The sequence below is a fragment of the Pleurodeles waltl genome, chromosome 3_1, assembly GCF_031143425.1.
Source record: "Pleurodeles waltl isolate 20211129_DDA chromosome 3_1, aPleWal1.hap1.20221129, whole genome shotgun sequence".
NCBI lineage: Eukaryota > Metazoa > Chordata > Amphibia > Caudata > Salamandridae > Pleurodeles > Pleurodeles waltl.
In genome coordinates this window covers 209,956,264-210,244,621 of record NC_090440.1, presented here as the reverse complement: position 1 = coordinate 210,244,621, position 288,358 = coordinate 209,956,264, and the positions used below count along the sequence as shown (strand labels likewise).

The window sequence follows — 288,358 nt, the reverse complement described above, 5'->3', positions numbered from 1 at the left end:
AAGTTCGTCCTGCCCTAGGGGAACCCACTGCCCGCCTCCCCCACCCAGACACCTCATAATGCGAGCAGAGTCAGCTGAATGAGAGTGTACTCACCCCCTTGTGGCTGCTGTGATGCCCTCAAGTGCCCATCCAACTCCGGATAGGCCACCGACAGGATCCGGTACATCAGGGGGTTCATGGTGCGATGGGCACCCCTTCCACGTTGGGAGGACATCCCCAGCTGGCCCTCCGTCGTCTTCTTGCTCCAGCGGCGCAGGTCCTCCCATCTTTTATGGCAGTGGGTGCTCCGTCTGTGGTAGACCCCCAGGGTCTGGACATCCTTGGCGATGGCAAGCTAAATGCCCTTCTTCTGGAGGGCGCTGACCTAGAGGAATGGTACAGGGGGAAAGGAAATTACTCACCCGTCCGGACCATCATACTCATTGCCCACCAGTTCCCATCCAAAAATGTCTGTATTGTGGCCGATTCCGAGCTGTGGGTTGTGATACCTGTAGCGGAAGTCCGCGGCCGCAGCGGTATGTTGGCGGTCTTCTGCATGGCGGTAAGCGGCATTTACCGCCAGGGTTGCAATGAGGGCCTATGTGTATATTGTTCAAATAACCATTTGTACTGCCACATACTTGTGAAGGGTAGTGAAAATTGTGGCAAACGTTTGTTTAAAAAAAAAAAATTAGACTATGGAAAATATGAGAAACTTACATAACCAAAACAGTAGAATTAGTTGTTGTAAAGTTTCTAGCATTGGATTGGCGGTAGTGAGTGTGTTAATGTGTTTATTGTTGTTTGTAGGGGTGACTTTTCATGAGAAGAATGGCGCCAACCAGACTACGAAGATTGATAGTTCTTTGGCTATAACTGATACATCATTAACGAAAGATAAGTTTAGAATAGATGTTAAATACTTACATGACGAGAAAGAGCTTGCTTTCTTCTAATGTTTTCTATCGCTTATTGCATGAGTATGTTGAGGTGATGGACGCAAAAGATTATTATGTATGTACACAGATTCTGACTTTGGTGGAAGAAGGAACAACTTACCATAGCTTACCTGTAATTTACGCTATAAGTTGCAGTCTTTTATTAACGCGTTTCTATAACCAAGAATATATCCAGTATTTCTATTCAAATTATGACATGGTATTTTCATTTGCACCTGTCATTGATTATTTGAATAGAATAGTCAAAGATAATAACATAGTTATTATGAGAGATTTCTTAGAGCCTACTTTAACCTTTGGCACTGCATTTGCACACAGAAACAATTTAACATGTTTACTAACTCCTGTGGAGAAGAAATTTCTAGATAACACAGAAGATGGAAATAAAGACAAAGATATATAAGGGAATAATAAGTAGAAAACCTGGGGTTGATTATGCTTATACTGATATTACTAAACAAGCAAAACTAACATTAGATGCTGAACATGTGGGAAGGCTTTGTATATACAGAACTTGGAGTAAGAATGATAGAGTGTTTGTAAGAAAGAGTGAGTGTAGACATGTTTTATGTTCAGGAGTGAGTGGGATTTTATGATTAATGGATAGGACCCACCAGTACCTGGTATTTACTATATTTGTGGGAGAAGTGCATATTAGCGTCTTCCTAGAGGATGGTATGGAACATGCTATTTGAGAATAATCTTTGTGAAAATCTATCAGTTGAAAGACTTGAGTAAGATTCCTGAAACAATGAAATTTCAAATGAGACACAAGCGAGAATCAATTTCTAGCATTGTGGGAGACATTCTTGGAGCTATAATACCTCCAGTGGGAGTAGCCTTGAATTCAATCAAAATAAAGAAGTTGTCTACAATAGTGGATAACATGTTGACAAGATATTCTGGAGCTATTATTCTTCTAGACACAGAGCTGGTTGCTACAAGAGCTATGGCACTTCAGAACCGCCTTGCGTTAGACTTTTTTTAGCAAAAGAGGGCGGAATTTGTAAATTACTTGGTTTGAATCATTGTTGTTCATTTACACCTTATAATTCAGGAAAGGTTAAAGAGTTGATTAAAAATGTAACAATTAAGAAAGAAGATTTAAAAGAACTACCAGAAACTACAGTTTGGGAAAAAGCTGGCAAGGGAATTCAAGCTGTGAGAAATTGGTTTAGTAATGTGGGAAGAGGTATTATTTTGACAAAGGCAAAATGGGTGTCAATAATTGTATTTTGTCTAATTGGAATATGGGGAACATATAAAATTATAAAATGTTTAAAAAGAAGGAAGTTGGAGAAGACTAGAAGGAGGTTCAATGTACAAATGACTATATTCTATAGAGAAAATAAAAGGAGAAATAATGCAAAAATAAATGAGACCAAATTTGAAGAATCGATGATAATAAATACATTTATTACGGATTGATGTGATGACATGAATAGTCATCAGAGGAGGGATTGTGAGAGTGTAAATTTTCAAACATGTTTATTAATGATTTTGGTATACCAAATGCATAATGAATTAACATGTGAAAACGGGTGACTTTTGAAAATGGTCGCCACAGTTCATTTCTGTTCCTAACTAAGCAAAATTCTAACTAAATATTGTGGTTATTTTCCATAATTCAATGCTTACGTAAAAGTGTATTTGAGGCTCTGATAGATGTGTCCACAGCTACCCTTAGTGGGTTGCTGCATTGTGTCTTACAAGGTCATGCTTAACTGAATTCTTGGATAATTTGAGTGTTCTGTTGTTTGAGAATGTTACTAATACGTGGTTTCTTCCTTGAGGATGGCAGTAAAAGTAACAAGCGAGAAAGTTTCTTCCTGAGCAGAGATGTTTAGAAGAGATGGAACAATGGAGCTACAGATGAGACGGAAGAGGAAAAGTTACTGTTGAGAACATATCCTGGTTAATTCGATGATTTAGTATTTTAGGCTATCAATTAAAACTTCTATTGGCTGAAACATAACCACCCCAGGAACTGACCAATCAGAAGCTTTTTGAAGATTAGTATAACAACTAGAGTAGGATTTTTAGAAGTCAGAAGAATATGATGAAGAATGCTAGTCTCTAGATTGAAGACATTAGATACCAGTGTTTCCTGCTGATGGTTTGAGTCATATTAGCAATGTGGATTTAGCTGATGTTAGCCCCAATTCTTCTGTGGACATACCTGATTGGTATGCATGTTGTTGCATGTTGTTATCATTGGGTAAAGTATGCGATTTGTTTTTTTAAAGGGTGTCTCTTTTGCTTTGCAGGTACCAGCTGCAACTTATAATTTGATTGCTGCATATTAATAATACTTGTTTTTATAATAACCCGAGTTAAAGAGATTTTCTTAAATTTGTGTTTCTAAATTTTTTACATGAACCCCAACATGTTGATGCTAATTTGTGAGGGTCTTAACTTAGAATGCTCATGATTTACATTGACATCTTTGAGTGTTGTACTAATGTATACTTTGCCATTATTACCAGTTCTAGTGTTATTAATAAGTGTAATTATTTTGGAGATTATTTGTCTGATTGTTTTGATTAAATTTAGATATATGAGACATTCTAATCAACCACTATTGATTCTATATGGTTACCATTTGTGTTTGAGAGTTATTTTCGTGGCATTAGCATTGTTTATCTAGAGAGATTTTATCATTCCTTTTAATAAACTGGTGAGGTTATTGTTTGAGGTTTGTAATCATTGGAAATATTAATTTTTGTTGATAATTACATTCCACATTGATGACATCCTCTCATTCCTGTGTCGCTTCGATCCATTGACCTCTAGCGCAGAATCCACTATTCATTAAATAATAGCTAGGATTCCGTGGCGCTGCAGCAGGTGCAGGACAAACCTTACAGTAGGGTTAAAGATGAACTATTGTAAATGAGAGCTTTGTATTACGAGAGGAACCAGGCCGTTGCCTCTAGAAATTCTGAGGTGACATCTGTTTAATCTTGCAGATGTTGGACATCTTGGAATAAGTAAGATGAAGAAAAGACTTAGAAGAAACTGTTGGCGGTTACAAATTGATATTCAGAGTGAGCAAAAGGTGAGGGAATGTTTGGAGTGTAGTCAAAGTGATACGATTAGTATAGTGAGGACACCACATATGGTGTGTAGGAAAATACCCAAGTGATGGTGGGAGGAAATCACCTTGGACTGTCTTGGTCCCATATAGCCAGGTTTGGTATCAACTTATACTTTGGTGTTGGTGGATATATTTTCAAGGTGGCCTGATATAGCCTTTGTGAATGAGATTGCTATGGTCTGTAGTTACGTTTTTTGAAAATGTATTTTGCAGAAAAAGTAATCCCAACATCATGCTGATGGGACATTGGCATTAGAGGGTCAGTTTTGAGTTGGGTTGGCTCTTGACCTTTTGATCAGATCGCCCCTTTCAGGTTCTTGCTCCCCCTTTTAAGTCAAATATTCACTCGTTTCATTATGGTGTTCCACAGGGATCGGCCTTGAGCCCCACTCTGTTTAATGTATACTTTCAGTCACTTGCCAAGGTTCTAGAACCTACTTGAAAAATGTTAATATCATATGCAGATGATACTCAATTAATGCCTTCTTTTACAGCCAATCCAGCACTTGATCATGCTAACTTTCCAAAAGGTCTCTCTGCAGTGGCAGAATGAATGGATACCAACTGTTTCTACCTTAATGCTAGGAAAACTGAGATTCTGAGGCTCGGCAAGGAATCCAGCGATGGGAGTCGGACTGGTGGCCCCTTCATCTTGGGGCACCTCCCACGCTGAAATGCTCGGTGAAAAATCTGGGTGTCACTATGGATAATGTTCTGACTTTTGAGTTGCAGGCCATCTCGGTGGCTGGCTCCAGTTTTGGGTTGTTAAGAAGCCTTAAACCCATCTTGGTTTTCTTTCATTCTAACGTGACACAAATTATCATTCAGGCAGCAATTCTGACTAGGCTGGACTATTGTAATGTTCTTTATTTAGAATCCAATAAATCAGTGATAAATAGTCTACTTCCATATTGGTCCCACAGGTCCTGGTTTCTGTTGCTATCGAGCCTGGCTGTTCTTCGTCTGTGGAATCTTTGGATTCTTCTGAGGGTCCACTCACCCTTGCGGCTTCTGGGTCCCCCTTTCCCGGCTTGCATGCTCATCTGGTTTCATTGGTGCAGGGTTCTAGGACACGATCTGCTCTCTCTTCCTATTCTAAGCATTAGGCTCACTTTGCTTCTTGGTGTTCCCTTCATGATTTTTCTCCTGTCTCCTGTCCAGTTTCTGCTGTTCTCCGTTTTTTTGTGGATGGGTTTGCTAAGGGTTACGTCCTTTCCACCTTGATGAGGCAATGGGCTGCTATCCGAGCCTTTAGTGACCATTCTTCCTGGTCCTCCACTGCTTTTACTTTGGTTTTGCTGTTGTTTCAGAGTTTTTTCCTTTCTGCAGCTCTGGTGCTCCGTGGGACCTTTCTGTAGTCCTCCTGCACTTCAGTCTGCTCCTTTTGAACCTCTGTCCTCTGTAGATCTGAAGTTTCAGTCTTGTGGGGTCGCCTTTCTGGAGGCTATTACCTTGGTGAGGTGGTTGGGGGAGTTGACTGCTCTGCGCTGTTCCCCTCCTTTTCTGAGATTCCTGGAGGATGCTGTGGTCCTCTGCCAGGATCCAGCATTCCTTCCTAAGATTGCTTCTCGCTTCCATTCCACCCAGGAACTGATTCTTCCTACCTTTTGTCTTTCTCCTTCTTTTCTGGAGGGTGTTCCTCTCCATACCTTGGATTTAAAATGTGCCCTTTCTGTCTAAGTGGGACACACTGCTCCTTTGAGGTCCACTGACAGCCTGTTTGTGACTTTTGGGGTTGCTGGTATGGGTAAGGCAGCCTCCAAATTGATCCTCTGCTGCTGGCTTGAGGAGTCGATTTCCTTGGTTTATCAGTGTGTGGGATTGCCTTACCCCATGTCCATCCAGGCACGGTCCACTAGGGAGCTTTTGGTCTTCTGGGTCACTTTTCATGGAGTCTCATTGGCAGAGATTAGTAATGAGGGGACCTGGGCTTCAGACTCTACTTTTATCAAGCATTATCCACTGAACTGGGCCCAGCATACGGCTGGCAATTTTGGTCATGGCGTTCTGTAGGTTGTTTCCGGAGACCCCTTCACTCTGAGTGTTTTTGGTGTATTCATTAAACTCATTGCATTCAGTTGACTGTGTGGTGTGTACTTCTTTCTTTCCGGGCCTACACAAAGGCCTTCTTCTGGTATTTGCTTTGGTATGCCTCATGATGTCAGGAGTGGGTCGAGGACGTGGGCCGTAGTGGTAATCCCCATTACTCTTGGTCTTATTTGTCCTTGACCCAGTCCTGCTTCCCTTCCACCATCCAGGTGCAGGCCTTTCTGGGTTTGGTATGTCAGGAAGTCCTCCTATTGGTGGTTGGTTATGTGCCTGACCTGGAGAGTGTTTCCTGTTTTGTTTCCTGTCTGGATAAGGGATAACCTTATAACGTCAGGACTGGGTCAAGTACGAGTAGGACTAAGAGTGATTGGACTTACGGGTAAGTAATCAGGGCATTTAGTGGTTTCATTTGGACTCAAATGTATGCATTTATGGATGATATTTTTTCACTTATAAATGGCTGCCTCAGGTCTGTTTTAAGAGTGGAGTCACTTTTGTCCTTTGTTGATGTTAATTTCACGTTGCTTTAAAAAACATTGGCCCTCATTACAACATTGGCGGCATTGACGGCCTACCGCCACGGTGATGGGCGCCAACATACCTCTGCCATGGCTACCAGCCGACAATGCGTATCATGATTGCCAACGGTATTCCACCAGAAATCTGGTGGAACACCACCGCCGGTCAAGGAGGCAGACGGCGGTACACCAGCAAAACACTGCTGACCGTATCATGAGCAATGATACGGCCTGGTAGTGTTTTGCTGGCGGACACTGCTGCTGACAGCAGTGCCGCGGACCGTCTCCAGCCGGAGGACCTCCTGCAAGCAGGTAAGTCGGATTCTCCGACCAGAGAAGGGGTGGGGAGTGTTGTGTGTATGGGGTGTGTGTGTGTATGTTTTGGGATGCGTGCATGTGGATGTGAGTCGCGTTGGGTGCATGCGAACAAGTGATTGTGAATGTTGTGTGTATGCGATAAGGTATGTTGGTGTGTGTTCTGGTGTGTGGGTATGTATGTGTGCATCCGTGGGTGGAGGTTGGTATGTGTGTGTGCATGTGTGTATATGGGTGCGCATGTGGGTGTGTATACGTGTGGGGGGCAGGAGCGGGTGGGGGAGGATGGGGGAGGACTCTGGGGAGGGGTGGGGTACGGGGGAGACCCCTATCAATGCCAGGGAAGGAATTTCCTGGCATTGATAGTGCCTACCACCATGGTTTTCGTGGCAGTACAAAAACCACAAAAACCAAGGTGGTAGGCCATGTCGTAATCCTGAGGGTGGGAATGTGATGACCGCTGGGCTGGAGACGCTGTTCATTGAGTGGTGATTAACGGTAACAGGAAAATGCTCAAAACAAGCAGTAGTCCATGTGAAAGTCCATCAAACAGTAATAGTTCATCAGTTGTGATATGTGGTTGGATGATGCCAAAAGTGGATATGGCATTGACTTATCGATCTCTTAAGGCAGAAGGACATGATACCATCCTCAAGACTAGGTGTTGATTATGCAAATAATGACCAACCCTTATCAAAACCAAATATTAACAGTAAAATATATTCAAGTCTAAGTGACTTCTAGGATTCAGAGTGAACCAATCTGTTCTCATGTAATGAACCAATCTGTAAGGACCAAGAGGTAAACTATTCAGGATTCAATCCAAGAAACAAATAAATGCTTGGTGTTACTGCCTGGATAGATTCCTAGACAATTAATCTGAATCTTAGATTGTTTAAAATTACATGGACTTTCAGATGGACTACTATTGGTGAACATTCCTGAGATGTAGTTTAATTAAATGGGGTTGGGACCATGGTGATTCTTACCCTAATATCTGAAAAATATTCTCAGGAAAGGGAAGGTGGCCTTAAAGAACCCCTATTGGTAGGGTGGTAAGCTAATTGAACTAGCTGCTTATTTAATGCCCAAAATAGAATTCAGAGAGAAATTAGCAGATTGAAAAATATATGTCTTCCTTATTGTTGATAGAGTATTATGATGGCCCTACCAGACGTTGTGGGTATGTCACTTAATCCCACTGATTCCCCACAGGTGCAAGTCAATACCATACTTGACAAGGAAAAGGAATTAGTTACTGAGTTCCCAGGGGTCTTATCTGACAAGGTAGGCTGTGTACAATGGTATGTGCACCACATTAGACAGGGAATGTGCAGTTCCTTCTGTTATTGAGGTGAGGAATATTCCCTATAGTGTTAGAGATATGGATGAAACTGAACTCAGTCATTTATATGAGGACGGCATAACGGGAACAAGTTGAAGCCGCTGAGTGGATGGTGCCTGTAGTGGTAGTGCAAAAGTCCAGCATTAAAATTCATGTATGTGTCAATTTGAAGGAGCTCAACAAAAGAGTTGTTGAAGGCAGGTTTCCCCTCCTAAACATAACCAAAATGTTGAGCATGCTGGCTGGGGCTGAATACTTCACCACTCTTGATTGCACATCAATAGACCATCAGGTTAGCCTGAGTGAAGACTCCAAAGATCCTACTTCCTTTAGCACACCTTTCAGCACATTTCAATTCAATTGCATGCCATTCGGCCAGTATTCAGCAGCCTCAGTGTTCTAGAGATTGATGGCCAGCATTCTAGAAGAATCACCTGGAGAAATGTTCTTTCAGGATAATATTTTTGTATTTGATTGCACATGGCCGGATTATGTGGCCAGGGAGAGGGGTGTGCTTAGGTTGCTGAAAGAAAGTGGCTTTAAACAACTAGATTATCTGTGTCATACTACCCTGGCAAAAGGTGGACCTGAACAGTCCAGTGAAAGGCTAGGAGGTACATACGTTTTTGGGAATGGCAATTTTTCTCATGTTTTATGCCAAAGATTCCCTCTAAAACATTTGCTATGCGTAATCTAAAAAAAATGGGAGGGATGTCATATAAAGTGAGCGAAAGGAATTTCAGGAATTAAAAATTAGTTTACGAGAGCTAACAGTGTGCACGGTTTTTACTTGGTTTGCTGTTCTGTAATTATAGATGCTAGTGAAAGGTTCTTCTGACAGTGCTAAGGCATGTGTAATGACAATGCCACTACTACATTTTCCCTGAGAAGAGAATAGCTGTTCTACCATAACATGGAATTGGAGGCACATGCCGTATTTCTTACCACAAACCACTTTAGAAAATATTTTCCAAGAAAGTTCGAGATGCAGTATCATTACCCTACAGGATTTTCACTTCACTGTTGGACATAGGCCAGGTGTCACCAACAGGGTGGCAGATTGCCTTTCATGATTTGTAAAAGATGATGGTGATAGCGCGCCTGGTCCTTAATAAGTAAACTTACAAGGGGATGCGCATAGGTTAATGAACATTTTGATTCGCATGGAATATCCTAGCTATGGTATGGCCGATGTTCCCCAATAATCAATACACAAAATTCAATAACCATTTAGCGATCATTAATCAATAATCAATAAACATCACACATGACCTTTCAGTCATGAATAACCACAATTCGGTATACGTTTTAATAATTTGATTTCCCTATTAGTTACAATACTAAGGACCTCTTTACAACCCTGGTGGTTGGTGTTAAAGCAGCGGTAATACCGCCAACAGGCCGGCGGAAAAAAAAATTCCTCAACCGGATGAACGCACAACGCCACTGCTGCACGAGGGGGCTCCATGCCCATTGCTGTATCCTGGGGAGTGCAAAGCCACAGTCTCTCAAGTCTTTCCAGTGGGTGGTTTGCCCACTGCTTTCTCCTGGGGAGTGCAAAGCCACAGTCTCTCAAGTCTTTCCAGTGGGTGGTTTGCCCACTGCTTTATCCTGGGGAGTGCAAAGCAACAGTCTCTCAAGTGGATAACAGTCTCCACTGGGTCTGGAGGGGGCTTTGTGCCCAAAGTGCTTCATCCTGCCAATGACAGAGGTAGTGGGTGTGATTCTCCACTGGTTCTGGAGGGGGCTTTGTGTCCAGAGTGCTTCATCCTGCCGAGGACTGAGGTAGTGGATGCCTTTCTCCACTGGTTCTGGAGGGGGCTTGGTGCCCAGAGTGCTTCATCCTGCCAAGGACTGAGGTAGTGGATGTGATTCTCCACGGGTTCTGGAGGGGCCTTGTTGCCCAGAGTGCTCCACATGCAGTGTGGCTGGTCCCATTACCTCACATGGGTGTGTGTGCCACGAGATTGCCTAGGAACAGGTAGCATGATACGCCATGGAGGCAGAGACATATCCCACCCTGCCGCGGCTCCGCCTTCCACCTGCAGGTGCAAACAGTGATGAGAGTCATGCCTCATAGACACTGGGCAGGGTCCAGGAAGTCTCCTCCAGCCTCGGACGGCTGCCCACTGGGGATGGTAGCCATGTCAGCTGTGGTGCCACTGTCTGAGTACATCGCGGGGCTGGTGGCGGAGCTCGTGGCGGTGTCTGTGGCGGAGGTGCTGGCGGTGGTGCATGTGTCACCACCTGTTGAGGGACACACCGGACGTCTCCTGCAGCCTCGGACGGCTGCCCACTGGGGAAGATGTTGGGGACTGTTGCTGAGGCTGCAGACGTTTAGGTGGCGGTGCAGGTGGCAGTGCAGGTGGCAGTGCTGGTGGCGGTGCATGTGGCGGTGCTGATGGTGGCGTTCGCCGCCGTACAGGTTGGTGTAGTGGTTGACAGAAGGGGTGACTCTAGTCCCTCAGTCAGAGCCACCATGCCCTGTCCTGACCTGCTCTTCGGGCTTGTGTCCCTTCCCCACCTTTGATGGTGCCAAAGGTGTCTTGCCACTGTCCACTTTTGTTTTGGAGGAGCCCTTGGTGGCTGGTAGGTGAGGCTTCTCCCTCCGGGATGTGGGCGCCGTCTTCAACTTGGCAGGTGGCGGAATGTCCTTGGCCTGGCTAAGTGGCACACTGGCAGCCCTGATGGGTGGCGCACTCGATGACACCGCAGTTGGTGGCACCACGGTGCCTGGGGTTTTCGTGGCTGAAGTGCTGGGCTGGGACCTGGAAAGCCTGGCCCTAGGGGAAGGACGGGGGGGAGGTGTAGGGAAGATGTCATTGTTAGCCAGGAAAAGCTTCTTAGACACACTGGGACGGGAAGATGGAAGGGGTTTGGGAGTAGAGGAAGAGGTAGTGGTTGTAGGAGGTGTACGTTTGCTGAATTTGGGTGAAGGTGCATGGGCCGGAGGCTGTTGTGAGGTGGATGGCTGTTGAGTGGGTGTGTGCCTGCGTTTGTGTACTTTGGGAGGAGGGCTCACTGACACACTGGGAGAGGACACTGGGGATGTGTGAATGGCAGTGGGGGTGGTGATTGCACATGACCGGAGTGTGGTGATGGGCGTGCTGGTGATTGAGGTAGTGGCTGAGGATGTAGTGCATGCAGGTGTGAGTGGAGATGAGACAGGGAGGGAGGAGGAGGACGTGGAGGAGGGGGACACAATGGAGGTAGTGGATGTTGCTGTGTCTGCATGGGGATGGTGCTTGTGTGAGTGCTTGTGGGATGTGTGGTGCTTATGTTTGCCATGTCCACTCTTGTGTGTTGATGAATGTGCATGCTGGTCTGATGGTGTGCTTGGAATAGGCTGAGGTACAGGGGATTGGGTCGGGTGGAGGAAGTTGGAGGGGGGAGGCTGGACACAGGGACAATGGCTGCTATCAGTGCTGAGGCCAGAGCCTGAAATGCTCTCTGTTGGGCCGCCTGCCCAGAATGAATGCCCTCCAGGAATGCATTTGTTTGTTGCAAATGCCTCTCAACACCCTGGATGACATTCAAAATGGTAGATTGCCCAACAGTGGGGGATCTCAGGAGGTCAATAGCCTCCTCACTGAGGCAGCAGGGCTGACTGGGGCAGGGGCTGAGGTGCCTGGGGCGAAGGAGATGCCCACCCTCCTGGGTGAGCGGGCACGGGACACACGCTGAGGGGCTGCTGGGAGGGTGGTGCTGGTAGGGGGGGTGGCGGCTGTACCTGTTGATGCGGTGGGCACAGAGGTGCCCGCTACCGCAATTGAGCTCCCATCAGAGGAGGAGTCGCTGTCGCTGGTGTATGCTCCTTTCCCCGTCATAGAGCTCCCCTCGCCCTCCGTCCCACTGGTGGCTCCAGACTCCGTTGCTTCACCCTCCAGGGCTATGTGGGTTGCAGCTCCCTCCTGCTCCGGTGCCAATGCTCCTCTGCCAGATGATGCTAATGCACGCAAGAACAGGGAGACAAAAGAAAAAGGAGGTGAAGACAGAAGAAACACATGTTCAGTGCATGCATCACCACTACCATTGGCAGACACAACACACAGGGAGAAGCCCTATGCACTAAGCCATGCACTAACAGTTCTTAGCAAATTCACATGTCTTTGGGGGATGAGGCCTAAGCCCAATTGCTGCACACCTGGAAGTCACAGGAGCCTGACTAGGTGTAGATGGCCATTACCAGTAGTGGGATTGGGGTGCCAGAGACCCTGCCTAACAAGGGACCTAGCCTACCAAGTTCGCCCTGGCCTAGGGGAACCCACAGCCCATTTCGACCACCCAGACACCTCGTAAAGCACGCCGAGTCAGCTGAATTAGAGTGTACTCACCCCCTTGTGGCTGCTGTGATTCCCTCAAGCACCCATCCAGCTCCGGATAGGTCACCGCCAGGATCCGGTACATCAGGGGGGTCATGGTGTGACTGGCATCCCTTCCACGTTGGGAGGCCATCCCCAGCTAAGCCTTCGCCGTCTTCTTGCTCCAACGGCACAGGTCCTCCCATCTTTTACGGCAGTGGGTGCTCTGTCTATGGTAGACCCCCAGGGTCCGCGCGTCCTTGGCGCTGGCACGCCAAATACACTTCTTCTGGTGGGTGCTGACCTAGAGGAAAATTGAAGTTAAAATGGATGTTTCTATCCGATACATTTAATCTCACGCATTGAAAAACACCTCCTACCCTGGTCCAGACATACATACACACACAATCCTGATATGCTGGCCTGTCCCCCTCCCCACCCTCTTCCATCCATGACACTCCATACAATCATGCGCCATCCACCATGCTCACAGTGTGCTCACCTGTTCGTCTGGAGGACCGTACAGTTGCGTGTACTGGGGGAGGACCCCATCCACCAGTTTCTCCAACTCCTCCGAAGTGAAGGCAGGGGCCCTTACCCCAGACAGTGTAGCCATCGTCACTTCCAGACACAGGTCTCAGCAGCACTTGCCAGTGTAGGTCCTCTCCTGTTGAAGGTCAGGTATCAAGTGAGGCAACAGTAAGAAAATGGTGGTCACGTCCACGGCGGTGCTTACCGTCACCGCCGGCGTACATCGTCATTGGCTCCTGGGACACATAGGGCCCAATAATAACAAATTCTGAATTGCGCTGTGTTCTTCGGCCGCCCACCGTGACGGTGTACAATGCCAGCGCAGTCACCTCATTTCCCCTTGTCCCATCATTCAGGTCAGGCAGCCGCCATTTCAGGGCGCCACATGGCATGGAAAAAAACTGCATCACACCTATTTAGGCCTGGAATACGGACAGATAAAGGCACCTTGCGAATTTCCAATGTTTTGCCAAATAACACATTGTGATACCTAAGTGTTGGATGACCCTCTGCTCGCTGTTCTCCTCCATAGGGCACGTCTGCTGGGGCAGGTGATGAGATGGCGGCATCCTCCAGTGTACAGACACCTGGTGGACCTGTCGACAATGGAAGAGAGACACATCATTATCACCTACAGACATGATTGTGCAACAATCCTGGAACTGTGTGCCCAGTTGGAGTCAGACCTGATTTCAGCTATCCCCCATCCCACAGGAATCCCCCCTCTAGTGCAGGTTCTGTCTGTACTCCATTTCCTGGCCATTGGGTCTTTTCAAACAACAGTGGCCATGGCATCAGGGATGTCTCAGCCAATGTTCTCTAACGTGTTGTCCAGAGTGTTGTCTTCCCTGCTGAAACACATGCGCAGCTACATCGTTTTCCCTCAGGTGGAGGATTTGCCCACAGTGAAACGTGACTTCTATGCCCTGGGACATATCCCCACATCATTGGTGCCATTGATGGTACACATGTGGCATTTGTCCCTCCCCGCAGGATTGAACAGGTGTACAGAAACCAGAAAAGCTACCATTCACTGAATGTGCAGATGGTGTGTTTGGCAGACCAGTACATTCCCCATGTGAATGCCAAGTATCCTGACTCTGTGCAGGACGCTTACATTTTGAGGAATAGCAGCATCCCTTATGTGATGGGGCAACTCCAGAGGTACTGTGTGTGTGGCTAATAGGTGAGCCCAAGGTCCCAACACAGTTGACATAGGTGTCTGGGTATGGGGTTGTCCCTAAGGGTTAGTGTCTGTCTAACAGTTGTCCCTCAACATTTGCAGGTGACTCTGGTTACCCCAACCTGTCATGGCTACTGACCCCTGTGAGGAATCCCAGGACAAGGGCAGAGGAATGCTACAATGAGGCACATGGGTGAACTAGGAGGATTATAGAACGCACCTTCGGCCTCCTGAAGGCCAGTTTCCAGTGCCTCCATCTTACAGGTGGCTCCCTATGCTACTCACCGAAGAAGGTATGCCAGATAATCATTGCCTGCTGTATGTTGCACAACCTGGCTTTGCAATGCCAGGTGCCTTTGCTGCAGGAGGATGGGCCAGATGGTGGTCTTGTGGCAGCTGTGGAGCCTGTGGACAGTGAAGAAGAGGAGGCAAAAGAAGACGATGTAGACAACTGAACCAACACCATCATGCAATACGTCCAGTGAGAGACAGGTAAGAAGATGTAAGTGCTTCCCACATCTCATACTATTGTTGGAGCTAGAATAGGTCTGTCATTTTCACTCAGTGTATGGACCCTGACTTGTTACTTTGCCTTTCCATTTCACAGATCTGGGTCCCACTTTGTGCCCTCTGCTATGCTTACTGCTGGCCTACAGCTGTGTTACATTGGTATGTGAACAAATACATTGACATTGCTATATTCCAGAGATTTAGCAATTACACATTTGTGAAAGCACAGACTGACTCCTGATTGTTTTGTGATTCAAGTGTGCTTATTTCTGTGCAAATCAGCGGAGGGAGGTGTGAAATGGGCTGAGGTGATGGTGGAGGAATGTCCTTGGCAGAGTCCTGTCTATTTGTTTCACAGGTGCATTGTCCAATGGGGCATAGGAAGTGGAGCAATGGAAGTTTAAGGTGGACAGGGTGTCAAAGTGGGGCAGAAGGGTAACATTCAAGGGGTGCTTATTTCCTGGCGGGGGTCTTAGCAATGTTCTCCTGGATCTTAGTGACCGTTTGCGGGGTGGTTCTCCTTCTGCAGGGGGTGGGGTGCTGGTGGCCTGTTGTTCCTGTGGCGGTGCCTCCTGTCCACTAGCGCCGGTGGAGGGCTGTTCATCGTCCAGGCTAGTGTCAGGGGCCCGTTGGTGTGCCACTGTGTCCCTCCTGGTGTTGACAAGATCTGCCAGCACTCCTGCAATGATGACCAGGGTGGAGTTGATGGACTTCAAGTCCTCCCTGCTCCCCAGGTAGTGTTCCTCCTGCATCCGCTGGGTCTCCTGAAATTCGGCCAGTACTGTGCCCATGGATTTCTGGGAATGGTGGTAAGCTCCCATGATGTTGGAGAGTGCCTAGTGGAGAGTGGGTTCCCTGGGCCTGTCCTCCCCCTGTCGCACAGCAGTCCTCCCAGTTATCCTGTGCCTCTGTCCCCTGAACAGTGTGCCCACTGCCACTGCCTCCAGGTCCCTGATCGTCCTGCGTTAGTGGGTTTGCCTGGGTTCCCTGTAGTGGTGGACACACTGCTGATTGACATGTCCTGGGGACAGAGGGATGGGCCCGCTGGGTGGGTGATGTGGCGGTGTTTCCTAAGAAGGGAGGTTCAGTGGTGGTTTGTGACTGTGTCAGGGGAACCGACTGTCGCGAGGTCCCTGATGGGCCGGGCTGGTCATCTTGATCCAGGCGTGCAGAGCTGCTGTCGTCACTGTGGGCCTCTTCTGTGGGGGGACTGGAGATGTCTGGCACCTCCAGTCCGGTGACGTTGGGTAGGGGTCCTGGTGGGGTGTGAATGCATAATCTTAGTATCTGTGTGTGCCATCTTGTGCAATGGGTGAGTTAACCTCTACTCCTGTGCTTGCGTTATTGCCGTAGCCCTTGTGTGATTGGTGATTTTGGGGCATGAGTGATTCTCTCTACTGGATATGCTTTGGAGATGGGTGTCCATGCATTGGTGTTACATGCAGGGCTTGGTTTTGGGATGTCTGGGTTGTGGTAGTGGGGTATCTGTGGGGTGTTGGGGTGACGGGTGTGAGGGTGGGAGTATGTGATGGCATGCAGGCGGGGTGGGGGGGATAAAGTAGTTAAGATATGACTTACCAGACTCCTGCTACTCCTGCGAGGCCCTCACGATGCAGTTTTGCCAAGACTTGCTCCTTCCATGTTGTTAGTTGTGGGGAAGGAGGTGGGGGTCCACCGCCAGTCCTCTATACAGCAATCTGGTGTCTGGATACCACGGAACGTACCTTTCCCGTAGGTCGTTCCATCTCTTTCTGATCTCATCCTGTGTTTTTGGATGCTGTCCCACTGTGTTGACCCTGTTGACGATTCTCCGCCATAGCTCCATCTTCCTGCTGCACCTGTGATCCGAATAGCTGTAGCTCTACCCGGATGATTTCCTCCACCATGACCCTGTGCTCCTCCTCTGAAAACCTGGGGTGTCTTTGAGGTGCCATGATGTGGTGTGGGTGATGTGTGAGGTGCTTTCTGTTGTGATTTGTGAGGGGATGTGTTGGTGTGTGTTGTTTGAGGTGCGTGGATGTTGTATGAGTGATGGTGTTGTGTGTCTGTGGATGCTGGTGTTGTGTTAGCTAATCTCTCTCTCTGGCTTTCTTTCAAAATGTTGGTTGTAAGGGTTTGTGGGTGTGTGCTTTATATTGGATTGGGTGTGTGGTGTGATTATGTGTATCAGGTGTGTGTATTTGGAATTGTCCAATGTGGTTGTGTTTTGTAAATGTGTGTGTATTTTAAGTGCAGTGGTGTGTACCGCCAATGGATTACCGCGGTTGAAAGACCTCCGCGTTGATTCGTGGGTCGTGATACTGTGGGCGTATTCCTGTTGGCGTGACGGAGTGGGTTTTGGTATCGCCAGTTCATCACTAACCTTTGGTGTGGCGGGCTTGTGTGGGTGTCTGTATTTTGGCGGATTCTGAGCTGTGAGTCGTAATACCTGTAGCGGAATTCCACAGCTGCAACGGTATGTTGGCGGTCTTCAGCACGGCGGAAAGCAGGATTTACCGCCAGGATTGTAATGAGGGCCTAAATCATGAGATAAATACAAATGCAATTCAATTAAATAAAAATCCAGCATCAATTTGTTAGATGTCGCCAAAACATAATCTAATCAAAACTTGTATCAGAGTGCATTCTAAAGCATTAACACAGGTCAATAAAAGAACCAAAGACAATAAGTAATTCCTGGTCATGAAGTTCAGCAAAGCAGTCCGTCAACCATATATCTCTGTAATCTGTCAACGTCATGTCAGGAAACCTCATCTAACCCATGTGGGACTTAATGCAAAAACAATTTGGAGAAAAAGAATTTTTAAAAACATCTAGCTAAGGAACTATTAGACAGCGGAGTTGGTACCTAGAAAGAAAAGGCACAAAAATATAATTCAGTCACATTGTCATTTCTACCTATCCTCAGTATGGGTCAGCAACAGAGTCAGTCTTCGTCCTCAAGTCATCAATTGATCAACATCACCTCAGGCTCTCAGAGAGTATGAGCCCAATGACAGAATCTTGAATCACCTCTACGGTCTCGCAGTCTCGCTTCCCTAGAATCCTCTGAACTCTCTTTTCTCTGTCATGTTGTTATATCGAAGTTACCCAGACTATCCCCCAATTTCCAATTGATCAATTAATCACAAGTTATGACTCTACCCAATAGTTGTCCTATTCCAAATCTATGTATTCTAATATTTCATAGTTCACATGTTGTTGATTGGTCCGCTTTACGATGTTCTCATCATCCGGCTCGTCTGGTATCAAAAATGTTGCATCTTCTTCTCCACTCAGTGTCTTCATTGTTCAAGTCCTGGGAAAGTACGTCTCATACACGTTACACATTATTAGTTACATTACCAGAGACATCATCTCCTGTCCATCGGTTCTCACAGAAGCTCCAGTTAAGCATTTTATTAAAACAACGAGCAGTTCACGGTCAGTTCATTTTGTCAGCAATTTTCCATTAGACGTTAAGAAATTCAACTTTCTGCATGAGGCTTGGCAAAACTAGGCCAAGACACTCGCTAAGTTGAGGCCTGCAATTATTGCAAGACATAGGTTATAACTCTCAATATGACAGATTACTACATAAATCTAATACGCTTTCAATATTTCATGTATACTGTATTAATCACTCATTTAGTGCAATGCGTGACTGCTGATGGCCATTCTTCAAGGTCACAATTTCAAATGTGCACATTGTTTTTCCACGTTAATCATTTTCTACTAATTTTGTTTATTCAAAATACATAAGCATTCATTAATATTTTCGAATTAAGTCATTTGCATTAACAATCCCTCCTCTGATGACTAAATATGTAATCAGACTACTTTTCCCCTCTACCATTTTCTTAGACTTTTCATCCTTGGCGTGGTCTCCCTTAACTTTTTTGTCTCTGTTCCCCAGGTTGCTGATGTGTGCTGGACTCTGATTTTACTGTTTATGTTACTCTGGGCACTTTACCACTGTTAACCAGTGTTAAAGTGCAAGTGCTCCTTTACAAAATGTGTACATAATTGGTTTATCCATGATTGGCATATTTGGTTTACTAGGAAGTCCCTAGTAAAGGGCACTAGAGGTAAATCAAATACTGCTAGTGGGCCTTCAGCACTGGTTGTGCCACCAACATAAGTAGCACTGTACTCATGTCTCAGACCTGCCACTGCAATGTCTGTCTGTGCAGTTTTAACTGTAAATTCAACTGGGCAAGTATACCCACTTGCCATGCCTAAACCTTCCCTTTTCTTACATGTCAGACACCCCTAAGGTAGGCCCTAGGCAGCTCCAAGGGCAGGGTGCAGTGTCTGGTTAAGGTAGGACATAAAGTAATGTGTTCTCTATGTCCTGACAGTGAACTATTGCTAAATTCGTTTTTCACTGTTGTAAGGCCTGTCCCTCTCATAGGTTAACATGGGAGCAACCTTTAAATCTGATTAAAGTGTAGATTCCCTTTTGGAGTGGATGGACATTTGGAGTTTGGGGTCTCTGAGCTCACAATTTAAAAATACATCTTTTAGTGAAGTTGATTTTAAGATTGTGGGCCTGATTACAACTTTGGAGGAGGTGTTAATCCGTCCCAAAAGTGACGGTAAAGTGATGGATATACCACCAGCCGTATTACGAGTCCATTATATCCTATGGAACTCGTAATACGGCTGGTGGTATATCCGTCACATTTGGGACGGATTAACACCTCCTCCAAAGTTGTAATCAGGCCCTGTGTGTTTGAAAATGCCACTTTTAGAAAATTTGCATTTTCTTGCTTATACCATTTCTGTGACTCTGCCTGTTTGTGGATTCCCTGTCTGGGTCAGTATGACAGTTGGGCTGGTTGCACCTCACACTAGACAGTGACACAAAAGGAGCTGGGGTGTAGCCTGCATATCCTGATGAGCCATCTGTGCAAGGAGGGAGGGGAGGAATGGTCACTCACACCTGAAAGGGCTGTGCCTGCCCTCACACAATGCAATCTCCAACCCCCTGGTGAGTGTCTGGGGCCTGGCCTGGGCAAGGTAGGATTTCACATTCCAAAGAGACTTTACTTTGAAATAGGCCTACTTCAAAGGAGAAATTGGGGATAAGAAGGGCACCCAAAACCACAGACTTTAGAAACCCTTCTGGAAACAAGAGGAACCTCTGCCTGGAGAGGAGCTGAAGAGCTGAGGAAGAAGAGCTGCCCTGCCTGTGACTGTGCTTTGTGGAGCTATCCTGCAGTTGCTGCTTCTGCCAGAGTAAGAGGGCAAAGACTGGACTTTGTGTGCCTTCCATCTTGAGAAGAAATCTCCTAGGGCTTGATTTAGAGCTTGCCTCCTGTTGTTTGAAGTCTCAGGGACAGCAAAGACTTCTCTCTGCCAGCACCTGGAGTCTCTGGAGAGACTCCTACTCTGCCCTGTCGTGCCCATCCAGTTCCTGGGACCCTGAAAGGAGAAGCTGGCAGCCGAAAGACAAGGAAATCCACTCACAGAGCGCCGTGTGGGGAAAAGATTGACGCGACTCCGATCTGCAGCTGAAGAAATGACACGCCACCGGCTCCGCAGGTGAGAAACGATGCTCGCAGGAAACGCGACCGAAGAATTGACACACGGAACAGGAGAAACGACGTGCAGCATTGCTCGCGGAGGCTGGGAGATCACAACCCACGCTGCAGGGTTTTGGGATCATCGTGCGGCTGGATTTCCGACTCAAGTACCACTGTGGGTAGAAAAACAACGCAAGGCCTGCTCGGACCCAAGAGTGCTGACCGGATCGACGCACCGCTCTCCTGTGGAGAGTAGAAACAAAACGCCCGACCTGGTGAAAGGAGAAACGACGCGCCTCCCGCTCGTAAGTGGAATGAACGCCTCAAAAGCGCTTTTTGACGTGTACTCGCCCGTGCGGGGTTATTTTTGACGTGCACCAGGTACATTTTCACACTAGCAGCGCTAGTGTGTGTTTAAAACTACTTAAAGACGCTTTTTGCATTTTTATTGATAACTTAACTTGTGTATTGTGGATTTTTGGCGCTTTAGTCTTGTTTTGTTTAGATAAATATTTCCTATTTTTCTAAACTGGTGTTGTGCCATTTTGTAGTGTTTTAATTAAGTTACTGTATGTGTTGGTACAAATACTTTACACCTAGCACTCTGAAGTTAAGCCTACTGCTCTGCCAAACTACCAAGGGGGTAAGCAGGGGTTAGCTGAGGGTGATTCTCTTTTACCCTGACTAGAGTGAGGGTCCTTGCTTGAACAGGGGGTAACCCGACTGTCAACCAAAGACCCTATTTCTAACACATTTCATAATTCGATTTCCTCAGCATTTTGTCTTCTTCTCAAATCTTCTCTATAGATTCTTTCCCTATTTCGTTCTTCCCTCCTCTGATTATTTTGAGACCTTTTCAATTTAATATTTTGACACAATTTACATAATCCCCATATTCCTAATATGCAAGCAATTACAATCAATATTCCCTGTATGATTTTTCATGTACCCCATTCCACATATTCGTAAGCCAATTCCTCACTGAAGCAAATCCTCTTCCTACCTTTTCTTAACACTTGGTTCCTTCAATTCCTTCAAATCACTACTCGAGTTAGTCAGGTTAGTAAGTAAGGGTCAGATGTAGCAAAATGCGATTTTGCGAATCGGAAATTGCGAGTCGGTGCTACTCGCAATTTCCGATTCGCAAAATCGTATGCAGAATGATGTCTCAGACACCTTCTGCGAATCTCAAGGGGGTCGCAAAAAGACCCACCTCATTAATATTAATGAGGTGGGTCACAATTTGCGACCCCCTTGAGATTCCCTGCACTCACAGGGATGGTGGCCTGCTGGAGACAGCAGACCTCCATGTCTGTGACTGCTTTTTCAATAAAGCAGTTTTTTTTCATTTGTATTGCAGCCCGTTTTCCTTAAAGGAAAACGAGTTGCAATACAAAAAAAAATGGAACCATTTGGTTTCATTTTTTCAGAGTAGGCAGTGGTCCATTGGACCACTGCCTGCTCTGAATTTCTTTTTTTTGCGACACTCACAAAGGGGAAGGGGTCCCATGGGGACCCCTTCCCTTTTGCGAATGAGTTAGCACCCACTTGAAGTGGGTGCTAACTGTGAATTGCTTTGCGACCGCTTTCGCGGTCACAAAGCAATTCTGCATCGTGGTGCGAGTCGCAAATAGGAAGAGAACACCCCTTCCTATTTGCGACTCGCATTCCCATTTTGCGAGTCGGTACCGCGTTTCGCGTTTCTCTCATCTTATTTCACCGCGTCGGGAGTTGCGTACTCGCTTCTCTCTGTCTCTTTCGCTGGAGATATTGGAGCCTATTGTTGTTTGAATTTGGATACGATCTGGAGGTCTAATAAAGGCTGATGTATCAGATATTTACTGATTCATGGACCCGATACCGACATTGATGTTCTAAACCGTACATTGGAGTATATAAATCCTGTGATAATAGACCATTACTTACTTACTGATTGGTATCTCATGGATTCTGTTTGATGATGGTTGAAGTTGGTCAACCTTTTGAAGATTAGGAGCCCTGAAGAAGTCGTTTGGGATCGGATTGGAGTTTTCCCAAGACGAAACACGTGTTGGCTTGAGTTGTACCATTATGGAGACATGTGCATACTTATGAGGAGCAACTATTTAAAGCACTGAATTAGAATGGACTTTTCAAATATGTATTAAAAGTTGATACTTGACTTTGTTTAATTTTCTACTGATTATTCATAATAAGTTCCTGTTAGGTGTGCCGTACTATGTAACATTGCTTTTTCAATAAAGCAGTTTTTTTTTATTTGTATTGCAGCCCGTTTTCCTTAAAGGAAAACGAGTTGCAATACAAAAAAAAATGGAACCATTTGGTTTCATTTTTTCAGAGTAGGCAGTGGTCCATTGGACCACTGCCTGCTCTGAATTTATTTTTTTGCGACACTCACAAAGGGGAAGGGGTCCCATGGGGACCCCTTCCCTTTTGCGAATGAGTTAGCACCCACTTGAAGTGTGTGCTAACTGTGAATTGCTTTGCGACCGCTTTCGCGGTCACAAAGCAATTCTGCATCGTGGTGCGAGTCGCAAATAGGAAGAGAACACCCCTTCCTATTTGCGACTCGCATTCCCATTTTGCGAGTCGGTACCGACTCGCAAAATGGGAATGTGCATCGCGATGGCCATTTTGCATGGCGCCAACTTCGTTTTTCACAGTTTGCGCTATGCAAAACGGTTCATACATCTGGCCCTAAATCTCTTATCTCCTTACTATTGCTAGGAATATATGAACAGCAATGCCTAGAATTAATCATTTTACAGACTCCGCCGTCCTTCGCTAGAAGGATGTCTAAAGGGAGAAGATTTTGAAGAGTCATAGCTCTATCTGCAGCCAATTCAGTACCTATCAGGAGTATTGCCCCTGTAAAATTTGTCAGCATGTTATCCACAATAGTAGACAACTTTCGTATCTTGATTGAGTTCAGGATGACTCCCAGGGAAGGAATCACCGCACCAAATATATCTCCCACTACCGCAGAAGAGAATTCTCTCCTTTGTCGCTTATGATGTAATTCAAACAATTTTGGAAACTTTTTTGAGTCCTCTATCTGGTAAATCTTTGGGAACACTATTCGCAAATAACATGTCCCATACATCCTCTTGGAAGACGGCAATAAGCATTAAGTCCACAAATATAGTAGGTACCCGGAATCGCAGGGACCTGACCATTCAGCATAATCTGAAACAAAAACACATGCCTACATTCACTCATACCCACAATTAAAGTGTCAGTGCATGATTTTGGTCTATAGATACAAAGCTTCCCTATGTATAATGCATCTAAAGCTAGTTTCCCTTGTGTCTTAATTTCAGTGTAAGCATAATCATTCTTGTAAGTCCTTTTCTCTAAGCCTTTTTCTAATTTCTCTTTTAAGGCTTTTCTCCTACTGTCAGTATGACCTAAGAAGCTCTTCTCTAAAGGTGTAAGCAAGCATGTTAGATTGTTTTATGAGAATAAGCCATCCCAAACATTAGTGTAGGTTTAAAAAATACTCTAACCAATACTATGTCATGATCCTTAGCTACTCTGCTCAAATCCGTAATATTAGGAACAAATGAAAATACTACATCATGATTTGAGTAAAAATATTGAGGCCCGTATTTTTTTGCGCCGCATTTGCGTCGTTTTTTGACGCAAAAACGGCGCAACCTTGCAAAATGCCATTGTATTTTGTAGGTTTGCGCCATTTTGCGTCAAAAAGCGGCGCAAATGCGGCGCTAAAAAAAGTATAAATACGGGCCTGAATGTATTCCTGGTCATAAAACCTTGTTAGTAGCAGACTACAACTTATCCTGTAAGTTAATGGAAGACTATGGTACGTACCTCCTTCCTCAACTGACGAAGGGATTTGTGTACACCCAAGACAATCCCTTGCATCCATCGTCTCAATATACTCACCCAACACGCAATAGAAGACGTTAGAAGAATATTTCTCATCTAACTCAAACTTCTCCAAAGCTGTTAGTGTAGTAGTCTCAGAAGCAGAAGTATGATTGTCTCCTTTAGCATCAAGAACAGACATTCCCACAATCATCACTATAAACAGAATCCCACACATAATTGCCAACCCAGTGCTCATATATTTACAGTGCTTAGGATCTCTAACCTGGTTATTGAACTTAGCCATGATCTGTAAAGAATCAGTAAGTAGAAGTAACTCAGAAAAGTGCAGCAAAAATCAAAAATAGACAATTCTTCTTTCAGCAGTTCAGTTTCAGATCCAGGAACCCTTTGTCAAAATCGTTTAGCAGCTTGTCACATCTAGTTTTTAAAGTCAAATCAGGTTATGAATGTATTTTCCAGTATACCTTTGACAGTTTCTTTACTCAAACTAATTCTCAGATTCATTTCGACAGTTCAGCTCCTTGCTCATCTTCAGGTTACAGCAAAATATTGACTCAGAACTTCCCTATCAAAGCAAAAAGACATAAACTCATGTTGCCATTCGTTTGTAGTTGCATATGCCCATTCAGGACCTGGGTATCTTCGACTTGCTATTCTCTTTCTCTTCAACTGTCAATCACCACTCAACTCTCCTTCACTTAATTCTTCTTTTCTTGTGGTATCTACTTCTTCCTCTATTGTTTGATCAATAACCACTTCCTTCCTTTTTTAGGGTCGAGCCTGCGTCGCATGCGCTTGCGCATGCGTATCGCTAGCGAGACGCTTTAGGTATTAGAAAAGGGCTCGGAGCCCCGTCGACGTCACGTCATTGTCTTTCATTGGCAAGTTGGCTTGCCTGTTAGAATCCGCTTCTTTTGATTAGTGGAAGGCACGCATACGTCATGCCTTTTCCGGTGGTTAGACCTCCTTGAGCGGAGGGCCAAATACAGAAAACATGCGAGGTTCGCTGGGTTTGTGGACTACTTTTTCTCTATTTTCGCAGCGCGAAGTCGAGCGCTTCACATACTATCGACCTTGTTACACATTTAATTGTACTTTTGCCGGTTACGTTCATAATTGCACTTTTGCCGTTAGATATTATTACGTGTGAACTGTAGCAGCGCAATTGCGTAGTTTTTTTCTTTTAATGCAAGAAAAATCAGGTTGGGAGTTTACAACTGTGAACAGCTGTAACTCCGACAAATGCGAGACCCTAGTGCATTGCACATGCTTGTTATTCTTGTGACTCTGGCCAATTATCTCCTTTTCTCGATCCTTCTGTCAATTTTATCTTCAGCATTGGACTTGTCTCGTTCTCTTTTTCTATGGTGTTTTCTCTTGATGGACCTGCAACAGGCTCAGGATGAGTCAGATCACTTTGCCTTTGATCCAGCTCTACTCCCTCCCCTTCTTGGTCTGGCACTTGCTCTGATTGTTTTTCAGAATCGTCTGCTTCCCTGAGAACCCCTGCTGTGCTAGGCTCTCCTGCGACATCCGTCAAGATTGATTCTCCAGCACTCTCCTGTAATTCTTCACTTTCGTCTCTTACAGGGGTGGTAGGACCATCTTCCACAAGCTCTTGTTCGATTTCAGGTTCTCTTTGTTCCTTTTCTGGTTTAGGTGCTGCAACTTGCTTTGCAGTTGTTGGTGCTCTCAACAATGCTTCTTGATGATCCAGTGGACATGCCACTTTCTTCGTGTGACTCTTGTGAATCCAGTTCGGGAATCCTGCACACTTCACAGCTGTTGTAGTTGTCAAGATCACCTGGTAAGATCCTCTCCAACGTGGCTCCAAACACGTCTTGTGAACATGTTTTCGGACAACAACCCAGTTGCTGGCTCTCAAGTTGTGCCCAGGATTGTGAATTGGTGAAAGTATGGCGGCCTCCACCTGCTGAGAGAAAGATCAAACCACATCAACCAGACGCTTGCAGTAGTCCAAAACCATATCATCTGTAATATTGACAAGTGCATTGGCGGGAACTGCTGGCAACCTCGTTGCTCTGCCCATAAGAATCTTGCGGGGCGACAGTCCTGTCTTCCTGTTAGGTGTGTTTCTCATTAAAATCAACGCCAAAGGCAATGTATCTGGCCATTTCAAATTCGGAGCTGCTCACATCTTGCCAATTCTTGATTTCAAAGTACCATTCATCTTCTCCACTAGTCCTTATGCTTCAGGGTCGGAACTACAATGCAACTTCTGCTCAATGTTTAGTGATGTACACAAAAGTTGAATCACCTCGTTATTGAAGTGCGTTCCCTTATCTGATTCTATGGAGATCGGAAATCCGAAACGTGGTATCAACTCCCTAAGCAACAACTTTGCTACTGTGAGGCTATCATTCCTTCTTGTACGGTACGTTTCAATCCAGTGACTAAAAATGCACACAATCACCAACACGTATTTCAAACCTCCACACGCAGGCATTTCAATGAAATCAATTGCATTCTGCTGAATGGACCTCCTCCTCTTCCAATGTGGCTTAAGTTCACCACGGTCCCTTTCCCTGCATTTAATTGCTGACAAATAACACGGCGATGGCATACTGCTTCTGCTGCTTGTCTAAACTTGGGATTAAACCAATCAATTTTAAACAAATAAACCATGGCATCCCTCCCAATGTGTGCCTGACCATGATAATACCTCGCCATTTGCAACAGCAAACTATTTGGCAAAACCGTTTGACCCTCTTCTGATACCCATAGCTCATCCAGTCTCTGGACACACTTCATCTTAAGCCAAGACCTTTTTTCCTCCCTGTCAACATTGCTTTACAAAGTTTTCAATTCTTCCATTGTGTCAATCACTTTTAATGTGAAACTTGTACATGTAGGGGGTCATTCTGACCTCGGCGGTAAAAGGCGCTTACCGCCGGTCAGAAGACCGCCATAACACCGCCGCGGTCGCGGTAAACCGCCACGGTAATTCTGACCCGCAACTGGCAAACCGCCAAAAACCCGACATCCACAAAAGTCCGCCACACCAAAGGTCAGCGGGAAACTGGCGATGACCAAACCTCCACCGTCACGCCAACAGAAATACGCCCATACCATTCCGACCCACAAATCCCTGCAGCGGTCTTTCAACCGCGGTAATCCATTGGCGGTACACACCGCCGCGCTCAAAATACACACACCTTTACAAAACACATCCAGATTGGATAATTCAAAATACACACACCTGAGACACATACACACACCACTCCCACACACCCAATTAAATATAAAACACACACCCACATCACCCACAAACCCCTACGACCACAATTGCGACTGAAGGACAGAGAGAGACAGCACAGAATAGAGTACACCATCACACAGAGGCAAATCACAACATCACCTACACAATATCCACACACAAAACACCATACACCACCACACTCAACACACTCTACAACACATACACCACCCCTCACCTCATCCACACCACCCCATGGCACCCCAAAGACACCCCAGGTTCACTGACGCAGAACTCAGGGTCATGGTGGAGCAAATAGTTCGGGTAGAGCCCCAGCTCTTCGGGGCACAGGTGCAGCACACCAGCATTGCCAGGAAGATGGAGCTATGGCAAAGAATAGTGGACAGGGTCAACGCTGTGGGACAGCATCCACGAAATCGGGACGACATCAGGAAGCGGTGGAACGACCTACGGGGGAAGGTGCGTTCCATGGTATCAAGGAACAACATTGCGGTGCAGAAGACTGGCGGCGGACCCCCACCTGCTCCCCCAGAATTCACAGCATGGGAGGAGGAAGTCTTGCACATCCTGCATCCTGAGGGCCTCGCAGGAGTAGGCGGAGGAATGGACTTTGGTAAGTCAAATCTTCACTACTTCATTCCCCCGACCCCACCTGCATGCCAAATCATACCCCCACCCTCACCCCCACCCCCATCACACCAACTCCTTGCAAATGGCTCACCATCACAACCCACCCATCCCAAAACCTAGCCCTGCATGCGTCCCCAAAGCATGGACACCCATCACCAAAGCATGCCCACTGCACACACCCATCACCCCCACAAGCCACCATCACAAAAGCCCCCACAAGGGAATGCCAGCACTGGGGTACACGGCCACCCACCCATTACACGAAATGGTACACACAGAAGCAATAACCATACTTTTATACCCCTGCAGGACCCGAACGCCACCACACCGCCACGGAGGGTCCAGAGATGTCCATCCCAACCCCCAGAAGAGGCCCCCAGTGATGACAGCAGCTCTGTCTCCCTGGACCCAGATGACCAGCCCGGCCCATCGGGGACCTCGGGACAGTCGGTTCCCCACAGACAGCCACAGGCTACACCAGACCTAACCCCCTCTGGGAACACCAGCACAGCTCCCACCCAGCGGGCCCATGCCTCTGTCTCCAGGACACGTCAATCAGCGGTGTGTCCACCACTACAGGGCACCCAGGTTGACCCACCACCCCAACAACAACAGGGACCTGGGGGCAGTGGTAGTGGGCACACGGTCCAGGGGACAGAGGCCCAGGGAAACCGGGGAACTGGGAGGGCTGCTGTGCGACAGGGGGGGGACAGGCCCAGCCAACCGACTCTCCAAGAGGCCCTCTCCTCCATCATGGGAGCATACCACCGCTCCCAGGAGACGATGGCTACGGTACTGGCCGGGTTCCAGGAGATCCAGGTACTGCAGGAGGAACAGTACATGGGGTTCAGAGAGGAACTGAGAAACATTAGTTCCGCAATGGGGACCATCGTTGTGGCCCTTAACCAGATAGTCACCACATTGCCGGACCATGTGGCACCACAAAGGGCCCCTGTCACTAGCATGGACCAGGAACAGGCTACCACCTCCGCCGGCGCTAGTGGACAGGAGGCCCCCACACAACGACAGGCCACCAGAACCCCACCTCCTGCAGAAGAAGAACCACCCCGCAAGCGGTCCCTGAGATCTCAGAAGAAGACAGAGTAGGATGCCAAGACCCCTGCCAGCAAAGGAGACCCCCTGATGTCATTCCACTGTCCCACATTGTCACCCTGTCCAACCTTGAACTGCCCCTGCACCATCCTTCCACAGGCATATGGACAATGCACCTGTGAGACTGAAAACTGGACTCTGCCATGGATATTACTCCACCATCACCCATCACCGTTTTACAATCATGTTCCTAAATTTAGCACTTTAATAAAATCACTTATTGCACTTAAAAAATCTGGAGTCTGCTTGTATTTTGAACAAATGTATTAGACATAACGGTGCCAAAATGTTCAGTTACATTGTGATGACAACATACCACTGTCACACAGCTGTAGTCCATGGGCAAACAAAGCAGAGGTCACGCAGTGGGGCCCACAGCTCTGAAAACGGAAGGGAAAGTCACAACTCAGTTAACAGGAACTGGGGGGAAACTCAGACAGTAGAGAGGCAGGAGACTTTAAGTAAATGTAAAATGGCGTGGTTGATTCGTACCTGTGTGCTACTGAAAATACTGTTGTATCACTGTGTCCCTGTTGTCTGTGTCGTCCCCGTCGTCTTACTCCTCTTCACTCTCCACAGGCTCCACAGCTGCTACAACACCACCATCTGGACCATCCTCCTGCAGGAAAGGCACCTGGCGTCGCAAAGCCAGGTTGTGAAGCATACAGCAGGCCACGATGATATGGCACACCTTCTTTGGTGAGTACATTAGGGATCCATCTGTCATATGCAGGCACCTAAACCTGGCCTTCAGGAGGCCGAAGGTTCTTTCTATAATCCTCCTAGTTCGCCCATGGGCCTCATTGTAGCGTTCCTCTGCCCTTGTCCTGGGATTCCTCACTGGGGTGAGTAGCCATGACAGGTTGGGGTAACCAGAGTCACCTATTAGCCACACACAGTGTCTCTGTAGCTGTTCCATCACATAAGGGATGCTGCTATTTCGCATGATGTACGCGTCATGCACTGACCCAGGGAACTTGGCATTTACATGGGAGATGTACTGATCAGCCAAACAGACCACCTGGACATTCATCGAATGATAACTTTTTCTGTTCCTGTACACCTGCTCACTTTCACTGGGGGGAACCAAAGCCACATGAGTCCCATCAATGGCACCAATGATGTTGGGGATATGTCCAAGGGCATAGAAATCACCCTTCACTGTAGCCAAATCGCCCACCTCAGGGAAAACAATGTAGCTCTGCATGTATTTCATCAGGGCAGACAACGCTCTGGACAAAACCTTAGAAAACATAGGCTGGGACATCCCTGATGATATGGCCACTGTTGTTTGGAATGATCCACTTGCCAAAAAATGGAGTACTGACAGAACCTGCACCAGAGGGGGAATCCCTGTGGGTTGGAGAATGGGGGACATCAGGTCTGGCTCCAGCTGGGCACACAGTTCCTGTATAGTGGCTCGGTCAAGTCTGTATGTCAGTATGACATGTCTTTCTTCCATTGTCGACAGGTCCACCAGCGGTCTGTACACGGGAGGATTCCTCCATCTCCTCGCAAGTCCCAGCGGACGGTGCCTAGGAAGGACAACATGGAGCACAGAGTCAAGCAACCCACAGGTACGTAACCACAGCTTGCACAGTACACGATTCGCTATGCATTGAATGGCTTGTATGATTGGCAATGCAAGGCCTTGGCCTGTGTGACGCAGTAGAAATTAAGCCATGTGGGCCCTTGAAATGGCGGCTGCCTGACCTGTGAAGTGTGACAATGGGATGTGAGGTCAATGCGCTGGCGTGGCATACCGTGGCGGTAGGCGGTCGAAGACCGCAGCGCAAAGCAGCATTGGTTAACATTGAACCCTATGGGTCTCATGAGCCAATGACGATGTGCGCCGGTGGTCGCGGTACGCACTGCCGCGGTACGCACCACCGCGGGCGTGACTGCCATTTTCTATCTGCTTAATCACTCGAGACCTGATCATCCACAGGAGAGGACCTATACTGCAAGTGCTGCTGTGACCTCGGTCTGGAAGAGACAATGGCTGCTGCGACTGGGGAAAGGGCCCCTGCCTTCACATCTGAGGAATTGGAGAAATTTGTTGATGGGGTCCTCCCCCAGTATGCGCTACTCTACGGTCCTCTGCCCTCCCAGCAGCCCCTCAGCGTTCGCCCCGTGCCCGCTCGGCCAGGAAGCCGGGCATCTCCTTCGCCCCAGGCACCTTAGGCCCTGCCCCAGTTACCCCTGCTGCCCTCAGTGCGGAGATCATTGACCTCCTCCAGACGCTCATTGTTGGGCAGTCTACCCTTTTGAATGCCATCCAGGGGGTAGAAAGGGAGGTGCATCGGAGCAATGCATTCCTGGAGGGCATTCATTCGGGTCAGGCTGCCCATCAGCCATCGTTCAACGCTCTGGCCGCAGCACTGACGGCAGCCATTGTCCCTGTCTCCAGCCTCCCTCCTCCAACTCCCTCCACCCAGTCCCACTCTCCTGTTCCTCTGCCTATCCCAGACACACCTACAGACCAGCCTGCACACACATCAACACCCAAGGGCAGCTCATCCAGGCATAAGCACCACAGATCACACAAGCATTCACACAAGCAACATCCACATGCAGACATGCCAACAGCCACTGCCTCCTCTGTGTCCCCCTCCTCCTCGTCTCCCTCCTCCCTCCCTGTGACGTCTCCACCCACACCTGCATGCACACCACCATCAGCCAGTACGTCCATCACCAGCACACCCACCAGAACACTCTGCACACGTGCAGTCACCACCCCCACTGCCATTTACACGTCCCCTGTGTCCTCTCCCAGTGTGTCTGTCACCCCCTCTTCCAAACCACAGAAACGCAGGCAGCCACCCACCCAACAGCCATCCACCTCACGACAGCCTCCATCACAAGAACCTGCACCCAAAGACAGCACACTTGACTCTCCTACAACCACATCCTCTTCCTCCACTCCAATACCCACTGCACCTACCCTTCCCATTGCTCCTAAAAAGTTTTTCCTCTCCAAAATTAACCTCTTTGCATCACCTGACCCACCCCCTCCATCTCGTAAGAGTCCAAACAGCACCTCAGCCACCACAAGCCCTGCACCTACTAGGACCATAGTTCAGGGCTATTGGAGTCCACCAGCTCCTAGGGCAGGAACATCGGCCAGCAGCAAGGGGACAGCCAGCCCACCCCCTGGGAAAAGAACCAAAAAAGGGAAGGGCCGGCGCGACAGGCCTGAGATGGCTGCCCCCAAGGACACTACCCTTGCACCGTCACCTGGCACATCCACAAAGGGAGGCAAGGGCCCCAGAGATTCGGCGAAGGAGGGCAAGGGCAGCAGGGCGGACAAGTCCGGCAGCAGGCGAGCTGCCCAGGAGGGCCCCACCAGCCCCATTTCGGTTGTGACGGAGGACACCCACGGGCCCAGGACTCCAGCACAGGAGGGCCCCGCAAGCGAAAGGTCGGATGGCGACTGAGCGGGAATTATTGGCCAGATCTGGTTCCCTAGGAACACAAGACAAGCACCGCTGAACAGGGCCCCGCCATGACAAGCACCGCTGAACAGGGCCCCGCCAAGACAAGCACCGCTGAACTGGGCCCCGCCAAGACAAGCACCGCTGAACAGGGCCCCGCCAAGACAAGCACCGCTGAACAGGGCCCCGCCAAGACAAGCACCGCTGAACAGGGCCCGCCAAGACAAGCACCGCTGAACAGGGCCCTTCATCTTAAGCACCGCTCCGCTGTGCCCTTCCTGTCAAGCACCGCTCCGCTGGGCCCTTCATCTCAAGCACCGCTCCGCTGTGCCCTTCCTGTCAAGCACCGCTCCGCTGGGCCCTTCATCTCAAGCACCGCTCCGCTGGGCCCTTCATCTCAAGCACCGCTCCGCTGGGCCCTTCCTGTCAAGCACCGCTCCGCTGGGCCCTTCATCTCAAGCACCGCTCCACTGGGCACCGCCGTCTCTGAACTGCTCCGCTGGGCCCTTCCTGTCAAGCACCGCTCCGCTGGGCCCTTCCTGTCAAGCACCGGTCCGCTGGGCCCTTCCTGACAAGCACCGGTCCGCTGGGCCCTTCCTGTCAAGCACCGCTCCGCTGGGCCCTTCCTGTCAAGCACCACTCCGATGGGCCCTTCCTGTCAAGCACCGCTCCGCTGTGCCCTTCCTGACAAGCACCGCTCCGCTGGGCCCTTCCTGTCAAGCACCGCTCCGCTGGGCCCTTCCTGTCAAGCACCGCTCCGCTGGGCCCTTCATCTCAAGCACCGCTCCGCTGGGCACCGCCGTCTCTGAACTGCTCCGCTGGGCTCTTCCTGTCAAGCACCGCTCCGCTGGGCCCTTCATCTCAAGCACCGCTCGGCTGGGCACCGCCGTCTCTGAACTGCTCCGCTGGGCCCTTCCTGTCAAGCACCGCTCTGCTGGGCACCGCCGTCTCTGAACTGCTCTGCTGGGCCCTTCCTGTCAAGCACCGCTCCGCTGGGCCCTTCCTGTCAAGCACCTCTCCGCTGGGCCCTTCATCTCAAGCACCGCTCCGCTGGGCACCGCCGTCTCTGAACTGCTCCTCTGGGCCCTTCCTGTCAAGCACCGCTCCGCTGGGCCCATCATCTCAAGCACCGCTCCGCTGGGCACTGCCGTCTCTGAACTGCTCCGCTGGGCCCTCCCTGTCAAGCACCGCTCCGCTGGGCACCGCCGTCTCTGAACTGCTCCGCTGGGCCCTCCCTGTCAAGCACCGCTCCGCTGGGCACCGCCGTCTCTGAACTGCTCCGCTGGGCCCTTCCTGTCAAGCACCGCTCCGCTGGGCCCTTCATCTCAAGCACCGCTCCGCTGGGCACCACCGTCTCTGAACTGCTCCGCTGCGCCCTTCCTGTCAAGCACCTCTCCGCTGGGCCCTTCCTGTCAAACACCGCTCCGCTGGGCCCTTCATCTCAAGCACCGCTGGCCCATTGGCACGGCCGGATCTGTGTCGGGCAGGGCTTCACGAAGCACTCTGGCCAACATGCCTCCTCCATAACCAGTGGAGTCTGTAATCCACCTGATGGACTGTGGCTTTGCACTTCCCAGGATGTAACAGTGGTCAACCCACCCACTGTAGAGACTTGAGAGATTGTGGCTTTGCACTTCCCAGGATGGCACAGTGGGCAATCCACCCACTGTAGAGACTTGAGAGACTGTGGCTTTGCACTCCCCAGGATGGCACAGCGGGCAATCCACCCACTGTAGAGACTTGAGAGACTGTGGCTTTGCACTCCCCAGGATGGCACAGTGGGCAATCCACCCACTGTAGAGACTTGAGAGACTGTGGCTTTGCACTCCCCAGGATGGTACAGTGGGCAATCCACCCACTGTAGAGACTTGAGAGACTGTGGCTTTGCACTCCCCAGGATGGTACAGTGGGCATGGAGGCCCCTCGTGGATCTGGCGTCGTGGACTCATGTGGCTGAGGTGCCCCCCCTTCCCTTCCCCCTGAGGTGCCTGTAGTTTTATTATCTGATGCCCCAGCAGTGTTCTCTCCAATGGAATCGGGTCTCGTGTGTGGGCTTTGCCCATGTGTTTATTCACATTGGCCCACAAACAATGGAAGGTAGCCAATATGTGCCAGACTTTTGGGCTATGTATATATTGTTCATGTTGTAATATATTTTATTTATATATTTCATATTTCACTTAACTTCAAATATGCTATAATATACTTCAATTTTAATGATCATTTTATTTTGTCTTTGCATTATTCCAGGGGGTTTGGGGGGTGTCACTCTGACTTGTTGCTCTGCATTGGTGTGTAGGGATTTGGGGGTGTGGGGGGGTGGGTGTGTCGTGTATGTGTGTGCCCGTAACCTTTTCTCCTCCCCCCTCCCCTGTGTCGTAGGTGCAGTACTCACCGTTGTCGTCTGCGCCGGCGTTCGTGCTCCTGGTAGAGGAGCAGGTAGACAATAGCTGGTAGGATGTTTAATTCGGGTTCCATGCTGTCCAGATTCCTCGTGGAGTGTATAGAGGTGAGCGTTTTGCCGTTCGTAGTCTGTTTCCACCGTGTTTTTATCGGCGGGGCTCCCGCCCCGGAAAAGGTGGCGGATTGGTAGGTCGTGATAGTGTGGGCTGTACATTGTCTGCCGCCTGTCTGTTGGCGGTGACCGCTGCGCTGTTTGTTTGTCCCGCTGTGGCGGTCGGAGTGTTAAAGTGGCGGGCTGTGTTGGCGGTTCCCGCCAGGGTCAGAATTCCATTTTTTTTACCGCCTGCCTGTTGGCGGGTTGGCCACCGCTTTAACACCGACCGCCAGGGTTGGAATGACCACCGTAGTGTCTTGTTCAGACATCAATTCCCACTTGTCTTTGAACGATGTTCAATGGCAAAACCTTGCGTCTTCCATTTCCCAGTGACACGTAGTCCTGTGACTTTAGATGTGCACTACATTTCACCATGGCAATTTCTTCAGGCAATTGCATTGCATTCAGCAGCTCTTTTATTATTTTGTCATTTCTCACTGGTGAACTAGTAGAGGTCAGGAAACCTCTTTGAGACCACAATTGACCAAAATCATGAACAATTACAAATCTGTATAGGCTATCCGTATAGATAGTGACCCTCAGTCTAGCAGACACATGGCACACTCTAGTATGAGCAATCAATTCTGCTACTTGTGCAGAATATACTCCTCGAAGCCAAGAAGCTTCTAAAGTACCTGTAATTGTGCACACAGCATAGCCTGCTCTCAACGTTCCTGTACCATCTCTGAGACATGAACCATCAACAAAGACAATTTGGTAATTTTCTTCCAATCGAGTATCTCTGATGTCAGTTCTTGGTTTTGTGCACAACTCAGTCACTTCAAAACAATCATGCTCAATGTCTTTCTCTTTTTCAATTTCAACAGTATCACTTGGAAGTAAAGTTGCCGGGTTCAGCACTGTACATCTTTTCAGTGTTACATTTGGAGCACCTAAAATGCTCGTCTCATAGCTTGTCAGTCTGGCACCAGTCAAATACTGAGTTTTCATACTTGTTCGTAAAATCTTAACTGAGTGAGGGACCATTACCGTCAGGGGATATCCCATCACTACTCCCTCACATTGTGAAAGACTTTAACCAACTGTGGCAACTGTGATCAAACAACCTGGTAAGGCTGCTGCAAATAGGCCCAAAGTAGCTGAAAAGTAAGCTACTGCGCGAGAAGCACCTGTGTCAAGACAGACAAAGAACATGTATCACGTTCATGACAAAACAATGTGAATGGTTTCGTTTAATCAGACATACCAAATGCTGGAGCTCTGCACAAACTCTCTCTCAACTCAGTGAACGCTTTCATCTGTTTCTGGTCTAATGTTATGGGATCAGTGACATCCTTATGTGTCGGTTTCTGCAAGGGCTTTGTAATCTTAGCAAAATCTGGAATCCACTGACGACAATAACCCACCATTCCCAGAAACATCCTGACATCCCTCTGTGAAGTCGGAGGACTTCTCTGCAATATCATTGGAATCCTTTCTCTGGAAATTCTCCTTGACCCTTTCTCAATTTGGTGACCCAGATATTTCCCTACCTTCTGACAGTACTGCAATTTCAATGGTGACACTTTATGACCAAATGTTCGCAAATGATTCAATAGGGCAATCGAGTCATATTTACACTCGTCCCCTGTTTTGGATGCAATCAGCAAATCATCAATGTATTGTACCATTGTTGATTGAAATGGCAATTCCAATGACTCCAGGTTCTTTTTCAGGATCTGGTTAAACAAGGATGGTGACTCTGTGTACCCCTGAGGAAGTCTGCACCAACTGTAGACTGTATCTAAGAATTTGAAACTAAAGAGAAACTGACTATCCTCATGAAGAGGCACAGAAAAGAAAGCTTGTGGTGACAAATCAACCACTGTGAACCATTCTGCATCACATGGAATCTGGAACATTATTACTGCTGGATTTGGCACCATGGGACAACATATGACCACCATGTCATTTACTTTTCTCAAATCCTGTACAATTTGCACTTTCTCACAAGGCTTCTTCAACCCCATTATCAGTGAATTGCATGGGCTGCTCAGCACTTCTTTCAAGACTCCCTGCTTCACAAAATCTCCAATTATCTGTGCTACTTTCATCAGGACATCTTGTGCCATATTGTACTGTGGAAGATGCGGAAACACTACATTTGGCTATAAAGTAACCTTAATTGGCTCCACTCCCTTAATCAAACCCACTTCTTTACCTGTTAGATCCCACACGTTTTCCTGTACTGTTCCCTGCAAATCTGAATGAAGATCTTTTACTGTAAACATCAGGAAAAGCTCAATCAATGGGTACTCTTCAGTGGTAGTGTCCCTCTCCGTTTCCGGAGTTAGTTCTTCTTCATCATCACTATTTGTCTGAATCTCTATTCCAGCAGTTACAAGTAATTGAACATTTGGTCTTGCACAATAAGTCCCTTCCCAGTAGGGATACTGAACTTGAATCACAGACTACAAACCGATGTAGTCTCTGGAAGTTTCCAATCTCGACTTGTACTGGATATGTGATCGGATTTGTCAAATGCTTACTCGCTACCCCCAAAACCTGAACTGTTCTTCCTGAAAGGAGTAAATTCAGAACTTCTGCACTCCTCATTGTAGAGCGCCTGTGTCCACTAAAACTGAGCCCTTATGACCCATCACCTTCCCTTTCACAAAGGGTCCTCTCTGATCTACCTCTAAGGAGTCTGCATGCATACATGGCTCCTCATCCGAGCTATCACTCATCCATTCACCATTTATTTCATTCTCACTGTGTAATGGGAATTGGTGCACTATGTCACTACTTCTGTCTTGTCTCTGACCCGTGACCTGTTGAGTAAGCATTATTTGTTGCTGCTCCATCAGGGTTTGAGGAATCTGCATTTACTGTCATGGTACCATAGGAACCTGCTACTGCATTGCTTGCAACTGTGTCATTTGTGCACAAGGCGTTTGCACTTGCTGCATGGGTTGAAAATTCTGCATCTGATTCATGTTATTCTGAAAATTAGGATTAGGACCTCTCATTCTTGGTACTCTTGCATTTTGAAATGTATTGACATCATCACCTTGCTGAACAACACCTTCCTGCACCATTGTCGGACACTCCCGCTTCCAATGTCCCACGGCTCCGCAAACGTGACACAGTAACATCTTCTTTATCCCTTGTCCATCATTCTAAACCATACAGTACTCAGATCCGGACCACAATTTATATTGACTCCACGACCCCTACCTCTCATCTGAGGTTGGAACATGACAGTTCCCTGCTGCTGTGGTATCCTGTCTGGGCTGCCTTAACCTGCCTCACCATCGCTTTTTCCTTCAACTTTTTTTGCTTCAACTCAATCTCATCACTACCGTATTTTGCATACTGCAACACCTCATCAATCGCCTTTGCTTGCCAACTCTTAATCATCTGGCCTATTTCAGTTCTCAATCCTTCCACAAACCTGAACACAAAATGCAACATGTCCTTTGGCTCGATCGCTTCCTTGCCACTGTACTCCTTGAACGCTTTCAACAGTCTCTCATAGTGTGCATGTATCGACTCCTTTACCTCCTGCACTGTCCTGTCAATCCTTTGCCAATCAATATTTTTAGGCGAAATTCTCATCTTCAGGAGCTCAATCACCTTATAATAATGCTTCATTACTTCAGGTGATGGTGCACCTGTAGTTCTATCCCTTTCTGGTTTACTTGTCGGACAGTCTACAGCTCTCTTGCATTCAACCCACAAATCAGCTGGAACCATTATCTCCAATAAAGTATTCAGGTCTTCCCGCAGACATTTTGAAAGCTTCGCAAACCTATCTGTCTGCTGATACCCTTCGACAGGTTTCTCCCTCAATTTTGGATAATCATTTGTGAATGACAGAATATCACTCCTGTGTCAAGGAACATGAACAAACTGCCCTCCTGGAATCTACCTCATTGGTCAATTTTTTACCGGATCCTTATCTTCTGTACTCCTTTGGACCCTTCTTGTGAATTTCGTTTCCTCTTATCCTTCTTCTTTGCCCATCTGCCTTCCCACTTTTCTAATGCTCTCCAAATCTGAGCACTCTGCAATAGTTCTTTAAGATGTGCTTTCATTCCAGCTGACCTCATGTGTTCAAAATCCTTTGCCTCAAAATCTAACCTGTAGCTCCTTTTCAAATGTTTTGTTTTCCCGATTTATATACCATGTTTTTCTGCTAAGTCTGCCAATCTCTGATGTATCTTACACACCTCTCTCGTGATTCTCAGACATAAGTATCTCAGCTCTTCTTCCGTATAGGATTCTAACCTATTCACCCCCATTGATCCTTCAACCAATTCAGTTATTTACTTACTCAACCTAACACAATCAATCAGCTCCTCACTTTTAGACATATTCTGTGGAGTGTTCTAGCCACTCATTCAGCTGCTGTGCTGTCAATCCCTGTAACGTAATATTACTCGCATTTGGTGATGGCACCTGCTTCACCACTGCACCTGGGGGTTGCGGTGTCAGGAACTTCAATCTCTGACTTACACTCGGGCCATTTACAGCATCGGGAAGTGCAACTAGTGGATTGAGATCCATTAGTGACCTCAATCCGTCAAAGGTCCGACCCATGGAAGAGACTACCTTCACATGTTCTCTCATCCCCCTCCTCACGAGGCTCTGTGACATCTCACCCTGTTCTCCTGTGTATGATTTCTTCTGTGCAAACAATGGTACCGCTGGACCAACAGTAATCGGCAGCGATATTGCATCTGGGGCAGCTCTTGCTCCTGCATTCTGTGGAAGAGTTACTCCCATACTCTGATTCATTGCTATAGTCAAATCTGACTGTGTCCCTGTCAATGGTGTAAACCTCGGCATACTCTCTGGCTGTGCCTGGGGCATTAATATCGGAGTCGGCTCAGTCTGGACCAACAATGGTCTTGGAACCACCTGTTCCGTAGGCACCACTAAGTTTGAAGTTTCAAGAATCAGTACTTCAGGATAAATTCTCTGTATCGGTGGTGGATGCATCTGTGCCTGGACTACCGAAGCAGTCAACACGTTAGGAATACTCTGCACCACACCTTGTTCCTGTCCATTAACAAACTGTACTGGACTCACTGTCCCCATTGCCTGTGCAAGGGCAGTTGGAGCAGAACTAGTACTTGGACCCCCTTCATGCACTGTATATGGTGGAGGTCGGTCTCTCAGTATCTGAGTAATAAGATCCTCGTCATCTGAGTCTTCTTCTACTATGGAAGCCTTTTTCGCCTCCTTACTTCCAGACAAATCCTTATCACTTTTGCTAGTCTCCTTTTTCCCTTCCATTTCATCTTCCTCCGTGATAGCAGGAAACAATTTAACATCGTCCAATGTCACTGTTCTCCACTTCTTCTGTTCCCACTCCCATTTTGCTTCCGCTAGAGACTTCTCTACCTTTCTTACTCTCCTTTGGAACTTTATTTCTTGCCGCTGTCTCGCTATCAGCTCCCAAACTGCTAACGCCTCAAACTGTGCTGGTCTTGGAAGGGGCCTTGTTTCATACAGCACCATCTGCAACTGATCCAAAATTCTCAAATTAAACGTTCCATGCTCAGGAAACGCTAAAGCTCCTTGTTTCTCTGTCAGTTTGCACCATTGCTTTAACCAAAGACACAGTGCGACACCTCGCTCCTCCATCACAATATAAGCTGGAGAATTTTCCAGTGGGGTAGGCTCCCCCACAGTCGCCCTAATATATGTATCTCCCTTCAGGGCGCTCTTAAATGCTTTGAAAAACTTCACCTTGTCTACTTTTGGATATGCAAATCAAATCAGGAAATTACTTTTACTCCCAAGATTCCTTTAACCCACGTTCTCAACCAAATGCCTCTCACAGATGGCTGCCAATCTGTGCGCGACCATTCTCACTAAGCAACCTCTCCCAGCGCGGCTCCAATGACGTCACACTCGCACACACTGCGGGTGACAAAGTCTTGCGGCTCGTCCTCCTAAACTCTAATTCACACAAAACGAATAAAAATTATTGCAAGTACTACCAAAAACCATGAAATGAGTGGTCATGAATACGTTGAATAAAGAAGATGTTTATTTCAATTCCAAAGATAAATCAATCCTGTAGAAGAGGGGCACAGGCACCGCAACCAACCGTTACTTCTCCACATCTGTCACCTGGAATGCCGTGACATCACTCTATACGATGTCACACGATTCCAGGTGACACATCCTGATTCTAACCACATCACCACACTTCTTCCCCTCTTTGAAACACTTCTTTCCCCCTTTGAAAACTCTACCCAAACTAAATTCATAAATTAAACATTAAGCATTACATTAAAATAATTCTAAGGATACCAACAACATCTCATCTACAATTATCCGCCTACAAATAAAATCTTAAGAAACATGTGATATACAAATAAACTCTATAGAACATACACATTTTTTTTTTAACATCATGACATTAATCCCGAATTTTTTTTATTTTATTTTTTTATATCATGACATAATCTCGAAATTTTGCAGGTTTATATCCAACTCTCACACTTTTCTTCCCAAAATCTTCACTAGTTTCAGTCGGAACATTAATCATTCATTGTTTTTTCATGCCCTGCATTTTCATGGTGGGATCCAAAGCTATTCTTGTAGTACTCCACTAAGTTCCATCTGACAATTTGACAGCGTTCCTACGCAATTCTTGAATTTGCAAAGAATCCCTGAATTTTGACATACCTTTCCTCACCACCAAAGGATTCTTCACCCGCACCCAATCTCCAACATGCAGTCGATCACCTTTGTCTTGTGACCCACACAATTTCCTCTGTCCCCTAGTATTCGAATTAATTTCAACTATTTGCCAGATTTTTTTCACATCCGCCCCTTCATTAAATAATTTGACCATCCAGAACGGGCATAATTCAGTTGTAGCAACTCTACCCCTCATGAGTTCAAAAGGACTTCTCCCAGTGGCTACATGCGGTGTTGTGCGATAAGACCAAATTAAATCTTTAACACTCTGATTAACTGACATATTGCTTCTACATGCAGCTTGAACACAATCCACTAAAACTCGGTTAAATCTCTCCACCATTCCATTGCTTTGAGGATGATATAAAGGTGTTCTAATGTGTTTAATACCACATTTATTTAAGAATTGTACCATTTCTGATGAAACAAACTGAACACCATTATCAGTCAAGATTTGTTCAGGAAAACCTTCACGAATAAAAATGTTCCTTAAGCAATTGATAACACTTTGGGTGGTAGGGGCCCTAACAAATTCTACCTCAACCCATCTTGAAAGATGGTCATTAATAACTATAAAGTACCTCATATCAGGTGGTAATACATGATACGGACCCAAGAAATCTAGACCTAGCTTTTGCCAAGCCCTAGCTGGAGATGGTACGAAAGAATCTGTGCCCTTCCCTGTGATCAAAACCTTGTCACTCATGGAGCACTTAGTACAACTCCTTACATACTCCTCTATCTCTTTATCCATTCTGGGCCACCAAAAATCTGATCTCAACCTCCTCTTCGTGATGGTCGCACCTAAATGACCAGAATGAGCGCCAACAATTAAATCCCTTCTCATGCTTTCAGGAGGAATAAGTTTATCACTCCTCACCAATTTGTCCCCTTCAATAGATAATTCATCTGACACCTTCCAAAATGGTTGAAGATCCGGTGAAAGATTTTTCTCTTTGGGCCATCCAGACTTCACCAAACACATCACTTCACTCAATAAATCATCTTTCTTCACTGACTCAATCCAACTTTCCTCATCTAAGGATTTACAACCTTCAGAGATATAAGCTACAAAACATTCTTCAATCTCTGTTTCCCACTCTTCTTCATCATCCTCTTTGATCGGTAATCGAGACAGAAAATCAGCCCTACTGTTTTTTCCACCAGGTATATATTCAACAGAATAGTTAAATTCTAATAATTTGGCTGATTACCTAGCAATTCTAGCTGTAGAACGTTTAATCTTTCTCCCTGACAATATGTCTACCAAAGGCCTATGATCTGTTTTTAACATAAATTGCCTACTCCACAAATATGGTTTAAATTTCTCAACACTCCACAAACATGCCAACAGTTCTTTCTCTATCACTGAATATTTGCGCTCCACTAAGCGTAGAGTTCTCGATGCAAACCCAATAGTCCTTTCAAAACCATCACTCGAAATTTGTGTTAAGACAGCACCTAACCCATATTCACAAGCATCTACCGTAACCACAGTTTGCAAACCTTCTGTAAAAGGTCGCAACACTGGTGCTTTAAAAATGTCTTGTTTAACTTTTTCAAAAGCTTTGTTGCACTCATCTGACCAAGCAAAAATCGCATTTTTCCTAAGCAGATCTCTAAAACGCTCAGTGGTATTGGCAACATTTTTCAAAAATTTCGCATAAAATTCACATTGTCCTAAAAATGACAACAATTGTTCTTTAGTTTCAGGAGGAGGCGCCTCTAAAATACTTCTTACTAAGCCCGGCTTTGGTTTAATCCCTTGCTCAGATAAAATATGACCTAGGTACACAACCTCCCTTGACTTAAACACACACTTCTCTTCCCTTAAGGTTACCCCTCTATCTTCTAATGTGCTTAAAAAAAATTCTAGAATTTTATCATGTGCTACTTCAGTGTCAGAAAAAAACAAAATATCATCCTGAAAAACAACAACATTTGGATTATCATTGAACATGCTAGACTTAAGTGTCTGAAAAACTGCCGCTGCCGAAGCTAACCCAAAAGGCAGCCTACAGAACTGAAATGTGCCATCAGGTGTGACAAAAGCCGTCAAATGTCTGGAACAAGCATCAAGCTCTACTTGATGGTAAGCTGATTTTAAGTCCAATTTTGTAAACCAGCTAGACACATCAACTTTTGTGATCCAATCTTCAATCCTTGGTAAAGGAAAGTTGTCTACCCAAATTTCTTTGTTCAAACTTCTCAAGTCCACACACATTCTTAAATCCCCTGAACTCTTCTTAGTTAAAACAATTGGAGACAACCATAAAGTGCCCTCAACTTTCTCTATAACACCTTGTTCACACAAATCTTGTAACAAGTTTGACAATTCTGTCCTTATACTAAAAGGTACATTCCTTAATCTATGTTTGACAGGAACTGCATTTTGTTTAATTTTGATAGTATGCGTAAAGTTAGTTATCTTCCCTAGTTTGTTTTGAAATAACCTTTTGAATTTCTGTTGCCATATGCTTGTACCCTTTGCAATAGTGTTCACAGGACTTGCTCTGTTCTTTTCAATATACACAGGTATTTCTTGTCCTGGTTTAATAACTAGGTTAAATTCAGCCTGGTGAATCAACCCTAAGACATTGATTCCCTTTTTAGCCACATAGACTTTCCCATGAATAGTTTCATTATAAATAGTTAATGACGCACAAAAATAACCCAGTAGATCAATTCTACTCCCTTCAAAAGCAACTGTGGAAACATTAGGACTACATAGTGGTTTTGCCCCCCAAAATTCATCATACTTATGTTTTGACACAATAGTAATGCGGGCTCCTGTGTCTACTAATAACTTAATAGCCACCCCTGCTATTGATACAACTATGTCAGGATCCACAATCAACTTGTTACTTGTATATCCAGCCTCTTTGACCATCAAAACAAACTCGTTCTTTTCTTGTTGTTCCATTTGAATATCATCATTAAGAACACAGCGGACATTGTTCTTCCGAGGACCTCTGCAAACTCGTGAAAAATGACCAGTTTTGTTGCAATTCCTACACTGTTGGCCAACTGCAGGACAGTTTTTGAAAGAAGACACATGAGAAGAAGCCCCACATCTATAACAAAAAGTTTTCTGACCAGATTTACCTGTAGAAAAAGTTCTAGGTGACATAACACCATCTTGTTTTTTCTCCAAACCAAAAAACTTCTTATTGTCAAAACTCTGAACATTTGTTACTGCACCTGATATTGTTGTATTTGCTAAGGCAGATTCCAATTGTTTTGCATCTTCCAAAGAACACTCAATACTTTTCGCAATATCAATAGCTTTATCTAGAGAAGGATCTTTACACGTAAGCAATTTTTCTTGAATTTTCCTAGAAAAGCATCTTGCTACCAATTGATCCCTAATTAACTGAGAAGTAAAATTCTCAAATTCACATTTTGCAGCTAATACTTTCAATGCAGTAATAAAAGTATCAATACTTTCATTTGAATTTTGCGATCTGGTGAAAAATTTATACCTATGCACTACAATATTCTTGGTTTTTACAAAATGTTTATCCAACTGTGCAATAGCCATATCAAATTCATCTAACTCTTCTTCTTCGCCCATTTGATACGCAGGTAGATGATCAAAAACATTTTGTCCTTCAACTCCTAAATAGTAATACATTAGACTTTTTTTTCTTTCAGGTCTGAATCTATGACCATCAATAGCTCCAAGAAAAGCTTTAAATGATCGTAACCACAGTTTCCATTCCAAAGGAGGATCACCAGGATCTTGCAAGAAAGGAGCAGGTGGATGAATATTCTGCATTGTCCAATCAGTTGAAAATGTAAAATACTTCCAAAATGTATTTTATTTTATTTTTTATAATACATTTTTTTTCCCTTCTTTTGTTATTATGTTGTGAATATATTCTTCCCAATGTAAGATGGCCGACACGAAAATTGTAGAATATCCTGAATCCCTTTTCTGTTTTCACTCGTAACAGGAAGTGCACAGAAGAACCGTAACGCCGGAACCTGAAGAAGAGCCTGAAGCCGAAGGTGAGAATTGTAGTTCCTGCTTGCATCAATAACTTTAACATCAATCCTTAATCAACCTTTAATTGACCCGATTGATGCGTGTGCGCAACAACTTGTTGAAATGTTTCCTGCGCGATCTCACAATACACTGAATTGCATGCGTGTGTCCTGCGCGCGACAGCGTATTTCACTGTTTGCTGCACGAGCGCCAAAGCTGTTCAAACTGTCTCACACTGCAACCAACAGTCTCGCGCTGCTGCCAACAAACTAATTTGTAACTGCCTTTTATACTTAAAAACTCTGTGCCCCCCACATCTCTACCGCAGTTACTGTACTTGCCGTACTTGCCGTCAAAAACACCCGATTATGATTTTTTCACAACTTCTCTTCACTCCACCATCGCTTTAAATATTCCATTTTCAAAAGTGTTCCTGAGTATCTTGATTCTTTCCACTCGTCGCCACATGAAATGAGTGGTCGTGAATATGTTGAATAAAGAAGATGTTTATTTCAATTCCAAAGATAAATCAATCCTGTAGAAGAGGGGCACAGGCACCGCAACCAACCGTTACTTCTCCACATCTGTCACCTGGAATGCCGTGACATCACTCTATACGATGTCACACGATTCCAGGTGACACATCCTGATTCTAACCACATCACCACAAACCAATAACCCACCAAAAATCTGCTGGTTTACTACAGGAAGGTAACACAATCACTTCAGAGACCTTACAGATTTTCACTGATGGCCCTTTCGCTCATATAGCTATTCCTCTTCATCAGTCTCCCACATTCGCAAGCATTCTACACTCAACTGATCAATGGGTCTGTCCTGGTGCGCATATGACTCGCCAAATCTCAGTCGAAATTTCTTTCATCGACTTTAACTCACACACCAACTTGTTGACCTCACCCGATCAACCTACTAAAACTAGACAGATTACAACATATAACAAAGTGTCTCCTACACATTTTTTTCAATATACTCCAGAGTATTAGACCACACAGGGTACGTACATCAACAACCACATGGACAATTTTTTAACACAAAGCAACACACACATGTGAAGTTCGATTACTTCCTCACTCTCATACTGCGCAGTACGCACACTCCTACTAATACTTCATCTGGAGTGCGCAGACTCCCTAGCTTTCCTCACATACATCACAATTCACCTGCGATTTGCATAAGCTTCGCAAACACAACATATCACTCTCACACTACTTACTAAAACGCCAAGAACATACTCAACTCTACTAGAAGGATCCAGGATCTCTGAAAGTCATTTCACGGAGCATCATTCTTGCTACAATTGCCATGTTGAAAAATAAAAATCCAAATTTCAATAATGAAAAACTAACCAATCTTAAACTACCATCATAACCACTGGTCACCGCACAACTAGTTCTCCAAGGAAAATAACCATCAAACTGCTACCAAAAACTGATAGCGCGCCTGGTCCTTAATCAGTAAACTTACAAGGGGACGCGCATAGGTCGATGAACCTTTTGATTCGCATGGAGTATCCTAACAATGGTATGGCCGATGTTCACTAATAATCAATACACAAAATTCAATAACCATTTAGTGATCATTAATCAATAATCAATAAACATCACACATGATATTTCAGTCATGAATAACCACAACTCGGTATTGTTTTAGTAATTTTATTTCCCTATTAGTTACAATACTAAGGGCCTCATTGTAACCCTGGCGTTCACCGACTGCCAGGGTTAAAGTGGCGTTCGTACTGCCAACAGGCTGGCGGTATGAAATGCCCCATTTTGACCACCACCTGGACCGGCGGTTTACCACCAAAGCGGTCCCAGCGGTCGCACTCTGCCAGGGCAGCGCTGCCCTGGGGATTTTGACTCCCCTTACCGCCAGCCTGTACGTGGTGGTAGACACCGCCATGGACAGGCTGGCAGTAAGGGGACTCGTGGGCCCAGTAAGGGGACTTGCATGGGCAGTGCAGTGGCCCCCAGGCACAGCCCCATCGCGATTTCCACTGTCTGCTTGGCAGACAGTTGAAAGCGCATCAGGTGCTGCTGCACCCGCCGCACTGCCACATTGCCGACGGCTCCATTAGGAGCCGGCTGCAATGTTACGGCCCACATCCCCGCCGGCCCAGCAGGGATGTTGAAATGCGGCCGCATAGGAGGCTGTTTGGCGGTTCGACCTTGGCGGGTGGCCTCCGCCGCCCACCAAGGTTGAAATGAGGGCCTAAATCATGAGATTAATTCAAATGCAATTCAATTAAATAAAAATCTAGCATCAATTTGTTAAAAGTCGCCAAAACATAATCTAATCAAAACTTGTATCAGAGTGCATTCTAAAGCATTAACACAGGTCATTAAAAGAACCAAAGACAATAAGTCTTTCCTGGTCATGAAGTTCAGCAAAGCAGTCGGTCAACCATTTATCTCTGTAATCTGTCAACGTCATGTCAGGAAACCTCATCTAACTCGGATTAGCATCAGCATGTGGTACTTCATGCAAAAACAATTTGGAGAACAAGAATTTTGAAAAACATCTAGCTTAGGAACTATTAGACAGCGCAGTTGGTACCTAGAAAGAAAAGGCACAAAAATCACATTCATTCACATTGTCATTTCTACCTATCCTCGGTATCGGTCAGCAACAGAGTCAGTCTTCGTCCTCAGGTCATCAGTCGATCAGTATCAGCTCAGGCCCTCAGAGAGTATGAGCCCAATGACAGAATCTCAAATCACCTCTTCTATCTTGCAGTCTCGCTCCCCTAGCATCCTCTGAACTCTGTTCTCTCTGTCACGTTGTTATATCGAAGCTAACCAGTCTATCCCCCAATTTCCAATTGTTCAATTAATCACACGTTATGACTCTACCCAATAGTTGTGCTATTCCAAATCTATGTATTGTCATATTTCACGGTTCACGTGTCATTGACTGGTCCGCTTTACGATGTTCTCATCATCCGGTTTGTCAGGTATCAAAAATGTTGCATCTTCTTCTCCAGTCAGTGTCTTCATTGTTCAAGTCCTGGGAAAGTACATCCCATACAAGTTACACATTATTAGTTACATTACCAGAGACATCATCTCCTGTCCATCGGTTCTCACAGAAGCTCCAGTTAAGCATTTTATTAAAACAATGAGCAGTTCACGGTCAGTTCATTTTTTCAGCATTTTTCCATTAGACCTTAAGAAATTCAGCTTTCTGCATGATGCCTGGCAAAACTAGGCCAAGACACTCGCTAAGTTATGGCCTACAATTATTGAAAGACATAGGTTATAACTCTCAATATGACATATTACTACATAAATCTAATATGTTTTCAATATTTCATGTATATTAATCACTCATTTAGTACAATTCGTGAATGCTGGTAGCCATTCTTCGAGGTCACAATTTCAAAGGTGCATATTATTTTTCTACGTTAATCATTTTCTACTAATTTCGTTTATTCAACATACATAAACATTCATTAATCTTTTCTAATCAAGTCATTTGCCTTAACAATGGTAATGCTTTACGAGGCGTAGATGGGTACATGGTCGTCAAAAAAAGATATGATAGTCTGCACTATTACTGATGGGTGAATTTTGGAGCAGAAGTGGTTACAGGAACTTAACAAGGATGTAGCTTTGTCAGACATTCAGAGGAAAATTTTACATGAAATTATAGGCAATGCTGCTGAGAGGGTGCAGGACAAACCTTACAGTAGGGTTAAAGATTAACTATTGTATATGAGAGCTTTGTATTATGAGAGGAACCAGGCCGTTGCCTCTAGAAATTCTGAGGTGACATCTGTTTAATCTTGCAGATATTGGACATCTTGGAATAAGTAAGATGAAGAAAAGACCTAGAAGAAAATGTTGGTGGTTACAAATGTATTTCAGAGTGAGCAAAAGGTGAGGTAATGTTTGGAGTGTAGTCAAAGTGATACGATTGGTAAAGTGAGGACACCACATATGGTATGTAGGAAAATAACCAAGTGATGGTGGGAGGAAATCACCTTGGACTGTCTTGGTAGCATATAGCCTGGTTTGGTATCAACTTATACTTTGGTGTTGGTGGATATATTTTCAAGGTGGCCTGATGTAGCCTTTGTGAATAAGACTTCTATGGTCTGTAGTTACGTTTTTTGTGAATGTCTTTTGCAGCAAAAGTAATCCCAAAGTGATGCTGATAGGACATTGGCATTAGGGTGTCAGCTTTGAGTTGTCTCTCGTCTTTTTTATCAGATCGCTCCTTTCAGGTTCTTGCTCCTCCTTTTAAGTCCAATATTCACTTGTTTCATTATGGTGTTCCACAGGGATCGGCCTCGAGCCCCACTTTGTTTAATGTAAACCTTCAGTCACTTGCCAAGGTTGTAAAACCTACTGGAATAACGTTAATATCATATGCAGATGATACTCAATTAATGCTTTCTTTTACAGTCAATCCAGCACCTGATCATGCTAACTTTCCAAAAGGTCTCTCTGCAGTGGCAGAATGGAGGGATACCAACTGTCTCCGTCTTAATGCTAGGAAAACTGAGATTCTGAGGCTCGGCAAGGACGCCCAGAGAAGGAGTCGGACTGGTGGCCCCTTCATTTTGGGGCACCTCCCACGCCGAAATCCTTGGTGAAAAATCTGGGTGTCACTATGGCTAGTGCTCTGACTTTTGAGACACACTGACATAACACGATGGACATACTCCAAATATATGTACGAAAATATTCCAACACCAAGGCAGCAGCCAAAGTCTCTCACTCGATAACCAAGAAATTCCGTTCACTAGGGGTGAGAGACCTTGATGCGAATGCAACCGTCCTCTCCCCTCCGGTATGATACTGTGACAAAACTGCTCCTAAACCGACAGCACTCGCATCCACTATAATGGTGGTTTTGATCTATATATATATCAAATGGAACTAAAACTTTGTCATTCTACAATTCCTCCTTGATAGCATTGAAACACATCTATTACTCACCCCAGACCAAACCACTTTTCTTTTTTAACAGTTTTCTCAAATGTTCTGTTTTATCTGCAAAATTTAGAATTGATTTTGAGTAATATTCTATAAGGCCCATAAATGACCTCAATTGATCCTTGTTACTTTGTGAAGGAGCATCTTTGATGGTGCTTTTAACAGATTTTTCTTTGGTTTTACGCCCTCCTTACACAGAGTATGACCTTGGTACTCAATCTTCTCAACCAAAAACGTAAATTTTTGTTTTCTGAGAGGTAACCCTGCTGCGATAAGTTTGTCTAATTCCTGTTTCAATGCACCATTATGATTTTCAACAGTTTCCCCGAACACCAGGATATCGTCTTGAAAAAAAATAACATTGTTCACATTTTTGAAAATGTTGGTCATCATTCTCTGAAACACACTCGCAGCGGACGATAACAAAAAGGCATTCCATTAAACTGGAATATACCTTCCGAAGTTATGAAAGCTGTGAGTTTCTTTGATTCATGGTGTAATTTGATTTGATGGTTTGCACTTTTTAGATCCAGTTTACTGGAAAAACGCCCCCCTTAAGTAATAACACCATCTCATTGATGTTTGGTAACGGAAAGGAGTCAGTTATTATGATGTGATTCACACTGCACAAGTCCACACAAAATCTCAAATTTCCGTCTGACTTCTTTGTAATTACAACTGGAGAAATCCACTCAGAGTTTTCCACTGGCTCAATAATCCGTTTGGAGATCAAATCATCAATAATTTTTTTCACTTCCCCTCTAACCGCTACTGGATGTTGCACAGGCACTGCATCTTTCTTCAATATAATTTTGTGCACATAAGTTTTCAACTCTCCAATGTTCAGGAAAAATACATCTCATGCACTTTCAATGATGTCTTCAATGGACATTTCTTCCACCACCATGATTTGGTTACGATTTCTGGGGTTGATGGCAATGTGGACGTCATACTGGAGCTGCCAAGCTAAATTGGAGGTCTGGATTCCACCACATACACTTTGCATTTCACAAACCTGTCCTGGAATTCTATTTTTGCAACTATCTATCCAATAATGATGATTTGTTCCCTTTGGTAACAGCCTGGATTTTTGTCCTTTGGCAGTAGGTTAATCTCAGGCCATTCACGTTTTAACATACTCATGAGTAATACAGTATACAAGGATCCCGAATCCACCATGAGTTGCACAACTTTGTCTTTGATTACAAAATTTGCCTTAGGTCTGACCAACCTTCCGGTATCGGTGTGTCACTCTTCCATGCACAAAATTCTGTCTTCTCCCTCATAACCCTCAAGACTTCCAACACTCTGTTGATCCTGTACTATTGCCACCTTTGATTGAAATGAAGCTCTGCATACTCTCACAAAATGTCCTTTGCATCCAAGTTTCCTGCATTCTTTTCCAAAGGCAATGCAAACCTTGAAATCCACACAAAGTGAGAACTACTGCCACATCTGAAACATGCTCTAGCATTGGACTTGTAATTGTACATTGATTCATTGAGATTAGTGATAGGTGCAGCTTAAGAAGACTCTTCTTTTTTTCATAAACGTGACATCACTATTACATACTTCTTTTCTTCCCATTTCTTTCATGTAAAATTCTGATTGCTCCACCACCTTAGCAATTTCTATGGTGATGGGTGATGGTGTTGCCCATACCCTTCCCTGTACATTTTTTGCTCTTGCATTGGACAATAAGTTGGTCCCTTATCAGTTCATCAGGCATACCTCCAAACTGACATTTAGTGGATAATTGACTCAATCTGGATACAAAATCATCAATAAACTCTTCCATCTTTTGTGGTTGTGTGTAAAACTTATATCTGCACATTACTACACTGGTGTCTTTTGCAAATCTTTTTTTTAATCTTAGTTTAGCTTCCAAATAAACATCTTCAATTTGAGTTCCATCCTCATTGGTAATAACTGGCAAATATTTGAACACATGTTGTCCGTCTTTGCCCAATACTCTCATTAAAATTGCTCTTTTCTGTGTAAGTCTGAAACTTTGACCACCTAGTGCTTCGAGATAGTTTTCAAACATGTCAATCCACTCTTCCCACTCAATTTCTGGAGGACCAACATCTTGTAAAATTATAGCTGAATTATTCATGCTGTTTGTTTATTTTATTAACATTAAAATTGGGAAGAACAAATTGTAATTATCCTTGTAGAAGTGCAGTAAATTAGAAAGAATAAATTGTATTTATCTTTGTACAAATATAGGCCCTCATTATGACATTTGTGGTGTACTGACCGCCACTGTTAAAGTGGCTGTAACACCGCCAACAGACTGGGGGTAGTTACCACCAAATTATGACCATGGCGGTGAGACCTCTCATAGACAGCCAATATACCACACCAACCGCCAGGGCGTTAACACCACCGACCACGGTGGTAGCCACCTACAGCCAGGCGGAAGCCAAGGTACAGCCCACCATATTATGACATAGTAACCACCAGGATTTCTGGGGCATTAGCAACGCCATCAAAAGCCTGGTGGAAACACATTACACTAAAGGAAAGACATCCTTAGGGACACAGAGGACTCCGCGGCCGCCATGGAACCGGAACTCCAAGTCTTCCTGATGCTCTACCATGCCATGGCCGTCCTGGAGCACTAATGCCGACTAAGACGATGACGGTGAGTACAGCCACCTCGCACACAAGGGAGGGAGGGAGGAAAGGAGGAAAAGGAGAGTGACACACACACACACAACACACACCATACACACACACACACAACAAGCTGCACAGTACATCAACAGTTACAGGACCCAGGAGCAAAGAATTCAAGGACACATACCTGTAGTACAACCACTGTAATTTGCTGCCAACTGCCACTATAATGAATAAATAAATAACTATATACACGTCAATGTACAGATTGGGCCAATGGCCAGTCCAAAGTACCAAAGGGCCACATGGCCACAGGGCATCATCCCAGTCCCAACCTGACTCCTGACATCATCCTGACTCCACTGTTCAGGGACATCATGTTGGAAATGGGCAGGCACTTCGGGGGGAGGGGTGTGGGGTGGGTGGTCACCTCAGCTGGAGTGGGTATCATGACGCTGGTTCTGGAGGGGGCTCCTTGCCCACAGTCCATGGAGGCGAGTCTTAGGCCACAGTCTCTGGAGGGGGGGCTACCTGGCCTCTGGTGGTGGAGGGGGATACTTGCCCTCAGGTGGCGGATGGGGATCTTTGCCCTCAGGTGGTGGATGGGGATCCTTGAGTTCATTCCTGTCAGGGGCCCCCATGTCCTCTGTCAGGTGACTTGTGTCCTTACCTCAAGGTTTAGGAGGTGCCTCCACTGACCCCGTCCTCTGTCTCTTAGGTTCCGTCACCCTAGACCTCCGTTTTTGAGAGGGAGGTGTGTCCTTTCTGGGAGTGGCTGCCGTCAAACTCAGGGGCCCCTTAGTGCCAGCAGCAGATTTTTGGGTTGGAGCAGTGAAAGACTGGTTGGCTGAAATGCTGGGTAGGGTGGTTGGGGCCTTGCACTTACAGGCAGGATGGGGGTAGAGATAGGGAAGAGGTCAAGATGGGCAAGGAAAACCTTCTGAGGGACATTGCGGCGGGATGTGGGAGGAGGGATGGGAGTGGAGGTAGAGGGAGTGGTAGTAGGAGGAGTAGATGTGCTGGCCTTGGGTGCAGGTGTATGGATAATGTGCGTTGGGGGTCTGAGTGCAAGCATTTGTGTTTCTTTGGGAGGGGCAGACAGGGTGGGAGAGGACCAACAGGACCTGTTGAGGTGTCTGCAAGTGAGGTGGGTGTGCTGCATGAGGTGGTGATGGTGGTGTCTGCACATGTGATGTGTGGGGTGCATGTGTATGGGTCTGCTCTTGTGGTGCCTGGCTGTCACGTCCACGGCGGAGTACACCATCACCACCGGCGGTGATCCTCATTGGATACTGTACTCCATAGAGCCCCATATTAGCCAATGAGGAATTGCACGGCGGTGCAGACTGCCTTCCTCCATTTTAGAACAAAAGCTGCATCATTGGTGTCGATTGTACATACATAGCCATTTACAGTCTCCAGTTACATACATGCTCTATGCACACTGAAGTGGTGGATCCATTTTTCTTGTTGTCACTCCCTTCTCACTCTTCTGTCCCTTAGGTACCTACAACAGTGGAGGAGTAGGAGGAGGAGGCAAGCCCCTGTGTACAGACCCCTTGTGGGCTTGGCTACAATGGAGGACAGGCAAATAATACACCTATAGACTCGACAGGGCCACAATCACAGAGTTGTGTGCTCAACTGGAGCCTGATCTGATATCTCCTATCCATCATCCTACTGGGATCCCCCCTCTTGTGCAGGTCCTATCAGTGCTCCATTTCCTGGCAACAGGCTCTTTCCAAGTGACAGTGGGCTTGGCTGCAGGACTGTCACGGCCAATGTTCTCAATAGTGCTGGAAAGGGTTTTGTCTGCCTTGCTCAAAGACATGTGCAGCTACATCGCTTTCCCCCAAGTAGAAGATTTGGCCACTGTGAAGGCTGGATTCTATGCAATGGGATATATTCCAAATGTTATTGGGGTCATTGACAGAACACATATAGGATTTGTCCACCCCTGGGCCAATGAACAGGTGTTCAGGAATAGGAAGAGTTTCCACTCACTCAATGTCCAGATGGGGTGCCTTGCTGATCAGTACATCTCCCACGTCACTGCCAAGTATCCTGGGTTGTTGCATGATGCCTTAGTCCTGAGGAATAGAAGCATCCCACAACTGAGGGAACAACTACAGAGGCACAGAGTGTGGCTTATAGGTGAGCCTGAGTCCCCACCCAATGCATGTCAAGGTACGCCTTCAGGAATCATCCCCCATGCCATTGTGCAAGGCTAATGTTTGTCCCTCACTTCTTGCAGGTGACTGGCTACTCAAACCTGTCCTGGCTCTTGACCCCTGTAAGGAATCCGAGGACATGGGCTGAGAATAGGTATAATGATGCTCATGGGCGTACCAGAAGGATTATTGAAAGGGCATTTGGTCTCCTGAAGGCCAGTTTCAGGTGACTCCATCTCATAGGTGGATCCATCTCCTACTCTCCTAAGAAGGACTTCAAGATAGTTGTTGTATGCTGCATGTTGCAAAACCTGTTCATCCAACGACATGTGCCCTATCTGCAGGAGGAGGAGGGTGAAAATGCTCCTGTGCCAGCAGTGGACCCTGAGGACAGTGAGGATGAGGAGGAAGAGGATGAGGATGTGGACAAAAGGACATCAGTTTTATAACAGTACTTCCAATGACACACAGGTAAGACAGTAGAACTGACCATTCCTCTAATAAATTATTTTTCTGTTTGGCTATGGAGACCATGGTGGTGTTAAGGGCCTGCAATTCTTTCTTGATCTCCTGGTGGTGTTCCTTCTGCAGCCACTGATTCTCCTGCATGATGTCTATCACCTGACCCATCTTGTCCTGGGATTGTTGGTAGGCCCCCAGGACATTAGTGAGTGTCTTTTGGACAGTTGGTTCCCTGGGCCTGTCCTACCCTGACGTACAGCTGTCCTCTGAGTGTCCCTGGCCCCCTGTGCCTGTGTCCCCCTGAACGGTGTTCTCTCTGCCACTGACCCCAGGACCCTCATGGTCTTGCCTGTGAGGTGTGGACTGGGGTCCCTGTACAGGTGGGTACACTGCTGATTGTCGTGTCTTGGGGACAGAGATCTGGGGACATTGGGTGGCTGCTGTGGTGATGGAAACTGAGGAGGGAGGCTCTGTGGTGGACTGGGTGTGGGCTGGGGTATCCGACTGACAAGTGGTCCCTGATGGGCCAGGGAGTTCATCCAGATCAAGAAGTCCAGAGTTGCTGTCATCACTGGGGGCATCTTCTGGTGGAGGAATGGGTAGCCGTGGCACCTCCTCACGGCTGAGATTGGCTGGGGCACCTGAGGGGCACCTGTGGGGATGTAAGTGGTGTATTATGCTACATGTCTGTGAGATATTCTGCATCCCTAGCTTCCCCTATATTGTTGCTTTTGCCCTGCACCTTTGTTTGTGTATGTGATGTATTGTGGGATTGTTAGTTCTCCATGCTGTGCATGCATTGGTGGTTGGTATGCATGCAGGGCTTGGAGGGATGTGCATGCAGTGGGTATGGCATGCAGGGCTTGGCATTTAGGTTAGTTAAATGTGGTGGTGCACTGTGTGGGATGGAGTGGAGTGATGGGTGTCAGGGTGAGGGGTGGTGGCATGCAGGTATGGGGGGATAGGTGGTAAATATTGACTCACCAGTGTCTAGTCCTTTGGCAACTCCATTGAGTCCCTCAGGAGGCAGGATTGCCAATACTTGTTCCTCCCATGCTGTCAGCTGTGGGGGAGGAGGTGGGGTGTCTACCGTCAGTCCTCTGGATAGTGAGATGGTACCCTGCTGCTATTGAACATACCTTCCCCCGTAGGTCATTCCACCTCTTCCTGATGTCATCCCTTGTGCGTGGATCCTGTCCCATGGCGTTCACCCAGTCCAAAATTCTCCGCCAAAACTCCATCTTCCTGACAATGGATATCTGCTGGATCTGTGCTACAAACAGCTGATGCTCTATCTTCATCAGTGAAACGGGGGTACCTTTGTAGGGACATGGGTGTTGTGTGGTGTGTGTTGTGCAGAGGGTGTTGAGTAATGTGGTGGGGCGTGGGGAGTGGGGTGCGTGATGGATGAATGGGTGGTTGTGTGTGTGTAGTTGTCTCTGTGATTTGCGTGGCTAGCTATCGCAGTCTTTTCATGTTAGCAAAGGGTTGTGGGTAATGTGGGTGTGTGTTTTATACTGCTGTTGTTGGTATTGGCTAATGCTGTGTTGTTTTGTATTTGGGTGGCAATTATGACCGCACCGGTGTGTACCGCCAATGGTTTACCGCCATTGAATGTCCGCTGTGGTGATTCGTGGGTCATAATTTGGAGGGCGTTGTTTTGTTGGCATAACGGTACGGGTGTTCGTACCGGTAGTTTAGGTCTGGTGGATTTGTGTTTGTGGCAGTATTCTGTCGGTTTGGTGTGTGTGTGTCATAATATGGCGGACGGATGTTCGCCTCCACGATGGTATGTTGACGGCCATCACCGTGGCAGTGAGAGGGATTTACCGCCAATGTCATAACGAGGCCCATAGTCTTTTCACAATTTCTATTAAATGAACTGTAGTCCTTTTCCTCTGTTGACTGCTTGGGTAGTCCTTTTTCTCTCTGTTGACTGCTCATGCACAGACTGCTTGATCAGGGACGTCAGACGGGTAAGCTTCCACACAAAACGCTTTAAGGTAACGATCACAAATATAATAATAATAATATACTAGCACATGTTGCCATAGCGCTCAATGCCACATAATAAATTTGAGTTGTATTGCGCGTTGTCATGGTTGCACATGAGATGCGTTTCACATGACACGAGAGAAAGAAGCATTAAAACAGTGCACGTCGTTTCAAATGAGACACGTTTGAAATTTTATCTCGATTCTCCATCTCGAGTAACAGTTGAAGAAGAATAATGAATTCAGTATCATATTCTTACTTGGATTGTAGATGTGCCGATGTGAACACAATGAAACGTTCCATGAAACATTTTGTCATAACAATATTGAATGTCCCACACTCCTAAGCTCGCATGGAACATGCACGCCTGAGTTCTTGGACCGCAAGCCATCTCCCTTGCTGGTGAATCATCGCCAATACAATGTTGTATCTCATCAAGGACACTGATACTCCTCGTTAAGTGGCAGAAGAGTTTATTTGTAATGAGACGGCTCCACACAGTTCTACCTCACCAGCCAGCCATTTTAACTAACTCGGTGTAGAACTTCCACGTGGAACCTCACTCCAAGTTCTAACATTACCATTCCTACATTACATTCTATAAAGGAAAATAACTCTTATACTACATATGATATAATACGTTTCCCTGGACCAATACCACAGTTTTCCTTTTCTGGTGGTGCTATCAAGGGGGTAGTGCTGGAGGTTTGATGCTAATGTGGCGCAAGGAGGCGCTAGGGCCTCTTAAATCTGTCCCTTGGTTTTATCCCTAAACACTCATGGGCCTAAATCATAATCTGCCTAGACCCTGCACCAGAATACTGAAAGGTACACATATGCACACCTTTACCAATTTCAGGGGTGAAAACAGGTATCCCCTCAAATATCTCTCATTTTGAATCTTTTACATCATACGTGGTGGTTGAAGTAGAAGAAGAGAGCTGGCTGAAAGCCCCTTTAACTTTTTAACTAGATAGACTATACATATAATTTTAGTAACTTGATGGGCTTCAGGCATGTGGCATTTGCAGGCTTCTATTTCTTTGTACATCAGGTTGACATGAGGTGGAGGAAAATTACTACCCTCTGTGCTGAGATGCTAGGAGAGAAATAAGGGGCGATTATGTCCTATTCCTTCAGTCTCTAGGACTGGGTAAGAACAGGACAAGTGGTAGGAAACACAGAATGTAAATAAGGCTCTTCTAGCACTACCTTTGTTTTCTTTTCTTGGTACTGCTTGGTGACCTCTGATCCCACAATGGCAGGGCCAGGAGTCACGAAAAAGAAGCCAGGGGTAGCAGCTGCTACTCCTGGTGACCCACAATCGGGTATATGACTACCTTTATCTGGGAATGTGGTGCATTCCACAAATTCATAGAACAATTTTAATTCCTCTATCAGTATCACACAATTACTGGCATGCTTTTTCTGACAGAATACATAAAATATTCAGAGTCTAACATATAACTAATTGATTGATTGTCTTCAAGGGGTGGGCATAAATATTCAGCATGAATTAGAGTATTAGATATGTCAAAAGGAGCCCTTAGCTCTACTGGCTGGATGTATTGGCTTCCAGTTTCTAGCACAGAAGTTTTGCTTTTGGTAGGTGTAAATTCCATAAAGCCCCGTTCTGGAAAGCGTTAAGATTGCCCAAGTTTACTGGATATTTAATATATAACCTATTCCGTGAGAAAATTTACAAAATCGTTATCTTGGGGCAAGCACTCCCAATCTGCCAAATTCGTAATAACATTTTTAATGGCCAAAACCAGAACTAAATTCCAAATGCCATTTAGGAATGTTGGAAGAAAAATAGGCCATTCAGGCCTAAGGGGTCGCTAGCCAAGATCAAAGCCTTCATGTCTTGTATAGGGTGAATAAGGGCGCTATAAAGGTGTCAGCTTTTTTGACCTTGCTTTTAGCTCAATAATTATTTTCATACTTTGTCTGTGTGTTATTACCATGGAACAAACAAAAAAGAATTTCCTGTTTTTGCGGGTCATATGTCTCACATAGACAAGGTAAAGAGAAACTTTGACATTCATTTTATTTTGTACACACAGATCAAAATCAATTTCAAGGTCATAGCTAGTGCAGCAGATGCAGTGGCAAAGAGGCTAGAGGTCTGTAGGTTTGACTGCATCCAATTATGACTATGTTTTCCCATCTAACTGAAGAGTGGTGGAGGTGACCCATTTTCTTATATAGAAGCTCACAGCACCCTAATGCAAATCAGTAATGTGAGAAATGTGAGGATTAGATGAGGGGAATGACGTCCCACCTCAAATAATAACCACAATACTTGTCAAGCTCAACCACTTAAGGCACTAAATAAACCTATGCTTAACCCTATGATAGCTTGGCACAAAGCAGGAGGGCTTAACTTATAGGCAATGTGTAAAGTATTTTTGCAGTACTCAAACAGTAAAAAATTTAAAATACAACACAAGAAAATACTGAACCAATTTAGAAAAAAAAAAATATATATATATATATATATATATATATATATATATATATATATATATATATATATATATATATATATATATATATATATATATATATATATATATAAAAAGCACCAAAAAGCACAAAGAGCCAACTACAGTATTCTGGATATGCTAGACCAGGTCAAACACAAAAGTTAAGGCCGACTGTGATAGACTGCGGGTTGGATACAGGGAGTAGGTTCATCCCAGTGGAAAGTTTATCTTCTTAGAAACTTTTATGGATGAAAGTAGTCTTCCACAAGCCGTCCGGCAATCTACAAGTTGGATCCGAAGCTGGGCTCAACAACGGTGGTTTGCTGAGGAGCAGGGCCCTGGTGTGGCAGTTGACAAAGGTGGGGACAGCTCGGATTGGGCAAAGTCTGTGCCCATGGAGGCTTCAATGTCAATCAGAAGCAGCTCAGTATCTTTCCTGGTGAAGCCCTCTACATTTGAACTTAGACACTTATCTGAATGTCAGATCTCTTTCAGCGAGGCAAACTAGCAAGCTAAGGCCGCCTGCTAATTCAATGTTTGGCTTTGGTGGGAATCCCAGTCCCTGACAATTCTCCAGGCAGAAAGGTGGAAAAATATTTCTAAGTCCCACTGCTTGCAGTTTGGGACAGGAGGATTACACTCTAACACCAGTCAAGGGTCCTGGACATGGGGGTCACCATTTGGGGTTTAGGACTCAGTCCAACAGAGGGCAGCCAGCAAGAAGGCTCTTGAAGCTTGTCTCTCTAGCTCAAACAGGATGTCAGACAACTGACCTTTGGAGGCACTGCTGTAGTCTTGGGTTGAAGGCAAGCAGGGCAGGTATTCCTTTAGGTTTCATACAACAGGGTAGTCTTTCATCATATCTCCACAGGTCCAGAAGTGGTCTGAGGAGAGGCCTATGTGGTCCATTTTAATCCTAGTGCCAGCCTGTGGATGGAGGGCAAACCTTTGTTCACCCACTAAACCAGTTCTCTAGTAGTTTCCTCTGCTCCTTCTGGGTTTGGTGCCAGCCTGACTGGAGAGACAAATGGGAGGCAAGTCTAGATGTGAGCATCATCTGCCAGTGACAAGGTAGGCATCCTTTGAAGATCAGGAAGGGGATGGGCATAGCTCTCAAGGCCATCCTGTCAAGAAAGGAGTCCCCCTCCCCAAAACAGGGGCCCTTTGTTCACTGTCTGGAAGCAATGCCTTTCTCACCTCAGGGGAACTATTAGGGGCCAGGTGACAACTGGACATTGGCATGAAAGCCATTTGATTTCAGGCAGGGAAATGACAACTTTCGGAAAATGCGACATTTCCAAAACATTAATATTAAATATAACATGACTATTAAGTTGGATTTTCAATTACTAATAAAATGAGTTCCTGAATCATTTGTCTATTCCAAACCTGTGCTTAGCACTAATTAAAGGTAATAGTGTAAACCAGTGTTAAGCTATGAGAAAGCCTGCCTTGCCACAGTGAAATATTACCTTGAAGGTTTTTCACTGCCAGGGCATGTACAAATTGCATTTACATCCTTACTTTTTAAATGCTATGCACCCTGCTCTACGGGCTTTTGGTGCTTACCTTAATGGTGATGTAGAAGCGGGGCATGAAAGGATCACGAGTAGAAGTCCAATTAGTCTGTAGAGACAGGTTTATTAAGTTCTGTTCAGCAAAGACCCCAACCACCGGCGCTCTCAACCGACACCTCTCGCTCGACCTCCAGATCATTGTCTCGACTCCCCCACAAACATTCCTTTATGGAATCCACTCAGATTCCACAACAAGCATAAGACACCACACCACCTCCCTCACTTCACCATAAAACAACTTTATTTACATTCTTACAATCCAATTTTATCCTTAAATTGTAAAATTAACATACATGGTAAAAAAAAAAACATCTTGTGTAGAGATGTACAAAATAAGCATGTTATTCTAACAACTTAACAACAAGACATAATCCTTCATATAAGAAGGGCTTTTCCAAACATGTTGAGGTCTGCATCCGTGCACAGAGTTACTTCTTGAAGAGTTACTTCTTGACATCCTCACTTCGAAACCATTCTCACTAACAGGAATAAACTTTGCTACTCTGTTAAGGTTCCACACTCTATGATTATCCAGCTTCACCGCATTCCTAAATACTTTGATCACCCTGAAAGGTTGACTAAATTTAGATGAACCTAGTTTCTTAGGTGACTTTATCTTCACCCAGTCTCCGACTCTCACTACTGTCTCTTTAACCTCCTTCTCTCATCAAACAACACCTTTCTATGCAACATTTTCTCCTTCTCTCTCTTTCTCCACTCCCCAGTTTCATCAACTTGATTGTCCACCAAAAATCTTTTCTCAGAAACCCATGAGGGCATAATGTGAGTATTAGGTCTCCTTCCTCTGAACAATTGAAACAGAGAAATCCCAGTGGATGAATGCGGAGTAAAGCGATACTCCTTCACCTTTTTACTAATAGCAACCTCCCAATTGCTACCTGGAGACAATGCCAACTGTATACTCTCCTTCAAGACCTTAATGAACCTTTCCACAACACCATTACTTTCAGGATGGTATAGGGCAGCCCTTTTATGTCTTACGCCTCTGTCTTGAAGAAATTTCTCCATTTCACTTGAGGTAAATTGTACACCATTGTCCGAAAGAACTGAAACACGAAAACCTTCTTTCTCAAATAAACTTTCTAAAAATCCAATGACCACCTTAGATTCCAATGAATTCACAATTTTCACTTCTGGCCAACGTTAATACATGTCAACGCACACTAATACCTACCTGTCAAAAGAGTTAATCTTTATGGGTCCCAAGATGTCAATCGCTATATCTGACCACGGACCACGAGCATGCTCTCTTAAGACCATCGGTTGTGTCCTATACTTCAAGCCTTTATCACACTGAGAGCACTCAACACAATTCCTAACTAACCTTTCAATCTCTATGTCCATGGCAGGCCACCAATATCCTTCCCTCACTCTTTCCTTAGTTTTAGCTATGCCCATATGACTAGCATGTGCATGCCTCATCAACACATCTCTCACACCAACAGGTGGAATCAACTTTGTGCCCCTCATGAGTAGTCCGTCCAGCACTGATAATTCATTTCTGACTTGCCAAAATCCTCTCACACATTTCTCACACTTATTCTTCTCGCACCAAGCATGATGTACACTGGAAATAACTTTCATCAAAACCTCATCCTTCAACTCATCCTTCCACTGCTCCTCAGACACAATTCCTTCAGAAATCTCACAAACTTTAATTTCCTCTTCAGAGTCCTCACCATACTCACCCAACTTGCTTTTGACCTCCACCATCCTTGAAAGGCAATCCGCCAACACATTATCTACACCATGGATATTCGCCACTTCGAAACTAAATTCATGCAATGCCACAACCCATTTTCGTATCCTATGTGACACTAAATCAATCCCTTTCTTACCAAGCATTTCCTTTAGTGATTTGTGATCTGTCTTAACCAAAAACTTCCTTCCCCACAAAAACTTTCTCAACTTGCGTACTGACCAATACATGGCAAGTGCCTCCTTTTCTACCACCGAATAGTTATACTCTGTTCCTCTCAATGCATGCAATGTAAATAAAATTGTCTGTTCCACCCCATTCTTCTTTTGCATTAGGAGTGCTCCCAATCCTTTAGAACTTGCATCAGTCACAACCCAGGTTTCATCAATACTATCAAAACTACCCAGATTTGGAGCAGAATTCAGACATTGTTTCAAAAAACAAATTCTTCCTCACATTTTTCTGTCCAAAGGAATTCCTTCCCTTTTCGCAAAAGTTCTCTCATGGCTGTAGTTCTTTGAGCCATATTAGAAATAAACTTACTATAAAACTCAGTCATACCCAAGAACTTCAACACCTCCTCCTTACTTTGAGGAGATCTCAGTCTGTTAATAGTATTGACCAGGTCATCTTTGGGTCAAAAACCTGTGCTACTTATAACATGACCCAAGTACTCAATTTCTCCTACATCAAACTTACATTTCTCTGTCTCGACAATACCGCTCTCACCCGCACATCATGCTCCTTTCCACACGAACCCATAATCAACACATCATCCTGGTATACTCTTACACCCTCCAGACCACCCAGAACATGTTCCATAATTCTCTGAAACACTGCAGCAGCAGAAATCAGCCCAAACATCATTCTTGCATACTTGAACGTACCAAACCGTGTGACAAAAGCAGTTAATTCTTAGCAGTCTGGATGTAACCTTATCTGACGGTATGCAGACGCTAAATCTAAGAACGAGAACTGCTTGGCACCGTCTAAGAAGCACAACAATTCACAGGCAGAGGGTAGTGATCCACAACTACCATTTTGTTCAACTCTCTCAAATCTACACATAATCTCACTCCACCATTAGCCTTACGAGCGATAACCACGGGAGACAACCACTCTGTAGTCTTCACCTCCTTTATAATTCCTTCACTGACCAACCTATCCAATTCCATCTTCATACTGTCTCGTACCGATAACGGTACCCCTCTAACTTTAGCTACCCTTGGACTTGCATTGGATTTCAGTTTTATTAGGTGTAAATAATTCTTAAGGCATCTAATCTTTTTGGTAAATACTTCCAGAAACTCTTTCATCCATTTCACAATACTTTCTAGCCCCACAATTGGTTTACTTTCCTCCTGCACATTAACTGAATCAACACACACAGAACTACCCATACTCTTTCTACTGCGTACAGGGAACTCAGCATTCGGATCTAAGAATTCTTTAAGATTACGCTGGTGTAACCAGCTTATTAATGAATCACCCTTCATGGAAACATATATCTTTCCCGAAATAATCATGTCACCAAACTTAATGGTTCCCCAGAAATATCCCAACAGACGTATTGGAACACCTCCATATCCTCTAGGTTTGATATCTGGCTTAAACATTTGAACACGCCCAGCCAACTCCTGTTCATAAAACATTTTCAGAATCAATGTTATCTTGGCTCCCGAATCAAAGACCATTTTAACCATACTCCCGTTGTCCTTGACTTGTTCTATTGGACCATTTGGAGAAAATCCTTTAACTTGAAAAATATTGTACTTTTCATCCGGATCACTTTCACTTAAATCTATTTCTTGAACTTTCTTTGAGTCCTTTACAGATCTGCAACACCTGGTGAAGTGTCCTTTCTTCCCACAGGATTTACACGTAGCTTTCCAAACAGGACATCCTTTGTTTTTCGCAAAGTGACCTTCATTGCTACATCTGAAACATTTTCCTTGCTGAAATCTACTGATGACTTTACTGGTCTCGGTACCTTTGTTGGTAATTTTAGACTTTTGTATGGTATGTACAAAGTCTCCTTTTCTACTTTCAAGATTATTAGAGGCCAATGGCATTTCCTTCTTTAAAACTTCAGTACAGGCTTTGAATGTTCAAAGTTATTTGCAGCAATCAACATGTCTTGTAGAGATGGATTGTCTTTATGCAGCATGCCCTCCCAGGCCTTTTCATAACTACTACCCAGCATCAACTGATCTCTTAGTCTTTCCTCTAAAGATGCCCCAAAATTACATGTGGAAGCTAACTTGCGCAATTCTGTGATATACTGTTCAATTGTTTCCCCTGAATGTTGAATGTGTTGTCCAAAGTGAAATCTTTCAAGCACTGTGCTAACTTTTGGCAGATAGTGTAAGTCCAATTTCTTAATACAAATTTCAAATTCGTTCAGGTTTGTGGCTTTTTGGTCTAGAAGGTCTGGAAGATGTTCAAATATTCCTGTCCTTCCGACCCCAAACAATGCATTACAAGGGAGGTTTTCCTTTCGGCACTTAATGACATTCCACACACTCTGGCATAATGCGAGGACACCTTCTTCCACTTCCACCATGGAACTGGGGGTTTCCCTGGGGAGGATAAGAAAAATTTTGGTGCTGGTACATTCTGCATTTCCAAATAGATAGTAAGAAGAGAAAAAAAAATAAGAAAAATAATGAATAAAAAAAACAGTGAGCACCGAAACAACAAAGAGAAATCAAAAACAAAGAATGAGTTTTTCTTTTCTTCTCTCTTTTCCCTTTGAATAATATCCCTTTTCCAGTTTAATCTAGATCTAGCATATCTAGATAAATGACCAGAATGTTCTACTTGTACTGTAGGTCAGCGTACTAGCGCACTGAGAGAGGAAATACAGTCCCAGAAAAAAAATATGGCAGCCAGAATGTTCCACTTGTACTGTATGTCAGCGTACTAATGCACTGAGAGAGGAAATACAGTCCTGGGTTAGTTTCCTCTTTTTTTTCTTTTTTATAAATCACTCGCGCGTAGCCTGGAATCGGCACAAGGAAGATTTCCGTGTCCAGAGTATCGTAGATTCATGACGTGTTATCGGTAAGAAGCGCTCACGAATGGCAAGAGAATGAGTCTCGAGAGCGCTTGCAAGCCTCGAGCAGGTGTCAGTCGCGAGGCTTTTCTCGAGCAGTTTCTCGCAATCGTGAGTAAGCGCGAGGCTGAAAGCGGGCGTTAGAATTGTAAGGGAAAACTCTCCTCAGCTTTAATAAAAAACAATCGTTTTCGATGATGCGCTACTGCAACATTAAATTACTTTAAGATAAGAATGTCAGCACAGGAAAAACATTGAATAAACGCCCAACTCACAGCCTTAAAAAAGGGATCCAGGGATTCCAAATTGAGGTTTCTCGGTGTTAGTGTCTTGCTTGCTGGGTTCGTCAAGCGGTCGTCGCCAAGTGTAGAAGCAGGGCATGAAAGGATCACGAGTAGAAGTCCAATTAGTCTGTAGGGACAGGTTTATTAAGTTCTGTTCAGCAAAGACCCCAACCACCGGCGCTCTCAACCGACACCTCTCGCTCTACCTCCAGATCGTTCTCTCTACTCCACCACAAACATTCCTTTATGGAATCCACTCAGATTCCATAACAAGTATAAGACACCACAGGTGATTTATTAGTATAAAAACTGAAGGTTTATGCTTGGCAAAAGTCAGTTTAAAGCTGCACACACAGGCTGTAGTTGCAGGCCTGGAGATATGTTTTACAATGCTACTCTAATGTGTGTCACAATGAGTGCTGCAGCCGACTGGTAGCATTTAATTTACACGTCCTAGGTACAACTGGTACCATATACTAGACACTTACAAGTAAATTAAAGAGACCAACTAGGCGTATGTCAGATATAGCATGTTTGAAAGTAATGGCACAAGCCCTTTACCTCTATTTAGCAGGGGTAAAATGCACAGTGCACCAAATCTGGTTCAGCAAATGAAAGGTAAACATCTGGGATGACCCTGCAGAAAGGGAAACATTCCAACAAGTAACATGACTGGGGAGATACTATGGAAAATCCAAAACAAGAGAAAGCTATAACACTAACAAAAAAAGTAAAAATAAAACTGCAAGGTACTTTCACAGACACACTTAAGGGCTGAATCACAAACTGCATTTGTAGTACATAAAGTAGTACTGCTTACTACAAAATGCAGTTCACAAACATATGTGTGATCTCCACCTCTCCTATCTTTCCTTTGGAGAGAAATCCACATATATAACCTTATTACTTAGTAGTAAATGTGGGTGGGACCACTCGGGGTGGCTAGACATTATGCATATTTACTACAAAATGGGAAGGGTTTGGCAATGGGTATGAAGGAGTTTAGAAAGGAGTAAGAAGCGGTATAAGGAGGGATAAACCAGTGCAAACATGCTCCCTCAGAAGAGTAAGCCCATTGCTATTCACAAATTACATTTATAAACTTACTACATCCTTAACAGTCACAACCCAGCTATAAGTGTACTCCAGCCCATCCTTGTAGTAAGTATTCTACCACACATGACCAATCGGAGATACTGCTACACCCACCCATATACATAGATCATACATGCCAACAGATAGAAATCAGGTGGGAGACATTTAATTTTTTACGCCAAAAATGGCTTTTATTTTATCTGTTTTTTCCTAAAATTGTTTCTGCAACAATATAGGTCACTGAGAAAAATACATTTCCCTGATTTTTATTTCAAAATATACCACTTGCCATGTTGGCATGTATGACATATATATCATTTAAGTTTAAATAATTTTAAGTCCCTGCCTCCATTATTTTCTATGGGTGTGTGTTACTCAATAGCTTGATGACTATCAACACTGGTTTTGAGTGTAAAGATTCTGTGGGAGACAAAGAGCACTTAGGTGACTTACCTTTTTCATGTTTCTTATGCTTCCTCCATTTTCCTAAAGAATGTGAGGATGGTGACTAGGAACAAGGTTTTGAACAACGATAGCTGCACCTGTCATTGTGGGCCATGGATTAGAAGAGTTTGGCATTCTCCGATGTCTTTCAGGTGCAAGCTGAGGCAGGTGTCACAATAGTGGGAGGTGTGGTCCAAACCAAAACACCAAAGATGCAGTACACTGCACTGTAAGAATTGTTTGTGTGAAAAAACGCACAACTCTCCGACAGTGAGCTCCGGATCCATGTCCAAGGCATGGAAAAAAAGGAATTGATTTTGTGGAGCAGGGGTGAGTGCTTTATGGCTTTGATAATGTTATCTAATGCCACTTCCGATGGCAACAGGAAGCCAGCACCTCCTTCCCGCGGTGTGAGAACTTTGAAGTTTCTGGACCCTCTCTGATGCCTGGGATTGTTCTACAGATGAGGACTCTGCAGGTAGAAGTCTCCATCATAATCCAGACTGGTAGATATTGAAAACAGCACAAGTTTCAATACTGCATGAGAGTTGAATGTTATGATAGCTCTTCATGGATTCAGACATTTCTGGCAGAAGAAAAATGAGATGTTAACTGGCCAGAATCAAAGAGTCCAATAGGGCAAAACTCCTAATATAGCAGGCCACTTTTATGCCATGTCATGGATCGCTGTGTTGCAACCATATCTGAGGTTTACTTGGCCCAGAAGCACTGCATTGTGTTGCTCTTTTGTGAACCTCTTGGCATTTTTGATTGGGATGAAGAAGATATCAATGGACTAAGCCCACATCTTTGGGTATTAGCCCCTTACTTCTCCCCTCCCTTTTCGCCATGTAAAACATTTGTTTGGGAAGTCCTGGTGAAAAATGAATATTTTCAATACTCACCTGAATTTGTAATTATAATTGTAAGTTCTATTTTTATAGCTTTTACTAACCCTGTCAAATCATTGAAGCACTATGTGGTGACCACCATTGTACTCCAGAACCTAGCATTAGAGGTAAGTAGATAGAAGGTTTATTTTTCTTATAGGTTTAGTTATATTAGGGTTGTGCTCTGGAGACCCCATGCATTTAGTCTAGTATTTTGAATAGACAGAGATTGATTGAGATGGATTACTAAAGGGAAGATGCGAGATGTTATTGAGAGTGGTGGGCATGTGTGCTTGTTAGTTGGGTGAGTAAGTAGAAATAGAGAAGAGGCTGTAAAGCATGCTCGGAAGTCCATTGTAGTCTGAAAGGTTTGGGATGAGTCAGAGAGTAAAGGAATAGAAGGTGTGGAAGTTTTTTTTTTAATATTGAACATTTAATATTCACACATCCCAAAAATTGTGCTAACTCCAATATTTTGACGCTAGACGTGTCAAAATATAAATATGGAGTTAAGTTTGTACTGTTCTAGCGTAAAACAAATGACACCAAAACGGTGCAAACAGAGTATGAATATGCCCCTTAATGTGGAGCATTTGTGTACTTGTGGCTAGGTGTGTGTGTGAGCATGTACACCTGCATGAATGGCTGAATGCAGCAATATGTTGGTCTTCCACATAGTGGTCAGACCTTTGGTGCTTCCTGGCATAATGGTGCCTGGTCCTTGACACAGTAAACCATAAAAATTATGTTTTTCCCTGGGATTCTTGAGTGACATAGTGGCCGTGCATGACAACATTCAGGCTTTCCTTGGCATTCTAGTGAGGCGTAGTGGATTGGCTTGGCAACATTCCGACTGAACATCACATTCCGGTGGGACCAAATGGACTTGCTTGACAGCATTCTGGCTTTGCCTGGCATCTTGGTGGACAAAGTGAAATTGCTTAGCAGTATTCTCACTTTCCTTGGCATTCTTGCAGGACATTTTGTATGAAGCAGTTTTAGCTCCATCTACAATATTGGTGACATGACCTTTCCAATACTGGGCCTTATTAAGAATCTTCTGGTTAGCCCTCACATAACGGTGGCACATCCTTGAAATAGCGGGCATGCTTGAAACATTCTAATTTTCACTGACAAAATAGTGGCCATGAACAATGTGCCTTTTTCAAAGTATCACTGTTTTGCATGACCAGCAGCACAAATTCAGAAACAGCATCGACAAATACGTTTGCTAATAGTCTTAAACTACTTGTTCTAGTTACCTGTTAGCCAATTATAGGAAACAATACGGGAAAGGAAACATAGGGTCAGATTTAAGAGCCCCTAGCGCCCCCTTGTGCCACATTAGCATCATTTTGTTACGCCAATGGTGTCAAACGAGGCCAGAATCGCTGCACCAAAATTACAAAGTGGTGCAATGCATGCATTGTGCCACTTTGTAACCCTTTGAGCTACATTATACCTGTGTCAGGCATGATGTATACAAAGGGGCATTCCCCTGTCAGGGGGTCGAAAAATGGCTGCAAAAAAATCTAATAGATTTCTTTGCAGCATTTTTTGGGGGACTTTTAATGCCTGCTCAGAGCAAGCATTAAAAGGAGGCTCACCATTGGTTACAATGGGCCTCAATGGGCTTTGTAAGATTATCGTCAACATTTTTTACACTAATCCTGCAAAGCTCCGAACTAGCGTCAACATTTTTTTACACTAGTTCCCCTAACTACTGCCATGGTGTGCCGTATCTAAGATGGCAATAGGGGATACTGAGGGGTGCAAGAAAAGTGATGCTGCACTGAGTGCAGTGCCACTGTTCTTAAATCAGGCCCTTGGTTTATTCTAACAATATGTACTTAGTGAGACAATTATAGGCATTAAAAGGCAATCGGAAAGGAAAATGGATAACTCCAGCTTGGCTCGGTCTGTCTTAAATATCAGTGAAAATATAGGCACTCATTACAACCCTGGCGGTAAATCCCGCTTACCGCCGTGCCGACGGCCGCCAAGATACCGTGCCCGCGGCAGTAATCCGCCACGGGTATTATGACCCACACAGAGAATACAGCCACAATACAGACACCCACACAAGTCCGCCACACCAAAGGTCAGTGATAAACTGGCGATAGCAAAACCCACACCGTCAAGCCAACAGGAATACGCCCACAGGATCACGACCCACGAATCAACGCGGCGGTCTTTCAACCGCGGTAAACCATTGGCGGTACACACCGCCGCGCTCAAAATACACACACTTACAAAACTACACCACATTGGACAATTCAAAATACACACACCTGACACACATACAGAAACCACACCCACACACTCACACCACTATAAAACAAACACTGCCCATAACCCCTTACAACAAAAAAAATCGGAGATACTGCTACACCCACCCATATACATAGATCATACATGCCAACAGATAGAAATCAGGTGGGAGACATTTAATTTTTTACGCCAAAAATGGCTTTTATTTTAGCTGTTTTTGCCTAAAATTGTTTCTGCAACAATATAGGTCACTGAGAAAAATACATTTCCCTGATTTTTATTTCAAAATATACCACTTGCCATGTTGGCATGTATGACATATATATCATTTCAGTTTAAATAATTTTAAGTCCCTGCCTCCATTATTTTCTATGGGTGTGTGTTACTCAATAGCTTGATGACTATCAACACTGGTTTTGAGTGTAAAGATTCTGTGGGAGACAAAGAGCACTTAGGTGACTTACCTTTTTCATGTTTCTTATGCTTCCTCCATTTTCCTAAAGAATGTGAGGATGGTGACTAGGAACAAGGTTTTGAACAACGATAGCTGCACCTGTCATTGTGGGCCATGGATTTGAAGAGTTTGGCATTCTCCGATGTCTTTCAGATGCAAGCTGAGGCAGGAGTCACAATAGTGGGAGGTGTGGTCCAAACCAAAACACCAAAGATGCAGTACACTGCACTGTAAGAATTGTTTGTGTGAAAAAACGCACAACTCTCCGACAGTGAGCTCCGGATCCATGTCCAAGGCATGGAAAAAAAGGAATTGATTTTGTGGAGCAGGGGTGAGTGCTTTATGGCTTTGATAATGTTATCTAATGCCACTTCCGATGGCAACAGGAAGCCAGCACCTCCTTCCCGCGGTGTGAGAACTTTGAAGTTTCTGGACCCTCTCTGATGCCTGGGATTGTTCTACAGATGAGGACTCTGCAGGTAGAAGTCTCCATCATAATCCAGACTGGTAGATATTGAAAACAGCACAAGTTTCAATACTGCATGAGAGTTGAATGTTATGATAGCTCTTCATGGATTCAGACATTTCTGGCAGAAGAAAAATGAGATGTTAACTGGCCAGAATCAAAGAGTCCAATAGGGCAAAACTCCTAATATAGCAGGCCACTTTTATGCCATGTCATGGATCGCTGTGTTGCAACCATATCTGAGGTTTACTTGGCCCAGAAGCACTGCATTGTGTTGCTCTTTTGTGAACCTCTTGGCATTTTTGATTGGGATGAAGAAGATATCAATGGACTAAGCCCACATCTTTGGGTATTAGCCCCTTACTTCTCCCCTCCCTTTTCGCCATGTAAAACATTTGTTTGGGAAGTCCTGGTGAAAAAGGAATATTTTCAATACTCACCTGAATTTGTAATTATAATTGTAAGTTCTATTTTTATAGCTTTTACTAACCCTGACAAATCATTGAAGCACTATGTGGTGACCACCATTATACTCCAGAACCTAGCATTAGAGGTAAGTAGATAGAAGGTTTATTTTTCTTATAGGTTTAGTTATATTAGGGTTGTGCTCTGGAGACCCCATGCATTTAGTCTAGTATTTTGAATAGACAGAGATTGATTGAGATGGATTACTAAAGGGAAGATGCGAGATGTTATTGAGAGTGGTGGGCATGTGTGCTTGTTAGTTGGGTGAGTAAGTAGAAAGAGAGAAGAGGCTGTAAAGCATGCTCGGAAGTCCATTGTAGTCTGAAAGGTTTGGGATGAGTCAGAGAGTAAAGGAATAGAAGGTGTGGAAGTTTTTTTTTTTTATATTGAACATTTAATATTCACACATCCCAAAAATTGTGCTAACTCCAATATTTTGATGCTAGACGTGTCAAAATATAAATATGGAGTTAAGTTTGTACTGTTCTAGCGTAAAACAAATGACACCAAAACGGTGCAAACAGAGTATGAATATGCCCCTTAATGTGGAGCATTTGTGTACTTGTGGCTAGGTGTGTGTGAGCATGTACACCTGCATGAATGGCTGAATGCAGCAATATGTTGGTCTTCCACATAGTGGTCAGACCTTTGGTGCTTCCTGGCATAATGGTGCCTGGTCCTTGACACAGTTAACCATAAAAATTATGTTTTTCCCTGGGATTCTTGAGTGACATAGTGGCCGTGCATGACAACATTCAGGCTTTCCTTGGCCTTCTAGTGAGGCGTAGTGGATTGGCTTGGCAACATTCCGACTGAACATCACATTCCGGTGGGACCAAATGGACTTGCTTGACAGCATTCTGGCTTTGCCTGGCATCTTGGTGGACAAAGTGAAATTGCTTAGCAGTATTCTCACTTTCCTTGGCATTCTTGCGGGACATTTTGTATGAAGCAGTTTTAGCTCCATCTACAATATTGGTGACATGACCTTTCCAATACTGGGCCTTATTAAGAATCTTCTGGTTAGCCCTCACATAACGGTGGCACATCCTTGAAATAGCGGGCATGCTTGAAACATTCTAATTTTCACTGACAAAATAGTGGCCATGAACAATGTGCCTTTTTCAAAGTATCACTGTTTTGCATGACCAGCAGCACAAATTCAGAAACAGCATCGACAAATACGTTTGCCAATAGTCTTAAACTACTTGTTCTAGTTACCTGTTAGCCAATTATAGGAAACAATATGGGAAAGGAAACTTAGGGTCAGATTTAAGAGCCCCTAGCGCCCCCTTGTGCCACATTAGCATCATTTTGTTACGCCAATGCTGTCAAACGAGGCCAGAATCGCTGCACCAAAATTACAAAGTGGTGCAATGCATGCATTGTGCCACTTTGTAACCCTTTGAGCTACATTATACCTGTGTCAGGCATGATGTATACAAAGGGGCATTCCCCTGTCAGGGGGTCGAAAAATGGCTGCAAAAAAATCTTATAGATTTCTTTGCAGCATTTTTTTGGGGACTTTTAATGCCTGCTCAGAGCAAGCATTAAAAGGAGGCTCACCATTGGTTACAATGGGCCTCAATGGGCTTTGTAGGATTATCGTCAACATTTTTTACACTAATCCTGCAAAGCTCCGAACTAGCGTCAACATTTTTTTACACTAGTTCCCCTAACTACTGCCATGGTGTGCCGTATCTAAGATGGCAATAGGGGATACTGAGGGGTGCAAGAAAAGTGATGCTGCACTGAGTGCAGTGCCACTGTTCTTAAATCAGGCCCTTGGTTTATTCTAACAATATGTACTTAGTGAGACAATTATAGGCATTAAAAGGCAATCGGAAAGGAAAATGGATAACTCCAGCTTGGCTCGGTCTGTCTTAAATATCAGTGAAAATATAGGCACTCATTACAATCCTGGCGGTAAATCCCGCTTACCGCCGTGCCGACGGCCGCCAAGATACCGTGCCCGCGGCAGTAATCCGCCACGGGTATTATGACCCACACAGAGAATACAGCCACAATACAGACACCCACACAAGTCCGCCACACCAAAGGTCAGTGATAAACTGGCGATAGCAAAACCCACACCGTCAAGCCAACAGGAATACGCCCACAGGATCACGACCCACGAATCAACGCGGCGGTCTTTCAACCGCGGTAAACCATTGGCGGTACACACCGCCGCGCTCAAAATACACACACTTACAAAACTACACCACATTGGACAATTCAAAATACACACACCTGACACACATACAGAAACCACACCCACACACTCACACCACTATAAAACACACACTGCCCATAACCCCTTACAACAAAAAAAAAGAGACCAAGCACAGAGACAAGCAAAGAGCACACACTCAAACAGAGGCAGAGAACACCATCGCTCATACACCATCCACGCACATCACAGTATACACCCCAACACATCACCCCACACATCACCTCACACATATCACTCACACCACATCCATGGCACCCCAAAGACACCCCAGGTTTTCTGAGGAGGAGCTAAGGGTCATGGTGGAGGAAATCATCTGGGTAGAGCCACAGCTATTCGGATCACAGGTGCAGCAGACGTCCATTGCAAGGAAGATGGAGCTATGGCGGAGAATCGTCGATAGGGTCAATGCCGTGGGATAGCATCCAAGAACCAGGGATGACATCAGGAAGAGGTGGAACGACCTACGGGGGAAGGTGTATTCCGTGGTTTCAAGACACCAGATTGCTGTACAGAGGACTGGCGGTGGACCCTCACCTCCTCCTTCACAACTAACAACATGGGAGGAGCAAGTCTTGGCGATCATGCATCCTGAGGGCCTCGCAGGAGTAGCAGGAGGACTGGACTCTGGTAAGGCAAATCTTTACCATTCTATCCCCCACCCTACCTGCATGCCATCACATACCCCCACCCGTAGCCTCACTCCCATCACTCCATCACCTCACATATACCCCACCATCACAACCCACACATCCCAATACCAAGCGCTGCATTCAACAATGCATGGACACTCATCACAGCCCTGCATGGACACTCATCACCACAGCATGCCAGTAGAGAGACTCACCCAGTGCACAAAAGCAGCAGTCACACAAGGCCAAGGCAACAGGGAAAGCACAAATATACAGGGAAACTCACTCATTGCACAAGATGGCACACACAGATACAATAACAATGCATTTGCATCCCAACAGGACCCCTACCCAACGTCACCAGAGAGGAGGTGCCACCAACATCCAGTCCCCCCACAGAAGAGGCCCACAGTGATGACAGCAACTCTGCATGCCTGGATCATGAGGACCAACCTGGCCCATCAGGGACCTCTGGACAGTCGGTTCCCCTGCCACAGTCCCAACCCACCACAGAGCCTCCCCCCTCAGGAAACATCAGCACAGCACCCACCCAGTGGGCCCATACCTCTGTCTCCCAGGCACATCAATCAGCGGTGTGTCCACCACTACAGGGACCCCAGGCAACTCCACTAACACAGGACGATCAGGGACCTGGGGTCAGTGGCAGTGGGCACACGGTTCATGGGACAGAGGCACAGGACAACAGGGAAGCTGGGAGGACTGCTGTGCAACAGGGGGAGGACAGTCCCAGGGAACCGACCCTCCACGAAGCACTCTCCAACATCATGGGAGCATACCACCATTCCCAGGAGACCATGGGCACGGTACTGGCCAAGTTACAGGAGACCCAGTGGCTACAGGAGGGACAGTACCTGTGGATCAGGGTGGACCTCACAAAAATCTACACCATCCTGGTCACTATAGCAGGGGTGCTGGCTGACATGGGCAAGACCATGAGGGAGGCAGTGGCACAACAAAGGGCCCCTGATACTAGCCAAACTAAGGAACAGCCTTCCACTTCCTCCGGCGCTAATGGGCAGGAGGCCTGCCACAGGACCAACAGGCCACCAGCACCCCACCCCCTGCAGAAGGACAACCACCCCGCAAACGGTCCCTGCGATCCAGGCAGAAGAAAGAGAACATTGCCAATTCCCCGCCAGTTAATAGGACTCTCATGATTGTCACCCTTCTGTCCCACTCTGTCATCCTGTCCACCTTGAACTGCCATTACTCCCCTTCCTATGCCCATTGGACAATGTACCTGAGATACCAAGAGACTGGACTCTACCATGGACCTTCCTCCACCATCACCCCAGCCCCTTGCACGTACCCTCATACTATTTAGCACAAAAAATAAACACCATTGAAATATAAACCATACTGTAGTCAGTGTAGTGATTGGAAAGATGTATTCTTACAACATTCTCAAAGCATTGCAACGTCTATGTTCGTTGAATTGTACCAATGTATGACAGTTGGTGGGCAGCAGTACACATAGCAGGAGCCAGAATGGGGTACACAGATCTGAAAAAAGGGAATCCAAAGGGAACAGTCAGTGGCCATAGACAGAGGGTAAGAGGCTGCCATGTGCAATATCCAAAAGTATACTGAAATGTTCAGAGGAGGTACAGTCTCTTACCTGTGTGTCACTGGGAGTACTGCTGTATAATGTTTGTTCTATTGTCCACATCTTCTTCATCTGCCTCCTCTTCCTCACTGTCCACAGGCTCCACCGCTGCCACAAGACCATCACCAGGCTAATCCTCCTGCAAAAAAGGCACCTGGCATTTCAAGGCCAGGTTGTGCAACAAACAGCATGCCACGATGATCTGGCACACCTTTTTGGGTGAGTAGTACAGGGATCCACCTGTCAGATGGAGGCACCGGAACCTGGCCTTCAGGAGGCCGAAGGTCCTCTCAATAATCCTCCTTGTTCGCCCATGTGCCTCATTGTAACGTTCCTCTGCCCTTGTCCTGGGATTCCTCACTGGGGTCAGTAGCCATGAGAGGTTGTGGTAACCAGAGTCACCTGCAAATATCGAGGGACAACTGTTAGCCACACACTAACCCTTAGGGACAACCCCATACACCTACTTATACTGTGTGGGGACCTTGGGCTCACCTATTAGCCACATCCGGTGCCTCTGGAGTTTCTCATCACATAAGGGATGCTGCTATTGACATAGGCGGCATGCACTGAGCCAGGATATTTGGCATTCAAATGGGAGATGTACTGGTCTGCCAAACACACCATGTGCACATTCATCAATTGATAGCTTTTTCTATTCCTGTACACTTGTTCATTTCTGCGGGGGTACAAATGCCACATGTGTACCATCAATGGCACCAATGATGTTGCGGATATGTCTCAGGGCATAGAAGTCAGCTTTCACTGTGGCCAAATCGGCCAAATCCTCCACCTGGGGGAAGACGATGTAGCTGCGCATGTGTTTCAGCAGGGCCGACAACACTCAGGTTAACACGTTGGAGAACATTGGCTGAGACATCCCTGATGCCATGGCCACTGTTGTTTGAAAGGAGCCACTTGCCAGTAAATGGATCACTGACAGGACCTGCACTAGAGGGGGTATTCCTGTGGGCTGGCGGATAGCTGACATCAGGTCTGGCTCCAATTGGGCACACAGTTCTTGGATTGTGGCACGATCAAGTCTGTATGTGATGATAATGTGTCTGTCCTCCATTGTCAACAGGTCCACCAGGGGTCTGTACACCGGAGGATGCCGCCATCTCATCATCTGCCTCAGACGTTGTAGCCTATGGAGAAGAACGGTGAGCAGAAGGTAATTTACCACATAGATAGCACAACTGTGTTTGAATTCATGTCACAGAAGCAGTGTGTGAATTTGAGAGTTAGTATATGTGCCAATACGTGTTGTGATGCATTTAGGTGCCATGCCATGGTCCCCCCTGAAATGACGGCTGCCTGACCTGTGAGGAGGGACAAGGGGAAATGAGGTAACTGAGCTGGTGTTGTGCTGTGTCGCAGTAGGTGGTCGATGACCACCGCGTAACTCCGCATTGGTTATCATTGGGCCCTATGGATCCCAGGTGCCAATGGCGATGTACGCCGGTGGTGACGGTATGCACCGCCGTGGACGTCACCGCCATTTTCTACCTATTTACTCACTTGCTACCTGACCATCAAGAGGAGAGGACCTACACTGCAAGTGCTGCTGTGACCTGAGTCTGAAAGCGACAATGGCTAGAGTGTCTGGTGAAAGGGCCACTGCCTTCACTGCGGAGGAGTTGGAGAAACTGGTGGATGGGGTCCTCCCCCAGTATGCGCTACTCTACAGTCCTCCAGGCAAACAGGTGAGTACACTGTGAGCATGATGCGTGGCCACTGCCTGTTTGGAGTGGTGCGGATGTAAGCCACATGTTGTGGGGTGCTAATGCGTCCTGGCCTGAAGGCTGCATGAGAGGTGGTCACTGTATGCGCGTCAGGGCATGGGTAGGAACTGGTGGGCAATGAGTATGACGGTCCAGACGGGTGAGTAATTACATTTTCCGCTGTCTTTTCCCTCTAGGTCAGCACCCACCAGAAAAAGGTATTTGGCGTGCCATCGCCAAGGAGGAGCGGACCCTGGGGGTCTATCACAGGCAGAGCACCCACTGCCACAAGAGATAGGAGGACCTGCGCCGCTGGACCAAGAAGACGGCAGAAGCCCAGCTGGGGCTGGCCTCCCAACGTGGAATGGGTGCCCGTGGCACCATGACCCCCCTGATGTTCCACATCCTGGCAGTGGCCTATCTGGAGTTAGATGGCCACTTGAGGGCATCACAGCAGCCACAAAGGGGTGAGTACAGTTTCAGAAAGATGACTTTGCACGCTTTAGGAACCAGCTGGGTGGGGGATGTGGACTGTGGGTGCCCGTAGTCCAGGGCGATCATGGCAAGGTAGGTCCCTTGTTTGAAGGCTCTGACGCACCTCTACCCCAATGGTACAAGTGGCCAACTACTACTGGGCAGGGTCCTGTGGGTGTCACGTGTGCAGCTACTGGCGTTAGGGCATTGTACCCCATGGACTGGTGACTACCTTAGTGAGTGGTTGGGCATGTCCTAGTGCATAGGGCAGTTCAGTGTGTGTTGTGTATGCCAACGGTAGTGGTGTTGCTGGCATTGACCATGTGTATCCTCTGTCTATCGCCCCCTTCTTGATTTGTCACCCTGTCCTTGTGTGCATTAGCATCATCTGGTGGAGGAGCAGAGGCACCAGAGGGAGCTGCATCCCACATGGCCCATGATGGTGAGTCTACTGAGGGTGAAGGCACCAGTGGGACGGATGGTGAGGGGAGCTCCACGACGGGGACAGGAGGGGATACCAGTGACTGCGACTCCTCCTCTGATGGAAGCTCCCTGGTGGTGGCGGACACCTCTGTGCCCACCCCAACAACAGGTACAGCCGCCACCCCCCATACCAATACCTCCCTCCCAGCAGCCCCTCAGCGTGTTTCCCGTGCCCGCTCCGAAACATGTAGACCACCTAGGAGGACAGGTACACAATATACCCACCCTTCCCATACCCCTTTCAAATCAGACCACCCCTGTTGGACGTATTAAATTGGTAATATCATCCAGAGGGTAGTATTTTTAACTCACCAAGAACCCACCACTCCTATCCCCTACTAGTATGCACATTGTTGAAACCAACAGTGCTCCCACGTATTATGTTGGTCGCAGCATGCCTCGTTCTGCAGCAGAACGGGAAGAAACCCAATGATGAAGTATGCCACCAAGGGGTAACCCTGGTGGGTGAGGGTTTTTCAAACAAAAATTATTTTTTTCTCCCTGTGAAAGTTTATTTTCTGGGCTGGGTCTTTATGTACGTTTACATATGCCTTAAGGAGGATAGACCCAGTCCCTTCAAACCCTCCTTCTCCCCTTTAGTTAGTTTATATACTCCATACATAACTTTCATCTGTGATAATCCAGATGACCATATGCATCGTCTGTAAGCTTGGAGTTCATATTTAACCAGGGAGCTTTATTTCAATGAAAAGAAATGTCATCAACTTCTTCTTTTATTACTGATAAGTGTTTAGGATGAAGAAAGACAGCGCAGCGGGTACGTGTGTTCAGCCGTTTACATTCAACATGGTCTCCAGAGTCTGAGACAGAGAATGCAGGTCTCGAGTTGAGAATTATGCGGATTACTCCTTTTAACAGATGGTTAGATGAAGCAGGAAGCTGCCTAGCAGCTACAAGTGCATTCCACATCACGTTTCCTAGAGTTCCAGCCAAGTACTCTTGTAGAGTTCCATTTGAAGAGTTGTGGTACCTATTGAGAACACCTAGTTCACAGTAACATGAACGTACCTATCAATTGTGCAGAAGGTTGAGTGGAACCCACTCAACCCTGAGGGGGTGACCATTCGAAAGATGGAAAGGACTCGGGAGACAGTGAAGGAGAAACACCCACTAAAATAGCATTGCAGGTAGGAAGAAAGAAGGGGCCTTGCCCCACGAAAAAGCATTAGCAGGGAAAATTAACAGAAGTGGCTGATTTTAATAATGCTTGGTCGGGTGGGGCTGGGTCACCCATCAGGGGGTATTCGCGCGGTGGGGGGTGTTCACGCAGGGAGGGGGTAGGGCGGAATAATAAAAAAAGTAAAAAGCACTTACCTGAAGAAGGCCGCCTCGGTGTTCCTCTCTGCCTCAGTGCTTCTCTGCGCCTTCTCTTCCAACCCAATCCAGGCGCTTCTCTCATGCTATTACCTGAAATGTCACTCAGGTGGGGACTGGGACCGTGCACTGGTTCTTCCCCTCGGCTGTGCAATGCAGCCCGGGTGGAGAGTTTTAAGTGTGCATGTCGAACCGACATGCACACTTAAAAGTGCACACGGCTTTTCCATGCTACTGACGATGAACACCCCCCCCCATGAGGAAGCTAAAAATAAAATGATAATACAGTAGCTGAATTATCGTTTTATTTTGCTTTGGCCGTTCAGCAGCGGGTGACGCTCCTCCACCATAGTTGAGGGGCCGCCTCTGTTGAGAACGTAACACAGTGCTTAGGGTTGACTTTATCATCAACAATTTATTTCTACCCAAGTAAAGCCTTTTTAGCAAAATTAGGATAATCAAAAAGAAAAAACATAGCTTTCTAACCTGTACCATGCAGTTTGCTTGCCCCTTTTTGATGACAGTTCATAGCTCACTGTGCTACATTATGTTTGTAACTTACCAACTGCACATTAACAAAAAGATCTCTATGACAAAAGCAGTATCCCTTTGAGCTGTGCAAATAAAATATTGTTCTGTGCTCTGCAAAGTATACGTTCTTTGGGGCAGGCATATTTGTTCTTTGCAGCAGTCATATTAACCCTCTGTGCTACCTTAGATGAGTCAGAACTGCCACTAGGCAAGCAGGTACAATAATCACCAGAGTTCTCTTGGCACTTACATTGTTGCCTGAAAACTGTTGGATACACAAGGACCTCTGCAGTGCTTTTAAAACTGCTACACTGCTACAAAACTAGCCCCCAGTAATAAAAGTAGGCCCCACCCTTCCAGCCTCGCAAGGAAATGCATGATGCCCGGTATGGCCAGTCCTGCCTTGGATCATCTTTTTCCCTCCTTTAAAAGGAGAATATATGCTGTATTTTCTACAGAACTGTAGTGATTTATTTGTACTTATGAGTTTTACACCATTATGCTAACTAATTACTGGTCACATTTTGAAACCTTAGCCCATATCTGTCATTCTTATTGAAACCTTAGCCTGTGCCTGCCATTCCTTTTGAGAATGCCACAGCTTAATTTCAATGAGTAACGTTTAGCAAAATAGAGGCAAGCCCTGCACAACAACAAACCAGCATACATCAAAAAACGAATGACTTTCCACCAACCAACCAGAAACCTGCTATTCGCCTCCCTTTTCCTCACAACCAGCCCCCGAATCCGCCAATCCAACAGGCGAGGATGTACCTTCTCTCACATGGTGGCCAAAGCCTGGAATGACCTCACCTGCACCTCAGGAACACTGCATCACTCAGGGAATTCAGAAAAGGACTCAAGACATGGCTGTTTGAATAAAAAGAGCACCTCAAAGCAACTAGCAACTCCAGCACCTTGAGATCCCCATGGGTGATTTGCCGTGCTTTATAAATCCTGATTAATTGATGGATTGAGACAGGTCCAGTAGAGGAGCACCAAAGTTCGCACAGAGACTACACTGCTCCTGGTCCAAGGTAGTTGGTGCGCATTGGGTAAGAAAATGAGGGACAGGCTTGCCCGCTAGCGGTCATCAAGTCCCAGAAGCCCATTAATCTGGCCATAATTTCAGGGGAGCTTCTCTATAGGATTACGAGAATGATGGTGTGAAGCATTCCTATTGAACAACTGTATTCAAATCAGCCTTTGCTGTTAAAGTTATACTTTCTTGATCGGCTAAAAAGAAAGTGATACAAATTGTCATCAGATTACTAAATAAAGGCTACATTTTCAGATAATCAGTAGGAAAGTTAAGGGCTATTTTAACCATAAAACAACGGGAGAAATTACTTAAACAGGGCATACTGTTGCCAAGGACACTAAAGGCAAATACATGCAAAATAATAACAACAAACTCAGAGGGCACATTTGTTTTATCCCACATTGATGGTAAAAACAAAACACCAGCCTAGCTACATTACCTAACTTAGTGCTTGCACCCCTGGTGGTAATACTTCATTAAGCCACCTGCAGGAACCAAGACGTCAGGAAATCTCATTAGCATTTGAGCAACCTTCACTGGCTTCCGTTGGGGAGTAATTGCATTCCAAGTCCACTGTATCACATGCAAGGTGCGGGAGTGACCAGCCTTATATTTCTTTTATATTATTATTTATAAGATGTCACTTATAGAGTAACCATTAATTACCCTTAGAGGTCGACATGAATCTTTGGACTCAGATAAGAGTATGATAACGTCCTAAACAACATTAAACATCAATTCAAGACAAATTTAAACAATCACATTTGATTATGGATTTGGTAATTTTCACGCACCCTGATCCATGTGGCCATGAATCACCACACCAGTTTAGTAAAGTTCAAACATTTATTACCCAAGATTAACAACGCTAAAGTCACGTAAATTATGTGAAAAACCAAATGATACAAGTACAGGAACAACACAGGCTGACTGAAACGTCTAAAAAACCTTAAAGTAACTAAAGCGTTTAATGTCAGGCACTCAAGAATAACAATACTAAGCAACAATAAAAGAATATGGGAGATAGAAACTGAATACATTTAGTTAGCACAGATAAATTATTAACAATTCAATTTAATTTGAACCAGTTTTGAATATGACATCCTTAACTATCACACTAATTAGAGGTGCATGTTGGGACATACATGTAAAAAGAAAAGGAGACAAAAAGTAAGTTTGGAAAACATCTAGCTAGGGTGCTTACCAAAAATGCGGTTGGATTTCTAGAAGAGAGAAAACATAAAAACCTGCAAAAAGACAAATGCACATTTGGTTATACCTCTCCTTAATGGATTAGGTCAGCAAGCAGCGAAGGCTTCATCAGTAGAGCATCTTCGTTCTTCACTCGAACAGGCCTTGAACAAGGGACACAGTACAGTTATGTTTGGCCTTATTGTATCTAGACCCTTAGTGACAGAAAGCTAAGGACACAACGCTTCATCTCACCCAGGAAAAACTCCACAACTACAACTCCTGGACAATTCTGGAAAAATCATCTAAGCTTACACCATATAAACATTGCTATACTTAAACCCAAGAAAGCAACTAGCTAGAATAACCTAGGACAGTCTATGTGGGGGTTTAGGTCACATCCAATAATTTTTACTCCGTGTTTCAGGAGCATCTTTTCTTAATTTTCTGCATTCATGATTAGACCATCTTCTTTTCCACTAGTCACCAGTTTCCACAGAAAAATACAATTGTTGCAGGTTATACATGAGCACTGAAGACTATTGTTCTGGGGTACATATTACCTTTTACAATTTTGAGACATTTCTGAAAGGTCAGCAAACAAATGAACAATGAACAGTAAGCTTCTAGAAACTGCTGAGCTAGAGACATTACACAGGACTTTAAAAGTAGGATTCAATTTAAGCATGTTCATGTAGGCCCAATTTTAATAAAACATTTTAATTCACATTTACATTTGATAATCATTATTTTTAATCACATTAGTGTTTATATTAATACATATTAATAAATTACAAAACATTTCTATATTAAAAGTTACTATTTTCTATTTGCATGTATTACTTATGGTGTCCACCACTTTTGCCATTTTACATGATACACGTTTTGACACACATTTTACCTTCTTAATCAGTACTTTAAATGTACTAATTGTATTAATTAACTTGCTCTCTAGCAAAGGTAATCAACATGGGCATACCCTCCCACCTCAGAGACAAATTAAACAAGGTACTAAGACACAAGATACTTAGTGGGCATTCAAAATCCCTAGTATTGAATGCTTTGAAAGACACCTTTTTCTGCATTCAGCTAAGAACCTGGGACTGGGATTACCTGTCCGAAGAGCAACAACTGGCACCTAACTGTCTGGACATTCAAGCATTCTTAAAAATGTATCCATTTTAGAGTCAACACCACTTTCCTCTACAGCTGGCCCTGATCATCCACTGTTGTTATTACTCTGCTCTGCTGCCCAAATGATTAGATTCATGCTGTAGAATCTTCAATATTGTGTTTCTAAGAGAAGCCTGAGGTCTTGTTCCGCAAATCCAATGGCTTTCTGTGGGATTTAGAAATCAAGATCAGGAGGACAATGTTTCTTCTTCATCACAGCTAAACTTTGGAATTGTCTTCCCATTAACTTACTTTCTGAAACTTCTTTGTTCCAGCTCAGTCACCAGCTCAAAACCTGGTTTTTACCCAGCCTGTCAATTGTCCTTGCAGTGTTTAAACAAGTTTTGTCTCCACTTACAATTGGGATAGTGCCTAGGGACCACTGGTGACACACCATTTTACAAATGCTGCTAACATAACATAGCAGAATTATGAACTATGTTTCCTGTACAGGAAAAAGGCACAGATTTCTATCACGCTCACATTTCTTCTTATGAAGGGAATTCTGGTAATTAATAACTACATTTGATTTGTGCTGATGAAAGAATGCACACAGTTATGCACAATCAGCCTTCCTCTAATTGGGGTATCAGGCCCCTTGTGTCACAATTCATCAATTAATCAATCAGGATTTGTATAACACAACTAATGACCCGTGTGGGTATCCAGGTGCTAGGTAGCAGGACTCAGCCAAAAAGCCAGGCCTTGAGTCTCTTCCTGAATTCACCCATCAAGTTTGATGCCTGGAGATGGAGGGAAAGGCCATTCTAGCACTTGCTGTGAAGTAGGTGAAGGAATGGCCTCTGCTGTGGCTATGGCAGATGTGCAGTATCTGTGTGAGGGCGAGGTGAGAGAAGTGAAGGTCTCTGGTTGTCTGGTGCAAGTTCAGGCAGGGGTTGATGTATAGTGGTCCTAGGTTGGGAAGGGCTTTGTAGGCGTGGGTCACTATCTTGAATTGGCATGTTTTATGAACGGGGAGTCAGTGGAGGTTCCTGAGGTGTGGGGTGATGTGGATCCATTTGGGCAGGTTGGGCAGGGATTGAACAGCCAGGTCTTGAATCTCTTCCTGAATTCACCCAGTGAGGGTGATGACCGGAGATGGAGGGGGAGGCTATTGCAGGACTTGCTGGTGAGGTAGGTGAAGGAATGGCCTTTTGTGTGGCCACTGCAGATTGTGGGGACTGTGTGAGGGCAAGGGAGGTGGAGCGACTCTTGGTGGTTGGTGGACGTTCAGGTGGTGGTTGATGTATGCTGGTCCAAGGTTGGGGAGGGCTTTGTAGGAGTTGGTCAGTATCTTGAATTGGCATCTTTTATGGACGGGAAGCCACTGGAGGCTCCTGAGGTGTGGGGTGATGTGGGTCCATTTAGGCAGGATGAGGACAAGTCTGGCCACTGAGTCCTGTTTTGCTTGTAGTCTATTTGTGAGTTCTGTGGTGGTTCCTGCAAACAGGGCATTGTCATTGTCCAGTCTGCTAGTGACTAGGGCTTGAGTAATGTTTTTTCTCATGTCAACAGGGAGCCATTTGAAGATTCTTTGGAGCATGCGGAGGGTGTGGAAGCAGGTGGAGGAGACAGATTTGATCTGTCACTTCATGGTGAGATTGCTGTCCAGAATGATGCTGAGGTTGCGGGCATGGTCTGTCAGTGTAGGAGTGGGTCTGAGTTCCGCCAGCCACAAGGTCTTGTCCCAAGGGGAGGCATTGTTGCCAAAGGTCATCACTTTGGTCTAGTCCTTGTTCAGAGTCAGACAGTTTGTCTTCATCCAGTATGCAACGTTCTTCATGCACTTGTGGAAGTTTGTTTTAAATGGTGGTGGGGTCTTCTGAGAGTGAGAGGATGAGCTGGGTGTCGTCGGCGTAGGTTAATGTGTTGAGGACATGGGGTCTGAGGATATCTGCTAGAGGTGCCATGTAAGTGTTGAAGAGGGTGGGGCTGAGAGACAAGCCTTGGAGAATGTCGCAGATGATGTTCTTGGGTTCTGAGGTGAAGGGAGGTAGGCAGATTCTTTAGGTTTGTCCCGTGAGGAATGATGCGATCCATTTGAGGGCATCTTTCTGGACCCCAGTGTGGTACAGTCTCTTAATGAGTGTGTGGTGTGATAGGGTGTTGAATGCTGCGAAGAGGTCAAGGAGGATCAGGGCCTACAATTCTCCTCTGTCAAGGAGGGTGCAGATGTCATCAGTGGCAGCGATTAGGGTAGCCTCGTGCTGTAGTTGGAACAGAAACCAGATTGGGAGGTGTTGAGCAGGTTGTATCACTCCCGGGATTCAGTGAGCTCCAGGTTAATGGCCTTTTCGAGGTCGTTGGTGGGGAAAGGGAGCAGCGAGATGGGGTGGTTGCTCTGGAGAAGCAGAAGGTCCCTTGAGGAGAGGTTGGGCTTCTGTGTGATTCCATGTATCAGGGATGATGATAGATGCATTTTGGCTGGTGGTGAGTTGGTGGCTGACATCCTTGCCTCTGAGGTTGAAGAGGTGGTGGGGGCACAGGTCTGTGCGTGCTCCTGAGTGAATGGAATTCAAGATGGGCATAGTATCCAATGTGTTCAGCTGTTCCTAGGCAGTGAGAGGCTGATAGGGGGAAGCATCTGTTGGGCGAGGAGTGAGTGAAGGTCAGTGGGTGGGTTGAGGATTGAATTTCTCATAGATGGTGGATATATTATGTGGAAGTGGTCTGCTAGAGCATTGCCGAGTTTCTGTGAGGGACGGATTGTGTTTTTGGTAGGGTGTAGGCAGGCAAACTTTCTGACAATGCTGAAGAGTTCCTTGGTAGGGTTGGTGCTGGCTTCAATGTGGTTTGCCAGAGCGTCTTTTTTCACGTCTTTGAGTCACTGGTGGTGTTTGTTGAGGGCAGACATGAAAGTGGCTTAGTCTGTGGTGTGCCTTCAGGTGCGCCATCTCCTCTCCATTTGTTTACAGCTGTGTTTCATTGTTCTGAGTTCTGGCATGTACCAGCTGGCTTGTGCGGTGGATCTGTGTGTCCTAGTTTGTTTGATGGGGGCGACTTGGTCAGCAGCATTGGTGATCCAGGTGGTGAAGTTCTGGACTGCTTGTTCAAAAAATGTTGCGAGATCGGGCTGGGTGGTGTTGAGGGGGTTCATCTATTGGGTCTGTGTGCTTTGTTCCAGCTGTGGAAGGGGGAGTTGTGGGGGTTGGTGGCAGTGCAGGATGATCCTGTGATGTGAAGTGGATGATGGAGTGGTTAGTCCAAGTGATTTCTGTGCCCTGGATGTATTTGACTCGCTGGCCATGAACATTGGGTCCATTGTGTGTCCTGCTCTGTGTGAGGCTGGTGACCAGCTGTATCAGGTCGATGTTGCTTATGCATTCCAGGAGGTTGGCAGAGTTAGTATCAGTGGGGTCGTCTAGGTGGAAGTTGAGGTCTCCGAGGAAGATGTTGTGCTTGGACTTGATGGCTAGTGGGGAGATGAAGTCAGTAATGGTTTTGCAGAAGCTAGTGCATGGTCTTGAGAGTCTGTAAGTGAGGGTGCCTCTGATGATCTTTCTGTAATTGGTGTGGAGTTGCGAGTTATGGTGTTCTATGATCAGTGTGTGGTCATCCTTGGTGGTGGTGCATCGGATTGTCTCCTTGTGGATGTTTACCGTTCTTAGGAAGGGTAAACAAAGATGAAGCTCACTGTAATCTTTGACATTCTGGTTTCAGTGCTGGAAGACAAAACATTACTTTGGCTTCTGTGATATCGCGATTAGCACAAATTATGCTTTATTGGTTCTTCCTAATGTCTTTAAGAAAAATGTTGTCCCTCTAGAGTCAGTTAACTAAACTGGACATAAGGGCATCTGATGTGCACGGTGCATCCAAAGCGAGCGTTTTCCACAGAGTAACTATGTTAACTGACAGAAATGTTTTCCTCTATTGCTGTGCTCATTGTGGATGGTCAGGTGGTCCCCCATATCATTCCACATCTCAGTGGTTAAAAAGCTAACCCCTAATTCCACACATTTATAGAAGTGTACTTGGTAATCAAACCCTCCCAGGCACATTTAATCTAAGGAAACCAAGTCTATCTGGTTTGTCTATTCAAAATAATTTTATCATTCCATTATTTGCAGAGGCAAATGTGACTTCACATCGCTCTAATTCTTATCCTTTTGTGAGTCCAGGATAACGCCCTCGCTCACAGGTTGGAAAGCTACAGCATTACAGTATACACCCAGGTTTAGTTTGTACATGCCTTGTATGTTATTGTGACCTAAATGTACTTCCCAGCAAAATCCAGATTTACGTCATTGCCATCAGACTGTTTTTGTGTCAGAGTATACACATAATTATGTTTTATTGTTGTGTCCTGTCTGCGTTTACTATCATTCCGATTCGTGAATCACCAGAAGATAAGACACATTATTCATCAAATTTATCTCTACATCAATCATAATTATGATTAAAAAAAAATCCGACCCAAAGCGGAGGCGTGTGGAGCAGCAGTGTATGCATCATACCTCAGAAGATGGTTATTAATTACTATTTTTTTAAGTCCATCCTTTAACCAGCTGTCTTTGCCAGTGCGAAACTAAAACTCATTGGGCCTTATTTACAAAAGTAAAGTTGGCTACAATCGTAAGTTAATACCAAATATACCTTTATCTACACCTGCTACGAATTCACAACAGGATTTCTGGCAAGTGTAGCCCATTTATGAGAGGCCGGGACCTCCGCTCTGAGTTCAGAGATCTCTTTACCCATAAATTTACTCAAAAGGTGAGGAAAAAGACATTTCAAGGTGTGGATTGTCTTCACAGTTTAAGAACAAGGGCAAATACGTAAGTTTGTCAGAATTCCCAAACTTTTATCAGACCCCTTCCCACCCTTGGCTGGCACAACTCTTGATCGAGCGTGGAAACGAGAACAGATCAACTTCATATTTGGTGAGGGGTGAAAGAAAGGGCTTTCTTAAAGGGGGACAGTATTTTCAGCATGAAGAAAACACTTTGGGGGTGATTCTGAGACTGGCGGGCGGCGGAGGTCGCCCGCCAGTCTTCCCCCGACAAAATACCGCTCCGCAGTCGCAAGACCGCTGAGGGTATTTTGAGATTTGCCCTGGGCTGGCGGGCGGCCGCCAAAAGGCCGCCCGCCAGCCCAGGGCAAATCTACCTTCCCACGAGGACGCCGGCTCCGAATGGAGCCGGCGTAGTGGGAAGGTGCGACGGGTGCAGTTGCACCCGTCGCGTATTTCAGTGTCTGCTCTGCAGACACTGAAATACTTTGTGGGGCCCTCTTACGGGGGCCCCTGCAGTGCCCATGCCATTCGCATGGGCACTGCAGGGGCCCCCAGGGGCCCCGCGGCACCCCCTACCGCCATCCTGTTCCTGGCGGGAGACCCGCCAGGAACAGGATGGCGGTAGGGGGTGTCAGAATCCCCATGGCGGCGGAGCGCGCTCCGCCGCCATGGAGGATTCTCCCGAGCAGCGGAAAGTCGGCGGGAGACCGCCGACTTTCCGTTTCTGACCGCGGCTGAACCGCCGCGGTCAGAATGCTCGACGGAGCACCGCCAGCCTGTTGGCGGTGCTCCCGTGGTCGGTGACCCTGGCGGTCACCGACCGCCAGGGTCAGAATGACCCCCTTTATTTTTTTAAAGTGCATATGCACGAGGTTCTCTTAAGAGCTCAACAATGAATCAGCAGCATTGGATGCATCTTCTTTTTTGTTAAATATAATTGTTTTAAGAAGCACTGGGGTGAACAAGAGCAACGCTGGAGTCTAGGCAGGGCTGGTTTGCCAACAAAAGGCAAGCAGTACACAGACAGGGTGAGCTCTACTAGGTAGGAGTTGGTTATGGTCGTTTTGTGTTTGAGGAATGTTAGAAATGGAGTTTCTGATTGGCTAGGGGTATGCATCTAAGCCAGGCAGAACCCACCCACTCTAGTCAGAATAAGGGAGTTACACGTCCAAGATAACCACTGCTCACCCCCTTGGTAGCTTGGCACGAGCAGTCAGGCCTAACCCGGAGGCAATGTGTAAAACATTTGCACAACACTCACAACACACGTGACGCAATATGCACACCACAAAGTAAACACAACACTGAGCTATGTAAAAATAAACTGTATTGCACAAAACATAATTAAAACTAACATTACATGTCAGTAATATCCTGCTACCTTAGCACTTGTCCGAACCTTACACAGGTTAATAATGCTCTGCGAGAATAAGCAGTAGTTACATTAGATCACACAAGTGCTCAGAATTCTGCAGCATAAGCAGTAGTCAAGAATTACATTAAAGAAATGCACTTGTCATAAACATATCATAAATATCCATAAAAAGGAAGACTAGAGAATATATGGCAAGTCATAAAAACATATATCAATATGTCATGTCCATAAAAGGTACACCAGCACACATATGTGACATCATAAAACTAGGTAGGTAACATGTAACATGTAACCCTGCAATGTCCATACTAAGATCATAGAACAAATACATCCCCAAAAGTACCTGTTTTATGATGAAAGGGCACTCCTAGTGTCAACAAGATCCATATGGGGGTCCCAGGTGCTCCTCTGCGCGGAACGGGGGCCACGGGTTGATCCTGGGAGAGGGGGGAGGTCCGCACACTCTCCTGTTTGTATAACGGGCCCCTCCTAGGGCCCGCAATCTCTGGGGGCCCCCCTTCTCTTCACTGGCCCTTCAACAAGGGGGGGGCAAGGCTAGCCCAAACAAACAACAAGGGGCCACAGTGGGGGCCACAAATAGGGGACCTGCAGTGCGGGGGCCTCCGACATGGCTTCCGCCCCGCCCGCGGTTTCCCCAGCTACGTTGGGGCAGAAAACTGTGCACACAGGCCCTGCGCTAGCAGGCCTGAGACAGGTTGAAAGGCTACTTCAGTGGGTGGCGCAAGCAGCCCAGCAGGCCTAATATGTAGAATTTAATTTACTAGCCCTGGGTATAGGGATACCACTTTACAAGGGACTTTTTTAAATTAAATATGCCAATTAGGTATAAGCCAATCATACCAAGTTTACAAGGGAGAGTGCATGCACTTTAGCACTGATTAGCAGTGGTAATCAGCCATGACTCTATGGCTCAGAGTCATAACGTCAGCCAACAAGGGTCAGAAAAATAAGGAGGAAAAGGCAAAAAGTTTATGGAATGACCCTCTAGAAGGGCCAGGTCTAACAAGTTCCGGGGGACCACATCAATCGTAGGTCTGCAGTTGGAACCACGACTTTACATTAACCATAGAGGTTTCTTTCAATACGATGTCTGTCCCCCGAAGAGGCCCTGCATTTAGTTTTTGAAGGGTTCTGCTTTCCCTAGTATGGGCAGCCCAAGTATTTGAAGGATTAGGTACGTTTTTGAGGTCCTGACGAATCGCATAGCGAGAAACATGTTGACCAGTGATGTAGAGTAACACAGGGGACTCTGTGTTTACCTCATTTCATTCATACCACTCCCTAGTATGAGAGGCGGTAGCTATAAATAGCATTTTTTGACGTTTTATGGGGAGTGTAGACATTATTTTACTATATTCCTAGTTTTTTGTTTTTAATCTTGCCAGAGGTACTAACATTTAATTAAAGAATTCAACAGTTTTTACCTCTAGACATTTTTAACCTTTCCTATTCCAATCCTCGTTTTCTACTTTTGACCGGTACGCATTTTCACTCTAAAAGATCTCCGGCAAAGAGCCCCCGTGTGGGGCCCGTCAGGCATTGAAGCGCCGGCTTGACGAGGAGCACAGCCCTATGATGAAGCATGTCACCGAAAGGTGAGTGAGGGCTCGTGCTTACAACCTTTTGGTTTCCCTGATTTGCAGAACCGGTAGATACTATTTCCTGCCTTTTGGAACTGTGTGTGCAATTTTTTGGTTTATACACTAACAAGGATCCAACATGGCCTAGAGCTGAGACACAACCAGGCATCTAGCTCGCACCTCCAACGGCCGCATTATGCCTGTGCAAAGGGGCATTCCCCCATTAGGCCAGCTGGTAAAATGGTGCAAGCAAATTTATGGGATTTCCTTGTGCCATTTATTACGTCACTTTTAACGCCTGCTCAAGAGCAGGCATTAAAAGGGGGCTTCCACTCTTTAGAATGGTATGGAATGTGTACTCTGCAGGAGTAGCGCCAACATTTTGGCGCTACTCCTGCAGAGTACATCAACAGAGTCATAAAAAATGACTAATGCCCCCTACCTTGTGCCATGGTGCGCCTTATTTTAAATATGGCACACACATGGTCGTGGCAGGGGGATGCTAAGGGGCGCAGGGAAAGTAGCGCTGCACTCTGTGCAGCGCCACTTTCCATAAATCTGCCCCTTTGTCTTTAATAAAGTAAGAATTCCTACAAAAAAAATTTACTTGGAGAAACATTATCGTTACAATACATAAAAACAATGAAAATCTGCTAGTAACTGCATGAAGCACAAACATTAGTGCTCCCAGTGCATTACTCATAACCTATCATGATACCACAATTGTAAGCACAAATGACATCTCCCCTCATTAGGGCAAAGAACTAAGCTTTAAAGGCACGGTCCAATCGTAATAACTTTTGGATCCTTACTGTCCAGAATATGAATAGCTTTAAACTTGGGGTTCGCTTCTGACACCAGATGTGTGCCATAAAATATCCTTCCAAAACCACCCATGCTACCGTGGGGGTGTCCTCTGGCACTCGCCTGGTTTGAACAAAACAGTGAACCATCTTCAACAATTCTTTTTCTAAAATATTTGTATTGTTTTTGCCATGTAACAAATACAATGACGTATATGAAAATCATGACAATCAAAGCAAATCACAACAATCACCTGTCCCATTCCATCCCAAACTCCGGGCATCAGAGGCATACAACATAAGTCAACCTATACTGTTAGTATAATACAATATCTGCCTTGCCCAGTCACATGGTTATCACATGGATCACCCAAACAACAGGCATGCCTTCCCCATCTGTGATTAATTGGCTTCACCTTTGTTCACCACGTTACTACCCTCCGCCATATCCCATCCTCCCCATATTTTATCAAACTTTTTCAGGCACCGTCTTCCCTTATACATTTCCTTTTCCATCAGACAGCAGAATTCCATGCCTTGCAGCCAATACTGGTATACAGTAAGCCTGGTGTAGGATCTTGAGCTGAATCAATCATAAACTCACCTTTATTGCTGCTATTGCAGGGAACTCCCAAGCTTCCAGCCAATTATCCTTATCCAATTCCCCCAAGTCCTGTTCCCAAGTATTCTGCAGTTTCAGTAAGAGGGCCTGCATGTTTTTCATCACCGTTACATATGTTAAAGATATCAGCCTCTCGGCCACCCCTCCCTTCCAAAGGTCTACTTTCCAATGGGGAGTTCACTCGCGTTTCCTCATCCAAAGACACACATTTTCTAAGGGTGTGCCACAGATGGCTATAACTCAGCCACTGTCTCAAACTTGTGGTAGTCCCGCCTCAGCATGGCAAAGGGGATCACCCCATTTGCATCCCAAACGTCAGACAGCTTTGAGAGACAGATATTCTCCCAGCCGTGAAACCCTCCTAAAGTCACTACGGGTCATACTTTAGTACCCTCCCATAATGGTGTTTTGGGTGTCAGTCTACGGCCCCATCCCATTTCTTTAGTTAATCTCTTCCATGTATCCACCACTACTTCTGTTGCAGGGCATGCTTTGCATACCAATCTGCCCCCATGCAAGGCATATAGATAACTGCCAGTCACCATCCCCAGTCTGTCTTGACTAAATGTGGGGTTGGTCCTATCTGTGTATGCCCAATCCTGTACCACACTCACTTGCGCAGCTGCATAATATTTCCGTCTCTTTGGTAGTGCAATACCCCTTTCATATTTGGATCTTTGAAGGATTCTCATGGCAATCTGTGCCTGACCCCCTGCCCAGAGCAGCGTTCGTACTAATGCTCCCACCCACGTGAAAAACTATCAGGAATTTTGTGTTGGGCTGTTCTGGAGTATATATAGAAAACTGGGAAGAGACACCACCTTAACCATTGCCAACTTCCCTAAGAGTGCAAACTGCAATGACTGCCAATGTTTGACATCTTGCTCCAATATTTGGACAAGAGGATTAAGTTTGCTTCATAGTACAGGGTCTGACTTTTTGTTATTCAAATCCCAAGATATTTCAACTGGGTCTGTTCTATTTGCAACGGCAGGGCCAGTTCCTCTCCCTGTGTCCATTCCACCACCGGAAACAATAACAATTTATTTCAATTGATGGCAAAGCCATAGTGATCCCTGAATGTATGAAAGATATCCCACAATCTATCTAATGTTAGGATTGCATTCATCAGGTGAAGTAAAATGTAATTGGCGTACAGTGATATATGCTCATCATTTTCATCAGTGCCCAGCCAACCCCACACCTGTGCATTTACCCGCACCCATTCTGCCAATGCCTCAATAACAAGGGCGAAAAACATTGGCGAAAGTGAACATCCTTCATGTGTGCCCCTTCAAACTCGGAACTGCTGGGATATGTGGCCTTTAATGCGTACTCTCGCTCGAGGTCGATCATACAGCAGTTTAACTCATTTGAGGTATTTGGGGCCAAAACTTGGCCAGGATCTTAATATCAGCATTTAATAACGAAATTGGATGATAGGAGTAGCATTTATCTGCAGGTTTCCGTGCCTGCAGGATAAGTACCACCATAGCCGAGCGCATGTCATCTGGTAGCTTTACCTCCTCGAATGCTGCCACAAAGGCTGAGGGGGCTACTATCCATCTAAGTACTTTTCTAAAACCTTACTGGGAACAAATTCGGACCCGGAGCCCTCCCGGATTTCATATGACCCGTGGCAGAGGAAATTTCCTCCACCATAATCTCTGCCTCCAGTTATCTTGTGTAGTCCTCACCCGGTCATCTCATATGGCAGATGGCTATAAATGCTAGTACTTCCTTACTGATCTGAAATGCACAGATAGGAGTCATAAAAGGTTTTGAGATAACTTAAAAATTATCCTTCTGCAATCTCGGAGGCCTCTTTCACCACAACACCAGAATCCATCTTTATTTCCCAGACCAACAAATATCCCTCTCATAACTGCTGAGCATTGGAAGTAGCTTACCCGTCTTGTTCCCCCCATTGTATATTCTCTTTTGTTTTGCCACATAGGCCACCCTAGCCTCATAATAGGCCACTGTCTCATACTGTGCCCTGTTTATGTCCATGGCATGCTTACGGGAGGAGGTTGGTGCCTCCACATCGGTCATTTTCAACTGTAATAATCCCCTATCTGGGGCAGCCAGTCTAGCATGTCTCTCTTTTCAAATGTGCTCTGTGTCTGGCCGGTCTCAGTCACTGCCCTCGTCCTCCAAGACCAAAGCTCTCCACCTGTTGTTAACCCAGACCTATGTGCATTTTTGGATCTCCTTGACAGTTTTCTCCTGTGCCGCCTTCATCTGTTCCTTGGTGGAGGAGGCCATGTTGGCCTTCTTGTCTTTGCAGTCTCTGGATGTCACCAGCATCCACACACCCCCACCTCCATCCCCTGGTGATGGACCAGAGCACAGTCCCCAACGCTCAAGCCACGACCATGTCTCCTGGGCTGATAGCAAGAAATAAGTCTTACCCTCATGTTTGTGTTGCAGCTTCACCGGCTAAAGAAGTGTATACTTGAGATCCAGTTGGTGTGGCACCCTAATTACTGGCACAAAAGGACCACGCTGCTGCTGCATTAGGTTTTTGTAGTCTGGCTCATGGTGCCCCTAGCTCCCGTCTATCCTCCATGGGACTTATTTTCTTGCTGCCAATAGGATGACATCCCTATCTATGAAGTTTATCAGTCTTGTGATAATTGGACAGGGGTTCGTGCCTGACAGTGGTGAGGTGAAGGACTCTATGTGCCCGCTCCAGCGAAAAGAAGCAGGTGGATTTACCCTGCAGAACTATTTTGTCTGACCATTCTTCCACAAAGAGTTCAACTTTTGGCCTGTCTGCTCGCCAGTTGTTTCACCTCCTTCTCGATAGCAGAGTATTTATTGGTAAGATCCTTGACCTGTGGCAGGGCAGCATTTAATTGATCTTCTGATTCTGTAAGTCGATCTGTCAGCTTTCTATGGTCTTCCATCACTAGTCCCACCTCACCCGCCACTGCAGCTATTTGAGTTTCTAAGGATGACTTTGTATCCTTTATAGCTCGCAGGATGGTCAGAGTTTTTACGGCCTGAGACACACTGTCCTCACTCTTCACCCGCCATATCCATCTCAGGGTCACTTGTACCCGTGCCTGTGGAAGCCACCTTTCCACTGCATTGGCGAACCATGTCCAGTGCATCACCGGACTCAGGCCCTCATTACGAGTGTGGTGGTCTCACGAACGCCAAACTCGCGATGGCGTTCGGACTGCCACAGACAGGGCGGTCCGACCGCCCTATTATGACCGTGGCAGATGGGCCATGGTCAGACCGTCAGCACCGCCAGGTTGCCGCCTGTTGACAGCCTGGCGGTCTTGGCGGTCGCAATCTACCAGGGTGGATTATGAGTCCCCTTTCCACCAGCCTTTGCATGACAGTCTCACTGCCATGCAAAGGCTGGCGGAAAGGGGCGTCGGGCCCCGTGGGGGTCCCTGCACTGCTCATACACTTGGCATGGGCAGTGCAGGGGCCCCCAGGGACTGCCCTGTCGTGCATTTCACTGCCCAAATTACAGGCAGTGAAATGCGCAATGGGTGCTGTTGCACCCGATGCACCACAACATTGCCGCCGGCTCGATTATGAGCTGTAATCAATGTTATGTTGAGTTTTCCGCTGGCCCAGTGGAAATTCCTAATAAGGCGGCCAGAGGTATGCTGGCTGCAGCGGCTTTGGAGGTCTTCTCTGAAGACCGCCAAAGTTGTAATGAGGCCCTCAGTCTTGTTTGTGCCAAGAATGAATTTACACATTTGGTGTATCACAACACCAGTTCAAAGCCACCGCTGACACACAAGACCAGTACAGCTTCCATGGTGTCCGAGTTCAGCACTTCAGTGTCAAGCACACCGCCATTGCCTCTGCTGTATCATCCACTTTCGAACTTGTGCTAATCCACGAGTTTAAATCAATGCTACAATTTAGGTTGTTTTTCCTCCCAAGTCTCAGATTTGCCCCCAAGTGTCACCATTCACACTACCTGTATCCCCAGGATGCCGTATCACCAAGCAGCAGTATAGGCCAAGGAGTGGCGCCCCAGGGGCCACCTGTATCTCAGCGTCTCTGCGTGGGGGTCATCAAAGTATTGTGATATTCCCTTGGGGCATCCTATTTTGGAATCCTCAGTTGTCACTTTACACTAGTTCCTCTGGCTGTGGCCCTCCATCACTAATATATGCAGCCTCCACGTACCATATATGTGACTCACTTCGCAAGCTGTATCACCAAGCAGCAGTATAGCACAAGGAGTGGCACCCCAGGGGCCACCTGTATCTCAGCGTCTCTGCGTGGGGGTCATCCAAGTATTGTGATATTCCCTTGGGACATCCTATTTCGGAATCCTCAGTTGTCACTTTACGCTAGTTCCTACGGCTGTGGCCCTCTATCACTAATATATGCAGCCTCCACGTGCCATATATGTGACTCAGTTCGCAAACTGTATCCCCCAGGACTGTCCTCACATTCCTCAGGGCTGCGCCCTTGAAGTGTCTTCAGCTCTGCTATTCCCCTGTGGCCTCCGGCCCAGCACTGTTTCCTCCACTCAGTCTTCTTCCCAAGGGACACATCAAGCAGAACAAAGGCAACCCCCAGAACGATGTGTTCCAATCTGGCAGCATAGGGCATCAGCTGGCTTCACTCGCCTCCAATAACATGCCTAGGCGATGATTGAGTATCTCTTTTCTGAGGTACACCCTCGGTTGTATTGTGTCCCAGAGGGGCCTATGCTTAAGTTGAGATCCCCAGAGGCCCCCAATTTCCACAGCCCACGGTGCGTCTCCCGCTCTCTTCTTTAATTAATTGTCTCCGTGGGAGAGTACCAGTGCAGCCGCGATCCGGCCGCTCAGCCATGCGGAGCTTTCCTCCAAGTCCTGCCGGCCCGCAGTCCTATGCACGACTTGTCCCTCACTGCAGTCAGGGGGTAATGCGATAAGAAAAAGATGGGGGGTGACTCTGGCCAGATCATCTCCACAGCTGCCCACATCAGTGCTCGGCAGAGGGAGAAAGCGATTCCCCGGTCACCGCATTCCTCTCTCACGCTGCGCCCAGTCCCTAGGCAGGTGGCAGTTTTTCCAGAAGTCTCACCGGTGCAATCTTACCTATCGTCATCTGTCACCGACAGGGGCCAAACTGTCATGTCGGCGGATATTTCTTGGCAGGATATAGAGGGTACGTGGACGATTAGGCCACGCCTCCGCTTCAACCATTATTAGAAATCTGCTTTAACACTTGACATAATCAGTAAGGGACACAGCTCTATAAATGAAATATAAATCTCGGCTATGTGCTTGTGAAATGCTTGGGATGTGCTATAATTTTATCACACTGAATGCAAGCTGTAAGAGAGTTATTCCATGTATAGAAATGCTATGTTAAATAGGGGTATTAAAGAGAGCCCAGCAAAAGAAGCCAGCTAGACTCAGAAATGAACCAGACCAATATTAAACAGAAAATAAAATATATGGAAAGAATCCTTTGCCCAATTGCGGGGTGCCACCGGAAGATGATGAAAGTTGATAGTCTCAGTGGAGTGAAGTCTTTATTTATAAAAGAGGGGTCACAGTACATTTTCATGATCGCTGCACATTAATTCCTAACCCACTCAAGCTTACATTTTCAGCATAACCAGCAGAACATAACATTATTGAATTATTCATTAAACTAAGAAGTTTATCCATTTGTCAAAAAGTGAATTTACACAAATCTCACAACCTCATAAAAGTAAGCCCCGGCATGGCTAGCTTTGCATTAGTCAGCATTGCCATAAAACGTTTCATGTACTGTGTTGATGAGCGATCTAGAGAATACCTCTTCAAAGATGACGTTGAATGCTGAAAAAAACATCGCCTCCACCTGCCTGATCTCCTTGCGACCTATTTTTCAACATTGCACATTAACTCAGGGGAAGAGGGAGAAAGGCAAACGGTGAAAAAGAAGCAGGAATAGAAAGCTAGGAAACCAGTGACAAAGTCATTGATCAGTGAGGAAAAAGCACTTGAAAGAGTGAAATCGACAAAGAAGGTGAAAGATGGTGGAACCACGAGGCATGAGATAAAATCAAGAATAGGCACCCTTAGCAAACTTCAAGCCTAGCATTCAGCAAGGCTGAGGTGGCCCCCCCCAAAACTTTTGACTCCTCCATTTATTGATAATTTTTTTCGAATTAAGCACTGAATCTTCCACTGTACCGTCAAGGAAAGCAGATATGGAGGGTTATTCAAGACTGCATTTTATAGTGCATTTTGTAGTTCTAAATGCCTCACTATTTTTTAAATTTAATTTAACATTATTTCCTACAGGGTTTCATTTTAAGTTCCTAGCTTAATTATTTTCTAAGAGAGGGTGTTACAGTACCAATAGTTGTTCATGTGTAATTCTGGTCTCACCACTTTTTTTTGGTTGTAACTTACACTCATAAATTTGGCTCCACACCCTTTTCCTAGGATCGGAGAGGTGCAACTCTACACATTTGAGTAACTTTACACTTAAATTTTGTAAGTAGCCAAAAATAGTAAAGTTACTCAAAAATGTCAGAGTAGATTCTACTTGTAGATTTACTCACAAGTGCAATTTACTTTGTGAATATCCCATGTACATATGACCATCTTGTAGGAAAGTCTTCCTTTTTGCCCTGGTCACCACCAAACTTTTTGCACAGGTACTGGTGGTTACTGACTCTTGGCTGTGCCCTGGGTGCTGCTTACCAGTCCCAGGGCCAGTGCTCTGTGTAAAGTGGATATCCAAATTTGGCTAATTATAATTGGCAAAGTTAACCTACCTATAAGTCCCTAGTATATGGTAGGGCATGCGGGTTTAGGGACCCCAGAATAGGTAGTGCCCCCATAGGTACACTGCTGAGGTGCTCAGTGTCATTTTAAAGGCAGGCCTGCCTTGCTGGCTACTTTTAAATTAAGTTACATGCAAATTCGACTTTGGAATTAAAAGTAGTTCCAAAGTCTTAAAATACCTTATTTTTACATATAAGTCACCCCTAAGGTGTGCCCTATGTGCCCCTAGGGTTGAATGCCATGTAACTATAAGCAGGGACCTTATAAAAATAGTTTTGTAAGCCCTGGTGAGGTAAAACAGCCAAATTTGTTTTTCCTTCATTGTAATGAATGGCTTCCATAGGCTAGCATGGGGAGACTTTATTTTAATTTTAAAAGTCCCCTTAAGTAACAGATACCAAGAGTTTGGTATCAAATTAATTGTTATAATAAATCCCACAACTTCCAGTTGTGGGATTTAATATAACTTGTTCAGGTAAAGAGATTTAAACTTTACCTGAAAGGTTGCCAACTTCAGCCCTGCAGTGTTTTTTGCTGCTGTGCTCTGATTGGCCAGGTTGCCTTGATGAGGTGTGAAGTGGCCTGGCTTCACACAAAGAGATGTGCCTGTGGGAGGAGATCTCCCCTCAGCAGATGTGAGGCAGGAAGGGGGAGGGCTGCTAAACTGGTCTTCAAAGGCAGAGTTGGCATTTGGAGCAACCCAGCAACACTCCCACATCCTGCAACCCCAGACAATTAGGTTCCCCCTTGATTAGATTAGGAGAGGGCAGGAGAGGGGTGTGTTTAGGATATTTAGCCACACCAGTGGGTGGGCTCAGCCTGATGTAACCTCCAAAAATCACTTTCTGCCATTTTGAGGAATGTTGTTCCCTGGGATTGATTTTTGCCACACTTCCCAGGAAGTGGTCACCACAGAGGGAAGGACCCTGCACCTGATTGGGGAACCAGGACCCCCCTGTTTTTCACCCAGGAGCAGGGATAAAACTGGCAGACCTGCACCCACACATCAGTTCCCTACCAGATCCCTACCAGGAAGAACTACTGAAGAAGAAGAACTGCACTGCTGGACCCCTGGCCTGCACCTGGACCCTGCACTCTGAAGGACTGCACCAGCTGCACACTTGGGCTCCATCACAAGAAGGACTTTGCCTGGCTTCGACTGGTTCAAGGAGGGATTCCCTGTTTGCTACAGGTGAAAACTTGCTAACCAGAGTCCCCTGCACCAACTTCTAAAGAAATCAACCAGCTGACCACTGTCCAGTGGCCAAAAAGGAGATTGCGCCAGGTGGATTCTGGGAGTTGTAGTCCACACCCCCAAGTAGCATCTCAGAGCTTCTGGAACCTTGGGATGAGCTGTGGACCCCAAAAGAACCTTAAAAGAACATCTGGAAGAAGATCCAGAAGTTTAGAGAACTTTTGGAAAAAAGCTCCATAGAGGGACCGAACCGCCGCGGCAACTCTAGCTGGCTTGTCTCAACTGCGACCCGGCCTGACTTGCAGGTTCGTCCCAGTGAAGAAAATCTCCAAAAAAGAGACTAAGTCCGAATGTAGGAGGTTGACCGGGGACCTCCCAGCCAGCGTATCCGAGGAGGGCTCCAAGGACGTCGGATCAAGATCGAGGTTTGCCCCGGTCTAAGAATTTTCACCTCAAAAAAATGACTAAGTCCGAAGGTAAAAATCTCCACCAAGGGCTCCTGCGACACGTATCCGAGGAAGAGCTCCAGGAGGTCGGATTGGACTGGCAGGTTTGTCCCACTGAAGAAAATCTTTAGAAAAACAACTAAGTCCTAATGTAAACTTTTGACCCAGGCCTCCCGTGGGCTGTAGCCGAGCTGGGCTCCATCGCGGTCGGCCTTAAACTTTGACTTTGCCCCAGTCGAGGTGCGACCAGATGACCAGATTGGCGCTTTTTGTTTCTATGCGCTAGAAGACAATAATTCTTAAAAAATTCATATCTCCGGTTCCCCTTATCCGATTGCATTAGTGTTTGTGTCATTTTAAAGCTAAAAATATTTCATATTTTCATAAAGTCATTTTGTATTTTTAAACTGTTTCCTGTGTTTTATTTAATTACTGTTTTGTGATATTTGAATGCTTTACACTCTGTCTCCTAAGTTAAGCCTTGTCGCTCGTTGTCAAGCTACCAAGGGTTGAGCTGGGTTTAATTTACTGAGACCTAACTGGACCTAAGTGGATGTTAGTAGCATATTGCTAAGTGTAGGTACTTACCTGCCCTTACCAATAACTCATTTTCCAACACATCTTGACAATATATTGGTAGCTGATGTCATAGAAGAAATGTTTTACAATTCAATGTTTTCACTAGAATGTAGTGTAGTGTAGGACACCCCCAGTCAACAAAGGTAACTCAAGCAGTCACATATAAAAAAGGTCAGGGCTCGCTTTGTGGACTTTACAAGACAAAACTAGAAGAGATCAGTAGTACTTAGGGGGATATTACTAACATGGCGGTCTGGACTGCCATGCCGGCGGTGGCGGTAACTTCTGCCAACAGCATGGTGGTCCACACCGCCATATAATGTACGTGGCAGAATCGCCACTGATGAAACACTGCTACCGCCAGGCTCCTGCCACCAGGCAGCCTAGCGGTGGCGGTGTTTCTGATCTGACCGGGCAGTGCTGCAAGCAGCGCTGCCCGCCGGATAATGAGTCAGATTCCACCAGCCTTTCCCAGCTTTTACACCGCCAGGAAAAGACTGGCGGAATGAGTGACTCGGCCCCTCATGCACAGCCCTGTCACGCATTTCACTGCCCGATTTACGGGCAGTGAAATGCACGGCGGGTGCTGCTGCACCCGCCACACTGCCACATTGCCGCCGGCTCCATTTGGAGCCGACATCAATGTTCAGGCCCTGAATCCAGCTGGGCCGGCTGGCAGAAACACTGTTTCCGCCTGCCAGTCCAACTGGATGTTCGTAATGTGGCCGGCGGGGGATTCTCTTAGCTGGCAGTCTTCTGTTGACCGTCAGCGCCGATCTCAGCAGGGAACGTAATGAGGGCCTTAATTTGGTAAGTGGTTGCATGTGATGGAGCCTGGCATTCAGTTTTGGTGATCAGGAGAGAGAAAGGCAGAAATGGATACAGAAAGATAAAGCAAACAATAGGAAACAGTGACAACTGGAGAAAGCAAGGGTGAAAAAAAAACTGCAAGAGTGAGATAAAGAAACAGGTAGGGTGGTGGAAGAAAGAGACGTCATGTGGAATCAAGACTATGAAAGTCTGGTACTCACCCAATGTATTAAGTAGTGCAATGTGATGCACTCCTTAGAAAAACATTGGAGTCTGGCACTTGCATTTTTCAATAAAAGAAGAACTAGTCTATTGGCACAACATATAGACAGTAACATAATCAACATGATATTAATGTTCCCAGCTGTTTCCCCAGTGCTGCAGCTTGCATCATTCACAATACAGTAGTTGCTTTTGATCAGCCCACTGCTTATATATCTATTACCTTTCCTTGTGTTTCCTCAAAATACAGACTGTATCCTTCTGTCAGCAGACCGGTTGAGAGATAAAATGAGGCATATGATTTCAAAGTTGTACTAAGGAAAGGCAAATACAAAAATCAGTTCAAGTGATCTTATACTTCTTGATACATAAATATGAACAACTGTCCTATTTGGCCAAGTCTCACAATACAAGGTGTCTCGCTGCAGTGGAGCCAAAAGCAGCACAGGATGTTGTAGGGAGGAGGCGTTTGCACATGTACATGGAGAAGTCATTGAACAGGCACTACAGTGAAATGGATCGGTTTTGAGGGGACCAAGATCAGATCGAAGGTTGTTTTCACTTCAGCTTCTCCTTCGACTTGGATCCTGAAGTTCTCCAAGAGCTGCGGAACAGAAGCAGAGAAGTGATGCTAGATGCGGTCCTTCCCATGTGCAATGGCTCTCTTTCAGTGAATAGAGCTGCTTAATGAGCTCACTCCCTTTGATGTTATGTACTGGCAGTGTCATCCTTTGTGGATGTCCTCCATTGTTTACTATGTGGGAAGTGGTGCTTCTAGTTTGTAAACTTGCCTTTGGTGATCTTTGTTAGTTGGAGAAACAGTGCATAATTTGGCAGTAGAGCAAGTAAGTGTAAAGGCAGCGAAATAAAAAGGAGGAAATACTGCAGTCAAAGTAGTTATAGGCAAACATGTCTTTGAGCTTACTCTTCACTTATGGGTCATAACAGGAGGAGAATGTTGTACATTACAGGTGGGTGGGCCTGTCAATCAAAATATATATATTTTTTTTATTTCAGTAAGGACAGTTTATTTATCAGCCCTCATTTAGAGAACACAAGATTATCCTGCAATGCAAGGGACATTGATTTTAAGTAAATAGATGGCCTTGAGAAATATGAATACCACAAGGTGAAAGAAGGGATCAGCATGATCTTACTCATCCAGACCCATAAGATTTCAAGGGACCAGGGTTTAAACTGTAAAGATTGTTCCTTGTTCAGCATGCCATCTGAGAAAAATGAGGCATCATTGCGTGCTAAGCTGCCTTTTGTATTTGGAGGTTACCTTTCACGTCATGGAATGATGCTTACAACTCTTTTATGCCACAAAACGAGAACTTGTGTAACTTGCTGAGATAGTGTTTGCAGCACTTTGACAAAGTGACAATGCGTCTAGAAAATGATTGAAAACTCTAAGATGCGCAATAACTGCATTACATTTTCAGATGGTAAGGTGAAATTTAAATACATTCATTATCTTTTGAAAATTACAAGGACGATGCTTACATGAATCAGAAAAAGATGCATCTCCATTTCTGCTATACGACGCCCAATACACTGCCGGGGTCCGAAACCAAAGCCAAGCCCTCGGAAGTGGTTTGCACCCCTCTCCAGCCATCGCTCTGGGTTGTATTTCTCAGGCGTCGCAAAGACGGTGGGGTCGCGTCCCATCGCGTAAAGTCCGACCTGCACCAGTGTCTGTGGAAAAAAAGATGGATATTCACATTTTTGAAGTAGAAATCTTTAAGGTTACGGGATTAAACCTCAAGTATCTTCCCTACACTGGGTACACGGTAATTGGTTGCACTTGTCCTATTTACACCTTTTTGTCTGATCACAAATAGGCATCAAAATACAATAGTGATGGACGTAATGCTTGATTTCATCTCAGCCACTGGTGATCGCTCGGAAATGCATCCCAAACCATTGTTTTTCGACCAACATGCCACCTCAGTTTGGACCTAGACCCTGCTCCAATGAGAACAGTTCCGCCCGAGCTACCAGGCACTCTGTAGACAAAAAAAAAAAAATTATAAGAGCGGTTTCGCCCTTATTAAGGGCTCATTGCTTTTTGTACACAGACAGGCAGTCATCACCCAGTGCAAAAGTGAATATAAATGCATTGATAAAGTGTTCTGTTCTCATGCAAGTCATTTACAAGTTATTTAAAATTTCTTCTTTCTGATCCATTTCAGTAATTTAAATCATTACTGATCAAAAGTATGCGAACAGTGCCCTTGAGTCGCACCTAAAACCCTTTAAAGTTTCACTGCTATAGTTTGAGCCCATAGCTAAGAGTGAACAAAATGTAGCACTAATGAACACACAGCGTGGAATGCCCTCGTGGATTTTGTACTGCACCCAAACCAAGTGGACGGCATTTGTGAACGGCCACAGAACTTTTTCGGGACTTCCAGTGGCTAATCCATTTGGATGAGACAAGGAAGGAAATTTCAGAACTGGGCGTTCCTCGATTTTATTATAAGATAACAGGCTAGCGCTATGCATAGCTGTTTATTGCTTTACTCCTCTGCACAGCACTGTAAAGAAGAAAACAACCTAACAACAATAAAATTAAAATCATTCTTTTGGAAGCATAACAACATAATACCAACATAATAGCATTGCTGTGCACCAAAATAAGACCAAAACGACAAAAATCCAATCTGTAATAGTCAAGATATTAATTTTTAAAGAATAAATGAAAAAACAGTGCTTAGAAGTCACTAGCGGTCAAAAGGTTACTGGAGGCAGCGAGGGACAGGTGAAAATCCAAGAGTTCAGGCCAACTGCGAAGGAAGGTAGGCCAGCTACAGCGCCCAGGCAGGTCCGCCTGATCTTGGATGGAGCAAGAGTGGACATCGAAGACTCAATGAGAATTGTCTAAGAGGTGCTGGATCATCATCGAGCCTGTTGATGGAGACAAAGTGCCAGGACCAATCCGTACAGAAGGCTTCGCTGTCGAACCCCTTTACAGTGCAGGCGCTGCATCGATGTTGATCTGCGCTGTCTGTCAGTATTGAGGCGCACAGTCTGTCAAGGTGATGTTGAGCAGCTGCTGCTTCAGTGTCAGAGGGTGATGAGTGCCAATATTGGTTGGAGCAAAGCCCAAGATGTGTTGACGTTGAGGTGGAAAAAGCTGTACAAAGCTGAGGCCCAGATATTGAAGAGGACATTACAGGCAAGGATAAGACTCACAGAAGGCAGAGTCCAGCAGTACCAGTAGAATTGCAGGAAGTCTTGTGTCCCTGATGCTTCAGACAACAGGAGACAAGCCAGCAAGCCCTTGGAGATCACTTGGTGGGGAGGCGGAGTCCTTCCAGGAAAGTCATGGAGCAGCAGGAATCAGGGAAGCAAGCTTAAAAGCAGTCCTTTTCAGAAAAGCAGTCCAGTTGAGTCCTTTAAGCAGCACAACAGTCCTTTTGATAGAGCTTCAGTTCAAGATCCAGAGGTCTTTGATTTGGTGGGGGTCACAGACCAGTACTTATACCTAAATATGTTTTGAAGTGGAGAAGACTTCAAAGAATGGCCTTGAAGTGCACTAGTATCGCTTTCAACCCAGTCCTGTCTCCCAGGGTACATATGTGTGTGTGTGAGGGATAATTAGTCCTTTTTGTGGGTCAGGCCAGGCCACTACCCTTTGAAGTGTAAGTGTGAGCCCCCTTCCTTCTGTCCTACCCACGAAGGGCCCTCAGAGTGCAGATGTATGTAGTTAGTTAGTCAGCCACACCTAGTCTTCCTGTGTTTGTGGCTGTCTGGAGGGAATACACAAAGTGTAAATGTCATCCATCCCATACGTCTTTAGGAGACAGGCTGTAAGGCGCATAGAGCAGAGAAGTGCCGACCTTACAAAAGTGGCATTCCTAAAATAGTAATGTTAAATCTGAATTTACCTTGTTTAAGGGGCTACTTATGTGAGTGGCACAATCAGTGCTGAAGAGCTACCAGTAGCATTTTTTCACAGGTTCTTGGCACAAGTAGTGTATCTTACTAGGAACTTATAAATAACTTAAATATGCCAATTGGGTATGAGCCAATATTACCATGTTTAGGGGAGAGGGCACAAGCATTTTAGCACTGGTTAGCAGGGGTAAAGTGTGCAGAGTGCTAAAACCAGCAAGAACTAGGTCATAAAAATGGAGGGAGGCAGGCAAAAAGTTGGGGGAAGACCACCTTGAGGCTCTCAGGTGTAGGAGGCTGGCCCTCTATGTAATGTGCAAAGCTAGGCATACTGTGCAGGGGGTCTAGGCAACCACATGCTGGATACAGAGGTGAAAACTCGACCACCTAATGCTCTAATTTGTATGGCAGCTTGGTCGAGCACTTAGGCTAATCTTGGAGAGTGCACAGCATTTGTTGTACTCACAGTATCAATAAATGAGACCACACACTAAAAAGAATAACTTGAAACCAATTTACAAAAATACTTCAGATTTTTATAACATCCTTAAGACCAAGATCATCAAAATCGGGTAATTACTTTTAAAGTTATGACTGGTTGAAGGTTTAATAAAAGTAGTCTTTTGTGCATAATTACGCACCTTAGGAATCAATAGAGATAATGCACATAAACTCAGGCAATGCATTTACCAAAGTCTTCTTTTGCAGGTATGTCTAGGTCCTTCGTGGCCACTACGGACCAGCTGGAGAAGTTCAGGCGGCTCCTGGGTTTGGCGGGAGCAGCTGCAGAATGTTGTTGGAGCTGGTGCCAGGCCACTGCGGGGAACCACTTGGAAAAGCTCTGCACAAGTGGGCCTAAAAGTAAGTCCGATGGGTCCCCTTGGAATGACGTGGTCACAAGAGGTAGTGGACCCTTCGGTGCAGAACACAGGGCGGCCGGGTGCAGAGAAAATTGATGAGCCAGGTGGTATGCGCATAGGTGCCATTGGAAGCAGGAGGTAGGTCACTCTGAGGGTTGCTTACAGGTCAGCAGGGACACTCTGGTAGGAGGTTCTGGTGGCCTCTGAAGTCCCTCAACTGGGGCTTCCTCCTGGTCCTGTCTCAGTCCAGAGGTGACTGTCCTTCTTGGTATTCGATGTGAGTGACCAGTACCTAGTGCTATTGCATGGTTTAGTCACTCGGAGGCAAAGTGCCACCAAACTTGGCCCACTTGCAGCGTTGTATACTCAGTCTGTCAGGTGGAGTCTAGTGGGGCTGCAGTGTCTGGTTCCTTGGTAAGCAGCTGGTCAGTGAAGTTGCCTTCACTGGGTCTTTGGTCTTGCGTTGCAGGAGAGTAATGCCTTCACTTTGGAGGAAGATCTTTGGCAATGTTTGAAGAGTGGAGGTCCTCTGGGGGTTTGTAGAGTCTTTCCAGTGTCCAAGCAACCCCTCAGCAGTGATTGGCAGGGTTTGGCACCTTTTCTTTGTGCAGCAGGACTTCGGGTCTCAATCCTTGGGTCTTCTTTGTTGCTGGTCTTCTTTTGTCTTTGGAATCTAATTTCTCAGTCTAGGGAAACCCACCACATACTGTACTTAGTGGACATTTAGGGGAGTACCTGGTAGTGACCGGCTCATCTACTTTAGTGAGGCTACACCCACTAAGTGACAACTTCCTATGGTAAAAGGACCGTTCCCTACACCTGATTGGCTATTTTCCTTCCTTACAAGATGTAGGAAAATGAAATGGAGAGGTCACCTCACCTGTAACACCTTAGTGGTGGTGCAAGCTTGGGTTGACCACTCCTCCTGTCTTTTGTGTGGTTCCCCCCTTTGCTCCCACCAAAAGTGGGGCTTTGCAATCAAGGCAGCCATCTCCTGCTAGCAGCAGGCTTGGGAGGTTGAGTTTCAAGGGTGGTAAACCCTTTGAAGCTCGCTAGAAGGGCAGTTCACATTCCTGAGGGAGGGGGTGTTTGCACCTCCACCCAAGAAGGCCTTTGTTCTGGGACCCAGAGAGCAGGATCCCACCCCAGGGTCCCAGAATCTTGGGAGGTGGCAGGTTGGTTGGGACTGGCCAGCAACCATGCCAGGGTAGTTAGCATTTGCAGGGTACACCTCGGAGTTGACCCCTGGGCACATTTTATAATAAATTAAATACTGGTACCAGTTTGGATTTATCATTCTGAGCTGTTTGATACCAAACAATCCATGGTTCAGAGTATCCATCCTGTAGCTGTGAAACTCATACTGACCACTGTACAGCACATGTATTAAAATGGTTGATCTGTTCACATACTATGTCCCAGGTTTGGCAAGGACACAGTAGGGGCATATTGCTCATGCATCTATGCCCTCATATACAGTATAGTGTGCGCTGCCTTAGGGCTGGAATGCCTGCCAGAGGGGTGACTTACCCATTGTGCATGCAGTGTCTAGTGGACAAACAGGCTGTGTGCCATGTCGAGTCTGTCTTTTAGGATTGCACCAGAACAGTCAGCCTGCAATGGCAGTGCTAGGTGCTTCTGGATGCATGGCACTAGAGGGTAGCACAATCTGTGCTGCTGCCCTCAGGGGCCTAACCTTAGTACCCCATGCCCTGGGTAGCTAAGTACCATTTACTAGGGACTTACAGTGGCAGCTAAAGGTGTTGCCAATGCATCACAACAGAAATATGGGGAAGAGGTCTGGCCCAGGGGCCTTGGGCACTAACGACTTTGAGCCTACATCAAATACCAGGCAAAAATTAGGGGCTGACCATGACAAGACAGGCCTTTTCTCACATCAGGTCTAGCATGTGTTCCCCCAGCTCAAAGTGGGGAGAGCTATCCAAAACCTTAGGAGCTCTCTGCACTAAGACAGAACAATCTGGAGAGACCACCAGCATTGACGTGCTCACTCCCCGGGCGATGCTCCACTGTAACGTCCATTCCCTGTAGGGAGATGGACTACCTCAACAATTTGAGATTCTCACCCTACATCTATCTTAGCCATCTGAGGGGTCTGTGTTCTGTCTGAACCAGGGATTGAGTCCCAAACAAGCATGGTCTCAAATTCTTCAGTGCCCAAACCACATCAAAAGCTTTTTGTTAATTTAACTCTGTTCCCATGGAAGCAATCCCCTACTAATGAAGGCTACCGGTTAGTCTAGGCCCTCCTCATTCAGCTGTTCTAACACTGCCCTATGTCATGCTCTGAAGCATCTGCCTGAACAATGAATTCCTTGGAGAGATCATGGCCCTTGAATCCAGGTGATGTGCAATTTGCTTCCTTGAGAGACTCAAAGGCTTTCTGACAAGCCTCTGTCAAAATCACCAATCTGGGCTACTTGTTTGAAGTCAGGTCAGTTAAGGGGACAACAATGCTGCTATAGCCCTTAACGAATCTTCTGTAGTAGCCAGTGAGTCCTAGGAAGGCTCTAACTTCTATTTTGGGTTTTAGGTGCTTGCAGGAACATGACAGTTTCATTCTTGGCCTGTTGGGGCTGCACTTTGCCCCCACCTACCAGGTGTCCCAAATAGATCATGGAACCCTGCCCAATCTGGTATCTGCTGGCCTTAATGGCCAGGCCCTCCTGTTGCAGAGCCTGACGCACCTTGTGGAGGTGATGCAGGTGTTTCTCCCAGCTGGAAATGTAGATGGCAATGTCATCTAAATAGGCAGCACAGAAAGCCACATTACCAGCTAGGACCCTGTTAACCAACCATTAGAAGGTAGCAGGGGCATCCTTCAAACCAACGGGTATCACACGTAATTGATAATGGCCCTCTGGGGTTGAGACTGCTGACCTTTCCTTGGTCCCCTCAGTCAAGGCGATCTGCCAGTACCCTAATTTCAAATCAAAAGCACTGAGGAATTCGGCAGTGCCCAGCCTGTCAATGAGCTCATCAGCTCTGGGGATGAGGTGTGCATCAGTCCTGGTGACTGAGTTTAGTCCTCTGTAGTCCATGCAGAACTGGAGCTCGTGTTTAGCACCCAGTGGGGCAGGTTTTAGTACCAGCACCATGGGGCTGGACCAGGGACTGTTAGAGGGCTCAATCACACCTATGCCCAACATCTTGGAGACTTCCTACTTGATGCAGGCTCTCACCTTGTCTGAAACCTGTAAAGTTTGTTTTTTACAGGGGGGCTGTCTCCACGGCCAACATCATGGATACACAGATTTGTGAGTCTAGGGTGAGAGAGAACAGTGAGGCAAACTGCCCCAGTAAGTGGTAACAGTCACCTTGCTGTTATGGGGCCACTGTGCCAGAGAGGTTGACACCCTCTACTTACCCATCATGTTCCTGTGCAGAGAGGAGGTCGGTAGAGAGGTTCACTCTCCTCTTCCATACCCTCATCTGTCACAAGGAGCATGCTTCCTTCAGACCTCTAAAACTGAGTTCACACCCTTAGGCGGTTTCTAGGGGTCTGGAGGTCTACCAGGTATATGGACTCACCATTCCACTCCTTGGTCTTATAGGAGGCAGTCTAGGGATCCTGGAGAGCTCAGGCTATACTGATTCCATAGCCCACACCTTTTGGCCAGGCTGAAACTCCACCAGTATAGCCTTCTCGTCGCAACGGAGTTTCATCACATCTTGGCTGGCCTTTAAGTTACTTTTAGCCTTTTTCCAGAAGCAGTGCATCAGGTTGCAAAGGGCCAACATGTAGCGGACCACATCGTGGTGGGATTTCATGGAAGCTTTCTCCCACCCCTCCATTGGTTTGGGGATGCTATGGTGTGGTGAACTTGTATGTCACACCACACTCATCACACATGGACTTCATGTACGCTGACATGAACTTAGTGTCTCTGTCTGACAGTACCTCCTTGGGGAACATACCAAGGGTAAATATCCCCATCAGAGCTCTCACCACCATGGAGGCAGTCATTGATCTCAGAGGGATTGCCTCTGGGTAGCAGGTGTCATGGTCCACCAAGACCATACCAACAAACCTGTTGCCTAAGGCTGTCTTGGGGTCCAAGGGTCCAATGACGTTGATGCAAACCCTTTCAAAGGGGGTGCCAATGACGGGTAGTGTGATCAGGCAAGCTTTGTGCTTTTTCCCTGTTTTTCCATTGACCTGGCAGGTGGGACAGAACCTGCAGAATGCATCTGAGGCTGTCTTCATTCAAAAGTGGGAGACAAGCCTGGCAAAGGTCTTATCTTGCCCTATTTGTAATGCCAGGGGCATGCCTTGATCCAGACCCAGTAGGAAGGTCCAGTAGAAATGGGGGACCACCAGCACACTGGCTCCCCCAGCACCAGGAACCTTAGGCTCACTGTAAAGGAGATCATCCTCCCAGTAGATTAGGTGATCCCCAGAGGCTTCCCTTTCTGCATGGGATGAGGCCTGGTGCTTCAAGCCCTCAAGAGTGGTATTCCTTCCCCGCTTGGCAGAATTACTTCCTGGTGGGCCTACCCTCAGACTGCCAGCTGGCAAACACAGGTAGGTCACCTAGGGTGGCTCTGTCTTCCCTAGTTGGCTTGGGAGCCTCCTCCCCAGGGACCATGTCAACCTCTACTATGGGAACTTCAGGGACTGGTGTCCTGCGTTCCTTGCCACTCTCCTTGCAGCTGTCTGGGCCACTCAGCAATCCCATCATCTCCAAGTGAGACCTGAGCTCTACCTCCCTCCAGGTAGAGTGCTCCGCTTCAGGTCATTTCCTAACAGACAATCTACAGACATGGCAGGGCTCACAGCAACTCTCAGACAACCTGAGACATCCCCCCACTCAAAGGGAACCAAAGCCGCTGGTAGATGGCTCTCACGATTGTCAACAACTATGACTTGGGGGAATATGTTCAGTAGGACCTACTCTGCAGACACCAGCTGAGACTTGACAGTTGTCATACTGGCTCCTGTGCCATGCAGGGCCTCCAACCACTGCCCATTATTGATGACTCACTGCCTATACGTGGGAGTATTTGCAGGCATGTGAGCTTTTGGCACCATTTCTCTATCCCCCAGGGACACTTGGGTTACCTCTATTTGTTCCCCAAAATTAACTGGGACTACCTCCCCCCGAGAGCTACCAGTGGGGGGCTGTGCCCTCCTGGGACATTTGGAGTCACCCTTAAAGAAACCATACTTATAGCACTGAATATTGGGGTGCAAACATCCTGTTTGTATGGTCAAAGAACCCCTTCTTTTTAGAATCAGACTGGGACTGGTTACAACTACTCCCCAGGGAATTATTTTAGGGGCCTTTTGAGAACTTCTTGTTTTTGGGTCTTTTTCCCACCTTTTTGATCTGTTGGGAACTCTGACCACCTTTGTGGGTTTACCCCTAAAATACCTTTTTTAGACACTGGTGCTAGCCCAGAGGTCCGCCTCCATAGCAAGCTTCCTGGGGTCAATTAGCTTACTTTCTACTAGGGGCTGGCACATCCCTGTAAAACAGATACTGAGCATGTGCTCTCTCATGATTAAATTGCACAAACCAACATAATCATTAACTTTGCTGCCCCTCACCCAGCCATTCAGTGCCTCCCTGGAGTAATCAATGACATCTACCTAGGATTGGTTGGGAAGCTTCTGACTGTCCTTGAATGTTCGGCTATACTTCTGTCCAAATTTGGAAAGTAAGATTGTTTTCATGGGGGTGTACTTGGTTTGGTTCCTAACCTCTAATGTTAGAAGTGTGTCCCTCCCAAGTGTCGGCATGTGTTTCCACAGACTTGCAACCCCAGTATTTTTCAGGGACCCTGTGTGCCATCAGTACAACCTCATATGCAGAAAACCACTTTTTAATGTCATCTCCCACTGGGCACCAGACCTTTGGGTATACAAATCTTCTTACCTTCATCAGGTACTGTATGTATGCTGCCACCCTCACTGTTGGACTCAGACTGACTGGCCTTGATGTCCAGCTCTATCAGACTCAGTTCATGAGCGAGAAGGAGTTTCTTCTCTGCTAAGGCTCTTACACCCTACCTTTAAGCTTTTCACTCCTCACCCTCCATTTTCAATTTCACCAACTGCAGCTGGGAGTACAAATCCAGGTTGTCCTCCTCAACTGCTGCAGGTACCTCCATTCACAGGCTCCTCCAACTCTTCATTCACTTGGGAGCGGGCCTTTGCCCAGGCCCTCAGCACCTTTTAAAACTTCACCTTCTTCGTGGTTCCTTGGGCAGGTACCACATCTCCTTGCAGAACTTTTTGAACTGGTTAACTGTATGTACCTCCAGCGTGGGCAGCTCAAACTCCATGACCTCACTTGCAAACCCAGCCAGAGACATGATGTATAGGATGTATCATAAATGCAGAGCAGGGAAAATTGCAAAAGAAAATTTTGAAATGTTTCTAAATGTGACTGGGTAGTGTACACCTAGCTATTGTATGGCACAGCACAAACACAAGTCCTATCCTCACCGCTGATCAACAGTGTTAGAAATTGGGTCTCTAGTTAGCAAAGGTATGCACCCTGTCCATGTACCCTGTCTAGTCAGGGTAAGTCACAACACAACCTAAATTATCCTGTGCCCACCCTCCGGTAGCTTGGCACAGAGCAGGCAGACTCAACTTAGAAGGCAATGTGTAAAGTATTTGTGCAATAACTCATACAGTAACACAGTGAAAACACAACAAAAAAGACTCCACACCAGGTTCGACAAATAGGAAATAGTTATCTGAGCAAAATAAGATTAAAATGACAAACATTCAATCAGTAAACGTCAAGATATGAATTTTTAAAGAATAAATGCAAACATAGTGCTTAGAAGTCACTAGCAATCGAAAGGTTACTTGAGGTCGCAAGGGAGAGATGCAAATCCGAAGTTCAGGCCAACCACAATGGAGGGTAGCCTGGCTACAGGACCCAGACAAGTCCCACTGCCAAAGTACCTTGGATGGAGCAAGAGTTGACATTGAAGACGCAATGCAAGGAGTCGAGGAGGTGCTGCTTCATCCTCAATCCTCGGGATGAAGGCAGAGCATCAGTGCCAATCTGGTCAGTCAATGAAAGCCTTGATGTCAAACCTCCTTAGTGATACATCAATACCAACTCATCTGTCCATCGGTGCCGAGCCACGCAGTCTGTCGAGGAAATGTCGATGCTTTGGCTTCTGAGGCTGATGCATGCCGGCTCTAATCGTCGCAAAGCCCCTGATGCATTGAGGCCCAGTACTTGGAGGGGACACTTCAGGCAAGGATAAGACTCACAGAAGGCAGAGTCCAACAGCACCAGCAGAATTGCAGGAAGTCTTTTGCGTCTTTTTTTCCTGAGACTTCAGACCACCTGAGGCAAGCCAGCAAGTCCTTGGAGATCACTTGGAGGGAAGGCACAGTTCTTCTAGAAAAGCAGTCCAGTTGAGTCATTTAAGCACAGCAGTCCTTGTGACAGAGGTTCAGTTCAAGATCCAGAAGTGTCTGATTTGGTGGGGTCAAAGACCCAGTACTTATACCCAAATATGCCATTGACGTGAGGGAGACTTCAAAGAATGGCTGTGAACTGCACCAGTATCCCTTTCAACCCAGTCCTGTCTGCCAGCGTATCTGTGGGGGGTAATCAGTCCTTTGTGCGGGGTCAGACCACTACCCCTTGAAGTGTAAGTTTCAGCCTCCTTCCTCTCATCTTGCCCAGGAAGAGCCATCAGAATGCAGATGTATGTAGATGTACTCAGCCACACCTAGGGCCATATTTATACTTTTTGATGCAAAACTGCGCTAACGCAGTTTTGCGCCAAAAGAATTAGCGCCGGCTAACGCCATTCTGAAGCGCCATGCGGGCGCCGTATTTATTGAATGGCGTTAGCCGGCGTTAGCCGGCGTTAGCCGACTGGCGCTGCCTGGTGTGCGTGAAAAAAACCCATGTACACCAGGCAGCGCCGGCGTAGGGAAAAATGGCGTTTGGGCGTCTAAAAATGGGGCAAGTCAGGCTGAGGCAAACAAAAACGTCTTAACCCGATTTGCGCCATTTTTTAATGACGCCCATCCCCCATTGAAATGACTCCTGTCTTAGCAAAGACAGGAGTCATGCCCCCTTGCCCAATGGCCATGCCCAGGGGACTTCTGTCCCCTGGGCATGGTCATTGGGCATAGTGGCATGCAGGGGGGCACAAATCAGGCCCCCCTATGCCACAATCTTTAAAAAAAAAAAATACTTACCTGGACTTACCTTAATGTCCCTGGGGTGGGTCCCTCCATCCTTGGGTGTTCTCCTGGGGTGGGCAAGGGTGGCAGGGGGTGTCCCTGGGGGCAGGGGAGGGCACCTCTGGGCTCATTCTGAGCCCACCGGTCCCTTAACGCCTGCCCTGACCCAGGCGCTAAAATCCGGCGCAAATGCGGGTTTTTTAGACCCGCCCACTCCCGGGCGTCATTTTTGCCCGGGAGTATAAATACGACGCATATGCATCGCAGTCATTTTTTAAGACGGGAACGCCTACCTTGCATATCATTAACGCAAGGAAGGTGTTCACGCCAAAAAATGACGCTAATTCCAGGAACTTTGGCGCTAGACGCGTCTAACGCCAAAGTATAAATATGGAGTTAGTTTTGCGTCGAATTTGCGTCGAAAAAAACGACGCAAATTCGGCGCAAACGGAGTATAAATATGCCCCTTAGTCTTCCTTTGTTTGTGGCTGTCTGGAGGGAATGCACAAAGTGTAATTGCCATCCAGCCCAGACATGTATTAGAGACAGGCCGTAAGGCACACAGAGCAGAGAAATGGGAACTTTCCAAAAGGGACATTCATACCATAGTAATGCTAAATCCAACTTTACCAGTAAAAAGGATTTATTATTACCTTTTCAAAGATATGAAATATGATGCAGCTACTCCTTCCTAAATAGGAATTACAGCTTAAAGGTACTTTAAGAAATTCCCAATACAGGCCTATGAGAGAAGTAGGCCTCAAAGTAGTGAAAATGACTTTGGGAGTTTTTCACTACCAGGACGGGTAAAACTTACCAGTACATGTCCTGCCTTTTACTTACATAGATCCCTGCCCTAGGGGCTACCTAGGGCCTACCTTAGAGGTGACATATATGCATTAAAAGGGGAATTTAAAGCTTGACGAGAGGTTTGAAATGCTAAGTTAAAGTGTCAGTAAAACTGCACACACAGGCCCTGCAATGGCAGACCTGAGACACGGTTAATGGGTTACTTATGTGGGTGGCACAATCAGTGCTGCAGGCCCACTAGTAGCAATTAATTTACAGGCTCCGAGCACAGGTAGTCCACCTTACTAGGGACGTATAATTAATTTATATATACCAGTTGGGTATAAGCCAATATTGCCATGTTTAGAAGAAACAGTACAAGCAATTTAGCACTGATCAGCAGTGGTAAAGTGCGCATAGTCCTAAAACCAGCAAACAAATCAGGTCAGAAACATGGAGGGAGGCAAGCAAAAAGTTGGGGGAAGACCACTCTAAGGCTGGCAGGTCTAACACTATGTAATACTGAATAGGCAAAGAGGAAATATCTTGAGAGATAGAAAGCATATTTTAATTCATAGAAGGTGAGATACGTACAGGAGGTTTGTGAGAAATGACAGAAATGAAAGAGAGGAACACTAACGTAACTAATGTTTTGATACAAGATCAAATAACAAAATATCTTGTACAAAGAGAGGTAGATAAGAATATTATAGATAGGGCTCTTAGTTATAAGATAAAAGTAGAAGAGAGATTTTCTCATATGAGAAGAAGAGGAGAGAAATGAAAGGAATTTTAAATGTGAGAAATATCTGAAGAAAGCTAAGCATTATAACAAAAAAACGTGTTACAGTCTAGTGAGAGTCACTCTGCGGGTCGCAGCACAACCTGTCGCTCACTCCACAGCCTCCCTGGCACCCCACGTTATACAGTGGGATGCCCTAAACACTTACCTGTAGCCTGGAGAGTCATGCAAGGCACCACAGAGGGCCATTCTTCGCCTTCTTTGTCAGGAATCCTGGAGGCATTCCTCTTCTTTGGGGCCAGATCCTTGCTCTCTGTAGTTTCTTCTTCCCAGAATTCCTGGGGAAGGGTTTTAACTTTCCCAACCTGTCTTAGCAGCCTCACCTCTTTCTCTATTTCACTTACTGTTTTTAAGGTATATAAGCAGCAGAACGGTCTTACTCCATGCATTGCAATGCTCCACGCCCCTCCTGCCGTGTCCTCACTTCTGCTGGTGTATCTTCTGCTGGTGGGTCCTTGCTCCTGTTGGTGTATTTTTAGTCCTGCTGGTGTGTCCTTGCTCCTGCTGTGGTCTCCTCCCTTCTGCTGGTATATCTTCACTTCTACTGGTGTCTCTTTGCACCTGCTGGTGATTCTGGCTCCTGTTGCTTCCCTTCTGAACCTTTTTATTCTCCTGGTTCTTGGCATTTCCACTAGCTTTATCTGCACCTTCTGAGCATTGCTGCAGTCCTGGTCTTCTACCATCAGTACCAGTCCTTATCAGCCTCCTGGGAGTTTCAAATCACTTTCAGAGGTTTTTTCACTTGGGGACTCCTTCTAGTGGATTCTATCTGCTAAGACATTCTATTGTGTCTTTGTGGATACTAGAAGGGGTTGTTCCTATCTTTGGCAGAAAAGGACAGTCAAAACCTGGACTTGCGGATTTTCCCATTGCTCCAAGACTGCAAATATTCCCTCCGCTGAGGAACCTGACAGTGATTGAAGATGGTCATTGCACCATTGAAAGAAAATATATCCTTAGTGGCTCACATAGAAAAGGTGCCCTTAGTGGCAAAAGGAGTTTATAAAGCACCCTGAGGAGTTGGAGAACTTTGATCAGTTTTGTTATGTGAGAGAGGGTGATCATGTTGGTAATAAAGGCATACTAGATTTAGGAGTGGAAGATTACAAACAGGAGGATTTAATGGGAGAAGATGAGAAAGTAAGCATTATAATGTATTGAAAGAACCACATGGGCAAGATATGTTTAGTTCATATTTTATTAGTGATCCCACATCAGAAATTTCATAAAAGAGTGGATCCACATCCACTTAGACAAGGCTTTGACAGTCATTATGAAGGGAGAGTGTTCGAGACCTAAATTTGAGTATAAGGTGTATACACAGGAGCGGCTCACATGATGTAAAAATCCACAGCGCAGCACGTGGCAGGGGGATGGGGGGTCACAACGAAAATAAATAAATAATGTAATTAGAAAAAAAGTACCTTTTTGTTCCGCGCCGCTTCCATCCACTCCTCGACTGGACTGCAGGCACAGGCTCCCAGCCTGCCCTGCGTCCAAGCCTAACACTGCTTTCATGCTGCTTGCAGCATGGAATCAGAGTTAGGATTGGTGGGAGTGCCCTACCAGGGCGCTCCATGGCAGAATGAAAGTCTCTGCCTGTTGTCTCCAACCCGTTGGAGAGAGCCCAGTGCGCATGCGTGTTTTGCAGGCCCGAGACGGCCGGCCAAACATACTTGCGCACTGAGGGAGAGTGCTCTGCGTCCTCGACCCAGCCCCAAGGCCCAACTCCTTTTAATATAAAATGATAATTAATGTTGTTTATTATTGCTTTATAGGAAAAGCTGTGCAGCTGTTGCTGCTTGAGGGAGGCAACGCTCCTCTCCCCTAATGGAGGAGGCGCCCCTGTATATACATCTATTTTGGAGTTTCTTTGGTTCAGAGTGGGCAAAGTCCCATGAAAAGAATTAACAACATAATTGAAACAGTGTCACAACAAGTTAGCTATTTTAGGTCCGTATATGTGCATTATGGACATGACAGAAAAAGCCCAGATGAAAGGGGCGTGGGGTGTGTCACTCTTCTTAGAGGATGAAGCCAAAGGGCCATTTATTTTTAGGAAATTTCAACTCTGATTGCTGAAATTCAAAAAGCAATGATAACAATAATTAGCCCAAAGTTAGGTTATGTAGCAAATAAGGAATCCGTTTTACAAAAATGATTTAGGCCCTCATTACTACTTTGGCAGATGGAAAAGCCTATGTGCTGAAGTAGTATGGTCAGAAAACCGCCAGTATGGTGACCTGACCACGAGGGCTATCACAAGTTTCCTGCTGGGTCGGCGGGAAGAAACAGAGTTTCCGCCAGCCGGTCACGTGGGAAACAACCCACAACATCGACCCTGGCTCATAATAGAGCAGTCGGCAATGTTGCAGTGCGATTTTCAGTGTCTGCCAAGCAGTGGACCACCAGACCTGTAATGAGGACCTTACTATTTGGTAAAGCAAAGTTCTGGTAAGGGTCAAATTGCATTGAGGAGCATGTTTGGAAACAGTCGTGTTTTCATAAAGGCCAGTAGAATGTTGCAAAATACAGGACCCTTCTGTGGATTTCAGATGGTGGCAACATTTTTCCCTCAAAGAGGAAAAAGCATTAGAGACAGTGGCTCAAGTAGCCGAGGTCCAAACCCTACCTCCTTAAAGATGGTGGCAAATTAAATAAGGAAATGGAGGACAATCATAACCAAACCATTTTGGAAATGGAAATAATATCAATGAGTTCTCAAGGCTTGCATGAGTACAATATTTTTGGTGAAAATGAAAGACAAAGGATGGAGATCTGTGATTAATTTGAGAAGTTTGAACATCTTTCTATTCAACAGGCATTTCAAAATGTAGAGGAATCACCCCTTGTAAGGTATTTTATAAGAGAGAGACTGCTCAAGTTAAAGGATGTTTATTTTGCTGTTCCGATAGTTGAGGAGAGTCAGGTTTATCTAGAAATTCAGATGGGAGTGACAGCTCTAACTTTTGTAACTACGCCTTTTCGAGGGTCATTTGTGTTGTGAAGGTTTATTTGAGAGAAAGAGAGTGGAATCAGGTTGATAGATTATTTGAGACATTTTAATACAGTAACAGATCAAAAAGAGCTAGAGGAAAACATCTAATTGTTAAGAGAATATTTGAAAACATACGTTTTATAGTCAATGTGGTGAAGTTATGATTTCAAGAAGGAATTTGGAATTTTTACATTGGGTATGGGTGAAGCAGTGTTGAAGCTTCCAATCAGGAAGGTGCAAATAATGAGATCAGAAAGTCTTTCAATGTTGAGAAAGAATAGGATAGGTCTGGGAGCTTTAATGAGACTTATTGGTCTTCTGTGGTCATTGATTTAGTCCCTTACATCAGCAGCTCAAAGGCAAAAGCATTGAGGAACAGTCTGAGGGTTGGAGAGAAGGTGAGATTGACAGAAGAGACAGGAGAAGAGTCGAGTTGGTATTTGGAGAATTTTGACAAGACTGAATTATGCAAGTTGCCATGGATAGTGGTCCATGTGTAAGGGTTTGTATGGGAAAACAAGAGACACATAGAAAATAGACAGCAGATGATGGAAATCCACATGCACATTGTTTGGGAAAGAAAAGTAGGTTGTTCACTTTGAGAAATTTTCAAAGATGTGTAGGGAGGTGTATGGACAATGTGTCAGCAGTACGGACAAGAACTAATTAGAGGGAAGCTAATCATGGTATCTGACAGAATTAGAGAAGGAGATATGGCAATGCTGTTTGGAACACAAAATTGATCTCAGAGCAGAGGATCTAACTGGTCTAGACAATATGCAGCAGATTGTAATTTGAGATATTTCACAAATTACACCTGCTGGATGTTGAAGAAGAATTATGTTAGGAAAAGTAAGGTCATTTGGGGGTACATTAGATGTGGATCTCCTTGCAAATAAGTTAAAAACTCAATTAGGGATTCATTGCAGTAGAGACTGTACCAAGGGTTTTTTAAGAGGGATTGGTGGAGAAAGGCATCCATTGCTAGCTAGTGGACACTGCACCTCAAAGTTTGAAGGATATCAGGTGATCCAGTAGACATCTAGTGAAGGGTATCTGGTGATCTAGTAGACATTTTACAGTAGGCTAATGCATTACTTGAAGAATTCTGAGCTCCAGGAATAAGGAGGAGAAACAGAAGTGCATGGAACATTTATGTGCGTTCCTGTATTATGCGTGTGGATCTCTTGGAAACCTCTAGTGGAATGGTGGTAATTTTTTTTAAGAATTAACTGAAATAGATTTAAGTTATAGAATAATGAACTGAAATCGAAAGTAGCAATGAGTCGTTCTTTCAGAGAAAGCAAGTCAAGTGAAAGGAGTTCTTTGGTATGCAATTTGATGAAGCGGATGAAGTTGCATAGATTGCCAAAAGGCATAGTTCTCTCTGTGAGGCAGGCAGAATATTTAGTTTATTTAAAGTTTGGTCTGTTAAAGCATTTAATATTTAAAACAGCCGAGTTAGAAGCTGCCATCTTTAGTATGTTTGATTTCTTTCAGAATGGTTTCAGATGTTCATGCTTTGGAATTAGGTTGTAGGTATTGTAATTCTGATGGAGTGTTGCTTAAAGTATACCGGTGAATGAAAACAATGGGTTAGACAACGTTTACCCTCAGTTTGAGGAGTATCCAAAGTTGTGTCTTGTGACATGTATTCAAGAGTATGAGAAGAAAAACTTAAAGTTCAGTATTGAACTAGAAGCTCAGTTGTTGATTTCCTATGTGAGACCTTACAGAGGGGGTGTCAGCAACAATAGCTAGGTAAATGAGAGCACCAATACAATAATTGGGAGTGGATTTAAGTAGACTGAAGTCTCATTCATATCTAGGGGCCATGATTAGTGAGGTATTTCTTTGGAAGGAATTGTGGGTGTACTGTGATAATTGCTGATTGGTCAAATACATTGCATAGTTTTACTAAAGACCAGTGGTGCACGTTACAAGTGCTGTCATGAGAGTCTCTAAACATGCATAATGATGGTCTCTAGTCTTGACATAAAAACATGGTTCACTGAGGTTTGGTGACAGGAGAATCAAGGTTTTATTGACAACACTAAGGCTAACTGAAACTTTGTATCAATCCACATATGGAGGTAAGTAATGAATTTATTTAGTACGGGATTACATGACTGGCAGGATGGAGGCTAATAAAGAAATGAGCCCTGACTGTCCTACATTCAAGAATACACTTACTGTGTTCCAAATTCCAAATTGCATTATAACAATGATCTGGTATTGGGCTCTCATTCTTCTAAATGAGACTACTGGATGTCTAGGCAGCAGGATCTATAACGGTGTGGGGGACTGAGTCTGACCCACGTGTAAAGAACTCTGTCACCCTAAATCTGGTTTTTGCTCCGGCTAACTAGCAGTGCCTCATTTCTCCCATGTGGAAGGAATGATTTGGCAGCCGAGCGCATGACATCTTTGGAACTTCTCAGGGAAGTCGTGGTTACTCAGATCCAAACCAACTCTCTTATTTCCAATATGATCTCATATACAAATGACAAAGACAGTATAAGTTTTATGTAATGTTTTAATAAAACGACTGTATTTTAGATATTAAGGCGTGAGCCGAAATAACCAGAACGATACAACACAGTAGGATTGTAATAGTTACCAGGAGGGTAAAACATAAAAACAATGCTATCATATTGTCAAACAGTTTCTACTCTCCCTCTGCTTGTTCTCTCTAGAGCACAGCATGTTAAGCTTCTAGCTTGCCTATTAGAATCACTGTGGAGATATCAGCCCTCATACCTGAGCAAAGACCTGTGATCTCGGTTCAGCATCTGCAACGAGGCAGTCAGCGTCAAGTTGTGGTTCCCTGGTCGGAATCTCGCTCTTGCGTGTATTGGGACAAGGAAGTGATTTTATAACTAACATGTCATCGTGATCACAAAATGTCCCTACGCAGGAATGCCAAGTCTAAACTCTTACCACGTCTATCGGCAATGTACCAGACTGTATCCTTGACTGAAGCACAGAGTAAATATGTTATGGAGAACTCCAGTGCTGAAGTAGGCAAAACAGTGTGATATGAATAAAAAACAACACCGTAGAACTGGCTATTTGAAAAATAACAGTACGAAGCCTAATAAAAAGCATGTAGAGCAAAGTGCATAGAGGCTCTAAGCTATCAGCAAATGAATAAAATATATTCAGGGCAAAATGCACAAAGGCCTAAAGCCTGAAGCTAAAGCGCAATGAATACGTAAAACTAACCACACTACACCCTCCCCTTGTCGGTAGCAAGTGGTTCCAATAATATAAAAGGATGCCCTAAAAATAAACAATACCTAAAACAAGTATTTCGACAAGGTGAGAAGACAACAAAGTCATAAATTTAGGTAACATGTGGTCATAAAACCAAATTCAATATAGTGTCAATTTCGTAAAAATCCAATCGTCAGATAGAAGCAATAGAACGCAGGAGTTCCTCCACTTCGATATATGTCAATATCGGAAGATCCACGTCACAAAGTATCATGGAGCAGGTGTGATCCAAAGCCCCAAAACCAGTCAGGGCGGCACCACGTGCAGGGCCTATGAAAGAGACAATACCATCTTCCTCTAGGAAGGGAATCTCATAAACTGCCTCACGAAGCAAGCGCATCCGTAGTGCACAAGTCTGGGAATGAGCCCTAATCGGGAACATCAACAGATCAGTATCGACCATTGGAGGGCGCTGCAATGAGAGACAGAGAGCCAGTGCATGTTCAAACGAGCACCAAAGGCATCGAAACACGGGTTGCACACAATCCAAAACCGGTCTGAATGACAGAGACCAGTCGCACTCCAAATGTCCCAGGAGTGTCGCTCCAAAATGCTGCATCATGCGTTCACGACACAGCTGCGCTGATGGGAGCAGCAGTACAGGATCTCGTCGTGACGGGACAGCCATTGCGAAAAAATAGCAACAACAGCAAGACTCCAGCCAATAAAGCCAAAGTAATCGGGAAACCCCCAAAAATGCTTCCGAAAATAGAATGTATAGCCGAAGGTATCAAACCGAATATGGAAGAGAAGGTATGAGCAAAACCAACACCAACGACTTTGAAAAAATGTGCAATACCAGCGGTGCTGGATGCATTAAATATAAGTCCCACAAGTTCACCGAAGTGATTCGGAAAGTTAGTATTCAAAAGGGACTGTATCTCCGCCGATGACCTTGCCACCTGAAGTGCGTAGGTCTCGCTAGCAGATGTAAGGGCCACATACTTTTGAAACAATAAAGCTTTTAGCCGACTCAACTTGTCGAAATCAACCTTGGAAGTAGCAATATGAGGCCAGATGTCTGCTACCTCCCTAAATTGAGTGGGGGGAAACAACACATTCCCGCAGCACGTAACGGCCTTGTTGACAACGACGATGTAAACTATTCCGGCACGCATGCCACAGCAGCGTTCGCTGTTAAGAACAATGTAACTGCCGTTAGAAAGCACCTGGAAAGTGTTTTTAATAACCGGGACTGGAACTCCCTTCAGATAACAAGCTAAGTTAGCAATCGAAACGTTACACGACCCGTGCAAGGACAGCTGTTTACAAACCATTGAATGGCTGACAGAAGCTTCGCATTCGCTGCCGCTAAGAAAAACCTCCTTCAAACCATTAACACATCTGTACTGAAAGGGAAGGTCCCACACCTCGTGTATGTAACTGTCTCCCAATAGTTCATATCTACCCACCGGAATGTGCTTCAAACACGAAGTAAATTGCAAAGTAGAGATAGGCAAATTAATAACCCCATGGATCAACCATTCAGCTGACGGAATCTCAGCTACCGTGAAAGGCAGTTTCTCTAATTTTTCAATATTTAACATAACATATGTCGCTTCCTTTTTAGCCATCAGTTGTTGTTGACGAGTCAAATTAAAAGAGATAAAGATCTCCCTGGCACGAACGTGCTGCCATGGAACGCGACCCGCCTTCAAGGTCTGAAGAGTCCAACCCAGCTGCATGATGGACCGCGTCTGACTCTGCCCATGATATAAAGAAGACATGTCCGATTTAATAATGTCAATGGCAGAGGAAACAATGCTGTCAATCGTGTAAACACGTTCGGAAAGGGTATGCATGCCATTATCAACAACAGACAAAGTCTGCATCAGATTTTCTTGATCAATCTGCCTCAACCGGGCTGCAGCCTCTTGTTGTGAAAGCTTCCAAATCTCATTATAAACCTCGTATAAGAACCTTTTCTTCCGTGGTACTCTGGGACCTGACAAAAAATCTTGTAAATCAGTATTATTAGACAGTAACATGAGATGTGACTTAACTGCATCCAGCGTGGATGACTTCAACCATTGCTGACAAAGCTTCCCCACACTGTATGTAGTTATAATATCAGCATGTTCTGGTGAAATGTAACGAGGGTCTGCCCTACTAGTCCTGAACCCCCCTAAAGAGGTGACAAAACGTTGATGACACATATTAGTGTCTACAGGCCATAATAACCACCCGCCTGGATGTAACGATGAAGTGTTAAGTGTACCATTCTGGACCCAATGTGTAAAGTCACTGAAAGTAGCATTCACATAGTGCTGCCAATTTTTTAATTTAGAAGGGACAGGTATACTAGGCAAAGTTAACTCCTTAATCGTCGCTAAGCCCAAACAGCTAGTCTGTTGTACTGTGTCATTGAGGAAAATCATCTGCACAGGGATAATACATGCTCTAAATAACGTGTCCCTGCCTTGCATTTGCCAATTTTTCGTACCTCAAACACTTTTCAAGTCAACAGTTTTGAACCAGTATTCATATCCCTCGACCGACAGTTTAGATACAAACAAATTGGAATACAGTAATTTAGTATCGGTCAATAACATTTGCTTATTAGAATACGGTGTAACTTTAAAATAGTAGGACCAAGCATTACGTGGATCATGCCCAGTAAAATGTGCAAATTTTTCATAATACGTTTTTGAACTCCCTTGCGGAGGAGTCGAGCAATGTTCCCATTGCACATAATTAAACATGGACTTAGGGCTACTAGCTTTATGACTAAAATGGTGTCCATAATAGTTGTAACAAAACATGTCACCATGATTATCTCTAAACTGGTAAGCATCTTCATCGTCATAGACAGCATAATATTGCAAATCCGTTAGCATAGAATCTACTGTCTTCACATCCCAATCATCAGAAACAATGCCAGGTATAACAATATCATTCATTGATAATTTGAGGACATACGGTATTTGAATCAATTCAGTGGGACCATATATATCAAACATTACTTTATCCCACACAATTCCATCCGGAACTGGTATAGCAGAAATGTTCACTGTGGACATGTCTCTTCGAACCATATGAGACGAAAAATGTGGTTTTAACACAGTCTCCACATGCTCAATGTCAGATCGATCAGGAAGAAAATGACCATGTATTATCAGAAAAAAAGTAACCACAAATCCCAACCATAATAAAATAGTCATCACGGCCAAAAACAGCCAAAAATAGTTCCAAGGAAAAACAAAATATGTTCGTTTAAGCCATCCCAGCAGCCGTCGTGGACCGTGGTCAGAAGACATCGAAGACGAGGAGCCGGACCCATCATTATCAGCGTCGTTGAAGCAGCCAGAAGCAGTTCTAGCAAAAGGTGCAACTGTGAACGAAGAAGCAGACGGAGGCTCTCGCCGTGGCACGCTATAAACCACATGTTCAGAAACGTCAGTAGAACGTACAGCAATTTGATCACAAGATTCCATATTAATCGCCGTCGGTGGAACAATCGCAAGATCATCATCCACCCTCCCCAAGCCCGGAGAGGAAACAGAGTCGGTGAAAATCACCTGCAGCGGGACTTCTTCCCCAGTAGTGAGAGGGATTCCGGAACTACTGGGTGTCCCTCTTGGTCTGCTGTGCAGAATCGGCCACATGTTGTAACTTGACATTATCAATGGAAACAAAGCGATTTCCTTTGGCCCCTCGCAGCGGCGGTAAAATCACGGTTCTCGTGCCGCTCACCCCCAACACAGGGACAGGTTCTCGATAAGAAGGACCAAATTCTTTTTTAACTGCGACCTTTTCACGCACCAGATCCCCAATCCTGGGTATCCAACCAGTAGGTGTTACTGGCTCATCCTTAATTCCTGAGGAGGCAGCACTGGCAGAAGAGTTAACTTCACGGAATTGTTGTAAATCCTGCAAAACAGTGACACGATCATTTATTTCAAAGGGCGTATCTGCCGCCTCCACACCAGGACCACCAAGATCAGGAACATACATTCATGTTCCAAACAGGCACTCATATGAAGTACGACCCCCCAGTGACCTCCTAGGCAAGTTATTAAGTGCTATCTGTACTCCATATAGGTGGGCTAGCCAACCACGAACCGTACCTATAACTCTGGCCGTTAAGGACTGCTTTAAATCACGATTTAAACGCTCCACCACAGAATTTCCCTCGGGATGAAATGGAGACAAGAATTGGAGTTGGACCCCCAACGAAGCCATGGTGTCCCTGAATGCCTTAGAGGCAAAAGCAGGGCCCTGGTCCGAATGAAAAGCCGCAACTGCAAATATATCGACAAAGATGCGCAAATCTTTAATAACAGTGCGAGCGTCAGCCGAGCGTTGTGGCCATACCCATACAAATCTGGAGCACGAATCTACAGCAACCAATATATACTTGTATGCACCATCTGGCGTCAGCGGACCACAATGATCCAAGTACACACACTGTAATGGTTTGTTTGAAATCAGAAGGGGCGTCTGCTGCGGGCGTCTAGCCGACGATGCCTTAATTAGTTGACAAATGTCACAACAAAGGACATGCTTCTTCATCTCTTTATAGAGACCAGGCCACCAGTAACGAGCCTGTAAAAGTGAAATTGTGGCAGCCACCGGACCAGCATGTGCAGAAGCCACCCCCTCATGGGCTGCAGAAATCAATCGAGGTCTCTCTATTTTATTCGGAATTTCACGTACACCAATGCCTGGAATTGTAACAGTAGCATTTAGCGCACTATTCAAGCAGTAACTATATTTTGAAGGAAATCCTTTAGGAAAGGGCGTGCCATCAGCCGTAGCCTTTATGGCAGCCGAAATTTCTGTGTCTGGTTTGGAACTCGAACGAGTCACTGCGGCCACAGTGGCGACAGCCACTGCCGATTTCGCGGCTTCATCAGCCAAAGTATTCCCAGCAACGTGTATTCCAACGCGCTGGTGTCCAAGTGTATGCACAACATGGACTCTAGGAAGCGTTTCCTTCAGATCCGCAACCTTACCCCACAACATTTTATGCTTAATGGTGTTGCCTTTAGAATCTCTGAACCCATTCATCTTCCAATAGTGTAAATATTCGTTGAAAGACTGCACACAGTAGTAGGAGTCACAGACCAGCAAGGTTAAAAGTGCCGGATCCGCATGCTCCAACGCTAACAATAGAGCTTTGAGCTCAGCCAGCTGTGCCGTGCAATCTCCCAAGGCTTTAGTATAAGTATGTCGGGGCAGAACACTTCCCCCTTCATAGTGCCGCTCACCACCGCACATGCAGCAGAATACTGTTGTTTAGTCCCAACCGCCGGTTGCGCAGAGCCATCTGTATACATGACCACTTCATATTGGTCAATAGGCAATGTACCAGCAGGAACAGGGTATTCGATTTAATATTGAAGAAATTCTTGAGTCTGTAGTTTAGGGTCAAATACATAATCTACATCAGTGGCTGTCAAAGACGTAGCCCATTGTATCCATCGCGGGTGTAGAGCCTTCGAATTAGGAACACTCGCTTTCGTAACAGCCTCTAAGGCCGGAACCGGGGAAACGACAACAATGCGTTGACCCTGGGCCAGCGGTCTTTCTTTAATAACAGCCATCTGTACTGCAGTGAGAATTTTCTCAGTTTGTGCAAAACGTTGCTCTGCAGCAGAATACAAGTGAGATTTGTATGCAATCGGGACAGTCTCCCCTTCATTAAAGGTGACATAAGTAAACCCAGCAGCCCCAGGTATTACCCTGATCACTAAATGTGTCTTATTGTCCTGAGTGTGTAAGTGTTTAACTGCTAAAAGATCACTCTGTAATTCTCGCAGTATGTATGTATGTGCAATCGTCCAAAATGTACTCGAAAAATTCGGGCGAATCAACTCGTATAAGGGTTTTATATGCGTTGCATATTCAGGAATGTAAGTTCTGCCAAAATTCTGAAACCCCAACAATGACTGGAGCTTCCGAACCGTATTAGGAGGCTGCAATAAAGCACATTTCTCCCAAAAATGAGGTGCTGAGCTCTTGCCCTCACTCGACAACTCATAACCCAGGAAAATGACGCTGAGGAAGGCAATCTTTGATTTCTTAAAATTAAACTTATAGCCAATATTAGCAAACCCCACAACAATGCGCGATACGCGCCTTAGATGTTGCAGAATCTCATCATCTGTCAGATATATGTCATCAACATAGGATAATGCTTCAGGGTCGAACTCATGCAGCAGTTCAGTTACACGAGCCGAAAACAGTCCTGGGCTATTCTTATACCCCTGAGGCAAACGACAAAAAATTTTCTGAGAGCCAAACGCAATGAAACAGGTATAGTCCCGACTCTCGGGCGCTATATTCTGGCAGAAAAATCCATTCGAGATATCTAATGTTGTCTTGTATTTTTTACGCACTATATTATTCATAAGCGCTGCGCTGTGTGAATTCTGTATTGCATATGTGCGTGTATGACTATTTAAATGTCGGTAATCCACCACTATCCTATATGAATGGTCCGGTTTAGCAACCGGAAACAAGGGATTATTCATCGGCGAGACACAGGGCTCAATTACACCCTGATACTCCAATTCCGTAAGAATTTGTCTAACCGATGCCCTAGCTTCAAATTTGATAGGATATTGCGGTTGTGGCTGAGGTTCGCCCTTTATCGGTATTACATGATAAGGTGATTGTCTGTCCCACCCCACGTTATTTCTATACAAGGCGGGAGCCTGTGCTAGAGCCCATGATTTACTATAGGACTCTGCGAGTTCTCTCGGAACAAGTGGTGAGAAGGAAGGTGTAATAACCTCCTCCCCAACTGGACAGTCGCGAACAAAGTCAGGTGGCCAATCTTGTTCGGCCAACAGAACATCATATGATTTTACCACATGGTCCCAAAAAATGGCGTTTATAATACGGTCAATGTCCCCTTCCAATCGCAGAGTTACTTCATATGCTCTATCAGGATCAGAGACTCGCATATCCGCCGTTTCGACTTGTATGAAGTCATCAGTTGCTTTCACCTCCAGATGCTCTAGAAGACTCCGGCGAACTATTGTGACCTCTGCCGCGCTGTCGAACAGTGCTAACGCCCATGTCTTGTTCATCAAGAGAACTCTCTTCTTGAGTGGCATGTCTAACTGAGACTGCTGCCACCTTTTTCTTTTTGAATTGCTGTTTCTGTTGCAGCGGTTTCTCTTCTTGTTTAATAGAAACCTCCGCTGAGCGTTGTGAATCCTGTCTCGGTTTCACGTACTCCGTCCTCCGCTCTGACCACCCACCTCTCTCACTTCTCTTTTCCGAGGAGTCCTGAAAGGAACGAGATTGGCGTGTATCAGTATATTGATATCTATCAGGCGTCTTCAAAGTATCCCTATTCCTGAGATTATACTTATTCTGTGGGGTCTCCGGTTGCGGAGACTGCCCATCATCCTTCTTAGGTGTTTGCTGATTTTCCAGCGCTTTTTCGAACCCTCAGGTTGTTGCTGTTTAGCATTATCTTTATTATTTTTACCCTGTAACTGGGGTTTTTGTGGTCTAGCCCCTAGGCTATCACGACCAATACTAGAATATGTTTCCGCTATTATTCTCGTAAGCTCCCGCTCCTGTTGAAGCAGCGGAACATCCCGAAGACGCATACGCACTGCTAGTGCTACTGCCTCTCCTTTGAGATTACTCAAAATAATAGAAGAAACTGTGGCAAAATTGCCCAGCAACTGCATGCCCAAATCCAAGGCAGGGGCAGCCCCATATTCATCCTGAATCTGTTTAAGTACGTCCGGTAAATTAGCTAATGTCGGTGTACCGTGTGCCTTAGTGTAGAGCGCGGCAAACACCGTGCCCCAGGTATTACAAAGGTCCACCGGAGGAACCATCCCGTACGGCAAACACATCGTCAAAATTCTATGTTTATCCTGAGGTCCCGTATGGGGAAATACTGCTTCCAGCGTATTAATTTTTTGCGCCAGCCAAAACGGAGTCTCCTCTCGTTTAGCCGGTACTTTACCCATAACTGAGTATACAGTGGCCGGATTAAGACCCGGAACCACCGCCTGTGGGTGCGCTGGAGCAGCACGCGCTGCATTCGTATTTAATGTCTGCATCACAAACTGAACTAATCGTCTATACGTAGCCGTTAATTCTGTATATAAACGACGAACTTAAACCACTGCCAATTGAGCAACCGCAGGATGTGGTGTATATGTAGCCAATAAAGGCCAGGTAGGACCATCATTACTCAGTGGCCCTAACCTTACTTGTGCTATGGTGTGTGGGAGGGCGCCATCAAACCAATTATGGTGTTCTTGATAAGATAGAGGTATTTCTAAATAAGCGTAAGACCTGTATTGTCCAGGGACATTCGCAACTGTGTATTCGTGAAAAGTATTTGTTCCCCCATCCACTGCTGGAAAAGCGACCCAACAATAAAAAAGTTCAGTTCTATAGGCTGCATGGGCGTCCACCACAAAAGTGACTGGACCCCCCTGGACTGTCAGTCCATGTGTTAATAGATGTCCCGTGAGCGGATGTCGCATATTAATTGCTATGTTCACTACATTAGGATTCGCCATTTCATTAAAAAACAGCTACAGGTCAGAGAAGGCACACCAATATCGGGGTTTTTTCCTTTCAAAGTTCAAGCTTGAACAACCAACCACTAAGCAATAGGTAGCACCTATGCCGTGGCGGCGGAAACCCTCAGCCCCACAGACGTCTCCGTATACGGAACCGAGGAGTCAAAATATATATGAGACCAAGAGAGTCAGTCGGACCTAATCATTAGAGCCAGACCAAACGTTGGCGGCGCCATGTCGTGTGGGCTCTCATTCTTCTAAATGAGACTACTGGATGTCTAGGCAGCAGGATCTATAACGGTGTGGGGGACTGAGTCTGACCCACGTGTAAAGAACTCTGTCACCCTAAATCCGGTTTTTGCTCCGGCTAACTAGCAGTGCCTCATTTCTCCCATGTGGAAGGAATGATTTGGCAGCCGAGTGCATGACATCTTTGGAACTTCTCAGGGAAGTCGTGGTTACTCAGATCCAAACCAACTCTCTTATTTCCAATATGATCTCATATACAAATGACAAAGACAGTATAAGTTTTATGTAATGTTTTAATAAAACGACTGTATTTTAGATATTAAGGCGTGAGCCGCAATAACCAGAACGATACAACACAGTAGGATTGTAATAGTTACCAGGAGAGTAAAACATAAAAACAATGCTATCATATTGTCAAACAGTTTCTACTCTCCCTCTGCTTGTTCTATCTAGAGCACAGCATGTTAAGCTTCTAGCTTGCCTATTAGAATCACTGTGGAGATATCAGCCCTCATACCTGAGCAAAGACCTGTGATCTCGGTTCAGCATCTGCAACGAGGCAGTCAGCGTCAAGTTGTGGTTCCCTGGTCGGAATCTCCCTCTTGCGTGTATTGGGACAAGGAAGTGATTTTATAACTAACATGTCATCGTGATCACAAAATGTCCCTACGCAGGAATGCCAAGTCTAAACTCTTACCACGTCTATCGGCAATGTACCAGACTGTATCCTTGACTGAAGCACAGAGTAAATATGTTATGGAGAACTCCAGTGCTGAAGTAGGCAAAACAGTGTGATATGAATAAAAAACAACACCGTAGAACTGGCTATTTGAAAAATAGCAGTACGAAGCCTAATAAAAAGCATGTAGAGCAAAGTGCATAGAGGCTCTAAGCTATCAGCAAATGAATAAAATATATTCAGGGCAAAATGCACAAAGGCCTAAAGCCTGAAGCTAAAGCGCAATGAATACGTAAAACTAACCACACTACAGTATCAATACTAGCCTTATCCCACCCTTCTCCCCTATATAGGGTATTAACAATGTAATAAGTAAAACAAGGCGTTATAGCAAGAAAAGAGAGTAGACGGAAGTTATATTGGTTAGGATTACATGTTCACTGTTCTTTTTTCTAAACAGAAGTACAGTAGGTGGGTGTGGCAGAAGGATTCAGAATGAAGATAAAAAAGGAGTTGTGAACCAGATCAGACCAGTGTGGAAGAGGGAGTGTGGATGAAGGAAGATGATTTAACTTTTGGAGCATTCAAAAAGGGAAAATATTGTACAGGAGGGATGACATATTGCCAAAAAAGTATTCTAATTCCATAGTTGCTAGGATGTTATGCTTTGTTCTTTAAAAATACTATGCAGAGACGTAGCAATGAAGAGTTATGCATAATGTTAACATCCTAGTTATTTTTAAAATCAGGATTCTACTGTCACTATACCTGGGAGAACCCCTATTTTCTTTTGTCCTCCATGGTGGACCTTAATTGTTGCGCCTAGAAGACAAAAACAAAGCAGTGCCAGAACACGCCTGAAATCTCTGTCAGGACCATAGGTGAGGATTATGCTCAACTTTCTTCACTTTGTTGTACAGCAACCTTCAAACCACATCCAAAAACTATGACACACTGGAAATGAATTAGAAAACGTAACCAATCACAAGCATTATGTCCTTTATAGTCTGTGATTCTCATCTTTGCCTCCTCTTTATTCACTGCTCCAGCAGCTTTCAGATAAACTTTGCAGCTCTTTAATTGTTATTGACTTTACTGTGCTTTGTGTGTCTGCTTGTGTCATTTATTGCTCTTCTTCTTGCAGGTGAGGCCTGCGAGAAGGCATTCAGTGTTCCATATGCAGTGCTGCAGACAGAAAACTTTCACTCACAGCGGAGGCCACATGGTTGCGCCAGATTACAACCAGAGGGCACTAGTTTACTATGCGTTGCAACACCATAGAGATGCATTTCTAGTGCTCCTCTGTGCTTCCTGTTTTGAAAGGAATGTGATCCTGCCACGGAACCTTGGCCCTCTCCTGACGCAACCTGGAGCAGAATGTCTCTAAGGGGGTCTGTATTTAATCTTCAGTGTGCTGCAGTTTCTAGACTCAACAACAGACGGTCTGCATTACTTTCCCTGCGATAAGGGGAGGTACCAGCAATCACAAACCTTGCACAGAGCCTATGCCTGCTACCTCATATATAGAGAGGGGTTACTTGCTCTCGGATTAGAACCCATACAGAGCCCTCCAGGCTCCCGAAAAATAGCTGGGTTAGTCCAGTGCCGTGCGCAGCCTCCTAGGCACTGAAAAATAAAACAAATCTTAAACACAAACAGGAGACTTAAAGACAAACTTCCATAATGCAAGGGCAGAATATTCATACACCCTTTTGCTGACAAATATTTTGAGGCAATGGACGCTTCATTCATCAGGCCGTAACCTCAGCTATTTAGCCCCTAGAAAGGAAGCTCATGCAATTGGCATAAGTTTTCCCTGATCTTTTTGATGTAGGCTTAGATCACCCAAGGCCCGCGAGGTCTCTCCAGCACCAGGACAAGCTACCATCAAAAAAGCTGGTGATAAGGAAACCTGAGCAGAGAGCGGATATAGAAACCTTTGATAGGATAAAATGGGACTTTCTGTACCAAATGTTTCTTAAGCAGGAGGTTCCTGATATGGGATACCCTGGGGGTGAGAGAGCAAAATCCCAGTGATTCTGTTTCCCCTTCTTATACCCCAGATCATGAGGATGACTCACATGAAGACACTGAGATTCTAATTGGGAGACAGGACCTTCTAGACCTTGGCATCGATCTCCGGAAATGCAATTCCAGGCATTGAATAACGCCCCACCACAGAGTATAAACGCCCACCTCTGATAAGGTAGAACTGGAGGATCAGCTTCACCTATGTTACTCCAAGTGTCCTCCAGTGGAGAAGGCAGCCACCTATGTGGCAGGCCATCTCAGCACAGCTCTTAAAAAGGAAGTGAGAGCTGACCTTCGGATGGACTGCCCCGAACATCTTTGGAGGGGAAAGTTTACGTGACCCTAGAAATTGACATCAGAATGATTACATTCCTAGGGAAATAGATCCAGGACCTAAAGAAACTCATTGACTGCTTCTGGAGGTCATACCAAGACAGATTGTTGGATATTACCGGGCCCTGCACAGTAACCTTTGACATGACATTGGAAACGAAACTGACCGGTTCCCTGATTTTTCCTAAGGTGTTTAAAGGCTGGGGCCTGAGAGCAGTAATTTTCTTGGGAAACGCTAATTTTGTCTTGTCCAGAAGAATATGATTCCTTCTAATAAAGGTGGACACAAAACTAGGGGATCGGATAGCCTCTGAGGCAGGTGGAATAGCACAAGTTGGCTTGTTCGCAAACCTGTTTATTAAGGAGTCGGGGAATTTTGTTTCCAAATTTACATCATTAGACACAAGACTCAATAGAAAGAATCTTCACCCCTAAGATTATTTCAACAGCTGGTCATGGTAGAGGGCGTTAGATCGGCTGTCTCATATCCTAATCCCCACAAAGAGAAAAGGCTCTCAAATTGGCCACTGGAAGGACTAGACCAGATTCAGGAGGTTCTTCCCCTCCAGGCTTGCAGAAACATTGTGGAGCCAGAGGCAGCCCTTGTGGATACTTGCATGGAGCCACTTGAAGTGAGAGTTCTCGCTTCTTCTTGGCCACAGATGGGGGAATGGTAGGCAGGCTTTGCTCACAACTGGAAGGAGCTGATGGAAGATGCCTGGGTCCTGCAAACAGTGCAAGGTTTTCATATAGAATTTATGAGATCCTTTTCCAAAGATAGAGATCAAGGGCCAGGAGCACGGTCGGGCTGATTGCGACAGGTGAAATACATTTTGGCATGTACCAACCCCATTTGCGAGTTGGTAACCTATTACCGACTCTCAAAATGGCGTTTGGAAGTTGCTATTAGAAAGATGCATGTTAAGGACATCCATTCGTAATAGTGAGTCACACTAGTATGTAGTAATGTTTTGCGATCAGGAATGCGGTTGCAAGACAGTTGCAGATTACCCCTAACTGCAAGTTTGGTGTCAAACCATTCGCAAACGGGACCGGGTCTCAAAATGACTCCTTCCCCTTTTTGAATGGGGGTGCCAACATTTGTTCAGAGCAATCAGTGGTCCAACAGACCAATGCCTGCTCTAAAAAAATTAAAAGAAAACTTTTCATTCTTTTCAAACGCATCCCATTTTCCTTTAAGGAAACCTAGAAGCATTTAAAAAAAAATGCTTTCTTCAAAAAGCAGTCACAGACATGGTGGTCTGCTGACCCCAGCAGGCCACCAACCCTGTGATTGTCCATCATTCCCAATGGGTCGAAAATTGAAAACTGACTAATGAATATTATTGAGGCAGGTCAATTGCGACCCAATTGTGAATCGCAAACAGTGTAAAACACACAGTAGTACATGGCAATTTGTGATTTAAAATAGGAAATCACAAAAATTTACAATTTGGAAATCGCAAACCCCAACATAAGTACATCTGGCCCCAAGATCCCTGTCCTTCTTAGAGCAACAAGCATCAGTCATCGTTCAGAAGGTTACAGATCTGGCAAAAAGGGCTACATCCTCAACCAATGTTCACTCCCATGCGTTTGTGAACAACCTCTTCTTGGTAGAGAAAAGAGATGGAGGACAACGCCTGGTTATAAATCTCTGAGAGTTCAACAAGTGGCTAGTGTACCGCCACTTCAAGCTGGAGGTCATTCATCTGTTGCAGAATCTGCTGAGGCCAGATGTCTGGATGGTTCAGCTACATCTAAAAAATGTTTATTTGTTGATCCTAGTCTGTCCTCCACATTACAGATTCCTATGGTTCCTGTGGTGAAGTCAAGGTTTTGAATTCAAAATGCCTCAGGCTTGTTGTGCTTTATGAAAGTGCTGAAACTAGCAGTCAAATATCTAAGAGCTTGGACCGTCTGCCTCATAGTCTACTTGTATGACATCTTGTTGAAGGACCAGTGTCCGAGGAAGCTGGCAGAGTAGCTCCAAATTTTAATTCACTTGCTGGAGGAGCTCAACTAACAGAACTCGCTCCTCATGCCTGCTCAGCAGACAACCTTCCTGGGGTTCATAATAAACTCCATTAATGAGTCTTCTCTCCAGAAATATAATAGAAATTTTCCAGCAGCTGCAGAAGACCCTCTCCCCACAACCCACCTCATTGTACCAGATTGTTCACTCATCCTCAATACAAGTGATATTTCCAGCCTCACTCCACTACAGGGCACTGCAATGGTTAAAAGCCCATCATCTACGCAAAGGACTGACATATCACAAGATAATACCACTGACAGAGGAAGTCAAGGAGTAAATGAAATGGTATTTGACTCATATGGAGGCTTGGAACAAGAGAGCAATCTTTGGTTCCAGCCCAGACATCATCATAAGGTCAGATGCCAGCAAAAAAGACTGGGATGCAATATGTGGTAAATCATCCACAGGAGGAAAGTGGTCAGCTCAAGAACAACAGTTGCATATAATCTGCCTGGAGCCAATGGAGGTTCTTTTGCAATACAATGTTGGACCAGTAAGAAGATATATTGATGCGTCCTGCTGAAGATGGACAACATCTTGGCTGTACGCTATATCAATCATCTTTGAGGGTCGCAAACAAAGATCCTAGCAGCAGGCCAGGGAGATTAGGACTTTATGTCTAGACAACAGTGTGTCAGTGATGGCAGAATACCTTCCTGGCAAAGTCAACAAAGTAGCAGAATAGCACTCTCAGTACTCGCAAGGCATGAACCTGCGGAAACTAAATCCGACGGTTTTCTCAGAGCTAGAAAGCAGGTTGGGTCTGTTCAGAGTGGACATGTTTACTTTTAGGCTTGATCATAAACTGACCAACCTTTTCAGGTGGAGACTAGACCCACAAGTGGCAGCGACAGATGCCTTCCTTTAGGACTGGAGTAAAAAACAGGGATATGCTTTCCCAACGTTTCTGGTGACCATGGGACTATTGAAACAGGTTCAAAGGCAGAAAGCAACCTTAGTATTGTTCATACCAATATGGAAATTGCAAGTCTGGTTCCCAGTTCTAATGGAACCTTCTTGGAATCCTCCAATCCATGTACTCCAGTCACACAGTCTTCTCCGGGGTACCCTAGGAACCCTCACCATCTAGTGCTGGAAGGAAGACTACCTCTCATGGTCAGGTGGATTACAGGGAAAGATGGAAAATCCCTGGAGTTCCGCAAGAAGGTGAGCAATTACTGGCTAAAGCATGAGCAGACAGGACAATTACATGATATAGGTCAGCTTGGGCGAATTGTATGCATTGGTGTATGCAAAGGGGCACAGATCCTGTGGAGTCAGATGTTATCTACATCCTAAACTTCTTATCCTCTTTGGTCTATGAGGGCCTGGCTTACATGTCAGTAAATGCATTCAGATCAGCCATTTTGGCAGACCATCTTCTGATATGAGGTTTTGCTCTGAGAGAACATCCTCTGAGAAGTAAGCTGATTAGTGTCCTTCGGTTATTCCTTCCCTCAGTCCCTAGATACTCTTCCTTGTGCGATGCCAATACAGTCCTCAATCTCTTCCTCCCATTGCAAAACAAGGTATACCTCTCCAGAAAGGAACTGTCAGGGAAGATTGCTATGTTACTGTGCCTAATTTCTTGAGGGAGAGTTTACGATGTTCCGTGCTCTGGATATCACAGATGAGGTAACCTTCCATATTTCTAGGAGAACAAAGTGGAATTCCAGACTTGTTGCTTATGTAGCATTTGAGGAGGTGCCCAAATTATGTGTGTTAAGTTGATTAATAGCCCATGAAAATATGACTGAGGAGCCAATTTTTGATTTCCATGCATAAAACCTTCAAGGCTGTATCTTCCCCCACTATTTCCAGATGGCTGAGGTGGATGATGCAAGAAGCTATGACAGATACCTCAGTTTTTGGGGCACATTCAGCTGGTGAACCAATGGCTTTCAAGGCAATGTTACTGGGGGCGAGCTGGAGGATACAACGAAAGCTGCAGATTGGTCCTCAGGCTCTATGTTTAAAAGGTTCTGCTTTAAACCAGTCTTAAATAAGGCATCCTTTGTGGTGGATACGCTTTGAACAAGCAGAATCCTTGCCTCTGGTCCTCACATAGTCTGTAAAATTTCCTGGCTTTCATAAGGGGAAGTTTCAGTTCTATTAAAGACATTGAGACAAGGATCATCCCACCAGACAATCAAAGGTATTGTAATTCCCCACAATGCAAGGGGGATTTTGGTGCACCATACAGGAAGGAAATATTTGGAGCAATCTTGGTAAGGGATTAGTATCAGGTTTAACATTTTTTCAAAAAGTCATGGTATTATGGATGAACTGATGCAAAAGATGAATTGCAACTGAGTTACTGTTCATGATTCACAGAAATCGAGTGGAAAGTATACAATAATGACACCGGTGTTTTATCACTGAAGAAAGGAGCCCTCTGAAGAGTGAGGTGTGCAAAGTAACTCCCAGCTGTTGCAGGAAGAAAAGGGGGCATACACAAGAATGACATAATGCACGTGATTGGTTAAAGTTTTCTACTGCCTTTCCCCGTATTTCATGGTAATGTTTTTTGAATATGTTTTGAAGGCTGCTGTAGAAATAAAGCATTATACCTGAGCATACAGGGAGTGCAGAATTATTAGGCAAATGAGTATTTTGACCACATCATCCTCTTTATGCATGTTGTCTTACTCCAAGCTGTATAGGCTCGAAAGCCTACTACCAATTAAGCATATTAGGTGATGTGCATCTCTGTAATGAGAAGGGGTGTGGTCTAATGACATCAACACCCTATATCAGGTGTGCATAATTATTAGGCAACTTCCTTTCCTTTGGCAAAATGGGTCAAAAGAAGTACTTGACAGGTTCAGAAAAGTCAAAAATAGTGAGATATCTTGCAGAGGGATGCAGCACTCTTAAAATTGCAAAGCTTCTGAAGCGTGATCATCGAACAATCAAGCGTTTCATTCAAAATAGTCAACAGGGTCGCAAGAAGCGTGTGGAAAAACCAAGGCGCAAAATAACTGCCCATGAACTGAGAAAAGTCAAGCGTGCAGCTGCCACGATGCCACTTGCCACCAGTTTGGCCATATTTCAGAGCTGCAACATCACTGGAGTGCCCAAAAGCACAAGGTGTGCAATACTCAGAGACATGGCCAAGGTAAGAAAGGCTGAAAGACGACCACCACTGAACAAGACACACAAGCTGAAACGTCAAGACTGGGCCAAGAAATATCTCAAGACTGATTTTTATAAGGTTTTATGGACTGATGAAATGAGAGTGAGTCTTGATGGGCCAGATGGATGGGCCCGTGGCTGGATTGGTAAAGGGCAGAGAGCTCCAGTCCGACTCAGACGCCAGCAAGGTGGAGGTGGAGTACTGGTTTGGGCTGGTATCATCAAAGATGAGCTTGTGGGGCCTTTTCGGGTTGAGGATGGAGTCAAGCTCAACTCCCAGTCCTACTGCCAGTTCCTGGAAGACACCTTCTTCAAGCAGTGGTAAAGGAAGAAGTCTGCATCCTTCAAGAAAAACATGATTTTCATGCAGGACAATGCTCCATCACACGCGTCCAAGTACTCCACAGCGTGGCTGGCAAGAAAGGGTATAAAAGAAGGAAATCTAATGACATGGCCTCCTTGTTCACCTGATCTGAACCCCATTGAGAACCTGTGGTCCATCATCAAATGTGAGATTTACAAGGAGGGAAAACAGTACACCTCTCTGAACAGTGTCTGGGAGGCTGTGGTTGCTGCTGCACGCAATGTTGATGGTGAACAGATCAAAACACTGACAGAATCCATGGATGGCAGGCTTTTGAGTGTCCTTGCAAAGAAAGGTGGCTATATTGGTCACTGATTTGTTTTTGTTTTGTTTTTGAATGTCAGAAATGTATATTTGTGAATGTTGAGATGTTATATTGGTTTCACTGGTAATGATAAATAATTGAAATGGGTATATATTTTTTTTTGTTAAGTTGCCTAATAATTATGCACAGTGATAGTCACCTGCACACACAGATATCCCCCTAACATAGATAAAACTAAAAACAAACTAAAAACTACTTCCAAAAATATTCAGTTTTGATATTAATGAGTTTTTTGGGTTCATTGAGAACATGGTTGTTGTTCAATAATAAAATTAATCCTCAAAAATACAACTTGCCTAATAATTCTGCACTCCCTGTAGTAGTTGAGCATAATCCTCACCTCTGTGTCCTTAATAGAACTGAAACTTTCTGTTATGAAAGCTAGAAAAGCTGACACTCCACATTTCTGTTGTGAGGCTTGTGACAGGGCATTTCTTCATCCCTACATGACATCCTCCTTGCCCACCGTTCTTTTCATCAGCTTCATTAATCCTTTTAGCTATCTTACCAGCTACTTTACATATATCTTTAAGTTACTATGATACAGATGGGAAACCTTCCCTGGTGCAGCCATTAGTAGAGTTTACATATGTAGGCACTGTGGGCCTCTTTATTAACAGTGTGGGCTAGAGTGATTGACAGGTTACAGAGAAGTAAATTGAGGGGGTAAAACCTGTGGTGGATTCCCTCATGCACTCAGCTTAAGAACTTTAGGCTATAGCATGTTAGGCATAAATTGTGGAATATAGGCTTCAAAATGATCCAGTTGGATCAGTTCTTTAAATTAATAAAAATCTCTTAAAAAGAATGATTAATGGCTATTCCCACTCAGTGACAGATCAACAGATTTTGTGCAATCCCTTTTGTTTCTGGTTAAATAATACCACTGTTATGAGTATCTTATGTATGGCTCTCATAGAAAGCTCTATCGTTTATTTCAGTTTCTGAGTCTTACAACCCACTGTAATGTCATAGAAACAGTTGAAAACAAAACTGGCTACCCACCGTTGTGCCCTGAGAGCCTGTCATCAAAGCTCTGCTTGTCTGCTTTGACTGAAAGCAGAAAGAACAGCTGCAGGAGGGGGAAATAAGGCAGGGAAGGTGGTGGGGGTTGGTCAAGGATGGCAGGTATGTCTTATATAATTGTTTAACCTTTGGGACAGGTATATATAACAGAGGCCATGTTATGTATGGCTCCCCCATTTCTACTCTGTTACTGCATAGCAGTTGAAATCAGATGGTTTTGGGGGCCATACATAAAAAATATAATTGAGTAAAAAATGTACTAAGGGCATGTTTTTCATCTCGGTTTTTGAGTAACATCATAGACAAATGGAGCATTGCTCTTGTTGTCTATTTGATGTCCCTCAGAACCCCTCTGTGAAAATATCCTTGTAATTCACTGTTACCCAACAATAACTCTATATGTTATTGTAGTAATGCAATTCATGGCAAGCTAACCTATCAGTTATGTACAATGGAAATTCGCTCTATCAGTGACAAGAAAGTTTCTTCGGAGATATTTTATTGGCTTTCTGTTTTCTCCTTATCTAGTGATTAGAAATTATAATATTTTTGGTATTTTTCATACAATCCTCAACTCTCGGGACTTGGAATGTCCCAATGACCTTTTTGCCATTTAAGGACAGCCCCAGAGTGGACTGACATGTATATGCTGACTTACATTTTGAATGATATGTACTGATGAGAATGATCTTCATTGGTTTTGGAACATTAAAAATTGTATGGGAGACGAATAAGCATAGAGGACAGAGATAAGCAGGAAAGTAAGCAGTGCGCAGTGTAATGGCGTTCTTCTTCAAAATCTCATATTCTGGGGCCATATTATCAATTCTGGTGATCTCTCTACCACAGCGGCCCACATCTGTTATCTAACGAAGCAATCAGATCCACCATTACATTGATTGTTTATTGTCAAATGGAATTGTTTAACAGCATTTCTCTGTCTTTACATAATGTACTCTACGATATTTTTTTCTTCACGATAATGGCTGAGGCTGAGAGGAGAGGTTGATGTTAAAAAACCTGCTTCCCACGTTTAATTGGAAAATGCATTTAGTTTTACACTTGGCGAATGTGCACAAAAATGGTAACTGTATTGTGATACACTGAAGAGAAACAAACAATCTAGTCTTTTTTTGAGAAAAGACAGAGAAATAACTTTCATGGCACTTTCAATGCATTATGTAATGGGTGGATTCTACGGCCCAGTTGAAGGCATATGGCGAAACGGGTCAGTCACTTTTTCCTGCTTGGAGTTTAGCAAAATTAAACACCGGTAATTAATTAGTCCGATTGCTGTGCTGTTTTTTTCTTGCAATAATAATTAAATAATAATTGATCTATGTTTCTTTGTAAAGCTTGGGTACAAATTTGCACATTCATGGACATTATCAATCTTGCTAAATTGGGATTAAGAGGTATGACAGTCTTTGGGTACATGTATTTACGTATGGAATTGACTTTTGTTATGGAGGAATAGTATTCTGTTTGGTCGATTTGCATTATTTGATCCACTTCATTATGTGAAGTTCAGGATGAATGAAATGTACACGTAAACGGTTTGAGATTTCTATCTTACTGTTTAACATAAATCATAGGTTAAAGTTATTCCTATCCAGAAAAGTTTGTTTTTAAATTGAGTGTTGCAAAATCGTGGAGGGAATCGTGCTGGGTTAAAAGTCATACCAGTACAGTATGACGACAAACATGTTGCGAAACGCTATGAATGAATGCCAAAAAGCATTACTGTTCCCTTTTGTTCTGCCAAGCAGATTAAAAGATTTTGTACACCTGCTGCACTGAGTGCCTGTCTTCTTTTGCATAGGAAGAAGGAGTGGAGAAGACAATATATATATATATATATATTTATATATATCTATATATAGATATAGATATATATACATACATACACACACTACCTAGTGGCAGTCGCAACTAGGTAGTTATAGTTTGGACAATTTTTACCATAGACGAGCGTCTTTTTTTGTTTTGCCAATAAATTTCAAAACTTGCACTTTGGTTAGCTCAGCTGCTGTCTAGAAGGTTTCGGGGTGGTCTGTCAAGCAGGGGCTGAGAAAAAGGGGAGTCCCAAAACACTTTTTCCCATTAATTGTCAATGGGATCTTTCAAATTTTGTAAACACTACTACAGCCTGAACCGCTGAACAGAATTACACCAAATTTAGCAGAAAGCTAGATCTTGGTCCTGAAAGCACACTTTTTGTGTTGATGTAAATCCGCTCAGTAGTTTTGGAGAAATTAGAGTTTAAAAAATATGGACATCTAGGGATGTGGAGCCTCTGTGGATCTAACAGGAAAGTGTTGGCAGCCATCTTGGGACCTGGCTTCAGCCAAGTACCCCGAAAAAAAGTAAAAAAAAAAAAACAGGAAAGGGGTGGGGGTAGGGACACCCTGGCCTCTTCGCTCTTGTGGTGGGATCCGAGAGCGATCCCGTCAGGGCTTAAAAGTCTTTTTTTCAAAACATCTGTAAAATCCGCTGAGTTTTCCAATGTTTAAAAAAAAACAGCAGGTAGTTTCCTTCCCTTTTAATCAAGCCCCCGGGTGGGACAAGTGCTGGGGGCATGTCAAAAAATAAGGAGCGGGGTACACGGGTCCCCCTTCTTGGCTTACCAAAGCCCCAGGGACCGCCACCTCCCTGGGGCTAAACTAATAAGGTATGCAGGGGGCCACCTGCCCCCTCTCACAGCCCCTCCACAGCCCCAGGGACCGCCACCTTCCTAGGCCAATGTTTGATTTAAACCATGGGGGCTGTGCGGACCCTCCACAGCACCAGGGACCGCCACCTCCCTGGGACTTTATTAAAATGTAATGGGGGGGGGCGCATTACCCCCCTGACTTGGCAGGAGCTCTGACAGCTCCCGCCAAGTCAGACCAAACACTTCACTTTCTGCAAGTGAGAGCTGTCAAAAAGTTCTCACTTGCAGAAAGTGAATTTTTCATCTGTTTCCCTGCACGCAAATATGCGTGCAGGGAAACAGATGAAACCTTTGCTCCTGCAAGCAGGGAGCTGCTATTTGAAGCAGCTCTTTGCTTGTGGGAGCAATGCCGGCTACCGCAAGATGCGGGGCACCGGCTAGGTCCGTGGGGGCCTTCAGGCTCCCCCCGCTGTCCTGTCACTCTCTCTCTCTCTTCCATCCCATTATGGGATGGAAGAGAGAGAAAGAGAGAATGTCATTGAAATGGTCTCTCCATGCAATGACTTCACAGACAGACTAGCAAGATGATTTGGTACAAATGTTATAATTAAGTTTGGATGGAACAGTCACTTCTGGCCTATTGGTCAAGAACTTGTGCTGTCACTCAGTAGGCTGAAGGTTCAATTCCTAGTAATGCTTGGCAGTGTGTTTTCCAGTGATGAACATTCATGTTTCTTTCCACTCACGTGTGGGTTGACTGTCAATAGGTATGTCTAGAATGATCACAATAATGAGTCACCTATGGCCTAAAGGTTAAGGTCACAGGCCTTCACACAGAAGGTTGAGGGCTCTACTCCAGGTGTGTCCGTGGTCATTTTCCATCTTTAATTTCTTTTAAACTTAAAACGTTTAATGTTCATATTGAAAGGTAATCTCACTATTTTTTAATTGTCACTCTAATAGGTGCTCTCACACCCAGATACACCCTCTCACACCCATTCTCAAACCCAGAGAGACAGGTCATGTCCAACTCCCACCGCAATGTTGGGTTGATTGGTTAGGTGGGCTGGCTGCTGGTTTTGGCCACACGCCAGGCCTTGCAAGCAACCCCCGCAGTGCATGTCCTTTGTCCCTACGCTGTGGTGATTGGATCGACGTATAGTAATGAAAATTACTTTATGTAAAAAAAAAAAACAGAAATTAAATGAAAAAAACAAAGGTTACAGGGATGTTATAGTTAGGAAACAGAATTTTATCTAGAGTCCCTTGCTGACTCCTGTTTGTTTCTCTTTTCTCCATGGTACACTTGTGTAGGACTACATTTGCTTCTTGGGACTGCTAATCCCATAATGCACAGCTTGGTAGTCAGGAAAACCCAGATTCTGTTTCCCATTGTTTTCAATGGGAGAAGCCCAGTTGCTCCTTTTCACTGGATCCTCTCCTCCAGGACTTGCAAGTGTTCGAAACCACACACACCTGAAACCTCTCCTTTGCAGCCCAGCTTGGAACTGCTTATAAGCAGCCATTTCCTCAAGCTCCCCGTCGTGCATCGGACTTCAATTCCTTTGTGTTACAGACCCCTTGTCGGATGGTGTTCCAGTTTTGTTCCTGTTCTGTTCCAGCCTGATCCTGTTTCCTGTTTCTCTGCCCTGCTCCTGATTGTTCCAGCCAGAGTCTGCTCCCTACTTCTTAGCCTTGTACCTGTTTGTTTCTTCCAAAGCCTGCTCCCTGTTTCTCTGCCCTGCTCCTGCCTTGTTTCAGCCTGAACCTTCCCTCTGTTTCCCAGTCCTGTTTACTGCTCATTTCCTACTCCCTGTATTCCAGTCCTGTCCTTGCCTGTTCCAGCCAGAGCCTGTTCTCAGTTTCCCAGTCCTGTCTCTGTCTGTCCCAGCCAGACGTTTGCGCCCTGTTTTCAAGTCCTAGACCCGCCTTTGCTTCAGCCTGAGCCTGTTCCTAGTTCTTGCCTCTGCCTCTTTGTTTGTTCCCTTCTGTTTCTGTTTCTTCTTGGTTCTTTGTGTCTGGTAAGTGTTCTATCAGTCTTCACCAGTGTATACGTGTCCTCCTGTGTACTGGGGTTGGCTCCTGGTTTCCAGGAGGCAATTCCAGCCCCCATCCTTGTCCAGTGTTATACGTTGTATTTCGTGCCTAACAGTGACAGTGTGCTATTGCTGTTTTCTCAGGAATCGCCACTGTGTTTCCAGCTGGACCCACAAGAGCGTGTCCTGTGTATGTAAGTACTATCCTTGTTTGTGCTCTAGGGTCCAGAGACAGAATCACTTCTGCTGCCTCCTTTCTATGGGGCTGGCAGGGTGACTATCTGTAGGAGCAAACTGCACAGAGGCATTGAGATTCCCTGTCACTGTGGGAGGTTCTGCGCCTTACTCTGTGTACAACCCCAGCGTGTTTGTCCACTGGTAATCCATTTCCTGTTTATTCACACAAGGGTTGCTCTGCTTTTACTTTCCTGTTTCCTGTGCCTATCCATAGCTGTCCTTTCCGTGTATGCCTTTAGCTGCTCCTCTGCCCCGGTGTACTACCTCTTTAGGATATTCGGTGACCTCAAGGGGTGTCCCAACCAAAGTCCTGATCAGACCCGCCCGAAACCGTGACAGAATGCACGAACCAAAAATGTCAAGCTCCCCAGGCAGTAAAGGCACACGCAGACCCAAAATGCTTTCCTGTCATGTTCCGACACCCCTTTCTAAACCTAGACATTCTCTGAAGACCTCTAAAAAAGGCCTTAGTTTAAAGGATAGACTTGTTAAAGAAAATCAAAGATTGCAAATGCAGTACTACATTGCGTGGCTTGCTGATCCATCAATGTTCAACTATTATAATATCTGTGATAATGACCCCCAATCCCTGTCTGTAGAAGAATTACAAAGTAATAATGAGTTTTTGAAGGTTCTATTACCTCAAACAGGGGAGAATGTTCCTAACAGTAAAGTGCTTTTGCTACTTCTGCACAAGACATTTACTCTCAAGAAAACCTGGTCAATTCCTTGCCTCATGCTAGTGCATCCCAAGTTCACTTCCAGGACTCCGTCAAAACAAAGAACCCTGACACTGTTCAAGAAGCCACACTAGGGATTCCCTTGTTTTCTGTTGAGTGCTTCAGCCCATCTATGCCAGTTTCTCAGAATTCAAAGTGCAGTGCTGACTCTTATAAAGACCTATCAGTCCCTCAGAGCTTTCAAGTCAGCAGGCTAGACCCTGTATCTAAGGGATCACTAAAGACTGTGGGATTCCTTAGTTCAACTCAAATGGCTTGTGCTCCTCCCAAATTGGATGACAGTACATCAGTCTCAATTCCTAAGTGTTGTGCTGACTCGAGTAAAGATCTACCAGTCTCTCAGTGCTTTCAAGTCAGCAGGATAGAACCTGTATCAAATGGATCAGTAAAGACTGTGGGATTCCTTAGTTCCACTCATAAGGCTTGTGCTCTTCCCAAACTAGATGATAATACACCAGTCTCAATCCCTAAAAACTCTGCTAAACCCTTTTCTATTCTGAGTGGGTTTGAAAACAATATGGACATACACACACTAAAAGAGCAGTTTTGGCAGATTAAAAGGCACATATTGGACTTCTATGATGAATATGTTATAACATACACTAGAAATCTTGCCCGTGGGCTCTTTTCATCAATGCATATTTCACTGTTGGCAGAACCAGACATTCTATTTATCTGTAAGGTAGAAGAAGTAACAGAGCAGCTGATGGAAACTACTGCAAGGCAATTTGAAAACCTGAAAAAAGAAAATGATCACCAGCTTTGGCTTAAAGAACAGTATGCTACCTCATGTGCCTCTCCAAAGACTGCTATAAAGCAGATTTTCCCTGCTATGAATGAATGTCAAAAGACTGCTCCAGTTATAAATATATCAGCCTCTTCTTCAGACTGTCTCTCAGCTTGTAGTTTTCCAGAGAATATCCCTGTGCAGTTGACTGAATCTCTGACATCTCTGAGAGATTTGACACCTCTTGATTCAAAGGATAGATCAGAGTCTTCAGAAGGAAGTGTCTCAGCCCCTCTATCAGAACAAATAAAGCCAAAGGAAGAAGAGAGTTCTGATGCAGACTCCAATAGCTGCACCTTAAGAAACCAAGATATGACTTTACTGGAGATTTATGGCAAGTTGTGCAACAGTGTTGAAGAATCTGAATCTAGTGATGACAGTGGTTCCTGCCTTGCTGTGAACAAACCTGCAGACAGTACTGTTCAAATGGCGCACATACCACAATTTTCAGATTGTGGGAATTCTCCTGCCCTTTCAAACAATATCTTGGAATTTTCAGATAATGAAGAGACAGTTCCTGTTTCAAGTGAATGAATGGATTTTTCTGACAGTGAAGAAATGCCCGCAGTTACTAAGAATATAATGGACTTCTCAGAAAGTTCAAAAATCTCTTCTGTGTCAAAGCAAACCGTGGATATTTCAGACAAGGAAGAAAGCCAGCAATCTGAAACTAAACAGCCTGTCATAAGAAATGAGAGCCTTCTCCTAGAACTGGACACAGTTGCAGCCTCAACCACTGATCCTGACCTGCTGATCCCTGCCAATGTGTATCCTGTTTCCAGCTCCACAATTAGTGAAGAACAGATCTCTGAGCTACCAGTATCTGATCTTGATGTAAAATCAGCCACACCAATGTCACCTGCTGTGTCCCTGAAACTAAAGACTCCTGAAAACCAGCAATCTGAAACCGAAGCTCAAGTGCTGAAAGATGTAATACTTCCCACTAAAACTAAAGACTTGAATTTGAATCTTGTATTCGAATATCTGATGATAAGTACTGTTTTTAGTGTTTTATTGCAAGAAACCATCATCAATACAAAGGCTAAAGCTGAAGATTTAGATAACAATGTACAGGCGATTTCTAAAGAGACTCCAGTTCTATTTCAATTCAAAGAACAACCTTTCAGTGTTAACAGAGCTGAAGATCAACTACCTGTAGTAGAAACGCCTTGCAAAGAAACCATTTCTGATACCACAAATACACCACAGAGCACTTGCAATGAAGAAATCTCAGTCTTGTCAGAAGATCACCCTAAAGAATTAGTTTGTGGAACTTCTACATTTTCAGATGTTAATCCAGTTTCTAAAGACTTAAAAACTCTTGTTGATCCTGTGATTGATACTCCGAGGTCATCCAAAACTAAAGAAAATTCTGACTTTTTCATGTTTACCTTGAGAACACCAGTTACCCATGTCTCCCAAGTTTCTATGCTTTGCAAGCCTCAGACCACAATCAATGCAAATTCTGCTGCAGAAACAGACATATCCTGCTTGTCGGAAGGAGTTACAGACCTTACTAATACGCCAATTATGTCCTCCAAAGAAGACAGTACTGAACAGGAAACTAAAGTCCTAAAGAATACCGCCCATGATGCAATTCCAGATCTCCTTGCTACTGAATCCACTTCACCAGAAACCAACTCCATGCACTCCTCCCGTATCACTCGAACAATAAAGAGGAAAGACATCGGAGCCCATATGGGTATTAATACATGCTTTGCTCATTGGATGATTCATCTGTGGCAGGACTGTAAACTTATCAACCAAGGTTGGTGTTGGATTTTCTTGCTTTGGCTTTTCCTCTTCAACTTTTTTCAACCAAAGGATCGCCTTCTCTTCTTAAGCAGACTGGTGGGAGGGGGTATACTGTTACGACTCGGTCATCCCATTTCCAGGGGGCGCTGTAAGGGGACTGTCAGAAGCCTGGGAATCACCTTGAACACCTATCTAGAGTCCCTTGCTGACTCCTGTTTGTTTCTCTTTTCTCCATGGTACACTTGTGTAGGACTACATTTGCTTCTTGGGACTGCAAATCCCATAATGCACAGCTTGGTAGTCAGGAAAACCCGGATTCTGTTTCCCATTGTTTTCAATGGGAGAAGCCCAGTTGCTCCTTTTCACTGGATCCTCTCCTCCAGGACTTTCAAGTGTTCGAAACCACACACACCTGAAACCTCTCCTTTGCAGCCCAGCTTGGAACTGCTTATAAGCAGCCATTTCCTCAAGCTCCCCGTCGTGCATCGGACTTCAATTCCTTTGTGTTACAGACCCCTTGTGGGATATTGTTCCAGTTTTGTTCCTGTTCTGTTCCAGCCTGATCCTGTTTCCTGTTTCTCTGCCCTGCTCCTGATTGTTCCAGCCAGAGTCTGCTCCCTACTTCTTAGCCTTGTACCTGTTTGTTTCTTCCAAAGCCTGCTCCCTGTTTCTCTGCCCTGCTCCTGCCTTGTTTCAGCCTGAACCTTCCCTCTGTTTCCCAGTCCTGTTTACTGCTCATTTCCTACTCCCTGTATTCCAGTCCTGTCCTTGCCTGTTCCAGCCAGAGCCTGTTCTCAGTTTCCCAGTCCTGTCTCTGTCTGTTCCAGCCAGACGTTTGCGCCCTGTTTTCAAGTCCTAGACCTGCCTTTGCTTCAGCCTGAGCCTGTTCCTAGTTCTTGCCTCTGCCTCTTTGTTTGTTCCCTTCTGTTTCTGTTTCTTCTTGGTTCTTTGTGTCTGGTAAGTGTTCTATCAGTCTTCACCAGTGTATACGTGTCCTCCTGTGTACTGGGGTTGGCTCCTGGTTTCCAGGAGGAAATTCCAGCCCCCATCCTTGTCCAGTGTTATACGTTGTATTTCGTGCCTAACAGTGACAGTGTGCTATTGCTGTTTTCTCAGGAATCGCCACTGTGTTTCCAGCTGGACCCACAAGAGCGTGTCCTGTGTATGTAAGTACTATCCTTGTTTGTGCTCTAGGGTCCAGAGACAGAATCACTTCTGCTGCCTCCTTTCTATGGGGCTGGCAGGGTGACTATCTGTAAGAGCAAACTGCACAGAGGCATTGAGATTCCCTGTCACTGTGGGAGGTTCTGCGCCTTACTCTGTGTACAACCCCAGCGTGTTTGTCCACTGGTAATCCGTTTCCTGTTTGTTCACACAAGGGTTGCTCTGCTTTTACTTTCCTGTTTCCTGTGCCTATCCATAGCTGTCCTTTCCGTGTATGCCTTTAGCTGCTCCTCTGCCCCGGTGTACTACCTCTTTAGGATATTCGGTGACCTCAAGGGGTGTCCCAACCAAAGTCCTGATCAGACCCGCCCGAAACCGTGACAGTAAGTGGGTGACATAGTAATGTGAAAGTGGTGTGTAAACTGCAAATTATTACATTTATAACTAGAACTTTAGAATTTGTAAAGTTTCTGTAGTTTAAGTACTGTTTGTATGAAAAGAATAAGTAAGGTTTTTCTAACTATAACCTAAAAGAATAAGTAAGGTTTTCCTAACTATAACCTATCTGTTACCTTTGTTGTTTTTCATGGAATTTCAATAGTTTTTATGTTTTTAATAAAAATGTGTTACAAGTCATTGTAGTGAGTTTTATTTATTAAGGTATTGTTCATTGGAGTATTGTATAGTGGAGATTGAGTGTAGTCTGGTAGACTGTAGTGAGGTGTAGTGGGATAAAGTGTAGTACAGTATTGTAGAGTGGAGTTGTTTAGAGTACAGTAGTGTGTTGTACAGTGGAGCTGCACAGAGAGGATGATCGGACAGTAGTGTGGAGAGAGGTAAAGTCTCATATACTGGAGTAGAGTGAAGTAGATTTCACTGGAGTTATGTAACATAGTGTGGAGTAAAGTATAATATAGTGTATTAAAATGTCATAGCGGAGAGTGGTGTGGAGTGAATTATAGTGTTATTGTGTAGCATATAGCCAAGTAATTTCTTATAAATTGGAGTGGTATTCTGTACAATAGAGTGGAGGGCTGTATCATACAGGATTGAAAAGAGTTGCATAGTTGAATAGACTGTTGTACAATGGAGTGTACAGGCATTGTTTGGATTGGAGAGTTAGACAGTGTAGTGTACATGGATAGAGTGAAGAAGAGTTGTGTACTGTGCTTAAAGTGCAATATACTTTTATAGAGTGCAGTTCCAGAAGGAGGAGCAGAGTGTTGCAGAGTGAAGCCACGTAGAGTGCAGTGGCATACACTGTAGTCGTGTAAAACAGAGTACCATACATTGAAGTGCCATATAGTACAATAGTGTACAGTGGAATATCATACAGTCTAGTAGGGTAGAGTGGAGTGTAGAAGAGTGGATTGCAGAAAGTCAAATAGTGCACACTGAAGAGTCATACAGTGCAGTGCCATACACTGAAATAGTGTACAGGGTGGTGGACTACAGTACAGTGGAATAGCGCACTGGATCAGTGTGCAGTGGAGGGGCATACAGTGATATGGCATAGACTGGAGTAGCATACAGGCCAGTGTGGTAAACTGTAATGCCATATAGTGGAGTGACTTTTGATCAAATTGTGTAAAATGGAGTGGTTTGGCGTGGAGCAGTGTACAGTGGAGTGGCGTACAGTGGTGTGACATAGGCTGGAGAGGCATACAGTGCAGTGTGGTAAACTGGAATACCATAGAGTGGAGTGGTGTCCAATTCAATAGCGTAGAATGGAATGTCATAGAGTGGTTTGGCATACATTAGTGTGGCATACTGGTGAGTGCCATACAGTGCAGTAGAGTGGAGTGGTGTACAGTGGAGCGGCGTACAGTGGAATAGCATATAGTCTAGTAGCATACAGTAAAGCTGTCTACAGTGGAGTGGCATCCAGTGTAGTGTGTACAGTGGAGTTACGTACAGGGGAGTTGCAAATACTGCAGTGGCGTACAGTGGAGTTGGTAAGAGTGGAATAGCATGTAGTAGAGTGTCGCAGAGTAGAGGATCTGCCAAAGGAACAGTGTAGAATAGAATGGTGTTGTGTGGAGTGTCGTACAGTGGAGTAGCATGCATTGGCATACCATACAGTGAAATAGCTTAGAGTAGAGTGAGATATAGTGGAACAGCATACAGTGGAGTGGCATAGAGTGGAATAGCATATAGTGGAGTCATGTACAGTGGAGCTGCTTATGGTGGAGTGGTGTAAAGTGCAGTGGCATACAGTGGAATAGTGTAAAGGTTAGTGGTGTACAGTATAGTGCTGTACAGTGTAGTGGGGTATGCATGTATTTGAAATTTTGGAGGACTGTAGCTTATGGTGTGCAGAGTAACACAAGGCAGCAACTTGCGCTGCATTGCATTGCTGCACATGTACCAAGCAAAGCAGGGCAAAGTATGGTGGCTTTGCATTGTTTTGTAAGTGTTAAATAAGTATTGCATTGCCTTTGCAACACTTTGCGTAATGCAAGGGTAATGCAATTGAATCCCCAATTTTTCCCCTAGTGACATATTGTGCCACAGCATACAGCAATAAGGTAGTGTATAACATGTTATATAGCAATAACACGGAAGTGTATAATTACCTAATGTCAGCCTTTACAAATTTAAAATGCAGCCATAATCCTTTAAATTGACTTTTGGATTGTTGTGACTTAGAGCCTTAAACATAAGTAGGTAGTGGCTTTTATTGTTGTTCTCAATCTATCACCATTTTCTTAAAGTGAAAATAGGTATTTTTGTATAATTGTCTATACATTTATTTAACCAGTTAATGCAGTACTTGGTACTAAGTAGCACGTGCCAAGTTTTTTACCAAATGCTAATTTTTATAGTAATTTCATAAAGTAATGCGGTGAATCATAGGTATAACTGTGGCAATGCATAGAATTTTTCTTGACATAATTAAATATGTAAAAAATTCTAAAGACACTGTAGTACACTATGTATGTGAAATATTGTGTATTACAGTGTTTCTTCAATTTTTCTATATATGTTGTTTAAAGTACAACAGTACTACCTAGGTAGTACCTCTGTAGTACCTGAAACTTATAATGATATTTCCCTACCTATTACCACTTACAGTAAGTGGTAATAGGTAGGGAAAACATATCAAACCTAATGCTTACCTATATTTAAGGTCCTAAACTACAACACTGGCAAAGTGGCCTTCAAACAATATAATTGCCTGCAATTTTTTTAAAGACAGTCATTATCCAATGACTTGTCATAGCTGTGTATCACAATACTACCTTGAAAGTGCCATAGCCACAGATATAGCTAAAATAATTACCTCATAACTTAACATTTACATTTTTTTGTATATATTTTTTTATTACATTTTGTTACAACATACAAGCCATTTGCAATGTGCCATCTACATTTTGCATAATAAAGGCCACTTTACTGCACAGTACTCCAGATAGTGGGATGTTTTGGAGTACATTTGTGTAGGGTAACATCATACAATATAGAATTGGGCACTGCAGCAGTAGTAGTGTCCAATTATCACCGATTGAAAAAGCCTCCTGTCACAACAACCTAACATACAGAATACCACTGTAACAATACCATGTGCTATGGGCTAGACAATGTGTGCGATAGGGTCAAGTGAGTGTTGGATGGGGTCAGGAGGAAATGAGTCAGTTGTAATAAGACTCTTGTTTTGTAAGTGTGGATAATCCTTTTGGTTGTGTACTTGAACGTTTGTGCAGGATAGGGGCCAGTGTTCCCTAGGGTGCACTGATGTTGCTAATGTGGTGGGGAGGTCCGTGCTTTAGCGGTCCCTCTTGGAGGGAGTTGCATGTACGTGATGTGATATACAAATGGCTATTATATTTTGGGGAGTGCTTCCAACTACTACAGGGTCACGATGTCTGATTTGACTTCCATCTTTTCTTGGTATGCCTGACAGTTAGTTGGGGTAGACAGTTTGGCATTACTTGGTCCTTGGTTGCTCATTATTTGTTGCTCAGCCAGGATATTGGTCCAAATAGCCACATACGGACACTGGGGGGACAGCTGACTCCCAGCACATGGCCAGTCTGCGTTTTACTTTTATCATTGAGCGATCTATGAATTTATTGATTGCCTTGCACGCTGCTGACCTGGTTGTTATTCCCAGCAAGCAGAGGGTGCCCCCCCACCTCACAGAAACTCCCATAGTCTCTGATATGAAGTCTGTAATTGATTCCCAGTATGGGCCAGGTTTGAGCAGTTCCAGACCATGTGCACAAGTCAGCCTTTTCATTATGGCAGTGGGGACAGATGTCATGTGTAGCTAGGTATCTGCATGCTAGTTAATGTGGGGTGAGATATGTGTGATGCAGATGGTTGAATTGCATGTATTTTAGCCTAGCATTAGTGGAAATTATTTTTGGCATTTCCGAGCATTGCTGCTATTGTTTGTCTGACAGTGTCGTTGCAAGTGATATATCCCAGTAAGTCCAGAGATGGATCAACTAGGGCTCCCTGTCCAGGCGCATGGAGGAATGGTGATTGCTTTACAGCCTCCTTCGTGTGTCAGGAGGACCTGCAACAATAGGGAGGTCTCAGGTTCCTCATCTGTCCTACACCATGTTTTGTGCAAAACACTGGACAGGCAGCACATATTAGAAAGGAGTCCTGTGGAATCCCAAAATCAGCCGTCAAGACTTTGACTGTAGTAAAAAATTCTGTCTGCGAACAGGTCACTCCATACTGGGAGATCGGCATCCGTCCATCCCTGTGTGTCTGGGCGTCGCTGTAAGGTGTAGTTCTGGGCACTGACCATACCAATAGTTTGGGCGCCTATGGAGATATTGTGCATGACTTAAGCACGTATGTATGCCAACAGCCTTTAGCCACCTTGGTCAGTGCATTGCCCCCTGGGACCGGTAACTCCAGCTTTGGGACCATTATTCACTGAAGTACCTGGAGGGGCGTGAAGCACGGTGGTACACTCCCCATCTCTGACAAGTTTTGGCCTGCCAGCCATTTCATTGGCCATTGGCATTGTGCAGCCGCATAGTAATACATGTAATTCGGGGCACCCAAGCTGCCACTTTCGGGTGGTGCTTGTAGTTTAGTGAGGGCTACTCTGCTACGATATTTACCCCATATGAGTGCAATGAGGAATGAGTACATATCTGCAAAGAATTTGGAGGGCAATAGTACCAGCATGGCAGAGAAGAAATACAGTAATCAAGATAAGAGCAGCATTTTTGCTATAGCTATCCTACCCATCGGTGAGACCAGGAGGGACGTCCAAAACAGAAGGGATTACCGTGTACTCATGAGGACCCATCCTATGTTGTCGTCTGTTTGATCCTTTATGGAATGATATATTCGGACCCCTAGGTATTTAAATGTGTCGTGGGCCCATGGTAGTGGGGTGTGTGGGAGTTCCATTCGGAGTAACTCCCCTAGGGCTATCATTGGGAATAATTGTGACTTGTCCCAGTTCACTTATAGCCCTGATGAGTTTCCCAATGTCTGCTGCAGCTCTATAAGCTCGGATATCACTGTAGGATCATTTCTCAGATAAACTAAGGCATCATCCGCATATAGTGAATTAGCATGCCATTTGTTGCCCACTTGGAGGCCCCACTCTGATGCCCGCATACGGAGTGCACATGCCAGTGATACCATTGCCAGGGTGAAGATGATCTGTGAAAGTGGGCAGCCTTGGAGAGTACCTCGTTCTATGGTCAAAGTGTTGTATATGATTCTGCCTGCTTTCACTCTCAGTAGCGGGGAGTTATATAGTAAGGCTATTCATCTAAAGAACATTGGTTCTATGCCCAGCTTCTCGAGGTAGGGCAACCCAAGAGTGTCAAATGTTTTTGGGATGTCCAGCTAAGTGACCACCGGGTGAACACCCGGGGATTGTGCCTAGTCCATCAGCATGAAAAGGAGACTTCGGTTTAAGAAGGTATTGCCATATGGTATAAACCCTTTTTGGTCAAGGGTGTACTACGGACTGCATTATAGGCATCAATCTGTTGGCTAGTACTTTTCCAAGGATCTCATAATCCATGTTCAATAAGGAGAGGAGGGGTGATAGGATCCCACTGATAACCGTTCCCGATATAGTTTGAGAAGGACAACCAGTGTGGCTTCTCTCAGTGAGGCTGGGAGTATACTCACTGTTAGCGCTGACTTGAATGTTTTTCATAAGTGTGGCACCAGTGTGGTATGGGATGTTGTGCAGAACTCCACATGCAAACCATATGTCCCTGGTGGTTTGCTCCTTGCCATCTGAATAATCACCTCTGCAGTCAGGGGGCCTTAAGAGCTTTCCAATGGGCAGCCTGCAGGCAGTGTAGGGGGATGGTGTCCAAGAATGTGTCCATCTCGGTCCAAATTAACTATGATTCAGCATATAGTTTTGTATAATAGGTACGGAAGGCTATGTTAATTGCCTCCTGTGTGTTCAGTATTTGATCCGTTTTGACTTTGATGGCTGTGATTGGAATCCTGAGTCTCGGAGCAGAGTAGCCAGCCCAGTGATTTGCCTGTTTTATCACCCTCAGCATGTTTCTGAGCCATGTATTCTCTATGATCTATGTTACATAACCTCTGAACTAGGCCCTTTTGTTCCAGTCACGCATGTGCCAGTGGAACTGCTGCCGACTGATCCCTCAGTTGTCAATGTTCAGGGGTGCAGATGTGTGTTTAGAGTGAAAGCAATTCCCACCCCAGGACTATTTTGTAACTGTACACCGTTTTTATTGAGTGCCCCTGCAAAACCACCCTAAAGGCATTCCAGTCTACACCTGGGTTTGAGGCTGTGCCCTCATTGTATGTGAAGTAAGCAGTGATATGCGCTAATAAGGCGACTCTGAAGGATTCGTCATTCAAAGCCTCATGACTGAGTGTGTGTGTCAGTAGTTGTATGGGTCTATGAATGGGCACGTGAGTTGTTGTATGGGTGTGTGAGTGAGTGTACGAGAGGTTGTATGGGTGTGTGAGTGCGTGCGGGAGTAGTTCTGTGGATGATGTCATACGTGATGTCATCAGTGATGTCACTGACCATGTCATGAGTGATGTAATATGTGAGGTCATAAGCAGTACATTGTTGGGGCATAACTTATACTTAGCTCAGGTAACCATAATTCCTGAATTTCAGTGTTTTTTTTATGAGTGAAATCTAAGCCTAACTATAACGTTCCTGAACCTATGTTTTTTGTCAGTAAATTTCTATGTTTTTTTAAATTCTATTTCCTAATTATAATTTCTCTGTAACCTTTCGTTTTTTCAGTGAATTTCTATGTTGTTTTAAAATTCTACCTCCTTACTGTTAGAAATGGTGTCTCTGGTTAGCAGTCAGTTTGCACTCTGTCCAAGCGGGGACCCTCACTCTAGTAAGGGCAATGGAGATACACACTTAGATAACCCTATCTCATCCCCTTGGTAGCTTGGCACAAGCAGTCAGGCTTATCTATAAGGCAATGTGTAAAGTATTTGTACCAAAACACCCATAGTAATACAATGAAAACACTACAAAATGGACGCATCTTTCTGCTTGCTGCTGACCTTTTTTCTGCCTCTGTTAGTTCATTTCTCACCTTTATCTTGCCTCTTTCTGCTTGTGTATGATGTAATTCTGCCTCTTTCTGCTCCCTTCAGGGCCGTGGGGGTAGCCTCAAGGTCCCCATGGTCCCAGCTGGCTCTCTGCCTCCTGTGGGAGCCGGCATTGCTGCTGTACGCAAGGAGCTACTTGGAATACAGCTCTCTGCATGGAGGAGCAATAGTTTCATCTCTTTCACTGCCCACATGTCTGCGGACAGGGAAAGAGATGAAACCTCCACTTCCACCAGGAGGGAGCACTTTGACAGCTTCCACCCACTGGAAATGGAGTGTTTGCTCTGACTTGGCAGGAGCTGTCAGAGTAAAAATGTCCATGGAGGGGGACCACTTGCACAGGGACTTAATTAAAAACAATCTCAGGAGACAACGTTTTTTTTTTTTTTCATTATTGCGGCAACATTTTTCTTTTAAAAAAAAAAAAAATGCTTTTTTGCCCTGTCAAGGATTTGGGGTCAGGCAATTCATACCATGCCCCATTTATTTTTTTCATTATTTTTTTGGGACTCGACTGAAGCCGAGTCACAAGATAGCTGCCAACACTCTGCACAAGCTCGTCATTATTCACGAAGTTGTAGCAGCCACAGATATATAAATTTGGATTTTCTTAAATTTCTCAACAACTACTAAACGGATTTACACCAAATAATTGAAAGCACAATGTGAGGAATTCTTTTTTACTTTTTGCCAAATTTGGTGTAATTGAGTCTAGCCTTCCAGGCTGTAGTTGTGAGGGTCTGAGACATGAATCTCTATGCCACAGAAGACTCCTTGCTGTACAATGTCCAGACATAACTATGACCTTCCACCTAAAGATTTTCATTGGAAAAACCATACCTCTCTATCTCTTCCATCCCATAAAGGGATGGAAGAGATAGAGAGAGAAAGTGAAAGGTCCGCGGGGAGAACCTGAAGGCACCTGCAGTCCCAGCTGGTTCCTCACGTCCTGCTGGAGCCGGCATTCCTCCTGCATGCAGGGAGCTGCTGTGAATGCAGCTACCGCTACGTATCTTTTTCCCTACCAGCATGACAGCGGTCACTGAAACAGATGAAAACTCTGCTTCCAGCTAGCTGGAGCAATTTGGCAGCTCCTGCTTCTTGGAAGCTGAGTTAGTGTTTACTTTGGCTTGGTGGGAGCTTTCACAGCACTCCGCGTGGCCCCCTTCCTGCTCTAAAAGTAGTATTTGGCCCCAGCAAGGTGGTGGTCCCTGGGGCCAGAGATCCAAACTGACCTGCTGCTTACTTTCCTATTTAGCCCCAAAGGGGGTGGTGGTCCCTGAGGCATCTGAAAGCACCAGGAGGGGGCCTATGCAACCCACCTTGCTTTTTAGAAAAAGCTCCGGGGAGGTGGTGTTCCAGGGCATGAGAAAGCCCTTGGAGGGGGGCCCGGGTGCCCCTCCATTTTTATATTTTGGCCATGTCCCGGGCCTGGCCCACCCAAGGGCTACATTAAGAACTAGTACTGGAGACTGCACTTTGTATTTTTTTTTTTCAGAGGTCTTGAGGAACCTCTGGGAATTTCACCAAAAATGAAACAAAATGCTTTTTTTGCCCTGACAGAGCCCCAGGGGGACCCCAGCACCAGTGCTATGGGGTTAGGGTATTTCTGCCCTGCCCTATTTTCTTTTTTTTGTGTTTTTCTGGGACTGAGCTAAAGCTGAGCACCAAAATGGCTGGCAACACTTCCTGGTTGAAGTGTTGCAGTCAATCACATCTCCGCATGAGATCTCCGGGTTACACAGAGCCTCCATGCTCCTATATATCAATATTTATTTTTCCTTTAATAGCTCTAAAACTACTGAATGGATTTACAAAAAAACACAAAAATAACGCTTTGTGGACCAAGAGCTAGCTTTCTGCCAAATTCAGTGTAATTCCTTCAAGCGGTTCGGGATGTAGTTGTATTCAAAATCCCTATGAGAATCAACATGGAAAATGCACTTCCCATGTTGAGACTTTTTCTCAGTCCCCCACTTGACGAACCACCCCGAAACTTACCATGCAAAATAGGACACAGTAGGACACATTCTTTTTGGAAAAGTTAGTGAATATTTGGCCAACAGCACCAAAGTTATAGGCAAGTCAAAAACACTTTTCCTATGCCATGGATTTCCAGCGGTTTGAACCGCCATGAAATCCATGGCGATAAGCACTATCAGTGCCAGGGAATTCCTTCCCTGGCACAGATAGGGGTCTCCCCCACCCCCCACCCCGACTCCCTCCCGTACCCCCCCACCAACCCTGCCACCCCCCAAAGGTGGCAGGGCCCCCCTCCCCACCCGACCCCCAACATCACTTCACCCATACCCACACGACACGCAAGCAGGCACCACCTACATACTTACAGGCACACACGCCGACATACATGCCTACATCCGCACACACAGTCATACACGCACACCCACATTCAAACATACACGCACACATCCATACAGACATACCCACAGACATACACGCACTCATTCCCATACACACAACACCCCCGCAGGCATACATGCACTCACACACCCCCTCTACATACACACATGCACACCCCGATGCACCCACACAACACCCCCCCGCCCCCTCCCCTCACGGACGATCGACTTACCTGGTCCGACGATCCTCCGGGAGGGGACGGGAGCCATGGGGGCAGCTCCGCCGACACCACACCGCCAACAGAACACCGCCACGGCGAATCACAGGACGTGATTCGCTGGGCGGTGTTCTGTTGGCGTGGCGGTGGAGGTGGAGCAACCTCCACTTCCCTGCCTCCCACCAGTATGGCTGTTGTCGGCTCTCCATCCGTAAAAGGACAGAGAGCTGCCAACAGTCATAATAGGCCGAGTTGCAAACCGCCACCACTGGCGGTCTTCCGCATGGCGGTCCCTCAGCGGTCTTTAAAAAAGACCGCTGAGGTCAAAATGACCCTCTATATGTCCTATCTTAACCATACAAGGCACCCTGCCCATGGGGCTACCTAGGGTCTACCTTAGGGGTGTCTGACATGTAAGAAAAGGGAAGGTTTAGGACCCACTTGCCAAGTCGAATTTACAGTGAAAAACTGCACACACAGACACTGCAGTGACAGGTCTGAGACATGATTACAGAGCTACTTATGTGGGTGGTGTAGGAAGTTGGCTTTGTATGTGCTATTTCAAAGTAAGGAATAGCATGCACAGAGTCCAAGGGTTCCCCTTAGAGGTAAGATAGTGGCAAAAAGAGATAATACTAATGCTCTATTTTGTGGTAGTGTGGTCGAGCAGTAGGCTTATCAAAGGAGTAGTGTTAAGCATTTGTTGTACATACACACAGGCAATAAATGAGGAACACACACTCAGAGACAATTCCAAGCCAATAGGTTTTTGTATAGAAAAATATATTTTCTTAGTTTATTTTAAGAACCACAGGTTCAAATTCTACATGTAAAATCTCATTTGAAAGGTATTGCAGGTCAGTACTTTAGGAACTTTGAATAATTACAATAGCATATATACTTTTTACATAAAACACATTTAGCTGTTTTAAAAGTGGACACAGTGCAATTTTCACAGTTCCTGGGGGAGGTAAAGTAATGTTAGTTCTTGCAGGTAAGTAAACCACCTACGGGGTTCAAATTGGGGTCCAAGGTAGCCCAGCGTTGGGGGTTCAGAGCAACCCCAAAGTCACCACACCAGCAGCTCAGGGCCGGTCAGGTGCAGAGGTCAAAGAGGTGCCCAAAACACATAGGCTTCAATAGAGAGAAGGGGGTGCCCCGGTTCCAGTCTGCCAGCAGGTAAGTACCCGCGTCTTCGGAGGGCAGACCAGGGGGGTTTTGTAGGGCACCGGGGGGGACACAAGACCACACAAAAAGTACACCCTCAGCAGCGCGGGGGCGGCCGGGTGCAGTGTGCAAACTAGCGTCGGGTTTCCAATGGGAGTCAATGGGAGTCCAACGGGTCTCTTTAGCGGTGCAGGCAGGCAAGGGGGGGCTCTTCGGGGTAGCCACCACGTGGGCAAGGGAGCGGGCCTCCTGGGGGTCACTCCTGCACTGGAGTTCCGATCCTTCAGGTGCTGGGGACTGCGGGTGCAGGGTCTTTTCCAGCCGTCGGGATTTTAGAGTCCGGCAGTCGCGGTCAGGGGGAGCCTCGGGATTCCCTCTGCAGGCGTGGCTGTGGGGGCTCAGGGGGGACAACTTTGGTTACTCACAGTCTTGGAGTCGCCGGAGGGTCCTCCCTGTAGCGTTGTTTCTCCACCAGTCGAGTCGGGGTCGCTGGGTGCAGTGTTGCAAGTCTCGCTCTTCTTGCGGGGATTGCAGGGGTCTTTAAATCTGCTCGTCTGTAACAAAGTTGCAATCTTTTTGGAACAGGGCCCCTGTCCTCTGGAGTTTCTTGTTCCTCTTGAAGCAGGGCAGTCCTCTGAGAATTCAGAGGTTGCTGGTCCTGGGGAAAGCGTCGCTGGAGCAGGTTTCTTTAGAAGGCAGGAGACAGGCCGGTAGGACTGGGGCCAAAGCAGTTGGTGTCTTCTTTCTTCTTCTGCAGGGGTCTTTCAGCTCAGCAGTCCTCTTCTTCTTGTAGTTGCAGGAATCTAAATTCTTAGGTTCAGGGGAGCCCTTAAATACTAAATTTAAGGGCGTGTTTAGGTCTGGGGGGTTAGTAGCCAATAGCTACTAGCCCTGAGGGTGGGTACACCCTCTTTGTGCCTCCTCCCAAGGGGAGGGGGTCACAATCCTATCCCTATTGGGGGAATCCTCCATCTGCAAGATGGAGGATTTCTAAAAGTTAGAGTCACTTCAGCTCAGGACACCTTAGGGGCTGTCCTGACTGGCCAGTGACTCCTCCTTGTTATTCTCATTATTTTCTCTGGCCTTGCCGCCAAAAGTGGGGCCGTGGCCGGAGGGGGCGGGCAACTCCACTAGCTGGAGTGCCCTGCGGTGCTGGAACAAAGGGGGTGAGCCAGGTGATACAGCTCCTGCCTGGGGGAGGTGTTAGCATCTCCACCCAGTGCAGGCTTTGTTACTGGTCTCAGAGTGACAAAGGCACTCTCCCCATGGGGCCAGCAACATGTCTCGAGTGTGGCAGGCTGCTAGAACCAGTCAGCCTACACAGGTAGTTGGTTAAAGTTTCAGGGGGCACCTCTAAGGTGCCCTCTGGGGTGTATTTTACAATAAAATGTACACTGGCATCAGTGTGCATTTATTGTGCTGAGAAGTTTGATAGCAAACTTCCCAGTTTTCAGTGTAGCCATTATGGTGCTGTGGAGTTTGTGTTTGACAGACTCCCAGACCATATACTCTTATGGCTACCCTGCACTTACAATGTCTAAGGTTTGGCTTAGACACTGTAGGGGCACAGTGCTCATGCACTGGTGCCCTCACCTATGGTATAGTGCACCCTGCCTTAGGGCTGTAAGGCCTGCTAGAGGGGTGACTTATCTATACTGCATAGGCAGTGTGAGGTTGGCATGGCACCCTGAGGGGAGTGCCATGTCGACTTACTCGTTTTGTCCTCACCAGAACACACAAGCTGGCAAGCAGTGTGTCTGTGCTGAGTGAGGGGTCCCCAGGGTGGCATAAGATATGCTGCAGCCCTTAGAAACCTTCCCTGGCATCAGGGCCCTTGGTACCAGGGGTACCAGTTACAAGGGACTTACCTGGATGCCAGGGTGTGTCAATTGTGGATACAAAAGTACAGGTTAGGAAAGAACACTGGTGCTGGGGCCTGGTTAGCAGGCCTCAGCACACTTTCAATTCAAAACATAGCATCAGCAAAGGCAAAAAGTCAGGGGGTAACCATGCCAAGGAGGCATTTCCTTACAGGTGGCACAACCAGTGCTGAAGGTCCACTAGTAGCATTTGATTTACAGGCGCTCGCACTTCTAGTGAACTTTACCAGGGACTTACTAGTGAACCAAATATTCCAAGCATGAATAAGCCAATTACATACACATTTTGTACAGGAACACTTGCACTTTAGCACTGGTTATCAGTGGTAAAGTGCCCAGAGTAACAAAAACAGCAAAATCAAATTCCAGCGCACATCAACAACCCAGGGAACAAAGGCAAAAAGTTAAGGGAGACCACGCCAAGGATGAAAAGTCTAAGTATATATATATATGTATATATAAATATATATATATATATATATATATATATATATATATATACATATAAATATATATGAATCCAACTGGAAACTAGCAGTTCAGTCCCTACTGAGCTTTTGTTTTAACTACAGTATTTTCCTTTATTTGGTACTTTCCCTATGTTATGTCCAGATTGCAGTTATCCAAAATGCAGCTGCCCAATGTCTTTTGGGACTTACCACATTATCTCACTAAAAGCCTCTCCATTAACTCCCTGCATATAAAAGGATTTTAGGCCCTATTTTTGTGCCATAAAACTAACTATTGCCTGTCTTTTTATGGTCAGTTTATTTAAACTCATTTCGAACAATACATTCTCAGTAGAGTCTTGAGAACACAACAAGCTGATTTACTAGTGATCCATGCTTCACAAGCGCCTGTTGTGGTGGTCGTGCCTTGCCTCACCTTACTGCAAGGCATTGAATTCTCTGCTGAAAGAGCATAGGACCATAACAAATCATCTCTGCTTTCATAAGCTTCTAAAATGCATCCAATTTGCATTCCATAGTGATTCTATTAATGTGCAATGTCGGGTTCTAGAAACAGCTCCAGGTTGTCTTCCACATAATTATCGTGCACAACAAATACAAACAGATCAAAATCAAATCACAGATGGATACATTTTGGAAGTTCCAGCTACCTGTAGTAGTAGTAGCTGAATGATTTGCACTTAATTCAAATGTCTCATGTGAGAACATTTTCAGGAGTCCCCAGGAAACTAGGGGATACTGGGCTGGTGTGACTCAGGTCCATTTACCACGGGTGCCCTGGGGCGTAACCTTATTATTGGACTCAAAAGTGACATGCTTATGGAGGTGCTGCAGGAATAGACACTCAGCACTCAGTAGATATAGATGCTCAATAGATATCAGGTAACAGGCAACACAGCATTGCCCAGCCATTACTCTTTCCTTGCTTTGGGGATCAATACCTTTTCTGTCCTGGTTTCAGAGTCAATGGAGGTCCAACCATAGGCAGCACTGCTGTCAGAGGAAACAGAACTGCTCCAGTGGTCTGAATTTGGCTACCTCCACCCCCAAGTGGAATGCTGCAGTCTGGCCTCCACCCAGCCAGTTGAGATCTTGCTTCACATTTGTACCTTGGCACCTGCAACCTCAGGTATGTCATGGCAGCACCAGTCAGTGGGAGGTCTGCTACGGTGTCACAGAACTCATGGTTATGGAGATCTTGCCACTTGGAGCTTCCTCAGGCCCAATCACAAACTACCCCTATCAAACAAGCAGCTGTTCTACCCATGTTGCAGTGGTGACACTCCTCTCATAATTGTGGCCTTGTCTTGGTACTTGGAGTTTCTTGTGACTCCGACCATGTCTGGCAGTGGTGAAGGCCTAGTTACAAATATAAACTTAAATATGTAGATTTACTAGTGGCAAATTTACTCTTACACTTCTGAGTAACTTTTGTTTACTTTGGACTGTTCACAATATCTGAATGTAAAGTTACTCAAAAGTGTACGCTTATGTGTCTCCACCCCATGAATTGAGGAAGGTAAAGACTGAAGAAATGTTGAATATGATCATAAAATTACTACTGGTAAATTTACCATCATATTTACGTTCTACTCACTTTGTGTAACCTTCACTACCAGGGTGTAGACGTCCACATGGAAATGAATAGGAGAGCTACATGCACATCAAACCAATTCTATACTCCTGACACTTATTCACTTCCAACAGCACCCAGAGGAAGAAGAATGCAGACCACCTGCTGAAGAGGAAGATGAGTTTTACTGAGGAGGAGACAGCCTTGTAGGTAAGTGTGTTGTAAAACACTACAAACAACTACATAGCCTGGCTTCATTCACTCAGTGAGACACAGAAGACAGCTCTGGTATTGTCATTATTATTAGTTGTTACATTCCTCCCTCCCCTCTTCTTCCTATGTATTCTTTCCCCATTCCATTCTGCTATGGAATGTTTGTGTTTAAGTAATGGGAGTTGGAGCTGAGAGAGAGAGTTGGAGATGTGTGCTGCATTCTGCTGTGGCTGAAATTTCTTCCTTGAAATAAACTCAACTTATTGGGATCAAGGTGTACCTGTCATATGTGACCTCTAGCACATGGAAAAACTTCACAACAGCCTTATGCAGGAGGTGGCAGGCCCTGTAAATGCATAGTGGAAGATCAACACTGTGGGGGACACTAAAAATGGTAGGATCGGAGGAGGTGGGTGAAGGAGATGTTCTTTAGGATTCATCTGGCTACAGTACTGCCTGGAGAGAACTAGATCCTTTCTCCATCTTACCCCCTCAAGGAGACAGTCCTCTTCACAATGCATCGCCACTTTGCAACATTACTAATGTAGTCCCAGGTTAAGAATTTAATCCTCCGTCTTTTTCTCTTACTGAATGAAAACCTAAAATAACTCACCCATATCTCTCCTTAAATCATATCTGTATGGTTTGCAAATATCACATGTAACACTCTGAAACACCCTGTAACACAAACCCGTTTAATTTCTACTACTTTAAAATTAGTTATGTTATTTTTATCATTTTTCCATCCACACAGTTAATCATTCTAGCAGCTTGATAGTTTCAGCTGAGGGAGGAGTCATTACAACAGTAGCAGAGCAACATACAGGGAAGGTCTAGCAACACATTCCATCTACATGTACACACAATTATGTCCTACTTATATATTGTCTTTCTGCAGTAGTATATTTGATGTTTGTTTGATTTTCTTCACATTGCAGTCTAATGTGATCTTGACAATTATACTGTTAAGTACTCATAATTTTATTTTATTCTGTTATAAACTCTTTAACGTTTGTCCAGCCCACAACCTGCTACAATTACTTCTGCTCCTAGCACTGCTGCACAACACAGCAGATGTGACACAACACAGCAGATGAGTGATAGGGACTAATAAGTTACATATCTGCTCTTTTCACTTTGGGAATAACTGCTTTGCTTATTATTGACAGGGTACCTGTATGTCTTTTGCTACACAGATGTATTAGAAACATGCTTGTTAGACATGGCAGCCTTAGAGTGATTTTCCCCCCAACTATTTGCCTTCACCCCTCCAATTTTTGCAGATCTGATATTTTGTTGAATTTAGGAATCTACGTACTTTACTACTGCTAACCAGTGCTAAAGTATTTGTGCTTTCTCCATTAAAAATGTATAATTGGCTTGTACCCAATTGGCACATTTAATTTACTTGTAGGTCCTTAGTAAAGTGATACCCCAGGTACATGTTCCAGACCCGCCATTGCTGCCTGTGTGTGCAGTTTTAACCTGTCATTGTGACCTGGGAAAATAAACTGTTTGCCAGGCCCAAACCTTCCTTTTTAGTACATATGTTACCTCTAATGTAGGACCTGATCAGCCCATGTACTTAAGTTTTACTTGTCCTGGTAGTGAAAGGAAGACTCATACATTTGTTCATCACTACTGCAAGGCCTACCTCTTCCACAGGATAGAATTGGGTTTCTTTATTACATGTAATAAGTTATAACTTTCAATCAGGAGCAGGTCTGCACATCAAGTTTGGTGTCTAAAGAATTGAAATTAAAAGCCCTCTTTAATGGTAAAGTTAGATTTTAAGTTCCCATTTGGAAAATGCCACTTTTAGAAAGTTGGCAGTTTCTTGTCCTAACGATTTGACACCTGCAGCCTGTCCCTGGGTCACATCACTAGGAGTACCTGGCAGCTGGTCACTGTGTGCTACTCCCAGACAGTGAGACAATGAGAAGAAAGGTGTTGGTAGAATGTACCACTCTGACTTAAAGAGAGACGAACTTGCTCACCAGACCACTGACATAATATCAGAACCGATAATATTGATTGCGAAAATATTGTGTAAAAAAAATGAGTACAAAAATATTGTTTTCCTTTACTTATAATTGTAAATACAAAAATATTGAAAAACATATCATTTCACACTAATGTTGTTAAAAGCATACAACAATATTGTTACTAAATATATAAATATATATATATATTTGTAAAGTTTAAAGCATTAAATCCAAAATATTTTAAGATATACCATTATTATAATGTTAGTTATATAAAACTTACTAATATTAAACACTACATACAATATATACTTGTATACATATATATGCAGGTATTTATCTGTACATACATATGTATACATGTATATATATATATATATATATATATATATACATATCACAGTTATTAAACATTTATAGTAGATATTATATTAATTTTTATATTTAAATTGTATAACATAAACATATTAACAATTAAGTTTCACAACAATATGTACACTACTTAATACACAAAATAAAAAAATAAAAACAATTGCAAAAATATTATAAACAAATAAAAATATCAGCACATACTATCAAATTAAAAGCATAAACAAATATTAATAAAAAATGTATTTAAACAATATAAGGAAATATATTTACGTCTGGGAATAACACACACACTATTTGCACTCCAGTTTACGTAACAGTAGGGAAAGGATTGGACTTTGGACAGGTTAAACTTACTATTCCAACTCCAGCATGTGCACTTTAGGGAAAGCGCTGGAATTCAGGGGGGTTAATATTACTATTCCTACTCCAGTCTGTGCAACAGTAGGGAAAGGGCTGGACTTTGGAGGGGTAAAATTTACTATTCCCACTCCATTTTTTGCACTGGTAGGGAAAGCGCTAGTCTTTGGAGGGGTTAAAATTACTATTTCCACTCCAGTCTGTACAACAGTGGGGAAAGTGCTGGAAGTCAGAGAGGTTAAAATTACTATTTCTATTCCAGTCTAAGAAACAGTAGGGAATGAGTTGGACTTCACTGGGGTAAAATTTAGTATTCCCACTCCAGTCTATGCTATAGTAGGGAAAGTGCTGCACTTCAGATAAGTTGAAATTATCATTCCTACTCCAGTTTAAGCAAAAGTGGGGAAAGCATAATACACAAAAACATTTAAACAATTTACAAAATTAATAAACAATGTCATAATTAATTTTCAACTTAAAAATAATGGTTATTTAATTATTACGTAATTAACGTGCCCCTCTATACCTGTACAAGCCTAGCAACCCATAACTAAAAAAAAAAAATATATAACACAGTTTACATAATTCATAAAACATGTAATAACAATTATTAAGTAATAATTCACTACCCCCCAACAACCTTCCAAACCAGTATTTCATACCTAAATTATAACTAATATATATATAACTACTACACTATTGATATAATTATGAATCAATTGAATATTTAAACATACAATTTTACTTATTATTTATTTAATGTGACTTAATTAAACCAAGCAGCCTGCAACTAAAATATAACTAAAATAATTCAGTATTACATAGTGTACATAATTTATAATCACTCCAATAATTAATGATAAATTAATAATATACTATCAATGAATAATTACTTAACAAAATTCCCAGACTATACCCTACAAACCCAGCAACTCGCACCTGAAAATGTAATTGAAATAAAATATTATTACATAATTTACATAATTAATAGTTAAATAATTTATGATAAATTAAAAGTTAATTTTCACTCATTACCTAATTAACTTCCTAACCTATACTCCTACAAACCCAGAAACCTGCACAGAAAAGTTTACTTGAATAAATGAATATACATAATTTACATAATTAATAATCAAATAATCAATAGAAAATACAAATGTATTGTTAATTAATTAGAACCTAATTAACTTCCTGATCTGTTCTGCCAGCACACATAGCAATCCACACCTAAAATATAATTAATGAAATTAGAATTACATATTATACATTATAAATATCAATCAAATTCTCGCTTAAAAGTTAATAATTTATCATTAATTATTACTTAATTATCTTCCTACCCTATCCCTCTACAAACCCAATAACCAGCTGTCAAAGTCTAAATAACTCTTAAAAATAAAATTAGAAATTCTAAATCGTTTAAAATTCCAAACTATGGGCCCGATTACAAACTTGGCGGCCCGACTGTTGGACCACCAAGATGACGGTGGGGAGGAGGCCGCCAAGTCGGGGGCCTCCCCACTGTCATATTTTGATGCTTCCGCCGGGCCGGCTGGTGGAAACAGTGCAGCAGCATTGGTCTCGGCTCCCTCAGGGAGCTGAGGTCGGTGCAGTCACACAGACTGTGCCCCCAGCACCCTTGGAATGCTCACTATCTGCCATAAACAGTGCACATTCTGAATGTGCTGACAGGAGGGCCCGTCCCTGCCTTTCTGCTGGCCTTTCCATGGCGGGGTCCCTGCAATGGAAAGGCCAGTGGAAAGCCAAGTCGTAATTGGCATGGTGGTATCGAACATGGCACCGCCATCGGCGACCACAACCCGCTGGGATCTCTGATCCTGGTGATGGCGTCAGTGTGCTGGCGGTCTGACTGTCTGCATTATAATGTAGTGGTTGGACCGCCAAGGGTGCGGTGGACCGAACGCTACTGCAAGTACGGTAGTTTGTGGACTGCTGTACTCGTGATAAGGGCCTACATTTAAAAAATAATAATAACAATTATACAGGCAATTATAGCACATAAAATTAATATATGAACTAAAACACATTAAAATAATTAAAAAATATATTATTTACAACTATATTATTGAACATGATATTAACAATAATAATATTCTTGTTAAAAAATATTACTTACAGGAAAAATAAATATTCTTGACAACGATATTTCTGAATCATGCTATTTCTGTTTCACAGTTTTTTTCCGCTATTTCTGTATTCCAATATTGAAAACTGGATATTTTGTCCAGGCACCAGCACATCACAAAAACCCTGCCTGGACACACTCACAAAGAGTGTGTCACTAGCCTTTTGTGCACCCAGAAAAGCTGGGGTCAGGGTAGGTAGGAAGGGGGATGCCTGACACCTCAGGGGGGTAGAATCCTTCAGAACCTTCTCAAACTTTACAGTGGGCACCAGGTATAAAGGACAGACCCTGAGACCCAACTTTTCATTACACATCTGTACCTGTGAAAGGCTCAGAAAAAGGACTGCTGTGCTGATTTGCTGCAAGGACTGCAACTCTGCTGTCCTGCTGTGCTGCCTTCCTGGCTGAGTGAGAAGGACTGGACCTGAATCTTGGAATCAAGACCACCAGAGTGACTCCCAGGGCTAGTTAGCAAGCCTCCACATCGGAACCTCAGGAACAGAAAAGACTTCAACAACCTGGAACCCAGCACCTGGACTCAGCCATCTGTGAGCCATGACCTCTCATGTGATATAACTTCAGTCCTGAGCGCTTGGAAGTAGCTTTGAAGGTGCTCTGACAGCCCAGCTATGGTCCCAGCAAAATCGATGAAAGGGACGCCACATAAAACTCAGCATCAGAATCACTGCATAACACAACCTTGAACTTCGTATCACAGCCCTGCAACTCTTCTGAACCAGCTGATGCGAGATGCATCTTTGACGCAGGACTTGGCATTGCAAGTCTGTCATTGAAGGCATCCTCGATGATGGTGCAGGACCTCATCTCGCAGCTTCTCGGATCCACTGTGCATGATGTATCTCTACACAGGAACTTCACATCGCTTTGTTGCGCAATGCTTTCTTGACAAGGGATTCCGCATTGCTCCGCAACCAGGATTTAAGGTACTTCGTCCAGCAGGCCTAACTACGTCCCTGTAGCTGGAACACACTCCATCGCAGTCAGGTTGAACTTCTGATTTTGGAACAGTGTAGTATAGCCAGAAAACCACAGTTGGCACTTTAAGCTATTTGGAGCTAATTTTAATTAAAACTTTAAAATAGCAGATCTCGGGTTCTACAAATTGGAATTTTGGCATTTTGTTTATAAATTATTCATGAAAAATATTCTTGGTTTGGGATTTTTCTTGTGTTGTGTTTCACTTTATTACTATTTAAAGTGCTGCAAAAATACTTTACTCATTGTTCTAAGATAAGCCTGTCTGTCTTGCGCCAAGCAACAAGAGGGTTGTGCACAGGTTATTTTGGTGGTTTGCTCATGAATTTACCCTGACAAGGATTGTGGTTGCTTCTTCAGTAGGGTTTTCATCCCCAACCCTTAACCCAGTTTCCGACAATGCTCAATATGTTATGAGTTTGTATTAGTTATAATATATTGTCTTATCAAATGGCCCTTAGAAGTGACAGTATAAGGGGAGTAATTTAAAATATCTGTTAATCACATTACTTGCTGGAAAGCAATCTTTGTAGATCTCCAAAATAGTATGTTTCTTCTAGTATGTTTTTGGATATCTCACTCATTTATGTATTTCTTACCATCAGAACATCAACGTTGACATCAGGGGGCATCTTATGAGTAGCTCTTAGATTCTTCACCATTGGTCAGTAAGGTAAGTCATGTAATCTATATTTTTTCTTATTTTATATCAATAATAGCCCATTCAATAACTCATTGCCCTAAATAGTGTAAATTTATAAGATGATAAACATCTGTTTATTGGTGTGTTTTTCCCTTTCTAATATGTTTGTGTAACATGTCAGCATTGGTCCTCCTCGTTTATTTGCTAAACGGATATTAATCATTGAACAAAATGCATATCTCTATCTGATGGATCTGGAGATACTTTGGAAATAATAACTACAAGGACACAGGTTCAGCAGCTTCCCTCAGGGGGAACTCTCCAAAATGCAAATCTCTATGGCTGGAGTTTCTTTAGTTCACAAAGTTGAGCTATTATAATTCTATCCCTGATTCAACCTTTATTAATTATGTTAGGTTGTGGGCTAACTTTGTACCAATGTTATTATTTATTTTGAGAAAAATGTTTTTTAAAGTACTGTGTTGAAGTATAGATACAACTGAATTTGATGTACTTCAGTTGTGTAACTGCCTCTGACTTTGGGCTTGATGATGATGCTGAGGATGGCGTGCAATCAGAGGAGAAAATGAAATCCTCTTCCATGCAACAATGTTGGCAGCCAACACTGCTCAGCAAAATGGGAGGATAAGGAGGAGCAGAAGGTAGTCCAGGAGAAAGAGGCAGAACAGGATGAGGAGAACACTTTTGCCCCAACACACAACATCAAAACACAGCCAGGCAGCAGTGTTCCTCCTCATTCATCTCTGGCGATTACCAATCCCCAACCATTAGCTAAGCAACCATGGATGAGCATTCTGCCTATGTAGGGCTCACCTCCACATAGCCCTCAACCAAAAAGGGACCGCTGTAAAATCTAATACACAGTCCTCCCATAAAAATGCCCTTTTTTGTGTTGTTAATAACTTTGGTGGTGTTTGTCGGATCTCAACTTATATTTTTTTATAAAAGTGCCACCTTTTGGCTAGTTTGTGCATGATAAGTTTCAGGGTGATCCATCTAATGGGACCAAGAAAAAGGGGGGGGGGGCAAAAACGCATTTTCCCCATTCATTTTTCCATGGGATGTTAAGATACAGTTATAGCCCCGGGCGCTCAGCGGATTTACAGGAAATGTGTCAGAAAGCTAGAACTTGGTCCAAAACAAGTGCTTTTTGTGATTTGGTGTAAATCCAGACAATAGTCTTTGAGCAATTAATGCTCACAAACGTTGTCCATTTCACGCTGCAGAAGATCTGCAAAGCCAACAGAGCTCCTTCTGAGATATGATAAGCGCCTACCATATCAACCAGGACTCAGGTGGTCATTACAGTCCTGGCGGTCTGTGTTAAAGCGGCGGTAAGACCACCAACAGGCCGGCGGGAAAATTTTTGCAATTACGACCGTGGCAGAAACCGCCAACAAAGACAGCCACTTTAACACTCCAACCGCCACGGCGGTACAAACAAACAGCGCGGCGGTCACCGCCAGCAGACAGGCGGAGGACAAAGTACCGCCCACAGTATCACAACCTACCAATCCGCCACCTTTTCCGGGGCGGACTAACCGCTGATAAAAACATGGCAGAAACAGGATTCCGAAGGGAAAACCCTCACCTCTACACACCCCACGAGGAATCAGGACACCATGGAGCCGGAACTCCAAATTCTCCCTGCGATAGTCTTCCTGCTCCTCTACCAGGAGCACGAACGCCGGCAGCGAAGACTACGGTGAGTACTGCACCTACGACACAGGGGAGGCAAAAAACAGGGACACACACACGCAACACACAACACCCCACCCCCACCCTCAACCACGACAACACACACACTAATACATATTGATACATCACAGTTACACCATCCAATCCCCCCCAGAAGAATACAAAGACAAAAGAAAATGAGTGTAACCATTGTCATATATTAAAAGCAAGTAGGCAAAAATATATATATACACCATTAACAAAATATACACCAAGCATAGTAGTCTAGGTACTGCCCCAATTAAGTCCGTGGAACACTGGGCCCACACAGTATGGGCGAGGCCCACACAAGATCCCCGACCATGACGGAGAGAACACTGCAGAGGCATCAGAGGGCAACTAAACAGGCACCTCAGGGGGAGGGAAAGTGAGGGCACCTCAGCCGGGTGAGTGCACGACCCCAAATCCACGAGAGGGCCACATGCCCACTGTTCCATCCTGGGGAGTGCAAAGCCACAGTCTCTCAAGTCTCTATAGTGGGTGGGTTGCCCAATGTTCAATCCTGGGGAGTGCAAAGCCACAGTCTCTCAAGTCTATACAGTGGGTGGGTTGCCCACGGTTACATCCTAGGGAGTGCAAAGCCACAGTCTCTCAAGTCTCTACAGTGGGTGGCTTGCCCACTGTTCAATCCTGGGGAGTGCAAAGCCACAGTCTCTCAAGTCTATATAGTGAGTGGGTTGCCCACTGTTCCATCCTGGGGAGTGCAAAGCCACAGTCTCTCAAGTTTCTACAGTGGGTGGGTTGCCCACTGTTCAATCCTGGGGAGTGCAAAGCCACAGTCTCTCAGGTCTCTAAAGTTGGTGGGTTGCCCTCTGTTCCATCCTGGGGAGTGCAAAGCCACAGTCTCTCAAGTCTATACAGTGGGTGGGTTTCCCACTGTTCAATCCTGGGGAGTGCAAAGCCACAGTCTCTCAAGTCTCTACAGTGGGTGGTTTGCCCACTGTTCCTTCCTGGGGAGTGCAAAGCCACAGTCTCTCAAGTGGATGCCTTTCTCCACTGGTTCTGGAGGGGGCATGGTGCCCAGAGTGCTTCATCCTGCTAAGGACAGAGGTAGTGGATGGATCTCTCCACTGGTTCTGGAGGGGGCATGGTTCCCAGAGTGCTTCATCCTGCCAAGGACAGAGGTAGTGGATGGATCTCTCCACTGGTTCTGGAGGGGGCATGGTGCCCAGAGTGCTTCATCCTGCTAAGGACTGAGGTAGTGGATGGATCTCTCCACTGGTTCTGGAGGGGGCATGGTGCACAGACTGCTTCATTCTGTCCGTGACGGACATCAATGGCCTTGGCGCTCATGGGCCAGCATTGCTTGAGACGGCGGTGCCCTGTTCAGCGGTGCTTGAGACGGCGGTGCCCTGTTCAGCGGTGCTTGAGACGGCGGTGCCCTGTTCAGCTGTGCTTGAGACGGCACTGCTCTGTTCAGCGGTGCTTGGAGCGGCGGTTTCCTTTGCAGTGACTCAGCTGCTGGCGGTCCTTCATGGCCCAGCGGGGCTTATGCTGGCGGTCCTCTCTGTCCCAGCGGGGCTTGTGCTGGTGGTCCTTCATGGCCCAGCGGGGCTTGTGCTGGCGGTCCTCTCTAGCCCAGCGGGGCTTGTGCTGGCGGTCCTTCATGGCCCAGCGGGGCTTGTGCTGGCGGTCCTCTCTAGCCCAGTGGGGCTTCTGCTGGCGGTCCTTCATGGCGCAGCGGGGCTTATGCTGGCGGTCCTCTGTCCCAGCGGGGATGATGGCGGTGGCCTCCTGGGCAGCTGGGCTGGTTCTGGCAGTGGCCTCCTGGGCAGCTGGGCTGGTGCTGGCGGTGGCCTCCTGGGCAGCTGGGCTGGTGCTGGCCTCCTGAGCAGCAGGGCTGGTGGCGGTGGCCTCCTGGGCAGCTGGGCTGGTTCTGGCGGTGGCCTCCTGGGCAGCAGGGCTGGTGGCGGTGGCCTCCTGGGCAGCTGGGCTGGTGCTGGCGGTGGCCTCCTGGGCAGCAGGGATGATGGCGGTCTTCTCCGCCGTGCTGCTCTTCCCCGACTTGCTGAGTTTCTTGTGCCCTTTCCCCACCTTGGAAGGTGTTGCAGCTGACTCCACACTCCCACCGGGACCCCTGGGAGCGGCTTTGGTGGCTGGAGTCTTCCCCCTCTCCCGCCGGGCACTGGCCAACTTCTGATGCTTGACAGGGGGTGGTCTGTCTGTGCTGTGGCTCCGTGCCACACTGGCTGCCCTGGTGGCCAGTGCACTCCAGATTCCGGTGTCTAAAGGCTCCACTGGTCCCAGAGATGTTGTGGCTGAGGTGCTAGTTCAGGACCTAGGAGACGGACGGGGTGGGGGAGGTGTGGGAAAGAGGTCAAGGTTGGACAGGAAAAGTTTTTTGGAGACATTGGGATGGGTAGCTGGAGGGGGTTTGGGAGTGGAGGAAGATGTGGTTGTAGGAGGTGTTCGTTTGCTGACTTTGGGTGAAGGTGCATGCGCTGGAGGCTGTTGTGAGGGGGATGGCTGTTGGGTGGGTGTGTGCCTGCGTTTGTGTATCTTGGGAGGGGGCGTCACATTCACACTGGGAGAGGACAGAGGGGACGTGTGAATGGTAGTGGGCGTGGTGACTGCACGTGAGCGGGGTGTGGTGGTGGGTATGCTGGTGCTGGTGATGGTAGTAGTGGCTGTAGAGGTAGTGCATGCAGGTGTGAGTGTAGACAAGACTGGGACGGAGGAGGGAGACGAGGAGGAGGGGGACACAGTGGAGGCAGTGGATGTTGGTGTGTCTGCATGTGTGTGATGCTTGCGTGAGTGCCTGTGGGATGTGTGGTGCTTATGGTTGCCTGAGCTTCCCTTGTGTGTTGACGTGTGTGCATGCTGGTCTAGAAGTGTGCTTGGGATAGGCTGGGGGACAGGGGATTGGGTCTGGGTGGAGGAAGTTGGAGGGGGGAGGCTAGAGACAGGGACAATGGCTGCCATCAGTGCTGAGGCCAGAGTCTGAAAAGCTCGCTGAAGGGCCGCCTGACCAGAATGAATGCCCTCCAGGAATGCATTTGTTTGTTGCAACTGCCTTTCTACACCCTGGATGGCATTCAAACTGGTAGTCTGCCCAACAGTGAGGGACCTGAGGAGGTCAATGGCCTCCTCACTGAGGGCAGCACGGGTGACTGGGGCAGGGCCTGAGGTGCATGGGGCGAAGGTGATGCCCACCCTCCCGGGTGAGCGGGCACCGGGCAAACGCTGAGGGGCTGCTGGGAGGGCGGTGCTGGAAGGGGGGGCGGCTGTACCTGTAGATGGGGGGGCACAGATGTTGCCGCCACCACAAGGGAGCTCCCATCAGAGGACGAGTCCGTGTCACTGGTCTCAGCTCCTGTCCCCACCGTGGAGCTCCCCTCGCCCTCCGTCCCACTGGTGAAGTCCGAGTCCGTAGTGTGGCCCTCCATGGCCATGTGGGATGTAGCCCCCTTTTGCTCCGGTGCCACTGCTCCTCCGCCTGATGATGCTAATGCACACAAGAACAGGGAGACCACAAGAAGGGGGACGACGACAGAAGAAAGACATGTTTTGGATTACCTCTACCGTTGGCGGACACAACAGACACACAAGCCCCTTGCACTACGCCGCGCTCTTGGGCTCCACTGTTCAATTCCTCAGAAATGGCCTACTAGGCTATGGACGACATCTGCACACATGGATGACACAGGGGCATGACTAGGTGTACTTGGCACTCTACAGAGGTGCAGTGGGGTGCCACATGGCCTGCCTTACGGAGGGACCTTGCCTACGGAACTCGCCCTGGCCTAGGGAAAGCCACAGCCCACCTCCCCCACCCAGACCCGCCACTGCGCGCAAAATCAGCAGAATGAGAGGGTACTCACCCCCTTGTGGCTGCTGTGATGCCCTCAAGCGCCCATCCAACTCCGGGTACGCCACCGCCAGGGTCCTGAACATCAAGGGGGTCATGGTGCGACGGGCACCCCTCCCACGTTGGGAGGCCATCCCCAGCTGAGCCTCCGCCGTCTTCTTGCTACAGCGGCGAATGTCCTCCCATCTTTTCCGGCAGTGGGTGCTCCGTCTGTGGTAGACCCCCAGGGTCCGGACGTCCTTGGCGATGATACGCCAAATATATTTTTTCTGGTGGGCGCTGACCTACATGATTTGTACAGGGGGAAGAGAAACTTATTACCAACTTCACCGTCACAGTCATTGGCCCCCATCCCTACCCTTGGCATGTGGCACATGCACTCACCGTTGTTTCATGCACGCCTCAATCCCCCCCCCTTCTTTGATCCACCCCACTCCACACAGGCATAGCCCATACAGCATGCTCCCAGAGTACTTACCTGTTTGTCTGAAGGACCGTAGAGTAGCGTGTACTGGGGGAGGACCCCATCCACGAGTTTCTCCAACTCCTCCGATGTGAAGGCAGGGGCCCCTTCCCCAGACACTCAAGCCATTGTCTCTTCCAGAACGAGGTCACAGCAGCACTTGCAGTGTAGGTCCTCTCCTGTCGAAGATCAGGTATTGAGTGATTGAAGTGATAGAAAATGGCGGTCACGTCCGCGGCGGTGCGTACCGTCACCGCCGGCGTACATCGTCATTGGCTCCTGGGACCCATAGGGTCCAATGTTAACCAATGCAGCATTGTGCCGCGGTCTTCGACCGCCTACCGCGACGGTGTACAACGCCAGCGCAGTTATCTCACATCCCATTGTCCCACTTTACAGGTCAGGCAGCCGCCATTTCAGGGGCCCACAAGGATTCATTTTCAACTGCGTCACACATACCTAGGCCTAGACTCAACACACATACAGGCCACTTTTTAGATTATGATTGGTGTTCTGTGTAAGCTGTGTGTACGTACCTCTGAGTTGTTTGACTCTGTCCTCGCTGTTGTCCTTCATAGGCACCATCCGCTGGGACATGTGAGGAGATGGCGGCATCCTCCGGTGTACCGACCGTTGGTGGACCTGTCGACAATGGAGGAAAGACATGTGATCATCACATACAGGCTTGACCGTGCCACAATCCAGGAACTGTGTACCCAGTTGGAGCCAGACCTGATGTCAGCTATCCGCCATCCCACAGGAATCCCCCCTCAAGTGCAGGTGCTGTCAGTGCTCCATTTCCTTGCAAGTGGGTCATTTCAAACTACAGTGGCCATAGCATCAGGGGTGTCCCAGCCTATGTTTTCCAACGTGTTGTCCAGAGTGTTGTCTACCCTGCTGAAACACATGCGGAGCTACATCGTTTTCCCTCAGTTGGAGGATTTGCCTACAGTAAAAGGTGATTTCTATGCCCTGGGACATATCCCGAACATCATAGGTGCCATTGATGGTACACATGTGGCTTTGGTCCCCCCCCCATAGGAGTAAACAGGTGTACAGAAACCGGAAGAGTTATCATTCGATGAATGTACAGATGGTATGTTTGGCAGACCAGTACATCTCCCATGTGAATGCCAAGTTCCCTGGCTCAGTGCATGACGCCTGCATCCTGCGGAATAGCAGCATCCCTTATGTGATGGGTCAACTCCAGAGGCACCGTGTGTGGCTATTAGGTGAGCACCTGGAAGCTAGTCAGTGGGAATGGTTGTCTGGGTCTGGGGATATCCCTACAGGTTAGTTTGTGTCTAACAGTTGTCCCTCGCCATTTGCAGGTGACTCTGGTTACCCCAACCTGTCATGGCTACTGACCCCAGGGAGGAATCCCAGGACAGGGGCAGAGGAATTCTACAATGAGGCCCATGGGCGAACTAGGAGGGTGATTGAGCGGACCTTCGGCCTCCTGAAGGCCAGGTTCCGGTGCCTCCATATGACAGGTGGATCCCTATTCTACTCACCAAAGAAGGTGTGCCAGATCATCGTGGCCTGCTGTATGCTTCACAACTTGGCTTTGCAACGACAGGTGCCTTTTCTGCAGGAGGATGGTCCAGATGGCAGTGTTGTTGCAGCTGTGGAGCCTGTGGACAGTGAAGACGAGGAAGGAGAAGAAGAAGACATGGACAACAGGGACTCAGTGATCAAGCAATATTTCCAGTGAAACACAGGTAAGAATACAAACCTGCCTACTACATGTACTTTAACACTACTACCATTCTACTGTCTGTCGTTTTCACCCAGTGTATGGTCACTGAGTTGTCACTTTCCCTTACGATTTCACAGATGTGGGTCCCACAGTGTGACATCTGCTTTGAATCCTCATGGACTAGAGCTGTGTGACATAGGTATGTTGACATTACAAATGAAAGAGCTTTTTGCCACAGTTATTGCTAATACAGTATTCCGAAATCACAGACTGACTCCAGATTGCTTTGTGCTTTAAGGGTGTCTCTTTTAGTGCTCAAAATTGGAGGAGGTAGCAAAAGGGTGAGGGGTGATGGCAGAGGAATGTCCATGTCAGGGTCCAGTCTATTAGTCTCACAGGTGCATTGCCCAAATGGGCATAGGAAGTGGAACTGGGGCAGTTTATGGCTGGACAAGGTGACAAAGTGGGACAATAGGATGACAATCAGGGTAGTCTCATTTCTTGGCGGGGGTCTTGGCATCGTTCTCTGTCTTTGTCCTGGATCTCAGGGACCGTTTGCAAGGTGGTTCTCCCTCTGCAGGGGGTGGGGTGCTGGTGTGGTGGACCTGTGGCGGTGCCTCCTGTTCATCGTCCAGGCTAGTGTCAGGGGCCCCTTGTGGTGCCACAGTGTCCCTCCTGGTGTTGAGTACTTCCTTCAGCACCCCTACGATGGTGCCCAGGGTGGAATTGATGGTTCTGAGTTCCTCCCTGAAGCCCAAATACTGTTCCTCCTGCAGGCTCTGGGTCTCCTGAAACTTGGCCAGTACCGTTGACATCGGCTCATGGGAGTGGTGGTAGGCTCCCATGATGTTGGAGAGGGCCTCGTGGAGAGTGGGTTCCCTGGGCCTGTCTGCCCCCTGTCGCACAGCAGCCCTCCCAGTTCCCCTGTGTTCCTGGACCTCCGTTCCCTGAACCATTTGCCCACTACTACTGCCCCCAGGTCCCTGTTGTTGTTGGGGTGGTGGGTTATCATGGGTTCCCTGTAGTGGTGGACACACTGCTGATTGAAGTGTCCTGGGGACGGAGGTATGGGCCTTCTGGGTGGGTGCTGTGCTGCTGTTTCCAGAGGGTGGAAGCTCTGTGGTGGCCTGTGACTGGGTGAGGGGAACCGACTGTCCCGAGGTCCCAGATGGGCTGGGCTGGTCATCTAGATCCAGTTGGATGGAGGTGCTGTCATCACTGTGGGCCTCTTCTGTTGGTGGTGTGGACATGTGTGGACCCTCCTGTCCGGTGACGTTGGGTAGGTGTCCTGCAGGGGTATAAAAGGATGTTTATTACATCAGTGTGTGCCATGGTGTGCAATGGGTGGGTGACCGTGTACCCCAGTGATTGCATTCCTGTGTGGGACTTTGTGTGATGATGGTTTAACGGGGTGTATGGGTATGTGCAGTGGCCATGCTTTAGTGATGAGTGTCCATGCTTTGTTGTTGCATGTAGGGCTTGGGGTTAGGATGTGTGGTTTGTGATGTTGGGACATTTGTGAGGAATTGGAGTGATGGGGGTGAGGGTGGGGGTATGTGCTGGCATGCAGGTAGGGTGGGGGATGTAATAGTTAAGATTTGACTTACCAGAGTCCATTCCTCCACCTACTCCTGCGAGGCCCTCAGGATGCAGAATCTCCCATGTTGTTAGTTGTGGGGGAGAAGGTGGGGGTCCGCCGCCAGTCCGCTGAACCGCAAGGTGGTGTCTTGAGACCACAGAATGCACCTTCCCCCGTAGGTCGTTCCACCTCTTCCTGATGTCCTCCCGATTTCTTGGGTCCTGTCCCACTGCGTTGACCCTGTCCACTATTCTTCGCCATAGCTCCATCATCCTTGCAATTGAGGTGTGCTGCACCTGTGATCCGAATAGTTGTGGCTCTACCCGTACGATTTCCTCCACCATGACCGTGAGTTCCTCCTCCGAGAACCTGGGGTGTCTTTGCCGTGTCATGGGGCGGTGTAGGTGATGTGTGGGGTGGTGTGTGTGGTGATAAGTGTGCTGATATGTATTGGTGTGTAGTGTGAGGTGCGTGGAAGTTATGTGGGTGATGGTGTTGTGTGCCTGTGGATGCTAGTATTGTTGATGGTGGTGTCTCTCTCTGGCCTTCGTTAGTGATTTGTGGTCGTAGGGGTTTATGGGTGATGTGGGTGTGTGTTTTATATTGAATTTTGTGTGTGGGAGTGGTGTGTGTATGCGTATCAGGTGTGTGTATTTTGAATTGTCCAATCTGGTAGTGTTTTGTATATGTGTGTGTATCTTGAGCGCGGCGGTGTGTACTGCCAATGGAATACCACGGTTGAAAGACCGCAGCGTGGATCCGTGGGTCGTGATAGTGTGGGCGTATTTCTGTTGGTGTGACGGTGGAGGTTTTGTTTTCGCCAGTTTATCACCGACCTTTGGTGTGGCGGACTTGTGTGGGTGTCTGAATTTTGGCAGATTCCTTGCTGTGGGTCATAATAGCTGTGGCGGTTTTCCGTGGCCGCGGCGGTGTGTTGGCGGTCTTCTGCACGGCGGTATGCGGCTTTTACCGCCAATGTTTTAATGACCGCCTCAGTATTGAGTCATAAAAAATTCAAAAATAGACAATGGAGGTTGGATAGGGTTATCCTGCCCCCTAGGCCTGGTGGTGGGGTTCCATGTGCGACTACTCCTTTCATATAGTTACTCTGTTTCAGGGGATGGTGTCCCTGTGGCTCGGGGAGAAGGGTTATGTGGCCTACCATTTTTATTACATTTTAGCCCCTGGGGATGGAGTTCCCAAGGCCTAATTAGGCTCCAGAAGGAGGCTGCATGTCCCCCTCCCTTCTTTTTTTACCTCAGTCCCAGGATATGATGGCCCCACAGTCTATCAGAGACTTTGGGAAGGAGGGTGATACATACCCTCCTCACCAAAATAAAAACAGGCTGTGCATGGCATTGAGTGGTAGCCTGCAGGAGGATTGGCTGGCTTCGAGAGGGTTGGCCACCTTAAAATAAAACCTAGAAAGACACGGAACAAAATAAACGTTAAAGTAACCTTATAGTTAGGTAAAATGTTCAGTAACAACATAATGGTTTAAACTCAGAAAACACAGACAATCACCAGTTATAGTTATAATTATCTCAAGTAGTTAAAGCTTCATGCCCTAATGTAACTATAACTCGCACTCTCACCATGCACTGATATTTACCCTACATATTACACCACTCATGACATCATCTATTACATCTAATGTCACTGCAAAGTTTGCAATGAAATTATTGATGAAAAAACTATGTACCCCCGGGGCAGAGGGTGTGGCTAGAGGCACTAATGGAATAGGCTCCTCAGTAGTTACAGAGGGACTGGGTGCAGGCACAGACGGTTGGGGCCTGCACTTAGGACACCACAGGTTGGTCTTGCTCAGTCAAGAGGATACCACAAATCATTCTCCTCCTGGCTGATGATGTCCACATTCTTTACCCCCCCCCCCCAACTTTGGCTCTTCAGCCTCTTCCCAGAGTCTCTTGGCAACAGATCTTGTTGGTCTTTGGGTGGGTAAAGACCTCACAGGTGGTAGAAAGTCTTTGTGCTCACATCCCAGTTGAGGAGCTTGTTTCTTGTCCACGGTACTGATGGGCTATTGTTTGGCCAGCCTAGGCTACTAAAGAGGAATGTGAAAAAGCGAGAGGCGTTTTGAATTAATTGAGTCGGTAACTCATATCTGCATAACTTTTGCTAAAAAGGGTGGTTCCCCATAATGCAAGTGCTGACACATGTGTCTTGGTCCTCAGCTTTCATATTCAAATTGATGGTTACAGTATTTAAACAGAAAAATCACGAAATATCTGTGATATCAGCCATTCAAAGTATGATAATATGTTGCACTAACAGCTGATTTCCATTAATAATCCACTTTAAATTGTTGAAATTACATTTTTTTAAATGTTCAACACATTGCTAATGTGAGTAAAGAGATGTTCAAAACACAGCAGCAAAGCATTGCTATGTTTTTGGAGTACATCTTTGCTCATTAATAATTAATTGTGTGAAGTTGTAAGGTAAAATGTAATCATTTATATGTGGGTAGGAAGTAAGGTAAAGGTAAAAAATTTAATCATTACATAAGTTGAAGTTGGCAAAATGGAACAGGTACTAAATCGAAAATTATAATTTTGTTTGTAACTTTTATATTAACTAAAATTCAGAGTTTTTTTTAATGCATTTACAATATGTTAATATCAGTTTACTAATCCAAAATTAAACAAACTATAAACATGCATGTTAGCAGAGTTTTACTTTACAATCCATCATGGCACAGAAAACAGCATGTTAAATACAAGATGAAAGGTTATTACACCGTTCAAAGTTAACATATGACAGGGGACTACTCTCAAAATGCCACAAACAGATGTATACAAGGTAAGTAACATTTTCCGTTCAAGGCACATTTTGCTGTAAATACACATGCTATGGATAGATTTGAAAGCAGTCCTCCCCTAGGCGGTGGCTAGCCTGTGGATGTTGCAGAAGACTGAAAAAAGGTACATAGTACAGCCTGACTAACATTTGTGTGTTGATGGACTAATAGATCTACACTGTAGTGCTTTGTGAACATGTGTGTGTAGACTAAGTAGCTGCTCTAAAATGTTAGCTAATGGAATGTTCCATATAGAGGCCATCAACTCCACTTTCTTTCTGGTGGAATGAGCCATAGGGGCTACAGGTAAAACTCTTTCAGCTTCTGCGTCACAGGTTGGCATGCATTTAACGATTCATCAGGGTATGCCTGATTTTGATAAGGTCTGTCCTTTATGTGGTTCAGATAAAGCAACAAACGTTTGCTGGATTGTTCTTAATGGCTTTGTCCTAGCTAGATAATACATTAGGGCTTGCTTGATGTCTAAGATATGAAGAGCCCTTTCTGGAACCAATTCAGGTTGTGGAAAGAAGACTGGAAGTTTTATAGACTGTTTAAGGTGGAAAGAGGAAACCACCTTTGGAAGAAATTTAGGTTTGGTACGAAGGACCATACTATCTCTGTGAAGCTGGAAGAAAGATTTTTCAAACGTTAAAGCCTGGAGCTCACTAACACGCCTTAGTGATGTGATAGCTACTAGAAAATCTACTTTTCTTGAAAGAAACTCCAAATGACATGACTTATTTAAGCATCATTTTATTTGTACGTTATTTTAGCTATAGAGCTGCAGCTTGTGCCCTTAAGCCTAGCAGTAATTAATTTTAAATGTATTTTATTATTTTACCAGATGCCTTATTTTGCGGTGATGTATTTATTTCTTTATCTGTTGTTTGCTTTTCCTAGGAATTATTTTCATTTCTTGGCATGGCATCTTCACTCTGTGCCTGATCAAGGCTGTACACTATCTTGTTGTTGGTACAAGGTAGAATATAATTTTTCCTGCCACTGCACAGAAACATACATATTCTTACGTTAAGGCAGTTTTCGTAGAACATCAATGTTTCATTATAAAACATCTCTCTGCCCCCTATATGTTACTGGGAAATTCCAGCCAGAAACTGCCACTGCATGCTGTAGCTTTATTGCAGCTGTCTGCTGAGACTCCACATCTTTTCCGGCTGCATGGGAGAGGAGTTTCAGTAGCCAACAGCCCTCTTCACTACTACCACATGCAGGTATGTGGGATGGTGTCTTCCCATGGGTCCTGAAGGGAGGATTAGGGCTAATATTGCTGTACTCTATTTTAGACCCTTAGTGGTGTAGGTAGGAATTCTAATACTTAACATTTTGACACCATGGTGAGACTTTTATTAGAGTCACTTTCTTTGTCACCGCTTTGTTATTATTATGTTTCATTATCCTAATCATTGTAGTGCATGCCATTTTACCTAGAATGTAGTTGATTCAAAATACATTGAGCCAGGTCCTACTTCTGTTTGTCTTTGCATGTGTGAGATGAATGTAAGTGAGAAAAAAGGATAAGATCTGTTTTACCACGATTTCCCTGAGAAGTCAGAAAGTCATGCGCACGGCTACCACAAATCACCTCTACTCTTGTGTACTGGTTAGGTACTGCTAACTGGCCAGAAGAGTTAGGCCAACAGTTGTCACATGGTGTAGGATTGGACTTGGTTCCCCACAATCCAGTGGTGCAGTTGCCCGAATCCAGCAGTCTCATTGTTATAATGAGAGGCAGCATGACAACTGGAGGGGCTTTAATGGAATGAGGAAATCACAAGTCTTCTGAGGAGAATATTAAGATTTCACACCAGGGCTGGAGGCACCGTGAGAGGAATCACTCTTTTAAGCACCACCATCAAAGCTTTGAATACTGGGATTTAGAGAAGTGACATATGTTGCCTATTCTGGAGATATGCAGCTACAACTGCCAGGTGTAGCTGAATGGAGGTGAAAGTGAGATTACCCATTTGGAGGTGTAGGAGGTAACAAACGATATTCTGAAATGGTTCTGCCAAAGAGTTAATGTGGTTTGTGAGGCAGTAATAGATACATCTTTTCCATTTGGCAGCACAGCAGGAATACATAGTTGGGATGAGTGCTTCATTAAACAAATTCATGCATTCTGGATGAAAATTGAAATAACCAAATCTAAGACCTCAAGAGACAAATCACAAGGTTGAGACCCTTAGGGTCAGGCTGTCTCATTTCTCCATGGTTCTGCGTCAGAAGGTCTGGCCTTTTTGGGAGTCTCTTGTGCGGAACAACCGAAAGTTTGAGAAGAGTGGTGAACTAGGGTTGTCTGGCCCTGGTGGGAGCCACTAGGATGAGGCGGAAGGAGGTCTGCTGTAGCTTCTGAACCACAAATGGAAAGGGGGTAGAGGAGGAAAAGCATAAGCAAATATCCATGACCATTTCATCCATAGTGCATTGTCCATGGACTGTGGGAATCTGGAGTTTAGAAAGTTTGTGTTTTCTGCTGAGGTAAAGGGATCCACCTCCAGAAAACCCCATCACTGGAAGTAGCAAAGGAGGACTGCTGGGTGGAGTTCCCACTTGTGGACTTGTTGCCACATCCTACTTAGAAGGTTGGCAAAGTCGTAATCCTCTCCCAGGAGGCATTCCACCAACAGGTAGATCCTGTGATGGCACCAGATGGACTGAGCTAACAGTGAAACGTTAAAGGGAGTGTGTGCCCCCCTCTTCGGAATGTAATACATTCCTGTAAGGTTTTCTGTTGATACGAGGACTACCTTGCCTACTGTGTGGGAAAGGAAGGCCTTGAAGGCTAGATGGACAGCCAGCAGCTCCAGATAGTTGGTGTGGAGATCCCTGTGAGTGGGACCCCACTGATCCTGGTCTGTCAGATCTTATAAATGTGCCTCCCACTCACTGCTCTGCAACAAATTGTTGGCGTTCCGCCACTGCAGAAAGCTCTGAGTGTGGGGGCTGATCAACATTAGATCTTCCAAGTGACCCTCCTTTTGAAACCGCTGATGCACTAACTAAGCATTCCTGCAGCGGACACGTGTGTAGTCATGTGTGGGGTACTATGGCACCAGCGATACAGGGGCTATCATGCCTAGAAGGTGCATGACGGTTTTATTGTGACCTGTTGATTCTGCTGAAAAAGAAGCAGCAATGCTTGGAAAGACTGGAGTCTTGCCGACCTCTGCATTGAGGATGGCTCCCAAAGATGGTTGAATTTGAAGGTGCTGGAGGTGGGTCTTCACAGCGTTAATGGTGATGCCCAGTTTGTGCAGTGAGTTAATTATGGTTTGAGTGTGTGCATGGCACTGCTGTTTCTTTTTTCTGTTTATCAGCCAATCATCCAGGCAGGGGAACACATGGATGCCAAGTCTTTGCAGGTAATGCTAACCACTTCTCACAAACCGGAGGTATCGCCGATGAGCATGATGAATCGGAATATGGAAATAGGCATCTTTGATGTCCTGGGCTGCCATGAAGTCACCTTACTGTAAAAGAGGTATGACACCCTTAAGGGTGACCATATGGAAGTGTTCTGATAGGATGTACTAGTTTAGAGGTCTGAGGTCGAGAATGGTCCAGAATGGGCCTGAGGGGCATAGTCCTTTTCTAAGAATGAGAAAGTACAGGGAATACACCCCTGAGCCCTGAAGGTACAAGCTCTATGGCCCACTTGAGGATGAGTACTTACACCTCTTCTTGAAGCCAGCGTTGGTGATCTGGGGGAGGATATGTCCATTAGGTGGTATGTTGAGCAATGTGGAGGTGAGCTCCAGGCAATAACCATGTTGGATGATGTCTTAAACCCAAGCGGGGAAGAAAATCTGTACCTGTCCCCCAACAAATGTTGTGTGATAAGGGGAGAAAGAGTGGCAGGCCATTGTTTGGCTGGGGTGGCTCCCTTGAGAGAGCTATCTTTGTCTCTACCTTTGGCACTATATCCACTAGCCCCAGGTGGAAGATGGTTGGACAGGCTGGCATTGGAAAGATTCAAAGGCTTCTGGGGAGGTGTTCTTGAAGACACTGCAATATGCAAAGCAGCAAAAGAATCCCCGAGTGGAAGGTATTTCTCCTGGCTTTCGCTGTTTCTGTGTTTCTTTTGGTTTTCTCTAACATCTAATCAACCTGAGGCCCAAATAGATGTTCCCCATCAAAGGGCATGTTAAAGAGATGCTGCTGAACATCTGGCTTGAAGCTGGAGATACAGAGCCAGGCCTGCCTGCAAAGGGGGAGCCTCAAATTATTTCCCCCAAGCGGCGGTGTCAGGAACATCTAAGGCACACCTGATGGTTGCATTAGAAATCAGTTTGCCTTCTGCGACTATCTCACGCCCACATTCACAGTGTTCCTCTGGTAGGTGTTGGTGGAGCTTTCCTTTCCATCCCAGTGGGTTTGATCATATCTAGAGAGTAAACCAATGGAATTGGTCATACACCAGTGGCTGGCAGACTGTACTGTCTCATTTAACAGCTGTGTCTATTTTTTCGCTCTCTTTTTCCTGCAGAGAAGCATCGCCAGTGCCCTGAGCAGTTCCCTTCTTCTTCCAGTAGGGAATTTGGTGGGAGTTAGCTTCTAATTTAAATAGCGTCTGAAAAGGAGGCTTTGTATTTCTTATCAACTCGTGGAGTAATCAGTTGGGCTTTGTCCGGCTCCTTGAAAATATCAGGGGCTGTCTTGAGCATCCCTTTCAGCATATGTAGATACTGCAAGAAGTGATGTGCAGAAGAAAAAGTCACGAAGAGGAGGTCCTCCTCCATGTTGTGATAAGCAGCAGCCCTTCATTGAACCTCATGGTAAGAGGAGGTATCATCTGATGGAGAACGTCTGGCAGGGTAGACATTGGGATCAGTATCCATCGGTGCATCTACATCATATGAGTCCCAAGAGTATCCCTGTGGGGGCACGTCATAAGTGTCCATGTAGGAGGCTGGCCCTCTGTGTAGTGTGAAAAGCTAGGCACACTGCGTATGGGGTCTAGGCAAACACACGTTGGTTTATAGACATAAAGCTACTCCACCTAATGCTCTAATTTGTATGGTAGCTTGGTCGAGCATTTAGGCTAATGTTGGAGAAGTCCAAAGCATTTGTTGTACTCACAGAATCAATAAATTGAGGCACACACTCCAAAGAATAACTCAAGTACAATTTACAAAAATACTTCAGATTTTTATAAAAAGTTTTAAGACCAAGATCATCAAAATTGGGTAAGTACTTTTTAATTTATGAATCTTTAAAGTTTTAATGAAATAATGGCCCTCATTTTGACATTGGAGGTAAAAACCGCCTACTGCCCCGGCAATGGCCGCCAAAAGACCGTCGCCGTGGCTACCATCCGTCCGCCATAATATGACCACAACTGGATTTCCGCCACAAGAAGGGCAGAAATCCAGCTGTGGTCATACTGGCGGATGGCGGTAAGGTGGCGCTGCTACCACCAGCAGTGCCACACCAGTACACCCCACCAGCCGTAAGATGACAAATAATATGGCCTAGCAGTGTTCTGCTGGTGGTAGCAGTGCCCCATCCTGTTCCCTGCCGGAAGACCCCCTGGATCCAGGGAAGTCGAGTCTCCGACAGGGGAGGGGGGTGTTGTGTGTGTGGGGGGGTGTGCATGTATGTGTCAGTGTGTGCGTGAATGCGAGTGTGTGTGTGGTGTTGTTTGCATGCGTGGATGAATGTGTGTGAGTGCGTGGATGTATGGTGATATGAATGCGTGTCAGCGTGTATGTTATGATGTGTGTGGAAGTGTGCGTGAATTAATGTATGCATGCTTGTATGTATGTGGTGATGAGTGTGTGTCTGCATGCGTGTGTTTGTGTTTTGGGGGAGTTGATGTGGGGGGGTATCTGGGTAGTTGTTGGGGTGGGGCTCCTATCAGTGACAGGGAAGGACTTCCCTGTCACTGATAGGGCCTACCGCCATGGTTTTCGTGGTGTTAGGAATGCCACGAAAACCATGGCAGTGGGCAGGGACATAATACCGCCGGTGGCACATTGTCGGTCGCCGGGGTGGAGATTCTCATCTCCAGCCTGGCTGTTGTTACCGCCATGGCGGTCAGAGTGGTATGTTGGCGGGTTGGCTCCAGCCAACCCGCCAATGTCATAATGTGGCGGTAAGTACCGCCAGCCTGTTGGCAGTACTACTGCCACATTAGCACCAACTGCCGGGGTCATAATGACCCCCTTAGTCTTTTTATGACTAATTACGCACCGTACATAGGAATCAATGGAGAAATACTTGGAAAATTAACAGTAAATCAGTGAATGCATTTACCAATATCTCCTTTTGCAGGTAGGTTGAGGTCATCGTTGTGTACCCTGGACCAGGTGGAAAACTTCAGGTGGCTCCCGGTTCCAGTGGTAGCAGCTGCAAAAAGTCATTGTAGCTGATGCCAGGTCACTGTGGGGGACCACTTGGAAAACACTGCACCAGAGGACTAAAAGGTAAGTCTAGTGGTTCCCCTGGGGATGTTGAGGTCATAAGAGGTGTGGGACCTTTGGGGCACCGCTGGATCTTTGCTGCAGGACACAGGGCGGCCAGGTGCAGAGTAAATCAATGGGCCAGGAGCTGTGCTGTGCTCAAAGGTGCCCTTGAAAGCAGGAGGTAGCTTACTTTGAGGGTCAATTGCAGCTCAGCAGGAACTGTGCTGTGCTCAAAGGTGCCCTTGAAAGCAGAAGGTAGATTACTTTGAGGGTCAATTGCAGCTCAGCAGGGGCACTCTGGTGGGAGATCTGGGTGTTTCCTGAAATCCCTCAACTGGGGCTTCCTCCTGTTCCTTTTTCAGTCCAGAATAGGCTGTTGTACTGGTTGTTCAAAGTAAGGTGACCAGTACCCAGGGCTTTTGCACAGTCTGGCCACTGGAGGTCACAGTGCCCCTAACCTTGGCACACTGATGTTGTCCACACAGTCTGGTAGATGAAGCTTGGTCCAGCTGCAGGATCCAGTTCCTTGGTCAGCAGCTGGTCAGTGAAGTGGCCTTCTCTGGGTCTTTGGTTCCTTGGGGTTGCAGTGATGCCTTCATTCTGGAGGGAGATCTTTGGGGATTTTTGAAGATGTGAGGTCCTCTGGGGGTTTGTAGAGTCTGACCAAGCAATCCCTCACCGGCGATTATTGAGTCCTGGGTGCAGCAGGCAGGGTTTGGCACCTTTTCTTGGTGCAGCAGGACTTCAGTTCTCCAGCCTTGCGACTTATCTGTTGCTGGTCTTCTTTTGTCCTTAGAATCTGATTTCTTGGTCTAGGGATTCCCACAAATAGTGTGTGTAGTGGGTGTTTTAGGGTGTATCTAGTAGTAACCAATGGGTCATCTACCTTAGTGTGGCTACACCCACTACTGCTTCCTGTGGGCAGAGGTCACTTCCCTACACCTGATTGGCTATTTTCCTTCCATGCAAGATGGAGGAAAATGAAATGGAGAGATCACCTCGCATGCAACACCATAGGGGTGGTGCAAGCAGGGGCTGACCACTCCTGTCCTTTGGTTTCCCACCATTGCTCCAGCCAAAAGTGGGGGCTTGCAAAGGGGAGGCCATCTGCTGCTAGCAGCAGGCTTTGGGGGTCGAGTTTCAAGGGCGGAAAGCCCTTTGAAGCTCTTAGGCAGGGCTGTGCACAATCCTGGGGGGAGGTGTGGTATCACCTCCGCCCAAGGAGGGCTTTTTTCTCTGGGCTTCTTTTCTGACTCACTATCTTACACTCCATTGGAGTCACCACAATCAACGGGTTCATGGGCTGGTCTTCCACTCAAAGTCTAATGGCACCGACTTGTGCTTTGAGGCCAATAGTTTCTGTGCCAATGGCTGGGTCCGTGCTGAGCTGGGTGCAGGCAATGGCGAGGGCACCGGTTTTAGTATTTTTTTAGTGCTGAGCTGAAGCTGGGCATGGGGTCTGAAGTTGAGTGTTATGCCGGCCTTGGCCTGGTGGCAGTAGCAGCCCAGAGGCCTACTTATGTGGGTACAGATCACCTGAATGCTTCTTGTGGGTTAGAAGCACATAGTAGTGTCGAGGGGGAGCTGTATTCATTGAGCCGGTGGTGTCGAGTGGGTGCTGTACTAATTGAACTGGCAGGAGGACTTTGATTTTGAGGTTGGAGCTGGATCTTTCTTCGAGAGAGAAAACCTCGTTGTCAGTCATTGATGTTCTCCCTCAAGGTCCTGGGCACTGAAAAAGTCTGGGGCATCTTCTGAGCTCCTGCGTCACATCTTGAGTCAATGGGCTAACAGTCTCAAATGGTCTTTGACTAAAAGGAGCATCACACATCACAGGAGGCCTCATCCTGCTTGGAAAGAGGAAGAGATTGCAGACCTGGTGGAGATCGGCCAAGGGATACTTTGCATGACACCGAGGGCAGTGTGAAAAGGGCATCCATTCACAACAGGCTTTATTGGACAGCACAGAAGCAAAGGGAGGCCCCTCTGGGTGAGGTTCTAGCGGGGGCCAGAGTCGACCAATGCACTGTCCTAAGCAGTAACTGGAAGCATCGACAGGATAGGAAAGAGAAAGGGGGGGCAGACTGATGGAGAAACAAGAGAATCAAAAGCGGTTACTGCAATGGAGTTGACCAACAGCACAAAAGCACATGTCAGAACCTGATGCTGGAAAAAAAAACAATCTAACAATGGAGCTGATGACCATGCGTATTACAAGCAAGAGATGGAGTCACAATACCTGGTAATTCAAGAAGAATTCTTCCAAGAAAAACAACTTGCACACATCCAAGCTGGACACTAGGAGCATGCATAGCATGTGTATCTACAACCACACGTCTCAAAAATATAGTTACTATCTCTCTGTGGCTTAGACTCTTCCAGTTGAGCATAGAGAGTCCACCAGGCAGCTGTCAAGACCCTTCTGTACAATGGTTTCATGTGGGGGTGCCAAGACACCCACTTCACTGCAGACCGTGGCAATGTGCTTCCAGATTTCGGTCAACACTGCACTGCTTAACTGAATCTCTGGACTACCATAAAGCTAGGATTAATTGTCAGAACCATTCAACCAAAGAGAAGGAGGGGCTTCTCATCAAAACCCTTAGACATGTTGGAGGCAGGAATACAGCAAGAAACAGCAGGATGGAGAAGGATCCTTTTGTGGCAAAGAAAGAATGGCTCAGAATGATCAGAAAATGTCTGACTTCCTCTTTCTTTATGTCAGTTCCTGTTTACTGGAACAGACACAGATCTCCTCTCTGAGTGCAGAGTCTCTATCCCCAACTCCACACTCTGGGTGAACAGGTCTGTATATAGGAGGAAACTCTCTGCACTCAGAAGGAGACTCCAAACATGTAACAAGTGGCTCATTTTTTTAAATATAAAAACAAATGTGTACCTAAAATGTGTGTGTTAAGGAAGGTGTTGGAGGTGGCGCATTCTGATTGGTTTCGGCAGGGTCCTAACCAAGCAGAATTCACCACTCCTGTCAGGGGTGGGTGATTACTGTATAACCTGCACTCACCCTTTGGTAGCTTGGCACAGAGCAGTCAGGCATATCACAGGGGCAATTGGTAAAGCAATGGCACAGCAAGACCACACAACAATTACACTGATGGTCAGAAAAGAGACTTCACACAAGATGTAAGTAAATACGTTTTGTATTCAACACACATTAATTAACACAGCAAGAATAACATGTAACTCCGGGCAAGAATCACAATTTGAAACAACACTAGGCACAATTGTGTTAAAACAACACTTATAGTATACACACATGAGAAAGATAATACATTTCCTCCCAGCACCAACATTAGGGGCCAAATGTGGTCAGCACGTGACCCGCCCTAGAGATAACCCCCAACTCAGTGATATACAGTGCTATAGTGCACCCTAGTTCACAATGATACCAGCAATATGTACATACAGAGCAATGCAGCACTTTAAATTAGCTCTGGTACATGGGCGCACAGGTAAAATCTAAGGTCAACTGTGTAATTCCTCTGGCAAGAATTAACGTGTCTGGCAACACTGTCAAACAGTATAAGAATCACCCAGAATCACTCCCACACACTCACTCCGCAACTCCAAGCTGTGCCACAGATATCAGGTGGCTTGAAACGTAAGCACTTGTATACACTTGCTCCCATAACCCTCATGCGGTGCACTGATATCCAGCAGGTTAGCTGTCACTGCGCTTGCAGACACCTCCCTTGGGACCAAACACTTCTTTGACCCTCCAACTGGCTCTACTACTCTGCCTCACACTACCTGAAGATGCAAACAGCCTTTCCCCAGGTGCTAGGCTGCATGTGGCCGGAGTCACTCTTCCTCAGGCACTCGTGGACAATATGGGGAAAAGGAAGAGATACCACCAAGCGCCTTGAGACCCAAACGGGTGATTAGAAGTGCCTTATAAAAATTCTGATTGATTGAGGAGCAGATAATAGACAACAAATGGAGGTTTGGCTACCACTCGGGAAGTTCACTGAGAGGTCTCTGCACTGTGCCTTCTAGAGTGGCCCAGGTCTGCAAAGCACGGGGGAGGGTTGTTGGGGGAACACACACTGGTCACACTCTAATACACAATAGTTATCAAATCCCACATCTCCCTTGGAGGAGGCACAACGTTTGGGGTGCAATGACTTGAGTCACACCAGATGGTTCCAATCAAAAACCACAAAGTGCTCAATGCCGTACCCCCTGAAATGAGGCACAGCGCCTGGTGTGTGATGACTTGAGTCACACCTAACAGGTTCCGATTGCACCCACGAAGTGCTCAATGTCGTACCTCCCTGGAATAAGGCATGTCTGGTGCACGATGACTTGAGCCACACCAGGCAATCTGGTTAAACAGATGAAACGGGATCATCCCTGGAACGAGGCACAATGTCTAGTACACAATGACTTGAGTTGCACCAGACAATCTGATCGCCAACACCAAGTGCTCAATGTCGTACCTCCCTGGAATGAGGCACAATATCTGGTGTATGATGACCTGCATGATGACCTGGGTCACACTAGACAATCCCTGAACACACACATGAGGGATTCCAATTCTGTGCCTCCCTGGAATGAGGCATAACATCTGGTGCACAATGACTCGAGTCGCACCAGATGATCCAGCTATACACACAAATGAAGCAAGTTCAGCAGGGCCTCACAAGGTAGGATACAGCTCTACTCCTGGGACACCCACGCCTCTGAGGGTTTGTTACCTATGATATGGACATTGCACACAATGAGCATGCAGTCGAGAGTCCCACGAGAGAAATGTGACGCACTCGACAAAGGAGGGCCGCGCGGGGTCTAACACCAGTGAATCAACTCACAACAAACCAGCCACTTATGCGTGTCATGGCCTCATGATGAAGGGCCACACTCATTGAAATGCAGGCATTACTTTGAATGCACCGCATTAGGCAAAACTGAGCTCCAGCTAGTATACTTGCTTCAGCCCTCACACAGCTGCTGCCCGATGAAGTCTGCCAATGATGTCAGTACTTATGAGGGCACCGCTCTCCAGATGACACTGGTAGAAGGTGTAGGTCCCTCATAGGAGATAATTGATATCCTTGAGACCTCCACTAGATAACAGGGGCCATGCCATTGTACCCTTGGAAAGTACACTTCAGAGTGCCACCCTACAGTGACCAGTTTGCCCAGGCCAACCACAAAGTTGGAATGTTGCACAGTCCCGTCCTGATGGTAGTAAATACTCCTTGTGCACAACAGAATCCTCTGGCAGTGTGCACAAAGCAGTCCAGTGTATCCGTCCCATGTTCCTGAAGCGTAGCTCTAAGTTGCTGAAGTGTGGTAACCATAAATATACTGGAGTGTGTCTTTAAGTTTGGGCGTGGTTCAAAGGGTTCCCCTTTGATCCACAGATGCCTCCCCTAAATTTCAGCCCTGTCTGCAATGTGGCAGTGGAATGCAGATCGCTATCATTATTGGGGCCAAGATCTGGCTCAGAGAGGCCAAGTGTCAAAAACTCTACCTCCAATCTATACAGCCAGGTCCTCAGCTGGCAGAGGCCTGTCATTCCAGATGGCCAGGTTTTATGGCTGCCACTAGGGATTGCACAGATGTTGTTTCCTTGGCCTCCATTGAAATGGAGTTGGAGTTAAAAGGCACCAAAAGAGAGTTTTTAGAACAGATAAATACTCACTTCTTAAAAGTGGCATTTCTAGAGCATTGCTGATGAAACCACCTTAACCATGAGAAGGGGTTTGTCCTTGTGAAACTAATGATAGTAAACACCATGGGACATTTCTACTACAAGAAATGGTTGCAGTTCAGGATCAACTGTAACCTATCCCTATGGGCAGAGCAGTTTTCCTCATGTGTAGTGAAAACACACTGGGTATTCTTTTATTACATAGGCACATGTGCCCTGACGCATACACAAGAGGCTGGACACAAATTAGGGAAAACCACACGGGTGCCAGTGCACCCATTCAGGCCTGCTGTGACAGGCAAAGTACATAGGGGCACACCTGTGCACAAGTGCTGCACATACTGGTCATCACCAATTTCCTGGCATAGGTCGGAAGGTGGCTGCTTTCACACTGTATTCACAGTGGGAAAGCGCCAGGGTCCCGAAAGGGACTTTAAACCTCATTGTACAAGTGCCCACTGGTCTGCTGTGTCAGGCTCAGTGTCCATTGAAATACCTTTGTGCAAAAGAGCACATACTGGGAAGCAATGGAAGACCCAGTTCCTTATTGGACTTCATGGAGCAGGGACGCACATACTGATCTGTCAGGCCAGGTTCAACACATGTCAGAATATAAATGCAAGTGTGCCCATTCCAGCCCACAGTGGCAGGTCCAGTATACTCTGATTAGCACCACTCCCTACCATGCGTAGGAAGGGCGCTGGCACTTCCACATTGTACTCAAAGTGGGACAGTGTCCCGGGTCCTAAGGCCACAAACAGGGAATCAGCAAAACCTATGGGAGGGGCCGACCCCCTAGGCAGGGGAACCCACATGGGGGTTCTTCCCTACCTGGACAGGGAACACCCTGGTATCTCTGCCCTGCCTTACACCTACTACCTTCAGCGCCTTTCAGGGGCATCCTAGTGGTAGCCTAAGGCATGCTCAGGGTTGGTCAAGGCATGAGAGATGCCACCCTGGGCGCAGACGTACCTACACCTCCACAGGCCTGCACTCTCAATCCTGACACATGTGGGTCAGGCTATTCTGATGGGTGGCCCACTTAGTGCCATGCCCCACCAGTAGCCAGGGTCATACCTGCTCTGGATACCTTTTTCAGGGCACTCCTTGGTACAGCACCTTGACGGCCCATGTACGTGCCCCTTAATGGCCTATGTAGGAAGGGCACATGCGCTTTCCCATCAATACAGTGGGAAAGTGGTCAGAGTCCTAAGGCCATGTCAAGAGAGTCAACAAAAAGCCGGGAGGAAAAGGCAGAAAGTTTTAAGGAAATCCACCTAAGAAGTCCATTTTCCACATAAGGATTTAAGTATGTTTGCACTGCACTATACTATGTGAGAATTTTGTGCTTATGTGTTATTAATGATAAGTGTTAAAAAGGTCCAAGAAAATTAAATTAACTATTTTTTTCAAATCTGTTTTTTGTTTTTGAGAAAGTAACAAAAATAGACCACTTGAGCCTGCAGTAACTTTGTAATGCATATAATAGCATTATATGCAGTATCGCTTCTTCCCGTTTCACAATGTAATGTCAAATTGTGGTGAGATATTATGATGTTTTTTTTTAAAACAGCAATAACAAGGATGCTAAAAAACAGGCAAACATTCCATTCCCTCCACCCCACACACACACACCATCCCAGGAGGCTCCCAATAATACATTAAGGGCATTTGCAAAACTGCTTCAAGGACAGGTAGATATTGTTGGAAAATGGGTTATTGGTAGGGCAGGTAGGTACCTACACCTAGCAACAAGCCACCAACCTCCACATAGGTACAGTTAGGTCTCAGTAAATTAATCCCAGCTCAACCCTTGGTAGCTTGGCAACGAGCGTCAAGGCTTAACTTAGGAGACAAAGTGTAAAGCATTCAAATATCACAAAACAGTAATTAAATAAAACACAGGAAACAGTTTAAAAATCCAAAACCAATTTATAAAAATAGTTTATATTTTTATCTTTAAAATGACACAAAAACGATTAAAATCGGTTCAGGGGAACCGGAGATATGAATTTTTAAAGAATTATTACTTTTCTAGCGCTTAGAAACAAAAAGCGCCAATCGGGTCATCTGGTTGCACCTCGACCGGGGCAAAGTCAAACTTTCAGGCCGACCGCGATGGAGCCCTGCTCGGCTACAGGTCGCGGGAGGCCTCGGTTAAAAAGTTACCTTCTGACTTAGTCTTTATTTTGAAGTTTTTCTTCACCGGGACGAACCTGCCAGTTGAATCCGACCTCCTGGAGCCCTTGTCCGGATACGCGATGTGGGTTTCCTCGTGGAGACTTTTACCTTCGGACTTAGTCGTTTTTTTGAGATGAAAATCCTTCGACCGGGGTAAACCTGGATCTTGATCCGACGTCCATGGAGCCCTTCTCGGATACGATGGCTGGGAGGTCCCGGTCAACTTTTAACGTTCGGACTTAGTCTCTTTTTTTGGATGTTTTTCTTTACCGGGACGAACCACGAAGTCAGGCCGGGTCGCGGTTGAGGCAAGCCGGCTAGAATTTCCGTGGCGGGTCGGTCCCTCTCTGGAGCTTTTTTCCAAAAATTCTCAAATCTTTTCCAAACTTCTGGGGCTTCACCCAGATGTCCTTTTAAGGTTCTTTTGGGGTCCACAGCTCACCCCAAGGGTCCAGAAGTTCTGTGATGGTCCTTGGGAAGTGCGGACTTCAACTCCCAGAATACACCTGGCGCAAACTCCTTTTTGGCCACTGGACAGTGGTCAGCTGGTCACTTTTTCAGGAGTTGGTGCAGGGGACTCTGGATAGCAATTTTTCACCTGTAGCAAACAGGGAGTCCCTCCTTGAACCAGTGGAAGCCAGGCAAAGTCCTTCTTGTGGTGAAGCCCAAGTGTGCAGCTGGTGCAGTCTTTCTGAGTGCAGGGTCCAGGTGCAGGCCAGGGGTCCAGCAGGGCAGTCCTTCTTCTCCTTGTAGTTCCTTCTTCTTGAAATTTGGTGGGGATCTGAGGCGTGGGTGCAGGTCTGCCAGTTTTATCCTTGCTCCTGGGTGAAAAGCAGGGGGGCCCTGGTTCTCCAATCAGGGACAGGGTCGTCCCCCTGTGATGACCACTTCCTGGGAAGTGTGGCAAAAATCCATCCCAGAAGGCAACAGTCTCTAAAAATCCAAAATGGATGAATCTGATTTTTGGAGGAGAGATCTGGCTGAGCCCACCCACTGGTGTGGCTAAAAATCATAAACACACCCCTCTCCTGCCCTCTCCTAATCTAATCAAGGGGGCACCTAGCTGTCTGGGGTTGCAGGATGTGGGGGTGTTGCTGGGTGCTCCAGATGTCCTTCTCTGCCTTTGAAGACCAGTTTGGCAGCCCTCCCCCTTCCTGCCTCACCATCTGCTGAGGGGAGATTCTCTCCCCCAAGCACATTCCTTTGTGTGAAGCCAGGCCACTTCACACCTCATTAAAGTAGCCTGGCAGAAGCTGCTGCAGGCTGGCCAATCAGAGCACAGCAGCAAAAACAATGCAGAGCTGAAATTGGCAACTTTTTAGGTAAAGTCTAAACTTTTTACCTGCACTAGTTATATTAAATCCAACAACTGGAAGTTGTGGGATTTCTTATAACAATCAATTTGATACCAAATTCTTGGTATGTAACATTTAAGGAGACTTTAAAATTCAAAATAAAGTCTGCCCATTCTAGCCTATGAAGGCCATTTACTTCAATGAGGGAAAAACGAATTTGGCTGTTTTTACCTCACCAGGGCTTATAAATCTATTTTTATAAAGTCCCTGCTTATGGTTACATGGCACCCAGCCCTAGGGGCACATAGGGCACACCTTAGGGGTGACTTATATGTAAAAATAAGGTAGTTTAAGACTTTGGAAGTACCTTTAATTCCAAAGTCGAATTTGCATATAACTTTAATTTAAAAGCAGCCAGCAAGGCAGGCTTGCTTTTAAAATGACACTGGGCACCTCAGCAATGCACCTAGGTGTGCACCACCTATGCTGTGGTCCCTAAACCTACATGCCCTACCATATACTAGGGACTTATAGGTAGGTTAACTTAGCCAATTATAATTAGCCTAATTTGCATATCCATTTTACACAGAGCACAGGCCCTGGGACTGGTTAGCAGTACCCAGGGCACCTTTAAAGTCAGGAAAACACCATCAAAAATCGGAAAATGGGGGCAAAAAGTTATGGGGCCTCTGCAATCAGCCCTGTTTTCTCACACAACCCCCCCCCCAGCCCACACGCCCAGGAGACTCAGCCCAACCCTGGGAGAGTCTTCCTGGCTTGTTAGGCGACGAAGACAGTGAAGAAAACTGGCTGTCCCTTTGCAGGGCCTACTCTGCCTTATATCCTCCTGTCAGGGTCACTCCCTATGGGTAGTGAAGCCATCCCAACAGTAAAAGGACCCAACTCAAACTGAAACTTTCCTCTAGGGGGTCTTCCTCCTTTCTCTCTGCCATCTTGGGTAGTGAGGTGCCCACCTCCCCTACTCCTAACTTTGCTAGGGCAACACCTAGCTTACCCAAAGAGGTCACCCAACACTTGAGCAACCCCACCATGACCAATAGGGTCAGGGGGCCTACTTTGCTATTGGCCCTGGGGTCTGCCTCCCAGGCCAAGTACATTGCTACCAGGAAGGCTAGCACCCAGCAGAGGCTACTGACAGCTGTCAGTACCCAGAACCACACCCTAAGCTCTCCACTGACAGGTGGCTGAGCTGCTTTAGGGGCATCTTTGGGGTCCTGGCACCCCTCTTGCTGTCTAGAGTGGGGGGCTACCACCTCCTGTGGCAGACACCCTCCTTCCACTCTCCTTTCTGTCAGTGCAGGGGCAACACCTTGCATCTGGACAGCTGCCTGACTACTCAGGACTTCCTTGGGGTCAGGTGAGGCCTCACCAGTGCCAACTCTGGGCTCCCCCCTTACTGGGGCAGAAGGCCCTTGGCTCCCTGGATCTCTCTTTAAGAGTGGCCTACCCTTCCTTTTCTTCTTTCCTTTTCTTGGGGACCCCTGTCTCCTAACTGTAGGGACTGACTCCCCAGGACTTTGGGTTGGGGGGGCGCCCTGGGCGACCACCCCATCTGTGACCAGACTCACCTCTGGGAGGTCATTGCCCAGGATACAATCTAGGGGAAGGTCAGCACTGACTACCACCCTAATCCAGTCAAGGATACCCTCCCTCTCTAGGGGCACTATGGCTACAGGTTTGGAGGTGACCTCCCCTGTGGCTATCCTGACTTTCTTTGTCTTTCCTGGGACATACATGTCTGGGGTCACTAACCGGTCACTCACTATAGTGTGACTGGCACAGGTGTCTCTCAGGCCAGTGGTAGGGATCCCATTCACTTGAATGTGGTGGAAGTGCCTACTCCCACCCTCAGGGATCACCAGCTTACCATCTGGTCCTGTCTCCCAGCTCAATGCTAGGAGGACTTCATCATCTGAGGAATCCTCCTCTATGGCTACACTGGACAGCCCAGTGCTAACCACCTTCTTTGGACAGGCTGCATCTCCTCTGAAGTGACCTGTCTGCTGACAGTCAAAGCAAGCCCTACTGTCCAAGAGCTTTTTTAACCCTGGGTCTAATTGTCTCTGCTGGTCAGAGTGGGAGTGGGATTTACTCTCCTCCTTCTTAGGGTTCTGGGGTACAGAGGGAGTCTCTGTGGTGGGCTTACCACCTCCCTCCTTAGGTTTTTGGGAACCTGTCCCCCCCTTCTTGGAGTCTCCCCCCTGGGACTTGACAACCACCCTGGTTCTCAACCACTCATCAGCTGCCTCCCCTAGCTCTCTAGGGTTGGTCTGCTTAGAGTCCACTAGATGCTGGCGTAACCTTTCTTGGGTACAATTGGTCAAGATGTGCTCTCTCATGATCAGATTGTATAACCCCTCATAAGTATCTACTTTGTTACCAATAATCCAGCCCTCTAGTGTCTTTAGTGAAATGTCCACAAAGTCAACCCAAGACTGGGTACTGACCTTCTGGGTGTCCCTGAACTTCATTCTATATTGCTCTGGGGTCAGACCAAACTTCTTGGCTAAGCACCTCTTCATACTAGGGTATGAATCTGCCTCCTCCCCCCTTAAGGTCAGAAGCCTATCCCTCCCTGAGTTGGGGACCAACTCCCACAAAAGGGAACCCCAGTATTGAGGCCTAACCCTTCTCATTTGGAGTGCCCTCTCAAAGGCCCCTAGCCACTTATCTATGTCATCCCCCTCTACATAAGCAGGAACTACCCCCTTGGGTAATCTGGGGCAAACTCCCCCACCCATGGACACCTCAGCTTCTTTATCGCTGCTTCCATCTCTTTTCTCTTTGTATGCCCACTTTTTCTTTTCTAGGGCCAGCTTCTCTGCTTCCAAAGCTATGTATGCTAGCTGGGCCTCCAGCTCTCTTTCTCTGATGGATGGGTTCTCTCCTCCTGAAAGGACCCCCTTCCCACCACTAGATTTGGATCTGCCCCTAGTGACTGTGTTTACTGAGGACCGTTCTTCCTCATCCTCACTTAGGCTCAGATGCCTTCCCTCCCCTGAGTGGTTAGAGCTTGCATCCTCCCTTCTTTCTCCCTCCTCTGGAGCTTCTTCTGACTCTACGTCTTGGGCCTCAGCCCATGCTGTCAGGGATGTGATCAGGATTTGCTTCCTGAGATCAGTGGTTGCAGGCAACCCTCTTTCAATACACAACCCCCTAAGCTGGAATACTGTCAGTGTGGGTAGGCTAGCCAGATCAAGCTCCATGGTTCCCTAGTTTTGTGTCAACAAAAACTTTTTGCAAAAATTGGAAACAAGAATTTAGAAAAATTACAAAAATTCAATAATTGAAATTAATCCAAATTAAAAATTAAAAACAATTTTTGCACTAGGACAATTTAAAGGATTTTTAATTTGTTTTACCTAAAACTGTAACGTGATATTGAACACAAGTACAGGATCCCGTCGCTGCTTCCAATTATGTTGGAAAATGGGTTATTGGTAGGGCAGGTAGGTACCTACACCTAGCAACAAGCCACCAACCTCCACATAGGTACAGTTAGGTCTCAGTAAATTAATCCCAGCTCAACCCTTGGTAGCTTGGCAACGAGCGTCAAGGCTTAACTTAGGAGACAAAGTGTAAAGCATTCAAATATCACAAAACAGTAATTAAATAAAACACAGGAAACAGTTTAAAAATCCAAAACCAATTTATAAAAATAGTTTATATTTTTATCTTTAAAATGACACAAAAACGATTAAAATCGGTTCAGGGGAACCGGAGATATGAATTTTTAAAGAATTATTACTTTTCTAGCGCTTAGAAACAAAAAGCGCCAATCGGGTCATCTGGTTGCACCTCGACCGGGGCAAAGTCAAACTTTCAGGCCGACCGCGATGGAGCCCTGCTCGGCTACAGGTCGCGGGAGGCCTCGGTTATAAAGTTACCTTCTGACTTAGTCTTTATTTTGAAGTTTTTCTTCACCGGGACGAACCTGCCAGTTGAATCCGACCTCCTGGAGCCCTTGTCCGGATACGCGATGTGGGTTTCCTCGTGGAGACTTTTACCTTCGGACTTAGTCGTTTTTTTGAGATGAAAATCCTTCGACCGGGGTAAACCTGGATCTTGATCCGACGTCCATGGAGCCCTTCTCGGATACGATGGCTGGGAGGTCCCGGTCAACTTTTAACGTTCGGACTTAGTCTCTTTTTTTGGATGTTTTTCTTTACCGGGACGAACCACGAAGTCAGGCCGGGTCGCGGTTGAGGCAAGCCGGCTAGAATTTCCGCGGCGGGTCGGTCCCTCTCTGGAGCTTTTTTCCAAAAATTCTCAAATCTTTTCCAAACTTCTGGGGCTTCACCCAGATGTCCTTTTAAGGTTCTTTTGGGGTCCACAGCTCACCCCAAGGGTCCAGAAGTTCTGTGATGGTCCTTGGGAAGTGCGGACTTCAACTCCCAGAATACACCTGGCGCAAACTCCTTTTTGGCCACTGGACAGTGGTCAGCTGGTCACTTTTTCAGGAGTTGGTGCAGGGGACTCTGGATAGCAATTTTTCACCTGTAGCAAACAGGGAGTCACTCCTTGAACCAGTGGAAGCCAGGCAAAGTCCTTCTTGTGGTGAAGCCCAAGTGTGCAGCTGGTGCAGTCTTTCTGAGTGCAGGGTCCAGGTGCAGGCCAGGGGTCCAGCAGGGCAGTCCTTCTTCTCCTTGTAGTTCCTTCTTCTTGAAATTTGGTGGGGATCTGAGGCGTGGGTGCAGGTCTGCCAGTTTTATCCTTGCTCCTGGGTGAAAAGCAGGGGGGCCCTGGTTCTCCAATCAGGGACAGGGTCGTCCCCCTGTGATGACCACTTCCTGGGAAGTGTGGCAAAAATCCATCCCAGAAGGCAACAGTCTCTAAAAATCCAAAATGGATGAATCTGATTTTTGGAGGAGAGATCTGGCTGAGCCCACCCACTGGTGTGGCTAAAAATCATAAACACACCCCTCTCCTGCCCTCTCCTAATCTAATCAAGGGGGCACCTAGCTGTCTGGGGTTGCAGGATGTGGGGGTGTTGCTGGGTGCTCCAGATGTCCTTCTCTGCCTTTGAAGACCAGTTTGGCAGCCCTCCCCCTTCCTGCCTCACCATCTGCTGAGGGGAGATTCTCTCCCCCAAGCACATTCCTTTGTGTGAAGCCAGGCCACTTCACACCTCATTAAAGTAGCCTGGCAGAAGCTGCTGCAGGCTGGCCAATCAGAGCACAGCAGCAAAAACAATGCAGAGCTGAAATTGGCAACTTTTTAGGTAAAGTCTAAACTTTTTACCTGCACTAGTTATATTAAATCCAACAACTGGAAGTTGTGGGATTTCTTATAACAATCAATTTGATACCAAATTCTTGGTATGTAACATTTAAGGAGACTTTAAAATTTAAAATAAAGTCTGCCCATTCTAGCCTATGAAGGCCATTTACTTCAATGAGGGAAAAACGAATTTGGCTGTTTTTACCTCACCAGGGCTTATAAATCTATTTTTATAAAGTCCCTGCTTATGGTTACATGGCACCCAGCCCTAGGGGCACATAGGGCACACCTTAGGGGTGACTTATATGTAAAAATAAGGTAGTTTAAGACTTTGGAAGTACCTTTAATTCCAAAGTCGAATTTGCATATAACTTTAATTTAAAAGCAGCCAGCAAGGCAGGCTTGCTTTTAAAATGACACTGGGCACCTCAGCAATGCACCTAGGTGTGCACCACCTATGCTGTGGTCCCTAAACCTACATGCCCTACCATATACTAGGGACTTATAGGTAGGTTAACTTAGCCAATTATAATTAGCCTAATTTGCATATCCATTTTACACAGAGCACAGGCCCTGGGACTGGTTAGCAGTACCCAGGGCACCATCAAAGTCAGGAAAACACCAGCAAAAAGAGGAAAATGGGGGCAAAAAGTTATGGGGCCTCTGCAATCAGCCCTGTTTTCTCACAGATATGATACACGATCATAGTGGTCTAGACTAAGATTAGTATAGCAACGTGTCACAATGTTATGGATATCCAGAGAGTAATATCAGTAAACACTCAGGGTGGAAAATGAAGAGTTAACGAATTTCCCCTAAAAACAAATCATCTTAGTTGTTGGCACTATGTGAAATACGACTTATCTCAGCACTGTATATATATATATATATATATATATATATATATATATATATATATATATATATATATATATGTATACAGTGTGTTAGTAGACGGCCATTAATTACAGATAAGAAACTCCCAACCACGTAAATGCAACAACCAAACTAGCAACTAAAGAAAAAAAAGTTAACTAGCTAATCCCAAATGTGTCTAGTCTGACCTCTAGTCTGTAACCCACCCTAGGTACCTTATTATGAGCATTGCTCAGGTTCAAGGACTATATATACGTTCTATTGCATTGCAATGTTGTGCAACATGTAACAAGCTGCAACAATCTTGCACATTACATCTAGGATAACTCATCCGTGATGTTAAGGCATCTGAATAGAACTTAAGGATCACAAATAACCAGTTACCTGTGGTAATGCTCTTTACAGTGGGTTCTCTATCTAAACACAGATTCCTCACCTTTTCAATAGCTCCAGGCACTAGACTGTATCAAGTAGATGTAAACAGTGTTAAGCCTGCATGTTGGTATTTTGTGCTTTGTGGCACTGCTTTGACTTTGTTCTACCCCCGAAGTGATGTTGGAGCCACATAAAACTGCCATCCTTGAACATCGGTTTCTTTCTTGACTCTGTCTGCTCTTCAGAAACTGAGCCCGACAATAATCAGAGGTACCAGTGTGCAGATCTCCATTTTTTTGGCCTTTTAAGATGGAAAGACACTTCATCCCACAAAACGGGGAGGTGAGAGAGCAGTAAGGAATCTGCGCTTAGAAAGACTACCCACCAAGAAGAGTGTTATAGAAGGTAAGTAACGTGTTCTCCTGGTGAATATTTTTAACTACAGATTCTTCAACTTTAAAATACATCCAAAGCTGTACCTCCAAAGGTGGTGACAGTGAAATTACTCAGACTGGGAAATTCTGGAGGACTGTACAAGTGAAATGCTCTTCCTGTTAGACCCAGCAGTCAAGGCAGAACTTCTCCATGAAAGTGTGTGCTGATACAGATGTTGAGGCCTGACAGATGTCAATGACTGGCAGTGGTAACAGCAGTGGACAATGTGGGATGTGCCCTCAGTCCTCTGGATGCTGCTTCCTGGCCAGTGAGTAACAGATCTTAATGTAAAGTACTATCCTCCTTTAGAAGGTCTTTTCTGCACAGCCTTACTTTTCTTCACCTAAGATTTCCCTAAAAAAGCTGAATGTCCACCTGATGGTGTTGGGTGCGATTGCTGTAAAAGCTAAAAGCTCTTTCGGGGTCCAGCTGATGGAGTCTTTTATCCTCTTTTCATTAGCAAAGTGCAGCAAACAATGTTGAACAAGTGATGAATTGTGAAGTCCTGGCCTTTGCCAAAACAAAAAATGCTGTGGTCCTCCACACACTTAGTCAGGCAAAAAAATTGTGTAAGGCGGCTGCACTGAGAGAGCTTGGATTATACTCCTGTGATGAGTCACAGTTATTGTATCCAGGAACATGGTTTTCAAAGTCAGAAGATGCATCTGACAGCTGTGCATCGGTTCAGAGGGAGCAGGAAAGTGCCAAAGATTTGCAACATGGCTTTTCTAAAGGCCTCAGTCTTTTGCCATATCGTTGATCGACCAATAACCTCAGGTTGCATCGGAATCAGTTGCAGAATAGACTCCTCAACCAGGAATGTGAAGTGAGACTGTGAAGTACCCTGATGTACATGCGACTTCTCAGGCAGAGAGGAACTCATAGAGATGAAACCCACTTGATCTTCTTGCGTTTTCACTTCATTTTACTGAAAGACTTAGGTGGTCATTACAACCCTGGCGGACGGTGTTAAAGCAGCGGAAATACCGCAAACAGGCCGGCGGACAAAAAAAGGGAATTATGACCCTGGCGGAAACCGCCAACAAAGACAGCCGCTTTAACACTTCGCCCGCTACGGCGGTACAGACAAGCAGCGCGGCGGTAACCGCCAACAGACAGGCGGAAGACAATGTACCGCCCACACTATTACAACCCGCCAATCCGCCACCTTTTCCGGTGCAGATTCACCATGGGTAAAAATGCGGCGGAAACAGCTTTTGCAATGGAAAAACGCTCACCTTAACATATCCCACGAGGAACGAGGAATCCATGGAGCCGGAACTCCAAATAATCCCTGCCCTTGTGTTTCTGCTCTTCTACGACCAACAGCTACGTAGGCGCCACAGACAACCGTGAGTTCTGCACCTACGACATGGGGGAGTGGGGAGGCAAAAGTTAGGGGGACACACACCAAACACCCCCACCCTCGCATATTACAACATACACACCAATGCATTCACAAAAATCACAGTAACAACCCCCAATCCCCCCGGAAGAATGAAAAGACAATGCGAAATTCAGTCAATCCTTGTAATGTGGCAATATACATGTCATACAAAAATATACAGATATATATTTGAAAATCTGTCATAATTATATACAATACGAGAAGTAGTGCAGATATGTACATAACAATGTCCGTGCACCATCAGTCCAAAAACACATGGGCAAGGCCCACAAACGATTCCTGACCACAATCGGAGAGAACACTGCCGGAGCATCAGATAGAAATACTACAGCACCTCAGGAGGATGGGAAGGGGGGGCACCTCAGCCGGATGACTGCGAAGCCAGATCCACGATGGGGCTCCATGCCCATTGATGTATCCTGGGGAGTGCAAAGCCAGAGTCTCTCAAGTCTCTACAGTGGGTGGGTTGCCCGCTGTGCCATCCTGGGGAGTGCAAAGCCACAGTCTCTCAAGTCTCTACAGTGGGTGGGTTGCCCACTGTGCCATCCTGGGGAGTGCTAAGCCACAGTCTCTCAAGTTGATGCAGGTCCCTACTGGTACTGGTGGGGACTGATGCCCAGACTGGATGAGTCTCCCCGTGAAAGTACCTGTCCTGTCACTGTCCCAGCTGCACATGGGATAAGGATGCCTGATGTGGCGGGCCATTCATTCCTACCCGGTGCATTGCCCTGTTCAGCGGTGCTTTGCCATGGCGGTCTCTGGACTGTTCAGCGGTGCTTTGCCATGGCGGTCTTTGCCCTGTTCAGCGGTGCTTTGCCATGGCGGTCTCTGGACTGTTCAGCGGTGCTTTGCCATGCCGGTCTCTGGACTGTTCAGTGGTGCTTTGCCATGGCGGTCTTTGCCCTGTTCAGCGGTGCTTTGCCATGGCGGTCTCTGTACTGTTCAGTGGTGCTTTGCCATGGCGGTTCTGATAAGGACATTGGTGTGTGGCATGACATTCTATACACAGGACATTGGTGTGTGGCATGACGTATTCTACACTGGACATTGGTGTGTGGCATGACGTTTCATCATTGCCCAGCGGGGCTGTGGCAGCCAGGGCCCTCCAGGGCACTGACTCCGGTGGTGGTCTCCTGACCAGTGACAATAGTGGGGCCCTCCTGGGCTGTGACTCTGGCGGTGGTCTCCTGACCAGTGACGATAGTGGAGCCCTCCTGGGCACTGACTCCGGCGGTGGTCTCCTGACCAGTGATGATAGTGGGGCCCTCCTGGGCTGTGACTCTGGCAGCGGTCTCCTGACCACTGACGATAGTGGGGCCCTCCTGGGCACTGACTCCGGCGGTGGCGGTGGTCTCCTGACCAGTGATGATAGTGGGGCCCTCCTGGGCTGTGACTCTGGCGGCGGTCTCCTGACCAGTGACGATAGTGGGGCCCTCCTGGGCACTGACTCCGGCGGTGGCGGTGGTCTCCTGACCAGTGACGATAGTGGGGCCCTCCTGGGCTGTGACTCTGGCGGTGGTCTCCTGACCAGTGACGATAGTGGGGCCCTCCTGGGCACTGACTCCGGCGGTGGTCTCCTGACCAGTGACGATACCTGGGCCCTCCTGGGCAATGACTCCGACGGTGGTCTCCTGACCAGTGACGATACTTGGGCCCTCCTGGGCTGTGAGTATGGCAGTGGTCTGTGGACCAGTAACAACGGTGCTGGGGGTTGTGTCTCGACCGCCGGAAATGATGGCGCACTTCTCCGCCGTGACACTCACAACAGGCTGGGCAGACTTCCTCTGGCCCTTCCCCACCTTTGGTGGAGTCACAGCTGACTCTCCAATTCCCTTGGAACCCATGTCAGTTGTTTTCCCACCAGGAGTCTTAACACGGTCCCGTAGTCCACTCTCCAATTTTGGCGCCTTTGCAGGGGGTGGGCTGCCAGTGCCTTGGCTCCGGGTCCTACTGCCTCTCCTGGTGGCCGGTGCATTCCAAAAACCTTGAACAGGCACCACTGGTATTGTAGGCTTTTTGGCTGAGGCGCTACGACGGAACTGATGAATTGGAGGGGGGGCGGGGGCAAAAAGGTCAACTTTACAGGGGGACAGTTTCTGACGAACACTGGGATGGGTAGCTGGAGGGGGTCTGGGAGTGGAGGAAGAGGAGGTGGTTGTCGGAGGTGTAACTTTAGGTGTTTTGGGTGCAGGTGCAGGTACTGGAGGCTGTTGTGAGGTGGATGGATGTTGGGTGAGTGGTTGGCGGCGTTTGTGTACTTTGGGAGGGGGCGTCACAGACACACTGGGAGAGGACACAGGGGACGTGTTAATGGCAGTAGAGTTGGTGAGTGCAGGTGAGCGGCTTGTGGTGCTGGGTGTCCTGGTGCGATTCATGGTGCCTGTAGATGTGGTGCATGCAGGTGTGTGTGTAGACAAGACTGGGAGGGAGGAGGGAGAAGAGGAGGAGGGGGACACAGTGGAGGCAGTGGATGTTGTTGTGTCTGTATGTGGCTAAGGCTTGCGTGAGTGCTTGTGGTGTGTGTGGTGCCTATGTTTGCTTGAGCTACTTGTGTGTGTTGACTTTTGTGCATGCTGGTCTGTAGGTGTGCTTGGGATGGGCTGGGGTACAGGAGATTGGGTCTGGGTGGAGGAAGTTGGAGGGGGGAGGCTAGACACAGGGACAATTGCTGCCATCAGTGCTGAGGCCAAAGATTGCAGGGTTCGCTGAAGGACAGCTTGACCAGACTGAATGCCCTCCAGGAATGCATTACTGTGTTGCAACTCTCGTTCTACACCCTGGATGGCATTCACAATGGTAGACTGCCCAACAGTGAGTGACCTGAGGAGGTCAATGGCCCCCTCACTGAGGGCAGCAGGGCTGACTGGGGCAGGGCCTGAGGTGCCTGGGGCGAAGGTGATGTCCACCCTCCTGGGTGAGTGGGCACGGGGCGAACGCTGAGGGGCTGCTGGGAGGGCGGTGCTGGTAGGGGAGGTGGCGGCTGTACCTGTAGAGGTGGGGGGCACAGATGGTGCCGCCACCACAAGGGAGCCCACATCGTCGAACGAGTCCGTGTCGCTGCTTGGTGATCCGGTGGCCGATGTGAAGCTCCCCTCGCCCTCCGTTCCACTGGTGCATTCAGAGTCCGTGGTGTGGCCCTCCATGGCCATGTGGGATGCAGCTCCCTCGTGCTCCGGTGCCACTCTACCTCCGCCTGTTGATGCTGATGTACAAAAGGACAGGGAGAGCAGACAAAGGGGGGGAGACAGAAGAAAGAGGGTTTTAGTGCATGGTATACCGCTACCGTTGGCGGACAAGACAAACGCAGCAGCCCCCTGCATTACGCCGTGCTCCTGCCCTCTGCACATGCAATTTCTGGGATATGGCCTATATGGCAATGGTGGACATCGGCGCACATGGATGCCACTGGGGCAACTATACCTCGACTTGGCACTCTGCTGAGGTGGGGTAGAGTGCCACATGGCCTACATTACGGAGGGGCCTTGCCTACCGAACTCGCCCTGGCCTAGGGACACCCACAGCCCACCTCCACCACCCAGATACCTCCACTGCACGCAAAGTCCGAAGAATGAGGTTGTACTTACCCCCTTGTGTCTGCTGTGATGCCCTCAAGCGCCCATCCAACTCCGGGTAGGCCACCGCCAGGATCCGGAACATCAGGGGGGTCATGGTGCGACGGGCACCCCTCCCAGTTTGGGAGGCCATTCCCAGCTGAGCCTCCGCTGTCTTCTTGCTGCAGCGGTGAATGTGAAAGTTTGTGTAGTATTGTTGAAAGTGTGATTTGTGTATTTATGACATGGAAATTATGTATAGATCTGTGCAGTTTTATTATCAGCACACAGTACACCATGTAACTAAAGATGTACTACAACTCCCATAATGCATGGCCGAAGTACAGCCAACATCTCCATTGAGTTTTGTTAGGTAGGATGTTGTACGTGAGAACTTACAAACAACATGTTTTGGTAAGAAATTGACAAGAACATGACATGGCTGGAACATGCAGGATTGGAGGTGTCAATGCCTGACACTCCCACTCTCATCACACTTTCAGGTTCACAGGAACCCTTAATCAGTGATTCCACAGGAGTGGGAGGAAGATGTTTAGAGGGTCCACCACCTGTGCCGCAAGCCTCAGCCATCCTGGTGGCACCCTTCTTTTTTGTACGGGGTCTTAGGTCATACCAGTGTTTCCAAATCTCTGGTGTGGTTCTTTGGGTCATACCAAGTGAGTTGACCTTCTCCAGAATGATGTTCCATATGTTTGTTTTCCGGGTCTCAGGAACAGAAAATGATTTCCTAAAAAGTTGGTCCATGTTTGCCACACATTCTTCTGGAATCAGCTCCAGCTGCTTAGAAAATTTTACTTTGCTCTTCCTTGGACATGATGTTCTTCAGAAATTACATTACATTTCCATTGCCAGAAGTTGGACAGGAGAACTCCTTTTCTTCCAGCACCTTCCTAGGCTTTTGGGTTGTGGCCATTCTAAAGGTGAAGAATCTGTGGTTAGAAGTATCCATCCAAGTGTGTTTAATAATGGCTTGTAAATGTATATGAGCACTACTGTATCTCTGTTTAAGTAGTATGGTTGGGCATCTATAGGGGGAGGAGATTGGGGAGAGACCATACCTGTCTTCTCCTAAAACAATGAAATGTGAAATGTTTTAAAAGGAGCCCATATTCTATATGCAGTATGCCTACAAATATGCTGTGTAAGTGAGGGTAATGTGTTTACAAGCTGTTGTTGTGATGATTGGGTATGTTACAGATGGGACCCCCTGATGTACATCATGCATGACAACATTTTAGAAGAGGAAAGAGGGAGTTTAAAAAAAAATATCCAGGAAGACATATTTCCCTCATTGACTTATATCGAAGCAGAGGCAATTTCAAGCAGAAGACAGACAAAATACAGCCATTTATGGCTTCTAAAATTGGGAGTATCCCATCTGAATCGGGTCTATTGGCAAACATGGTACACGCAGACTCAGTGTGAGGTATTGTTACTTAGCAATGAGCCGCATGTCACCACAATTGCAGTCAATAAAGTAACAAGCAAGAGGTCCATGTCGGACGTTTTAACTGTTGTGTGCTTTCAGGATTAGTGAAGCAGCCTTTGGCATTGCAGACATCTTGCACATTGATAAAGTGACAGCGGTGTCTGTTACAGAAAGGTGTGCTTAGTGGCAAGGTGGCTAAAGGGCCATGTGGGTTCAGTCAGTGGGACCTTCCACACGAAGTGGACAAAGGCATAATGTTTGCTTGCTATCTTTTGCCTTTCTGCAAGTGAGTGCGGCATGGTAATAAACTGATGCACTCTTCTGCTGATGCATCTCAGTACCAGATGCATGCATCAAGACTGGCTTCCCTATGAGATGCCAATGTTTGGTGAGTTGACCTTCTGAAAAGCTCCAGTTGCCATAAAGAGCAGCCAGTATTTTGACATGGGCAGAGATATCCTAGGTGTTGGCGGTAGGTGAATGAAACTCCTGCTCACAGTTCTGCACCCCATCAGTTAAAAAGTGGTCTCTGACAATGACAGCTTTCCTAGTCATGCCAAAAAGTTGATCCCTTGCTTGTAAAACCTCTCTCTCCTACAAAATAAAGGGCAAAACAACAAACACATTCACCCACATACAGAAGGCAGCCAAAGTGGTTTGGCGTGTGTTCCTTTAATCTATGGTCAGCCTGGCTGGTGCTGAAATGTGTTTCAGCAATAGATAATTGGTCAGAACAACCCCCTTTAATTTCCAGGTCCCTTGCAAGTGTTGTAAGCCATCTTGTATAAATCTGAAGCGCTTGCTTTTAAGATAGAAAATCTGTTCAACATTGCCGTTGTCCAAATAATAAAAATGATTTGTTTGAAAAAAAGTTTACTCAAAATATTGCCTCTTGATAAATACTTTTACAGGATTTCCATAAAATAGAAAAATCATTTTAGGACGAAGGTAGCAATTATGAGTCCTTTATACATATGTTAAATAATTGTGATATTTAAAAGTCCCAAAATGGAAAACAAATCCCAATATATATCCCCATTTATTTGGTGGCTCCATTATTTTCTATAAGACGGTGTTGTAGTACTTGTGAGTGATCGTGTATGGTGCTGGATGTACCCCAGCTCTGAGCTGGAGTACTACTGGTTTGAGGCCTTTTTGGCAGTAGTAACTATGGACGTAGAGTTTGAGAATAGAAGTGGGCTTGCTCTTTTGTGGGTGGGTCTTTGACCAGCCCATAACCTAACCACGCTTTATACGTCATGAATATGCATTTAAATGCACATATACATTTATATCCAATGTGTGGTTTAACTTCATTAACGTGTTACATTTAAACAAATCAATAGAGTATATTCATTGCAACACTAATCTATCTATCTATCTATCTATCTATCTATCTATCTATCTATCTATCTATCTATCTATCTATCTATCTATCTATCTATCTATCTATCTATCCACTTAAAAAACAAAGGTTACAGGGACATTATAGTTAGGCTCACATTTTAAATATACAAAACTATAGAAATTCACCAGTTATAGTTACCTCAAGTAACTATAACTCGTGGCCTAAGGCAACTATAACTCGTGCTCCCGACATGCACAGTTTTTTCATCAAAACGTTTGCTGCAGATATTACATTGATATTATCAATGATGTTATCAAAGAAGTTATGAGTGCCGTAATAATCAGTGCATGGTAAGGGCGCAAGTTAGTTACCTTAGCGCACAATATTTATGTGGCAGCAGTTGGTCGCAGGGCCAGACCTTGCGGTCAACCCCTATAACAACCCAAACCCGTGCTGCGCAGGGCCTTTGGTTGTATGCATCGGAGGTTGGCTGCAAGGCATTGCCTGTGGCCAGGCCCTGCGGCCAACCCTGAAACCACCCAACCTTGTGCTGCCGTACACAGCAGGTGTTAGCCAAAAGGCCTGGCCTGTGGACAGGGGCCCTGTGGTGAACACCCCTAGCCACCCAACTCCACACTGCACACAGCCTTTGGCCATGCACATCGGTAATTGGTTGCAGGTCTGTATACCCTACTCCCCAGGCAGAACTTGGCTCCGGTCCAAGAGCTACCTTTCTGCCAAATTTGGTGTAATTCCGTCCAGTGGTTCGGGCGCTATTGCTTTTCAAAATCCCCATGGAAAAAAGCATGGTGAAAAAGGATTATGGGCCTCCCCATTTTTCTCACCCCTCACTTCATGGATCACCCCGAAGCTTTCCAGACCGCAGCTGACATGAGCGTGAAATTTTTTGGGAAAGTTTTGTGAAGATTCATCAACCAATGCCAAAAGGCAAAAATTATATATATATATATATATTCACAGAAAAAAACAAAGGTTACATCCCCCTGAGCTTGGCCTATATTTTTTTTTTCAGGAACAGGGGACATGCAGCCTCCCATCCCTGGCCAATCTCAGCTCTGGGGACCCACCTCATTGGATGCAGCCTAAATATCTAATTGTTTATTTTAGAAAGGTGGCCGCATAGCCCCCTTCCCTGGTCAATTGTGACCCCTGGGGCCCTATCCCCAGGGCTCACCCATGTGCCCTGGGTACACCCCAGGGCACCCAGTCACAATGTTGGGGACCACAGACAAAGTGTGAAGGCCACTGCAGTCCCTACCATCTCCCCAACTCCTGTGAAAGCAATGTTTCTACTGCTACTCTGCCTGCCTTTCATTGGCAGGGAAACGTAGGAAACCTCCACTCACAGTGACGGAAGGCTGTTTGACAGCTCTCTCTCACTGCAAGCGCAGTGTTTGCTCCGACTTGGTGGGAGCTGTTAGCTTCCACCAAGTCACAGCAAACAGCGATGTCCAGAGGGTGGGCACCCTGGGACATAGCAGGAGCGGGCCCTGGGGAGTGGTAGTCCCCACAGCCATCAATGGCTCTGTGAGATGGGCTGTGTGGTGTCCCTCCAACATAATAGCCCCAAGGAGGTGGTGGTCCCTGAGGGCCAGGGGTCTGCAACAGACCTCCTATTTATTTTTAACTTAGCCCCACAGAGGTGGCAGTCCCCGGAGCTGAGGGGACTGGGCTGCCCCCGTGTTGATTTTACATATGTGCCCTGGGGAGTTGGAGGTCCCTGAGGCACCGGGGGGGTTGGTGGCCCCCGGCATTAAATAAGCAATATGTGCCCTGGGGGGCAGTCCCTGGGGCTGAGGGGAGGGACAGGCATTGAATTTCAAACATCTGCCCTGGGGAGGTGACAGTCTCCGGAACTGCGGGGGGAGGGCGGACGCCCCCACACTAAATTAGAATTATGTACCCCAGGGAGGTGGCGGTCCCCAGGTCTGCAGAGGAACCGGGCAGCCCCCCTCACTCAAATAGAATTATGTGTCCTGGGGAGAAGTTGGACCCCGGGGCTGCGGGGACGCAGAGAAGCATCCCGCATTTAATTTCTACTTCTGCCCTGAGGAGGTGGTGGTCCCCAGGGCTGTGGGAGTGGGTGCCAGGCGGCCTTCCCCATTCAAAATGTAATTGCCCTGGGACCTGGCCCACCTGGGGGCTGTTTACAAACCGTGCTTGTTTTTTTTTCTATGGATCTTTTCCAGCATTTATTTCAAAAATTAGTTTTTAACCCCTGAGGGCTTCCTCTGGGACCCCAGCACCAGAGCTAAGGGGTCAGAGTGACTCTACCCTGGCCTCCACTTGACAGATCACCACAAAACTTTTTGTGCACAACAAGAATCACCACAACACTTTTGTTTTGAAAATTTTGTGAAGATTCGTCAAACGGTACCAAAGATATAGGCAAGTCAAAGAATACTTTTTCTATGGAAAAATGCGCCTAATTATAACTACCTAGTGGCGACCGCCACTAGGTAATATATACTATGCTGAATTATGTGTTGGGTAGTACTTTGAAACAGTCTACGCTGTTAATTGAGACTTCATTCAACAGTGAAGACTCAGTATAGTTCTGTTTTTCTGATATAATGACTAGTTTCCATAGACCTACCTCTCTCCTTTGTGATGAATGATGGTAGTAGTATATTGCAATAGATTAATCTGTTCACTAAGACATTTCTCTAGGGTGACGTCTCAGTGTAGTAGTCATATGCAACAGACTGACCTCTCTGCTCACACCTTTCTCCGGGATGAAGAATAATTTTACTAGTGGTTTGTTACATAGTGGTCTCTCAGCTAAGACTTTTTCATTGATAGTATGTTGCAGTGGTTTGTGTTAATCTGACATTAGTACTAAAACCTCTTTCCAGGTTTACCAATCATGTTGTTGTGGTTTGCAATAGACTACTTTATATGATTAGACATTTTACTTTTAGCATTAGTGTTAGAAATTGGTTCTCTAATTGACAGAGGTATTCACCTTTGTCCAAATAGGGACCACAATCCTAGTCAGGGTAAGTCACTCACAATCCAATTTATCCTGTGCCCTACCCTCTGGTAGGTTGGTACTGAGAAGTCAGGCTTAACGTAGAAGGCGATGTGTCAAGTGTTTATGCAATAAATCATACAGTAACACAGTGAAAACACCACAAAAATACATCACACAGGTTTGGAAAAATATAAGCTATTTATCTGGTTAAATTAAGGTCAAAACAATAAATATTCAATAAGCACAAGTTGAGAAATCGCTTTTGCAAGAATACGAAGAGTCTTGAATCTTAGAAATTAACAGTTGTCTCTTGTTTACAAAGTACCTGATTTGCTTCAAAAATAACACCCACGGAGACCGCAGACGAGGAGATGAGTGGAAAAATAAGGTGTGGGTTGGAATTTTTGGCGCGGCACAGACAATGTGTGGTTTCTTTTCACGTTGCAAGAGCTTTGCCTCAATTTCTGGTGCACAGTTTTGGTTCCTCACTACCCTGCGGGGATCTTTTTGAGGGATGATGCAGGGAAATCCTGGGAGTGCAGGATGAAGTCACAGGACCTGCATCGATCCGGTAGGGCGATGCGTCAAATTTTCTGTTGCACGGCAGGCTCTGTGTTGATTCTTCACTTGGAAGTCGGGCTGTGTCTTTCCAGTTCAGCTGTGCGTTGATCTGGTAGGACTGCATGTCCAATTTCCAGTCGCAAGGCAGTCGCTGCATCGAATCTTCACTCGGGAAGTCGGGCTGCATCATTCCGGTTCAGTTGTGCAGCAATTTTTTCACCGCAAGGCGGGCTGTGCATCGTTGGTTACGGCAGGCTGTGCGTCGATTTTCAGCGCACAAGGAGTTTCCTGAAGAGATGAAGTATTTTTGGCCCTGAGACTTCAAAAAACCGAAGGCAAGCTCAATCCAAGCCCTTGGAGAGCACTTCTCAGCAAAGTCAGAGGGCAGCAGGGCAGCAGGGCAGCTTTCCTTCTCAGCAGAGCAGTCTAGATGAGTCTTTTGGGCTGCCAGGCAGATCCTCTTTACAGGTTGCAGGTTCAGATCCTGAAGTGTCTGATCTGGTGGGGTAAGGGATCCAGTTTATGAAACCAAAAATGCCTTTGAAGTGGGGGAGACTTCAAAGAGTGGTTTTCAAGTGCACATGGTCCCCTTTCAGTACAGAGCTGTCTGCCAGGATCCTAGTAAGGGGGTTGGCAGTCCATTGTGTGACGGCAGGCCACTATCCTTTGAAATGTAAGTGTCAGGCCCTCCACCCTTCCAGCCCAGGAGTGCCAATTCAGTATTCAGATGAGTGCAGGTGTGATTGAGTATCATGTGGTTGTCTGGGTGAAATGCACAAGTAAGCTGTCAACCAGCCCAGCCCAGACATTGATTGGAGACAGGCTGTAAGGCACAGATGGATTTTAAGGTCAGAGAAATGCTCACTTTCTAAAAGTGTCATTTCTAAAATAGTAATATAAAATCAACCTCGCCAATAAGCAGGATTTCCTATTACCATTCTGGCCATACTAAATATGACCTGGTTACCCCTTTCTGATCAGAATTTACCACTCAAACAGTATATGAGGGTAGCCCTAATGGTATCCTATGAACGAAGTTGGCCTCACAGTAGTGGAAAACGGATTTAGGAGTTTTCCACTACAAGGACATATAAAACACACATGTACATATCCTGCCTTTTACCTACATACCACTCTGCCCTACGGGTTACCTAGGGCCTACCCTAGGGGTGACTTATATGTAGAAAAATAAGAGTTTAAGGCGTGGCAAGTCCTTTAGATGTCAAGTGGAAGTGGCAGTGAAACTGCACACCCACAGACATTGCAATGGCAGGCCTGAGACATGGTTAAAAGGCTACTTATGTGGGTGGCACAACCAGTACTGCAGGCCCACTAGTAGCATTCATTCTACAGGCTTTGGGCACATGTAGTGCACTTTACTAGGGACTTACAAGCAAATCAAATATGCCAATTGGGAATTAACCAATGTTACCATGTTTAAGGGTGAGAGTATATGCACTTTAGCACTGGTTAGCAGTGGTAAAGTGTGCAGAGTCCTAAAACCAGCAAAAACAGTCTCAGAAAAGTGGAAGGAGGCAGGCAAAAAGTTGGAATATGACCACCCTAAGGCTGTCAGGTCTAACAATTAGTGTTTAGAGTAGTGGTTCAGAAGTGACAGGACTATCCTCTGGAAACTGTCTCTTAGGTGATAAGTGAGTGCAGTAGTTCATAAGCTTACAGTGAGCTCTGTGCTGTATGTCGCTCACCCTGTATCTTAGTTTTTTGAAAATTGTAATAGTATTGCACAAAGTGTATTGAAGTTTACTTTGCTGCATGTCATCAGTGATGTAATCAGTGATGTCTGTCATCATTGATGTCACTGACCATAACATGTGAAGTAACGTGTGTTCATAAGCAGTGCATTGTAGGGGCTTAAGATATAGTTAGCTCAGGTGCTGAATTTCTATGGTTTTGTGTGTGTAAAATTTGAGCCTAACTATAACGTCCCTGTAACTTTTGTTTTTTTCAGTGAATTTCATTGTTTTTGTACTACACTTTCACTGATACAGTCAATTCAGTAGTATACATTTTCCCATGTTTATAAATACATTTTTACTAATATAATTACTCTTATTATACATTTTAAAAGTAACGATTAACAAAACAACATAAGGTAATTTATGCAAACTTTATAGAAATGTAATTCAAGTTTTACTCTTTTTTGTATTCTTTTTGTGGATCCACGGATCTGCTTTGTTTGCTACCACAAATCTGCCACAATTTCAGGAACTCACCCCAACAGCACCAACTTGCTTTGCATTAGCATCATTTTTTTACGCTAATGTGGTGCTAAATTGGAAAAAATGCAGCGCCATATGTACAAAGTGGTGCAATGCGTGCATTGCACCACTTTGTAAACCCTTGTGCCACATTATGCTTCCCATTTTAAGGCCCAAAAAAATGGTGCAATGGCATCTATGAGATTCCACTGTACCATTTTTAGCAACATATTTAACTTCTGCTCAGAGCTGGCGTTAACATGAGGCACACCATTATTTATCATGGGCCTCTATGTACTTTGCAGGATTAGCGCTAATTCTGCATAGTACCACAATAGCGTCAGAAATTATGATGCTATTTTTCCTAAAGTGCTCCATGGTGCGCCGTATGTTAAATACGGCATACACATAGTGGCGTTAGGGGGGAGCTATGGGGCACAAAAAAGTGACGCTTCATTACATAAAAAGCGGCGATTCATTTCTAAATTTGGGCTTAAATCTCCACCCATCCACATTGCAAACCATACCCTAAATCAGTTATTTGGGTTCCACAGCTCTCTGGAGACCACAGCTCCATCGTTTTTTCTGGCTTTGCTTCAAAAGAAGAAAGTTTCAAAGTTAAGATGTGTTTTGCTGAAGATAGAGGAGAAAGGGAAAAGTGGGACGTAGAAGAAGAAGACTTGCCACCTCCAAAGAATTCCTGCAACGGTTGAAAATATTTCTCCATCCCCTCAGGAGAAAAGAAAGTTCTTCCTAAAATTTGGCCAATGCAATATGTGAAGCAAAAAACTGTCAAGAGGTATGGTGAAGGATGATTCACATGGCACATCCTCTATTTGGAAACACCTGAAAACCATAAACAGACAGACGTATCACAGCATGATAGGAGAGAGGGAAGGTGGTGCATCATCATCATCAGCAGCAGGTGGACCATCTGTGGGACGCTTACCTCTTGACCAGATGGTACCATCCCCTTGTTTCAGCAGAACTGAAAGACATTGTCACTCATTGTAGCAAATGTCACATGTCAGTGGCACTAAAAATGCCATATGTTAGTCAGTTTATGGATGCTGTCAACAGGCATGATTCTTTAATTGTTTTTCACCTCACCGTTCCATCTTCCATCTTGTGTGGGTGTGTGATTGAGTGTCTTAGTGATTGTATGTGTGTATAAGTGGGTATGTAAGTGCTGTGTGGATTGGTAGGCTGTGTTAGTGAGTGTTTGGGTTTGTAACTCTGGGGCATATGACAATATTTTGACACAGGGCAGTGCGGCAAGACTTTTTGCTGCACTGCCTTGCATCAAAAGAAAAGGGCAGGAATGTGCCGTATCTATGAGATACGGCGCATTCCTGTTAACTTTCACTGCATAGTGCAAGTGTGTCGGTGTTGTAGGAATGATTGTTTTTTTGCATAAAGGGACTCCTTCCTGCACAAAACAATCAATGGATGTAGTAAACATAGAAAGAGGAAACAACAAGGAGAAATCAATGTATTTCTGCTTGTTATGCCTCCCTTGGGAGGCATAGGCTTTTGACGCATTCCCAGGTTTACAAATCCTTGTAAATCTGGGAATCCATAAAAAATCCATGGGTGTAAAACTAACTGCAATGCCCATGGAATGCCTCTTTGATGCAGAGTAAGGCAACGTAGTGACGTGCATCGTGTTGCCTTACTCTATCTACAAGGCCATGATAAGCCATGCAAAGTGGCTTTGCGTGGCCTTGTAGATAAGGGCCTGAAGCTTGCACCACCGGTTTGTCACAAAACGTGATGCACCGGTGATATAAGCTGCTTGTAAATATGCCCCTCTGTTACTGGTGGATAAATAAGTGCTATGTGGGTGTGTAAGTTGATGTGCAAGTGCCTCTGTTTATGTCTGACTGGGTGTGTGTGGCTGTATGGTTTTGTTAAATGGTATGTGAGTGGGGGTAAGGGGGATGACTGGGTGTATAACTGGGTGTAAGGGTGGGAACGTGCATGTGGAACTGGCTGAGTGCTGGGTACATGAATGGCTCTATAGGTGTGTGAGTGGGTGGGACGGTGCCTGCATGGGTGTGTGAATGACTATGTCAGTGGATTTTTAGGTGAGTAAATGGGTGTGTGAATGTTTTTTTGGGAATGTGACTGAGGACCTCATTTCAAGTTTGGTGGATGGAAAACTCTGTCTGCCAAACTCTCGGCAGGGAGGCCGCCGCCTACGTGGCGACCTCTCTGCTGGAGTTATTAAGGGTTTCATGCTAAGTCTTAGGTTTCTGCCTGCTGGCCTAGTGGGAAACAGGCCTCAACATTCTCTCCAGCTCATAATCGAGCCAGCAGCAATGATGTAGCCAGCAGGGTGCAGGGTGCACCAGCACCCTCGCAATGTTCACTATCTGCCATGAAAAGGCTGGCAGAGAACGAGGTTGTAATCCCCAGGGCAACTCTGTTTGCAGCGCTGCCCAGGTGGATTAGGATCTCTGCCACCGCCAGACCAGCGAGATCCAAGATCCTGGCAGAGCTGGTGGTTCTGTGGCAGTCACACCACCAGGATTGTTATATGGCGGTCGGACCATTGCATCCATTGTGGTCCAGACCCCCACCGCGAGTGTGGTGATCATAACACCCCCACACTCGTAATCAGGCCCTGAGGGTGTTAGTGACTATCTAAATGACTAGTGGGTACATAAGTGCTTTTGTAGGAGTGCAACTGGGCACATAGGTGCCTACCAAACTTGTGAGTGGATTTTAATTGCATACTATAAGCAAACACCCACATCTCATTTTCAACACATTTATCCATACTGGCTTAATAAAACAACTATATTTTCAGTATACCAAATCCTCTTCCTTCTTTGCTGCTCACTATTTTTTTACTTAATGTTCATATCTAACCTCCCTTCTATTTACTTTTACTGTATTTTCTAGAAGGTATACATTTTCATTCTGCTTATATACACTCATAGGTTTTTTTTAATATATTTTTTATAGTACAACCTAATTTACGTACCTGTAAAAACTCTTTGCTGTTGTCCAACTTTTGTTAATATCTGTTTTCCAATGCAAATCTCAAGCCAGAAATATGGCAATACTCCAACACTCTCAGTTGAAAAGTGCAAATAATGGCCATGCTTCCCACTGTGCTCTCACTCATAGCTCTGTACTTAGCAAATTAAAGGCTTCCATTCATCTTTTATTTTTGTTATACCACTTCTAAATGGTCACTAGTTGTCAATCCTTTCCACATTTCCTGTAAGGATGCTCAATTCAGTAGGTTTTATGCAGATCCACAGATCCACATGAAAGCACTTAAAGCCATGCACCAATCCACTGTCAACGCATTTTATTTATATTTTATTATGTCAAATATTGTCAATAACAATACACTTCCTTCAAAGCAATTGTTGTATACCAGTCTGCTTTTCAGTCTCTTTTGTTTACCTTCACCCACACTCTTTTAGCTCCATTTGCATAGTAAACATGTTTTCCAATGGTCTCTGCCTACCAGTTTGTCAAAAGATCACAAGACTTTCTCACAACAGCATACAAGCTTCACATTAGCTGTAACAGGTGTAGTTGATTGTTTACATTTTCAAGCATATCCCAAACAAAATATATATTTTTTGGTTTTCAAAAGCCAATCACAGAGTTAGTTACTACCTAATTTAAACTCCCAGCACATCTCCACCATCCAACCAAATGTTTTATATAGTGTACTTGCTGTCCTCCATTTTAACTGGCTTTCATCATGAAAATTGCCTCATTCTGCTGCAACCTTTTCCTGTTTGGTGTCCCAACTTGTCTCTAAAATAGTCAGAATTTGGATTGTGGGTCACAGTTTTGTGTTTTGGGCCAGAGAGAGTGCTAGAAAGAATGACATTGATAGAGACCTAGGTTTACCTACTGTAGACAACACTTAGGTTGGCCAGGGAGGGTTAAAGTAGCATCAATTGCTGCCTTTGGGTGAAAGCACTGTGGATTGCGATCATCTTGACCTCATGACTGTGCAATGTGGTGGCAATGACCTAGGCACAATTAGCAAGCTAGGACTTAGAAATCCTAATAAAGGATACCTTTGGTAAATTAATGTTACTTTTCTAAAATACTTCCTTGGTGTTCTTGGTTTTGCAGCAGATAGAGACATCAATAAAAGATGTCAATAAAACTGTTTCTGTATTTCTCTGAGACCACAATGTGGTCAAAGCAACTCACACTTCGATATGGATGGACTATACCAAAAAGGTGGAGTCCATTTGACAGGCGGAAGCAGCAGCGTGTTCCTTAACAACTTAAAAGACTGCATCTTGTTCTATGTGTAATTATCATCAACACACCGTAAGCACAAAGGCTCTTTTCAGAGCCAACACTTTTCCCAAATACTGGTTCTTTTCATTTTCAAATCCTTTTTTTTTTTTAAACTTCTCACTCTGATGTGCAGAACTGCTGTGGATCCCGAGCCAAGCAATGGGTCTGCCTGTTATATTGTGGGAGGATCTGTGATGACTCAGCAGATCTGATGTTGCTGTATGGGGGTGTGAGAGATTGTGTCAATGCTTGTGTAGGACCTATAAGTGGGTGTGTAAGTGGCTGTATGGGTGTGTATGTGGCTGTGTGAGTGTGTGGATGGGGGTGTGAGTGCCTGTGTGAGTGGTGTCATGGGTCTCTGAGTGGATGCATCAGTGATTGTATGGGAGTGTGAGTGGCTGTGTTGATCTGTGATTGGGTGCGGTAGTGATTTTGTGGGTCTGTGACTGGGTGTGTAAGTATGTGAATGAGTAAGTGCATAGGAGTGGAAGTGCATGATTGTGTATGCGTGGGTGTGTGAATGGGTATGTGAGTAGCTGTGAGGATATGTGAGTAGATGTGATAATGTTTTTGTTGATCTTTGTGGGTCTTTGAGTGGGTGTGTGAGTGAATGAGTGTGTGTGAGTAGCTGTGTGAGTGTGTGAATAGGTGTGTGAGTGGGTGTTTGAGTGTATGAATGGGTGTGTGATTGGCTGTGTGACTGGCTGTGTTGATTTGTGAGTGGGTGTGGTAGTAGGTTTGTGGGTCTGTGATTGGGTGTGAATAAGTGTGAGGAGGTGTAAATGTGTGAAATTATGTATGGCTTGATATGGGAGGGATGTGTGGGTATGTGAGTGAGTGGGTCGGTGAGTGGGTGCATTTGCTTTTAAAATTGGGGTCTGGATGCATGGATCTGTCATGGATTTACACTGGGGCCATACTGAGCACTGCAATGAATCAACGGATCCTCATGCACCCCCAAAAAATATTTTTGGGTAATTTCTTGCCCATGATGGGTCCCTCACAGACCTCTCCATCTGTCCTAAGGGGTCAGGATATCTGTATCTTGACCCCCATATCCTGTTTTATTTATGTTTCCCCCTCCCCTCAGGTAATGCACCCGATTCACAGAATGGCAGCCATAACATTCCTGTCCGGTTGTGGTCAGCCAATCACTGCATTTCTGTTGGAATGTGGATCCACAGTGAATCCACATCTTTAGATACACACAAGTCATCTTTTCTTTTAATTCCAGAAGTACTGTGCAGATTTACACCAAATTGCAAAAATAATTATTTCTGGACTACCATCTAGCATTTTGCTAAATCTGGTGTAATTCCATCCAGCAGTTCAGGCTGTAATTAGGTCTAAAATCGCTCTGGGAAATTTCATGAGGAAAATGTGTTTTCGGGGTCTCCAACCACTTTTTCTTAGCTCCTGCTTGATGAATCACCCAGGAACGGCAACTGAAGTCAGTGGTAAACTAGTTTTGAAAATTTGTGAAGATTGGTCAAACGGCTCCAAAGTTATTAGAAAAACAAAAAACGCTTTTCCTTTGGAAGCTAGGTCCTAACTAGAACTACCTACTGTTGCCAGGCAGGTGGTAATAAAATAGAAATATATCTATATTTATTCACTTTAAAAAAACAAAGGTTACAGGGACGTTATCATTAAATTTTGAATTTACTCACACAAAAGCAGAAACATTCAGCAGTTATAGTTAGAGTTATTTCAACTAACTATAATTCATGCCCTAAGATAACTATAACTCGCACCCTCACCATACACAGTTATTTTTCAGTCCCGGGACCATGTCCCGTAACTTAAAATTGCAGCTGCAACCTTCTGCTCAGGTTGCAGCCAGCCAATCACAGCATTCTTAGTGGTGTGTGCATTTGCAAATACGCTGTGATTGTTGCCAAAACATTGCAAAGGATCCGCTGCCCTAGACATACATATGTATTTTCTCTTTAATATTTTGAAAAACTACTGAACAGAATTACACCAAATAACAAAAAGCACAATCTGCAGAAAAATGTGTTGCTTTCTGCTAACTTTGGTGTAATCAGCATAGACTGGGCATTTTATGCATATTCGCATTTAACATTGATTATTGATTTCAATTTGTTTATGTATTTCATATTGTTATCCTCATCAATTAACTTGACTTAATGCTTCAACTTGTAAAATGCTTTTTAAAATTTTCTAGTGTGCTCACATGCTTCTTATTACCTAGCAGTGAGTAGTTATGTCGAAGCTAGGTGGGATGCAGAACAACAAAAGTGGCAAGCAGAAATAATTGAGGAAACTAGATTATATCCTGATGAGTGAGGAACCCCAGAAAAGGAAAAGGATGAAAGGAGAGGACAAAACTGAGAGTGCAGAGGGTTTGGGTATGGTGGTGATCGTGATACTAGTGATTAATTTTTGGATGTGCTGTGGTCAGCCCGTTCCCATCTTATCATATTGTCCCATTTGAAGGGATGAATGGTGCTGTCATGGGTAGCAACTCTGAAACACCCACCTCCATTGTGAATCTGAGCAAGATCCCGATGAGAGGAACTTCAGGGATTAATGTTCCTGTGAATTCCTCTGCTCCAAATGCCCCAGATACAATTAACTGTCCCTGTCACTATAAGTTCTGCTGTCCCCTTGCATAAACTACAGTCATCTGGTGAGTACAACATATTCCTTAACAGTTCTTACTGAAGTTAACTATGTCCACCACAGTCCCCGTGGCCCCGACCTGGGGAGAGACGGGAAGGACTCCTTTAACCCTGACTAAAGTTGCTCCACCATATGATGTCCCTGTGTCTTCAATGCTAAATAGGCCAACAGGACTCATTCCAAGAGAGGAATCTGCTTCAATACCTAAAAACCATCACACGTCCATTTGGAATTCACCCCAGTATATTTTAAGTAATAGTCCAAGAGGGGGAGTAACAGTCATACCCCTGCACCCTGAAAACGGGGTAAACTCACAGGAGATAGAAGATTTGGTTAGATTCTTTAGTGGGTCAACTGGAAGATGTGAGAATTCAGAGTTGGATAGAGAGCCCCAGGTCCCTAGGGAAATCTGTGTAAGTAGCTAGGTTAAAATTGGAGTTGGATGTGCTGATTTCAAGCAATCTTGACTTTTGCTGTTTAGATACTTATCAAGAAAATGAACTCATATACAAGTATAAGGATGTTACACAATGTGCAGGTCAAGATCATGACAAGCTTTCTAAATTGGCTCTAGTGTATGATACAGATCTTAATAGAAAATCTTTACAGAAGAGTTACTGTGTGTGTTTCGATAAAGTATGAGCATATCAATGATTACATTACAAATTAGAGAACTAATGGTAGTATACGGAAATGGAAGAATGTAGACCATTGGGAAAGCATATTGGCCTAAAAAAAAATATCAGAAGAAACTAAAGGCAGGAACAGGGAGAACCACACCCAGATGTACAAGGTGAAGAGAGAACTCAGAATTTCCTGCTGAATAAAGTGCCAGGTGGATGGTTTGTTCAGGCGCTGTGGAGCAGGAGTGATCTTGTGTCATTCATAAATGATTTCCCAAAGCTCAGAGCAAATCTGGTTCAGTGGTAGACTCAGGTTGAAAGGTTTATTAGATTGTTGCAGGTGTTGTGGGTTGATTGAATACCTTATTTGACACTGAAGTACCTAGTATCTATGGGCAGAGTGTGACGTGGCTATTTAGTGGCCGAAGAAAGAACCTCACAGAAACCCAAGCAACCCAACAAGTGATTGCATTTATGAAGGGATAGGTACTGGCAAAGAATTTAGACTGGATAAAGATTGATAGGACTACCCAAGAGCCTATGGAGATAGTGCATGCTTATTATGAGAGTTTGTTGCAAGTTTTCAAACAGTAAAGCAGGTTGAAAAACCCAGAAGGAGAGGTCATGGTGATGCGGCTGCAACACAAAATTAGTAAGATGTTTCAGCAGCACTTGATTTCTTGACAGCGCAAGTCCACTGGTGTAATATTGAGATATGCTAGTACTATAGTGATGGGCTAAACATGAAACAAAAGTGACTGAAAGGAAAAGTCATGTTGGTGCAGATGAAGGAAGCACAAAGAGGAGGTCAGAATCAATCATATGTAGGAAATGTGGGTGGAATGCAAGGAGTTGCAGGTCCTCAGGGAGAACCTATCATGCAAGGTAAAAATGATGTTTCAAAAGGTGGAGGTTGTGGTGTTCTGGTTGCTCCCAGTACTAAGATTAATACTGCAATGGTATTGTAACAACATGGGGCACTGGAATCAGAATGCCATCTTTATCCCAATAGGGGTGCAAACGAGAATCAGGATCTGAATGACTCAGCAAAATCTCAATGGTCAAAGGTTTAACACTAATAAGGTCCCAAAACCAACTCAGAATTCCTTCCAAAATCAAAACCCATTCCAGCAATTTCCCATGTTTGACACATTTGAGGGCTACTGCTCTGACTTGTCACAATGACAGTGCCTGAAGGGTAGGACGATTGCGTACATGGCATAGTCTTGGAGGTAGAACAGAGAGGTCCATTAGTACAAGGTGAGGTGAATGACCACCCATTTCATTCTTGACTGATCCTGGTGCTACCTATTGCCAATGAACAAATAACAAACCCTATCACCAAGGAAGTCCCAGTTAAAATAGACTCATTTGAAGAAAGACACCACTTTGTAGTTTGTGATTCCAGTCCAGAAAATCTGTTTGGACATGATATGTTATGCAAAGTAATTTGTACCATATATTGCACATCAGAGTGTGTTGAAGTTCAGACTCATGACGAAGATGTGAATTTCAAATTGGCAAATCAGAGGGCAGCTGATGGGCTGTACCTCATGATGACAACTGATAATTTAACACCGGACCCTAAGGATACAATGAAGCGTGAAGTCTGGGACTTTTCAGGAAAGGACATGGGTTCCCTAAAAGTAGTTGAACCTGTCCTTATAAATGTCAAGCCAATCCTGAGTATACTAGAACTCCTCAGTATAATCTAACCCCTGAAACGATGGCTGGTATTACTCAATTGATTGTGTCAATGACATAGCAAGGTGTTTTGAGAGAAAGAATGGGACGTCAATGTACTTGCCTCATTATGGGCCTGCAGAAACCAAGTGGCAAGTACCGCATTATGCAGGACCTTAAAAAGATGAATAACATTGTAATACATTGCTGTTCTGTGATACATAATCCACCTTTGATACTGTTCCAGATTCCATGTGAGGCTGAGTGGTTCACTGTGATTGATTTGTCAGGCTTTCTTTTCCATCAGTTTGCTTGAGGACAGTCAGTACCCTTTCAAATCTAGTTTCAAAACAGTATTTTGGGAGTGTGTTGATTCCCACAAGGGTATACAGAGAGCCCTTTGATTTTTAATCAAGTCCTCAAAAAGAATTTTGAGTACTTGGTAATGTCCTGCAATTCTGTCCTGGTTCAGAATATCGACAAACTGCTAGTGGTGTCAGATACTCAGGAAGCGTTAAACAAGGTACTATTGTGTTACTAAACCACTTCGTTGAGAATGGGCAGAAAGTGCCCTCGAGCAAGTTACAAATACTGTCAAAGAGAAGTTCTATATGTAGGACACCATTTTGAGAAAGGAAAGAGGAAGGTGTGACAAGAGAGAATATCTGTGACTCTAAAAACAGATATGTTAACAACCCAAATAGAAGTCCGGATTCTTCTGGGAGTGGTGGGCTACTGTTGACAGTGGTTACCCAGCTTTTCTCTAGTGGCCAAGCCTTAACAAAGGCTGACACACAAGCATATGTGTCTGATCTGATACAATAGGAAAACAACTGTTTGGCTATATTCCTGGAGCTGGGAGAATGTCTGTGTCACGCACTAGCACTAGGAATGCCTGATTGTAAGAAATCTTCTTTGCTACTCTTGATCCTGTATCCGCATTATTGCCTGGTTACCTTATGCTGTAGTGGCAGTAGGTGCCAGCACTGAAAGATGTGATAGTATAGTCATAGGACACCTTCTTACTGTCATGGTGGGCCACTCTGTCACGATATTGCTGACATGCACTTTGCTGCAAATATTACATTCAAATGGTGTGTTTTACTAAATTCTGCTACGCTGCTACATTTCCCAAAGATTATATTGATGATGGGGAGGTAGAACATGACTGTCTGGATATCATTGAACCCAAGCAGAGACAAGATATTCTAAATAAGCTCCTGGCAGAGTCTGATTATATATTGTTTGTGGATGGCTCTTGCTGAAGAGATGAGGCGGAAACCTTAGAAGCTGCTTATGCAGTCTGTTCTGTTGAAGGGGAAGTGGAGGCTTCCGGTCTCTGAGTTCTAGCGTCTGCACAAGTGGCTGAACAGGTTGCTCTTACCAGAGCCTGCTGCATTTCAGAACAATTGAAAGTGACTATGTTTACTGAACGTCAGTATGGCTTTTGTGTGGTCCATGATTTTGAACAGTTATGGTATTAAAGGGGATTTATGACATCAGGATCCTCTATTCACAATGGGGAGTATGTCATGGAAAGAAATTACTGTTGTAAACTATTCATCACACAGGAGTGAAAGGACTATCTGATAGTTTGCAACTGTGATGCTTATGAGGATGCACAGCGTTGTGCTCATGGGTCCGAAGCTTTTAATGGAGAATATGTCAATTAATCTGAAAATGAGATGAACTACAGCCTTTTGTTGGTAGTGGCTGATGCTTAGAAAGAAGTGAAGAGATTGCAGGTGTACGTACCAGAGGCAAAAATGCAGGGTTGTTTCAGAGCAGGGTGTTTCAAGAGGGCTGATGAAATTTGGGTATCAACAGATGGAAAACCTGTATTGCCAGACAGCTTGTTGTCTCCATTGGCTAGACATTTTCATTGTCCTGCACACGTTGAGAGGGATGCCATGGTGAGGCTGTTCTGACAGAATTGGTTCAACCCTTGCTTCAGGTTGATGGCTAAGAGTTTTTGTCACAGACGTGTTGTGTGTCTATAGATGAATGTAGGAAGAAGGACACCAGTGATGTTGAGTCACATAGGGAGATCAGGTAGACCATTTAGCAGAATGCAACTGGGCTTTATCAAGATGCCTGTGTCTTAATGGGCTGCGATACCTCCTGGTGATTGTGTGTATTTTCTCCCTGTCAGGTCGAAGCTTACCCAACTGGGAGAAATGACAGCCTCATTGAAGCTAAGTTGCTGCAGCAGATGATCCCCAGGTCCAGTTTCCCGACTTCACTGGTTTCACATTATGGAACTCATTTTAAAAATGGGTCCCTCAGAATACTGTATGCAGCACTGCAAGTGGAGCAGAGACTGCACTGTAGCTATTGGCCCAAGGCTTCTGGATTAGTAGAACAGGTCAATGACACACTGAAATCTAGACTAGCCAAAGTGTGTGCATCAACATCACTGAAGTGGCCAGATGCTTTGGCATTGGTGCTGATGAGTTTACACACGATTCCTGATCAGAAGACAAGACTGTCTCCCCATGAAATTATCATGGGTTGAGCAATGAGATTGCTTGCAATGCCTGCAAATGCACTTGTAAATACCACGGATGACATGATTCTCGATTATTGCAAAGGGTTGGCTGATGTTTGTGTTCTGTGTCTCACCAGGTTGGAGCTGCTACCGCTTTTTCGCACCAGCAGCAGTGTCATGACCTTAGTCCCAGAGACTGTGTCTTGGTGAAGGAATAAGTTTGGAATCCGTGTTAGAACCTCATTGAGGAGGTCATTCTTGTGACAAATACTGCTGTCAAATGCGGGAGTCTCTGCAACTGGGTGCATGCAGCTTACGCTCAGGGAGTTGAGTGTCCCTTTGATGATGTGATGATGCCCCTGCCTGAAATAACGAGAACTGAGGAGCACCTGGAAGAAACTAAGGAGTGTGCAGAGAACAGGCAGGAGCCTCAGAGTTCAGTGGCAGTCCAAAAACCTGCAGCAGCACAACCTTGGCCTGAGGGGGTCTTGATAGGTGGGTGTCTAGAGCCAAGACAGAAAGAGAGTCTTGGCCTGTGGATGCAAGTGGAAAGTGACCTTGATCCTAGTGAAGGGCCTAGTGGTGCAACCAGCCGAGTTAGAACTGGAGACGACTGGCCGAAAAGGCAAGAGTGGGAGAGGCAATGTATACTGCATACTGTCCCAGAGGAATCTAAAGATCACTATGTAAGTGGCCTGAGTGCCTTGTCAGAGGTATTTGGTGCTTGTGTGGATGTACTTTGTGCAAATGACAGCGACAGGGTGTTTTGTGATCTGGACAATAAAAATGCAGCATGAGCTGAACCACCATGAATCAGAATTTGTTGTAAAACGTTGATTTGAATACGTTTTACCATTGAATGATCAGACCAGAGCTATGTTTGATCTGATCTTTGAACTGAACATTGACATTCATTTCAATTAGAGACTATTTAATTAACTTTCTTTGAAAGAATGAAGAATATTCCCTAAGCCTGAGGTTGCAAAAGCAGAGTAAGGGTGTCATTCTAGAAGAAGACATAGTAAGCTTAGGGAAGTCTCAAGAATAACTTTTTAATTAAGTTAATACCATTTTATCTTTAAATACAGTTTTTCCATTTGTACAAGTAGAAATGTACAGAGAGAATCCGTTTGCTGCTACTTTTTACTCAATGGTCCGATTGTAGTGAATTTGTGGAAGCTACTAACCATAAGAGACGTAGATTAATAGTGGCTGGTGTATTAATAGCCATTGTTGAAGGGCTAATTGTTTTGCTTGTAGGACTGCATTCATCAACCCTTACAAAACTAATTAAACCCAAGCCTAAACCTATTTCTAAGAGATCCCTGCTTCTACTGTTGGTAGTTTGCGAACTTTTGATTTTAAGGCATTACATGTAGATTTATTTAAGTGGAGATTTTTCTTCAAATGCTTATTCAAACCTGCTTTACGAATGTATTGATACTATGGATGCTAAGGATTGTTACATATGTACACAGTTGTCTACCTCAGCAGCGGAGTGGATAACCTATCATATTCCCTTCATGTACAGTATTACTTGCAGCCTTTTTTCCTTCATGAATCTGTTTATTTACATTTTATCATTACATTGTTTCATGTTTTGATACTAGTTTAATTTTAACATAGTATGATGCGCAGTGTTTACAACATTAAGTATTGGTTGGTAAATTGGTAACACAATGATGCAGCATATTATACAACATATACTTGCAGTTGTTCAAGTGTTTATCTCGTTTGCTGTGCTACCTGCGGTTTTCATCCTGCGTTGTTTTTATTGTCTAGTGTGCTTTACCATTGTTACTCTGTTCTGTGGGTGCAGCTTGAGAGGTCAATAGTATATTTAGCGTCCGTCAGTCAGCGCGTCGCTTAACAGCGCTCGGTGGCGTAACATTGTTTCAGTCACAAAGTTTCAACTGAGGTGTCTTTGTTAAGGAGGCAGACATTATGAACTTTATATAGAGTAACCTTTGAATAAAGAAGAAAAAACAACTGTAACATTTGCCGGTATCAGACACTTGTACAATTATTTTGCATGTGATTGTTTCCAAGCCGGGGTGGGGATCACATTACAACAAATCGGTTTGCTGGCGGAAGGGTTGGGCCAGGTGTCAAGTCTGATGAGTGCAGTTTTCCTGCCTCTCAGTGCCATGGTGTATCTCGCCAATTTTCACACTCAGTCCCCCCATACAGTGCATTTTCTTGCCAACAGATATTCGTCCGTGTTAGTCTAGTCCCTCTTCTACTGGGTACACTCCCAGGTTACGCAGCCGCAGTAACAGCCCCTCCCAGCAGGTAGATATCGGGAACTGTTGCAGCCCCAGGACCTCCTCTCGCTTCAGTGCTGTGCCCTCTGCCCCCGCCCACACCTCAAGAGAGTGTCTCCAGGCCTGTACCGGTGGAGGATCTGGTGAGTTCCACCTGTGGGTCACTAGTCGCTTTGCCACAATGAGCCCTAAGTCTGTAAAGCGTACCTCCGCTCTGCGTTGTTTGCTTCTAGGGAATAGTCCCACAATGCATGCCTTCCATGTGAAGGGTATTCGTTGTGCTATGCATCAGATAAATTGTCAATTACCACCCTCCAGTAGGAGCCCAAGCTAGGACAGGACCACACCATGTGTAACAAGTCTGCTCCAATCTCGCGGCATCGGGGACAGGCCACATCTTCACGGGCAAAGTATCTGTTCTCGCGGGCTGGCGTAAGGTAGGCTCTGTGCACTATATAGTATTGAATTAGGCAAAATCGAGAGTTGCGATCTACCATCTTCCACCCAGCTGGAACTTTCCAGCCCACACCCAAGCCCAGCCTTGCTGCACACATAAAAGCAAAGCTGTCACAAACAAACCCTTTCAGATCTTTCAACATGTCACTGAATGTGTTTGTTGGTTTGCCCCTTTTTATGAGACAGGATTATTTGAGGAGAAGGAGGATGAGAGTAGAGAGGATCTTAAGACAAAGAATAAACCTCTTTGGGATTCTCATGGCCAGATACTGTTTCTCCCCTGATATCATCTTGGAAATGGTTTGTGAGTGGGAGCAGGATCTTGACTCTGTGACCTCTCACTCCTATTTCATCCCAGCCTATTTCAAGATCCTAGCAGCTCTCCATTTCTTTGCTACCGGGCCATTCCAAAGGGTCTCTGGTGACCTTATGAGCATCTTCCAGGCAACCCAGGCCCGATACCTGCATCAGGTAATGAGCTGCATTGATAGGAGAGCTTTCACCAGATACGAATGCCCCATACACTGGCCAGAAGGCAAAGGGTAGCTAGGGATTTCTACCACATTTCCCGCTTCCCATGTGTGCTGGGTGCAATTGATTGCACTCATCTGGCTCTTCAGCCACCTTGCTGTAATGCACACATCTTCTGCAACAGACACTGCTTGCACTCCATCAACATGCAGTGTGTATTTGATGCCAGTAGTACCTTCATCGATGTGCATGCAGTGTTCCCAGGTGGTACCCATGACAGCTATGTGTTCTGCAGGTCACCTCTTGCCTGGCAGATGGCAGCAGGAGAATTTTATAACATGTGGCTACTGGGTATGTACCAAGCACCACACAAGTATGATATGTATAAATGTGTTTGTAAATGTGCACAACCATTAGACAACACTAATCCTCATACCACAAACATGCCCCAGCAGACACAGCATGTACTGTACAGATGCATGAGGGACATTTACAAATATCACTCATTTTCCTTCCTGGTGATGCTGCATTTGCGCTCTCCCCACATCTCCTCACACCATACAGAAGTGCAACCACTGTCCTTCAGCAGAGGTACAATAGGGCACACAGATGTTCAGGAGCCATCATTGAGTGCAGATTCAGATGGTTTGACCATATGGTGGGCTGCTGCTGTACTTCCTTCAAGTTGTGTGCAAGATTATAGTAGCCTGTTGTGTTTTGCACAACATAGGATTAAATCATGGCTCACACATACCTCCGGACCCTCATCTAATCCGGGCAACAAGGCCATTTTATAAAACAGAGGGAAGGGTATGCAGGTGTGTGACCAGCTCGTTGACACTTTTTTCACCTGAACAACATGTTGTGTCATGGCCTTCATGTGGTTTGCAATCTGTTGTCAATGATGATTGGTGGACTCGTAACACTCTGTCCACATATGCTATCCTCAGAATACTTTGCAAGCCATACATGATGTCTGTATACAACAGCTGTACTCAAGAGTCAAAAGATTGGCTTGCATAATGACATATGAACGTCATGGACTAGCGATGAAGAACGGCTCTTAGGGCTTCATTGACTCTTGGGATCAATTGTCTGTATGTGTGAGACCTCCCTAAACAGTGTCACAAGATGCTCTGCTTCACAAAGGGCCTCGCCCATTGGGGGGAAGGTGCCATATCAGAAGGTGAGTACCTGTAACCAAGGGGAAATTCCTGCTATTGATTTCACAATGTAGTGATCATGCCCCATGTGCAATGATTGAGGGGCCTCTGGCACCAGTGTGTAGGTCGTGTGTATGGCCAGACTGTTTAGTGGTGTTACTGGGCATTTGTCAGGGGGGCTGAAGGGGAGGGGGCAGGTCTCATTACTGTGTTTTGGTTCAGAACTAGCTGGCAATATGTGCCTCCAGTTTCATAGCAGCAATCCTGCATGATCCACAAATTTACTGTTTCTGTGTTGGGGCTCGGGTGACAAACATGCCAGTGCTGCTATGGCTTCCCAGCCTTGTTCTGTACCTCTGGCCCTTGGTGTACTTGGCTCTATGTGTCCAGAGATTGACATCACTACCTGCACCTACGTTGGTGATACAGGGCATTCTTCTGAGATGTAAGTAATATATGTTGACCACATGTACCATAATGCAATTCAAAGGACCAAACTGTGCTTGGAAGAGCTGTAGTGTAGAGTGTATCTACAAAACCTTCCCTTCCTCTCTTAGTATTCCTGCCCTTCATATATATTTGCATATGTCATATTTGTCTTCTTTTTAAAATTCTGCTCTGATTGAAGATTCTATGCCCCACATGTGGAGCCTCCGCCCTACATGCTGATCATATGCTCCAAGTGCGGAGCGTATGCTCAGAGTGCAGATAATCCACCCTCAGGGCATAGAATCCGGAGATGGGCTGGAACACAATTCTATCCAACAGGAAATGACACAGAGGAAATGCAAGGCAGGAAGTCCATGACAGTAAGTTGCAGGCAGCCATTTTCTTGTCAATCTGAGTCATCCTCACCTACTGACAGGATCCTCTGCCATCATGCTGCTCTGTTCACCCTAACTCCATCCAAAATGGCTGAGGAGTTGATGAGAGGGCACCCCCCTTTAGTGAGGCTGAATTGGACATTTTAGCTGGGAGGGTGCTAGATAATTACCCTCAGCTTTATGGGGACTCAGAGGACCAGCTGGCCAATGCAGGGTGTGCCCGACTCTGGGAGGAGAATTTGCAGCGCTGCAGTGCAGTTGGCATCTACCACCGGCGGGCCAGCACATGCTGCAAGCGCTGGGAGTACCTGAAACGCTGGGCCTGTCTGAGGGCCCAAGAACTATTAGGACAGTCCTTCCACCTCCATGTGCACCAGCCCGCCTAATGTCACTGTACAGTAGGGTCCTGAGGACAACCTGGCCAACCCTCAATGCCCAGCTGGAAGAGTTGAAGCAGCAGAGACCTGGTAAGTGCATGGGCTGCATACTGTGTCTGGTAGCAAGGGGTGAGTGGTGACTGAGCTGTACCAACATGTATCACATGTCACCGTGTACACATTCTGGGCAATTGCTGCAGCAGTCATAAGGCCAATGCCCCATGGGATCATATTGGAAGCACTGATCAAAGGGCATCCTGGGACTTGCAGTGTCCTGAACACTACAGGGGAAATAGCCATCACTCTTGCATTTATATGAAGAAATGCAATGCCAACACCATGACTGGTGAAGCAAGGGCCTTATCACTGCTAGGTGCAATGACAAAGGGATAGTGCTGACACTGTCCAGTGTAGGGTCAAGAGTTTCTTTTTTGTGTTGGATGCTGTAACATGTTGCATGCTGTTTGTTTCATCAGTATAAAGTATTATTTCATGTATCTTGGAGTTATGGCTAACTTTGGAATACTTGTCTCACACAAAATTGTTCCAACATTTCCAAGGTTAAACACATGCACATCTTAACAAAAGTGGCTTGAATGTCTTATGTAGCATCTAGCTAGCTGAGCCAACTTTGCACACGTGCCAACTGGTGTACAGCACCAGCAGGCACTCTTGACCTGCCAAATGTAGCACATGCCATGTAGATTGGCTGATAGTTTCAGGGATCCTCCATACATGTACTCACAGTTTAGCAAAGGTCAGAACTAAGGGCTGGTTTTAACATTTACACCCATTCAAGCATTTATGTGGAATCCAACCATGCTACGCAGCATATGGCATGCAATCGTTTGAGACTTTCAAGTCTGCACTTGACAGGGTGATTATAGACACATGCTTCGGGGTGAACAGCTCCATCCCGATTGTGTCCCATCTCCACTTGTAGACTGACTTGTGAAGATGACTGGGTAGCGAGGACAGGAAACCCTTAGCCCAAATGGCTTAGGTAAATTTGAACTTCTGTCCAATCTTTCACACATACAGCTTTTATGGCCCTTGAGGATCTGGCCTAGATATTGCAATCATGCTTAAGGTTAGGCTTTGTCACTACAGAAAGATATACCAACAACAGTTGTGACAGATGTCAATGTGTGAGTTATATCTGGACATCTCATTGATAGGACACATGCATTTGAGATCTAAATCACCTAGAATTGGTCAGCACTTGCTTCTTGTACTCATGTACCTTATCTTGATTTTGACACCAACTACATAATGTTCTCATTTCTATTTCAGTGGACCCGGTGGGCCAGGAAGACCAGACAGACTACCCAGGGAGAGGACCAGGTACCGAGAAGAGCTTCCTGGGGATATCAGTGGGCGCAGCCTCTTTCGTCTAAGGAAGAGGAAGGACCAGGAACATCTACAGGCAGGAGGAATGCACCCAGCTAGACAGATGAATCAAACAATGACCGGGTGGAGTTTGCAGAAACTGTGAGGTGTATCCTTGAACTGGACACCTCTGGCCAGGGAGGAAGGAGGGGCGCCACCTCTCCCCTGGAAACTGAAGAACATGACCTGGCAGAGGTGTCCCCAGAGCTGAAAATTTCTACACCTGGGCCTGCCTCTGATCCCTCCCTACCACATGGAGCCCCAAGGACATAGGGCCACCCAGCTGACCCCCGCCACCAGTTCCCCTCCAAGTGCCTGCCTCAGTCCCACAAGGAGCTCCCATGTCTCCGATACTCCACACCCCTCATATTCCACCCAAACCCCTGCCTGTATTGTCACCCCTGTGGTTGCATCCCATGAAGGGATGGTGGCATCTGAGGGAGAACAGGGTATCTCCTCTCGGCTCCTACAGCAGATCCTTGAGGAATTGCGTAGGTCCCGAGAGGAGAATGCTTGTGGCTTTGCTGCATCAATGCCACCCTCACATCCTTGGGTGCAGACATGATGGCTGCCATGTCCCTCCGTCCCTCACATACCACCCTCCATGTTTGTTTTCCCACTCTGTTTGCCCCATGCCTCTCATAATCCCCATGTTTCTCAGTTCCATGGGATGTCAGGTCCTCCAACGGCCAACTAAGAAGAGGACACCACTGCAGTGGATCTGATTGCCATAAAAAAGGAGGATGACATTTGACTGGACATTATCCTTTGACTGGACTTTTAATTAGCCCCTTGTACACAGACTGATTTCCCTGATGTTTCCTGATGTGTTTTGTTTTTGTCCAACCCCCTCCATGTCCCCTGCCCCTACTTCATGAAGAGTATTATTTGATTTAGTTGCTCCCTTCCTAATGGATGGTTTTTGTTTACTTTACCATGATATTTTTATAAAAAAGAAAACAAAAAATGTGTGTTGTGTAGTTCATTGTCTGTGCTGGAACCAAAGTATGGAAGTATACATCTGGAGTTGGTTAGCTATGCCTTCCACGTGACACAACTGTACACAGATGGTTCTAGTGATGAGCATGTCCATAAATGGCCTACTTCCACATTAAGCATTTCACCAGCATCAACTAATGCCCAACTCAATTTAAATGTGGAATATGTCTTTTATTTACATAGTGCTGTGCAAATGTATGTTACAGTGCTCTTGGGGGATCTTGCTTGTGTCTTCTCAGTTTTGGTGGTGAGGATCATTGTGATGTGATGTGTTTCCTGGGGTTCTTAGTTGCAGGTGTGTGTGGTTCCTGTAGAGGGTGGGGGTCTGCCTGAACAGGGGGTAGGGTTCACTGTACAGTATGGGGGTGTGCCTGGACAGGGGTTGGTGGTTGCTGGTCACTGTGGGGGTCTACCAGGACAGGGGGTGGTTTCCCTGTACAGTGTGGGGGTCTGCCTGAACTGGGGTGGTTTTTGTTTACTTTACCATGATAGTTATATAAAAAAAAGAAAAAAAAGTGTGTTGTGTAGTTCGTTGTCTGTGCTGGAACCAAGGTATGGAAGTGTACATGTGTAGTTGGTTAGCTATGTCTTCCACATGACACAACTATACACAGATGGTTCTAATTATGAGCATGTCTTACCCATGTTGTTGACACATCAATGGCCTACAGCCACATTTAGAATTTGACCATCATCAACTAATGCCCAACTCAATTTAAATGTGGAATATGTCTTTCATTTACAAAGTGCTGCGCAAACATATGTTACAGTGCTCATGTGGGATTTCGCTTGCATCTTCTCAGTTTTGGTGGTAAAGATCATTGCGATGTGGTGTGTTTCCTGAGGTTCTGAGTTGCAGGTGGGTGTAGTTCTTGTATGGGGTTCGGGGGGTCTGCCTAGACAGGGGGTGGGATTCCCTGTACAGTGTGGGGGTTCTGCCTGGACAGGGGGTGGTGTTCCCTGTACAGTGTGGGGTCTGTCTGGACAGGGGAAGGTTTCCATGTACAGTGTGGGGATCTGGCTGGACAGAGGGTGGTGTTCCCTGAACAGTGTGGGGGTCTGCCTGCACAGCGGGTGGTGTTTCCTTTACAGTGTCAGGGTCTGCCTGGATAGGGGCATGTCAGACCCTGTACAGGGTGGGGGTCTGTCTGGACAGGGGGTCTTGGACCCTGTACAGGGTAGGGACTGCCTGGACATGAAGTGTCAGACCTTGTACAGAGTAGGGGTCTGCCTGGACAGGGGTGTCAGACCCGGTACAGGGAGAAGACATGACTGTGTAGTGGAGGGTGTGTGCAAGGGGAGTGTTCCCATTGTGGATTGTTGGGGGCCCTGTGCAGGTTTTCTAACCAGTGGTTGGGAGTGAGATGGTGCAGGTAGATGTCTTGGCTCCTCTCTATGCATTGCCTGAGAAGGATTTGGTATAATTTTGAGTATCCCCTCCATCACCTTCATAGCCAATGCATCATGTCTTGCACTATCTTCCCTCTGTATGACCATGATGTCATCCAGCCTCTTCTCCATGTCTTGCCAGGATCTATCCATCCTCTCCAACACCTGGGTCATTCTGTGTACCAACCGTGGGAGTTGGCACATGTCCCCTAGTGAGGTACACATGTTAGACAGTATAGCCCCTATGTCACAAATGTCCTGCTTTACATCTTACTGCTGCTGGAAAAAATCTTCCTCCTACTCTCTATCATGGATATTTGACAGCCCTCTCCACCTGGGATGGCCTTGATGTGACCAGTAGGTCCACCAGCAGGGGGTGGCAAGTGGGAGGTTGTGAGGAGTAGATTTGTGCCTAGGAGCTACCTGCTCCTCTCCAGGGCTGGCATTTCCCTCGGATGTTGGAGAGAATGCCTGGAAGACACTGTCAGAGTTGGACTGTGTAGGGGAACCAACACATATGACCTGATTGTGTGGGCTGGGAAGAGGTGAGGTTTGGGTTGGGGTGTGTTGGGAATGGGCAATCTGTTGGGGTGTAGGATGAGGCACCATGCCAACCACAGCAAATGAGGATTTTGTTGGTGAGTTGCATGGGCCAACAAGAGTGATCAGGGGATGGCCTCCACCTCACTTGAAATCAGCCCCTGTTCTATCTCCTCCTCTAATTCATCCTCTTCCTCCTGGGCTGTTCTGGCAGCTGACAAGGCAGCTTGGAAGAGAAGTGGGTTCTCCCTTCGGATTGCCTGGTGTCTGACACTGGTAGATGGTCCGTCCTCCAGACTCAAGTCTTCGTCCTTACCACCTGTGAGACAGAGGTTGCAACAAGCTAAGTATTTGTCTTACAAAATGATGGGGTACAACACTGAGACTGAGTCAAAATATCTTCACATCAACTGATGTGACCTGGGTTGTGTACCCCTGCACACAATAGCTCACACTGTGGCATTGAGGTGTTCAATTAGGGACAAATGTATGAGCCCGTTAAGGCACTGGAGGATCACTCTTTGGGAAACTCCAGCTGCACACACCTGTAAATCATGTCTCTGAGGCCACAACAAGCCACTGTGCATGGTTTGAAGAGGCCTCCTGGACTGCATCATGGCTGAACAAATCACTGTGTTGCCTCACTCTCCACTTGAGTGACATTCCATGAACAATGGAGACACTTGTGACAGTTCCCCAGAGTGACAGAATCATATATACCTGGGAAGGCACAAGCACCTTACACCTCGTGAGGTGAGGCATACTGACTTGTAACATATAGGCTTGCTGTACTGACCCACGCAAAATCAGCCTACATGAGGGCCAATATGAACCCTCAGGTAGGTACTGTGGATGTACATTTTTGGTTGACCTACCATTGCCCAGCTTGTCAGAATGTGGTATACTGTTTTGAGCCATATATGAGCAAATGAGGATAACTGACAAGAGTGACATGAGACACACACCACATACCGCTGACATTTATACCACAGTTTAGGAGGAAAAGCATAAGGTAAAGTCATTTTCATGTATCCTTACCAGTGTCTGACATCCGCCCAGTGTGTGGTGCCTGACCAGATGTCATACCCATAAATGTTGCAGATGTCACTGCAGGCTGTTCCTTTCTGGACAACGTCACAGGGCCTACAATGATATGTGTGTTAGTTAACATACTAGTTGACACACATGATACACAACATTTCCTAGTTCTTTTTACAGGTTTGCCACTGTTCATAAATTCTATGTAATATAATTATGAGTTTACTGGTAACAATATAGGAGATAATGCCCCCCATTGTAATATTTATGTACCAGTTTGTGCTGATGGTATGGGTTGTTTGCTCTGTGATTCTGCCTCCCTGATGGTGCTGAGATCAGTGCTCCATTGTGTGACTGTTCTCTGGCTGTATGTGGCGACAGAAGGGAAAGGTCATCAGACATGACCAAGATATTTGATTATGTGAAACCTGTTGCATAACTACACATTTGCATCTACATGTCAACAGCAGTGGTAAAGGAATGAAGGAGGTTACCTATTGCTATGCACCAGTGTTTAGTGGATAAGGCAGCAGTGATGGGTCACTGTTTGGAACTGATCTATTGTAATTTGCAAATGCCATCACAAAGAATTCTGGTACTTGTTGTGTAATGGACTAGCTGAGGCATATGAGGGTCTGAGTCACCATGCAGATTGCACTTATTTGGGACAACATTCATGGTCACATTCTTTGAGTGTCACAAACATTTTTCATTTGGTGTTGTTGTCAGCATCATTGCATATTACCTGGCACCACATTGCGGTCACCACTCTCAGGCAACCCATGGAGCAGTTGGGGGTCTATGGTGGAGAGGACATCTCTCTGAAGTGGGGTGTGTCAGAGGCGGGCTCCAGTTTGTACACCCGGGAGAGCTCTGGCCACCTATACCCTGGTGTACTTCTCTTTCACCCTCCTCTTCTCATCCTGCCACTTCTTCTTGATGTAATTCATGGTCTGGATGTCCTCCCCAGATGCAGTGACTGCTGTGGCAAACTGCTGCCATAAGGTTGCCTTTTGTGAGGAACTGCTGCTGTAGGGTGGGAGACCATGCCGTCTCTTGTAGTTCTTCACAATAAATTTCAGGATCATGGTAGTCTCCTCCTCTGTATAGTTTATTTTCCTCCTAGTGGGTAGAATGGCATCAGGAGATGTAGCGCAGGCAGGCACAGTGTGGTTGTGTAGAAACCAGACTCTTGCTTGTGTTCTGCTTGGATCTGTTTTTTGAATCTGGGTTACAGGTGGGATTGATTATGTGCAGGTGCATGTAGTGATTCCGGCCCAGTGTCAGATGATCCGGCCCAAGTGCAGATGACCCAACGGAGTGCGAACATAAAGATATTGCTCGTAACTTACCTTTTGAATACCTCAAAATCATAAATGTACACTTTTGGTCTAAACTTAGACCAAACGTCTAGGTGAATCAGGCCCCTTGGACCAAAAGCAGGTGGGATCCAGAAGAGGTTCTTCGGTGTACAGCCTTAAAGGGGACTGAGGTCGAAATAATTGAGGTGGATATTGTGATGTTCAATGTTGTAGTAATTCTCACTAATACATCAGTGAAGGTGGAGAGATTGTCTACTGAAGAGACTCTAACTGGAAGAGTGTGTGTTAGGATTGGAGAGTAGCCCCTTATAGAAGATTGTGAGGTAGTTGAAGGGGAATATCTCTAATGATGAGATTGAGACTCTTGGTGATCTGATTGTCTTGTATGAGAAGAGGCATATCTTGCAGGAGAGGGTCTTCTAGATCTAGTTCTAGATCTGGAGCTAGTTTGATACCTTCTCCTTGGACATCTCAATTTTCTTGGAGGAGATGTCTGTCTCACTGGTGACAGAGCAGTAGAGGCTTCTCCTAACAGTTCTGGAGGTGAGACAGGCCCAGGAGACAGTGAGAAAGAACGGACATACTCTGGTGTGTTCCGTGAGGGCAAATATGTTTGAGAATAGCCCAACCCGCTTACTTAAGTCTTGCAAGTTCCATCTTGGTGACAAGTGGAGTGATAAAAATTCAGAGCTTGACATCACAGATGTTGGTCTTGACCACAACTGATGTGACAGTGAAGTCAGGGAGCAGCTTTGCTGCAGGTGACAGTGTCTTTGACATCGACAGTGGCTGGTTTGATGTTGAACTTGGTGGTGTCTTTGATGCGAGCAGAGGAAGCCTCAATGTCAACAGGAGTCACTTGACGGCAGTTTCTTTGATGTTGATGGTGGACGCCTCAACGTTGACGTTGATGGTGTTGTCAACGGAGAGGGACTCAACGGCGATGGTATTGGTCATGCCTAGACGTCAATTGACAGTGATCTCTTCATGTTGAACAGCGCCTCAATGTCGACTTTGAAGCTTCCTGTATGTCATACTTCTCGGCAACTGGGAACAGTATGTCTCCCCTTGATGTCTTCTATTCTTGAATAAGCTTCTAGGAGAGTCGTTGGAGTGGGAGGAAAGTGCCCTGGTGCTGACCTTCACCATGACTTCTTGAGGAACCAGCAGTCTTTTCCTATTGTTTTTCTTGCTGTTTCTCTGTAGTCAGTGCAGTCTGATTTTTTCTCTGTCTCAGTGTTGTTCTGGAGAGTGTTTTACAGTGTCTGCTTGGACTAGGATGGTGATCTTCTTAAAGGCAGTAGATACAGACCCTGCTTGAATCAGTTTGAGCCATCTTCCTCTTACCACAGGTGGTTTACTTCACAAAAAATGAAGACATTTTGACAGAAAAATGACCACTTTTAGTCAGAAAAAAAGTATTAAATTACTCGAATCCTAAAAGGGTGTCAAGTAAACACCTGAAAACACGTTTTAAATAACTGATATCTCTGAATATTTGCCAAAAAGGCAGAGCCTGAAATATTGACTGACCTAACTGTAACCTGTGGGGCATAATGGGATACTGAGGTTACTGTGAGGTTCTTAACCTTAACGGCATAGCGCCATATGTATCTATTTCTTGTCCACTCTTTGAGGGTTTAGCTTGCTATTCTATTCAGTGCTTACAGCTATTGATGAGGATCCCCTGGAAGAGAAAGAAAAGTTACTTATCTATAATTGTAGTTCTTTGCCAGGGTTATCCTCATCAAAATCATAAGCAACCCTTGTCCCTCCTCCCTAGACAAGAATTACTATAGTCCTCATTAGATTTTACCATGGGTCCTGTATTGTCCCATAAAAATGACCTGACCTAACTATCACCTGTTGGGCAGGAAAGGGATCCTGACGGTAATGTGAGGTTCTTAAAGGTACAGTGCCAGTTGCATTAGCTAACTGTACTACTTGCAGCTTATTGGCTAATTCTGTCCTTCATTTCTCTTTTCTTTTTAAAGAAAATTTGTGAAAGGTTTGCTATGTTCATCTATACTATATGGTGACTTATATGAACGTAAATGGTATATTTTTAAAATGAAAATTCAATTTGGACTTCTTAGCCTGTGTATAAACTGGATTTGTGAGTAGAAATATTTTTTTTAGATTCATGTATGTACAACATATATATGTATTTTAGAAGTGCTCCGGTGTCTGCAAGCATGGGTGGGGCTCTTTCAGTGCTTAAGACCATTGATGAGGATCCCCTGGATGGTAATTCTTATTTTTCAATGCCTAGGACTTGGTATGGCACCTGTTATCTGGCTATAGTTTTTCTGGAATATTTCTCATGTGGAACCTTGTAATGACCCGATTTGGGGATAATCTGGTAGATCAAAATGTAGTAGTGGTGCTTATGAAATTGTATGAGATGTTTTTGGTGCAATGATCCTTCAGTTGGAGTGGTTCTGAAAGAACTCAAGATAGATTAGCTACCAGTACAGCTGGATCTTTGCTGGCCATCATCACTGAGATGATAGCTATCCAGTGTATTTATTCTACAAAACTGCCTTGCATTAAACATCCTTCTCATGGAGGGCAGAGACTGTAAGGTGTTGAAGGTTTAACAATGTTATACCTAGACACCTGTTAAGAGGTGAGGAGATAAATAATTCATTAAGAACATAACTGTAATAAAGAAGATTTTGTCAGTGTTACAAGATGCAGGTGCTTGGGAAGCAATTGGAAATGGATTTGTTGCAGAAGGCAAATAATTTGGGAACTTAGGTCATGGGATTCTAGATTCTATGCCAAGACCCCTTACAGCTATCACCATCTGTGTGATCAACTTGTTTGCCATTTCCAAGGGGTACAAGTGTCTATAATCAAGGATAAAGTGACAACATGGAATGGGAGTGAAAGAAAAAGAAGGAACATAGAATTGTAGGAGAGGCTGTGTAGGTTTCATGATGAGATCTGGAAAACACAAGATATAAGATGGTGAAAACAACAAGGTTTTGAGCTGGTCTCATGAGATACAATTCCTGTGACATTGTGATGGCTATCCTAGCCGTCAGAGGGGAGATTGGAGCAACATAATTTAGGTGTCATCCTTAATACTTCATGAATACAGACTTATATACACATATGACATTTATTTCCAATGTGTGATTTAACTTCATTAACGTGCGTTACATTTAAACGACTCAATAAAGTATATTCACTGCAGCACAAAGCCGTCTGTCTGTCTGTCCATCAGTCTGTCTGTCTATCTATCTATCTATCTATCTATCTATCTATCTATCTATCTATCTATCTATCTATCTCTTCATATCCATTCTAATGCTGAAAGACTAAACTTTACAAAAGGCCTCGATTGAAAATGCTTTCTTAAATTTTCTTGTGTGTTAACTTTTCCTTTTGCAGTTGCGTTATCATGCTTCTTGTTAGCTAGAGAAAGACTTATTTTTTGTATTAGACAACTGATAAAGAGGCCTGTAGGGAGGAAGTTAGCAACAAACTAAGAAAAATATTGGTCAAAAGAGGCCTTCCATTCATCGTGTACCAGGGTGGTGGGGTTCTCAAGGTTGGTGACTGCAGTCCCAGTTTCGATGAGATGGGAACTTATGGAATATTTTATATTCAGCTGCTTGGTTGGTTCTTAGTGGTGAAAAGAAGATATGGATGTTTTTGTAGCTACAGATATATTTAATTTGTGTTTCCATATCTAGTTATGCAGACTTTCCCTTGACTTTGAGGGGGAACAGATCTCTCTGCTGGACTTCCTCTGAGTGAGCTTCATGCTCAACACTTCAATTATTTTCCTGAACGTCTGCAAAGGTTCTACTCTATGCTGACATCTTCTATCCTTCCCTGATATAAATCCTTGTTAGCTAAATGTGTCTATAACCTATGTTTAGACTAGAAAAGTAAAAGTTCTTTATTGAACACCTTATTGCGACTATTTGCCTTATTTGTGTTGTGGTTGTTACGATTCTATATCTCATTTTATTACGTCTTAATTTACTGAGACATTTTAGCCTGTAAACTATATTGCTGTATCTTGTGAACTTGTTTATTTTTGCATTTATACTTGATGGCTTAATATCCTATGTTAGACTTAGCATCCTTTGCGTGGTCTCCCCTAACTTTTTGCCTTCGTTTCCTAGGTTGTTGATGTGTGCTGTCCAGTGCTAAAGTGCAAGTGCTCCTGTGTAAAATGTATGTGTAATTGGCTTCCAATGATTGGCATATTTGATTTACTGGTAAGTCCCTAGTACAGTGCACTAGAGGTGCCCAGGGCCTGTAAATCAAATGCTACTAGTGGGCCTGCAGCACTGGGTGTGCCACCCACCTTAGTAGCTCTCTAAACATGGCTCACACCTGCCCTTGCAGTGTCTGTGAGTGCAGTTTTAACTGCCAATTCGACTTGGCAAGTGTACCCTCTTGCCAGGCCTAAACCCTCCCTTTTCTTACATGTAAAACACCCCTAAGGTAGGCCCTATGTAGCCCCATGGGCAGGGTGCAGTGTATGTTTTAAGATAGGACACTAATGTGTTTTATATGTCCTGACAGTGAAATACTGCTGAATTTGTTTTTTACTGTTGCAAGGCCTATCTCTCTATTACAGGTTAACATGGGGGCTGCCTTTAAATATGATTAAAGAGTAGATTCCCTTTGGAAGCAGATAGACATGTGGAGCTTGGGGTCACTGAACTTACAATTTAAAAATACAACTTTTAGTAGAGTTGGTTTTGAGATAGTGTTTTTGAAAATGCCATTTTTAGAAAGTAGGCATTTTCTTGCTTAAACCATTCTGTGGCTCTGCCTGTTTATGGCTTCCCTGTCAGGGTTAGTTTGACAGTTGGGCTTTTTTGCACCTCTCACTAGACAGTAGCACAAGGGGAGCTGGGGTGTAGCCTCAATATTCTTATGAGCCATCTGTGCTAGGAGAGAGGCGAGGAGTGGTCACTCACACCTGAAAAGGGCTTTGCCTGCCCTCACACAATGCAGTCTCCAACCTCTTGGTGTGTGTCTGGGGCCTGTCCTGGGCAAGGCAGGATCTTACAAACGAGTGAGACTTCCCTTTGAAGTAGGCCTACTTCAAAGGCAGAAAGGGGTATAAGAAGAGCATCCAAAACTCCTGAAAATTAGATCACTTCTGGAACCAAGAGGAACCGCTGCCAAAGAGAAGAGCTGAAGAGCTGAGGAAAAGTGCTGCCCTGATTGTGACTGTGCTTCATGGAGCTATCCTGCAGTTGCTGCTTCTGCCTGTGAAAGGGAACAAAGACTGGACTTTGTTGTGCAGTCCTGCTTGTGAAGAATCTCCAAGGGCTTGAACTGAGCTTGCATCCTGTTGTTGAAGTCTCAGGGCCATCAAAGACTTCCCCTGCCAGCACCTGGACTCTCTGCTGAGACTTCTGCCCTGCCAAGTGGTGCCCTTTCCTGTTCCTGGGCCCCTGAAAGGTGAAGCTGGCAACCAAAGACTAAACATACATGCACAGATCGCTGTGTGGGGAAATTTTCGACGCACCTTCTGTGACGTGGCTGATAAACGACGCATCGCCGGCTTCCGGGCTGAAATCAACGCTCCACCTGCATTGTGGCTGGAAGATCTACGCAACGTGGCTGGAGAAACGACGAGCAACACCCGCTAACAGAGGCTGATGACAACGCAAACCCCACGCAGCACGGTTTTGTGATACTGTGTGACTGGATTTTCAACGCAATATCGCTGGGCGGGGAAAAACAATGCAAAGCCTGCCTGGACACGAGGTGCCTGTCCGGATCGACGCATCGTTCTATTGCAGGAGAGGAGAAATGACGCACACCGACCCGACCAGAGGAGGAACAATGCACGGTCTTGCTTGTGAGTGAGAAATCGACGCATCGCTGGTCTTTTCCGATGAACACTCGCCCGCGCGGTGTTATTTTGACACTACCCAGGTACTTTTTAGCCCTAACACCGTTCTCACTGTTTTCTAAAGGATTTCAGACTCTTTTGCTTTTTAAATTCAGAACTTGACTTGAGAATGTTGGATTTATATCGTTTTGGTCTTGTTTTGTTTAGAGGAATATTCCCTATTTTCGTAAACCTGTGTTATGTAATTTTGTAGTGTTTTCACCGAGTTCCTGTGTGTGTTGGTACAAATACTTTACATATTGCTTCTGAAGTTAAGCCTACCTGCTCATGCCAAGCTACCAAAGGGGTGAGAGGTGGTTAACTGAGGGTGATTCTCCTTTACCCTGACTAGTGTGAGGGTCCTTACTTGGACAAGGGGTAACCTGACTGCCAACCAAAGACCCTATTTCTAACATCCTATAATTAACCCATTAAATTCTAAAAGACTGATTCTTTGTCCTTATTGTGGAGTCACATTTGCCTCACAAATTGGAGATGTAGTTCTGATGTTTAAACCCTTACAGTACTTCAAGTCGACTAACAAAGGCAATGGAGAAATATCTTTGATTTCACCAAGATATTGAGGTGTAGATACCAAGGCTCCATTAATACCTAGAATAGACTGCAACATCACTAGTATTTATTATGAATGGTTTCAGATTAAATATAGCTAAGAGATATCTAGCAGATCTTTTGTTGATCGATCTCTCAGCAGCTTTCAATACAATTGATCTTGATAGAGAGTTTGCCGGATGTTGGTTTGAGAGATTCTCCCTTAAGCTTGTTTGCGTCCTTTTTAAAGGATAACACCCAAGTTCTGGAACTCTTCCCATTCAGAACTGAACCAGATGAAGGACACCTACAGGGTCTTTAAGGGTTCCTCACTTCCTTCTTTTACTTAAAATTTATGTTCGCCCTCACATGAAATGTTCCTTTGGACTAGAGTGTGTATGACAGGCTGATGATACTCAGCTCATGTACAGTTTTGATACGCCTCTGAATGCCGTTGAGAACCTCTTTAATCCTTGTTTTATAGCTGTAGAGTCATGGATATGTATTAACAAACGCAGTGTAGAGAAAACCGAGATTCTGATCGTGGCCTTGCCAGTGCTTAATTTGTAAATAAAAAGGTGCTGGTGCCCAAAGCCCTCCTCTTAAACATGCAGCTGCTGTATTTAAATGTGCGAACCCAGATTACTGAGGCGGCGTAATCCTGAAGCCATCTCGGGCCTCTTCAATCCACATAAAGCCACTCCCTTCCCCTTCAGCTCACTCTGGCAGCTTTCTACTTTCTCCCTTTGTGACGCTTATTCGTTTTTCCCTTCCTCCGTCTTTCCCATGTGTCTTTTGCTCACAGCAAATGCTTGAGACTGAAGAATAAGCCCCAACCCTCAAAAATAAGTGCCGGTGCTCAGCACCGGAAACAACAAGCACAAATTAAGGACTGGGACTCGCTCATCATGGAGAGGTGATTTGTGGCCTCCTTGTAAGGGTACCTCCCTAGCACATGTCAGATGTAGTCAAAACATTTGGTTTTAGCCTTCTGAGCAAACTCAAACCTCAAAGTCAAACCACAGTGTATACCTGTTCCTATCAGCTCAAACTTCTGAGGCAGAGTCTTAACAGTAAATCCTTCAACTATAGACCCATCGTAGTGGCAGCCTCCATTCCCTCTAGGATTCACTATGCCAATGCCTGATATCCAGGATTATCAGGCAAACGTCTTGCCTATTTGCAGTTAATCCCTGACACTGCCATTTGAGTAGCGTGTGGATTTACAAAATTTTATAATATCTCAAATTCTAGACGTAAGCTGCATAGGCTGCCTGGTGCCCAGCATACCCAGTTTACAGCACTATGCCTAGTGCACAAGAGCCTTGATGGCCTGACAACCCCAGCGTTTAAATCTGGAATCAGGAAATATGAGCCCACGAAATTCTGAATTCCTCTGAGTTCCTCTTCCAAGTTCCTTTTGGGAGTCCCATGTTTTAGGCTAGCTCTCTTGGGTGGGAAATAATTCTCTGCCCAGTACATGATTTCGTTTATACAGTGTTTTTCCTTTACTTCATACAACAGTCGAAATGTGCCCTATTCTGTTGTGATGCTTATTTTCTCTGTAACAATTTATGAGCTGGCAGGAAAAAAGTTCCTGCCTTTTGGAGGGACATACATATGATGCTTCAAAATACAAGTTTAATGGCTTACTAGTAGAAATGTGCCCTTGTTTAGTAATACAATGTCATTTTCACTTGTATTTAGGTTAAAACTTGTTTACAATAATTGGTTTGTATTGTTGGATTGTTAAGGGTGCAAGCTATGGTGGCACTTCACTCCATGGCCAGGGCTTTAATCTCTGCTGCTAAAATGCTATAAGAACCATTGTGTGCCAAAGCGTTTTCCCATACTTATAGAGACAGACTCCATGAAAGACTGTTATTTGATATTGTACTTAGAACACGTTTAGTGGTGGTTAACCTGACCTTATCCTCTCACTGGCATGAATTGCCCATCTAACCATTTTCTTTTTTGTATTCTGTAATGATTTTAGTTTATAAATAACCCTTCGTGGTTTGTACTTCAAATATTGTCTCATGTGTATTTTCAAGTGTGGATTTTCTTAGTGGGTTTCCCTGTTGTTTAGCGCCCTCATCCTCTTAGACTTACACATAGCTCAAATCCATCCAATCAGCCCTTTGTAATGATAAAACGAAAACAATAGCAGCTAGGGTTGGAATGAGGTACCCAGATACATGCGATTTATGGAGGGCAGTAACTTTTTTTAGGAAGTTAGAAATGTGTCTGTTAGGATAATCCATTTTTGATTCATGGCCTTTTCTTTTTATGTAGAGATCTTTCTCAGTGGCAAGAAAGTGATTCATTGAACACTGCGTTTTAAAAATGCCGTAATTCATTCATTCATTCATATTTTCCCTGCGACTTTGATGTAAGCAGACCCTCCTGCCGGGCTAATCTACTCTACCACAGGTTTATGGCCACACTGAAACCTGTTAAGTGGAGTTGGTGGTCAGTATCCCAACCCTGTAGGTTGCCACTTGTGTGGGGCATCAGAAAATCTTTGCACAATGACTGGAAGGTTCTGTCCCATCTTTCTTATCAAGTTGCAGACAATCTTTGGCCCTCATTATGAGCGAGCGGCCTCTTAATCTGAATGGGTCAGTAAGAGCAATTATCAGCCCCATCAGAATTATAAGAACTGAGGAAACACTTTCACTCAAAAATTACAGCTGCTGCAAACAGTCACGATTTCCATGTGGAAGTATAGGGGAAATTAGCACTTACTTGGGGATTCAGACCCGAATTTCTGATTCCCTCAGTAATTCCTTATGTCTTTGTCCAAATTGGAATGGGCCTGCAATTATAATGTGCATATTGTGTGCACTTCCGATCACAGACCTATGCTCACTCCGTATCATGGAAAGGCCTCAGCGCACACCAATGATCATCCGATGTGCTGATGTGAGGGACTGGGGGAGGTTGAACACACTACAGCTTGCTGAAGGCATGGGTGCACGTTCTCCTGATCTACAAAGGGGACCTCTCTGGAACACAATATCCCATCTCCCATCTAATATCTTTCAAAAGGAAATTAAAATGCCTCAGCTGGCTGGACCTTCAAACGAACACTGGCTGGTGTGGTAAAGAGCTGTAGGGACAGCATATGGGGCACAGCAGTGAGGATGAAGGCGAACTACCAAATTGCCAATGTACCAACCAAGTCCTGGAATCCGTCCGAGACTAATGGGGTTTGGGACAGAAAATCCTTCTTGTGGGTTTCGGTCAGTTACTCAGCCAGATGACCCAAACAAATTTGAATTCCTGAGGAACTATGAGCAGGAGATAGGCTGAAAGCCACCAAGCAGCACCAGGCTTCCACCCACCACCCTAGGTCCCCTTAGCAGGCCATCGTTCTTTTTTTCAAAACTATGTTTAATGCGTAGTTACCCAAAGTTTTTAAATATTTCATACAATTGTGAGACACCAAACTTTGCAACTTTGCAACTTCACACACTACTATAACTCACAAAACTGGCAAAGTTTCAACAAATTAATAGAATCTGTGAAGCTATGTCTTTATAACTTCATGCACGCCTCGTGGTAATGAGACAGTTTAAACTATGAAATGCTCCCATTGTTTACAAAAAGTGTGCATAAGAACCCGATTATCAAGAAGAATGTTATTATTATTGTTGTTATTTGCCTTAGAATATCACTGCATTCATTATTTCTGCTCTCCACCCTTCACCACACTAAGAAAAACATAATCTGGACATGCTTTGGTTGGGAGGTGCAGTGCAAAGAAACATCAATAGGTTGCTTAGTCCCTTACCCCAGCTGGGATGAGGTAGTTCTGGATGACAGTGTCCTGACGGGTATACCTCTGCAAGCTCACAGCCAGTGGATGCAGCCTGCGGAAATGGGAGACACACATGAGTTTTAAGCAAAGTGATGACGTCCTTGCTAAAGGTACAGTTTACCTGGGCAGCGGATCTCATACTGTGGCCAGATATGGTTCTGTACGTGTTATATCTTCTGCAAGCGTCTGCTTCCCCACAATGAGGAGATTCTGGTGGGTGGTCAGTAATGGGACTAACATTACATTTTAAGGGAAGAATACCACTTGTTATTCGCACAAGAAAATACAAACATCTCTAAACTTGCAATTCAGCCGGGAGACGAATATGTCACTAAGAACAATGGCAGTGTTTTATTTGTGCAGGCAGTTTTAGATGGTGGATGTAAATTTTGAACCAGGGCAAGAGACAGCAAGGCGAAGAGGAGAGGATGAGGGATAAGGAGAAAGACATGAAAGGGGAAACACAATGACAAAGTACGAATAAAAAGAGCCTCCAAGAGTGAGGTACAGAGACAGGAAGTGTAGGGTGGTGGAACAAAGAGGCAGAAGGAGGAAAAAAGACTAGGGAGCCTTGGTATTTCTCAACCTTGGTAGTTGCCACCTCCACTAATCATCAGCACCAGTGGCATTTAAGGAAACTATTGATTCAATTTTATTGCTTTTAGAAATTAAGCACTGGTTACTTGTAATCATTCCAGGTGTAAACAGTGAATTAAAGAGGAGTGCAAGTTAACTTCTCCATCAACAGATAACCTTGCAAATAGCTGTACTATTGAATGTCGATGCCCAGAATATGGTAGTACAAGAATATGGAGGACAGAATATCGAAGCAAATAATATCGGAAAGATAAGGGCAGGAAGTATGAATTTACTATTCCTAGCTCCAAATCTACATAACCTGAAAATATATATGAATGTATGTATATATGTATATATATATATATATATATATATATATATATATATATATATATATATATATCTATATCTATTATCTAGTAGCAGTGATATAGTTGGGGACTTAGGCCCTCATTATGACATTGGCGGTAAATCCCACTTACTGCCACTCTGACTGCCACCAACATACTGCTGCGGCGGCAGATGTCCGTTCACCATATTATGACACACCAACCCGTCACTATTCAGCCACACACACCAATCCGTCACCATTCAGCCACACACACAATGCCGCCACACTAAAGGTCAGTGATAAACTGGCAGTATCAAAACCCACACCGTTACATCAACAGAACTACGCCTATCACATTATGACCCACGAATCACCACGGCGTACGTTCAATGGCGGTAAACCATTGGCGGTACATACCGCTGCGCTCAAAATACACATACTCAAACAAAACACCACCACGTTGGACAATTCAAACTACACACACCTGACACACATACCCACACCACACCCACACACCTACACTACTATAAAACACACACCTACACTACCCACAACCCTTTACGACTACAAACCATTGGCACGAGACAGACACCACGACCACAGACAAGACCAGGGCCACACACCACCATCACCTATACACCACCCACGCACCTCACAACACACACCCCATCACATCACCCTACAAACCCTCACCCACACTACTCACACAACACCCAGGGCACCACAACACCCCAAATTCTCTGAGGAGGAGCTAAGGGTCATGGTGGAGGAAATCATCAGGGTAGAGCCACAGCTATTTGGAGCACTGGTGCAGCAGATATCCATTAAAAGGAAGATGGAGCTATGGCGGAGGATCGTGGACAGGGTCAACACCGTGGACAGCACTCCAGAACAAGGGATGATATCAGGAAGAGGTGGAACGACCTACGGGGGAAGGTACGTTCCATTGCAGCAAGACACCAACTCGCTATACAGAGGACTGGCGGTGGACCCCCACCTCCTCCCCTACAACTAACAACATGGGAGGAGCAAGTCTTGGCAATCATGCATCCTGATGGCCTGGCCAGAGTAGGAGGAGGACTGGACTCTGGTAAGTCAACTCTATACTACTATCACCCCCCTACCTGCATGCCATCACATACCCTCACCCTCACTCCCATCACTCCACCACTTTCCACACACCCCACCATCACATCTCACTCATCCCAGTGCCAAGCCCTGCATTCCATACCAATGCATGGCGACCACTCACAGACCTGCATGGACACATATCACTAAAGCATACACCCTACGGAGAATCACCTAGCCCACCACATACCAACTCCAAAAAAAAACAAAAAAAACAAGTGAAAGCTGCCAGGGTAAATTCAACCAAAGAGGGCAACCCACCCATGCACAATATGTCACACACAGAAACAATAACACTGCCTTTACATCCCCACAGGTATCCCGGCCAATGTCAGCAGCGAAGAGGTACCAGCACTATCCAGTCCCCCCACAGAAGAGGCCCACAGTGATGACAGCAACTCTGGTCACCTGGATCTGGATGACCAACCTGGCCCATCAGGGACCTCTGGACAGTCGTTACCCAGCCACAGTCACACACCATCACAGAGCCTCCCCCCTCAGGAAACACCAACACAGCACCCACCCAGCGTACCCATGCCTCTGTCCCCAGGACACGTCAATCAGCAGTGTGTCCACCATTACAGGGACCCCAAGGCACACCTCGCACCCAAGACAATCAGGGACCTTGGGTCAGTGACAGTGGGCACACGGTTCAGGGGACAGAGGCACAGGACAACAGGGACACTGGGAGGACTGCTGTGCACCAGGGTGAGGACAGGCCCAGGGAACCGACTCTCCAGGAGGCACTCACCGAGATCCTGGGAGCATACCAACATTTCCAGGATACACTGGGCCAGATCCTGGACAACGTGAAGGAGAACAGGCGGCTGCAGGAGGGACAGTACCAGGAGATCAGGGAGGACTTGCAGGCCATTAACACCACCCTGGTCTCCATTGCAGGGGTGCTCACAGACATAGCCAACATTATGAGGGAGGCAGTCTTACAACAGCAGGCCAGTGTCACTAGCCAGACTACTGAACTGCCCTCCACCTCCACTGCCGCTAGTGGAGAGGAGGCCCCACCAAAAGACCAACAGGCCACCAGCACCCCTCCCCCTGCAGAAGGAGAACCACCCGGCAAATGTTCCCTGCAATCCAGGCAGAAGCCAAAGACTATTGCCAAGACCCTGTCCGGAAATAAGACTCTCCTGTTTGTCACCCTTGTGTCCCACTCTGTCACCTTGTCCACTTTGAACTGCCATTGCTCCCCTTCCTATGTCCCCTTGGACAATGCACCTGCGCTACTAATAGACTGGAACAATAACTGGACTTTTCTCCATCATCACCCCAGCCTATTGCACTTCCCCCTTTTCTCCATAGCACTTCAATAAATACACATTGAAAAACGTTAAGTGTAAAGTATGTCAAATGATTGAAGTATGTGTTCGTTTAACAAGGTTCAAACATTGCAAATCAACTGTACGGTAATGTGCACATAGGATAGACCTGTAGTTGGTTGTAGTGAACATACGAGGAGGGATAGTGGGGCACCAACATCTGCAAAAAGAGTTGCCAAAGGGTACAGTGGGTGGGCATAGAAGTGGGAAAGCACAGCCTGCCAGTGACAGTGTGAAACAAACAAATTACAGTGAAATGTGAAGTTACACTGTCTTACCTGTGTGTCATTGGAAGTTTTGCCGATTCACTGCAGTTCTGTTGTCCTCATCCTCATCCTCTGCCTCCTCATCTTCACTTTCCACAGGGTCCATGGCTGCCACACGGCCATCTCCAGCCTCCTCCTCCTGCAGCAAAGGCACATGGCATCTCAAGGCAAGGTTATGCAGCATGCAGCATGCCACGATGATCTGGCAGACCTTCTTGGGTGAGTAGCACAGGGATCCCCCAGTTAGATGGAGGAACCGAAACCTGGCCTTCAAGAGGCCAAATGTACATTGAATGATCATTCTTGTTCGCCCATGTGCCTCCTTGTAACGCTCCTCTGCCCTTGTCCTGGGATTCCTCACAGGGGCCAGTAGCCATGATAGGTTGGGGTAACCTGAGTCACCTGCAAATATTGAGGGACAACATTTAGCCACACACTATGCCATATGGCCCACACCATACCCATACACCAACATCCACTGGGTGAGAACCAGGGCTCACCTATTAGCCACACCCTGTGCCTCTGTAGTTGGGCAATCACATTTCGGATGCTGCTATTCCTCAGGATAAAGGTATCATGCACAGACCCAGGATACTTTGCATTGACATGGGACATGTACTGGTCCGCCAGGCACACCATCTGGACATTCATTGAGTGAAAACTCTTGATTTTTTAACACCTGTTCATTTTGCCAGTGGGGGGAACAAACGCAATATGTGTGCCATCAATCGCACCAATGATGTTGGGGATATGCCCCATTGCATAGAAGTCAGCCTTCACTGTGGCCAAATCCTCCACCTGGGGGAAAGCAATGTATCTTCACATGTGTTTAATCAGGGCATCCAGCACTCTTGTCAGCACTATTGAGAACATTGGCTGTGATATTTCTGCTGCCAAGCCCTCTGTCACTTGGAAAGAACCCGTTGCCAGGAAATGGAGCACAGAGAGGACTTGCACAAGAGGGGGATCCCAGTGGGGTGACGGATAGTAGATATCAGGTCAGGCTCCAGTTGGGCACACAGCTCCGTGATTGTGGCCCTGTCAAGTCTGTAGGTGAGGATAATGTGCCTGTCCTCCATTGTTGCCAAGTCTACCAGGCATCTGTACACAGGGGTATGTCTCCATCTCCTATTCATTCGCAGCTGTAGCAGTCTAAGGGACAAAAGAGTGAGGAGCCAGTCACAAACTGTACATTGTAGCCACAGCAGTACAATGCATGATGTTAATTTGAAATCTATAAGTGGCATCTGTCCTGTAGCTACAATTGTGAACTGTGATGCAGTTATAATCCAGGGCCTGACCCCCCTGCTGAAATGGCATCCACCTGTCCTGTATGGAGGGACAGGTGGAAGTGAGGTAATTCCCCTGAAGTTGTGCTCCGTTGCGGGAGGCGGTTGGGAACCGCCGTGCAACGCCTCATTGGATAATATTGGCCCCTATGGGGTACAGTGGCCAATGGTGATGTATACTGGCGGTGACTGTATGCACCGCTGTGGGCGTCACCGCCATTTTCTATCCGTTCACTCACTTGCTACCTGACCTTCAACAGGACAGGACCTACAATGAATGTGCTGCTGTTGCCTGTGTCTGGAACCGACCATGGCACATGTGACTGGGGAAGGGGCCACTGCTTTCACCTCGGCAGAGTTGGAGAGACTGGTGGATGGCGTCCTACCCCAGTACGGACTGCTGTATGGGCCTCCAAACCAACAGGTGAGTACACTGTGAGCACGATGCATGGTGCATGAATGCATGGAGTGGTACGTGTGAAGGCCTCGTGTAGGGAGGGGGGTTAGTGGATGTCCCCAGGGTGGCGTGCAGCTTGTGTGCTGTGCAAATGGGGATGGGAACGGGTATGGTGGGCAATGAGTGTAACAGGCAGAACTGTCTGACTAATACCTTTCCCTGTCTGTATTGCCTCTGCAGGTCAGCACCCATCAAAAGAAGGGTATATGGTGTGCCATCGCCAAGGACGTGTGGACCCTGGGGGTCTACGGCAGGCGGAGCACTCACTGTCAGAAATGGTGGGAGGACCTGAGACACTGGGCACAGAAGACGGCGGAGGCCCAGATGGGGATGGCCTCCTAACGAGGAAGGGGTGCCCGTCAAACCCTAACCCCCCAGATGGCCCGCATACTGGCGGTGGCCTTTTCAGAGCTGTATGGGTGCTTGAGGTCATAGCAGCAGCCACAAGAGGGTGAATACAGTGCCCATCATTACTACTTATGCCTGGTGGGGTGGTATCTGGGTGGGTGATGTGTTTGTGGGTGCCCAGAGGCCTGGCCTGACATTGCAGAGTAGGTCCCATGTTGGCCAGGGTTCTGATGTGATAGTCCTCCTACCTAGCTTGTAGGCATCCACTACTGGGCAGGGCTGTGTGGGTCTGTAGGTGCAATTGGCGCTATGTGTTCATCCCCATGCCCTGGTGACTACCATTGTTACTGGTAGTGCATTGAATAGTGTGTAGGACTGTTCCCTGTGTGTGAGTGTGCTGTGTACGCCAACGGTGGTGTTGGTGCAGCCATTGACCAAGTGTATCCTTTGTCTCCCCCCTTTTTTGTTTTGTCATCCTGTCCTTATGTGCATTAGCATCATCTGGCTGAGAAGCAGAGGCACCGGTGATGGAGGGAGCTGCATCCCACAGGACCCAGGATGCAGAGTCCACCGACGCTGCGTCCACCAGTGCGATGGAGGGTGGGGGAGCACCACAGTGGAAACTGGAGGGGAGAGTTTAGACACAGATACCTCCTCCGATGTAAGCTCCCTGGTGGTGGCGGACACCTCTGTACCCACCCCAGCTACAGGTACAGCCGCCACCCCCTTACCAGCACTGACCTCGCAGCAGCCCCTCAGTGAGTTGCCCGTGCCCACTCACCCAGGAGGGTGGGCATCTCCTTTACCCCAGGCACCTCAGGCCTTGCCCCAGTGAGCACTGCTGCCCTGAGTGAGGAGGCTATTGACCTCCTGCGAATAATCTCTGTTGGGGAGTCAACCATTGTGAATGCCATCCACGGGCTGGCAGACCAAATGCAACAGACCAATACGTTTCTGGAGGTCATTCACACTGGCTTGGCGGCCCAAAAGAGATCAATCCAGGCTCTGGCCTCCTCTCTGATGGCAGCCATTGTCCCTGTTTTCACCCTCCAACTTCCTCTTCCCAGTCCCATTCCCCTCAACCCCAACGTATCCGGAGCACACAGGCAGACGGGCATGCACACAAGTCAACACACAAGAGTGGCACAGGCAAACACAAGCACCACACTTCATCCCACAGGCACTCACATAAACACAATCCAGATCAGACATACCAACATCCACTGCCTCCACTGTGTCCCCGTCATCCTCCTCCTCCACCTCCCTCCCAGTTGTGTCTACACTTACACCTGCATGCACTACATCAACATCCACTACCGCCATTACCAGCATACCTATCAGAACACACACCTCACTGGCAGTCACCACCCCAACAGCCATGCACACGTCCCCTGTGTCATCTCCCACTGTGTCTGTCCTGCCTCCCAAGGTACACAAACGCAGGCACTCAGACACCCAACAGCCATCCACCTCACAACAGCATCCAGCCCATGCACCTTCACCCAAACACAGCAGACAGACACCTCCTACAACCACTCCATCTCCCTCCACTCCCATACCTTCTCCCTCTCCCCACCCCAATGTCCCTAAGCAGCTTTACCTCTCCACCCCCTTCCCTACCCCTCCACCCCCGTCCTTCACGTCTGGCCAGGGTGGCTAAAACCCAGGCAAGCACCTCAGCCACCCAGTCCACGGGCCCAGTAGTGTCCACGCCCCCTCGTGGTGGTAAAGGATCCAGGGCACCAGGCTGCCTCACAGAAAGGGTGCCTGCCCCAAGTGCTGCCAGTAAGGGCAAGGAGCCATCCCCAGCTGCTGCCAGGAAGGGCAAGGAGCCTGCCCCAAGTGCTGCCAAGAAGATCAAGGAGCCATCCCCAGCTGCTGCCTGGAAGGGCAAGGGGCCTGCACCAGCAGGCAGGAAGGACAAGGGGCCTGGTGCTGGGCCTCAGTCAGAGCCCCCACCACTAACAATGGTTGTGCAGCTGTCTGAGGCTGCAGGGGATGGGCTGGAGCCTCTCCCACAACTGCCATCACCACCACCACCACCAGCAGTGGGCAGCCACCCGAGGCTGCAGGGGATAGGTTGGAGCTTCCCCCCTACCACTACCAGCAACAGGAGCACCACCACCACCAGCAGTGGGGAGCCATCCAAGGCTGCAGGGGATGGGCTGGAGCCCCCCCCACAACCACCACCAGCAGCAACAACACCACCACTGAACAGCCGTCACCGCCGGCGAACGGTCTGTAGTCCTGCCTCCATGGGCTGTTGTGCTGCCTGCCCCATGCAAATCCTGTAGGAATGACACCCAGCTGAGAGACTGTGACCTTGCACTCCTCAAGATCTGCATCACAGGGCACAATGCCCCCTCCAGAACCAGTGGGGAAGCCACCTACTCACCCCCTTCTCACCAGGATGAAGATCACAGGGCACAATGCCCCCTCCAGAACCAGTGGGGAAGCCACCCACTCACCCCCTCACCCCCTCCTCCCCGGGATGAAAATCACAGGGCACGATGCCCCCTCCAGAACCTGTGGGGAAGCCACCCACTCACCCAGTCCTCCCCAGGATGAAGATCACAGGGCACGATGCCCCCTCCAGAGCATGTGGGTAAGTCTCCCACTTGAGAGACTGTGGCCTTGCACTCCCAGGACCAAGCATGGGGCATGTTGCCCCCTCCAGGACCAGTGGATTTGTTCCGTCTGCCGGCTGAGGTGCCCCCCGTTCCCCTTCCCCTAAGGTTCCTGTCTATTTTCAAACTGATGCCCCTGCAGTGTTCTCTCTGTGATGTTGCAGGAGACAAGTGGGGCCTTGGACTTTGTCATGTGGCCTAGTGGCCCACGCACATTGAGGACTCACTTTCATCTATTCGTGTTGTCCTTGCATTATTCCTGAGGGGTGCGGGGTAAATATGTTTTCTTACTGCATCTGATTGTGTGTATGGTGTTGGGGGTGTGGGGGTGTGTGATGCGTGTGTGTGTCACTCCCTTTTTCCTCCCCCCCGTGTGCTAGGCGACTGTACTCACTGTGTTTTATTTTCCCAACAAAAAATACAATGCTCACTTCAGCTGCTGTCTAGAAAGTTTAGCCGGTGATCCGTCAAGCCAGGGCCAAGAAAAAAGGAGGTCCCAAAACGCTTTTTCCCCTATGCATTTTTCCAAAGGGATTTTAAACAGGAGTCACGCCCGAACCACTGGACAAATTTACACCAAATTTGGAAGAAACTTAGCTCTTGGTTCAGAAAGCGCACTTTTTCTTATTTGTGCAAATCCATTCAGTAGTTTTTGAGAAATTAAAAAAATATATATATATATATATAAAAAGACAAACCCTCCAGATCTCATGTTGACATCTGATTGGTTGCCAACAAGTCAACAACTAAGTGTTGGCAGACATCTTAGGACTCAGCTTCAGTTGAGCCCCAGAAAAAAAGATTTAAAAAAAGAGAAGGTACCAGGGATGGGACACTCTGACCCCTTAGCTCTGGTGCTGGGGTCCCAGAGGGACCCCCCAGAACAAAAAAGTATTTGTTTTTTTAACATTTTTGCAGAGAGTCACAGTGGATGTACTTGTTTTAATGAAGCCTTTGGGTGGGTCACGTCGGGGCAATGAAAAAGGAGGGTGGCCCACAGTCCTCCCCCCACAGCTTCTATTAGCCCTGGGGACCGCCACCTCCCTGGGGTGGTCAGTAAGAATAATGCAGGGGGCAGCCTAGTCACTCGCAGCCGTGGGGACCGCCATCTCCCGGGTCAAAGATAGTATTGTATGTGGGGAGACACAGCCCTCTCACAGCCCTGGGGACCGCCATCTCCCGGGGCAAAGATTGTATTATATGCGGGGGTACACAGCCCTCTCACAGCCCTTGGGACCGCCACCTTCCCATAGCAAAGACTGAATTGTATGCAGGGGCTGCCCGGCCCCACCTGCAGCCCCGGGGACTGCCACCCCCTCAGTGCAAATGTTGAACTGTATGCAGCGGAGGTCACATGCCCCCCCCCTGCAGCCCCAGGGACCATCACCTCCCCAGGGATAAAATAAAGAATGAAGGGGGGGTCTGTTGAGGACTCCCGGGAACCCAGCTAAAGCAAATATAACTCCGCTTTCTGCGTGAGAGCTGTCAAACTATAACTCGCGCCCCTGCCATGCACAGTTTTTTCCTATTTTTTTTTTACTGCAAATATTACATTGATATTATCAATGATGTTATCAAAGATGTCATGAGGCCGTAATTTATGGGGTAATTTGCAGTGCATGGTGAGGGTGCGAGTTATACTTACCTTAGGGCACGAGTTATAGTTACTTGAGATTACTAACTATAACTGGTACATTTAAAATGTGAGCCTAACTATAATGCCCCTGGACCTTGGTTTTTTTAAAGTGAATTTCTATGCTTTTTTAAAAATTCTATTTCCTAATTATAACATCCTTGTAACCTTTGTTTTTTTCTGTGAATTTCTATGTTTTTTTAAAAATATTTAGTAATTTTCATTGCATTACATTAATCCAACCACGTCCCCCACAAACTTTGGCTGTGCGCAGCTGGGGTAGGTGGCAGGGCCTGGCATGCGACCAGTCCCTGCAGCCAACCCCTAAAAGAACCCAACTCAGTGCTGCGCACAGTCTTCGGATGTGCACAGTGGTGGTTGGTCGCAGGGTCTGGCCTGTAGGCAGTCCCTGCGACCAACCAGTGTCACCACTCAACCCTGCATGGCCCTCCCTCCTCAGGTCACTGTTGGCCCTGGGGAACCCATCCCCTGGTGGCCCAGCGTAATTACAGAATGTTTTTGGGGGGACTGGGAGCTGCGAGGCCTCCGGCCAATCTCGGCCCCAGGGACACCCTGACCCCTTAGCACAGGTGGGGGTGTCCGAGAGGAACCCCCAGAGCAACAAAAACAAAGTACATTCTTTTTTTGCCACGACTTCGTGAAATTTGCAAATTTGAAGAAAAAAACAAGCGTGGGCTCCTACCCCTGTTTTATTTTATAGGCCCTCGGGTGGGTCAGGTTCCGGTGGCATAAATGATTTAGTGGGGGATGGCTTCCAGTCGCCTCACAGCTCCAGGGACCACCACCTCCCCGAAGCGTTCATTTTTTAAAACGCGGGGAGGCCCGTGGCCCTCCCGCCGCCCTGGGGACCGCCACCTCCCCAGGGCTTTCATCTTTGTATATGCAGGGGGGCATGGGGCTCCCTGCTGCCCGGGGACCACCACTTCCCCAGGGATTTTGTTTTATGTATGCGGGGGTCCGCAGCCACCCCCGCACCCTGCGAACCACCACGCCCCAGGGCAAATCTTTTTTTATAAAAAAGGGGATCCCTATAGGACCCCTTGCGCCCTGGGGACCACCACCCCCTGGAGCTTCTATGAAGATATATGTGGGGGCCCATGGCCCCCTGTGCCGCGGGGATCACCACCCCCGGGGGAAAAAGAAAACACACGGGGGCTTCTCAGTAACAAAATACGGAAGCCCTCATCTGCACATCTTAACATTTTTGCAGCTAATTCATGACTCAGTCATGATTCTGCCACAAAAAGATTAATAAAAATGCCTTTTAGCCCTGGGGGGTCCCCACCACCAGAGCTAAGGGGTCAGGGTGATGCTACCTGTCCCCTTTTCTTTATATTTAACTTTTTTTCTTGGGACTCGGCTAAGATGGCTGGCAACACTTCCTTTTTGAAGTGTTGGCAGCAATCAGATCTCAGCACGAGATCAGGAGGGGTTGTGAATCCTTTGCGTCCCTATATATACAAATTTGGATTTAAAAAAAAAGTATTAGTGGATTTCGATGGCATTTTAATGAAAAGTAATTTTAAATACTATATGTTATTAAAACTCATGCCCCACAAGACCTTTGGCCATGCGTGGCCTTACAGTCAGGCCTTGCAATCAAGCCCTTATAACCACCCAACCCTGCACCACGCATGGCTTTTGGGCGTGCGCAGGTTGGCCACAGAGCTCTGTCAGTGGATGCGTGAGTTGGGTGTATGAGTCTATGAGCGGGTCTAAGTTGGAGCATGAGTGTCTGAGCGGGTGTGTGAGTGGGCGCCTGAGCCTCTGAGTACATGTATGAGTGAATGAATTAGTGTTTGAATGAGTAATATTTTGTGAATAATTCACAGAAATGTGTAGAAATTCACAAATTTTTCATGACTATCACACGTCATGACGCAAAATTACATAAACCTATAATCTAGCCCTAAAACACACCTATATCACACCCCTAGGGTGAGGTTATCTTCACCCTGATCCCTGATGCCACTTCCAATTTTAATCTTCACCCCCCCAGGGTCCGTGTTCAGTGAAATAAAATGACAGTCGCAACTTTCTAGTCAGGTTGCAGTTAGCCAATTGCAACGCTTCTTTTGGCATGCATATTTGTGAAAAAGTCACGAATTTTGACAAATTATTTGCGGACTACTCGCGCAATATTAGCACCAGAGATATACACATTTATGTGCCCTTAAATATCTGCTAAACTACTGAACAGATTTACACCAAATAACAGAAAGCACAATCTGCGTATCGGCAGCTAGCTTTCTGCCTAACTTGGTGTAAAACAGTTCTTTAGTGTTCATCGTGATCCTGGCTCCTGAATCCACTAGTAGTTTAACACATTTGTCACCAATCCCTACATCAATATAGAGATGTACAGACATGGCAGGATCACCACTTATCACTGAACTATCAGTGACCACCATAACTCTAAGGTCATCTTGAATAGTATCTATCTCAATGCATTCAGCTTCAGAAACATTTGCGACACCAGACATGTTTGTATGTGCACAGTCATTTTTGAGGTAAATTCCACTGCGTTTACCAGTTTGGCAGACCTTAGCAAAATGGCCAACTTTGTTACATACCCTGCATGTTACATTCCTAGCAGGGCTTAGTTTGATACTTCTAAAATGTTTGGGATTACCATATCTACAACATATATTTGTTTGTACGAAAATGAATTACTGTTGCCTCGTGTCACTTTGGCAGGCTTGTCCTCTCTAGATTTTACCACACCTATGACTTCAGGTGATCATTATGTGTGTTCAATTCCATCCTTCACTTAGGTCCAAACTGCTAGCATCAACTGAGATAGTGTATTGTGTTTTGGGGTCAAATGGTTTCAAAATCGTAGAACCAGATAGTTATGGTTTAATCCAATCAAACATTTCTTGCTGTGCTTTGCAGACAACAATGATGGCCTTGTGTGTCTCCGTCTCATGTTCTCTACAGGCACCGATCCGGACTACTAGTTCTACATAATACGTGGTGTAAGTTGCTCTCTTTTGTTTATGGGTTCTGGGTCCTGCAGTTTCAGTAGAAAGCTCATCGCCAGTAAATTGTAGTAAGATTCTCACACAAATGGAAGAAGAGTCACGTTGATTTGTAACATACAGAGACTACATCAGAGGAGCGCCTGATCAGGCAACTACCTCAACCAAAAGCTGTCCTTTTGAAATACTTCTCTACATCCTATGAGACTGTGGTGACATCATAAACAGTAAGCTCTCACATATTAACACTAAGCATTATGCACCAAGGAAAAAAGCCCTTAAACACTACTCTATTTTTCTTTCAGTATGCTGCTGCCAGCATTTAAGGCCTCTGTCTTAACTAATCTGTTGCAGGTTTCAGCCACAGAATAACAATACCCTTCTAAACTAACTTGAAGTATGGACTGTGGACTCTCCACTAAGCCCACAATGGTAGCTTTTTATGGATCACATTTTTTTTATTGAGTTTTACATAGAAAAGCACAAAGCACATTGTGTAAATCGAAAACGAGTCAATCACCCAGGTACAGCATTTCAAACTGATATCCAAGCAGACACATACATGCTCTCCCTTTTCGCCCACTTCCAAGCTTTTAGAAGAGCAGGGTAGGTAAAGACAAAGGCCTGATAACTTCAGTGCTATGTGCATAAATAAACAAAACTTAACATAAACTAAACAGCAGAAAAACTGGGCCTCCCCCAGCAAACATATCACTCTTCCCCCCAGGAATCCCCACATCTCTACAGGCCTACATCGTACCAGGTCACCCCCAGCCACCAGCCAAGCGCCTACTGAGAAGGAGCATCCGTCAACCCCAAGACCCTCAAGTAAGCCGGGCATGTCAGTTCCGTGTACTCAGTTGACAGTATCTCAAGAAACGGCTTCCATAACGTATTTATATCACCCACTCTCTGCTGGGAAACCAGAGTAAGCTTCTCCATTGCAAGAATAAACCACAGTTTCTGAAGCCAGGTCTCATAAGTCGGTTCCCTGTCCGTCCCCCATAAGGCTAGGATCGATTGTACAGCCACGTTGAGTGCCAGCGCCACCTGTCGCCCTCTCAGGGAACGTAGCGGGAAGGAGAGGGGGTTGGGCAAGGCTAGAGGTATATACGATGGAAACCTAGGGAGCTCTGTCCGGAACACTTTATCAATATCGTCTAAAATGCTCGTCCAATATCTCTGAAGTTTGGGGCAGTGCCAGAGCAGATGTACCAGCGAGCCTGTGTTACCACACCCCCTCCAGCAGAGGCTGGTCCTGGTAGGGTCCCATGAGAGTATCCGGGCAGGAATATAATACCAATAGGAAGCCACTTTATATGCTGTCTCTGTCCCTGCCGCATTGAAAGCTGTGTGATGTGCTCTATAGTATATATTTTTCCATTCTTCGTCAGAGAACTCCCTCTCTAGCTCCCTCTCCCATCTAAGTTGCCCCTTAGTCTTAGGCAAGCGTTCTTTTCCTTGTAAGAGTCTATACAGCTCTGAGAGGAACCACCTGTCATCCTTCTTTGTCAACAGCCATTTTTCGAACGGCGTGAGTGGCCTATCCATCAGAGCTCTGTTCGCCAGCAGAAGAGCCCAATGCCTCACCTGGTAGTACACTAACCTATCATTAACCTATCTGTCAAGCTTCTCTCATCTGATCAAAGGAGAGAACTCCCTGTGCATCAAACAGACACCCCACCCTTTTACAGCCTCCATCATACCATCGGCGTAGAGCCTCCAGACATAGCCCAGGCTCAAAGTCAGGATTCGCTCCTATTGGGGTCATGGGGGATGGAAACGAAGTAAGCCCTGCCCGACATGCCACAGCATCCAATACACGAAGCGTCGCTCCCGTAATCGGGGAGGAGTATAGGCCCGGGGCCTTATGTCGACGTAGAAGCCAAGGTTCCTTCCAAATTTGTGATCCCGCCACCGCCTGATCCATGAAGCACCAGTGCTTCTCCTTAAGCGGACGACTCCACTCCAAGAGAAAGCGTAACTGTGCTGCCTGATAATATCATATGAGGCAAGGGACCGCCAGCCCTCCCTCCGCTCTAGGGTGATATAAAAGTCTTCTAGGAAGCCATGCAGTGCGCCCATCCCAAATAAACTTAAGTATTGCCGACTGAAGGGTCGCTAGCGCACGAGGTGGGGGAGCCAGAGGTAGCGTCTGGAAAACGTACAATATACGCAGTAATGTGGTCATCTTAACCGCCGCAACCTTGCCCAGCCAGGAAAGTTTATGTTTCGCCCAGCTCTCCAAATCGCGCTGCACCTCCCGGACCAACGTCGCATAATTCAAGTTCACCGTCTTCGTAACCGAAGACGCCAGTTCAATACCTAAGTAAGGGAGCTGTGATGAGGACCAAAGAAACGGGAATCGAGTCTTCAACTCTTGCTCACGCTCTGGGTTCACAGACAAGCTAAGGACCTGGGATTTCTGCATATTTACCCGGAACCCCGAGATCCGACCAAACTCCTCCATTATCGCCATTAGTTCAGGCAGTGAGGTCGCGGGCTCAGAGAGGGTAAGAATCACATCATCTGCGTGCAGCGTGATAAGATGGTGATCCCCTCCAAACTTCACCCCAGAGACCAAGGGGCTGTCGTGTAGACGCTGAGCAAAGGGCTCCATGTAAAGTGCAAACAAAAGGGGGGAAAGAGGGCACCCCTGTCTGGTCACCTGTCCGATTGGGAACGGCAAAGAAACTATACCATTAACCCGGACTGTAGCCCTAGGTGAGCAATAAATGCACTGAACCCATTTCCTGAAGGCCGGGCCTAATCCATAACATTCCAATACCCGAAATAAGTAGGGCCAATGGACCCTATCAAACGCCTTCTCTGCGTCAATAAAGAGGAGCAGCGTCTCCCTACGTGATCTATTAATTTTATCTATCAGATGTAGCAGTTGTTTCGTATTATCGCTGCACTGGCGATGGGGTATAAGGCCCGTCTGGTCTGGATCTATAAGACCCGGCATATAGGGGTTAAGGCAATGGGCCAGTATTCCGGTAAAGAGCTTAGCGCCTATGTTCAGAAGCGAGATTGGCCTGTACGAAGCGCACTCCTCTGGGTCTTTCCCTTGCTTGTGAATCACCGCAATGGTAGCTTCAGACAAGGTGGGTACAAGCATCCCTGACTCCTGAAAGTAGTTGAAGAGACGCGCCAGAAGCGTAGCAAGTTCCACGCAAAAAGTTTCATAAAAGAGCGCTGTAAAGCCATCAGGGCTGATCTAAGGAAGACGCTTCCCTCTCCGCAAGTGGAGTGATTGCCATCCCCCCCAGAAATCCGGCAGGATTCGCCCCCTCTGGGTATCATCCGTATACAATTCCCGGTAAAATTCGGCGAACACTTCTGCAATGTGATCGTCTGAGTGAGCCTCTCTTCCCGAAGGAGAGCGGACCATTTTTATCGCTGCCGCCGCACGCTGTGCTCTCAACCGATGCGCCAGGAGCCTGCCACATCTATTACTCCCTATATAGTATTTATGCTTAAGCCGCACTAACCCGTATTCTGCCCTGTCCCAGTCCAGCCGCTTCAGCTGCTGCCTCGTTTTCTCCAGTTCCCTCCAAATTCTTGGAGCACACATAGATTTGTGGGATCGCTCCAGAGCTGCCACCCTTTGCTCTAGCGCTGCCCTCTTATCCCTCCTTGCTCTATTATCTCTTGCTGATAACGACATTACCTCCCCCCGCACCACTGCCTTCAGAGCCTCCCACAGAGACTCCAAGCTAATTATCCCATCATCATTGTGGTTAAGGTAATCCAAAATCACGCGCAGAAGCGACTCCTCCATTTCTCAATTCTGCAAAAATGTATCTCTGAAACGCCAGCTCGAGACGCCCACCCTACCCACATCCACACCAATCTCCACCGTGATAGGCGCGTGATCTGTAAGGGCCCTGGGCTCTATTGTGATCTCTCGGACTTGAGAAGCGAGCTCCAGTGAGGCCAGAAAGAAGTAAATCCGTACGTACGTCTTGGTAGCTGCCGAATAAAAGGAGTAGTCCCTAAGCGAAGGATGTGAGCTCCGCCAAATGTCTTCTAGTCCACACTCGGCCAACCACTGTCTCCCTGCCGTCGTCAACGCCCCTGTCTGCCCAAAGCGGTGCCCCGATCTGTCCAGCTCATTGTCCATTACCAAATTAAAATCCCCTCCCACTAACACAGCACTATCCTGTGTCGCAAGCGCTGGGGCAATCGCCTGTTTCAATGCTGCACATTGGGGTCGTATAGAGAGGCAATGGTAAAGCAGTAGGCCCCAACCCGTAATCTAAGGGCCAGGAATCTCCCCTGCACTTCATGAATCTGTGCTACCACTTCCCCAGAGAAGGACTTCGAGAATAATATTGCCACACCGGCATGTTTCGTGGGGGACGAGGACCAGAACTGTCTAGGAAACCACCTCGATCGCATACGAAATGTGTCCCTAGCCAGCAAATGCGTTTCCTGTAAAAGGCAAATGTGGCTACCAGAGCGCGCAAGCATCGACAGGATCGCTAATCTCTTGGCCGGGCTGTTAAGACCTCGGACATTCAAGCTTAGGCACTTAAGAGACATATGATCTAGTATCAAAAGCCCTCATGGGGAGAATCCACCGGGTGAGTCCGCGTTCAGACCCGTCCCTAGGCCGCTCCGAACCAAGGGGCCCGGTAGCCAAGACAGTCTGTATACAAGATCCAGGGGAAGCACACCAACTTGCAACCGTAACGCACAACAGGTGCTCATAACTACAAAGTCCTCTATCATCTCATGAGAGGCAAAGTCTCAACAGGGGTAGCACAAACACTTAAGTCCGTCGTGTAGCGTCCACCGGCCCCGCCGCCCAGGCCCCGTCGCAGCAGTCATGAAACCTGAATCACTGCGGCCCGCTCCCAAGCTGTCGTCCCGGCCCTCCAGCCATTAAGCATATGTTCCAGTGGCCGCACTACTGAGTACTGATTGCCGCTCCTGGGCCTGCTTCGAAGTCGTCGGCCGCTGCTGTTTCCTCTTCCTCTCTTTACGCCACCATCGCGGTCGGTCCCCATCAGCTATGGCCGTGGATGTACCCTCTTCCTGGGTATCTCCCTCCAAATGAAGAATCTTTCTCGCTTCCGGGACTGATTTCACCCGACGGAGCTGTTTTTCCCAACGGAAAGTGAGGCAGAAAGGATGACCCCAAGAGTATGATACCGAGTGCGCCCGTAGGTGCTCTGTGATGGGCCTGAATTTGCACCGCTTCTGCAGAGTCCGCAGCGAGAGGTCTTGAAATAATTGGGGCGTGTGTCCTCGAAACTGGATCTGCAGGAGATTGCGGGCCCTCTGCAAGATGCTTACTTTAAGGCCATAATTATGAACACATGCCAAGATATCAGGCGGACGTTCTCCGGGTCCCCCAATGCGACCCACACGATGGACTCTGTCCAGAGTGATCTCCCGGGCACCCTCCAGGCCAAGTACAAAGTCAAACAACGCCACCACAAATTCGCTGATATCGTCTTTCTCTGCTCCAGGTGGTACACCTCGGATGCGGATGTTATGTCGTCGCAACCTATTTTCCAAGTCTTCAACTTCAGACTGGAGGAGCTCCTGCTGGTCACGGAGTCGTATGACCTCTTGTTGCATGCCCGCCAACTCCTCGCCTCGAGAAATCTCACTGTCCTCAACCTGGGCCACACGCTCGCCCAGAGATGTGACCTCCCCTCGTAGCTCTTTCACCTCTTGAAAAATATCTCTACAGAGTTCCTACAGGTCGCTCCGCAGCGAATCAAACAATGAGGTAAGGAAGCCTTTTGTGACTGGGGCCTCCCCGTCCTCCTCCGTCTCTCCACGTGCCTCCGGGGACCGACCCGCTGCTGATGGGATCTAGTTAGCGACTGATCTCGTTTTGGCTTGGAAGACATCTTAGCCAAGTGTCTCTTTTGTCGCGTCTAGAACCTCTTTGCACAGCTCGGTATGAAACAAATTGCCAGATCCTTCACTGTATATCCTTGAATCTCTGGGCGCCCATTTCTACTTCCAATGCAGCACCAAAGTTCATAGGCCCATAACATGCCCCAAGCTCCTTCTGCACTCTGGCTGGGCAACCGCGGGCCGACCGCACCGCCGATATGTGGTCCCGCTCCTTAGCGCCCATCCAAGCTCCTCCAACTTGGAGCAGGGGCGCTAGTATGTAATATAGCGCCCTGTCGTGCCCGGGACCTCTAGCCCAAAGCAGAGCTGCAAAGAAGCGCTTGCCGCGGATAGCCGCCTCACCTTCGCTCCGTGTCAGGACCACCGTCACCAGGGCCAGCACCCTCCGCAGCACCGTCGCAGGCCCAATCAGCTCCTGCGTCACTCCGGGGTGCCGGCCGATTGCCACGCACCTAGCCGGTGCCCGCGGTACTGCCACCACGCGCCACGGTCCATGACCGCAATCACGGCCCAGGCTGCAGGGCCCAACACCGCCAGTGCTCTCCTTGGAGGGGAATTCGGCCATCCCTCGATGCTTCCGCTGCCTCTCGGCCCCCCTCAGCGATCCAGGAGGGCCCGGAGGTTCCAAAAACAGGGCCGCATTGCTTTGTCGGGACACAGGCGGCGGAGCTCAGACGGACGCGTCTGCTCACGCCGCCATCTTGGCCACACCCCCAATGGTAGCTTTTTAATGAGGTCATGGCCAACAAACTAGAATTGAGAACACCATATCTTCACTCAATCAGATCACCTGTCGAGCTCTTCTAGTGTCCTCACTTTTACTCCATCTCTTCATGATATAGATGAGCCCTGGACGATGATTATCATATATTATTAATTGTTACTGTAATCACCTGCAGATGACACAGGTCCATACTTGGCTGGGGAAGAATCTGGATTATCAAAATAAAGTATGTGTGCAAAAACAACATACCACTGGATAAGAGACAGTCACATATGCCTAAACTGCATTAAAATGAAATATGGAGATTTTGGAACCTGTAGCTCCTTGGTTCTTGTTTCTTCTTTCTTGTATTAGTATCTACGTTCTCGTAAACTTATAAAACATATTTTAAAGTTTAATTATTTTTGTTTTTAAAGATGTTGGTTGAGGTCAACGTTTTTTGAATAACTGAAGACAAAGGGACTGATTTGGAGCTTTGCGGATGGGTACTCCATCCCAAACGTGACGAATATACCTTCCGCCTTACTAAAAGTGCATTAGGATATAATGCACTTATAATAAGGAGGAGAGAATAGCCGTCACATTTGTGACAAAGCACTCATCTGCCACACCATAAAGCAGACCAGAAGTCTTGTTGCTGTGTTAAAAACTGCTTATTGTGTAGTATGAAAATGTCCTCAATATGGTTATTAATTAGTAGTTCATATATACAGTAGCTAACAGAAGTCAGTCCACTACATTCTTTTTTTCAGTTTTCTATGGTATTTTATTGGTTATTTGTAAGAGCTTTCAACAAAGACAGTATAGCCCAACGAATCCCCCTTCTCCCACCCCTCATCTGGGTACAAGAAAAAATATTGAACATATCCTTCACTTACACCTCGGAATTTTTTGTCAGAACAAACAAATCATTAAAGAAACCAGGATATCAACAATAAACTAGCCTCAATGATTGCTGTGATCGCGGGCTTCACAAGACAATAATCTACCATTGGGAGCTATGTGCATTGTATTTAAAATCCCTATGATTCAAGTCCCAAGTCAGTTTTTCCATTGCCAGCATTGTCCACAGTTTATTAGCCCAATCCTGCACTCTCTCTATATCTGGAGATTTCCATTTTTGTACCAGTAGCTGTATAGCTGTCAGGATCATATTCGTTGCTGATAGCGCACCCAGTCTTTATAAATTACTTGTAATTGGACACGCTGGAGGTCAGTGAACCTTTTAACCGAGTTGGGTTCTCCTCATCCAAGAATAGTTGGATCAATCAAATCAATAATCAATAACCATTATAACCATAGCGACGGAAGAAACACAATCTATGCAAAATCTGGATTATAATGCACTCGGTTATAGCAATGCAAATCACTAATATAAGAAACTGAATTTGACTAATTGCATACATCGGTCAGCATAACAAGATTTCAATTTAGCATGGTGCATCAGATGAATACCCCGACTAGCCTCTAATTAGCATTGGCATGTGGGGCTTCATGCAAAACGAATTTAGTCAACACAAATTTAGAAAACCTCTAGCTTGGGCCATGTCAAAATAAGCAGTTGGTACCTAAGAAGGAAAACACAATGCATAATACAATTATCCTTTCATAATTACCAAATACAATCAGCATTCAAGATAAGTCTTTGTCCTTCAGGTACCGGTTCGATCAGCATGGGGCAGATTTCAAAGGGGCAAAGTTAAAGCAAGTTTCCTTGCAGCAGCAAGGAAAATGGGTCAAAAGTTACTGCATGTACAAGACCGGGCAAATTTAAAGTTAAAGTCTCTAGGGTGAGAATTCTTTAAGTCTCTTTCTCTGCGACAGAGAAAAGGCATCAAAGTGTCATTTAAAATGGCGTCTTGAATCAGGCTTCAAAATGGCATCAAGGAAAATGGCTGACTTCTCTTTGTCCAGTGGGTTTAAGTAAGAAACGTTCCAAATTCTTCAGGGTCTTCCATTGGAGGGTTCATAGGGTGGCTTCCTTTTGACCAATGAATAGTGTCTTTCTCCTAGTACTCATTTTTGCATAAGGTGTCCTTGGAGCCTTGGAACACAAGTTGCAACAAAGTTTGCCAATTAATTCTGTACCAGAGTCTTTATTGTCTGCACCTGCAGAAGCTGACCTTGCTTCAAAGGGGATTAAACTAGCCTAGCACGAAACCTTGAGATAAGCGTATTAGTCATTTCTACTAGAAAAATACAACCTTAAGGTAAAAAGTATGTTTTTGTTAATACAAGTGAAAACCACGCAGTTAAATCTGAGAACAGGCAACTAGGCCAAAGCCTCTGCTAAATTTAAGCTAAGCATAGAACAGTTTCAACAAAAAAATCATGGAATACATTTGCAATTATGCCGGATTACTACATTGTCGATTCTTCATGATTAATTAAGCTAGTTTATAATAATGGCGAACTACCCCGTGGGCACAATTTCCCACGTACGTTATTTTCTTTGCTAAATTCACACTACCTTATACGATTTTGTTACATGATATATGAATATTTGTTTGTCTTTCTTTTTCTGCTTCATCAATCCCTCCTCTGATGACTAATTATGTAATCACATCAAATCTCCCATCACAAATTTTATTTCATTAAAATTCTGTTTTAGAAATTTGCCACTTCAGTCAATTCCATCTTCCTTTTTGTTCCCTTTGATTTTTCCCTGTATATTTCTACTATTTTATTTTGTTCTTTCTCTTCTCTTCTCCTTTTGTTTCTTGATTTCAATATTTTAATAGCTTTCCATATTCCCCAAATACCTAATAAGCAAATTAGTGTTATTAATATTCCTTTTACTATTTTCAGTAATAGTCCGTTCCAAATGTTGCTGAGCCAATTTCCCACTGAAGCAAATCCTTTCCCAACCTTTTCCCATACACCTGGTTCCTTCAATTCTTTCAAATGTGCACTCTCGTTAGTTAAATTTGTAAGCATTTTCCTAATTTGCCCACTGTTGTCCAGAATATAAGAACAACAATAACGTGCACTAAGCATTTTGCAAACGCCGCCATTCTTTGCTAAAAGAATGTCTAAAGCAAGCCGGTTTTGAAGAGTTATAGCTCTTTCTGCAGCAAGTTTAGCATCAATCAGGATTATGGCTCCTGAGAATTTTGTCAGCATGTTATCCACAATAGTAGACAACTTTTGTATTTTAATTGAATTCAATATGACTCCTACTGAAGGAATCATCGCTCCAAATATATCTCCTACCACACCAGCTGTCTCCCTTTTCTGAATGCGATGTGATTCAGACAGATTTGGAAACTTCTTTAAGTCATTCAGTTGATAAATCTTTGGAAATACTATTCCCAAATAACACATCCCATACCATCCTTTAGGAAGACGATAATAGGCGTTAAGTCCACAAATATAATATACCCCTGGAATAACTGGGTCTTGTCCATTTAGCATGATCGTCCACTTAGCCTGAAACGAAAACGTATGTTTACATTCACTCGTTCCCACAAAGATTGTGTCATAATATGATTTAGGTCTATATACACAAAGATTCCCTATATGTAATGCATCTAAAGCTAATTTCCCTTGTGTCTTTATTGCGGCGAAAGCATAGTTATCTACAGATGTCCTTTTGTGTAATTCGCTTTCTAATTTCTCCTTTACCATTTTCCTTCTATCTTCAGTGTGATCTAAAAAACTCTTTTCTACGGGTGAAAGTAAGCATGTAAGGTTGTCTCTATGAGCGTGGACTACAGGAAAAGGCAATAGTGGTTCAAAGAAACCTCTAACTAATTTTATATAATAATCTTTTGCTGTTTTACTCAAATTTTCAATTATCGGGATATATGGAAATACGACATCATGATTGGAATAGAAGTATTGAATATACTCCTGGTTATAGAATCTGGTTAGCAACAAACTACATGATATTCCATACGTAAGAGGCATGCTTTCTGCAAAGGAGTTAATTCAGTAGTAGTTTTAGAAGTAGAAGCATCATTCGCATCTCTTTCATTCTTTGCATGCATTCAAAGAACTATTGCAATAATTATTAGTACACATGCAGTTATAAGACCTATACACATGTATTTACAACACTACATTTTATGTCCTTTTGTAGTACTGCCTGGCATGATCTATATAGAATCAGAAAGTTGAAGACAATTTATCAAATCAAATTTTCAGATATATATAAAGCTGAACGAGTTCAATGTTCACACGGTTTTCTTTAGCAGTTTAGTCTCTTATCGGATTAGCAGCTTTTGTCTCAATATTGGTTTCAAAGTCAATCAAGTTATCAATGTCTTATCCGGTTCAAAAGTCAATCAGGTTGTCAATGTCTTACTTGGTAATGTTCATGAAATTTCACTTCTCAGGTACCAAAGTGTCGTTCTGCTTCCCCGTTTTCAAGACTGAGAGATAGAAATTCGTCTGACCAATCGTTAGTGGCTGTGTATGCCCACTCTGGACCAGAATATCTTCTGCTCGGTATTCTATTCCTTTTCAATTTTGCATCTCCTTTTGATTCTCTCTCGCTGATGTCTTGTTCTTTGGCTGTGTCTTTTTCTTCACTCTGTGTTGTTATTACGATAGAAACTTCTTTTCTTTTCTCCTTCAATTTTGGCCCTTCATTTTCTTTTAATATTTCTTTAGTCTTTGATTTCACTGGCGATATGCTTTGTCTTCGTTTCGCGCTGCTTTCACCTGATGGACCTGCAACCGGTTCTGGAAGAATTTGAACGATTTCACTCTGTTCTGTCTTGTCTCTTTCGCCTAGGAGGTCAATCAGGTTTTCTCTTTCTTTGCCTGTATCGTTTGCTTCTGGGAAAGCCCTCCTCTTATTAGGCTCTCCTGCTTCTTCACCTGTGACAGGATCTTAGTCCCCTTTAGGATCTTTGTCGCTTCCTGAGGCTTCTTCTCTGTTGTCCTCAAAAGGATTGACTGCGTCTTCCTCAGAAAATATTTCTTCTGTCTCGATTTCTGCTTGTTCAATTTCAGGCTCTCTTTGTTCTGTCTCAGTGCCTGGTATTTTTCTGTCAGTTGCTGGTAATTTCAGCGCTTCAATTTCCTCTTCTGTGGGACACGTCACCCTTTTCGTGTGACTGGCGTGAATCCAGTTGGGAACTCCCGCACACTTCACAGCGGTGGTAGTTGTCAGAATCACTTGATAAGGTCCTTTCCAACGAGGTTCCAGACACGACTTCCTCACGTGCTCCTTTTTCACGACCCAGTTACCTGCTTTCAGGGCGTGTCCTGGACTTTGGAACGGTGGCAAGGTGGTTGCCTCCACCTGGTGAGAAAAAGAGCATACCACATCAGCCAGACCTTTGCAGTAGTCCAATACCATATCATCGGTAATATTTACAAGTGCATTTGCAGGAACTGCTGGAAGTCTCATGGCTCTGCCCATGAGAATTTCGTGCGGTGATAGTCCAGTTTTTCTATCAGGTGTGTTTCTCATTGACATTAACACCAAAGGCAATGTGTCAGGCCATTTCAAGTTTGTGGATGCGCATATTTTCGCCATCTTCAATTTCAATGTGCCATTCATTTGCTCCACTAGTCCTGATGCTTCAGAGCGGTAGCTACAATGCAATTTTTGTTCAATGTTCAGTGCTGCACACAGTAATTTGATTACTTCGTTATTGAAGTGACTTCCCCTATCTGATTCTAAAGAGATCAGGAATCCGAAACGTGGTATTCGTTCTCTCAAGAGTAATTTTGCAACTGTAAGGCTGTCATTTCTGCGTGTAGGGTATGCTTCAATCCAGTGACTAAAAATACACACAATCACCAACACATACTTCAAGCCTGCATGCATAGGAATCTCAATGAAATCCATTTGCATCCTGCTGAATGGACCACCTGGTCTTCCAATGTGGCTCAAATTTACTACTGTCCCCTTCCCTGCGTTCATTTGTTGGCAAATGACGCAACAATGGCAAACTGCTTCAGCAACTTGACGGAATTTGGGATTAAACCAATCAATTTTGAATAGTCTAATCATGGCATCCCTTCCAAGCTGGGCTTGTCCATGATACAACCTGGCTAATTGCGTCAAAAGACTGTCTGGTAGAACCAATCTCCCTTCACTTGAAACCCAGAAATCATCTGGTTTCTTTACGCATTGTAATTTGCTCCATGAGAGTTTCTCATCCTTACTGACATTATTTTGTAGGAATTTCAATTCTTCGATTGTAGCTACGACTTTTAGAGTAAAGGCTTCACTTGGTTCAAGTTCTAGCTCATTTATCAAGTTCCATTCATCTCTGAGCAATATACAGTTCAATGCGCAAAACCTTGCGACTTGATCTGCATATCCGTTTCCCAAAGAAGCGAAGTCTTGTGATTTCGAGTGAGCACTGCATTTTACCACTGCTACTTCTCCTGGCAACTGGATAGCGTGTAACAATTCTCTTATTCTTTCGCCATTTTTCACTGGTGATCCTGAAGAGGTCATGAAGCCTCTCTTTGACCACAATTGTCCAAAATCATGCACTATTCCAAATCCTTACTGACTGTCAGTGTAAATGGTGACTTTCATCAATGCGGAAAGTTGGCAAGCTCTAGTAAGGGCTACTAGTTCCGCTACCTGTGCAGAGTAAACTCCTTGAAGCCAAGATGCTTCCAGAACACCTGTTATTGTACATACTGCATATCCTGCTTTCCATATTCCCAGTGCATCTCTTAAACATGAACCATCAACAAAAATAATTTTATCATTTTCTTCCAATCGGGTGTCTTTGATATCAGGTCTTGGTTTTGTACAAAATTCAGTCACCTGAAGACAGTCATGCTCAATGTCTTCAGTGTTCTCAATTTCGACATTTTCACTGGGAAACAAGGTTGCTGGATTCAACGTAGTGCACCTTTTCAGCTGCACATTGGGTGATCCCAAAATTATTGTCTCGTACCTTGTAAGCCTAGCACCGGTCATGTGCTGCGTTCGGGAACGTGTCAAAAGTATCTCGACTGAGTGAGGGACCATAACTGTTAAAGGATGTCCCATCACTATTCCTTCACTCTGATTTAGGCGTATACCTGCCGCTGCTACAGCACACAAGCATCCTGGTAAGGCTGCTGCGACTAGATCCAAAGTAGCTGAAAAATATGCTACTGGTCTGTTTACGCAACCATGGGCTTGAGTCAAGACAGACAAGGAACATGCATCACGTTCATGACAAAACAATGTGAAAGGCTTTGTGTAATCAGGCATACCTAAAGCTGGAGCTCTGCACATGCATTCCTTTAATTCAATAAAAGCATCCATTTCATCTCTTTTCAACACTATTTCATCCAGCGCATCTTTCTGGGTAAGTTTCAGTAAAGGTTTGGCTAGAGTTGAGAAATTGGGAATCCACTGGCGACAGTAACTTACCATTCCCAAAAACTTTCTCACCTCTTTTCTCGTCTTGGGTGGACTCATTTGAAGTACAATTGTTATTCTTTCTTTCATGATTCTTCTCAACCCTTTCTCTATTTGGTGACCCAAATATTTCACTTTCTTCTGGCAGAATTGCAATTTTGAAGGAGACACTTTGTGTCCATTCCTTCCCAAATGCTTCAATAGGGCAATAGTGTTAACCGTACAGTCATTTTCTGTTTTGGATGCGATCAGTAAATCGTCAACATACTGTACTAAGGTTGATTCAAAAGGTAATTCCAATTATTCCAAATATTTCTTTAGAATCTGATTGAAAATTGATAGTGACTCCGAAAACCCTTGAGGAATCCGACACCAACTGTAGACTCTGTCCAGGAATTTGAAGCAAAAGAGAAATTGGCTGTCCTCATGCAGAGGCACAGAAAAGAATGCTTGTGACAAGTCGATGACTGAGAACCACTCTACATCACAGGGAATTTGAAACATTATCACAGCTGGATTTGGTACCACGGGACAACATTTGAGTATTATGTCATTTATTTTTGTCAAATCTTGAACAATTCGTACCTTTCCACTCGGTTTTATTAGTCTCATGATTGGTGAATTACATGGACTACTTAGTACTTCTTTCAGTACTCCCTATTTCACAAACTCATCCATGAGTTGGGCGACTTTCATGAGAGTGTCTTGTGACATATGGTATTGTGGAGTCTGAGGAAAATTTACATTAGGTTTTACAGTCACTTTCACTGGTTCTGCTCCTTTAACCAATCCTACTCCTTTCCCTGTCATATCCCACACTTCCTTTTCAACTGTTTCCTGTAACTCAGCAGGAATATCTGCTTCAGTGAGCATTGGATAAAAAGTAATCAGGGGATACTCTTCATCGACAGGTTCCACTTCGTCCCCTCCTAAACTGTCCTCTTCTTCCTCATCACTGTTTGTTTGAATTTTAATTCCATAATTTGAGCACATAATCGAGCATCCCAATTTGCACAATAGATCTCTCCCTAATAGGGATATCGGACTTGAGTCACACACCACAAATTTATGTGACCCTTGATAGTTACCAATTCTGACTTGCACTGGATCTGTGATTGGGTTTGTCATATACCTATTTGCTACTCCCACTACTTGAACAGTTCTCCCTGAAAGTGGCAAATTTGGTACTTCGATACTTCTGACTGTAGAGCGTGTAGCTCCTGTGTCAATCAAGAATGAAACGCTGTGACCCATAACTCTTCCTTCCACATACGGTCTCTTTTGATCAACTTCCAAAGATGCTGCAAGCATACAATTTCCCTCCTCATCTGAACTTTCACTCTCCCATACATCGTTTATTCCATTCTCATTGTGTAACGGGAACTGGTGTACTGTGTTATTTTGATTCATTCCTTGACCCGTGACCTGTTGAGGAAGCATTACTTGTTGCTGAGTCATTGGTGCTAAGGGTATTTGCATTTGCTGATTAGGTACCATAGGAAACTGCTGTTGCATTGGCTGCAATTGTACCATTTGTACACGGGGCATTTGCACCTGCTGTGGTTGTATGGGTTGTAGACCCTGCATCTGATTCACATTATTTTGGAAATTTGGATTTGGACCTCTCAATTTCGGTCCTCTCGTATTCTGAAATGAATTGACATCATTGTTTTGCTGACCTACACCTTCCTGCACCAACATTGGGCACTCCCGTTTCCAATGCCCGACGATTTCGCACGTGTGACATGGCATCACCTTCTTCATTGCCTGTATACCATTTAGAATCACAACAGTATTTAAATCAGGGCCATTATTCACAAAACCTCCTCGGCCTCTGCCTCTCATCTGTGGCTGAAACATAGCATTTCCCTGCTGTTGCTGCTGCGGCAACTGTTGTTGGAAACCTTGCAAACCTGTCTGAGCTGCTCTAATCTGCATCACCATCACTTTTTCTTTTAGCTTTTTCTGTTTTGTCTCAATCTCATCACTGCAGTAGTTTGCATAGTTCAACACTTCATCGATCGATTTTGACTGCCAACAAATCAAATGCATTTTAATCATCTGGCTGATTTCGGGTCTCAATCCTTCCACAAATCTGAACAAAAAATGGAGCATGTCCTTTGCCTCAATCATTTCCGTACCACTGTAATTTGTAAACTCTCTCAACAATCTCTCATAGTATGCATGTATCGACTCTTTAACTTCTTGTGCTGTTCTGTCAATTCTCTGCCAATCCACATTTTTCGACGCAACCTTTGTTTTCAAATGCTCAATCACCTTATGGTATAAACTCATTACCGTAGGCGATGGTGCACCTGTGTCCCTATCTCTTTCTGGTTCACTTGTTGGCCAAACTACAGCCCTTTTACAATCTTCCCACAAATCTGCCGGAACTACAATTTTGAATAAAGTATTCAGGTCTTCCCAAAAACATTTTGCGAGTTTCACAGATCTATCTGTTTGTTGATACCATTCGATCAGTTTCTCTCTTAATTTAGGGAAGTCGTCCGTGAAGGATTGAATATCACACCTGTGCCACGGTACATGGACAAGTTTTCCCCCTGCCGTTTCTCTTACCCGCCCCCTCCGCTCCTCTGGCCTCGCACTCGCTGCCGTCCCTCGCATCCGACGCTCCACGGCGGGTGGGAGATCTTTCTCCTTCCTGGCGGCCAAGACCTGGAACTCCCTCCCCACCAGCCTCAGGACCACCCAGGACCACTCCGCTTTCCGGAGACTCCTAAAGACCTGGCTGTTCGAGCAGCGATAACCACCCCCTTTGTCCCTAGCGCCTTGAGACCCGCACGGGTGAGTAGCGCGCTTTATAAATGCTAATGATTTGATTTGATTTGATTGGTAACATGGTTATCAGATCATCATTCTGTTGTACTTTCTCATTCCGATCTGGGGTACTTTCTTTCTTCTTATCCTTTTTCTTAACCCACCTGCTTTCCCACTTGTCGAGACATCTCCAAACCTGCGCGCTTTGCAGTATCTCTTTAAGGTGTGTTTTAATTCCTGCAGATCTCATGTGTTCAAAATCTTTTGTCTCAAAATCTAACCTGTAACTTCTGCTCAAGTGTTTGGTCTTACCTATGTCGACTTTGTTTCTGTCTGCAATTTCTTGTAACTTCTTATGTATGCTGCTTACTTCTCTTGTAATTCTGGGGCACATGTATCTCAGCTCTTCTTCTGTGTATGATTCTAACCTGTTCAAACCCATCGTTCCCTCTACTAGTTTGTCTGCTTCCATGCCAATCTTATTTTATTCAAACATTCTTCTCCCTTCCCGCTGGGTGTGCTCTGTGGGGAGTTCAGGCTGTTCAACCATTGTGTCAACTGTTGCGCGTTCAGTCCCATCAATGTAGCACTTACATCGACTGCTACTGATGGTTTCTGTAACGTTTCTGTTTTTGAAGTTAGTGGTACTATTAGTGGTGGACCTGACCTTACCACAGTTGACGGAGCACAAGCTGT

At 45.6% G+C, this 288,358-nt stretch overlaps 1 long non-coding RNA gene across 1 annotated transcript; it reads right to left on the bottom strand.

Moving 5' to 3' along the window:
* Nucleotides 1–105,088: 105,088 nt before the first annotated feature.
* On the bottom strand, nucleotides 105,089–258,011 carry LOC138283944 (uncharacterized). Its single transcript, XR_011201325.1, has 3 exons — nucleotides 257,930–258,011; nucleotides 106,283–106,474; nucleotides 105,089–105,380 (listed from the first exon to the last, which is right to left on the bottom strand). It is a non-coding gene; the product is annotated as an uncharacterized lncRNA (long non-coding RNA).
* Nucleotides 258,012–288,358: the final 30,347 nt, after the last annotated feature.